This window comes from Tachypleus tridentatus, chromosome 10 (assembly GCF_004210375.1).
Source record: "Tachypleus tridentatus isolate NWPU-2018 chromosome 10, ASM421037v1, whole genome shotgun sequence".
NCBI lineage: Eukaryota > Metazoa > Arthropoda > Merostomata > Xiphosura > Limulidae > Tachypleus > Tachypleus tridentatus.
Genome location: NC_134834.1, coordinates 138,838,629 through 139,113,209, shown reverse-complemented (window position 1 = coordinate 139,113,209; position 274,581 = coordinate 138,838,629). Strand labels below are relative to the sequence as shown.

Below are 274,581 nucleotides of genomic sequence, written 5' to 3'. Positions count from 1 at the left end.
AGCATGTTTGGTGCGACGGGGATTCGAGCCCGCGACCCTAAGATTGCGAGTCGAGCGCGCTAACCACCTGGCCATACCTGACCGGCTGTAGCTTGGTACTAAGTATTACAGCCTCCCAAGCATGGTCGCTTACTGATCAATGGTTGTTTAACCTTAGCAGTAACTGGTGTGAAAAGCCATGAAAAAGAGAAATGTTCAGTGTCTACTAACCCCACCCACCATGAAGTTCTAAGAGCGATGCGCCACAGAGCTGAAAGCACAAAGCTCGGCGGCAACGCCAGGGTTTCACGAACACCATAACCCAATATCAGCTTCAGGCACAAAGTCTCTAACACCTGTTGAGAACGTCCGCTACTGGTACTCAGTTGACACTGGCTCCAGAGGACCAATCGAATGACCCTGGGGAGCTCACCCGTCTAAAGTAATTCAAAGCCAAACTGGTATGTGGGATTGAACCCCTCAACCAGCAGGATACTCTCCTCCCCTTCACAGATCGCCAAGCGCGGCAATCACACGGGTGGACGTTCGGATCTCGAAGGAGATACTCTGAAAAGACAGAACCTTCTCTGGGAGGTCCCCTCATCACATATAGGAATCGACCTTAAATACGAGAAACGTATGAAAACTAAAGAGATAGTTTAATACAAACGTATCCACCGAATTAGCTATGATCGGCCTCGTATCGTGTGTTTGTATGTGCGATAGAGAGGTACAAATATTACTGATGATTGGTATCAACATTTGTTTCCCTGCTTCAGCTATACCTTAAGAATATATATATGGTGAAATAATAGTTTTTGAACTATTTCGGATTGTACAATAAATTAAAATGTGTGAAACCCAAAGCTCAAATATGTCATCCTAGAAGTTCTTTCTAAAATAAAACATAGCTATAAAGTAAAATTTAACATGAATTATATTATATAGACTATAATTAAAAACAATAATAAATAAAATATAGCGATTTTACAAAGAACTAGCTCATAAAAATGAACGCGGTAGTTATTTTTTGGTTTGACAGTATTCTTTATTAGTAACTTCCGCTAAAGCATACAGTTTTGTTGGTTCTCCCGACACTAAAATGAATATGCAAAGCATAATCAGAATTATATAATACTAGCTTCGTTTAATTGTGCTTTTGTAAAAATACAACTAAATTCCAATTCTATTGCTTATAATAAAGAATGATAAAGGTGTTGCATATGCTAGTTTTCGTTTCTTTAGCAGGCATTTAAACTATATATATACAGAAGACACGTATAAGTTAGGTTTCAATTGAAAGATGAAGGTATATTTATTAAAAACACTACTTTTGAGTAAAAATAAATATCGTATTTGCCGATGTATAAGACGGCCCTGTATTTTTTGAGCAAATTCAGTATGTTTCTTTGATATTCGGTATATAGAACAACTCTATCATCAAGCAAGTCTAGGATGTTACTTAACACAGTAGGTTACAAGAGGTCAATGCAACTAATCAAAAAACAAACAAAAGTACAAGAAACACAGCAGTTTTGGTTACTGGAAAGTTCTTACTAGAACTGTTATATATGAACCTGTGTATAAGAGGATGAGTAAAAGGTATCGTCTCATGTCAAATACGTTACCGAAAAAAAAAGAGGTCAATGCAACTAATCAAAAAACAAACAAAAGTAAAAGAAACACAGCAGTTTTGGTTACTGGAAAGTTCTTACTAGAACTGTTATATATGAACCTGTGTATAAGAGGATGAGTAAAAGGTATCGTCTCATGTCAAATACGTTACCGAAAAAAAAAAATAAAGGTTGTTAAAAATTCATTAACCGTTAAACGGCGACCATCATGAATTGATGATGCTACCTACAACATTCCCACTGTTTAACGGTTAATAATGAATATATGATCTATACAAGAATAAAATGACACACTTAGTGTACAGCCTAGTGTTTGGCTAGAGATATGTTCACAAGCCCAGAATAATTCAGTCTTAGGCTACGTGGGCTCGTAAATATTGCTACAACACAATAAAATAACAAGCAAACATTTACACGAATACAAGTTTAAAAGTTTCTAACATAAGGATTAAAGAATTCCCATACAATTCAGGCCAATGGTCCAAGAAGAAAAGTTTGACAACACCCTATTTGGTCATTTGATCTAACTTTCCCAAGTTTGGAGATGACGTCTACCAAAATCCTTCGGGCGAAAAATAAGAACTGTGGATTTCGGCATTCACAAGCTTTGTAGCTTTATTATATTAAAGCGTCTACTTAGTTACCATATTAAGTTATTATAATCCTGCTTCCATGAATACTGATATTGAAATATATCTAACTTGATCTGAGAGGTTAATAAACTGCTCTTAGAACTGACTCTGAATCTAAAAGACAATCATATGACTACCAAAGTCCGACTTTTTACATGTTTTTAACTATCTCACAGTGACTTTTTAAAGAAAATGTCATGAAATTTTGTTCACAAGCTTTCTAAATTGAAACAAACACACACCTAAACTCAAGACTTGATGGTAAAAAAATGTTTTGCAAAGAAAGACCTTAGACAAAACATAAAGAGTAGCCAAGGATTTGATAGATGTTGCTTTTGACTAGCTGCCTTTCCTCTATCGAATCTTTGGCTACTCTTTATAAACAACTAGTGGGATGGACTGGACTTTAAAAAGTCCCCACGGTTGTAAGGACGAAAATATTTGGTGATGTGTTTAAATCTTACAATCTGCAGATTGTGACTCAAGGGCCCGAATCAACAGATCATGCAATACAGTTGTGTCCTAAAGGGTGTTGTCGTCTTGGAAGCAAAGGTGAAATCAGAGGGCCACCAACATTATAGAATCACACGGTGAGTCAAGGAGGTATTTTCAAGGAATTTCAAGATTAACAACTGGGAGATTTCGCAAGTTTAGGCTTACCAAACTAGGGTAAAATACAAATGTTCCTACTGAAATAAAGCACTTTTAATTCTTTCAACCTATTATTTACTGATGGAAAAAAACACGGTTTGAATCACCTGAAAAAGGATGACTTATTACCAGAAAGCAAAAAAACATCTGAGTTTGCTAATGATCATCCGTACCTGTCCAATATCATCTATGGTACTTTTTAAACCCAATATCCTGACATACCATATCAGTGTGCTCTAAAATTTACAAAAATGATGGAATTATGTATAAAAGTAGTATGTGAAAATAATACAATAATCAACAAAACTCTATTTAAAAAAGATTATTTTTCAATAACCAATAACTAGTTAATTATACTAATGTTTTACTTAAATGATACTTGTACCATTTATATGAAAATAAGTGGTGATTTCTTTACACAGTCCCATCATTTTTCTTCAGCTTTATTTTAAAAAGTGAAAGGTCTAGGTCTAACAAATAACGCGGAAGTGAACTAACTATTCAAACACTATCACCAAACTTTTTTTTAAAAATAATTTTTTTGTTAAAGCGTAATTTGCACATGACTACTAATAAGAAGTCTACCAATGTCACATTTTAAGATATCATTCATCGCTGGTATGCGTACAAATTGAGTTGTCGAATCAGTGATGCAATAGTATGGATTGTATTAAATTCATGTTAAATTGAACAAATGTGTCCTACAACTAAGTAGTTAATAGCTACACTGGCAAGTGTAGTCATTACCTACTCAAATTAGCCTTCGGTTTATTATGGCATTCTTATACAATTTTATTTAGCTACAGTATCACTTCAAAGAAAATCAGTTACGAGTTTACTCTTAGTTTTCTGTTGAGTTGTTATGGTTATACACTAAAGATCAATACGAACTAAAGAGAAAAATAGTAGAGATGATTTAAAAGACAGTAGAATCAGAACTTTTGTTCCGAGCAAACATAGTCTCGAACTCTCAGCTGTGAACTACTGTGACAAACTTATGAACAACGCACACGTATCAGAGTGGGCAGCATTTAAGCATTGTGATTGGTCTAATTAAACTCAAATGATTACAGGGCTAGTTACTCAGTATGCGTGTGTGTTCTTCTTATAACAAGGACACACCGGGTTATCTGCTGAGCACATGGAGGGGAATCTAACCCCCGATTTTAGCGTTGTAAATCCGTAAACTTACCGCTATACTAGCGGTAGGCAATTACTAAGCAATATTTATTTAAAATTTCATGAACGAACTTAATTTTATTAGTAAGTGATTTTATATGTCTTTATTCACCACATTGAACCTAAAATGTTTAATAATATATAGCATTGGTCATTTCCTACAAAATGGTTGTTGCATGTAGCTGCATCTTTTCAGCATAAAAAGGGCATTAAATAATAGATCCTTATTTATCACTGTTGTATTTTGTGACAGTTACTGCTACCACCAACGTATCAAATACATACACATATAAACAAAAATATATATTCATCTGCAACTGAAAATTCAGAGCTCATTAAACGAAATCCTAAATTTATTTGTTACGTAAATAAAAAATCAAAATACATTTAACAAAAAAACTTATTTTTTTCTTTTATCGGTTATTTCTTCGTACTATATATTATACCTTAAACAACTAGCACGTGAAAAAACAAACAAAAACATAAACACCCAGGTGAAACGAGTTAAGAGAATTAACAGATCCGACGGCAGATTGACATGATTAATGGAAAACAGAAAAACGAGATTTGCGATACTGTACGATATGAACCGGCAGAGTGAAAGAGTGTGAAGAAGACATTTATCAGCTGCTATAGACAACATGTCTAGCTGAGCTACGGATGAGAAGGATTACCTGTCATCCAGTTTAAGTGTCGTAACAAAAACTGTGTTACTCTAACTTAACAATCTAAATATTTTATACACCTTTATTTATTATTATTATAAACTTACGTGTACAAAAGTAAAGTCAAGATCCGCTATTACGACACACAAATTTAAAAACAATTTAACGATTATTCTTCCTTACAACCACTCTCTTCACCAGAATCGTGGTGGAAACATAGTTCTTTCAACGAATTTTTTTTTCTCTGCTGATAAAGATTGGGGGCACTTTTCTGGTAAATATATATTGGTAACAACAATATGAAACTGTGGAAACCCGTACGCCGTAGTAATCGATCTTAATCTCCCTTTATATGTATTTGACTAATATTACGTACATTAACTACTTCACTGCACCTACAGAATTCTTCACACAATTTTGTTTTAATATCTTCCATTTGAGACGACTCCTCAGAGTGTAAGTAGGGTATTTCTTCTATGTGGATGAAACATATATTAAAAAATCATTTCTTTTTTAAATGAAATTTCTAATAATTATAATAATAAAAGTTATTTCTAATAATGACAAATCCTATATTTCGTTCTAGAATTACAACCAAATAAATGAAGATTCTAGTTTTGTTCTTCTAATAAAATGAAAAAACTATGAAAATTCCCCACGTTTCAATTTATCAGTATGACTTAAATAACTAACAGACCTTCGTTTAGTTTTACCATTGTAATTTGAGCAATTAAAAGTCTCCCTATTTACATCTATAAACAGAAGTTCAAGAATAAAATATTTGATTGGTTTGAATTTCACATAAAGCTACATGAGAGCTATCTGTGTATTGGCCCGGCATGGCCAAGCGTGTTAAGGCGTAAGCCGAGGGTCGCGGGTTCGAATCCCGATCGCACCAAACATGCTCGCCATTTCAGTTATAGTGTGACGGTCTATCCCATTATTCGTTGGTAAAAGAGTAGCCCAAGAGTTGGCGGTGGATGGTGATGACTAGCTGCCTTCCCTCTAGTCTTATACTGCTAAATTAGGGACGGCTAGCACAGATAGCTCTCGAGTAGCTTTGTGTGAAATTCAAAACAAACACAAAAAGGCTATCTGTTCTAGCCGTCCCTAATTTAGCAGTATAAAACTAGAGGAAAGGCTGATAGTCATCACCACCCCTTGCCAACTTTGGGGCTGCTCGTTTACCAACGATTAGTAGCATTGACCGTCACTTTATAACGCCCCCACGGCTGAAAGGACGAGTATGATTGGTGTGATGGGGATTCGAACTCGCGACCCTCAGATTACGAGTCGAGTACTTAGAAGTTAAATAATTCAATTTCTGCCCGAGTTAATCGTTGCACACGTGTAAAAGATGTAATATTTACTAGCTACCATATGGTAAGTGAAAAAGGCGAATTACAGTGTTAAATATTATATAAAAGAATACTAGTGTTCATTTGGAACCGCCTAAGCACGGAATTGTTTATACCGCAAAGTATAATAATTGCAAACTTAACATGGAATACTGTGTTATTAATTATTCTAAAATATAACAGCAGTATATATGTTTATTGAAACTGTGCAAACATTAACTCGTTTATAGCGATTAGCTTGTGACTCCATGTGTTGATATCAATATATAATGAACTTTCTCATACGAGAAATCTGCTTACAGAAAGATGTTTTGTTGGAGGACAATTTGTCAACTGGTAACCCGTCTTGTTTAGTATGAACTGCCGATAGTTAATATGGCTGTCACTTGAACCAGAAAGCCAAATAAACATTTTACTTCACGTTTCCGAGACAGAGAGGTTCACCTGCTACATGAGATCATTCTTCGACATTCATTGCCCATACGCACCCGCAGAACACCGACTCGCTGCTCAGCAAGACTAACTCGTTTTAATGATGTGTTTGCTTTACTTTGACAGAGGGCACATGAAGAAAAGGGAGGAGCTTCCTAAGGCACGCGACAGGCCAAAAAGCAGGCGCGTGGTGTATTAGCCCAGCCCCTGTTACAGTTTGCAGGTGGTTTCATGAAAAGGAAATTACATGACTGTGCGAAGGCGCTGCTAATAGTAACGTACATGACTAAAGTTGTCTTACATCCTAGGTAGAAAATGAATTTTAGAGTTTCACAAATACATTGAACGTCGACAAAACCCTGTGGTTGAAAAGGTAATCTGCAAATTCCCATACAACCCTACAAGTATGGGAACGGGACATTAAGTATCCCTCATACCTAGCGATCTTGATTTTATTCATCACACAGAATCATAATCACTCTAATCTTACTTATGTTACATAAAGAGACAGGTGACCTATGTAAATACAATGGTTAGAGTTGAAGCAATGTCTCAAGGTCTGACATTTTTTTAGAATACCTACGCCACAACTTTACAGTTTACAAAGACGTCTTTGTTGACAAGAATCACAACGCACATTAGACCAAACACGTCATTATCTAATACATATTATTTCTCTTCTGTGTGAGGTCTTCAAATTGAGATGCAACTCTATCCTTAGATTAAGTTACAAATACTAGATAAATTGATATGGTATCGGGAGGCAGACCGAGCAACATAAACTTAGAAACATTAGCTGCCTTGAGTTCCACTCCATCAGCTTTCTGCTTAAGCGTTTCAGGCTTTGAGACAACTATGCTTATACGTAATTTTATTCCACCTATTGGCTTAGCGGTATGTCTGCGGACTAACAACGCTGAAAACCGGGTTTCGATACCCGTGGTGGGCAGAGAACAGATAGCCCATTGTGTAGCTTTGTGCTTAATTCAAAACAACAACAACATAATTTTATTATTCTAACACATTAAAGAAATAATAAAAGGTATAATAACAATATATATATTGTGCTTGGAAATTTGTAATCCTCAGAATAACTAAAATGACTTTTGTGATGACGAGAAACCCACTTGAAGTAAAAATGTATTGTCAAGACGGATGCTATGGGTATTAAAACTTTAATTAAAATAAATACTTTGAACTACTGACAAGATTGAAGGCAGTCAGTAAGCGGCATCCCACCACCAACATTAATAGGCTGACTGTCACTCTTATAACATATCCACAGCTTAATAATTTGTTATATAGCACGGATTCGAAATCGGCTCGCCAGGTCCCATATCAACAGTTCTAGAACAGGGCAAATCCATAGTAGAATAACGTCAATAAGGACTCTAGTCAAGAATGATGCACAAAAGATAATCGAATTAGTTGACAGATTTTTATGTCCGTATCAATATAATGTTACAACACACAATTGTCTTAAAAATCTATAGTGTCACAGCCTTTGACCACAGCATAGTCTAGAAATCGATTAAAATGCAAGCTTTCCAATATTTAAACCTCTGATATGTATAATTGCATAAAAAAATGGTTTGTAACACTGCAATTACAAAATGACCTTAGTAACTGAATGCTCCAACTACCGCTCAGAATTAACAAATATATCCAGTTTACTCTCCTTAACAAGTTTTTTTAATTTTCTTCAGTAAGACTGAGTTCTAATTTAGGTGTAATTCACGTGGTACTAATGCTTGTATTTCCACTACTAAAGTTTTTAAGCATGTTTCACTAAAAAAAATAATTGCGCAATGAAACGCAAAGGGTAATTCGGAATGCACAATTTTAAGTTTTATTAACTGTCTTCATAAGGATTTTTCCAAGAAATCGCACTAACAGAAACACAAATACTGATTCACCATATATATTTATAATTTTCTCTACTTTTTTGGAGTATATTCAGACAATTTTAGAAGAGTTAAGCCTCAATTTGTGGAATTCTCATTCTCTCAATACCTGCATTTTATTTAACAAGTTTATTTTCGTTTAATTTGATTTATTCTTTCAATATTTAAAACATTTTGTATTGTGGTAATTATGGTAACTTCATTTCACATGCGACAAGGAATGAAATGTTTAAAAAACTGGCAAGTTAGTCAAGATTCCTATGACTTCAAAGTTCAAAACTGCTCTATCATATACACTTAACTTGCAATATTGTTTTGCATGAGAAGACGTTTTGCAACATCTCATATTTTAAGTTCAATATATCAGAATAATCAACAAGTAAATTTAAAGTATTCAGAGGTGGGAAAGCAAGAGAGTGCATATCTTAAAACATTCCCCTCCACTTTTACAACTGATTAAAAATCATCACAAAAGTTACTGTTCTTATCTTAAAAGATACTAACCACACCACTAAAAGTTCAATGATACGTTTATGAAATCCATTACGTTCACTTATTTTTAATACTTTACATATTACGCTAATTATTTGTGTATCTTCTAATGACTTGTGAATTAGTATCGTGATATGCATGTAGCTTTTAAAGATTTATTCATCAATTTTAATAATTTATAGAACATATCCAATGCTATCTAAATAAAGTTGAATAAAGTCAACAGGTATTCCTACTTACTAGTCAGATCTCCTATAATGTTGCTGTTTTTTTTGTGAGGCTTCCTAAAGTACAATAAATATTCAAACAGATGTTCCTACTGAAACCCTTAGCACAGTTATAAATAACCACAAATTATACCTACAAGATAACAAATCAATAATCACTACAGTAAAACTCTTAAGTCTGCCCACTCTTCAGAATTAATATTAATGATTATAGAATCCTTCATAAAAATATCTATATCCTTTAATAAAAGGGGGAAAAAATGGAGGCAAGTGTTCTTTAAATTAGTTTGTTTTGAATGACAACAAAAAATTGCTACTGAAGTAAACTTTACTCAAAATTTGTCCATCGTCTCTAGACTCTGAGTTACTGTAATATCTCTATTTTATCAGCACTATATGAAATACTGTGCAATCAACTCAGTACAATAGACTTATGCTGTGAAGTTAAGTTTATTTGACAGTTTAATTAGTAAAATACATATATTTTTGATAATTTCAAACACTAACTGTACTGTATTGATGAAAAATTTTATTTCTCAGTTACCTATCACTCACTCAGTTGGTCATTTTGTCTTGCTCCACGCATAGTCAAAACAAAGTCAGATCTTCTTTCTTGTATCACACCCACAATATATCAAATTATTTAAAACCTTCTTTTGTAAAATCTTTTAAACTATAGTTCTGTAAAGATAAATCTTTTATATTTGTTAGAAAATTATTTGAAATGCTGACTGCCTTCAGTTAAAGTGGATTTTGAAAGTACAATAATCACCTAAACAGCTTTTGCTAGAATTGTGGAAAATATATTAGAGCCTCATGAAGAAAAAAACATTATACACAAGATAAAGGTAGCTTACTATTACTATTTTGGATGTAAAATTAGCAAACAAGAAAAAACATTGGGGTCCACGTGTTTGTTGTATGGCTTGCACATCTGACTAGACACAGTGGCTGAATAAGAAGAGAGCAATTATGACATTTGCAGTACCCATGATATAGTGCGAGTCCAAAATTCACCTAACTGACTGTTATATTTTGCATGAATAATGTTTCTTAATATTTAAGAAAGCTAAACAATACAATAAATATGCAGATTTTGCATCTTTAATGAAACTAATACTTCATGGAGATGGTCTTACAGTGCCACATCCACCAGCAAATTGGGAAACAGAAGAGTTACTATGTAAAGAAGGCAATACATCATCATCTAGTAATTCTATTCCTGTGACACCTCAAATATAAACTGCCTCATCTGATCCAAGAAGAAAAGCTAAATGTTCTAGCAAAGCAGCTAGAACTCCTTGGCTCTTGTTTTCAGCAGCACAGTTTATTAGTTTTGGAAACAAGAATTTCAATTCACCAAAGTTGCCATCAAAGTCAAGCTTCTCACTACAGCATACAACATACTTTGTATTTTTGTAAAAATATTGATGCACTAAGAGAAGAATTAGGTACTAAACACAATCTTTAAAATCGTTTACTTTTTATCCATTCATCTAATATTAGCCGAGAAGCTGTACTTTTGCACAATAGGAAAATCGGGTCGTTGGTTCCTGTTGCTCTTGCTGTGAATATAAAACTTATGAAAGCATTCAGATTATACATTCTTAAATGCAATTTTCAATGCATAAATAAAGTTATTAAAGAAAAAGTTTATTTTTACTCTTATATTTTAATACAATTAACAATGTCTTTGTCTTTGCAATGACACCTCATCTCTTAAACTATTAAATATTTTTCTTTTCGTTTCTTTTCGTTTTATTAAAAGAATTACAAAATTATTATAAATTTTCATATAAATTTTAACATTCACTGTAATTACTTGTCATTATCCCATTAATATTTCCAAATATAGTTCACTGATATGACAAAAAAGGAACTAATACTTATTACTCTTTTGTCATAAATGTAAAAGCTATGTTCTAAATTGCATTTTACTCATTCTAGTGAATCTTGTAACCAGTAACTAAATTTACTTGTTTAGATTCATCCCTTTCATCTTCTCTGTAAAGTTATATTATCAAACTGGAAGATATTTCACTCTCATGAAGTTTCAGAAAATTATTTATTCTGTTTTAGCAAATGCATCAACCTCTTTTTTTCTCTTGAGAAAATAAAAAAAACTTTGCTAGAATTATCACTTGTGATACACAGCAAAGAGATTTGTGTGAATGACGTTTTAGATGTTTTTACTCCCCACAATGAAGATAAATCTAAACACAATTTAAAGAATATGTGGCTTTGATGCTACTAATACTTCATTCTGAATTTTTAGCAGAAAAACTGTTTAAAATACCAAAAATAAATATGAAGCCCATTAAGTGATATGCTTTTTGTTACTGAGTTATTATGGGGAATTCAACTCCTCATCAACATTCCAGTCAAATCAAAAAAGTAATACTAGGCTTCTTCTTATTCTTTCAATTTTTATTTGTCCAGGGATACTGATGAGGAATGGAATTTCCCATAACTAGTATAACTTAACAAAACTGATAAACCTAATGGCAAGTTGGATTTATATCCATTTTCACTGAAGAAAGTTATTCTAAAATATATTATTGACTGACAAAGAGAAAAGATTAACATGCTCTGATACATACAAATATATCTATATATATTCGCAGTTGGCCAAAATCTTAAGGCCAATGAACATAAAGAAAAAATATGCATTTTGCATTGTTAGACTCAACCACTTATTTGAGTAGAGCTTCGAAAAATGAAAATAAGAAAAGGAAAAATAAAAATAAAAACTTTTTTAGCATTTAATAGGGAAAATGTGAACACTATGAAATTACCCTAAATACTAACTGGTCAAATGTTTAAGACCATACCAAAAAGAAGTCCTAAACAGAGTAGGAAATGCCCAACAAAAGGTCTCAGTAGTGAGTTGCACGGTCGTCATTGTGAATAACTTCAAACATTCACTTTGGCATGGTCGATATAAGCATTTGCAGAAGGCTGGATAGAATGTTATTCCACGTGGTGAAGACGGCTTCACGAAGAACATGCACTGTTTGTAATTGACGTCCATTTCTATAGGCTTCCCTTGCCATCCACTCCCAAACATTTTCAATGGGGTTAAGTTCAGGCGAACACGCTGGATGGTCCATAAGAATCACGTTATTCACCATGAAAATGTCCTTTGTCCTGCAGGCATTGTGGATTGCAGCATTGTCTTGCTGAAAGATCCAGTCATTTCCACACAAGTGAGGGCCTTCAGTCAATGAGGATGCTCTTTCCAACATGCCAATGTAGCCAGCTGCTGTTTGACGCCCCTGTATAACCTGAAGCTCCATTGTTCCATTGAAGGAGAAAGCACCCCAGATCATGAAGAAACCTCCTCCACTGTGTCGTGTAGAAAATGTCTCCGGTGGGGTATCCTTATCATGCCAGTAACGTTGGAAGTCATCTGGACCATTCAAACTCATTTTGTTTCTCATCAGAGAACAAAACCTTCGTTCACTTTTCTACATCCCATGTTTGGTGCTTCTCAGTAAAGTTTAACCAAGCTGTTTCGTGGTGTGGAAGGAGGCATGGCCTTTGAAGACGTTTATGGCTTTGATAACCTTTCTCTCGTAGATGCCGTCTTATTGTTCTTGAACTGCAAAATGCGTCCGTAAGGCCCTTACTCTGGTTCGACGATTGGCTGGTGTCTTGTCAGACAACCCATCGAATCCTTTTAAAAAATTTGCAACAGCAGTTTTACTATGCCCAACTCACCAGCGAAGGCACGTTGAGAGAGACCTTACTTTTGCAGCTCGACAATTCTGCCGCGCTTAAACTCTGTCAACTTTTTAGCCTTTGCCATGGTTTTACCCAATGTAACACAGGAGATGTCAGTGGGAGATGTTGACAACGCTAATGCTTGAACATCAAATGACTAATTTTCGTTATGTGTTTACCGATTAACATTTCGTTTCAGTATGGTCTTACACTTTTGACCAGCTAGTATTTAGGATAATTTCATAGTGTTCACATTTTGCCTATTAAGTGCTAAAAAGTTTTTTATATTTATTTTCTCTTTTCTTATCTTTCTTCATCTTTCGAAGCTCTTCTCAAGTAAGTGGTTGAGTCTAACAATGCAAAACGCATATTTTTTCTTATGTTGATTGGCCTTAAGATTTTGGCCAGCAGTGTATATATGTATGTTAGAGCTGTGCCCTTAGAAAGCCAAAATCAAAACAAAAAATAAGAATAAATAAAATTAATTATTCATACACTTTGTCTTCACAACTGCAGCAAGTATTATAGTGAGTCATGCACATAGTTCTTTTTTTAACATCTTGTAACACTGATAAATATTTGTAGACTTCAACAAATCTTGTTCAATAGATTATGGGTAATATAATCAAATCATTACATATACAAATTTTCAGCTAAAAATAATCTTAATGTATCTATGAAATAGCTTCACAAAATCAAACAGAATAATAAAAACTGTTGCAATATTTGAAAAGTTACTTATACAAATTTTTATGATACATGTGATGAAGCAAAAGACGTGTAATTTATCAATTTTTAACATAATTCTAAATCTGTATCATACAATAAGAAATTTTTAATGTTTTTTTGTCAATCATTTTAAAATAGACACAGATATTTTATAACAAATATATCATAAAGGTGATTGTAATAATGAAAAAATGGCCAAGGTTCATAAGTTTCCCTTTCCTTCTATAACATTCTTGTATGCAAAGAAGTACCTTCCAACAGTTACATTTGTACAACTGAAATACTGATTAAGTGGGCCATAAGGATGCAGGAAGACTGCTCACTTGTCTTTAATCCCAAAGCACCTAAAGACTACATGGAGAAAATGAAGAACAAGACCCAAGTAAAAAGCTAGGTAGTTTTGGTATCTATCATATAATGTAAAAGTATGATATCATCAATGTTACACCTTGATAAAAAGAATAAATACATAGCTCTTAAAAGTAACTAACACACAACAACTTGAACTTACCAATACCAGTACTTTAATTTTTATAGGAACTCATCAATGAGACTGCAGGGTACAATAACAACAGAACTTTATACTTTATAAGAGTTACTAGCAAACACTACTTAGCTGTTATTTTAATTTTTCTACTGTTGTTGTAGGCATTTACATGAATTTATAAATGCAAAAGTGATATGATATTTTTATTTTTCATAATTTGTCTACTTGCAAGTAAATTACTACTCTACATCAACTTTCCTCAAGCATAAATTTTCAAAAAGATGAATGTCATATTTAACTTTAACTCCAACTCTTAGTAAATGTTCATCATGATTTTTGTATTTTGCATACACAAGTGCCATTCCGAAAGTTACCCAAAAGGATTGACCAGATTTTATATCAATGTAAAAAAGACTGAGTATGTGTACTTTAGAATTTCTAATACAAATGTTAAAATACATAATAATACAGTAACTTAACAAATCCAATCACACATACTATTTATGTAAGATAACAAGAATTATTTTTATTGCTTGTTAAGCCCAATAGCTTTTCTCACATAATGTTTCTTATACATTTTTAGTAAGTGTTCTGACTAAAATAATAATGTTCTTTAAAAAAATCTGTTTTAACTTAAAGCCAATGCATAAATAGGTTAAAGACAACTTACACTTCATACATTTTAATATTATCCACACAGATGTATGCAGAAGGTGGTGGGAGGATGTGGGGCAAACACCTATTTTTGTGATGTAAAAAAATTCTTATCAAAATACATGATAGCATGTTGTGCAGCAAAACAAATTTTACGACAAACTGAGTGTTACTAACAAGAGTGTATAGTTTAGTGATATTCTACTTTTTGTAGCTGGTACTGTGGAAATCCAAACTACTGCAAACTCTATGTGGTGTTGTTCTACTGGACCATTTCTTCAAATATTAAATTTCAAAGTAATGCATTAAGAAATACACAAAATATAAAATCTCCAATTTTGGACGAATTTTTTTCCTTTCTGTTTTCTTTACCACAAGTATGTAAACTTTATTTGATGGAAAATCATATGTAACTTTTATGGATTTCTTTTTTCAAATTTGGTACACTGATAAGACCTTTACAATCTACAATTAGGTATCAAGTTTTGTCTACACATAAGCCATTTGTGCAAAGTTATTCAACAAAAGACATTCAGACATTCATATTTGACAAAAATCTTTGTTCACACCTACACAAAAACACTCACTTGAGCTACCAGTCTAAATGTTTTACTACAGCTTCAGTTTTTGTCATTCAGATTAAAATCGACTGATTTAAAGCAGCAAGACTATAGGGTGAAAGTACATGCAGATATGTAAATATGATGTGGGTGGTTGCTTATTATTCGTTATTCATTGTCAACATGCCCCAATTTCATCAAAAAACATGGTCTGGCTAAGTAATGAATGCATACTTGCCATAAAATTCTTATCAATACCATAATTGTACATACCAGTTTAGCCACCCATTTTTATTTCATTCTTTTAAGTCACATTTTCAATCCTTTTTTGTCCACACTGTTTTTTCACAACTAAGGTGTTTTTAATTATATATAGTTATAGCACATGTGCTTATGGTATTATGGTATTTTCTACATGCTTCATATTCTTCTGATAAAGCATTAGCATGTTTTAACTCATAATATTTGCATGCAATGGTTTCTTCTGACACATTTTGTAATGGGAAACCTAAAGCTGTATTATTACTGTTAGATTTTGTAGGCCAAATTCTTTACAGTAAGTATCAGTAACATTTATTTGATACTTCTCACTGAACAGAATAAAGTGCCAATGTGATTGATTGCAGTGAAATACAAATTATTTTTTGCCATTAAAAGAAAGGAACTAGCAAATGATGTTAGTATACAAAGTAGCTTTGCTGCTGTAGTAGTTAATATAGCCTTTAACAAGCAAGTATGGTAGCTAACTTGTGTATGTACTATTATATGTCTGGTGTTTTAAATTACAAAGTTTGGGTTTAATCCATGAATACGTTTTATATGATATTGTAATTTGTTTATATATAGATGAGTACATAGTAACAGATTGTCCATGTACCACAACAATCTTTATTATAGATTTTATGTACCATATAAACAAAAATGTTAGAATAAAGCTACATACTGGTTTGCTCTCTAAAACTGCTATATATTTTTATTTTCAGATGCTGCTAATGACACAGCTCTGTCACCATTTCAGTCTTTCTCTGATGCTGGAAAATGTGAAGCTTGTGAGGTTGTCACTATTGAATTAAATTTTTATAGTAAAGACACTGATGATATGGAAACTGGTTTACTTGAGTGTCAAATTACTTCAAGCACTGGTAACACCAGCTGAATAATTACCTGAGGTGTACACAAACTGAAGAAAGACTGAGTACTCTAACTTTAATACATAACCATTATGACACTGCTATCAACATTGACTCTGTGTGTTATTTACAAAAGAGCACCCCAGAAGAATAGAGCATGCTAATGCTAATATGTTAACTTAATAGTGCATATGTGCATGTATGTGATAGCAAATAACTGAAAAAGCTAATATGCTGTTGTTGTACAGGGGTGTTTAAATTATTAATATAATTTAACACTTAATAATTACTCTTCATGTTGATGGCAAAGTACTTTACTATTATAAAACACACATAATTGTGAAATGTGAAATCATGAAATATTACAACAGAAAGATAATTTGACTTTTCATTGAATATTTGTGAATGTTATGCATTCACAGCATTTAGTTTTTACAAATTTTCTGGGAGCATGCCTTCAGACCCCAATAAGCATTAACTTTGCATATAGATTGTGTTTAATACAATATGTGTTGGATTTTATTCCACAAATTAGAACCCCCTATTCAAACACTCTGTATATGGGCCTGATCTGTAAAGTACTGAGTAAATATTTTGCAACAAATTTAAATTATGAACCCTCAAAGTTGCTGGAAATTCCATCAAGGAGTTTGTAAAAGTGAATAATGTAGTTAGTTATATTTTTATAACTTACTAATCACCGAGTGCTACTCTAAAATTAATAATAACATAGTTATGCCCATATTAAAACAGACACTTTGTCTCCTGCTGAACTTGTCTATTTAAAGAACAAATAATTATTTTTGCAAAATTCTTAAGCAGCAAATACATATATAAGAGATATCATTTTTACTAAAAATAAATAAATAGTAGTTAAAATAACTTCATCGGTATTTGTCTTTTTATTTTTATAGGTAAATCAAAACTAAAAACACTTTCTCTTAACCTGCAAAAAGTCAATCTAATGTTGGATATTGCAGATACAGTTCTCTAAACTATCATTACTCAATCTTTTCATTAACTGAGTAGATTTGCAGAAAGCTAGAATAACAATTTTGAAAGCAAATCAGTTATAATAATGTTCATTACAGTTACTAAAACATAACACTGGTTATATTACAGAAATTAGATGGTAAGAAAACATTAAGGATAAATGTTTAGCCATTATACACAAAAGGTATTTATAATAGAATATAGTTTAAGGAGGCTAAAAATTCTCGAGTAGGCTTGTTAATAACGTACATAAAAAGTATTTAATCATTAAATAGAAGCTAAAATTTCTGTCAAACATATATAAAATTTATATATTTACAAGTTACACCTTGTTCTTGAAGTACACTGTTATAATATAGTAAAATAAAATGAATGACCAAAATTGATAAAAAGTGTTATTGTCAACTAACAGTCTACTAAAAATAAAAAGGGCATAACATTGAAGGAGACCTTGAAACCATGTGTATCAAGGCACCAATAAAAAAGTTGGTAATTGGAAATATATCAGATAGTAGAAATTTGAAGGAACTAGACAGAAAGGAGACTAATGAAACAACTGCCAACACTACAAGAGCTCAAGAGAAGAATATAAGCAAAACATCAAGCTCTTGGGAGGTGAAAGACCTATCTCTGCAGAAACCTTAGAATAGTGTCCACAAAAAAGTGATCAACAAAACATGGAGCTGGAAAGGAGTACTAAATCTGACCTATCAAAGCAGTTATAATGGTGAAGCTAAACACATGAAAGACAGTAGGAAGTACAAGGTCAAGGATCAACATTTCAAAGTCAGACAAAAGGTCTTAATTCTGCTACCCAAGCTTATATGGCAGTGGAAAGGATCCTTTGCATTACAGGAAATGGTCTACAAAATACATTATAAGGTGAGTGTGGATGGAGGAAAATCAAGGTCTACCATTCCAATCTGTTAAAGAGGTACTTCAAAAGAGAAGATGACCATACTAGTGCATTCATTGTTGCAAAGGTGAACATGGCAGGAGTGGCTATTAAAGATGAAGAACCAGAAGGCAGTCAATTGGCTATAGAAAATGAAGAACTGGTAAATCCAAGGCCAGCAGATGAAGATGAGATGTACAAGGATATCAACATAAGGGAGAAATGACTGACAGGAAGAAGTACAAAAGAAGAACTGGTAAATCCAAGGCCAGCAGATGAAGATGAGATGTACAAGGATATCAACATAAGGGAGAAATGACTGACAGGAAGAAGTACAAAAGAAGAACTGGTAAATCCAAGGCCAGCAGATGAAGATGAGATGTACAAGGATATCAACATAAGGGAGAAATGACTGACAGGAAGAAGTACAAAAGAAGAACTGGTAAATCCAAGGCCAGCAGATGAAGATGAGATGTACAAGGATATCAACATAAGGGAGAAATGACTGACAGGAAGAAGTACAAAATCTACTGTGCAGATAAATTAGGAAAGATAGATCTTAGAAAACATAACATCAAGATAAAACACAAGATAAAGGATCCTGTGAAGGTAAAACCCTACACAAGGCCCTGTGAGAAGAAAGATGCACAAGGAAACTGCAAATGTTGGTGCAGCATATATGAGAAGTCTTAAGGTGTGCATTAAAATAAGAAATGGCTAGGTTTGATTCTTCTAAGAACTATGTATGATCACACCTGCCATTGAACTATTGAGTTAGTCAGAAAAATCCACCATCGAGAGTTTCTTTGAGCTAAGTGATAGGAATGGCTGTTTATAGCATTTTTAGCATGAAACATTAACCAACATACTAAAGCTGGCCTCAGTTATCTGTATTTTTTTTGAAGGATGTAGAAATTCCAACTTTAAAATCTCATGCATTATATATCTAAAATATAAGACTCTTCACTATTTATCAAAACAAATGAATTTAGAATTCTAAATTTTAAAAAAGTTTTCTTATTTTGAAGAATCCAAGAGTAATTAAAAGTTTCTGGACCATGATTTCTGATATAAGATATCAAAAACAATCTGATTAAATATTCTATTAAACACAGTAACTAGTAAAACATGCTGTGAAATACATTATAATGCAGCTTCAACCATCACAATAAGATATCTTAAAGAATGGTGGCCTTCAAAACTTGTTAATATTAAGACATAATATTCAATATTTAATTTAGTTTTTTACAAAAATTACTTCATCATTCAGTACACTTGAACTGGCACAGTCAAAGTGAAAAAAATAATACCGAACAGTACAATAATCTAACAGCAACAAATATTTAACTGCAGAGATTTTATCGATGCATTAGCTTTATATCTCCTTCCTTAGAAGACAGATGAGCATTATCTACATCAAAATACAAAAATATACTATATTATATGAAGCACCAAATATGTTCTGGTAGCTTCATGATACAGGTTTTGCTTCCAAATTTAAGCAGAGTTATTTTTGGTTTTCACTGGAAACGCTTTACTAAATTTAGTATTTAAATCATGGGAAATGCTTTATATTTTTACAAGAAATGTAAGTCAGCTTTTCTTCACTGGATGATTTTAACTGTATTTTCTGTATTGTCACATATTCATTAATGTGCTTTGACAAATAATTTTCATCATATATGACAAAGAGAATGAAAACATTACAATTAAAAGTTAATTATCTTAATTGAAAAAAACCTGTATATCTTTCTAATTCTTAGTCTGTGTTAGTAGAAGACTATTTGATTATTATTGTTCATATCTTTTCACACAGAGTATTCTTTAAAATCTCCTAAGTTCGAAATTGTTGTAAAACCCATAATATTTTTCAAAAAAATTAAACAATTTGGCTGCATTATAAATGTATTTATAATAGCCATGCACTACATAGTGAGTAAACAGGTGACAAACAGCAGCTGATAATAGTAAAATCTGCAGAGAAGTGTATTCATATGAATTCTAAAACAAGACTGAAATATTCTTTGTACAAATTGAACACTTTACCCAAACGAATGTTTTGAAAGAACATTTTCTACACCAAATATGTAGCACACCTCCCCATTTCACCTCTGTACTGAAATTATTAGCCACAATTTCACATATGAGTTATACACAGTTGTAGCTTATTTAGCTTAGCTACTTTGATAAATATTATTTTTCATAAAGATACTCAATATTATATTTTACACAGGGACAAAATTCTCAGTTTGATTTTAAAATGTCATGCATCAAGTGATAACTGATGGTAAATAAACTGCTCACCATAAAGCTATATATATCAATAAGTTTACAAACACCAGATAAGGACAATTCAAACTCATATAAAATCAAGACTACTTAAAAGTAAACAAAATACATGTTACTAAATGAAAAGTGTGACAGAGAGACATACTTTCATCTTATGCTTCAAAATGTTTTGTCATAAAACAGAATTAATCAGCCAGTGAAATCCTTAGCTGTATTAAATAAGACATAACTGTGTGGTACCTTCATATTAGAAATATAGTTTTGTAAGCATAATGTATGTTTTATAATAGTTACATTATTACACTGTGCATATATGGCATAAAAATGTTCTGGTGATCTACATTTAAACTTATAAAGCTTAAATATTCAATATGCAACACAAAATGATTAAAAACTACAGAACACCAATATTCATTATTATCTAATTTACTACTTACACAGAGCAAGTTACTTGCAGACCAATGTGGATTTTCTCTTGTTGAAATTTCCATTACAGAGTATCTGCAGGCAATACAAGCACAAATATATTTTAACATATACATTCATCAACATTTCAATTTTTAAAACATACTTTCTACAAAATAGTAGCTCAACTAGGCCTACAGCAGTTAAAAAACACCTAAAATCCTATTTATACATTACACAAGACAAGAAATTTACTGGTGATACAAAATCCCTAAGTCAACAAAGCACAGAGCCATTTTAAGCCTAAGAAAAATTATGAAAAATCAAGCTTAACTGCAGTTGTTTCTATATCACAATCCTCTTGATAATTCTGTTATGAAGTTCAAATATTGGACAGTAACATTTTGAAAACTACTGTTAGGTATAAAATACTATTTTCAGACACCTGAATTCTGCATAGTTGTAGCTGTTTACCTATCTAGTGTGATGAATACTCTTTTTCAAGCAAATACCCAATACTAATTTTTATACAGCGAAAAAATTTCCAAAATTTGTCTTTAGAGTAGTGTATAAGAATGTATCACTCATACTTTTTCTTAGGAATAACAAGCCTAATGGCTTTGTTATTTTAACAATTTTACATCACTACCATATTGTTTAAAGAGAGTGAACAAATAAGCAAAAACAAAAGCAACCAAATGTGAGAAACTAGTATGACATTTTGAAAGAAGTTATATTAGCTGAAATTAAAATTTTATTGGAATTCCTTGTCCATAAAATTAAAAACCAGGTAACCTCGTAAGTAAGAAATGCCTTGTTGGTAGTTGCTTACAACATAAAAACACATTCCCAGCAAAGATATTTCATAAATTTGAGGCCATAAAATGATTTAAAAAAAACAAAAAGCCAAGAAATGACTATCTACTAAAGCATCAGAAAATCAGATGTAATTAATTTTATTTTGTTTAAACAATGAGGGTCATTCATAGCCTTCTAAACACATCTAAGTATATTCATGTAGTAACTTTCAGCATTTGAAGTACTTATGTTTCATTAGTAGTATAGCCTTCAGTACCAAACTCTGTAAGATCTTCGTTTTCAGAAAGTTTTCCCTTGCTTCTGCCAGTTTATTCTACAGATTCACACACCTCTGTCTAGTGAGTAAACAAGTTTGTTATTGGTCTTTCAAATACAACTAAATATATTTGTAAAATCTTAAAATAATCTTCAATATACTAATTTGTGACGACCTACATTTATACATTTATTATTTGCTTATAACCTACACAAAATGTTCTAGCATAAAACTTTTGACAGTATGATATAACTCAATTTTAAAAAATGTCATTTCAATTGAAGCAGAAAGTCATAGTGATCTTACAATTCTACACTTGGTACTTACATTTCCATTTTAGTCTTATAAATTTGATTCAAATTACCTTAATCATGTAAAGTGAGCAAGAAGAGCAGGAAATATTTCCTTTGTTTTCCTTATTGAGATATGTGAACCAAATAATAGTATTACACACACTTCCACTTTTCTTTATTTTTTCATCAAGAAATCAAAACAAACTAAAGATAAAAATAATATACTGGAAAGCTGCACAAAGAATGAAATATATCCAGCACCATCCCTTTCCTGAAAAAGTGGGCATAGTTGGGAAATTATATTTTTAATTAATGAATTAAAAAAAAAAAAAAGTGGAATACTAGTATGGCAACTTGGAGGCCTGCAACCATAAAAATACATCTGGCACATATTTAAATGTAAAGACCAAATCATTACACCAGGATTAGGTATTAATAAGTTATTTTAATTATCTGACTAAATACTAGATCTGTGCTTAAAATTAATAAATTTGTAGATAAATAAGTTGATAATTTTAATAATTCTTTAGTTCATGGTTTGTACATATCAAAGAATGCAGAATGTCATGACTCCAAATAAACTAAAAGCACAGTTCATGGTAAAAAAAATAACTCTGAAATTTAGGAAATTTTCTAATAAGTCACCAAAGCCTAAACCTACAAGGTTCAGTTGTTTCATTTCTTGAAATTGTAATGTAGGTTCTTGGATTTTGTCAGTTTCTAATTTTCTTACTGAGGTAAATTAAACCTCTTGTCAACTTAACAGTTTCTATTTAAGAAGATATTACTATTAATATACCATAATAACTGCACAAATATACATATATATATAAGGTACTAAAACAATAATTAAGTACAGAACGTTGTGTATTTCCACTAGCCTTTATTTTTCAGGCTGGTATTAATAATAACAAGAAATCAAACCTAGCCAATGATATAAATAATATACTGGCAGGTTGTACATTGTTTTGACACCACCCTTTGAAGGTTTCAGTCACACAGTGAACTTATCATGGTTTTTGTGCTCTTATCCAGCCTAAACGTATTTATGGGACTGAGAATGAATTTATAATTTTCTTAAGTGTAAAATTACTGTAATACATTAATGTATTTATCCATAAAATAAAATATATATCTGGTTAAATAATGTAAGCATAATGATTCATTTTGAAAACTGTTGAAACCAATAACTATCCATATTTTCAGTAAAATTGTAACATTGATAAAATAAGCAAGACCAAAAATGCAAAGCCATTTAACAACAAACATTTAAAAAATAAAGTTAAAGATATTTCTCTTCTTACAAATAAAAATATTAACACTCCTACGAAAAGACGTTTCTAGTCCTGATTTCTCCAAGCCCGTTCCCCTGGCTGTGGTTTTGCTAGATAGTAGATAGGGACAGTGGGAATCTCGTTAATCCATTCATTAATGGATTTAAATGGCAATTTCATTTAAATACAAAATTATTAGCCTAATATTAATAACCTATCAAGTTGCTCTGGGCCCTATTAGGCCCCACTTTTCGTAGGAGTGTTAAATTATCTTTTGTGCATTCTTACTCTTAAAAAGTGTGTAGCACTCTCAGGTTCACCGATTTCCATTTGGGTAACCAGGTAAAACCCACAATATAATAGGAGGTTCATGAAAAGATGTTTCACACAACAGAATGAAATTTGACTCAATGTAAAATTGAATGAAAACAATCTTTATTCAATATGAAATGCAATCAAAGAACTGGTTTATTGACATGGGACAATACCTTTATTGGAGGATAAAGTTTAATGAAAGTCTGAGTGAAGAACTTCAAAATCTGTTCCAACCTGACAACCCTGCATTATATACACAGTTTTTTTATACACTGTTATTTTTCTCAATCCATGTATCCTATCAATGTCATTGCTGGTCTGAAGAAAAATACGGAAGGAAAGGATTGGTGTTTACCTCTTTACTTTAAGTAATCATTTTCATGAAGAAGTCCACATGATATGAAAGAGAAATGATCTGGAACAGTATACAACTAATGCAAAAAACATTTTTCCATTTCTTTGACTAGTTAACTACTTTAACTCTTTCCATACAGGGTTGGGCAATGTGACAAACCTTGTAACTACAAAGTAGCTTTCAGACTTTCCATACTGTAACATTTAATACATTTTGTGTATCTTCACAAAATTGGGCAAGCTTTCAATAAACATTACAAATATTTTGTACACGAACAATCAGATTTTTTAATTAAGTACTTTTAGTAAAGACTTGTCTGTAAATATATAGAATCAAGAGTATTGAATGCTCAGAGTACAAGGCAATTTTTACGATAAGATTAAGAATATTTTCTTCATCTCAAAATTTCAAAATTTCTTTTGTGTATTCTGTAAAACCTTTTAAATGAGAGTCAAATATTTTCTGAGTAAAACTTCATATTTTGTCTCTTATTTTCTCTTTATTTTATATCTCTATATACAGATTTGATTGGTTTGACTGACCTTGTAACCACCATAAAAAAAAGAAATAAGTTTAAATTATCCTTTTTCTTTACAAAATAAGTGCAGATTGTAATAGATAATAAAGCAGTTTAATTAAATTCTGAATATAGCTCTGTAAAAAGCTGTGACATGTACACTTTGACCTACCCATACCAAGAAGACTAAAACCCATATATATATATATCATAAATATGTATGACAGTTATTCTACAATTTTTAGGAGAAAGGTGATTTTATTCCTCTTACAACTAGTGAACAGCTTTCTGGTGTGAGTACACACTTACACATCAAATATTTCTACTTAAACATGTTTCAGAACTGTAATTTTTCAACATTTATTTAATACCATTTTCATGGCTAGTACTTCAGTTGTAGAAAGCAAGTATAAATAGCTAATGAATGTCAAACAAGTCAGAACTACTTTGGTTATTAATAAAAAAAAAAATATGAGAGTCCACTTTTATTTGTTAAACATTTCCCAGCTGTTACTTTCATTGTTTGTAAGAGGTTCTGTGAAGAGATGAGAAAAAGAATATGCCATTACTAAAACAAACAAGGACATACTTATAAGACTTTGCACACAGAATTAAAACAAACAGAAACTATAAGATCAAAGATAGTATTCTTATTGTTTCTTATAAACAAAATTTCAGAAAGCTTCACTCCCAGAAACCTTATACAAAGGAAGCAGAAAATACCTAGTATGTCTGCATAATACAAATTCCCTCTCCCCTTTGCTTTCAGGTTTCTTTGGTCATCCGTGATTTTAAAATTTAAAAGAACATTGAAATTACTTATACATTGTTCAAGAAACTAGTATTACTCTTGCTCTTGTAAAACACTTACATGTCATTACATACAACTAAATTGAAGAAAAATACATAATGATAACTGAATTCCATGATAAATATCTAAATCACAATCATACATGTTAACAGGTCAACCAGAATCTATAATCAAGATACAATGTAATAACTCTTTCACTCTGATACAGTTTCACAGCTGAATCTCATAAATATCATTTTAAAAATATCTTGGTTTAAAGTTTTTCATTATATTAATTAACATACTCGTAACTTTTTATTACAGTTACTTTATAGAATACATAAAACTAAAAGACCAATACAATATACCACAAAATTGAACAATCCAACTCGGATATAATTACAGTGGAAAATCAGGTTAAATAATCAAAAACAAACTGTTTAACAAAGATGCAAATTATCCATAATTAAGTCTACAAAAAATATTTAATAGAGTTAATGTCACTATAAAAAACAAGTACAGTCAATGACTATGCAAAAACAGAAATATTACAAATTTGTATAAATTTCAATATTGATGACTGGTTCAGAACCTTATAACATAAAATGCAACATAAATACTCTATCATAAATTCAGTATTACACGAAATATTAAAATAAACATTTCTAAATGTGAGATTGCAAAATTTTAAAATATACAATGAATGAAAAAATACCCTTTCAAAGCTATTACAAAACTTTCAAAGTTACAGAATGAAACTCCTTTAAATTGATATCAAAGCATAAGCATAGTAATACATATCCATTTAAACAAAAAATAAACACATAATTTGATGTAAACCTGATTAGCCATGTTTACATCAAATTATGTGTTTATTTTTTGTTTAAATGGATATGTATTACTATGATTATGCTTTGATATCAATTTAAAGGAGTTTCATTCTGTAACTTTGAAAGTTTTGTAATAGCTTTGAAAGGGTATTTTTTCATTCATTGTATATTTTAAAATTTACTTTAAAACATTAAAGTAATGTTTATCAGATAAATTTATTAAATTTGGGTCATTCCATGCCAACTCACCAGTTCATGTCATAGATTTCCTTGACAAAATTTAAACAAAAACTTCATTTTGATTTATTCAGCCATGCAAAATCCTAAAGCTATACTCCAAATAGTTTTTAAACATGATTTCTTAAAGATCGCCACTCTCAAGTGAAAATCTGACTTTGTTTTTTATTGCAAATCTGTGCATTTCGAGCCTTTGTAAAACAATGACTGTTGCCATCAAATCTATGAATACTGTTCTTTTTAACGTTTCTCAAGAGTAGGACCAAAAATTTGCTCCATACACATATCCCTGCAACCAGTAGCTTGTAGTGAGTGCCTAAAAATGGCTACAAAGCTGATTTTCTACTTTTTTTCTGAAATCGTATGTTAAATTTTGACTAACTGCTCACAAAATGCTGAAATCTGAGTGTATTGAGCTGAATTTTTTTCTGGTTATAAGTAAAACCCTATAAATAATACTTCACTTGCAATAAACTGCTTTTATGCTAATAAAATCATACTGCTAGTTGATTCAATGGATGGTATCCATTTTTCATACACCTGAGTGTGAAATTGCTCATTTTTAAACTTCAATATCTTGGTCACTTTAAGATATTTTAAAACAATTTTTTTAACATATGTAGTATTCTCACAGTTGTATCAAACCTGAAAGTTGTACCTTTCTGCATCTAATATTCAAAGGTATACTCTGACTTGGAAATGGCTTCAGAATGGAAAATTCTGTTTCCGAGGGGCTATTAACTCTAAAGAATAACCGAGAAAGGACAAATCCTGTTTACTCAAAACTTTTTTCTTCATAATAACATTTACCTTTCTCCAATATTTATATACATATATCCAAAATCCTTCATCATTTAATAATTTTTTTGCAAATACAGCATCGTAGTATCCTTTGCTGGTTTCTAGCATATAATCCTACTATGTAATATCTTGACTGGTTTGGAAAAATAACCTTTCACAAACAGGTGTTTTTTGTAATTTTGGAAATTTATCTTTATTTGTTGTTCATTATGATGAATTTTGCTTCATTTGCTCTGTGACTTTAACCAGTTTATTGCTTATCTTAGAATGGTTTATCACACACTAGTTCACTCTGATGCTTCATGTTCAAAGATGACTCATCATGCTCAACAAGTTTTGACAGATTTCCATGGATTGCAAGATATCATGCAGTATATAAGAACAAGATTCCATTAATACATCATTCAGTGTTATAATGAGAAGATCAGATCATGGAACTCTTCTCTGTTGGAAAAGTTCTACAAGAGGAAGATAACTGTCACAAGACAAGCTACACCAATGGAAAAGTTGCTCTTTTGAGTTCAGCAGAATTGGAATCAGAAGAAAAAGAACTACTGAAGTGGAAGAGTAGGTGTGCCAACCTAACAGATAAAACCACAGTTTGTCTAAACCACCAAAAAATATTTTTGATGAAGTAGAACTTTCTACAAAGACACTATTGTGATCCCTTTGATCTGTATCCTGATACCAAATGTAGTGGTTTGCTGAGGAACATAAACAACAAAAAGACCAAAGAACTTACAGCATGGATAGGTAAAGCTCTGAATTCAGGACAGAAATGGTGCCCTTCTTGTGTTCAGAAGGACTCAGACTTTACTAGTACAGAAAATGATGATGATGCAGACATGACAGGTTGAGAAGAATATAAACCAACTTCAACAGTTAGTAAAGATGAAGCAGCAGCTATGTCATCAGTATATGTTTGAAAGTGGACAGCTTCAATGAGAGCCTGACATCTGCTGGATTTTCGCCTTTGAAGCCTAGTTCTGTAGGTCAAAGGGATAAAGCCAGCTATGAGAAATGTAAATGTGCCAAATTACAGCAGGAGGTACGAAATAAAATTGGTGAATGTCTAGCAGTGGACGTATCTGTTGATCCAGAAGAAGTGATGTGCCATAAATGCAAAGACATGGATAGATTAATAGATTTGCTGAAAGAGAAAGTCAAAGCTGAACAGTCTCTGAAACTGCAGCAGAATTTCAAGTGAGTGAACACAAAGTAAACTAATGAAAGAAAAGGGCATTTTGGATGATATAGAACCCAAGTGGGACAGACCTTTGTAAATTTCCATGTTGTTTTTGTTGATATTATGCCATATTTTCAAAAAATTATTAAATGATGAAGGAGTCTTAGCACATCAGTAATTTCTAGATGTATTGGAGAAAAGTAAATGTTCTTACTAAGGAAAAAGTTTGTAGAAAATAAGTTTTGTCCCTTTCAAGATACTGTAAGGTTAATAACCCCTCAGAAACAGAATTTTCCATTCTGGAGCAATTTTCAAGATAATCAGTTCATGACCAAATTCAGGGCACCTAGAATATGACAAGCTAACAATCCAATGTCATGACTGTGGGCCCAGGAGAGAAGGTTCAATGTTTGGAAACAAAAATATTGTGACTGAGTATCCCCTTGTCAGAGTGGATCATCACCAATGACCCAGAATATCCACAAGAAGTCAAGCAGAGCATTATGAACTGCCAGAAACTCCAAGATGTTGATATGTAGGATGATTTAGCCAATGTCCAATGAACAAAACACCTTGAGCATTGAGGTGTGCAACCCACACCAAAAGGGAAGAATATGTAAAAAGATGATGATCCAATGAAGAAGATTGTAGAGGAACTCCGAAAGTAGTATTGATCGAATACAACCACCGAGCATAGTTGGCCTGTAGGTGGGAAGGCAGGGTAATAAAAGAATCTAAGAAGCAGACTGAACTCGGGACTCCAATGATTTGTGAAAACAAAACCCTTCAAGCACTTGTTCAGTTAAAAAAGGTGCCATGGAAAAGTCAGGTATGAAAGTAGTTTTTAAACCATCACTTTATTTAAGTAATTATTTTAAATATAAAGACAGGATGCCTATAATGCATTGCTCTTACCTCGTATATAAATTTACATTGCCAAAGTACAACTCTGGCTGTGTGGGCTCTACAGTATATTGTCTGAGCTCATGTATTGAAGGGCATGCATAAAACACAGCATATAATTAGTCATCCATTCTTCAGCACTGCTTAAAAGACTGCGATACAAGTGTCATTTCTAAACACTTCAACATCTTGTGGAGTGTGTGTAGCAAGGAAATGTCATGCTCAAAGGGAAGATTGTCGATTTAAAGTTAAAGAAATATAATGAATATATATTTTTTAATATCACCAACAACCTTTTTTTTGTTGTGTAATGCAATTTTTTTATATATTTCAAAATTTTAATGAGTTAAAAAATAAATGAGCTTGTATTCAATATAGGTGTACAGTTCCTACAACCTGTCAGACAGATATTTTATCTAAGATGAATAAAGTGAATAAGGGATATGTTCCGTTTTCACTTTATGATGACAAACTAAGCACCAAAAATTGGTAAACCTGTACCTCTCAAGCTCTTACTGATGATTCTTGCAAGCTTCTTGTACTGCTCACTCAACTGTCTTTTTTTTTCATGGTCTTGGAATGTTTCCTCCATTTTCTGAGTTAAAATTGTTTTTTTCTGGTGTAAATGTTTGATCAAACCTTGTTCAAGAAACTACTTGTCTTTGTACAAAAGCTGAGAGTGAGCCTCTTTTTCTTTCAAAGAGTAATGAAAAACAAAAACAATATTTTAGTTTTAAGAAATTTTTATAAAACAGTTTTCATATTTTCTTTGGGATTTTTCTCAACAAAATATTTTCATTTAACAACAGATAAAAACATAAATTCTGACAATTTTTGATACTAATAAAATCAAAAACAATCAATAACCTACAAAAGTTTTACAAAATTCATATATTTGTCTCATCAAAGGTAACAAGACTAACTAAAAATAGGAAATTCAAAAACCTACAAATAGGGATAGTAAAAAAAAAAGAAACATGTCTAGAGATGCTGTGAACATTACTTATGCATACAACAAACCACTATTTGGGGGCCATGCTCTTACCTACAATTACATTTGGTGGACACAAAGTATTTATTGGTAGTTTTAATAACATTGTATACAGTACCTATAGCCTTGTTTCCTTACTTTAATATTCAGATTTTTAAATTCCCAATTTCTTTTTTATCTTGTTTGCTTTTTATATGCTCAACTATAGACAAAGGATTACTTGATATGGTAGCTAACTTTACATATTGTAATGATAATAAACATAGTTAGCAGCTAGCTGAGAGGTTCATGATGACTTACTGTAGGTGTTGACTATTTGAATGCATTTGTTCAAGATGTACAATGTTAAGCTGCAATTGGAGACTGTCATGGAGATTTGTCTGAGAATATACTGAGCATTCCTAGTTTTTGTGTAACTAAATTCTATATATATAATGCATAACAATGAGCAAATATATGCCTAGACTAAAACATAACTCTTACTAAGCAAGTATAAAATCTTACCAGTATAAAAGCAGCCTTTTCAAATAAAACATTGCTTTAAACTGACCTTTGTGTTTTATAAAGTAATTATTCTACAAAGGTGTGAAATAAAATCTAAAATTATGTGTATTTACTTTATTATCTACTCCTCCACTCACTTCATACATAATATAGAGTTTGGTTCCTTAAAGACGTCGATTGTAAATGTACAAAGCATTAACTATTTACATCTTGCAGCCATATAATGTTCATCTATTGGTTGGTAACTTCTGTTTCACCCTCTACTTAAGCTTTTTAAAGTAACACCAGATGTTTGTAAGAAAGCTAACTTCAAGGGGTAATGATAACATTAGTTACACCAGTATTATAATGTTTTATAGCTTTTGTAAAATATATATAAGAAACAAATCAACGTATTTTGATATCCTACTGACCTCTGCAGTACCTTATGTAGTATTCTACCAAAGGTTTGGGTTCAAGATACCAAGCCATATATCTTGAAGGCTGGTATGAAACAAAAAAAAAATGTTTAATGTTTTAAGAAATCAGTATTTGTTATTATATTATTTTTTATTTGTATTTGTTCAAGCTTAATATGTACATGTTCTACTGCTTGCTGTACCTTAGAGCTTAAAAAAAGATTTTCTTGGAGTTTTTATCAGCTTTGAAGAACCTCATCCTGCACATTGACCAGAAGAGACCTCAGAAACCTCTGAACGAGTTTTCCCAAGTCTTCTAAAGTTGTGACAGTAGACTGAAACTGATAAATATGAAATTTGTTGCTTTCAAGCTCTTCTTACAAAATATAATAATTTATTGAAGTCAATCGTAAATGAGCTTTTCTACATAATATAATACCTTAGGCTTCTTTTAAACAAGTTTTGTTTAACTTAATGGTTATTTTGTTTATTCATTTTGTATATAAGCTGCACTTATGGGATATATATAATTACCTATATTGCCAACTTGGAAAAGTTTAATATGATTGTATGATTTTTTTAACTTCATTTCAGCTGCAAACAGATACAGTAGTTGAAGCACAATTAATGAAGGCAAATTACTTTAACACTCACTTTAAATCTAAAAGTTAAAACAAAAATTTCTCTGACTGAGCAATGCAATGACTCATGACAGATATTCTATGGTATATTACTCTGGCATTTACTACTTGGATGGAAATGAATACAACATTGGAGTGGTGATGCACCTCACTGTTTGTGATTTTTCACCCAGTGCAAAAACATACAGTCTCAGTTGTTAATATATTTTCATGATTAGTTGCTTATAGTAATCATCAATTAGTTTATATCATATATTTCAGCTTTTATTTTGTTGCGATTTTTTGTGAAGTCTTATGAAAGAATATATATGGTGACATAAACATGTAATCAATTCTTAGTTTTATCATTGGAAATGCAAGTTTGTTGTAGACTCACCTTTGCTTTTTCTCTGCTGGGATATGAAAAGGCCATTATTAAATTATTTGAAATTTTTCAAAAATGGTATCCAGGTTTTGCCAACTTCTATTCTGGGTTGACTAAGTGTATTATTAATATTTTGGATGTAAAAAAAAGGCTTCTTTTACCTTTTTTTTTACATGCGGTTCATAATCCATTATTTTAGTGTTATTCAATTTTACTATATGAAATGTTAAGGCTCGAACAACCAAGCACAGAAACCTTAACTAAATTTGGATACTCAGGTAAGCGATGTCCCAGTTGTGTAAGAGCTCAAAAGAGTGGGTAATGCATCTTTCTAACATACTTAACAAAGGTTAATTCTCAGCTTCTTCCACAACCAACAATCCCTAAAAATGGCATCAGATAAATATATGAGATACAGCATCTAAACAAATTCGTAATTAGTATTTGATAATGGTGATAATATAAAAATTAGTTACTGTTTTACACAAAGTATTTCTGATACCAGATGGATGTTACTAATTTATGGGGATGTAATTTGGGTTAGTCAACTCAAAAGCAACATTTAACCACATAATAAGGAGGATGTTGTGCAACACTACCATCATAGAGCACTTTACGTTTGAAATTTTCACACTGACTGCAAGGAGAGACAACCATCTAGAAAGACTAAGAGAGCTGTTCTGGTGAGTGAAGGCAGCAGGCTTCATCATCAGACCATCCAAGTGCAACATTGGATATTCTATGCTGGTGTTTGTTGGACACAAAGTGAGGAGCTAACAGATTGCACGGATTGGTTGGTTGATTGATTTGGTGTTCTATGGCACAGAGCGGGTATGCTATCTGCTCCAAACGTCCGGTAAAAAGTTAAAATTAAAGTAAATTTAGTAAAATTCAAAAAAGGAAATTAAGTTAAAACAAAACAACGGTTAAAAACATAAATAACATAAAACCAATGTTTATATCTAGTCTACAACGTTAAGAGAAAAACTACATTAATACAAGCTTTAAAGGACTTTCTGTAGCATAATTGTAATTGTCATAACTCACCAGGAACACTAACAGTTAAGTACAAAAACCACTATCAGTCACCTGAACTGGGCCTTTCTAGTCCTGGTTATTTGACGTTATGACCATTTTCGAAAAGTAAAGTAATAAAAGTTTTAAAAGACTTGGAGCAAAATATTAATAATAACTCGCTAGGATGACCAACGGGTAATTCAAACACCAGTGTCAGTCACCTGAAGTTGACCTTTCCAGTCCTGGTTTCGACTTATTTAACGTTACGGCCATTTTTTAATTTAAAATTGAACTAGATGGGCTTTGATTCTTAAAAGGAAATCATATTAAAAAGGTTTAATGTATAAATTAAAAAGATTAATGGCCTTTAAGTAACTAAAAACATTACCAAGTTGGACAGAGTCACCATCACAATAACACTGTCTAACGTTATGGATAAACCTTGGAACAGAACACGTTTAAAATGGTGCCGTCGTTGAGGGTCGTTACGATGACAAGAAAAGTAAAATGTGGCTTATTGTGACCTGAGTGTTACACAGACTACACATTGATGCATCAATTCCAGATAAAAGAAAACGATGAGTTGAAAAACTGTGACCAATGGGTAGTCTAGTTAGAACAACGTCCTCTTACCGATCCTTACGGAAGCAAGACGGCCAAAGTCAAATATATGGTTTTATTTGGAAAAGCTTGTTTTCGCGTTGCTCACTTCAAGTCGTCTGCCAGCAGGCACGGAGCTGAGCCTTGACTACAGGACCATAGTTCATGTATGGAACAGGAACAGCGATGATAGTACCAGAGCAGATAGATTTAGCTGCGGTGTCGGCGAGCTCGTTTCCGCAAATACCAACGTGGCCCGGTATTCAGAAAAACTGGATAGAAGTAGATGTTAAAGATAATTGGGCCAGTCGGTTTTGAATATCAGCGAAAACAGGGTGTGAACCAACGTGAAGCGATTCCAGACCTAGCATAGAACTAAGCGAGTCAGTATAAATAGTGCAGTTTGAGTACTGCTTAGTTTCTATGTGTTCCAGGGCAAGAGAAATGGCATATAGTTCAGCAGTGAAAACAGAAGTTGTAGAGGGGATTCTACGTGCAACCACCGAACCACAACAAACCATGGCAGAGTCCACACAGTCACCTGATTTCGAGCCATTTGTATAAATAGGAATGGAAGGATGCTTCGAAAGATATCCAGCAAATAGCAGACAGTATTTCCAATCGCGAGTGTCTGCTTTTCTCAGATAACTTAAAGACTGGTCATATTGGGGGACTATACGAAGCAGTGATGAGATGGGCTGACCAGTGGATACAACAATGTTATCCAAGGACAGACCTAATTCATCCAACTGCACCTGGATAGGAAGGCCAAAAGGAGTAATGGCAGACCATCTAGTCTGAAAAAGTACAGTCCACCAAGGAAGGAAAACACAACCCCAGGTGGAATGTTTTGGTAAGGAATGAAGTTTCGAAGCACATAAGAAATATAGTTGCAAACGGCGGAGGTGCAAAGAAGGTTCTTGAGACTCAATGTATAAGCTCTGAACTGAGGAAGTGCAAAAAGCCCCAGTGCAGAGCCGAAGTCCTTGATGACGAATGGGGTCCAGCATCCTTAAGGCCGAGGTTCTGGCAGAGCCATAGACCAGTGATCTATAGTTTAGTTTCAATTGAATAAGAGCACAATATATCTATATCTTTAGCATAGAACATTAATCTGCTCCCCAATTGGTGGAAGAGAGGACATAGAGGATGTTCAGCACTCTTGTACATTTGACCCACAGCTGCTTAATGTGTGGTATAAAGGTGAGCTTATGGTCAAAGATAAGCCCCAAGAACTTTGTCTCACAGACCACAGCAGAACAACTTTACCAATGCGGAGTTTAGGATCAGGGTGAATACCCCATTGGTAGCAAAAGTGCATACAAAAGGTTTTAGAGAGAGAGAAGTTAAAGTAGTTTCTGTGGTCCACTTCAGTAAACAATTGAAGGTAGTCTGTAGCTGCTGCTCAATATATCTCATAATCGACAACTGACATGAGATGTGAAAGTCGTTGATATAGAGCCCGTTTGCAACAATGAGAGGGAGTTATTCAGTGATAGCATTAATTTTATACTGAAAAGTATGACACTCAAAACACAGCTCTGAGGGACTTCAAGTTTCCTTTAGAAAAGAATGAGAAAGTGCATGATAAAGTTTGATAAAGGACAAAAAATATTATGTAAATATTATATTCAACACACTGTTAATCAAATGTTAAAATATTTTATGATAACTATTTCAACTTTAAATATAGGGTTTCTTAACTTGGTGTTAGTATTTATTTTATTAAATTTAAAAGTAGCATAAATCAAACCGTATAATATGCTAGCTTTTATCAGTATTAAGTCCAAACCAACTGATCTCAAGTGTTGCTTTTACGATGCAATAATTTATTCTTTTACATATTAATTATTCTTATTTATTAAATACTATTTTTAATTATTGTTTAATATTATTTAGGTTGAATTTATTTTATTTTAGCAACATGAGCATCAGTTTTGCTCAAGTTCAACATAATGTGTGGCCCGGCATAGTCAGGTGGGTTAAGGCGTTCGACTCCTAATCTGAAAGTCGCGGGTCCGAATCCCCGTCGCACCAAACATGTTCGCCCTTTCAGCCATGGGGGCGTTATGATGTTACGGTCAGTCCCACTATTCGTTGATAAAAGAGTAGTCCAAGAGTTGGCGTGTGAGTGGTAATGACAAGCTGCATACAGCATCAGCTTTAACATATCTGCTTTTGCTGAATCAATAGTTTAAGTGTGTCTTTTTGCAAACTCACTTTGTTAACCTGAGGATGACCTAAGAAGATCGAAACATTGTTCTGTACTTTATTTTAATTAACGTATTAATACTCGTACCAGTTGTCTTTAGAATAGAGATTAAGAGTGCGATGAGTGTTTTTGACTGTCCAGATGAGCAGTAGGCATAGATAATTAGGTAATTAAAAAATTGGCAACATCATTTCATTGTTTATTTCAGTCAAACTGGCAACTTATTGAGTTACATTATGTTGATTGTTTTTGTTTTTTGAATTTCGCGTAGTTTGCCCTAGAGATTTGTATGCCATCAGCTTTTAATGAACTTCCACTTAATCTCATGATATTTCTCCTGAATTACACCAATGCATAATTACATCATTACACAGCAAAAATCTTCCACCAAAAGAAGCACAATATACTCCTTCTGCACTAATTCCATCTATGCATTGGAACTCGTGAATTTTCATTGTTTGAGGAGACAAGTAATAAAATATGCACTGAAAGTGGGAAGAATGGGTGAGATTGCATTTGAAAAGATGAGTATTTATTGGAAATACATTTTAAAATAATGAAAATTCTAACTTCTGAACAGTACCACACCTCCTCACACAGTGGTGAAAAGGACAGTGTAAAGAATTACCCAGATGAGCTGCCTTCAGAAAGTGCACAAAAAAGCAATCAATGGAGTGTGACGCCCAATGGAAGGAGCTTCATAGGACCACACCCATGAAGGACCTCTTCCAGTTTATATTTTTTGCCTGAAAAATAAATGGAGAAAGAGTCAAAAGAGCACAATGCATGACATGGATGAACAGAATAAAAACACTGCTACTTGAGTACTTGCACATAAGGAGTTGAAGAACCAATCTGTGCAGCATAGTTGGGGTGCATTAAAACCAGACCTTGTGCTTAGCTAAAATCTATTGTCATATTTTATTAGACAAACACCAGCAGCAGAAGGAGGGCACAATAGTAATACCTTAAAAAATGGTATGCTGAGTGCAGATCTCGACTCAACTGAACAGATATCAGTTGCAGAAGGAGGGCATGGTTTGTTAGTGCATGTTCAACCTCAACTTAGCTGAACAGGTGACATTAAAGAAATATGAATTTAGAAGAAAGGCATTTCAGCTGAGTGCTTTTTGAACTCAACCGGAAAATCACATGCTGCAGGAGGATGACACAGTATCATCTTGCATGCTTGCCTCAAATCTGTTGAACCAACTCTAGCTGTTGGAGGAGAGCACAATATTATAACTCAACTCAAATGGCTCAGGCCACTGGAGTGGGATGCAAGTGACACGTGGTATAGCTATATAAGATTGGGAACTGGTAAGTGGCAAAAGCTTCCCATACTATATTTAATGAGAAGTGGAATTCACAGTGGACAAAAAAGGTCCAAATCCCTGTTGGTCCTTCAGTGTGGAAAGACCTTTTACTGGAGGCTATGCAATGAGTGAACATATATTATTATTATGAAAATCCAAAAAAAATGAGCCAGAAAGTAGGCAGAATATCTCTGGTGCTAGATTTTTCCATGATATTCAATAGCATAGGAATAGTCTGGATCAGTTGATAGTCCAATGCATATACATATCACAAAAATATCTCAGATGCTTTACAGAACACCCTATCTCACAGTGGGCATATATGGAACCAGGAGGTATAGTATGAGCACTTTTCATTATCTTGGGAAATCTGGGAAATCAGTATACCCTGGGAGGCGCCAACAGCCACCTAGCAAGATATTACAAGCAGAATCAGTGAAAAGAAAACAAATGGTACTTACATGTTTAGAAATAGTGAGTAGATTGTAGAATGGCAAACAGAGGCAGATAGTAACTTTTAGAGGATAATACAGCTAGGTGGAGAAAACAGTGGGTGACGAAGGTATGTATGGTAGTCCACATGTTCTCTCCCCATGAGCAGCTATCAGAAACAAGTGGCAAGGAAATGAGTGAGGTGATAAATCTAATGGGATAAAATGTGGAACAGTCTGCAAGCATCAATTTCTAATGAGGAGTAGACTAGCTGTTCTCGTTCATTGCTGCCCTCTATATGCAAACTTTTTTATTATGCATACTACAAACCTACTGCATCTTCTTATTAGAATCAAATTATTCCAACGTGTCTCCCATGCAAAACATTATGTAAGACTTCTCAAACAATAAGAGCATAGTATGCTTATAGGACAAACGACTCTCTTTAGAAGCCTCTATTGAACAATCACTTCAAAGTTTGGTAAAGGACAAAAGCACTGGAAGTGAGTGGGGAGGAAGTATAGGAAGTTCAAAGTGCAGGGAAGTACTTTGAATTTTGTCCTAAAGGACAAAAGCACTGGAAGTGAGTGGGGAGGAAGTATAAGAAGTTCAAAGTGCAGGGAAGTACCTATCAGAAATACATTTTAAGCATAGAAAAATTACAGCTTCCAATGCAGTATTTTTCATATCTCACAAGGTTAGCTAAAATCTGACATTGATTAGGAAAAGGAACCAATGCAAGGGAAGAACATATTTAGCATCCAAAAGTGTCCAAAGCATACTTCTGTAGATGAGAGAGTCAGATCTGAAAAGAGGAACTACACTACTTCTGATCAGGTATACTCTTCACCCATTTGTGTAATATGTAAGAAATTAGGGTGAAAATAGAAGGAGCACATACAAGTGGGAGAGAATGTGGTAAGAAAGTGATCCTAATTGGAGAAAGATGTAGTAACTTAATCCCACAATAAGAAAAGTGGGTAAACGAGGATGTGTCCCATTGTGTAGAGCAGCTAGAGCATGGTAGACCATACAAGTTAAGTCAACTGCATCAAAAACCTCATGATGTACTGACATCTAAGTGAGTGTGAGAATAGGATCATACCATCTTCACTTCAAACCAAAGAACTAGGAAATTGAGAACCACTTCAATTCCTGGATATGATACAGGAGTAGTCTGAGCTATCAATTTAGAAATTTGGCATCCATATCAAAAGAAAGACTATCACATGCAATTGACATCCACAACCGTGAAACTGGTTGGGACCATCCAAAGCACAATTACAATCATGTAATAAAAAAGAATAAGAGAGAGCCAAGGATAGAACTGAAACAATTGCTGTGATCCACAACAAAGGAGGAGGACAAACAACCTGAAACCTGTATAAAGACTTATTTTGATTGGTTCACTCAAAATAGAAAACCAGCCTGAAGGGTATAGACACATCTATATAAAGGGTGCAATGAGGGCCCCAAATCAAAGGGGTGAACTGCATTTTTGACATCTCGCTCCATGTATGGTTAATTGCAAAATGGAGGGTATTACATTACCTACACTGGCAGAACATGACCATCCTACTCTGAACTGAATGGTTACAGCCATCTCATGTTTAACCCACCCATAGTGGTGCTTCCATGATAAGGATTTCCATACTTCACAAGAAGAAAAAGGAGCTGAGAATGCTTTTGAGAGCTTAGAGTAATATCGACACCTGAGACAATGCAATGGGTGATCACAAAACCCTATTTTTAAAAGTAGAACATACCATTTTATTCAATTGGGGCATGGCAGGGATAAGTAGTTATCCCCTTCTGCTTTACCCATGAAGTCTATGGGTGGTACAGTTCAGGAAAGGTCAATTTATGAAGCAATTATCATGAGGTTATTCACCTACAAGTGATCTTGTGAAACACCCTGTCTCAAAGGTAAGCACACAAAGCCATGGCAAGGAAGGCCCTAGTCAACACAGCATATAGTACAGATTTAAAGTTAAAAAATATCTGGTCAGATACCATTCACCACAGAAAGTGATCCAAAGATAGTAAGAGTGTGTCCATGAAAGAAAAAAGTAATAATAAAACTTTATATAAAAATATGTTGTTTTAAAAAGTCACAAGATAATATTTTTATTCTTATCAACAAAAATCTGGTGTTTTCAGTGCAGTAGTCTTGTGAAAATTTGTTACAAGAAGCATGAAGAATGCTATTAATAATATTTTCAGATTGTTACAGACTTTATACTACTTTCCATATATGTCACATTTTCAGGTACAACAATTTAGGATTAATAAAATAACTTACTCCCAAGTTATTGTACCTGAATACAGGATTTCCTCTACCTTTTCATATACATTTATTACACATTTTCAAGGCAATTTTATATGTTACTTCTACGTTTATTTTAAACAAATATAACTCAAAATTACTTTATTATCAATACTTTGAAACTATTTAGGTTATTCACTATAAAATGTGCATACTTATATTTCTGCATGCTTGCAAACAATCTTCCTTGTAAATAAAACAATTCACATAGAATTTTTCTGTACATCCCAAAGAATGAATTTATTTAACTAACTCTCAACACTTGTGAATAAATTATTTCTTAATTTTCAAGTGTTTTCTTTAACTTTGAATAAAATCTTGATAAGGTGCTACATCAAGTCGTTTAATCATTTTCTTATGAAACATAGCTTGAAAACAGATATAAAAAATTTAAATACTATTAGATAGAGCAATTATTAAAGTATTATGCATGAATACAGATTTAAAGGTTTTTGTTTTTTTATAGTATCTGTAAATATTCCTTTAGGTTCCTTTCATTGTGAAAGTGTATATTAAATTATATATGTTTGAAAGCTACAGCAACATTCTTCAATGAGAAGACATAAAAAATCTGAGATAAGGGAGGTAAGTTTATACAGTTTAGAGAGTAGTTAAATGGATAACAAAGAAAAGTCCACCAGTGGCACAGCAGCATGTCTGTGGACTCAGACCACTAAAAACGTGGGTTCAATACTCATGGTGGGTAGAGCACAGATATCCTATTGTGTAGTTTTGTACTTAATTCTAAACAAACAAACAAACAAATTTTTATTAAACGTTTAACACAATAACAATTCTAGAATGTCTGGTAAAAGGTTTGTAATTATTAGGTTTAAGTAGTTTACCCAGGTGTAGTACAAAGCAAAGAAGTCACTTGATTAGAGATTGCTTAAGGCTTAATAAATGTATCTTGTTGATATTTAGTTATTTTATTTAGAATTAGTGTTTTTACAATTTAAGATGTATACTATGATTTTGCTCGTTTGTAATGTTTGTAAACTTAAATGTTTTTAGTTTAATGAAAATAAAAAAGTCATTAAATAAGATAAGTGAAACTCACTATTTAGTGAATATAGAAGATGGCTGCAAAATATTCTGATGACTTATTTATTGAGAAACATTTTTATGTTTTTACTCCACAAACAGCATACATAATTAAATTATTTTATGCTACATACTTGTGATTGAAATCGTTACATGGTTTAAATAAAATATTACTCTTATGGGTTAGAGCAAAACATATTTTCATTATTTATCAATTTATTTAACATACAGCAAATCAGTATATGATTACTGATTACTTGAAAAACAAACATAATGGCCCTGTACGGTGATATTTATTTGACATTAATGAGTCATATGTCAAATAGAATATATCCATAAAACTTGTGAAAAATATATATATCTTTCAAATAAAATACATGTTTTTTGTCATATTTTCAAATAGCAACCATCAAAAGAGGTATGGCATAGGTATTTTGAAGATTAACTGAAAAAAAAACTAAAACAATATGAAAGAAAACAGAAGAAATTATAACATTAGAATAAAGCAGTACGTGGTTGAGAAATATAAGGAAGTAAGTTCATATCATTTTTTTCTTGCATGAGTTGAAGGGGCACGATTTACTAACTGATTAATCAATAAATGAACCCGTCTATTAATGGATTAGCAAATACCACTAATCATCCAGCTCTAATCTTTAATATTTAAAAACTTATTTCACAATACTATCTGCCTTTGATCAATGTCTCCAATTAATTGAGATGTCCAATTTAAAAACAGACAATTCTCATCACATCCTATCAAAACTTGCCCTCTACATTGTCACAATCTCCTATAACAACTAGTGTTAAAGCTATTTTAATTCTTATACTTCTTGCATTACAAAAGTAACAATTTAACCTACTCTTAAAACTGTTTATGTGTTTTAACCTTGCAGTACACCTTTTATAAATATTATTATTCATTCTGCAGTTAGTTTATCATCATAGAGGCATAAATAGTAAACTTATAAAAGTGTGCTTGTAACACCAAATTCTTATGTATTTTTACTTGTACTGATAATACTGAGATATTACAAAACAACTTAAATCAATTACTGAGGCATTTTTAACCGTTGAAACTACTTGGTGCAATTTTCTTACAAGCCCATCCATACTGATCAGTTGTCAGAACAGATGTAATCTTTTTGCAATACTTTCATAGCCCATTCGTGCATTAGAAGTTTTCTGTACATCCCAAAGAATAACTTTATTTTACTAGCTCTCAACACACAGTTTTTTTTAATCTCGCCTTCTGTGGCCAATTTTTTTATAAAGTTCACCACCTCCAACACACTTTTCAGGACTATGTTCAATGGAGAACTTAGTTGCTTTGATGAAAGGGTTTCCTTGTGGATTATGCAGTGGCTCCACAGTGCATCAAGAGCTTTGCTTCGTATGAGTGCTTGCAATCCTCCATAACGGGCGGACATAGAGCGACCACCATCGGTACAGACGCCAACACTTAGCCCAGTCTAAGTTGTTTTCACACATAAAAGTGTTAAGGGTCTCAAACAAGTCTTCAGCCTTAGTTCTTGCAATTATACTTTTACAAAGAGAAGGTCTTTTACAATTTTGTCACCATCCACGAACTGTGCGTAGCAAATCAAATGAGCATCCTTGTTACTATCTGTCGTCTCACGTAGCTGTAACCCGAATTCCTTCCCTTTCTTTTTTCAATTAGCTGATCATTAAGGTCTTCAATCATGTGTTGGATTTTACGACTGACAGTATTGTTGGATAAAGGCACCTTTGAAAGCATTCTTCACCAACCATAATGTTCACCATATCCACTGCAACCGGTAAAATCAGTTCTTCTGTAATGGCATGACTCTGTAGGCCGTCTCGTAGAATGTTAGCAAAGCATTGTTTGGTATTGATACTTGTTTCAAAAATATACCTTTTGTCTTTCAATTATTTTAACTTCAAACATTCAAGAACGTCATCGAAAGGAATGTAGCGCTATCTAATGTTAAAACTGTTAACTACCCCGAGCTAGTAGTTCGCGCGGTGTCCGACAGATGTCGATATCGCTGTGTTTTCCTCGAAAATTTGAAATATCCGGCGGTGTACAGTTTGGGTTTATAAAATCACTACAGGAATTAGAACTATTATATGGTTTATGTTTTGCACGTGAATGAATAAAAATGGACACTGGTGAGAAAAGTAATACCTAACCACCAGAGCGGCAGCAATGGATTGACTTATCTATAGGTGTGAGGACAAAGCAGGTTCAGAGCTTAGTTTAGACCCATGTAATACTTTGTTAAATGCAGCCAGCATAAGAAAACAGGCACTAAATTTGGACCAGGTAAAAGACTTATCTGAGGGAAAAAATCTCACCAATTCACTATTGTTAAAAATGTCGCAGTATCTTTACGATGAAAAAAAAATTCTTGATGTTATCAGAAAAAAAAAGGACAATAAGATGAGTTTGAAATGCTAAATTTGAAAAATGCTCTAGACAGGGTTCAAGCTCAGCTTATAGAGATTATGACGTATGAAGTTTCTTCACAGATAAAAACAAGAGTATCTTTTATACAATGCCGTGTGCTGCAAGAAGGTGTCAGCATCAGAAATACTACCATGGAGAAAATGGATAGTAGTATGTTGACTATCCTGAATAGATAGCTGATAGGAGCAAAAAGTCACTATCATAGATCATGATACAGATCCTGCACAAAGGAAGAAAAGGCTGTCAACAGTGCAATACGTGATAAAGACGATAACTTTGAAGCTTTAACTCACACATATGATGAAGTGTTCTTATTTACCTGAAATGAGCTTTTTACCAACTCATCAGTGATAGCAATGGTTGATCTCGCGTCTAAAATTGTTGCATCACTAATTCTCTCAGTATTGACCAGGTGAAAGATTACTTTAAGAAATGCCTCCACAGAAGGCTATAGAGTGTGTTTGTAAAGCTTTGCACGTCTTTCCCAGTGAGAAACGGAAAGTATATTCTCAGGACGGCTGGTGTGAGTATTAAAACTTTAAATAAAGTACAGAAAAATGTTTCAACCTTCTTAGGTCATCTTCAGGTTAACAAAGAGAAGTGCAAGAAAAGAGAAACTTCTCTATTCTGACAACTTGTCAATAATGGAACATATCTAAGCTAATCATCCCCTGAAAGCGGAGTTGCGTTACTGGAGTTTCACCATTGCAGTGTTGTTGGGGGAAGTTTGTTTCTTCATATCCACTCTCATCTGCAAACCTGGCCACCAGAAGTAGTGGAAGTGGAGGAGAGTGAATTAATTATCCCAGAGTCTGTCATCCTTTTTCTAAAATATTTGTTAACTGGCACCAAGACCATGGCAACATCCCGAGTTAAATGGTTTATAAGCACGAAATATAAAGTTCATTCAGTGTATCCTTCCAGATGGAAAAGATTGAGTTCCGTGTCTGCAGAAGCTTTCACTGTCAGAATATAATGTCACCATCAAACATCCATCCTAGTCTTCACGACCTCGCCTGGCACAACATTGACCAACTTGAGGAGATCATCAGTGATGAGTGGGTACCTCACAGAGTTAACGCAATTGCCATTCTGGTGAAGACAGTTGACTTGCAGCCAGCTAAAATACTGCCTCCTGATTTCTACTACATATTCATAGTCTCTATCCCACTACATTTATATACCTACATTTAATCTGCCTTGTATTTGAATATCATTTTTCTGACTTTAATCAAATACAGTCAAGAAATAAGACTTTCAATGATTTCTAGTTCTTTCAAGCACATAAATAGGTATTAACATGTTTTGCACTTAAACATTGTCTTGATATTCCTGCTGGTATTCTAGGTGGTTCAGTAACACTACACAACAAAATTTTTATTTTTTCTTGTTCCTGGGCAGAGAGTGTTATTTCCCAATTGTTTGTGCCGAAAGTAAATGGAAAAGACCTATTTTTCTCTTCAAACTTTGCTTTTGTAACCTGGGTAATAAAAGTTTCAAATTTACCCATTTTTCAGAACATTCCAGGTAGATTCAGTGCCGAGTAGCTGATAGAAAATTTTCAAGAACTTTCTAGAATGTTATAGAAGAGGAAGTAGACGTTGAAAATCCAAATTACAATTTCAGAGGTGCCTTTATTCACATATTTTGTAAACCATACAAAAGGGGCAGCAGCAAACTGTCTCTTTAGGGATGGGTAGGTGCATTAAACAGCTTATTACCACCGCTAAGCTACCTTTTTGCAATGGTTATTATACCAAAAGATTTACTAAAAGTGTAGACTGATTGATAATTAACATCTCATCTGAAAAGGAGATGGTAAATGATACATAAATTTGCCACCATCGTCTGCTTTATATATTTGGCCTTATTTTTTTATTCATTCATACAACTTCTTTTCTGTTGTTTCTTCCATCACCCAATAGAGAGGCAGTGATGTAAAATTACTTAAATTGTAGTTTGACTTGACATAATTAATGAATAGAAAAATATTTGTCCAACTTTCCAATTGATAAAGACTATAACTTTGAAGCTTTAACTCACACATGTAATGAAATGTTCTTGTTTATCTGAAATGAGCTTTTTACCAACCCATCAGTGCTAAATGCTAAAGTTCAGTAAATCCTAATTCCAGTTGCGACATCAAATCTCTGCAAAGCTGAGTTTTCGGTGGTTGTTGTGATAAAAATCAAGTAACGCGCAAAAATCATTGTGGAACAGGAAATGAGGGTGGTGGTGTCCATTCTGATTTCAAGGTTTGAGAAGCTATGCAGTGCCCCAAAAATAAAATAAAAATATTGTTTTTACTTTCAGTTTATGTCTATTATTCTTTCAAACGGCTACTAAGTTGTTTGGACCTAACTATATACTTAATAAACAAAACTGTTAGGGTTTTTTTTTACTAGGGGCGCCGTGAAAAAAGTGTTGAGACACTAAAAGCGCCATAAACCAAGAAAGTTTGGGATATGCTGAACTACTCATTTAAAAAGGTTGTCAAATATTTTCTTACTTCTAGGAGTTGTACCAACAATTTAGCACAATTGATGTTTCGTCCCATTTGATGGTACCAACATATGGTCTGACCCATGGACTATAATTTAGACAGTACCCTTTAACTGACACGGCACTCGACTCATAATCTGAAGGTCGCAGGTTCGAATCCCTGTCACACCAAACATGCTCGCTCTTTCAGCCGTGGGGGCGTTATAATATGACAATTAATCCCACTATTCTTTGGTAAAAGAGTAGCCCAAGAGTTGGCAGAGGATGGTGATGACTAATTGCCTTCCCTCTAACCTTACACTGCTAAATTAGGGACGGCTAGTGCATATAACTTTCGTGTAGCTTTGCGCGCAATTCAGACTAAACCAAACCCTGTAACTTCTAAGTATTATATGAGTTGAAAGAAGGTCTGATAATAAGAGTGCTGTTACCTCGCTTGCTTGAAGAAGTTATACTTAAACGTCCTATTGAAACACAGTAATCTAAATTACAGCAAAAATATTAACTAGGCGTTATTATTCAATAATAGTATTGTTACCAACTGATATTCTACTCGTAGATACTATCTGATGAAACAAAATCATCATTTTGTTACTAATTATTCGAAAAAAAAAATTATTGATAAAAGCAAGATTAATTGTAAAATTTACAATTGCAAATCAGATCCAATTAATCTTATTTTGATATTTCCCACGAATGCTGATGAAGTACTTATATGGTGGGAATGACGTTTTGTTTTCTGAGTATCTGTTTGTTTGTTTTATTACATGAATCACAACCTGTCATACAACTTTAGTACGTGTAATGGATTTACTATTATATATTTATTTTAATAACAGTGTTTGTTTGAGTTAACACTCCTACGAAAAGACGTTTCTAGTCCTGATTTCTCCAAGCCCGTTCCCCTGGCTGTGGTTTCGCTAGATAGTAGATAGGGACAGTGGGAATCTCGTTAATCCATTCATTAATGGATTTAAATGGCAATTTCATTTAACTAAAAAATTATTAGCCTAATATTAATAACCTTTCAATTTGCTTTGGGGCCTATTAGGCCCCACTTTTCGTAGGAGTGTTAAATATATATTTAGAAATTCATGTAACTTATGCTGTTAAATACGTTCTGCGAAATTCCCGCTTATTACCTAAATTTGAAGAAGATTCTCGAGCGTAAGAATCAACGATGTATATATTTTATAAAAACACTAGTATATTGTTGCCAACTGACATTTTCATAACATCGCCTAACGATTGTAAAAGGTAGCTACTGCAACACGTGGAGGGACAGATTTGATTGTAGGATTGATACAACTTATATTCTATAAACCTTGAAAATTATAACTGTGGTAAGCACTTGTCAGTCAGAAAACTATACGTATTTGACTAGGAACGTTTATATACTTCAAACATTATAAACCGATTAACTTCAGAGAATTAATTTCAGACGTTGGTATTTCATCTATGAAAAACTTACGTGTGTATCTAACTAGCTCGCCGTTAAGTGAACTGTACTGATATTAACTCGAAATTCATTTGCTCATTATGAATCATCGATAAAATATTCAATGCAAGGCCAGATACAAGACTTTGTTTTGTTTGTAAATTTGTAAAGATTTTATACATACAGTTACGACAGAAAGTGTTCGTACCCCTACGTCCCGAGTAGTTTTTTGCTCATAACTTACAAAGTATCATGATTAGGCTAATAGACGTATAATGTATTATAAATATCATACTAACACACATCTACATACATTTTTATGTAAATTAAACGACAAATAAACCGTTTATAAATCGCACTATTCATTGGTATAAGAGCAGCCCAAGAGATGGCAGTGGGTGGTGATGACTAGTTTACCTTCTCTCTAGTCTTTTACTGTTAAATTAGGGACGGCTAGTGCAGATACCTTCCAAATAGTGCGAAATTAAAAAAAAAAACACACCAGGATGAAAATATATGAAAACGTATGTGAATATACGTAACTAAATACTTGTTACAATCTGATTATGAATGAGTAAAATAAGATGGTATTTCTTACATTACGTATTTCATGCGGAAGAAAATACCATATTTCTTACGGCGCTTTCGATTTCACATCACTTTAAAATTCTTTTTTATCGTTTCCACGATTAACCAAGTAAACTTCAGAGTTTGGTTCTTTAAATTAATATTTTGTATTTTCTGTCCTCATCATTCATATGACCTTTTTCCGTTGCTTTAAATGTTTTATATCGATAACATTCCTATTTCCAAATAATGATACTACAAAAAAAAATCACTAATAAAAATATACATGATTTAATTTTATTTTTGTTTGAACATTAATGTCATTTTCATTCAAAATATAATATAGTTATAATCTTAGAAATATTAATAATTAGCAACAAGAAAAAGGGGATACGTCTGCACCCTGTGGAACACTGTATGTCTATGGACTTATAACGCCAAAACCAGGGATTCGATTCAAGATAGACATACCAGATAGCTTACTATCTAGCTTACCAGATAGGCGTAATTTAATAATTATTTGACTTACTAGTAAATTTTATTTTTATTACCATATTAAAAGAAATTAGAAATCATTAATTAGTCAGAAATACTTGTGTGAATAAGGGTACCTTTTATCATGTCTAAGAATTAGTGAGTGAAAGGTAGTAAGTGAATCTAATGGTCAAGTAGTTTATTAATATTCATTTAAGCTCATTGTAATAGTTTATCGTAATATTAAATTTCCAACACCACGTATTTGTACCTTACTATACTTGTTCTTACAACGGGTTGAATAATAATATACTTGCAGGGAAAAGGTTTAATGAGATGAACTTATAATATTAAAAGAATAAAAACGTGCTCCAAAATTTAAGTCTTAAGTGATACTCCACATTTAAATTGCAGTATCATGCAAAATAATTATGCTAGCTTTTCCATATTTTTCTTTGTACTGCAAATATTTTACTGAAATATTGCATCATTCTAATTTAAAACAAATTAATTATTAAACATTTCTCATTTCTCAGTCACTTTGAATTTGTTATTAAGTATATATATGTGGCACAGATATAAATAACTTATAAAGGATATTAAAGATCTCTAACAAAACTTCTCAAAAGATACTATTTCATTCTTGTCTTACAGAAATTGTCAGACGAGGTATTACTACTGAAGCAATTATGAGAGGAGGTCCCAGTTGTTATAATATTGATGATTAAAAATAAAGTTACTCAAGTGACTTAAGTGTAATATTTTTTCGTTGTATGATAGTTTTGGACGAGATTATATTTCGTTTAGTATACCTAAGGTGTACGTAATCAGATAATCACCGACTTTTAAGTTGTATGGAATTTCAGATAATTGAAGTACAAGTACTGACTTATCACATTTTAAAAGTTATTTTGTGTTTTTATTTTGTAGCTTGTAACATTAAAATACACTGACTGTGTTTGCATATCAAAGTAGACTGGTCATGCGCTGTATCATGTGACTGAACTCCATTAAAGTATAATATACACAATATGGCAGGAGCAAGGAGTTCTCAAACTTTCAACAATGCATAATTGTCAATACTCATTCACTGCTAATATTTCAATTAAATACTGTTTATTTTCTTGACTGTTGAAACTCATTTATGAGTAAGATATACTTAAACTACAATGGAATGAGAACACGTCTGCCCTACGAAAACTAAAAGAAAAGTGCTTGGACGGTCTTTTAATGCAATCAAATAAAAGACTACACTCCATTTAACCACTTTTTATCAAAGGTAGTCAACTATATAATGTAGATAATTGATAGTCCAGAAACTTACCTCACACATAAAGAGAAAAACTCAAACTGTGAATAATAAATTATTGGAAATGAGTCGTGTTTTACCCAAGCTGCCGTATGAGGTGAAATGGTAAGAGACGCATTATTTAGAAGAGTAATAATGTTCACAATGTAAGTAAATATTATTAGACATCGTGCCTTCACCCCACTTACTACATGTTTACATTCATGATTAAGACATTTAAGACGATAATAAAATTCAATCAGGAGAAAGAACAACACGTGAAACATGAGGATCGGCCACTATCCTATACCGAGTCATATTTTTCCTATCACAAAACTTTCTTCACGCATATCATCTTACATTAAAGCTAAGCTTTAAATAATCTGACGTGCTTGTATAACGTACTTTTGCATGAACTTATGTGGATGCTCCAGTCTAAGCATTTGTGTGAGCACCATATGAATATTGGAAACACTCTATTAAGTCATACAAATCATTATAATGATCACGTGGACCGGGAGTGCATGTTGTTTGTTTCCTTGATTTCTCTAAAATGTCCTGGTTGGCATAATCAAAATCAAGTATAGGATGGAATATGTAACTACAAAATCACTACTTAGATTATTGAAAGCAGTTACTTCCTTTGTGATTTAATGAAAAACTGGAAGCCAGATTACAATCACTGCTCACACGTATAAACGCTAGTTAATTATTCAAGAATTGCTAACATAAATAAAGTACTATCTTGCACTAATATGACCTAGTTGCTATTTTGTATCGATTCTGTAAATCGAGAAAATAATATTTATTGGATACAAAAACAGAAATATAAACAGGTTTTTCCGATGTATGAGCTTTCCTAAAGAGGTTAATTAATCATTTGTTATATGTAAAAAATACATCCATTGTATCATAAGTCACCATAGTTTTCAACTCAGTCTATTTTCATAATTAAAAAATAAAGATGATTGGAACGAAAAATAAAATAAGTTGAAATACCAGAAATAAAGTGATTCAATACATTACAAATATTTGAATTATTTACGATATCATTTGTAAAAATGTTACGTGTTCAACATATTTAAATGCATCACTATTATTTTTTATATTCATTTGTCTTTTGTTGTAAATCTTTAAAATGTATATTTCCCTGGTGGATCAGCTTTAAGTTTGAAGACTTATTAATTGACGTAAAATGTTGACAATGAGTACAAATCTCTTTGTTTAAAAACAACAGACATTGTGTTTACCATAATTTGATTGAAGTCATTAAGACTGTTACGAAGTGAATATAATCCTCTATCTGTCTCTTTATATTAACTATTTATTTACTCTTTTTACAGACTAGTGAGTAAATATTATGTCGTTGTTGTATTTGTTCACGAATTTTGACTTCTTTATTGAAACGTCACATGTTTAATATCAACTCCTGATTGATGCAAGCTACCTACATAGACCAAATTAAAAAAAATGTACTCAGTAACGAACATAGTTAATGAAATAAGCTGTTCAAAGTTTCTTATTTATAATGATTAGAATGAATTACTCCATCAGTTAAATGTGAAATTATTTAAACAATGTCGCAGAATACTAAAACTGGGCTGTATGTACAAAAGAAACATTTTTCTGTAATGCTTGCTAATTTCAACGTTTACAATCCAATTAAACAAAACATTACAGCAACACTCATCATCTTTGCTTTTATTTAGTTTAATTATTTGTTCTATGATTTGTAAATAAAACAACAGAAACAACCTTCTTTAAAATGTCTAACATACAATTAAATTCTCCAAAAAAAAATATATAGGGAGAGAGATTGTGTATCTAATTATTGTATGTGTACCTGGTGACAGTACTGGTTTGGTTTAAGCGAAACCTATGAAATGGGCTATCTATACTGTACCCACCGCAGTTATTGAAACCAGATTTTGAACAAGTAAAATACAATAATTAAACACACATCAAACTTAAAATACTTTGTATAAATGATAGTGAAACTGAATAGAATCCAATTCATAATTCGAAGTTTCTTTAAGTTTTAAACACTACCAAAGTTGATTCTTGTTAGTATTTACCTTCCAAGAAATGATTCGCGATAACTATTATTTTGCACTTTTACACCAGTCTTTGTTGTCTACTATTTATTAGCGCGCTTGTAGACACCGATATGATAAAGTTCACAAAAACTGCAGTTCTATTTGTAAACACAAATATAAACATTCAGTAATGTGAAAGAGGAAAGGATCTGTGGTCAGCCATAATTATAAGGCGACTATGAATTTTACATCCTAATTATTAATTTAAAAAATACCGCCCTATATTTGGGACAATATGGTATTTACATAAAGGATAAAACAGGATTATTTAAAAAAGAAAAGTGGCCCGGCATGGCCAGGTGGGTTAAGACGTGCGACTCGTAATCTGAGGGTCGCGGATAAGCGGTTTTGAAGCATCTTTTTATATTTAATAGTGAGAGCATGGGCATAGGAGTCATCTTCAACAAAGAACAAGTTTAATTTTTCTAACTGTGCAGTTAACCTTTGAAATGGCTTGATAAATATATGAAGTAAAGAACGAGCTTTGAAGTTTTTCAAATAGTTTTAGTTTGTTTAGTGGATATAGCAGTCTAGATGAACCAATAAGCCCCTAAATATTGTGTTAACTGACCCAGTTTTTTTTAATGCAATTCAGTATATAAGACTGAGTTTATATATATTATTGATGAAATAAATTTGACTCTTAAAACAGTATTCATACAGTCTAATGTTAGCAATATGAAAAATCACTATGTGTGCATACATGTATGTTTTTCAGATGATAAATATAACTTTTCACCATTTTAAAATTAGTATTTGTTGGTTATATTGAAGTTTTTTTATTGAAGTGTCTAACTGTGCACTAAACAGTAATTTGTTTCTTATAGATACTACTCTTTAAAATTATGATTCCTTCAAAGACTTTTGTAACACCAAACCCACACATATACATTTTAATAAAGTATTCAACTTCTTATCTGTTCCAGGCTCTTTTCCATCAAGATAGTTCTGTAAACTTCGGAATAGATGATAATCAGATAGGGCAAGGTCTGGATAATAAGGAGGATGTGGAAGGTTTTTTTTCCAGTCAAGCTCTTCAGTCTTTACAGTTCTGGTCCTTGCTGTATGGGGCCGTGCATTATCCTGGTGTAACACAACACCTTTACGATGATCAAAGCAAGCCTCTATTTATGTGCAAAAACGGCTCGTTTGGGTTGAGAAAATATTTTACATAGAAGAGCGAACAACGTTTCGACCTTCTTCGGTCATCGTCAGGTTCACAAAGAAAGAGGTAACTGACCGGAAGCTGACCACATGTTTGAAAGGGGTTGTGTAACTGTGTGTCGAAATGTAGAGGGCGGTATTAGATGTTTGAATCTATAATTTTATTTATTTTCTTATATTAATATAGGTATAAAGGCGTTCCTTTATATTGGTTTATTTTGCGCTCTTCTATGTAAAATATTTTCTCAACCCAAACGAGCCGTTTTTGCATATAAATTTCTCAACAAGTGGGTTTCTCGACATCACTGATTATTCAACTTCTGTATTTTGTTTTCCTTGTGTCTATAAAAAATTGAAAAAAGTTATGATATGATTTTATTATTTTCAGAGTATGTTTAACTTTGACATTCTTCTAACTGTGAATGACCAAGTATGTAAAAGCAGAAATAAGTTTGTTAAAGTTTAAAACAATTAGTAAAGCAACATGATAGTATGTCTTGTATATTTACATAATTTGGTTGATTTGTCTTTAATTATTTTTGATACTGTAATGAGTTTATTTCAAATTATTAGATTTGTAACTTTGACTGCAATGTTTATAAATTTATGCTTTATTATTTCACTAGTGGTTAAAGATTGATGACTTATGTCACATGCTAGTGACAGGACATATCATCACACCTTGAAGCCTTTGTTAATTTCTACAACTTTTGTCAGTATATTACGTTATACAATGTGTGAATCTATTTAAATGGCACATTCTCCCTCCCATGGTGGCTCAGCAGTACCCTTGAGAACTTGTGATACTAAAAGTCAGAATTCAAAAGCTGTAAGGGCATTGTTTAGTTGTACAATTAAAGAAAAAGTTAAATAAATGAATGTAATCAATTTTATGAAGCTTATCAGTAAGGTTAATTCAGAAGAGGTTATTTTGAGATGAGAGACCTTTCAACTATCTACATTGATATCCAGTGTTACCATTTGTTTTGAAAGAGATTACTTTAAATAAAAATCCAAAAATCCAATTTTAAAGTGAATTACTTATTTTTATTTAACGTTTTACAACATTTCAACCAGTCGTGTGGCCATCACCAGATGGAATATTAGATCAAAGCCACAATGAGCTATCTGCTGTTTCCAACACAGGAAATCAAACCCCAAATTTTAGCATTGTAAGTCTGTGAAGTTCTGTTGTCTCACCAAGGGACACACTCAAGGAACTTCCATGGACAAATCAGCTGATAAGACATCACACAATGCTATATTAAACTTTGTAGTTTTATGATTAGAGATAATTTCTCAAGTGAAATTAAGTTTTCCAGAGTTCTGGTAGAATTTTTTCTGACATACTGCTTCTAGATGTATTTTTGATCCTTTTCATAAACAATATGCTGAAGAACATTGAAAATTTACTGAAACCTTATCAGTTATGATAAAAAAAAACAGTACATTCACTAGTGTGTTTTAGCATATGATGAAAAGCAACACCAGAACCAAAAGCTAATTAATTGTAAGACATAATGCGTTAAAAAGTGTCACAGTAACTATGAGAAGACTACTACAGTCTTTATAGATTTAATATTATTTTTAAATTTGTATATAAATCATCACTTCTAATAACTGTTTGTAATAACCATTATTATAAATTGTATTATTACTTTACATTAAAATATATTTGTGTAAAGGAAAAAAAAACTGTGTATGTTGTTAACAAATATCATAAATTTAATACATATCAACACTGAATTAACTTCTAAATTTAAATTACAATTTAACTCAGCTACATAACATAATAACTTGGAGGTTTGTCCAAGGTAAATTATAATATATAACATTATGTTTATAGAGGAATATTGATTATCTGTTTGAGTAATTATCTTGTATTTGGTATCAGCTTTTTCAAAAATATCTTCACTTTGTGGATGGAGAACAGTACAATGGTTTTGAGTAACTTTATAGTGACTTTACAACATAAATGTAAGTCATATGCATGTACTCATTATTTTTGGAGTAACAGTTATAAATTTAATATTTTTTTGTTTTGCTTCTTGCTAGAATAAAGCACCAAAATGGTTTTATTTTATTATTTTCAAAAACAAACTTCACTGCTAGTTTGTTAAGTGTTGTTAATTAACATTTCATTGTTGGTAAACGTTAAACTATTTATAGAATTTTAAACTTTGTATTAAAATACCTTGCTCAGTTTATTCGAACATACAATTTTATCAGTAGTTTACTTGTACTGATGGAGCTAATTTTCACATTTTTCAAGAACATATTATTGATGATATTTTCATTCAAATATGTTACAACACCACTGCTTATTACAGTTTAAAAAATTGAATAACTGAAGAAAGCAGTGTCTATTTTTTCAAATTTCATATTACCAGATTATCTCTGTAAAAAAGAGAAATAAGCAATGAAAGAAAATTGAAATAGAATTATTATTTATATAAAGGGTGGTATATTACTGTTTCTCCTATATACATTTTTTAAACTAACCTAAAACAGATACTGTTTTATCCATATTCATTTCCTTCAGTGAATATTGGAAAAAGATAAGATTGTAATTATACAGTGGCAGAATACATCATACTAAAATCATTTTGGAGCCTCACTATGTTTCAGGATGTTGAATTTTGCTTATAACACCTACCCATGCTTTATATGATGACTTCCTTCTTGAAAGTATCTCTGCTGTAAAGTTTCCATTATAATATGCTTTTCAATAAGGCTGCCTTTTCCAAAATACATAAATTTTCCTTACATGCTTTCCATTATCTATCTAATATATAAGAAAAATGATTTTTCAGCTCCCATTTCAACAATCTGATTGCACAGAAATCCATAAGTTGACTTGATTGTTATGTCTTGTATGGAATAGTATGAATAGATGTCATTTTATTCTCCAGCTGCTTGAGGTATGTGACAGTGGAAAAGATGCTGGGAAGACAGCTTGGATACTCATGACTTATGTTGTTTTTCCAAATAGTGATATTCTGTAATTATTCTGCATACTGTTGCCTAGTGCATGTAATGTCTTTTGTTGCTGACCTTTTTCTAAAATTTCTCACCTGATATAAGTTATTGCATTTTGGTTATAATTTGGATATGACTTGTTGCAGGTCTCTTTCTTGATGGTCTTGATATCAGATTATGATTCATATTTCTTTTTCAATGCCATTAACTAAAAAGAATATTATCATTTTGGAAATTCTAAATCTCTGACTTGAACAGATCTTTATGATCAGATTAATCTTTCAGAACAGAAATGCCCATTATATATACTTCCTAAAAGCAATCAATGTTCAGTGGCACCATATTATAAAATACCAAATTGTCATAATGTTGTTCTGATACATGTCATTCAACTGTGGCTTTATATTGACTGTGGTTGTCACAAGACTTTCTGATTTACATATTTAATTTTATTTTATCACAACATACTCAACTCTGTGTAGTTAATTGGCTTTCTCCAAATATTGTAAACTTAATATGTAAGTAAGAAGGAAAACATCAGTTTGCAATGTGGTCAGATAACATATTTTACTACAAAAGTGTACAATGACTTTAGGAAGTCTCAACAGGAGTAAGGTACTTCAATACTTTGAGTTTGAGCATTAAATCATTTTTCTAGAGTCTCACATACTCTGATTTTAATTAAAGGTTTTTCTCCAGACTTTCCAGGGAACATGAACACAAAGTTACCTAATTCTCTATCTTCCATTGGAGTTTGAATAAAAACCATATAATCTGAGCACTTTCAAAAGGTGAACCTTTCTTATTCGGGGGCAAACTGGGACTGGCCATAGAGGTTTTTCATGCTTTCAAGCTTGCACAATTATCTAGCTGTTTTCCAAAAATCTTTAAATTAGACTATATCTGAGCATGAACTGTTGAGAAAGACTCTTAAAAGTCTCTCTTTCTCTAGTGTTTCATAGTGCACATTATACACTTTAATACCTTGTAACTTCAATTGTATGTGTTTTGATAATAAAAACTGTGATTTTTGTAATCTGGCCTTGAATGTTTTTTGTGTTAAACTCAGTCAAAGTCAGAAAAAGTCAAGCTCTGACTCTATGATCTAATACCTAACTAACTTCTTGTTTTTGTAGATTCTACCCATTTATTCTGAAAGAAATGAGTGAATCTGAGAATACCACAGAGTAGATAGGAAAGAAAAAGTTTTGTTCAATGACCATGGATACTGCTACTGTGGGGATTTGTTTCCATGGATATGTGTGTGTGTGTGTCTATATTCTTCTGTTCTGCAGTGATTTAATTGAGGCTTCAAACTTGAGAAAATGGCATTTTTTACAGATTCAGAAGAAAATTGAGTTAAAGAAAGAATCACACACTAAATAGAGGTGGTTGTCAGGAATAGTAAGCCATTCTGTGAAAAGGCATCTTCTGAATGTTGCAAACGGACATGATGACCATCTCTCTATAGCTACAAAGCTAGGAAAGGACTTTGTGGTGATTTGCAGATTGTGAGTTGGAGACTGAATGGGGTAGTTATTACAGGACCACTAGGCATTCACAGGGCACTGTGTTAGAACCCCAACAGGCCAAACAGTGGGCACTAGCTTGTGAATATGGTGATATGTGGGACATTGGTAAGCCTCTCAGTAGGAGGATGTATGCTGCCAAAGCAACCTAGTTCATAGAACACCTGATTTGCTTAGAAGCAATGGGCCAGCTACCTCTGATAACTCATCATTCTGGGTTGGGAGCTAACATTTTTTCAAGTATATGGTGTTCAGTGTTTTACTATGGGCTAAATATAATGTGTCAGTATCAAGTCACTGCCCAAAATTTACTATTTTTGTGTAAAATGCAGATAGCATTAATGTGGATATTAATTTGCCCATTGAAAGACATAATGCTAATGTCGTTTACTGATTGTTGACTATCATGTTTCCTACTAGAATGGTCATTTGAAGGGAAGCAAGATGGAGGTGATCCCTACTGGTGTTGCTTCAATTATGCTATGTTCAAAGGCAAGATTTTGGCTTCCAACATATCTGAAACCACTAGCCGAAGATTGTATAAGGAATCTACACTTGACATAGCAGCTAATTCGCAGTGACATGTTGGTTAAGTTTGTTAAAGTACATGTGAGACTGGACCACTAACTGAATAGAACAACAACCACATGCCATTGCACTGATACAAATGATACATTTCTGTCTAAACAACTACCTGGAGCACTAGAAATATAGCACCATGATACAGTATGTACATTTTGGAAACTGAGTAATACAGCTTTCAAAAAGTGCATGGTCGTCTCCAATAGTAACTATGAATAGAACTTGTGCTGATTTTAAACTCAGTGAATGCCAAGACACATGTTGATGGCTTCTTGCTACCATGGTTAGACAAACGTCTGGATGTAGAGGAAGGGGTCCAATAGTTTATTACTTCAGACCTGTATTCTGACGGTTTGGATGACAAGAACAAAGCCGTAACTGCTTTTGGTACTCGACATGTTTGTTTTTTTTATTTCTGAATAATGTATTCTGCCTACTACGTTCCCTCCACTACCAATTGGTTATTATATCAAACAGTCCTCAACAGTAAGAAATAAATGGGAGGTGAAGATAGGAAGATAAACAGTCACACAAGTAACAATAATAGGTTATCCGCCAAATGATTATTTACTTAGATTTTTATGAAAGTGAAATTCGTTACATATTATAATTTATCTCGAACGAGTTTCCAATTTATTATGTTACGTATTGTGATTTCAAACAGACAGAAATTTTACTTTGAATTATAGAAATTAATTAAATATTAATATGTATCAAATATATGGTATTTGCCAAAAGATTGATACACACAATATTATATCTTAACACAAATATATTTTAATATAAAAAAGGATTTTATAATAACGGTTATTACTAATAGCTATTACAAATAATTATTTATATACAAAAATTTTCAACCTCACAAACAATACTCAGTTTTCTATCTAGTCTGGAACCGAGTATTTTATCAACGGGGCGCAAGTTACTTTTATGTTGACACACAGATACATTTTACTTAAGAGTAATGCTAAATAGCTTTATTCTTCACACAATATTTTTTTTTCTCTTGAAGTTATGCGATGGGTTCGTACAAATACTAAAGTACGAAGTTAATTTTTAAAGTTGACCGGTTCGTGATGTTCAAAATCTATAAACGTTCTTGGTCCAGCTCTGTAGTTTTCTGATTAATAAGCCTTAATCATAATTATAGCTTCTGAGGCTTATAGTACACTGGCTATAGCGACCAAACAATATTTTATTCTGTCTCTCGTCGCGTCGATTTATACACTTTAAGTTGAGATTCTTGAATGTTCAACAATATTCGATGATATGTTAGTGTTTTCCTAAAACATCTATTATTGATTCTTACACTTGAAAATCTTCTACAAATTTAGAGAACATATGGGGCTTGCGCAATGCAAGTTTAACAATACACGTTACATTTATGAAACTGAAATAAACGTAGGTATTAAAATAAATATATAACAATAAATACGTTACACGTCCCTCCTTAGATAATTAAAAACTGATGTTATACAGTTTTTAACTAAGATATTTTACATATATTTGGACAGCAATACATTATCACATAATTATACAACTTCAAAAATCATGACAGTACATAACACAATCAATACAAATTACCTTATTGTAATAAAATTACATAGCACGTGAATGTGCTTATACACAAATTTTATCTTTCTTGGCTTAAGACAATTAATAATCACACGGCTGAGGTGTTTTTCGGAAGCTAAGATAGGTTTCAAATGAGTAACAGAAATTTTCTGGTTAGGTGTTCCGAACGTTTGGCACATACAAAAAGTTTTACAAAACTGAGAAACATCTTGCCCAGTTTTGGCCAAACGAAATATCTCATAATTTTGTCACATGTCTTGATGACGTAAATAACCTCTTATGGGAAGTCTGGGCAACTTTCTATATTTCAGAATGATATGCTTTTGGAATAATGATTTGATAAACTACAACCCAGAGTGATACATTTGGTGGTCTCCATTTTCTCATGAGCACACCATTTTTGAAAATTAAGCATTTGGAACTTTCTCCAATTCATTCTTTAGGGGTGTATATTTAAGTAGTGAAGAGATTTGTGGATTCTTTTCTTGCTCAATAGTCAGTTCACTTCTTGCAAACAAAACTTTGCAGGTGAACCAGATCCCTTGCATTTATCATCGTCACCCAATAATGAATTATCAGTAGGACAATTATTCATATGATCCCTGTCGGATTCATAAAAAGTCTGAAAGAAATCTAGAATGTTGCTCGTTGAACACACGTCTATCAGTTCTTTGCTTAATTTCTTAGCCTGAGCTCAAGTCACAGTGCACGAGAAAAAAAAAAATGTGTGGATTCCCCTCAACAACAACATCAGCCTTACCTGAAACAGCAACTTGATCGCTAACCGTCTTTGGTCTGGCAACAACTATGTTACATACATCAAACAGAAACAAACGTAGGTATTAAAATAAATGTAAACAGTAAATCCGTTACAAAATGCACTAACATTTACAGGAACTAATTTAGCACAAAAATATAGACAAAACACTATGGTGTTACTTCTTACCTTTCACTATACATGTACAATTGACATTTTTATGCAATATAACTTTTTCTTTGTACTGAAATAATGCTAATAAAATATAATAGAAGCATGTGCTTTTCGAAATATTTTATTCCAACTGATTTAAAATATCCAATCATAACAAAATTAAACGTTTGGTACTCCACCTTTGTATTTATTATGATAGTTGCTACACCTAGTCACATTTCAATTTAATCCAGCTAAAAGTTTCATGGTCAACAGTTACAAAACGGTATATTAAACTATGTTCTTGCTGCGGTTGTACTCTCAGTCTAGTCATTATTAATCTTCTCTCTTAAAATTCACTGCCTGCTGAATAGTTCCACATAAAAAATTGAAACGTTCTCACACTAGCATTAATGAAAGCTGAATCTTAAAATAATTCTGCTTTTTACAGGCACAGAGGTATGTCTGCAGACTTACATGCTAAAAAACCAGATTTCGATACCCGGGATGGGCAGAACACAGATAACTTATTGTGTAACTTCGTGCTTAACTATAAATGAGAAGGGCCTATAGCTAGAGTTAGCTACATAACTTGAGGTCTTGACATCCATACTACTTTTATTCTCATTCGAGTGTTGTCTGTAAGTTGTGCTTCATTCTAATTGTACAACACTGATGAATGACTTTGCATAAAACCTCGCACATCGACATATATATATATACATATACATGCATACATATATATATACATATACATACATACATATATATATACATATACATACATACATATATATATATACATATACATACATATATATATACTATTACCACGACGGCCAACTTGGCTGCTTCTCTGCTATATAATAGTTAAGGCTCTGTAACATGCCACAATCTATGAGAACTGAAACTAAAGACGGTTTTACAGGCATTATCAATTAAGTAATCAACTGAAAAAAAAGTACTGGAAGTAAGAGTTTCAGCTGAAATTCTCATTGCGAATTATTAATATTCGTGTTGTTGCTACATTGTATATCAATGGACACTTAAATAAACCTTGGCTAAATGCATCAGTCAACGCTAAATGTGCTTTTACTGCTCTATATACTCTAAACAGCATAGCATCAAGATACTGTATTGTTATACTTTAATCGATTCACTCACTCCAGCTAACCTAAAAGAAAACTAAGTAGAGGCAATTCCTGTGAAATAAAATCTATTCCATTCAGATCACCTGATTTATGTTCTGGGCCCACAAAGAACAAACTTTCTCACTGCATGTGGAGGAATTATACATATTTAGGTGTATTGAGAGGGTCTATGGTCTATTAGCACCAGCCATTGTAAACTATGTGATAATCTAGCAGTTATCATTTGGTATCCAGCAGATATCTCAGGAGGTAAAACTGAGCTCTAAAATCAGGAAATTAATGAAAACCACTTCCAATCGGTCATTGATCTTACAATTTCTGACTGTGTTAACTGCCCCCCGCTAGTACAGCGGTAAGTCTACGGATTTACAATGCTAAAATCAGAGGTTCGATTCCTCTCGGTGGGCACAGCAGATAGCTCCATGTGGCTTTGCTATAAGAAAAACGCGCACACACACACACTGTGTTAACTACTGGTGATTGTGTGATAATCATAAAATGTAGTCTATATACTTGTTAAACAATACCATCCAATAGTTCAAAAAACAAGGATCACAAACCACTGGACTTAATTAAAAACATTATAGGATATTTATTTAAATGTTCCTAATTTAAGTCTATAACTTTTGAAAGTGTAAGATATTATAAAACTGCTTATGAGAAGTAGTATCTCTACACCCAAATCCCCACAACAGACAGAAAAAGCAGCTCTATAAAACATATTTTAACATATATTGTATGGTGAAAAAATAGGATTTCTAGCTTGTAAACTGATGTTTTCTTGCAAGAATTGTGAAATAATTCTGAATAGGTGAAACCTTTGATTCAAGGCTGATTTCTCCTATAAGAACTATATTGTTATTATATACATGAAGTTAGTTTGTTTCTTAATTCCCTAATTGTAAATTTTGAATGGAAGCCAATACATAATACAAACATATGTTTTGCCTATAAGCTGACTAAGAAACTACATTTCAGGCTTTATATTTTATCACAATATCTGTCATGTCACATATTAGTATATGCATGTAAAACTTCAGCTTCTGATTGTTTATCCCCCTGTGCCTTGGTTTACACTATTATAAATTTCTCAAAAGATAAATTGTACTTAACAACCTTGTATAATCCATATGAATCTAAAAGCATAAAAATTGATGTTATATTTTTTTCCATTTCTAAAGACCAAAATTACAAAAGAGTTATACTTACACCGACTGGTGTTTAGTAAATAAAATGATAATTTCAGTTAGTTATTTAGCTTCTGAATGAATATGAGCTAGTATTTTACATTTGCCTAATTAACATAGTTAATATTTTATCGCATGTAATATATAGGACATCCTATGAATTTGAGAAAATAAAAATAAACGTTTCACAGTATTATACTTTTATTTGTCACATATATAAAGTTTCTATATTTATTTCGCTTGTTTTTTATAGTTATCTTAGTAAAACTATCTGTTGTACATTTGATACTTGGATCAGTAGTTTCGAATCACATAAACACCTAAATAAAACAAAGTAATACATTTACTGGCTGGTTGAAGTAAACCAACTTTATTAATATTTATTTTCATTTTCATGGAACAACTGATTTCACTTACATAACTTAAACAAAATATTAAATACGCCACATAGTTTTAAAACTTGATCATAAAATAGGATTAGTAATTAAAACCCACAGTTCAGTTGATAGAATATGGCATCGAAACAAGACAGGTGGCACACGAAGCTCGTAAATGTACATGTATATAAATCTCTATCTATATAGATGCGCATAACCTATTCATATAGAAAGCCGTGTACATAACGAATTGTCACCGCGTGTCATTCATGCGTGGTTATGTTTATGGACATCGAACAGGACACAATTTACACTGGAGATGTTATTCATTAAGACTGAAGTTCATTATACTGTACAAGAATAATTAAGAAATACGTAATACTTATTCCAGAGATCTGCCTCAAGCTCACAGTCTCTGCTTTTCTAATCAAAATTTTGAGTTTTAAATCCTCTGATCTTGCAACAAACAAAAGATTATTTTAAAGGGCTTGTCTGAAAAAAAATTACCTTTAAAAGAAATTGATCACTTTACTTTAAGTTTGTTTGTTATATCTGCGCTAGCCGTGCCTAATTTAGCAGTTTAAGACTAGAGGGAAGGCAGCTAGTCATCACCACCCACCGCCAGCTCTTGGGCTACTCTTTTACAAACGAATAGTGGGATTGACTGTAACATTATAACGCCCCACGGCTGAAAGGGCGAGCATGTTTGGTGCGATGGGGATTCAAACCCGCGACCCTCGCATTACGGGTCGAACGGCTTAACCTACCTGGCCATGTCGGGCCTTTACTTTAAGTACAAGATGCAAATTAAAACACTGACCTTATGTTCGGAGGACTAGACCAATGAGGTGGGAAAGCTGGTAAAACAACACCCCAGCCCAATCCAAACTGTTGTAAAAATACTCGTTTAGAAAACGTCCTTCGTGTAGGATGTACATATTTACTGAAATACACAGATTACATTTGTTACGTTAATCACCATTCGTGTCACAAACGCTAACAGTATCGAAAACTATTCGGTTATGCTACCTATGTTTGTGACATTACAGTACATTCTATTTGATATGAAATATTATGCAAAATAATATCATTAAGCTGATAATACGAACTTTGAAAGTTGTGCTTTTTTCTTTGAAAGTTTAATTAGCATTTCAATTTACGTGTACGATTAGTATGAAAATTTTCAGCTACAACAAATTCAGTCACCTTCCTATCGTTTTTCTTTGTAATATTATTTTTAATGCAGAACATGAATGCAATTATTAACTCAAATTTTTCATATTGAATGTGAGAGCCCTTTGAAGTGTTGTTTAAAAGCACCTAAAAGATAGATTTTACTCTTTAGCTATCTAATACAATATAAAACTTCGTTATCGATGTTGGTAGCCACTGATCAGTCAACGCAATCTAATTATAGTTTTTAAGACCTTTAACTTCTTGTTGTTTAATTAATTTAATCTCTAATGACTTTAAAACTCTGCTAAAAATGCCAAATTTAAATTTGAGGTTGTATGTTGATAAATATTTATTCGGGATTATTGTCTATAAAGAAAACGTTATGCTAAGTATATACATTTTTATTTAAATGGACGGTTTGCTGGTGTTAATTAAGGATTTAGTCTAAATTTAAAACTTTCAATTTAAACTTTAAAACTAAGGGATACACTAATAAAAATTAACTTTAATGCAAAAATATTTAAATCTGTGAGGGGCAGAAGAGTTCATGCATTGTATCATGTCTAATTTTATTAGCTTTAAAATTGATTTTTGATATAAAGTTACTGATAAATCTACTTAATGTTAATAACCAGTTTAGATCTAATTCATAATGGATATTCAAGGGATATTTATTAGATGATTCAGTGGTTATTCAAGGAACAATGTTTTTCTATTCATTTCAAATAATGATAGCTGCTATTAGCAGAAACTATCAAACAGAAATTTTACGACACAGTTTGTTTTCTTTTTATCATCAGTTGAATTCCCATTGTGTCAGCCTTCATAACACTAACCGATGATAACATTTGTGGACTAATTTGTTATTATTATTGACATTTATTTAAGATATTTATGACGTGGTAAACAATTTTGTTCACAACATTTGTCAATATTGAGGAAAATCAACATTATATCAATATTGACAGATCAATTTCGAGGTTTTCTATGCAAAATGACACGAAGAAACAGACAAATCAACAACCAAACAAAAAATAAAACAAAATACAACATACAAGAGCATTATTACCAAAGACCTGAGGTGAAAACACATTGTTTGCACTTTAAACAATTTCGCCCTATTCATAATAACTCCCAGAAGATTTAATCTAACATGTAACAAGTACAGTTTCCAAATATTAATTAATCCATGTTTACTAAAACTACAAAGGAACATTCCAATCTAGCGATTATAGCTTTATACTTTACTAAAATAAAGTAAGAAACTGTTGTATTTTCTATTTTCAAAAAAGTTTATACGTTTAAACCGAAAAATTTGATTTTTCTATTGAGTTTTTTTCATCACGTAGCGAAAATACATGTATTTTAAAATAGAAATTTTGCAAAGAATCCTCTGCTATAAATGTCATCTAGTTTCTTTTTATACAAAAACGTTTGATTACATAGGTTCTTTTTATCTAACTCAATAGAATAAAAAACAAAACAAATGCACATAATGCAAACACCAATACTCTTTCAAAAATTGAACTGATATTAGTTTTTAATAGGTATGTTTACTTTCCATCGCTAATACTATAAAAATAGCATGGCGCTGAGAACGTAAGTCATGCAATTACTTATTAGTAAAACAAAAATAAAAATAATTCATCAATTTTCTGGCACATGTCGAATTTACTTTTGGCGAGACTTTTATTGTTGCAACACAATAAAATGCACACCTTGTACATTTCCATAACAGATACAAAATGAGCATTCAGTGTTGGATAAAGTATCTTTATGGTAGATTACTATATTTATACGATAAAACTTCAAGTTCTGCTCAAACTATAAAACAAAATCATAATAATTTATTTGTCAAAAGAGTTCTTGGACATCACATTGTTTACATTCGTATCATGTTATCAAGATTCTTTATTCAAAGAATATCTTTCATATACACGTTTCAATGTCTCTTTAATCCAGAATAACCAATAAGAGCTGTTCTTTAAAAGTAAGACACGTTCAACTTCTTGTGGCAATAGATGCGCTGTTCTGAGTTCCAACGTAGCCAATATCAAATTTTACCTTTATAGCATACAAGTTATGTTTAACTTCTTATGGCAATAGATATACATATTATGATGAAGGATGATTTGGCAATATTATTTTCGATGGGTCATTTTATTGCAGCTGTAGAATTTGGGGAGCAAAATATAGGTGGCACCGAGCACGGTAGACGAATCGAACATACCTTCGTGATTTTTTTTTTCTTTTAATGAACTATAATGTTTCTGTCACCCTAAATTCAAGGTATCTATTGTGACAGACTGTTCTACTAAATTATAAACATTGAAATCATAGCTACGTATCTATTTCACCTTTCTCAAAATTGTTTTTGAGCAGTTGGAGTACCTTCTATCTTTCAAAATCAAGGAAAAAAGATTTAATTTTCTCTATTGGTCATTATTTCTTGTCTTCTTTTTTAGTATCAACCCCATTGCCCGCAGCGGTTACATGGCCAGGGGTTGTTGTCTGATAGTTATTCAACTGTTTTTCCATGTACTTGAGCGACTCCGTAAGGAAGTTCTGAACTGCTGTGAGGGCTGCCATCACCGCAGGGCTGCCGAATCCGTGAGTTATTAGAGAGAAATGCGTCAGGTGGCGCTGTATGTTAGGATCCAAAATACTTTGAGGCCTAGTATTGCACAAAGGAGATCTGTCTTGATTTAGTAAGTCGGATAACTCTTTTAATGTTTGTCTGAAAAGAAAGAAATGATTTAACTGTCAATGATCATTTACAAGATTAAATATAAAGTGTAATATACCCTCCGTTACAAAGGACATGGAAATATGTAACTAAATAGCCTACAAAATAATCTTATATATAAAATAGAAATACTACGAGTATTTTATGATTCAGCCGCACAAAATTAAAGTCATAACTTATGTTGATTCTGAATGCCATATGTAATAATTATGATTCCTACTGTAATTCAGGATGTCCTTTGAATTGTCCAGACAAGAAAAGTTTAAATAGATGAAACTGAAAATTGACAGTTATTCAAGCTAACTGTTGCACGTTATTTTAACAACCCCCTTCAGTTTTCTTAATATTACACTGTTACTTGCTATAGATGATTAGAATTTTAAAACATACTTTCTGATTACTTTATATAATTCCATTTTCTGGAACACTTTCATGTTTCATAACCTCTCGAATGATACACAGATCAATAAAATATTATAACTTTGACATCAAAGTACAAAAATAATCCTACGAATGGTAGTCAGTTGTATATCTAATTAGACGTACGATGGTCTCAGGTTCGAGGCGTGGTACTACCAAAAACACCTCGTATTTTTAGATGTCACAATAGTAATATTTAACGAAATTACTGATTGAACATCTTCTAAAATGTCAACCTCAAGTATACACTAAGCATAAATCATAAAAATAAAACTATAATTGTTTTCAAATATCGTTGTGAATGAAAGCCTTTCGTCACGCTTGACAAACATCGAGTGTTGATAGATTAAATTGAAACCGTTTTTAACTTAATACTTGTATTTTAATTGTTCTGCGTTTGTCCTCAGTGTGCATGAATGTGTTTTATTCTAGTTATGACAAGCATCAATATACAAAATGTGTTTGTTAAGTATTTTGCACATCTCGTTGGTAATAGTCTTCGAACGGTCGTTTTAAGTTTCCAAACTCTTCCGTCCTAGTGTTTCTCAATTAACAATGGTAGTTGTCATATATGTACTAGGTTTTTTTTGTTTCAGTATCATTATAAACAAGCATAAAAACACTTTCACCGGCCTCTATATCACTATATCGGTGTAACTACGTGTTTTTTTTTAAACGTAACCCAAACCAAGTACTTTTTAAACAGAATTTTTCACCTCGATTCTAATTACACCATTATACAAGAAAAAACTCCTAGGATGTATAAACCTTTAAAACGCAGTTGCTATCCAACAAACGTAAACAATACCACATGCAAAATCCTTAACAATAAATTTCAACCTTGTAACAAACCATGCACTGTCCCCAAATGACTACTTGTTATCTGCCATTGGTTCACAAAGTGTTGATAAAAAGACATGCATTCAAGATTCAATTCAGATTTATCTCTAGACCTAGTTTCTGAATGAAAAATTACTTTCAGCATAAGAATCAATTACTGACACTCATTCCCATGTGGCTCATATACAGATATGAGGTTACTTACATTGGTAAAACTAAGTAACATTTGCAAACTAAAATAAACACATATCAGTATTGAGTAGAACTGGTAAAATCCATTTCACTCAGCAAAATACATTCACACGAAGAAACCCTGTGTCATAACAAATAAAGTAACAACTTTACCTATGTTACTCTGAGTCTACAAGAAAGAAAGTCTTCCAGTTGCGAAAGACCACCTCGATGTTAATAATCTACAAACACCCATTTAAAGTACTTTTAATTAATACAATAACATCCATCAACTTGTAACTCACGTAGCTTAAATTATGACCGATGATTGACATTTTCTGTTTTTAGTCTATATTATTTGCTCTATCGTTTGATAATTCTGATATTTTGATTGTATTTTGTGGTTTCCTTCATGGTGTTAATTCTTTTGCAATACTTCACTGTTAATTCATTCTCAATGTTTTCCAAACTTTATTGTTATAAAATATCATTAAGATTTTATATTAAATATATAAATACAAATGAATCATTATATGATTCAATGAATCAAAATATCATTAAGATTTTATATGAAATATATAAATACAAATGAACTTTGCTTCAAACTTCATTAATGATCGAATAAATGTATTCATAAACGTTCAATGAATTATGTAAAGAAAATGTGATTCATTCTCTCAGTGGTATTTGTCTTCGTTAGTAAACTTCATTTTCCCTCTCATAACATTTACGATGCTATGAAAACGGTAGTTCGAAGTGTTTTTTTCGAATTAATAATTTACATACTGCAAAACACACTATTAAATGTAAAAACGATGTTTCTGCTCCGATACTTAGAAGTTTGTTTAAGGAAAATAATAATAAATAATAACATTAACAAACTTTTCTCTCTGCTTCTTATAAGTTCCTGCAATCACTAACAAAATTCTTTCTTGTAGGAAATCAGTAAAATCAGATGGCAATTTACAAAATTAGACAGAAAAATCTAAATAAATATAACATTAGTTTATTTAAAATATTATAATTATCATCTGAAGAAAAAGCTCCATTCTTTATCACTCGTATGAAAACTAAGAGAAATGCAAAGAACCCAACAGCAAGAAAATAATTATTTGAAGAGGACGGTTTCCACTATGATTAATGAAACGCTTATGTATCTAAATCTGACAAATAAAAATAATTATTTTTACGCTAAATTCACTGCAAAGTAGTTTAAATACAATGTAGCATTGGTACTAAATAGTTCCAATGTTGTTTAAGAAAATAATATGATATAATAAATTATGCATTATTTGTACTACACGTCCGAAACATTTACAGGATTATGTGCATTAAATTCTTCATGAATCACTTTCGATAAATGAAAATGTCAAATAGGATCTATTTGTTGATGACAGTTTTGTATATGGAAAATAAATAATATGGCTACTTCTTTGCACCCAAACACAGGAATATCGGTTTCTTCTTTAGTATTTAGTTTATCTCTGTATTTTAACAGTTATAAGCAAAATCGCAAGCTGCATATGCTATGAAAATTCATAGCACAATTTTGAGTGTAAATTACATTTAAAAGTTCATCTTTTTTGTGTATATTGAAGTTCCAAAGTCATAAATATTTCTTTATAAGATGTATTTCTATTCTTTTTTTTCATCCTAATTTATAACTGGTTATTGCTAAAGTCTTTAGTCGCATTTTGTATAATTTATAATTGTTTCAAGAGAACTGAATGCACTGTTAAATTTTTGTGTTTAACATTCAGGGGTCATAAGTTTTGTATAGTAATTAATAATAAGTATATATTCCAATCACGCACCATCGCTAGGGTAATTCTCATTGTCAAATAAAAAAATTAAAACTGAAATAAATATTTCAAAATGAAGTGGGAGCAGAATAATGAAATACATATACGTGTATTCTGTGTAATTCCATGTTTATCACTGAGAGAACACTTTGAAAAAATGTGAAGTACTGACAGCTCAATCAAGTATCCTCTTTCTGAAAACAATGTGAGACCACTTGTTTCAATTAAGCTAGAATTACGTGTAGAAATAATAAAAATACGTGATTATCTGAAGTATGATAAATAGCATCTGAATTTTTTATTCAAAACTAATTTTAATTGTGTTTTCTTGTTACTCTCAAATAATTTAAAAAATGTGACAGTTTATAAATTTGAAGTATATAATCGTCCACAAAAGTATTTTAATATCAAATACAGGTTTATGTGATTTATCATTGGATCTCCAACCACGGCTACATTCAAAACAATGTTACTAACTTTAAATGGTTATATAACTGAAAATTCTGGTTGAAGAATGGTATGTTGTTTGATACTACAAGTCTTTGAAATATGATATGTATATGTTAATCATCGAAGCACATGGTTAAAAACGATGACCATTTGGACAAATATAGAGGGTTGGATAGATGCGAACAAATTATACAAATTATATAAAGTTAAAGCACTCTAGATAGGTCTGCTTATGTTGCATTATATTCAAGCATTAAAATTTTAATCTATTTTTCCCATACTTATACAAGGCCACAATAACGTTCCTGCAGGGAGAAAAAGGCGCCATAAGATACCTGATGTTACACGAACATTCGATTCAAAAGGATGAGAAAGTTTCAGAAACCAACTTATAATTTCAAAACTGCGAATGTTTTGCAAAAGTAATTTTCTTTTGTATATCATTTAAATGAAACTTCCGATAAAAGAAGTCTCGTCCCGTAAAGGCTTAGCGATAAGCTAGAAGTTTTATAACGCTAGTAACAGATTGGAACCGTAAGCTTTCACAAGGAAAGGAACATAGACACTAATGAAGAATTACAACACATAAGTTACGTGACTAGAAAATGGTTCGAACAACCGTTTTTCCAGAAGTAATTTAATAATTGCTTTGCTTTCTCGCCCCACCAAAGATTGTTCTTTTGCTAAAAACAACAAAACTTATATTTGTTAATTTCAAAAGTTAAAAAATATATATTCTAAAGGCGGTTGGTATGGGTACTAAAACTTTAATTAAAATAAAGTACAGAACAATGTTTCGACCTATTTAGGTCATCTTCAGGTTAACAAAGAGAGTGAGTGGGTTTCTCATAATCATGAATTCAAAAGTTAGTTACAGATTATATGTTAACAGAAACACAATGTTAAAAACTACTACATTGGAATAATTATATTTGGAGAAAGCGAGATAAAAATACTACAGTGTATTAATTTTTTACAAAGTTGAAAGTAAAACAAATATGACAGAAGAGCACTTATCAAAGGAAGCAGATATTAAGGGGCTCTGGTGCGTATTCCTCAAAACTGTTTTACAGATGCATTGGCAATTTGAGTATATTTTAAAACAATGGGAACTACTATATATTAGTATTCAGATAAAAACACAAGTGAAATTGTTTTCATGATAAGTTAATGACTAACTTACGTTACCTTATATTATATATTTATCTTTGTCCCTTTATCTTGCGTTTTAGAAGCTTTATTCCAGTCGGATAAGTCGAAGATACTTGAAAAATATATACTAATATATTATAAATCGTTGTTTGCTAATTTATTAAATATAACGAAGTGATTTATTTTTCAGAAAACATATTACATATATCGACAGAACATTGATCTGTCTTGTCTTTCTATAACTCAATACGACAGACGAATGTTCTGTCAAAACACGTAATATGTTCTTCCAAAAATAAACCACTTCATTATGTTCGTAAACTGTTGTTAACTAACTTAAGTCGCAAATATACAGAAAAATACGGAAGCTCTTAAATGGGTGCTTGGGATGGGATGTGAGGGAGCTAGCTCCTGTTTGTGACATCTATATTATAATGTTATAGCTTTATCAAATTACAGTTTAAAATTTAATAAAATATTTTAAAATTATTTTAATATTATCTTATAACAACTTTTCAGATTTTAAAATTAAATTGATTACTCTTTAACTTTATAAAATAAGGTAGAGAAAATTTACTCGTCCAAATATTGAAATAAATAACCAGAATTGAGTATAGTCTTTGTCACAATAAAAAGAAAGTGTACAGATTTACTGAGAAAGCAGATTCATGGCCAGTTTGTTAGGGCGCTCGACTAGTAATCTGAGGGTCGCAGATTAGAAAATCGAGAGGAAAAGTTGTTCCGACAGCTATGTTATATAAAATGTTAGTGGAGAACTACCAATGAATTTCTATACAGCAATGATAGTCTTATTGTTTCTGAACTATTATGAAACCTAAAATATATCAGACAGAAGCATCATTCCAATTTAAAATAATCTTAGGCCTCACATGTGAAAACAAAATTCGTTATCTGTTATACATTATGAGAAAAAAATCGACAAAGTTAAGTAAAAACTTACTACTTTTTATCTGCTGTTTTTTTCCAAAATGTGCAGTGACTTTTAAAACAGCGCATCCACGACATTTTACTTGTTTGTTGTTGGTATTATTACAAGTGCAACATCGTTTAAAATGCTACTCTTGTCTTCATCTACAGAAATCAAACACGCGAGACAAGTTAAAAGAAACAACTGGAACAACTTTGGCTCACAAGAAGCAAATACGCACAACTGTAACAGCTGTAGCTTTGTTATAATAATAAAATATTACAGGGTTGCATTAACTGTTTCTTATAACTTGGATTGTGTTTCTTATATTTCCATTTTATATGACTATAGCTTTTTCGATAACTTAATGTTTCTTCACGTTAACAATGTTTTTCTGATAGATATTATAATGCTCTACGTTAGTGATACCTTTTATTCTATTGTGAGAATATAGGAACCAGTAATTAATTTTTGCAATTATTAACATTTCCCATTAAGAAAAAAACATTTAAAAATGATCATTATAAATATCCTTAATTTCTAGTTACAGAAGTTAAGGAAAACGACATATCTTAAAATCCACTAGTTTCTGGCAATTAAATGGAAATATAGAAACAAACAAGAACATTTAAATGCTAAACCTGTTAACCTAGATAATGAATTGATTGGAGATAAAAATGTTGGAAAATAAAGCAAGATTTTAAACACCGCTAACTTCGCTTCTTTAATTCGTTTAACTGAGTGGCAAACACCAACATTTCGCAAGGTAAGCTTATGACATAGTCAAATGAGGTAAAAGGCGTAGGCTTGACAAATCTTCGAAACTATAAAAGAAACAATGCCACTTTAATTGCTTCAAAAATATAACGATGGTTGAAAAAAACCCATTAAAATAACATTAACAGACACTTAGCCTTATACAAAGAGAGAGATTCGAACATTTATTGACTCTGATGGATTATAGATGTTTATTTGTTTAGAATTAAGTATAAAGCTCCACAATGGGCTATATGTGCTTTGCCCACCCCAGGTATCGAAACCCCGATTTCTAACGTTGTTAATCCACAAACATACTGCTACACCACTGGAGAGCAGGTGTTTTATTTTAAGACGATTTACAAGACGCTCATGCCTCAGCTAGCTATTATTATACTATTGTAGATGTAATTAAAATTGAAGTTATGGTCACAAAGTTACTTTACAATTTTGGAAATATTTTATGGTTTGGTAAGACGTCTTCGTAAAAATTAAAACAAAAACGAAAAGCTGGAATTAAACTGATGTTAAACATTCAGTTTAAGTTTTCAAGAGCCCGGCATGGCCAGGTGGTTAAGGCACTCGATTCGTAATCTGAAGGTCGCGGATTCAAATCCCTGTCCCACCGAACATGCTCGTACTTTCAGTTGTGTGGGCGTTATAATGGTACGATCAATCCTACTATTCGTTGGTAAAAGAGTAGCCCAAGATTGACGGTAAGTTGTGATGACTAGCTGCCTTCCCTCTAGTCTTACACTGCTAAATCAGGGACGGCTAGCACAGATAGTCTTCATGTAGCTTTACGCGAAATTATAAACAAACCAAATTAGACTAAAAATATTAAATAAAAAAATTTAACAATCTTAAATCAAGCCTTTATCATTCATATAGTTATCAAGGTTTCTCTTAAACGTATTTAAATTTACTGCCCCCACGATATCAGAAGGCGACTCATTCTAAAGACTAACTACTCTGTTAGAAAAACAAAACTGTTAGCTGAAGATGACCGTTAAGTATGAAAAATGATGATGCATCAACACTATCACTTCTCTTTACAATTTTAAATACTCTCAAAATAATAGATAAGCGAAAGTAATCAACAAGTTGACGAAATTATTTGTATTTATGTACAGCCAAATAAAATCAGGTGCTGTTTTCCTATTATTTAATGATTATACACAAAGTTAAGGCACTTTTCTGAAACTTTGTAATAGAACAAATACATAAAACGTATCACTAAAACTTTCAAAATTGTGTGAGAGCCTCAAGTTAAAAGCAGTGTTAGCCAGTCGTGTTTTTTTCTTCCATGCTTTGTTAGGTTTCATAAACCTGTATTGCTTTATAAAAACATTAAAGCCTTATTTAGAAAAATAAATTACGCGTCGTTAAAATTATTTCTTTATGTTTTAGAAGATGAACATTACGTATCTGTAATCGGTCAAAACAAACGATATATTTGCTAAATGGGCAAAATTACATAACAATTTAGATGCAGGTCTTTATAGACATTATCTTTTATCTTCACAAAATATACATTTAAGTAGAAACACAAAGATGTTTCATTTAACTGAATGAAACTGTTTCAAGAAAAAAAAAAAAAACATTAATTCTAATATACGCATTCTAATCGCGATATGATTCATATGAAGTACTGTTCTTAACGTTCCTAGAAAATGAAACGATCTTTTCTTAAACTAATAAATTGTCCTTATCTTTTTTTGTTTACGTCTGTAAGATAGAAAAAAATATCTCAGTAAAATAGAATAAATTACATAAAATTAAAAATATATTTCATGGACTAGTTTATACAGGTGAGCATATAAAAGTAACACATACTTCTAATAGAAACATTTGAATAACATATTATTGAATAAACGGATGTTTCAAGATTAAAGTCGACAAAATACATGTTCGTGTTGAAATCTGAAACCGTGGATGACCGTGGAGTTCCACATGCTAAACCCCACCTTAAGGGAATGACAAATGACGTCACCTGGAATCTGGACCAATAAGACACATTTTTTAAAGTTAAACGAATTACCGAATTAATTCCGTGAAATAATAGTTGTGATGAATGGGTCTCAGTTCAACATACTTACGGGTGTTCTTTATTTGTACACACTATGGATGCTGTTATAATTTCCCTGCAACTGAGTTAGGGTTTATTGAAAATATCGTCACTCATTTTAATTATGGATATTATTATAATAAATAGCACCCTTGTCTAAAAATTTAGATGTCTGCCTGTAATTACAAACAGAAACAGTAGAAATGTATGATTTTGGATTAGTCTGCGTTTTATAAAAATATACAAAGCCATTGAATGTACAATGAATATAACTTTGGAAGTACTTCCTAACAACTACTTGCGTGTGTTTCTACAGCAAAGTTGTACAATGCAATCTGCGTTGCGTATCCCACGAGTTTTAGTTTTATAATCCCTCAAGCTTACCGCTTAAACACGTAGGAAGGATACTACCTGTGAAATGGAAAGTGAAAACAATTTTAGCTGAAATGTGCAACTTGCCGTTGGCAGTTTTAATTTTTATTTAGTTTTTGTACGTTTAGATTTTATTACAGAACAATTTTATTTGAAAATCGTATCATGGCCTGTTGATTAGTTTACGAACAGAAGCAACAGTTTTTGCGAATACAATAGTACTAGATAATAGACATAGTTTACTTGCGTGTCTGGTAGCAATTTAAAAAATTGTTTCCAGTTCCAGTAGTTAAAAATGTTGAAAACATTTTTTTTTCATTGTCCAAAAGCCTCATAAGCCACCAGTGATTATTAACTATACTTAAATAAGAATGCAAAAATTACGGTCTTCGATTCATAATAAAGCTTTCTAAAGCTGTAAACAAAACGACATTTACTACTCATTGATGGCTATAACTTTTTGTTTCTCAAACTCATGAAGAGAGCTTGTTTGATAAGTGTTTGTATATCCAGGAATTTAAGGATATGTAAAAACAGGTGAAGCTATAATGGTAAATAAATATTTGCTTACAATAAACCAGAAAAAACAAATAAAATAAAGAGATACAATCTGTAAAAAAAAATATATAACTCAAGAAATAATTCATTTGGAAGATGCTATAGCAAGGATAAATGGGTTTAAATACAAGTCACTACTAAGAAGTAGTGAATAAAAACACCAAATTCTGACTAAAGAAAACATCTGCAGAATTAATTAAGTTATTTAGAAATGTGTAACAAGATGATGTTGAAAATCCTTATTTGAGAAAAAAACAAAAGGTATTTATTAACTTACGGTAATTTAACCGTGTATTTTATGTGAATATCCAATGTTCATTTCTTCATTGTTATCTACACGTAATGTAAGATAATTTAACGGCATCAGGAAAAGGGTCCACAATTAGAATTGAATTTATTTCACCATATTCAATTATTTCTCTTCATATATATATATATTGTGTATTATTTTAAAGTTGATATATAACAGAACTAGACTGACTCATACTTGGTAGCTAGTAACAGTTCTTTCCTTCGGTACACTTCTGTTGGGTCACTGTGGTTTCTGCATAAATACTCTGCTACCTGACGAGAAGGAAATTCGGTCTCGCATACATACCCGAAATCTCGTGCTAGATGGATTGCTTCACCTAAAATTGGAGAAAGAAATATTGAAACTATTAGAACAAGCTGTATGCAGAGAAATATAATATTGACATTCATAAACAATAAATATAATCGCAATAATCACTCAACCAAGTAATTTATTTTTACTACAACTATTCTCTAGAATCTAGATTAACTTAATCATCACATTTTCTAATTAACACTTGCTAATAAACATGAACCTAGCACTGATCTTGGAAAACAACAGGCAGTTACCGTCCATTCTACAAAGTTTCATCACTTTATTAGAAATCCTGAATTTATAACGTTTCAAATTTCGTGAACATACATAAATCGTATCGTATCGTATCACTGTATCGCCACACCTTTAGTTAGAACTATAAAAAGGAATACTTGAATCAGTATCTGACTAAACGCATAAGGCGTTTAGGATACGAAAGAACTGTTAAACGTTAAAACCCAGAGTCATTATAAAAGTGAGACAGGTAAAGCTGACCATTTCATAACCTAGAAATCGAATAAAAAATTAAAAATAGAAATTTATTATTTCATTGCTTTTGTTAAATGATTAGTTGGGGTTGTTGTAGTTTTGAATTCAGTAAATTTCAGTACAATAAAAATGAAATGGCTTAGCGGTGTGTCTGCGGGCTTGTACCACTAAAAACCGTGTTTCGATACCCGTGGTGGGCAGAGCACAGATAGCCTGCTTTGAGCCATTTGGAGGCATTAGTTAAGGGCTTTATATCCTCTAAAAAATAAAATATTTAGTTACAATGTACTTTTGTAAATCACTTTTCATTTTTATTGCACTGAAATTTACTGAATTGTTAAAAAATCAAAGTGGAAAGAAATTTTTAACCTTAATTATTACCATTGCTGATGTGCAAAAACAGAATTATTTATTTATGTACCTAACTCCACGACAACTTTTATGTTTAACAAATTCTAACGGCTTTAGAAACAAACTCTCTTGTGCTTTATAATATTTTTTGGACAATGCAATATCCTGGAATAATAAATATATTTGAAGAAGTGATCTGCCATAAATAACCATATTCAGGTCATTACTTATGACGAAATATAACAAAATCATAATGAAACAGTTGAAGAAACAGAGCTTTGTGTGTATTGTAATCACACTACTCAACGTGAAATGATATATGTAAAATAAACACAGCCTCAGATCAAAAGATTGCTGTTTTCAAGCGTTTGTTCTGAACTGCAATTACAAAAAATAAACAAGTTTCAAAAGTTCCATGCAGTTGATAAAGAACTTCAGAAAAAGAATGCTTTTTTTTTTGGTCAGGCAAGTCTGTTCAGACTATGAGGAATAAGTTAATGAATATTATTTGGAGATATGCTAAACATTTGAGGTCAAGCACTCGACCTCGTTCGCAAGATTTAATGAATGAAGTATTAGGACATATATCAGTCATACAAAAATAAGTCTCACTAACTTGTGCACTTGGGCACCCGTATATGCACATCAGAGAACTCTTCTCCCACAAGCCCCCCCCCCCCAGTTAAATTTTAGATTCCCATCTACATGCGACTCCAATAGCATGAACATGCTAATTTTGATAAGAGTAATCATATTAGGTAACTTGAAACGAAAGAAGTATCTCTAATCAGATAAAATCTAGATGAGTTTGAAACACCATCAGGCCGCCATAAAGCTGTGCAGAGAACTCAAAATACTTATATTTTTTATAATTAAAATAATAAATGCGCACTTCTGAAATACAAAAAAAAAATCATTGATATCTAATGGCATTTTATACCCCTTTCTGATGCGTCCCTTTTCCTTCCCCTCTCACCAAATGAAAAATCCTAGTAACACCAGTGATAAGACTGTTTCTGTACTTAAAATATGCCCTTCATGCAGCAAAATACTTTTTTGATATCATAACATATAAAGTTAAGAAATGCGGGAAGGAGACCACTTACACTGAATTATAAAGTAGCAGTTTAAATAATTATTGTTCTATTTTTAAATGCTAAGCATGAAACTCACTTCCAGGAATCGTACCCGCTGAATGAAAATAACCACAAAAGACATTTGCATGGTGTTTTATATGTATAAAAACACACCACAGAGGCCACTTACTTCTAATGAACAATTTCTTCTTGTTCTTTTCACTTTGTTTTTTGCTTTAAGTACTTTAATAAACAGGAATATTGTGCAATGTGAGAAAGGTGTCGCAGAGAACTAAAAACCCAGTTCTTTTTGCTGTTAAATCTAACGGTTTCAGCATCTGCTCGCTTAGACAACTCATCCATGGCCTAACTTGAGCAGATACTGTTTCAAGAAACTATTTTACTATGCCCATCATATGCCATCGGGGTGAAAAAACTGTTTGGATGACTACAGCTGTTCGACTACCCGTTTCGTCAGCCACACTATGCACATAAAGGAGTTATAATTAATAAGACAGTGAAACCATAGGCTGTTTACAATGATTCTTGTTTTAGTCAAATAAAAAATATATGTTTTATCTGATTAAAATCAGCCACACTAGTCATTAAATGTCAAAAATCAAAAACATACACAGGTGATGCACATAATATGTCCTATCTGATTAAAATCAGCCACACTTGTCATTAAATGTCAAAAAACAAAAACATACACAGGTGATGCTAAAAACAAAACAAGCAATTCATTTATTTTAAAACAATTTCTAATGTTCCCTGTTGAGGCAGCGATAAAGTTACAGACTTACAACATTAAAATTCGCGGTACCATTCCTACGAGGAAAGACTGTAGATAGACTATTGTGTTGTCGCACACTAATAAAAAATAGCACAACAAAAAATTAAGTTTACAAGTTCAGCGATTTTATGTAATAAACAAAAAGCTTCACCTTATAAGCAAATAAAGTGTAAACAAATATTTCACTTGTTAAATTTATAACTCTACCCAAAATTGACATTACTAATCTAATTAATCTGTTGTAAGCAACAAACAAACTGACTACATGACGCGCATGCTAACTCTAGTCTAACTCGATGTTTAGATCTGTCCAGGACTTTGTAGAAAACTTTAAACATGAAGCCACACGCTCATCATGTGACGTCAAACCTTTCTGTGACCAAATAAGAATACAAACGTTGAAATTAAAAACATCCTACAACTCTACCCATTCTTTGGAATGTAAAGTTTCTTGCCTGTTTCACAAAAAAAATAATGGTGCATTATACAAAGACATTACAACAATTAAATTTCTAATTAAATGCGTGAAATAAAGTAAATCAAACTACTAATAAAAATACAATACCTTCTTTTTTTACTCATTTATTACCGAATCACCATCGTTTTTATTTCAGTGGCTTGTCCTTTATCACCACTTACCGTTTTGCATCGCGAGTTGTATTTAAAAGTTCGAATAGATTCACTTGTTCCACGATTTTGTCATGACCCCGCAATAAGTTGCATTATTTCTGTCAAAGTATTCTCTCAAGATAACTATTTCGCCATTCTTCTGCTAACGTACCTTTAAAAACGATCATGAATTGTGGCCCTTGGCTTGATCCACCTGTCTTTCTGGATTTTACTTTAGGCTGATTGTCTTCTTCATCTCGATCTTTTATTCTAGTTGTTACTGAAAATTCATCTTTTGATATAATTATTGTGTAGTGTACGGGGGCTTCCTGGTTATGGACATTAAAAATATATGGAACAAGTTCAACCTCCATGTGATTCTCCTTCTTAAGTCGAGTCCTAATGTACAATATATCAGATATCATGTCTTATAGGGAAATTTCTTACAATATTTCACCTTGCTGAAGCGTTATGACTATTTTCATCAATAACTCGTTTTGCTACATCTTTGGAGGCATTTTCCTAGCTTTTATTACTATATCACATCGAACAATGGGAGGTGTAGAACCAGTGTCTGCCAACATGCAAGGCCTTCATTACTTAACTCATTGATTTGTGAAATGATCTCTTTGAAAAATGTATTTCTTATCTCAGTCTCCTTGGATTATTATCAATGATTAATATACTGAAGTTTCGGATATAATGTTCATTTCTTTCGCGCTTATAGAAGTTTCCTGTTTATATTTCTTGAAGGCTCCTAGCCTAAGTTTATAAGTGAACAACGTATAAACGAAATTCTACTTACTTGGTAACTTCATATTTTTTGTATTTGTCAAAATGTAGAGCACAGAACAAACTCCCAGCGTCTGTGTGGGTGTGGGTGTTTTCTTATAGCAAAGCCACATTGAGCTATTTGCTTAGTCTACCAATGGGTTTGTTTTGTTTTTTGTTTGTATTTTTAATTTTGCGCAAAGCTACTCGAGTGCTATCTGCGCCTACCGATGGGAACAAAGTCACAGCAACATACTCAATAACAACTAACTGATCTACAATACAGACTCATACTTTAACTCTAGTCTGGAGCGCTATTTGTAAGAGGCTCAATACATTGTAAAATGTGACACCAGATCTTCTTCTGGCCAAACAACGATAAAACGTCTGAGTTAAAACTATTTCAAAAAATACAAAAGAATGAAGGATGAATTTGTTCATGAAATGGACTTCTGTATTTACTCATACTCTTATGAAATATTGTTTGGAATGTCTTAAATATATTTTACAACAATTCAGCCTCGATATTTTGACATTATTTCTGTCTAAAGTATCAATGCTCGTCGAAAAAACTGGCTATGCCAAATGCTATCTTTTTTCATGCTGATATTTCTCTCGATGAGTCAGAAGTAAATTTACATACTTAATATGTTAAAATCTGCGGTTTGATTCCTGCGGGTATAGCCTTGCACTAAAAAAACAACATTCTCTACTGCTAATGTTCTCCTAGAAACTGGTCATGTTAAACCTTAGGCTTCAAACTGCCAACGTTCGTCTGGAAATGTAGATACTATAAACATTATATTTTAAAATAATAATATTGTTTCTTTTGTTTTTTGAATTTCGCACAAAGCTGCTCAAGGGCTATCTGTGCGAGCCGTCCCTAATGTAGTAGTGTAAGACTAGAGGAAAGACAGCTAGTCATCACCACCCACCGCCAACTCTTGGGCTACTCTTTTACCAACGAATAGTGGGATTGACCGTCACATTATAACACCCCCACGGCTGAAAGGGCGAGCATGTTTGGCGCGACGGGGATGCAAACCCGTGACCCTCAAATTACGAGTCGCACGCCTTAACACTCTTGGCCATGCTGGGCTCTATAATAATATTATTTTAAATAACTGTCCATGTTAAACGTTATGTTTATTGCAAATATTATTGCAAAAATAACAGAGCATTTCTAAATAGGTATAAGAAGTAGAATCTATAAATATCTGCAATAATTACAGAGGAAAGACACGTTTTTTTTTTTTTTTGGAAATTGAATGCAAAGTTGACATAATTATTGCTCATCAGAAGTAATAATGAAATCGAACATTTCTGGATAAGATCGCCTACTTTTATATGATTTAATGATGAAGTACATTTCGTATTTCAAGACAGATGTGATTTAAAATACAGGAGGTAAGGCTGTGCAGACGCTACTTGGTCGTGAGATTATCATATTTCTCTAGAGGTTTTGTGGGATGGAAAAAATAAGAAAGATAGAGCGGAAAGTTTGGAAATAAATCCAGTTGAGTTTTCTTGTCAAAAGTCTACATAATAATTTTCAGATACCCTACTAGTTCTGGCAAACATAAAACTAAGAAACGGGTGGTTTACGAACAAGAGACGATAACCTTGTACGCACCCTTTTGAGGTTATTTTACACCACGAGTAGAAATAACAAGTAGAAATAAATGATGGGTAATTTGGAACCTTTCAAAGCACTTGTTACACAACATGAAACAAAAGTCACGTAATACATCAAAGAGATAAAAAAAAAGGTATACAAATATAAAAACAGACAAGATAAATAAATACAATTTGGGTTAATATAAATGAGATATGAAAATACAAGAACAAAAAAAGAAGACTATTTTAGGTTGTGATTCTTTCTCTAACTTTAAATGTGTCCTCTTATATTTTAAACCTTCCCTAACTTGTATTATCTCCTATCGAAAGCCTAAGTTATATTTCTGTCATCTATGCACGAACAGACATCCACCCACACGTACATATGTGGGTATATATGTATTTATATAGTTAAATGCATTTTGTTCTCTTTTCAATTCGATTATTATAGGTTTCGTACAACCTTTTTTGCGAATAAAATTCATACTGTACCTAACATTTCCCATCATTACATTTTTTGTTTTTGAATATAAATATTTTTAACTAATTTAAATATTTGTATTTATGACAAAGCTTATCTGTGGCTGTCATAAATTTGCAGTTATTTACCAAAGGAAAGACAGCTAATCAGCAGCACCCTACGATCCACAGTAAAGGATTGACTGTCATTCTTATATAACGTGCCTACAGCGTAAAGTGCGGGGAAAATATTAAAGTATTGCACGGATTTGAACACAGATCGACTGCTCCCAAAGCCAGCGTTCCACTACAGAGCCAATTCACACCCCAACTTAAATAAAGATCACATATTTTGTAGAACACTTCCAATGTGAAAAGAAATCAAGAATAAATAAGAGAAATGCATTTGTACATCTTTATATGTGGTTAAACAACAGTTGAATTGTGCCTCAAAATAATAAGAATATCTACCATTTCACTGCAAAATGTATATAACGTTATAAAATACCAGCAGAAACGCCACCCTACGGGCGATTGTTTGTGCTAGTAATTACTAATCGTAGTATTTAGTCCCCCGATGGGGCAACGCTAAGTCTTCAGACTTATAACGATAAAATCAGGGGTTTGATTCCCCTCGGTGAACACAGAAGATGGCCCAATGTGGCTTTGCTGTAAAGAAAAACATTTGTGGTATTCATACCTAACTGAAAAAGATTAGAAGGTTTTTTTTTCAGCGAAGTACTTGCTGTACAAGAAAGGTGTTCTGATTGTTCTCTATAGTCAGTCATACACAATATATGGAGCTTAAAAGGTTAATAAATTTTAATAATACAAACTTTAATGTTTTAAGAACTCCGTTTCTCAGCAGTTCATTTATAAACTACATCAATAAAGATATAATCAAACATTCATGTACAGTCCTAGTAAAAGTCGTGTTCTTGTTGTGAGGAGAATACTTTTATTTAAAATTGTGTTCTATTATAAAGAAATGGTTGTTGCAGACCCCACAGTTACTTTTCTAATTGTCGTCATCTTCAATACACAAAGAGTGGATTTTTTATGGATTTTTAGTTTATGGTGCTATTCAGTAGATGGCGAAGGAGTTTTGATTACATACATAGATACTGATATACATCGCAGTAAACCGTACTATGCTTTCACACGATCAGTACTGACTTTTGACTTTGACCCAATCTTTGTCAATTACGTCATCATATGCCATTATTAGCATTATATTTAATGAAATGTGTCCAACTGGATACGTAAAATGTAAAGTAATCTGCTCATATTGTTAATTTCTAGTATTACAACTTCATAAAAGATTGTTTTTTTCTAATTAAGCACAAAAACACGAAATGAGCTGTCTGTGCTCTGCCTTCCACGAGTATCAAAACTGGGTTTCCCTAGTGAAAGCATATAAGTTGTTAAAAATAATACCCAGTAGAAACATAATAAAAATGTTTGTTTCTGACAGAGAATATTGTTATTTTGCACAAAGTAATTTACCTAACATAATTGTGGTAATTTCTGCTAGTAGGGTTGCTAAAAATTTTCATTAGTAATTGCAACTGATAATAATTAGTCTTAATTATGAGTGACAGGCAAATTACAAAAAGCCTTTGTCACAACTTTGTCCGGATTTATCCGTTAGATAGTCTCGTTGTTAGCAAGGTTTTCGTATTCCATAAACAACTGCTTAACGAGTTACTAATAACCAAAACAAATTTTACATATACATATGTACAGCTTCATGGTACCGTACCTGTCATATTTGGTTAAGGAAGCTATTTTTACAGATTAAATATATCTAATAGTATAAAACATTAAAATAGGTATTGAATTAAATCAAATTAACGATGTTAACTAATTAAACATATATAAATGTTAATATTATTTACTATTTCGTAAATTTTTACTTCTAAAAAATTTTTGAATAACTTGCACTATTACGGAAAATGTTCAAATCCGTAAACAGTTCAAGTGTGGTTTCCACACTTCATTTAAGAAACTCTTGTTTCTAAACAACTACAATGTATCTAATTTTATTAGTGAAAATAATTTACCTTATTGTAGCAAATATCACAATCATTTCTGTCTGATTCGGAAAAATGATTCACAACAATCCGTCATAGCATTATGAAAACTAATTTAAACAAATTCTTTATTAGTGTGCGACATCTGAAGATACTTACAAATTAACTTCTCTTACGTTGTCTACTAACGAGACAAGCATGACGAATTATAGAAATATGTGGTCCAGTGAAATATTTTGGCCTTTTCCAATGACTTATTCTTCCTGAAATTTCGCTTCAGGGACAAATGATAGCACGTTCCGATGTTGCATGGTAGATAATGGATTAAAAAGAGGTGTTGGGACACATTCTTGTTTCTGTTTCTGGTAAATGTAAGTCCATAGGCAAGATATACCAACTAAATGGGTATAAAGCCGTAAGAGGAAATATGTTTTATCCTCTTCTAAGTACTTTGTTAGTGATCCCACATTTTCATATTACTTTACGCCAAAGAATAATCGTACATCTCCTGTTATGTAAGCGTATGTGTTTGTGTGTTTTTTCTTATAGCAGAGCCACATCGGACTATCTACTTTATCCACCGAGAGGAATAAAACGCATGATTTTAGAATTATAAATATATAGATTTACCGCTGTACCAGCAGAGAACATGTAAGCTTACACCTCTAGAGTGAATTGATAAAACACCATCAAGGGTCTCTTTAAGTGTATCCATTTTATTACTCACACGGGAACATGATTCTGATTCTGTGATTCATTTCAACAATATAACAATGAAAAACAAAGCAAATTAATAATAACAACGACATTTTCTCCAGAAGAAGAAAATGTATTAAAAATATCGAATAAGGAGAAGTTGTTTTATAATCAGTCAGCTATTATTTTTATAAATCATACAATTGATAGTTCGAACCTGCTTTTTCAACCTGTAATTCAGCCATTAATATTTGTTTTTGTTTACTAAGGTTTATAATTGATAAAAACTCTCAATTTCATATCGTACTGTCCTCCGTTGGTAGAGCAGAAATGCTACAGATTTACAGCGCTAAAATCAGCAGTTCGATACCTCTTGGTGGCCACAGAAGATAGCCAAATGTGACTTTGTTATAAGAAGACACACACACACACACTCGTATCGTAAGGCATTAGAGGCATTTACAGTTATAAATCGCTAGTACAAATAATTTCAAATGTAAACACAATTTAATAGTTTTATAACAGATGTTAGAGATGCTACAGAATTAACGTTGTTTTTAGAAGTCAAAATGTCCTGCCGGAATTTAATGATATTTACGCAACTATTCGTGATTTAGAAAGCAAGTTTTCCTTACATTTGTTTAGCTCTCCTGGTACCTTGTACACAACTATCAAGTGAACAGATTTCATATCCCGAGCAAGTTCTTTTTTACAAAGAGTATAATATTACAGTATTATTCTAAGCTGCCTTATCAGCCACGTTCGTTCATTCCCAGTCAAAGACGAAGCTTGGCCACTGGTAAAATACTTACCTTCTACAAGTGACGTAAGAAGTGTGACATTGGCAGCTTTCCGTCTTCCTGCCGGGAGATTTAGGCCAATTTTCTCAAGTTTTTCACGAAGAGATCTTCCGCCATTTTTTGATTTAGCCCTAAGAATATTAACCATAACAACAATTAGTTCTGCAAATAAAGTGGGCTACCTAGCAATGAAAAACAAAATAAAGACATTTTTATAAAGATAAACAATCATGAGTAAGTCCTAATAAACAAACTCTAAACTCCTAATTTTTTTCAAAATTTACAAACGAAAAGAGCATTAGAATCTTAGTATCTTTGTAATGAAATTAACGTTATTTTGCAACATCCAGTAAATAGTGATTAAAAAAGGTAAATAATAGCAAGTCTCTGATAATAAAACAATCAAAAGAAAAAACTCTACGATGTGGCACACTAAACACGAACGTAATAAGCCAGATAAAAGCATACTGTGTTTATATATATACTTAAAGTTAACTGCAACAAATAACAGTCCTTATCGTTATCCTACCACAACAAAAGGGTGATAAAAGCAACTTTCACACAGATAACAAAATGGAAGTTTACATTACGTCCCGCCAAGTTTCAGAACAGTCTAGAAAATGTTATTTCTTTCAAAGATAAATACTAAAACAACAACAAAGTAATTAGAATATTAGTTAATGTGTATATAATATGCACAAATAAATACAATGAAAATAAATATGACCAAACACTTATTTTACATTTTAACAATTAATACCCCAGAACTAAAACATGCAAACTGATCAGCTCAAACTATGATAGGGTTTTGAATTACTGGAGAAATGCGCATGAAAAGATTTCAGCGAGAAGTTCTCTGCTTATACTACTCTAAACTTGGCAGACAAATCAAAATACATAGATAAATATGGAGCCAATTTGAAGCGATTTGTTCCTTCAGAATTTTGTGTTGTTTTTTTTTTTATTTCGCGCAAAGGTACTCGAGGGCTATATGCGTTAGCTGTTTCTAATTTAGCAGTGTAAGACTAGAGGGAAGGCAGCTAGTCATCACCCCCACCGCCAACTCTTGGGCTACTCTTTTACCAATGAATAGTGAGATTGACCGTCACATTATAACGCCCCCACTGAAAGGGCAAGCATGTTTGGTGTGATGGGGATTCGAACCCGCGACCGTTGTAAAGAGAACTCAGTAAATTAATTTTGTTGAAATATTTAGTGATGCAAGTTTTAAAAATAAACTTGTATCTCAGAACGGCTGGTATGGGTATTGGCACTTTTATTGATAAGGAGAGAACAACATTACGACTATCCTAGGTCATTTTCAGGTTAAGATAACCTAGGAAGGTCGAAACGTTGTTTTTTCCTTATCAATAAAAATGTTAATACCCATATCAACCGTTTTGAGATACATTTTTTTATTTCAAGTGGGTTTCTCGTCGTCAAGAATTAAAAATAAACTTCATGTTGTCTACTCAGTACTTGTTGAAGTTTGTGAATACGTCACAATATATTTACGTTAATCTATTTGTAATAGCTATTTTACACCTTATTACATGAGGTACACAGATTCACATGTGAATCCTTCAAGTTGGGAACCGTTTCAAACTAGTTGTCTGCCCCCCACCGTGGCACAGCGGCACGTCTGCGGACTTACAACGCTAGAAAGCGGGTTTCGACACCTGTGTTGAGCAGAATACAGATAACCCACTGTGTGGCTTTATGCTTAACTACAAACAAATTAAATTAGTTAAGAATGGGTACGTGTGGAAATAGAATGGATTTATCAGAGTTTCGCTTTTGCTGAGGATAATTGTTTCACAGCAAACTTGTAGATATGGCGGCATCTCTAATTAATGTTCATTTGTAATACAAAATAAAGTTCGTTCGCTATCCCAAAGATTTTATTTGACAACGCTCCTGAATTTTATGATAAATTTACGTGTATTACTCAATATTATATACAACTCTTGTTCACTAGTTTGTTCATGAATCGTTTATAATACGTTTTAATTAATAAGATTTATTTTATTCTCTACCTGTTTATTTAGAAAAGGTGCATAATTCTTTGATTGTAAAGCAATATACGAAAACCTTAAAATACTCTTTTTTAATTTGGAATGTAATCTGTAACTTATTCCATCAGTTCACTTTTGAAATAGCTTGTTAACAAGACGCAGTTGTAATATCGTGTAATTTTAGAAATGTTATACTAAAATCACTTGTCATTTTACTTTTCTCTAACTGTACTTTTATACTTTTTTAGAAATAAAAGTATGCACTAAACTAACCAATGACACGTACCAACAAAGTGTCTGTTATTCAAATAAGCTGGTCAACTGTTTTGCCTGCAGCAAAAGCGGGACTCCGTGACGCCAGCTGCTTTGAGGCCCCAGAAGCCGACCTGTCACAGACAGTGTAGCTTCAAAAGAATTTGCTAGAGGCTCTATTACCATCAACCACACCTGCAAGCTGCCTAGGCAGCGTCACTTAAGCAACAGGTAGGCTTGTTTGGCCCTGCCTATTTAAAGGAAAGCACTATCCTATGTGTCCCCCATGATATTTTAGTTTTTTGCACAATTTTTGTCTTTATAGATTTATCAAACTTATTTTATCTTCTTTTAGGTGTTTACTTCCACTATTTCATGTACAATTTCCTAACTTGCTTCCACCATTTCACGTACAATTTCCTAACTCAATTTTCACACAAGTAAACTATATCATTATACCTTTCTATCAACATAATTATCTCATTTTTGTCAATACACTAATTTGATACAGCTTCCTTTTTTTCACATTTTCAAATCAATTTCAATATCGTTTTATTGTGTGTGTAACTATTCCCTAAACAACACAATTTTTCTTACTGTGTCACCCACTTTCTCTTTTCTTTCTTTGATTGCCATATAACATACCTGTGTAACTATCTTCCCTTGTTTTATTCTTCTTTTTTACTTTTATTTTTTCTTACTACTTTATTTGGCTATTCTGTTCCCTTAATGACTCTGTTGTTTTTTTTCTTTAACTATTCTATTTTGTCCACCCTTTATCTTTACTTTATTAATTTCTTCGTCATGGTAATTTTATTTCAGTTTGCATTTTACTCTCTTTCCAGAAACACATTTAGTTTTCAGATTTCTAACTGGTTATTACTATCCGCTTAGAAAGAGCTGAGGCGTGATAGATGATGAAATCTAAAGTGTAGAACGCAGCCTCTCCTTCTTCCACCATAAAAGAAATGAGCAACGCGACTTCTGTTACATGAGTGATACTTATCCATTTCAGTGAAGACGTAGATTTACTTCACAAAAATAATGGAGCGTATCGCAGCATGCCATAATGAAAGGACATTAAGCATTTTATATAACAAACCTTCTGGCCTTCTAATTAATTAGGATTTTTTTTGTCTATAAAACTAACATAATTAAATGGGAAAAATCAGACAATGTTTCTGCTGTTTCAATTAGCCAGTTTTGTTTTAATTTGTTGTGTCATATATTTTTTACTTTGCTATGAATTTTAGGTTAATTTCTCATTTGTTCTTGAGGAGAACTAGTCATTAAAGTAGAAAATTCGACTAAAATTAGATAAATCTTTTGCAGCATCAAAATTAAAGTTATATTGCTAAAAAGTATTGAATTGAATAGCTATCGACACGCATGCGCTAGTATTAAGAAATTTCACAAGGATTTTTTAAATTGGAGTCCAACACTTGGAAAACCACATGTTGTTTGTTACAGCTTATGAGAGAAGTGTATTTTACAAAAGAAGTTGCATGTGATACTATTCTAAGTTCATCCTTAAACGTTTGACGTAATAATAATATACACGTGAATGTAACTGACTTATGAAAGGGAAGTACAATATTATGACACAACAAATCTATATGAAAACTCTTACATTTTCCTTTCGAAAACTGTTCTTATATGACAACAAATATCTGTATGAAGAATGAAACGCAGTATGAAATTCAAATGGTCTCTTCCTACTGAAACTTTTTATGAAACTAAAATTAAATGTTTTACTAACTTTTACTAGTTTATATTTTGAGACGGTAATGAATATCTCTATGGAGGTTGATACTTAAAAGTAAACTAAAATAACTAAAATACTCTATGGAAATTACGTTAAAGACTGGCACGACGAAAAAAACATATGGACTTCAACTTGATGAGACAAGAAAAACTTTGCTCATTTCTAAGAAATACTATCTGGTGTAAAATAACACCACAGTAAAATCATGTTAATGAATCTACTTAACTAATATTATACACTAATATTAATATTACTAATATTATTTTTTATTTAGTGTGTGTGTTTTCTTATAACAAAACCACATCGGGCTATCTGCTGTATCTACCCAGGGGAATCTAACCCCTGATTTGAGCATTGTAAATCCGTAGACTTATCGCTGTTCCAGCGAGGGACTTTTGATTTAGAAAAATGAAAAAAGTTAATATATATTAGATCAGAATAATAAAAAAATAAACGTAATGCATACATAAAGTTTTCTTTATCTTCACTCGGAAGCTTATAAATAATTAGTTTTCTATTGTCCAGATGTTCTAACCAAGTTAAAAAAAAACCAACAGACACACAAATATATAACACTTAAATTCCAAATGTCTCGTTGTAATACCAATATAAAGCTAAAAGCTGAGTGAAATAAAATGTCCCCAGTTGTAACAGCCTAGAAGAAAAGTACTATGAATACCAGAAGTGGAAACTTGGAAGAAGGTGGTATGTTGATGCATCTTGATGAAGATACGGGTAAATACATCTAAAAGCCTTATTTTATTCTCTCAAAATTCCTAGGTAGGTTACTCACTCATCTGTTGATTGAGTGTGGTAAAAGTATTTCGAGCAACAATGACGTCACTAACTAAAAAGGCTTGATTAAAGTATACTTTTTATTATTATTTCGCGGTTGTCTGACTTGCATCTTCTTATGTGTTTTGAATATCTCAAAAGCTATCAAGTAACTCTGATATTTTATTCAAAAAATAAAATGAGGAAGTGCATAATCCTTGTTTACAGACTACATTGAACGGAATGTAACCAAATCATTCCAACTTACCATAAATAGTTTTCTGAGCACAAACAATAAAGAATGTATAGAGAGTAAAATAATATTAGTAATATAACTCAACTTGAAAAATAATTAGCTAGGTATATGATCAAGGAATAAACATATTATTTAAATTTTTAAGTGTCATGGGAACTATATTAGACTGAAATATTTAAGAAATTACAACTTAACAAATTAACATATAATATTAACATTAAGTGGAAAGGGCTTATCTAAACAATAAATACCATGGTTGAGTAGCTCGCTTTTAAGAAAAAGAAAAACTATGTATTTACACTTTACCAGCAGCACAATGAGCTATGTGTGACGTGCTCAACACAGGTATTAAATCTTGTTTTTAGCGCTGTAAGTTTAGTGTGGTTTTAATCAGTTACTGATTGTGAAGTAAAGGACAACGCCTGCCTTTAAATGAATACATAATCAACTTTATACGTCGAAATTATTCAACGCAAAGTCATAGCTGTTATACTACAAAAATTATAAAAGAAATAATGAAGAACGGGAATAATGAGTTGGAAAGATAACACTAGCTGGGTTTAATTAGGGATCTTAGTAACAACCATGAGAAAAGGGAAGAGGCATAGCACGAAAGACTTGTCGTAACAATCATTACGGAAATACGGATTCTAATAGGAAAGAAGTCGTAAAGGAAACCAAACCTTCTATTTGGCTCTAAGTTATGAAAGTTGAGGCTGAGCTGGGTTGGAGGCTCTGAAACTAAAGCAAGTCTCTAAGAAAATAACAGTTAACGACTTCTTAGAACTGGTTTAGCCTGACTCCATGAATACCACTAGAAAAAATGTAAATTACATACAATAAAATTTTGCCGTCGTATAATGCGACTTGCACGAAATCTAACTCCACAGCACTAGCGTCACTTCCGAATCATAGCTGAGAAGAGAATGTGTCAAGGTTGGATTCCATATCATCTCGCCGCATACTCGCATTTTCACCAACTACTATTAACTGTTCATCTAGAAATACAATGCCGTAAATTTGCCTTTTTGAGCATCACGATAATAAATGGAAAACAAAATTGTTCACACAATACACATTTATACTTGGGTATCTTAACTATATATTTATGCTTTGAATAATTAAAAAAAAGAGTTCATTATGCAGTTCGAACATTTATCATTTAAAAATCTCATTCTCATTCCAATTGTATGTCATAATATTCTTTGCCATAGCTAACAAAAAGGTATCTATCACCTAAGCCTTTACAAGAACGTTGGTTTCGTGCGTATTCAAAGCAAAAATAATACACTGTAGTCAAATCTTCCACAGAGAACAATCTTGTGTGAATCTTCCAAAAGGGCTATTTTATGCAAAAATGGTACTTTATGTGGGCCTGTTAAGAAACAAAACTTTGATAATTTCAAAAGAACTCCTGTAAACTGATTATTTTTTTGTTTTGAATTTTGCGTAGAGCTACTCGAGGGCTATCTGAGCTGGTCGTCCCTAATTTGGCAGTGTAATACTGCTCTTGATTTACTCTTTAATCAACGAATTGTGGGATTGACCGTAACATTATAACATCTCCATGGCTGAAAGTGGTGAACCTGTTTGGTATGACGTGGATTCGAACCTGGGATCCTTAGATTACGAGTCGAGTGCCTTAACCACTTGATCATCCCAGGCCCCTGTAAACTGACCCTTAGGTTAAGTTTTATGTAAACCACACACAAGAAGAATAACAACTACGAGAAGCTTAAAGAAAGTAACGTTCATTAAAGAATGACAACTTTTTTACATTTTTCACAAAGAATAAATCTTCCCAGAAAAATCAATGTTATGAAAATCAACTTGTTTTGCTACCCCATAAGCTCCTAATGTTAAAACTCCATTATAAAAATGCAGTTATCTCGAAAACATATATTAACTATTGGAGAAAAAAGGATTATGTGTTGAACTATTTACAATGAATGCACACCTTTTATTAGTATAAAGTTATAAATAATTCTTAGTTCAGCATTTAGATTTTGGAAGTGACATTATATATATATATATATAGATGTGCTTGTGGTAATTCTGATCTGACGCAATAGATATAAATCATCATTTCAGATACAAATATATCTACAACATTATAAAAACAATATTAAACTCGTCTACAGGATAACTGCTATTGCTATGAAGAATACCCACAGCAACAGCCACGAATCTTTCCAAAGATGAATAGTGGACCTATTTGTTAGTATAAGTAATAAGCTATTATGCGATAAAGGCACTAAGTTTAGAACAAATATTCATATCATAACGCAGAAGGTCGAACTGTGTTAAGAAGCCAAACTTCATGAAGTGTCAAGTGTGTTGGATTGTAAATTTCATGGTTTACGTTTCACGTCCCGATGTCAAAATATTGAAATTCTATACATTTAATTGGGGCTATGAATAACTTATAAGAGTGACGGTCAAATTCCAGTATTTAATTAGAATAGTTCAAAAGTTAGTAGTAGTTGGCTGTAGATTCGTTTTCTTCTCTCTCTATCCCATCAGTTTAAAATTAAGGACGGCTTAGGCAGATAACCTTTCTGTGGCATTGAGTGAATGTCACAAAAAAAGCAACTATTCTATTTTTTTTTAACATAATTTTGCTTTAAAAAAAAAGGAATAAAGTATAAAAATAACATGAACTCTGTTGTAACTAACTAATATCACTGTCTCGATTTTTTATCGAAACAAAAGAATTGCCTGTTACTAAATTCTCCAGCAGTTGCATTGGAAATGTTAGAAGAATAGCTAGCGTCCATAATATGGTATTTGTTTGAAGCAGTAATAAGTTTTAAAAATGAATGATCATCAAAACATCAGAAGCAGATAAAACTGAGGTTGTTAGAGAAAAATGTTTTTTATACAGATTTTCAAGCACCCTTGAAAATGAAGTCACCAGGGAGTAACGGCGGGAGTAACTATGACTCTCTTAAGGTAATCAAATGCCTCGTCATCTAATTAGTGACGCGCATGAATGGATTAACGAGATTCCCACTGTCCCTATCTACTATCTAGCGAAACCACAGCCAAGGGAAGGGGCTAGGAGAAATCACCGGGATTTGGTTTTTTCTCCAAAAACCAAAGAGTTATTGCAACTCTGGATGCAAAAGTCTGCATCCAACCGTCTTCATAAAGCGAGGTTTTCAATTCATAAGTTGATTTTTTCTTAAATTCCTTTAATATAATTTATTTTTACCTAATTACGTTTGTACATTAAGGTAAGGGAAAAAAATAATTTAACTGCAAAGAACACACGCATTCCAATGAACCATTCATTCATACTGATAAATTGTCGTTTTGCATGAAGGTGTTTACACCCCTCGTCGAATATAGAGGTAGCACATTTTCAGGGAAAAATTCAATAATGCATTTTTTGTTTCATTGAATTTCGCACAAAGCTACACAAGAGCTATCTGCACTAGACGTCCCTAATTTAGTAGTGTAAGATTAGAGGGAAGGCAGCTAGTCATCACCACCCACTGCCAACTCTTTGGCTGCTCTTTCACCAACGAATACTAAGATTGACCCTAACATTATACCCCATCCACAGCTGAGAGAGCGAATACGTTTGGTGTGATGGAGATTCGAACCCGCAGATCGCAAGTCAGGCGCCTTAACCACTTTGACATGCAGGGCCTCAATAATGAAGATAAGACCAATAGTTTTATTGAGTTTCCCAACTGTAAATTCGTAAGTAGCAGAAAATTGCACAACATCCTGTATTTTAAAATATTTTTAATGAAACAAATCACGTTGTTTATTATTATTTAAATTCCTCATGTCTTCATTAAGGTTAAATGACAAAAAATCTGACGTTCTGAAAATGTGAGTCAACATAAGTTATGGAGAGCAATAATCTAAAGACTAACAATAGTCTAGCTTAAGAACATGCTGCTCTTAGTTCTTTTATGAAAAACTGGTTGGATTACCCGTCCGTTAGACGTGTGAAATAAAAACTAGTTTACAAACAAAGGATATGAAATTGTGCTTCTATTTCTTCTTAACATAATACACGTTACCAGTGCAATAAAAATACATAAAGGTATCAATACTGAAAAGAAAGACATACTGTTTTGAAGAATTATATTAATATGAAATTGGATAAGGGGTTCTAACTCCCTTTACGATCTTCTTCATGTCGTGTATATCACTGTGTCTAGTGTTGATTTAGTTGTTTTTCCAAAATTATATATGAAATTAGGTGGGGCCCAACCACTCCATGATCTTTCTCATGTCATCCTATATCTCTCTGTCAAGTTTGGTGCTGACTGATCAAGAAATGTGGTATAGAGCTTTTCCAAATATTACATTGATAGCAATTTAATTAGGGATGTGAAGCCTTTTATAAATTGACAGAATTTACGAGTAATCATAATACTGTTTTAAGTATTGTCAAATTCACTGTTTCTCCAATGATCAAACTGAAAATCTAATTTAAAAATCACTAAATTAAAGCTTCGAAGTTTCATGTATCATTTAAACAGGAAGCAGTTAGTCAGCCATTCCTTACCATCCGCCATTCATGTTGAGGGATCTATAGTCATTATTAAAATGCACTCACAGCTTAAAGTACAGTTCTATGGTATTGCATGAAGTTAAACCTGAGTTGCCAGTTTCTAAATCCTTAGTGCAACCACAGAACAAATTCAGGATCTGGACGAAAACATAACCGTTAGAATTATTTATCTCTCCCTCCAAGTTTACCACAAGTATATAATACCGAAATGAGCATTTTGACTATGTCTTAGTCAGTGTTTGGTGCTTTATTATTAATGCAGATTCGGTGGCAATAAACAATAACTTAACCTGTAAACTATTCGAAAATAAAAGTGGAAAAAGGAAAGAAAGACGCTACTGTAAACCTCTTGTACAAAAGTCTTTATCAAAATAGCAGTCATTCAATAATTAATCAAACTAAAAATATCAGATATGCAATGGTAACATGAGATTGCTTTTTAATTAATTGCAGAGTGGTATGGCTAACTATGCAAACATCATATCACTCGTTGTGATATAACAAGGATGGTTCAAAATTAAATAAAGGTATCTTTCCTTGTAAAGTGTATATTTTCCTACTTTTCAAAAAAATAGTTCATTAGCTCGCCTCTAAGCCATCTGCCTTTTTATCATTAGTACAATATCTTAGGAGAGAAAGAGAAAAACAGACATAATTGTGTACAAATTTTTTTTTACTATCATTTTTATTTAGGATAAATGTCACCTTAAGTAACCAGGTGTTAATGGTTAAAAATATTTAAAATCGAGTATGTTTCTTGAAAATGTTATTGTTTCAATTGTATTATTATTACTGTTAGATTATATATATTTAATCTGTTGATTATTCACTGTTGCTGAAGTATGAGTAATATTTTTCTTTGGTTCGACAAATAGTCCCAGGTAGAATGTCGAGAAAAGCAACTAAACGTTTCTAGGAACATTTCTTTAGAACATTACATTTTATCCTTATTTTCCAGAACATATCATTACAACAAAAGAGAAATAGGTAAGAAAGTTAGAGAAGCAACAAATATTTTATTGTGAGAGATATCCATAGTGTTTTCAGTAAACTGTGAACAGGTTTGGATCACATACAGTACAATATATATATATATATAATAAATTGTTAATGCTACAATTCTTATATCTGTATAATTCAATAAGTTTAAATATTTTATGAATTTAAGACTGTTTTCAAGTAACACCAGTTTCTGTTAGAAGGGAAAGGTAATAGGAAATCATATTCTGACCATATGACACACTGCTTAGCCAATACAAAGTTCGTATAATATTGTATGGAACTCCGACAGATAAAAATGCTTTAACCTAGGACACTTTGCTTGACCAGTATAACACATGAACATTATACCGTAGTGTTTTACCTGATCAAAATAAAGCAACTGGTATTATTCTTCATCACTAAGTTTGGCCAACAGGATCTACACGCGTTATGATCCCCAACAAATGATACACGCAATATTCATCAGTATTCTGACTAATCAAATAAAGTTACATTTAGTTTGTCTGAACGATATAAATCACACTCGAGTTACCATACGGCACTCTCTCCAATACAAAAATTTAAAAACTTGTGTTTGTTTCTTTTTGAATTTCGCGCAAAGCTACTCGAGGGCTATCTGCGCTAGCCGTCCCTAATTTAGCAGTGTAAGACTAGATGGAAGGCAGCTAGTCATCACCACCCACCGCCAACTCTTGGGCTACTCTGTTACCAACGAATACTAAGATTGACCGTCACTTTATAACGCCCCCACGGCTGAAAGGGCGAGCACGTTTTGGTGCGACCAAAAACTTGTGAATGCAAGTAAAGAAAAATGGACAACATGTCATCCAAACTTTATCTACTATATCCAGTGCCGACAAGGCCATTCGCTCAGTACAAGTGTTATTCAGGCTTTCTGGGATAGTAATAGTTAAGGCGCTGTTGATATTGTTAAATTGCATGATTTTGTTAAGTGAAGTACAAAGCTACACAGTGGACTATATGTACTCTTACCAGTATCGAAACCTGGTTTCTAGCGTCGTAAGTCCGCAGACATACCGCTGTGCCACTGGGGTGGAGAGCAAAATTGCATGAACAAGTATGACGTGAGCTAGACTGCGTTGGTGAAATATAATTGTTGTCAAGTTTATTTAAGTTACTTATAAATCAGAATTAGGGTAAAGATTAATAACACAGTATTAAGCACATATGTTACACTACGTTATTGTATTTATCCACGAGAAGGCTCACACACTACATGAAGAACAAAACACACACAAACTGTCTTATGGCACTCTACATAACGTAAAAAAAAAAAAAAAAAGACACACACCTTATTCTGCAATATATTATCTGGCCAATAGAACAACAAGCATTGTCCTATAGCGTTACTTGTCTAATCAATAGAACACAATAACATTGTACGGTAATCCGCCTGGGTAACAGAAGGCAATGCGATTTCCTAAAATTAGTAATATTTAAATATTTCTGTATTTTTTTCTTATTGATTTAAATCAAATTAAAAAATATGTGCTGATGAGAAAATAAGTTTTATGTTTAAGCACCCGTCATAATAATAATAAAAGATTTTTTCATGCCATATGTTCAAAACAAGTTTCTAATATATGCTACAGTGTTCCAGACCAGTTACTCAAACGAGACGGTAAGATTTTTTTCACACATTTCTTAAAATTGTATCAGTTAACCATGTATTATCTGGAAATTACTTATTATTTATAACTTAACAGCACTTGATAGAATTTGAATAAAGTAAGTACCATAAATTTTATATAAAATAATAGAATGAATGACATCAACGACTGAAATCTTCAGATATATTTTATATTACTATAGAACAATTTTTGATTCTTAAAAGAATTTTAAAAACAAATCAAAATATGTGAAGCACGCAAAAGTTTGGAGGTTTACTACGTTAAAAAACAATGTACTCCAGATAAAGTAAAAAAGAAAAAGTTTGAAAAGACGAAACAGACCAACAGTTCACCAGGATCTTTATTTCGTTAACCGCTTAGGAGCAGAATTAGTTCTTCAAGTAAAAGCAAATGATTAACATTGATATTAAACATAAAGATTTTAACTAAACATTTGTGAATTATTTCATTTCTTGAGAAGAAATATGAGTTTAACTATTGCAGGCAAATATAACTTGTGGCTTTTGTTTATCTAGTAAAGGGATAAAACGGCAAGATTTTGAGTATAAGACACTGAAATTACTTGTGCCAAAAGGGCATGAAATCCCTGAAAAAATCCTCTGCTGGTCAGGCGATTCCACAATGCGCCATAACATCGTTTCTGATCTAATCCTATCAAAGCAGACTCTTATCATTAGTAAATTACGAATCAAACTGAATTATTAGAAACATCACCATACCTAATTTTTAAAATACTTTTCACTCACCTTGCTAACAACAAAAATAATAATAATTATGAATATCAATAAAATATGAAAAGTTTTCATCGGGTTAAAGTCTAAATGAAGTAAAGAACTTGGACATTATAAATGCACTCTACTTTATTTCCAATTATTATTTAAACGGAATTAAAGCTATACCTTTGATTAAGCTTTATATCAAAGTTTACTAGCATAAACAAATTGGAATAAACATTGACTTTTATACTATTCTGTAAACTTATAGTTGTTAAATAGTTGTTAAAACCAGTTTGGATTTCACCACACATAACTGTTGACCTACAACTCCACCTAGTTAAGGTAGGAAGCAAATGTATTTAATGTCACCCCACACAAAAGGTTGAGATATTCAAATTGACAGTAATGGCTTACCTTCTCAAAACTCCTCCTAATAGCGAAGCATTGAGGCACTCTGGTGGGGATAACCGGCGTTGGACTTCTCCTACAGTCACTTTGTACTTAGATGTGGAACTGAGCAGAGACAAGCGGCCAGGCACGGAGCAGAACACATCAGTAGGTGACGTGACACCTGTAATGACCATTTCCTTGCAGTTGTCACTGTGTCTTGGTTTGATGCCTGTTAGAAGGACAGACGGAGGGAACACGGGGTACGTCAACCGACCTGAGTGAATCCCCCAATATGTCAGAGGGAGAGATGGAAAGAAAGTTCCAAGTCACCGAATATTAGAGAAAAAAAAAACACCAGTGCGAGAAGAAAGCAAAAGACAGAGACAGAAAAGTAAATGTAACCATTAGGGACAATTATATCACAAGATCGTTTGAAAACAAATTATCGGTTATCTGTAAAATCTCTTTCCGTGTGATGCGCATAATAACATGAATACAAATTCAATATGTTTTTCCCAAGTCCTTCACATATAGAGAAAATTTTGAATTCAGAAAACAACTTTTTAAATCAAATTTGTGGTGTAAAATTATTTTGAATTCAGTCTTATAATAGTATATATATATATATTACAAAAAACAGTTTATTTTATTACTTCTTTAAAATTATGGTTTTGTCGGAAATAATTTGTTGGCATTATATTAAACTGTTATAAGCAGTTTTATATCAGTATTTTCAAAACAGTTTAATTAGCATAAGCAAAGCTACTAACCAATTATGTCGCACATAGCCCCAAGTAGTCAGTTTTAGCACATTGCAATCATGCGCTGCAATAATTGCAATCCCGAAATTTCTAGTTTCCTTCTTTAATCATTATAAAATGTACAACAAAAACCAAGTCTTCAAGGATGTTCTCTTCTTTTTTTAAAACAACAACAAAAGGTTTGGAAGCATGAAATATTTTTATCATAATATACGGTAACAAAATTGCTTTCTGTATCCTTGCAAAAACAAAGTTTATGAAACCAAAGCGATAGAAAAATTAAACATTTCAATGTACCTTTTCTTATGACACTGTTATGTTCTCCTCCAAATATGTTGTTAGCACCTTCAATTCCTGTGGCCTGCGAAACAAAAAATCAAACTGAAAATCAGGAAAAAAAAACACAAAATTCTTAACACAAGAAAAGTTTTCTTAAAGCACTCTACATTACATACCTTTAATTACTGTCAGAATATTTTGTTATATCTTAAAAATCTTCAATATTGTGACCGAAAATGAAGAAAGATTTGTTATGCAAATATTTCAAGTACGCCAATCACTATGTACGTAGCTATCACTTTCAAGACGATTATCTTTTCCCTGATTTTATGTTTGATGGCAAATTGTAGTTTCAAATGAACTTCAAAGGTTGTTCTGTTGAAAGAGATAAGAAAATATGTTTTAAAAAGTTTTAAACCAATGCTGAAAGTTTTAAAATTCCATGTCACCAAACATTTTCAAAAAACTCGAATGCTTTCAAATGTTCTTAAAACCTAAAATATACGACCTGGGAGTTGTTTGGTCATTTTTATACTTGGCATATATTTAGGAGTCATATTGTATCGAAATATTAATATTACAAAAGTATAGTAATTGTTCAAGCAAAATTTTAATAAAATACTACATATATAGTCATGGGTCAAATTAGGGTTGAAATTACTCGCTGGGATGATAGCTGGGTTCTAGACAATGGTCAAATAACTGTACCACAACCAGCCGTTGTAGAGTACTAAATTTCTGTAATCGAATGAGTTGATGTGGTAGGTCGCATCTTATGAAAATTGCAGCCGCATGTTATAGGGAGAAATGATACTGACCTCTGATGTTATTTGCTTTAAATATTAGTTTCGCGTACTACTGGCACTTATTCCAGATTTCAAGCTGCACAAGTTAATCAGAATGATTTAATACTAGTTCAAATCATGGTAAAGGAGTCAATTTCAAAACCGTCCCATCTCTGAAGACCTGGCCAGACTTCTGAAGTCGCCACTAAATTTCGAACAGATAACAATAGTCATTATTAGTTCAAGTAACTGTGCATAATATAAAAAAATTGTCATGTGCAATGTTTTACGTGCGAGAAATCCCTCCATGGAACATTTGGAAGCACATGAGATTTGTATAACCTGAAGGACAAATGGGAACTGTTGATATTATTGACTAGTGAGATTTTTTTATTTTATACTTTTTTTTCCCTCTCAATATAACACCTGAGAAACTGCGTACTGAATTTACTTGTTTTATTTTTAATTTACACATGAATTTGACCAATGACTACATACACTACATGGCTAAAATACTTCTAATTAGTGGGTTCGGTTATTTCAGCCATACCCATTGACCACAGGTGCATAAAATCAAGCATACAGCCATGCAAGCTCCATAGCCAGACACTGGCAGTAAAATGGTTCGCACTGAAGAGCTCAGTGACTTTCAACGTGGCATTGTTATTGGATGCCACTTTTCCAACAAGTCAGTTCGTCTAATTTTTACTCTGCTAGAGCCACCCCGGTCAACTGTAAGTGCTGTTATTTTGAAGTGGAAACGTCTAGAAGCAACAACAGCTTAGCCACGAAGCGGTAGGCTACACAAGCTCACAGAACAGGACCGCCGAGTGCTGAAGAGTGTAGCGCGTAAAAAATCATCTGTTCACAATTGCAACACTCACTACCGAGTTCCAAACTGCCTCTGAAAGCAATGTCAGCGCAAGAACTTTTCATCGGGAGCTTTATGAAATAAGCTTCATGGCTGAGCAGCTGCATACAAGCCTAAAATCACTATGCGCAATGCCAAGCACACCACCATTGGACATTGGAGCAGTGGAAACGCGTTTTCTGGAGTGATGAATCATGCTTCACTATCTGGCAGTCTGACGGACGAATCTGGGTTTGGCGGTTGTTAGGAGAACGCTCCCTGCCTGAATACATAGCGCCAACAGTAGAGTTTTGTGGAGGAGGAATAATGGTCTGGTGTGTTTTTCGTGGTTTGGGTCAGGCTCTTTAGTTCTAGTGAAGGGAAATCTTAATGCTACAGCATACAATGACATTCTAGAAAATTGTGTGCTTCCAACTTTGTGGCAACAGTTTTGGAAAGGCCCTTTTTTGCTTCAGCATGACAATGCCCCCTTCCACAAAGCGAGATCCATAAAGATATGAGTTGCCGAGGTTGGTGTGGAAGAACTTGACTGGCTTTTACAGAGCCCTGACCTCGACCCTATCGAACACCTTTGGGATGAACTGGAACGCTGACTGTGAGCCAGGCACGTCGCCCGACATCAGTGCCCGACCTCACTAATGCTCTTGTGGATGAATAGGAACGAATCCCCGCAGCCATGTTCCAAAATCTAGTGAAAAGCATTCCCAGAAGAGTGGAGGCTGTTACAGCAAAAAAAAAGGGGGGCAAACTCCTTATTAATGCCCATGGTTTTAGAATGAGATATTCAACAAACACATATGGGTGTGATGGTCAGGTGTCCACATACTTTTGGCCATGTAGTGCATGTAGTCATTCCTAGTAAAAAGGGAAAGGCTCAAGCTATGAAAATGAAATTGAAACAGCTAATCATGGCTATAAAATACAAAATGCACCAAATTTAAAGGTTATCGGTCTTGCAAAACACGGTATAGTTTAGTTGGTTAAACAGTTTATGTTTTTGTTAATAGCGCACAACTACACAATGGACTACTTGTACTATGCTTATCTCGTGAAATCGAATATTAGCGTTGTGAGCCGTAAAAGTTATAACTGCCCAAACGAGGGACTTTAAGTTATAAAATGCCATAAACTTCAAATGTTTTCATAAAAAATAAACTAATACTTAGAAGACAGAAAGTAAAAACCCATGATAAAGACGCCAAGCATACTAATAAATATTATACTGTCACATTAAACACTTTTTCGTCGGATACATTAGAGAGAGCACAACTAACAAAACGTTCATCTAAAGTGCTTCTCAAGTTGGTATGAGTTTCTTTTCACTAGTAGGCCCGGCATGGCCAAGCGTGTTAAGGCGTTCGACTCGTAATGCGTGGGTCGCGGGCTCGAATCCCGGTAGCACCAAACATGCTCGCCCTCCCAGCCGTGGGGGCGTTATAATATGACGGTCAATCCCACTATGCGTTGGTAAAAGAGTAGCGCAGGAGTTGGCGGTGGGTGGTGATGACTAACTGCCTTCCCTCTAGTCTTACACTGCTAAATTAGGGGCGGCTAGCACAGATAGCCCTCGAGTAGCTTTGCGCGAAATTCAAACAAACAAAACATATTCAAGACTTGAAACATAAAATGATATACAGAAGTTGGAGGACAAATTACTTTTTGATACGAAACAAATAATATGCTTCAATTTTTAAAATCTATATGGACATTTAACCACAGCCGCTAAGATTAAATCACTTTATTTAATAATAACCACAGGATGCGTTCTTAATCAGCCGAAGTAAAACTGTCAGTTACCAAGGATAGTGTTACTAGTAGTTAAAGTTTCAAGTGACAAAAATTAATGGTCCTAAAAACTACAGGTAAAATGCTCACTGAATAAATGTAGTTTCAACAATCACTTGTAGTTTAAAGAGATCACAGGAAGAGTTCTCAGTGGCCACTACTAGGGTTTAGTGATTAAAAGATAGAGTATGCAGTAGAGTTATTTATCCTTCAAATGCCCATCGCCTTTTGCTCATGGCTTTAAGAAATACTTGATAAATTTGACCAAATAGTAGCGGGTAAGTAGATTGTTTTTTATTATATGTAAAAGTATTTGTTTTTTGTTATAAAGTCATAAACAGTTATTTCGTAAATGTGTACATTTGAAACGAGAAACTGATAACGTGTTTTGAATTTTAGGACGTGAGTGGGCCCTTAAAGATATACATGGGCTATCTGCGCTTTCTCCATGCTTGGGATCGAACTCTTGATTTTATCAATTTAGAACTGTGAACTTACATCTGACCTATCGACGGACACTTGACTGTAAAATCCCACTATTTGGTCAAAGAGTCCAGTAGATGGTGATCAATGCTGTTGTCTAATTCCCTTCTCTCTAGCCTATTAGTTCAAAATTATGAATGATTGAGTGTAGCTTTGCGCAAAAACTCTCAAACAAAGAAAGAGAATCAAAATAGCAAAATTTTATGTACACAGAGTTGCATTGTTTTGTATCAAATTTTAACATCAGCCATAATTTGTTCAGTTAATGATAAGGAATAAAATTATTTGAGCTTAACTGTCCGGACAAGACCAGGACCATAGAATACAAATGTGATAAAATAAGAATGTCACAATTTACACTTTTTTTTTTTTCAAAGAAGGAAAATAAAAATAAATTGGAATCATGTGTCACATTCTAGCTCCGAATAAACAGGTCTATCTTTTATATGCTCGAAATAACGTTGCGGAAAATTAGTCGTAAGTTTTGTTTCGATTTCAATTTATGTTATTACAGCTAGTTCCATGTGTCTTTTCTTTTAAGATAGAGTATAAGAGTCACTCTTCAGTGTACAAATGGCAAATTCAGTTTCAGATATCGTCGCAAAACATTTCGATGGGTAACTAAATTATACAGTACATATAAACGTTTAACAGTTTCACATCAGCATTGATATTTAAAAAAATTAATTACGTCAGTATCTATATAGTAACCTATCAAGACCAAAGATTATTATTGGACAATAATTAATTTTGAATGTTTAAAATATTTGTTTGAATATTACGAATGCATATCTTTTTAAGCTGTTACTTGATACACAATTATTACTTTGTATGGTTTCTTTATCACGCCTTTTTCTCAGTAGATTAAATTATTATTTCAGCTATTAGTTTTCGCAGCTTCACATACATATGTAAGTACAGGCATTTGAACTTTCTGGTAAAAGAATTACAGAAACTTAAACACATTTGTACTCTGATTTCAAACGGAGCTTTAGTTACTATTTCATATTCGTTGAAGAGTAATAGGTTTGCAGACACTTTGCAGGTGTCTGTTAACTATTAAACAAGGTGAGTCTTTTCCTTCCTTAGATGTCATTGGTAGTTCTGCTTAAGAACACTTGTTTGTTCACTTTTGTGCAAAGCTACAAGAAGGCTATTTGCGCTAGCAGTCCCTAATTTTGCAGTGTACGACTAGAGAGAAGGCGGCTAGTCATCACCACCCACCGCCAACTCTTGGGCTACTCTTTTTACCAACGAATAGTGGGATTGACCGTAACATTATAACGCCACCACGGCTAAAAGAGCAAGCATGTTTGGTGCGACGGGGATTCGAACCTGCGACCCAGGTTGTTAACCTGAAAAATGACCTAAGAAGGTCGATCGTTGTTCTGTACTTTATTTTAATTGAAGTTTTAATACCCATAATAGGCGTCTTGAAATACATTTTTACTTCAAGTGGGTTTATCGTCACCACAAATCTTTGAGGATGATCCTTGTGACTCTGGAATATCGTTTGGTTGTTACTCATCAGGTATGAATTTTTTTTTAACATTTATTTATGGATTATGACTAGCATGAGACTCTGGATAAATTGAGACATGATTTTATACGAAATTAGATGTAAGCTCGTGGTCAAGAAGTTCTTATTTCTAGTACAAACTTTCTTAAAGTGTTGCCTGCAAGTCCCCAAAATACCACCAAGTGGAATTTCATTTTTAATCACACTTTCCTTAGAGGTCTCTTTTGCTTTAAAACTGTGACCTGTTTCAAGATTTTTTTTCAAGTATTTGTGCACCGAGGAGCTTTTTTTTTATCTAAAACATATATACGTATAAAACTTGAGTGGACGATAAACTAAAACAACGACTGAATGACTTGGAAAAGAGCTCAACTGCTCAAAAAATGTACTCTCAGCTTTTTGTGTTACTTCGTTCAAAGTGCCCGAATATGTTTTATTTCTAGAGCTATTGATTTCACCTCAAGGTTTTTGGAATATTACATATTTTTATTAGTTTAATATAATTTTGATACACTCATAAATATAACGATTAAATGTTTTTATTAAAAATGCACAATAAATTCAAAAATTCGAAAAACAAAGCAATTTCAATATTAATTTTTCTAATGCAATTTCACACACTTTTCACATTGGAAATGAGTAAAAAACTATTACAGACGTTTTCATCTCTTTCACATCTGTTATTTGCATGCAGTACTTAACACCTTAGAATAATATATCGACTTTGTACACTTTAGTTTCCTAATTAACTAAATAGAGCTGGTAAGAAATACACTCACTGTCATTTGGTAAAAAAAAAATTCTCATGAATTTTGAATATAAAGTATTTCATCCTGAGTCATATGTATGACTTTTCATTAAACAACAGGGTTTACTATTAACTAATAGCCAAGCTTACAAGTGGGTTTGTTTGCTGTAACCCGACCGACCATCTGAAATTAGCCCGAATAAAAGATTTTTCTGACCTTATTTTCATCAATTTCTACCATTATACTAATATATCTGTTTGTTTGCTTTTAGAATTTCGCACAAAGCTACTCGAGGGCTATCTGTGCTAGCCGTCCCTAATTTAGCAGTGTAAGACTAGAGGGAAGGCAGCTAGTCATCACCACCCACCGCCAACTCTTGGTAACTATTCTTACCAACGAATAGTGGGATTGACCGTCACATTATAACGCCCCACGGCTGAAAGGGCGAGCATGTTTGGCGCAACGGGGATGCGAACCCGCGACCCTCAGATTACGAATCGCACGCCTTAACACGCTTGGCCATGCCAGGCCATGCTAATATATCTAACAAAATTTGCCAACTTCAATATTTTTATCGCTGTATTACGGATAGAATATTGTTAGATTTTCATGAATGTTTTAATACAAGTGTAGCACGAGTGTTGAATTTAGTTATTTATCTAAGCGATAGTTCACCGCAAGTTCTTTATGTAACTGTTTATGAAGCATACGTGTAGTTCAATTGTAGTAAACTGGCGATTGTTACATTATTTCGTCATGCTTTAGAAACTTCTAATTTTTTTCTCGGGTTAATACATAAAATCTTGTAATTTATGGAAAGTTATATGTTTCGGTTGCTATTTACAAATACGCGTCCAAAATGTAGCTCAATTAAGAAAATATTTAGCGAGAGATGTAGTCAAATAGATCTAGACTGTATGTTTGTACGTGTAGCTGTAAAGAACGGAAAGAAGCTGTTGTAAACTGTTCATCTGACGAAGAGCTCTAGCTCTAAACGTTATTCTTCTTTAAATAAAAATATAATAAAAACATGGCGACTGTTCAGCCTATGCACTGAGGTTTGACAACATGGCTTATTTCATACGCAGGACCATTCACGCTAAACTAATAAAATACGACCTAGCAGAGAAGGATTAACTGTTGACGAGCATTTATCATCCATATGACAAACGTTAAGACCTTTCAGTGTATTCGTCTTCAAAAAATGTTCTTGCAGATTGAGGATCAGAAGCATAAACAGATTAATGTATCTCAGAACAGGTTAACCTGGAGATGACCAAAGAAGGTCGAAACGTTGTTTCTGCTTTATTAGTAAAAGTGTTAATACCCATACCAGCCTTTCTGAGATACTATTTTACTTCAAATGGGTTTCTCCATTTATCACGAAGCATAAACAGGTTAATTTCGATTGGAAGCTTATCCAGGTGAAGGGAAGTATTTGTAGATTTGCCTAATGAAGAAGAAAAAACCATAAAATTGTCGAATACAGTCGATAAAATTTCGTCGATCGAGGCTGATTTCAACTAACAAATGTGAATTACGAAATAATTTGAAATTTCTGCTATTCTTTTCATAAAATAAATGTTGATGACAATTGTATTAATGGGTAAATTAATTATGTTTTTGGTGATCATGGAACTGTTTTTTCTCGAAATTTTTGCTGGAGAGCAATTTAGAAATAAGAATTAGCTGCCTACCTATACACATTTTAAATCAGTTTAAGGTTATAGCAAACAAAACAATTTTAAGCGTGGCTCCATGATATCGTCATTACATGGATGTTGTTTTCTAAAATTAGCTTAATATGTTTGATATTCATATGTAATTCTCCTTTATCAATAGCGTGGTTTTATTCATATCATATGCATCAATTTCTATAGAAAGTAATTATTCACTTCGTAAGTATCGCCTAAAACATCTTTACAACGATTTGTATTACATTTTTACATCATACGGCATTTTTAAACTAGTTTTTAAGTATTATCGAATATTCACAAAGAAAAATCACATTATTTTATGAAATAGAGTTATTTACTCGTAAAAATATATGACTGCTAAATAATCATGAAAAATAATACTTGATTTAAATAGCTTTGTCTAAATTATACAGAAATTTAAGTAAGTTATATTAAAATAATTTTGGGCCTTGCTATGTCGTTGCAGTCCAGGCTGTTTCGGTCATTGTTTAGCTGACGACCTTAAGCTTGGGAATATACTCACAACGTGGTACCAATAAAAAAAAAAAAAAACGCCGTAAGCCTATCATTATATCTAAAGCACACTACGCCTCTTTACATATTTTTCATATTCCATCTACTATACAAGGGAGTTGTGACTAGAAACATTATCTTGATGTAACCGGACTCTGTTAGCCTCGTTTCCAAAAGGAAATCCCTCCTTATTGTGCTATTTATTGTTGCGGGGTTAGAAAGTGTGGATGGCCTTTGTTTTGGTGGATTCTCATATGATATAAGATGCAACACTTTTTTTATCATAGCTGGAGTACGATTTCTTACAGGTCTAATCATGGATGGTCTTTGTTCCCAAGTTAATCCATTTTTCTTAGTTTTCCACTGTTATTAAGTACGAGAGATCTCTCCATCTTGAAAGCTCTAAATCCTAGATCTGAAGAAATCTTTATGATCTAAGTCTATGAATATTTTGCGCCAAAAAGGGCTATTACACACCCTTCCAAAAACAATTATTTTTCAATGGCATGAAATTACATATAAAATGTTAAACTGTAATTATCATATATCCCATCTCACTGCGACTTTATAACAGCTACGGTTGTCTTATTTGCATGTTAAAATCATTTCGACATAGTTTACTCAACTCTCTTTACTTATAAATTACAAAAGCAAGAGTGGCACACATTCTAGTAATCAAACCATTAGAATTTTATCATTCTAAAATCAGATATCACATTGCTTGACATATTTGAATAAAGACAAGTCATAACCGGTTGGATTATAACGTTGAACTTGGCATTACAGAATGAATTCTCGTGAACTTCAAATACCACCTAAAAAGTTGTTGAACTTAAATTGATGGTTAATTACCCCAGCTAAGAAAGATGTATATCTGTAAAACATTTTCACTTATTATTTCCCGAAAAACTATTTTACTTATTCTTAACTAACTTTTTGTTGTTGTTATTTGGCTGTATTATAATAAAAAATACTAAAAATATAAAACAATGAAAATATTACGAAAAGTTTTATCAAACTGTTATTCCATGAATTCAGCATTCATGAAGATAGAATGAGTTATTCACTGCCCACGAATTTAGAACCAACACATTGATTTTAAATATCAAATAAATAATTCTTGTAATATGTAATTTAGTGTACAAATTAGCTCCTACTTCAAGTATTAAAACTATAGTAAGTCAAACACAAGAAATCAGTCGTTCTTTTAGCATAATGAAACGCAAACAGCTTGTTATATTAGGAAAGTGCTGTGATGTCCTGCCAACGGGAGTATAATGTTTGATGTTGCCCGTTTCTTTGATACCTTCACCCAGAAATAAGTTAATAATAGAAATAATACGAGTTTTCTTTTCTTTCACACTCTAGATCAGTAAAATTTCCATAGCATCATTCAAAATGTTCATAATCACTGTAATTAACAGTACATTTGAACAAAGTAAAAATAATTAAGGTTAAAAGCTAACAGAATGTTAGCTGTAGTGGCAACTATCGAATTGTTTTAAAGACCCAGTAAATCACTCGTAATCTAAACCCTAGTTTTTGTTATTAGGGACTTTGGCATTAGACTTAGTATTTAATGCACTTCTATTAATACAGTACTTATGTGTCTTCTACAGAGAGGGGAAAAAACTATATTTCTTATTTTCCCTTTGCAGTGATTAAAATGGTGCAACACTATTTTACTATTAAGTCGATCGTCTCGAAACTCTGGTCCATTACGCCTAGAAGGCTATTTAATTTTTTGTATTTCTTCTTCTATTTAATTTTAGGGATTCAAAAACCAAAGAAAAGCAAACATATTTTGGTCTGAGGATCCCTATGCTTCGACCAATCTAAATAAGACTTTCAAAGATACTTTACACAAACTCCCACAGACTAAAGTAAATGAATAAGTATGAGATTTGCCTTTCTTGTTATTTTACAGGGGCCAAAGGTAAAAGTTCTTGCAAAGTTATGGATTTTGACCTGTCATTTCTTATATTTCGACAAATCGAGATGAAAAGTTCAACGATACCTTGTGAAAACCCCATAGCTCAGAGATAGATTTGAGATTCAAGCATTTCTTGCGGTTTTACAGGTGTCAAAAGTAAAAGAAACTCGCAATGTATACAATATGAGCACTGAACCTGGATAGCTTGCATATGTAAAGAAGAAGGAATAGTTAATAGATTACTTAAATTTGTAGATGATAATAAGGTCATTGGTGTTGTTATATGTGAAGAAGATACTGCTGATTTACAGAAGGATTTAGATCATTTAGTGGTAGTTACGGATATATAAGATGGGTTTTAATTATAATAAATGCAAATTAATGCTTTTGGGTTATCATAATTTGAATTATAAGATTAATTTGGATAAGAATAACTTGAACAGAGTTATGAAGGAAAGGGATCTTAGTCGATCAGGCTCTAAAGCTATTCAAGCAGTTTGCTGTGACTACTGATAGAGTTAAAAGAATTTTAGTTTGTATCTACAGAAACATTGGATACAAGTCTAAAGAAATTATAATTCCGTTGTATAGGTCACTTGTTAGACCACGTTTGGAATATTGTTTTCAGCCTTGGGCTCTTTACCTTACAAAAAATATTAAATTGTCAGAAAAGGTTCAGAGAAGGGTTAACAGAGTGGTTCCCGAGATGTAATAATTGTTTTCTCTTGAAAAAAGAAGACGTAGAAAGATCTGATTGAAGAGTTTAAGATTGTAAAGGGAATTGAAAGTGTTGATGCATCCTTTTTTCATATTTAACAGTGAGAATAGTAGGACTAGAGGACACAGATATAAATTTTGGCAGGGCAGGAGTATCTTCAGCTAAGACAGTTTCATTTTTCTAACAAAGTAATTAGCTTTTGGAATGGATTATTTTCGGATATTGTAGAAGCAGTAAATTTAAGTGAGTTTAAGAAAAAGCTTGATGAGTATATGAATGGTAAGGCCTAGCTTAAGATATTTTAAAATTATTGTAAGTTAGTTTAGTGGATAGAACAGCCGAGATGGACCAATTGTTCCCATGTTACTAAGGGTTAATATTAATAATGTTTTGATTTACGAAATGCATGAAATTGCATATGTCGTATCCAAAAATTTTAAATAAAAAAGTTTATGCAAAAACTAAATGTCCTATGTAACAGGTTAGTACACTTCAATATATATCTTTCTCACAAAGTAGTCTCAAGTTGATACTGTGGTATTTATCTCACTGAAGCATACACATTGTAATTCACGCCCACTTTCCCTACCAACATTTTCTCTTGAAAGCTACTATAATTCCAAGTATCTTACTGAATAAGGCAGATAGGGGAGGAACATGGCATTCATTTGTAAATTTTAGCTATTCTCGTTAAAGCAGTTTCTCTTCATTAATAAAAAAGGTATTCCTCAAACAGATATTTTGTAATATACAATTGTATACTAAGTAACACGTGATAAGTTTAATCCAAAAGGTTTCCACACATTCAGGCAATTTCAAAGCGTTTGATATGTTACGTTTGCCGATAAGCTTCAGCACCGTTTACTTTGAAAAGCTTATTGCATCAGCAACTGTATGTAACGTCGTCTCCTAGTATACTTTGAGGTTATATTTTTTCTTAAATCTTTTTTTTCAGTTAAAGAAAGTATTTTAGGTTGTTTGCACTTGAAGTCCAATAAATGAAGTTACAACATTTTGACAGTAATAACATTGTTTTATAAAGTTTTAATGAAGTTATTTTTATCAGTTACTTTGCAGTTAACGTACAAATTAAGGAAAGAACCTATAACTATTATGTTTCCTCCTTTAACACTTGAATTGAAATCATTAAGACTAGAACAAACTCGTATATAAATAAATGTGTATGAAATGTCTGTTTTCTATTCTTGGTTTATAACTCCTGCGAGGATACAATTTTCAATGAAGTCGAGTATAAGGAAAACAAATATAGGCTACAAACGAAGAGGATTGTGTACTAACCTGCATACAGAAACACCAATACATTAACGCTTTCGGCCAGGTAGTTAAGGCACTCGAGTCGTAATCTGAGGGTCGTCGGGTCCGAATTTCCATCACACCAAACATGCTCATCCTTTCAGCTGTTGGGGAGTTATACGTTACAGTCCATTTTAATATCCGTTGGTAAAAGAGTAGCCCAAGAGTAGGCAGTGGGTGATAATGACTAGCTGCCTTCCCTCTAGTTTTACACTGCTAAATTAGAAACGGCTAGCGCAGATAGCCCTCGTGTAGCTTTGCGCGAAATTCAAACAAACAAACAGGTTTCATCTTTAATTTGTATAGCTTGTTTAAAGTTAGGCAAAATGCTACAGCGTCGGCTATCTGTGCTCTGCCGACCACGGGTTTCGAAATACGGCTTCTAGCATTTCAAGTCCGCAGACGTACCATTATTTCACTGGGGGGGGGGGGGATAAACAGAGGATAAAATAATGCGAAATATTTGTAAAACTTTTCACTCATAATTTAGAAATAACATAATTTTAAATATTCGAATAGAATATTGAAATTATTTAAAGTGTTTCTCATGGTTTCTCGTGTAGCTTTGCGCGAAATCCAAAAAAAAAAAACAAAAAACATTTACCTCTAATCCAGTCCAAAATGCCAGTTGGTTTATTACTGTTTTACCTTTGTATTAGTAGTTTATAGAAAATAATTTAATGAGAATGATTAACAAAACAAGAACTCGTGGACTAAACAAAACGACGTATGTTTACAAAAGGTGTAAAATGAATTCAAAAAACAATAATATAGATTATTTAATGTTTTACTGTAAGGAAATTGAAATCATTACATCCATGAATAAGCGGAAAACTCGCGCATAAAATATAAAACTAACGATCTGTAATTCCCTTCTTCAGAACAATGTTTCTTTCTATATTAAAGATTGTAAATTTAAGATGAGTCCAAGTTGAACAGCTTGTTACACGTGTACTCTTCGTAGGACATTCACATCTTTGAACGAGGGAGGTTCGCTGAATAGCAATAGTTCGTGCTGCGCACGTCCATATAAAAATAACCTTGTCAAACAACACACCGATGAGGCCGTGAGAGGGAGGAAGTTTCAGTGTTACGCGAAGCCTAACCATCATTATAAAGACAGGTGTTCAAAGAAGAGGCCCTGTTCCTTCGCTTCCAAAGACTACTTTATTTAAAACAAAGCCTGCGCTGTCAGGTTTTCGGTGGTTGATATTCCCTAGGTGTTCTTGGTGGAATAGTGATGAACTCTTGGTGTCAGACGATACTGACTGATTACAAAATGGCATGTTATGAAGCAGTTTATTAGCATTCTCTAAGAATTGTGAAGTTTTTCGTTGTTTGTAAAGCATCACAAACTGAACAAGGAAACAGAACAATGATGGTATTGTCCAAAATGTTCGTTTTAATCTTCAAATTGAGTTAATTACAACTTTCTTCAGTATTAAAATGCCAAGCTATCTCAGCTAGTTAAAACATTTTCTGGACCTCCGGTGTCAAGACATTTTGCGCTAATTTCAAATTTTCCTCCATTTCAAATGTAGGTCATTTTAATTAATTAAAAACTCTTATCAAATCTCAAAATGTCTATTGATTGAGTTAATTAAAACTTTAGTCAATTTCAAAATCCAAGTTGATTTGAACTAACTATAACTTTCACTCAAATACATTTTTTGACAGATCATAAATATTTTTAGCATTTAAGAAAACTGATGTCACGTTAGTTTTATTTAGTAATATACCTTGATTTTATTGTAAGAAACTTTTCTGATGCAATACCGCTGTGGTTAAAGCAGTTAACAAGACAGCTTGCACTGCAACCCGTTAAAGGAGCTTCTTTATGCAGAAAATATTCACTAATATTTTTAAACACGCATTAAGTCTTTGAAGAACAGTTCTAAAACCGCAATACACAGAATGAAGTTGATTTACTTAATTCTTCGCATATACAACAAAAATATATAAATAAAATATGGAAATCACCTTATACATATTACTGCTTTTAAGTGCAAAGTCACACAATGAACTGTCTCCGCTGTTCCCCCAGTGGGTATACAAGTATAACATTTAGTGTTATGACCCATCGAGATTACCGCTAAACCACCAGGAGCGAAATATCAAGATCACTCTCGGAAAGTGAGTGTTCAGTTGTTTTGTTAAATTTCACACAAAGCGGTATCTAGTTTTGAAGTGTTAGGTAACTCTTGCGCTACTCTTACTTAACCCACGAACAGCGTTTCCACGACTGAAGGGCTAGCTTGTCCAGTGACTGGTTTCAATCTCGTGACTCTTATATTGCGAGTCGTGTGTCCTAATAAGTATATAATGAAGTAATATTTCATGCTCGCCCATAGGTTGCTGTGCATGTGCGCGTGTGTATAGGCATGTTCGAGCTTCGACATTATCACATAACCTTCCTAACTTCTGTGGTTGAATTTTGGATAGAGCATGACCAAATGGGTAGCGCTCTTGAATTGGGAGTCGCAAGGTTTATGGTTTGCAACATTTTTACGCAAAAGCACGCTCCGTACGTTGGAGCTATCCATGTTCTATAAGAATGAAAATTAAATCCTAATTAAACAAATGTTTCCTAACAGTTGGCGGCGGGAGTTGTCGTCTACTCGATTTTTCTCTGTTCTATCAGTTCAAAATTTAAAAACGCTATACCCTCTATGAAACTTTACCTGAAAATTATGAAAAAAACTCTCCTTGTCGGTTACTTAAATTAAATATATATATTAAAAATAAACCTACCGATTTGCTCAGCCTTTTTCCTGCTCGTGTCAGGATAGTTTGTTTTTATTTTTGAATTTCGCGCAAAGCTTGTTTGTTTGCTTTCAATTTCGCGCCAAGCCATCAAAGGTCTATCTGTGCTAGCCGTCCCTAATTTAGCAGTGTAAGACTAGAGGGAAGGCTAGTCATCACCACCCACCGCCAACTCTTGGGCTTCTCTTTTACCAACGAATAGTGAGATTGACCGTCACATTATAACGCCCCCACGGCTGCAAGGGCGAGCATGTTTGGTGCGACGGAGATTCGAACCTGGGACTCTCAGATTACGAGTTGAACGCCTTAACCCACCTGGCCATGCCGAGCCTTGTTAGGATAGTGTGCAAATAAATCACTGGTCTAAACCATTTTACCTATTTTCCTGTTCGTGCTTGAACGCTATAAATTATCTACAAGTTTTTCAGCCATAGACCTATTGTCCATGTTGGGAAAGTATAAATAAAACACAACTAAACTTACGAACTCGTTATCTTTCTTTTACAGACAGGAACAAAGCAAGTAGAACAATAATTATTCGTGATATATAATCTATTTACATTCGGATGTATTTATACAATAACGAGGTAGAAAAACATCAAGCTAATTTCCATATCATTAGAATCTGTTCCAGAATTTCTTTGAAAATGCTTTTACTTTCTTACTGTATATAGCGTTTAACTTAGTTAAATATCAATAACTACGGATGCAACGTTGCATATTCACGTTGGATAAAAATATTCCTAAAGTTCTGCGTCAGCAATGTTTGAATGTTTTCACGCACATAAGTAAAACGAAATATCATTTCGATTTTACTATGTCATGATACAACTGCAAATAATATTGGATGACTTTCTTTTTTTGAGTGATAGTTAATTAGTCGTGGTGTTCTTCCTTGTTATAAGTTAAGATTTTCCAAATCTTGTTACCCGGGCCAACTTTATTAATTCGAAATTTTCACCTCAGATCCATTTATCAATATTATAAAGCCAGGCGAACCACTGTCTGACTCTTGTTCTTCTTCCTTCTACTGTTACCCATAAGAATCCCAGTAAACATTCTCCCTCTGATTCGTGAATATATATATATATATTCGTGCATCCTGTGAAATAACCGCCATGTAAGAAACCTCTCTTTAATTGTTATAATAAGTACTGTAGCCGCCTTCTTTAGAATTTGTTTTAGAACATTTCGGTTTTGGTTTTGTTTTTTTTACTTTCATAGCAGAGAAACGATGCAGTAACCACATGGAATGTTAATGACTTCGGACAAATTAAATATTTCGTATGCATAATAAACGACTTCGATTATTCAAACTTTTAACTTAATTACTCGAAAATTACGTTTCTACACAAGTATATATATATATATATATAAACATAATTGTATCATTCAAAACTGCCAAAACAAATATACTTTAGTGGGTTAAATAAATGTAATTCTTCTCATGTTTTCAATTAAAGTATGCCAGTATGTCTTTTAGACTCCAGTTCCTGTTAACTTATAACTAGATCATAATAAGACAACAACAAATACTTTCACCATATACCAAAGAAAACATTGTTCCCTATAGGTTTTTACAAAATCTAACCTGGAGTTGAGGCTATGAAATTGTATCAGATAACTGCGCAAACTCTAATTGATTTGCAACATCTGAAAACGTATTTCAACATGTGTTGTAACAGATTTACTGTTAAACATATATTTTAATACCTACGTGTGTTTCAGTATAGTTTTTCTTATGCATCTGACGTGTATTGCGCAAGTCCCACCTGTTCTCTAAATTTATAGAAGATTATCGAGAGCAAGAATCAACAATGTGTGGTTTAGGAAACTAATATATCTTCGAACATTGTTAAACGTTCGAGAATCTCGCGTGATTGGCATAAAGCTAGCCCAGAGACTGTTTTTCAGCAACAGTCAGTATACTATGATATAAGCCTAGAAAGCTATAATTGTGATTAAAGCTTAATAATCGGAAAACTACAGAATTGGACGAAGAACCTTTATAGATTTCGAACTTTACGAATCGTTCAACTTCAGAGAGTTAACTTAAAACATTGGTATTTCTACGAATGACATTATATATTTTCCTCGGTCAAAAGTGAACTTGTAAACCGCATTAGGCCAAACAAGAATAGAGCTAGCTAGAATTCCCGTCAAGTGAAGTGCATCTGTGTATCAACATAAAGCAATCTGTGCCTCGTGAACCTAAACCGTTGATAAAATATTCAGCTCCAAACCAGATAAAAGACTGAATATTGTTTGTGAGGTTGGAAGATATAAACCAATATTCTTAATGACTATTTATAATAACCGTTATTATAAATTGTATTATTATATACATATTAAAATATATTTGTGTTAAAAAATAAAATCGTGTATATGAATCTTGTTGTGGCAACTATCATAAATTTGATACATGTCGTCATTCAATATTTCTGGGACAATTATAATATGTAGCAATGTTTGAATTATTTTTTAGGTGTTTGAGACAAGCTATTCGTGATGGACAGAGGAAATGGGGAGCAACTGATGTTTAATGACGAAAGACTTTTGAAATTTTGTTCTTTATACCAGAGCTATTTTTGTGCATTGGTCTTCAAGGTCTTTCTTTACAGTGTCACTCTGAAATAAACAGTTGCTGCCCATTTCATCATTCTGTGTTCAAGTGCATGAACTGTAATCGTATTCTTCCAGATAAATCAACGACAAGATGGTAAGAAATATATAATGGAACCACGCGGAGTTATGTAACTAGGTCAGATAATCTAGCCTTTTGAATTTCCAAAGGAATTTTAGTTGACAGAATGTACGAGGAATCTATATAAGAATTTGATAGTCAATGTTTTCAACCTGAGCAGCTCTTTATGTGACACACAGTCTAAATATCTGGGTAAGAGGCCCTATGGTTCAGTGATAGCTATCTCTAAATCAAAATTATAACCAGAGAAAGAGCAACAAGCCAGCAACACCCGTCATCCACACTATTACTCTTCATCCAAATGTGAATAGACTGTCGCCGTTATAATGCGGCTACAGTGATGATGAGCGTATTCAAAAGCACGTCGCAGGACTAAACCTTGGATTTTCTGAATCACACTTGCATGCAGATTACACGTGAAATCCATCCAACGTTCAGAAAGCAACATCACTGAAAAGACGTTTAAATTAACTTATAAATGGTTTTAAATTTCTCACGACTGTAAAAAAGTTCAATTTCTCCTACCTTCCTTCCTTAGATCAAAATAGTTTGCTAAAATAATTGTGTTAACAAGTGTTCTAATTTATGTCACTCTTTAATATTAAACATATACACTGCATAAAAAAATTGCGTCCTATGATATTCTGGTTGAAAATTAATTTAAAAATTATTCAAGTACAAGAATTGCCTTTGAGCCATGGATCAAAATAATTATAATGAGTATCTTTTCTTGCTCCAAAATTTGCAATGGCTATTTTCTCGCCAAATATTTCAGCTGTTTTTCATTGATATTTTTTGTTATTTTATTTTCAATAATTAGTGCTAATTTTTGACAAAGAAACATCTAAATGTTGCATCCTGTATAAAATAAACAAGTTAACTGGATTACTTTTAACATGTTGTAAAACAGCTTTAACGAACTGCATGAATCCCTAATAAAATGCCAGTGTGAAATGGGAAGGAGGAGGACTTCATCACAAAGACTACACAGCAAAGGTTAAATGCGGAGAACAGATCTTAAGATAAAGTTTTCTTGGAATCTACTGGTTTTATACATATCCTAGAACACTAATCTTTTTACTGCATTGAGTATAAATTATTTATGGTGACTCTTATCATATCCGAAACCTATACTCTTTTTTTTGTCGGTATCAGTTTGTCCTAAGTAGTAAGGAAGATGAAAAACAGATAAACGTACAGAAATGTTTATTTTCCACCTCATTTTTCAGTACCTGAGAGAACTTTCTTCAGTTAGTGAATAGGTTGTATGAAACAGTTAGATCTTTAAGTTTTTGCACCTGCTAATCCCCAAAATTCAGTGCCACTTATTTTAACAGTTATAACTGCTTCTCTTTATTTGGATTTTTCTTCAGCTCACAGTGTCCGACGATTTCTACACGTTTCAAAACACTTTCTAAAATCATTATCATTTATCAGTTCTTTGTATTAAGGCTGAATTTAATGTTCAAATCACTTTCTATCGAGATCATTATCAGATTTGAAACAGTGAAGTGTGAAAGTTTTGAAAATATTTGTTTAAACAATAATGTACAAGATAAACAGACTTCAATACTTGCTAAGGAATAGTTACTACATACAGTTTTTCGTTGCAGCAAATAGATATACACACTATTCTGGGCGAAAAAGCCAGTGACAGTATTATTTGCCATTGTAATAATTACAGGAATTCTTACAAAAGTATAGAATTAACAAAAATCTTGAAACAAAACTTCTTGTAGGTATTTGATTAAAGTAGAACGAATTTTGATAATTATCAGACCAGCCGTTTATGACCAAACAACCACAAATGGCAATACGTTAAGGTTTACAAATCAACTTTTACAGACAAAAAAATTCTGGCCAATTTCGTCATAAATAAGTTTTCAAATCGGTGGTGTAGAATTTCCAATAGCCTTGGAAAAAAAAAAAAAGAGATGAACATTGATTAACTTGTGGCACTACGGTCATCCAGAAAAAGGCCTGCGTAAAGCAGATAGCTGGCGAGAAATCTCAAACACAAAAATAGGTGGCAAAAGTGTTCATGTAATCGAGGCAATATTATATAACATAGCCAAATATGATCTCTCTCTATGAAAAAGCAGGGAATATGAGTGAGAGTGACGTGTATACAAGCTGCTTCCAGAAAGTATTCATTCAATTGTTGCATACCTCATACAACTGGAGAGTAAGACGAGCATATGCTATTACATAAGTAGCTGGACGCAGGACTTACTGATCTTTGTTCGATCGGACTGTTTATACGGGTGTTAAGAAACCATCACACACAATATATAATATTGAAAGCATACAGGGAGGAAAGAGCACGAAAGCCTTACCGCAAAGCTTTAACAATGACGCTATGCCGCTGACCAGTTGTAAATATAAATAATTATAACACAGGCTCTAGTAAACTTATTTTTAATTATGCGACTTCATGTTTAGTCAAATTATCCAATAACAAGTGATCACTATAATACTGGATCACAAAAGACCTTCATGCTTAATGACTTTTTATGGAACTACACCACACCTTGTGAAACACATGTATAGTAGCAACAGTGCTACTAGCCGTCACTTTACTTTTTATACTAAAAGCTGAATATAATATCCACCTTGAAACTATCAGTGAATAACACCATCGATGGTCTAACGTTCCCGCCCCCTACGAACACCAAAGTTTATGTGCAGAAACTTTTGGAGAAGTCCTTATGGGACCTTACATTACCAAAGTCCTTAAGAAAACAAAATTTTATTGACTTAGCGACGTAATACTGCCAACATTCTTTCGTTTATTACCATATATAAAATAGTCACTCATGTGTTCAAACACTATAGGCAACCCGCAAACCAACCTCACAGAAATTAATCCATTTTGTGCATTATATTAATAAAACTTATTCGACTACAACCCAGCACTGAAAGTGGGTGTAGTGATACAGTATTTCTGAAGTTTATATCACTGTCTAAAATGGGGCGATTTGTGCTACAAAATTATCGCGAAATAAATTTCCTCTTGACATTATTAAGATTAAAAGTATTGAAAATCTGTGAAGACTCCAGTTCTTTACCATCTTGTGAATCTGTATTAACATTTTGTGCATAAAACATGCTTCCAAAGATGTGTTTTGTGCATGAATACATTTTAATTTCTCTCTCTTTGTTTTAGTTAAAATATGTTTTCGCTATTTTACAAATTTTATCAATTAGTGTAGATACATAAATTTGGATATTTTCAGTGAAAACCTATTATAACTACTAGTCCAGTATGTACACAAGATTAAAAATTAAGACAATATACATGTTATGTAGAAAATGTAAAAGAAAATGAAACATTAAACAGAAATACTTGTAACGTGTCCATACATTTTTGGGGAAATGAGAAACTTTATGATCGTGAACACATTTGAATATTACTTATGAGAGTGATGCACATGTTAAATAATGAAAACTACTTTAATCTAAAACAGTCTTTACTCTTCTTCCAAATTTTTTTAAAACAGGAAAAAAATATTCGAGTCATCATTACAGGTCGTTTCTTTCCAATTTTAAAACAAGATTCGAGAACGTTCCTCAAATCAGGAGAATAATGAGGCTGAACACCACTCCATATTAATAGCTTCAAGAGTCAAAACAACAAGATAGTGTGTATGTAATGGATGATTCACTCCGATACTATAGTTTCTCATGAACCCCATTAAGAAAGCTGTGGCTATTGTAAATTTGCCAACAAAACTTTACTAGAAAAAAAAAAAGGCTTTGTTTACTCAGGTTGACTGTTTTAAAGCCAAATGAAACTCAGAGCTTTTAATTGCTGAATTGTATATAATTATTGGCAATTATTGGTGCATCATACATAATATAGTTACTTATTTAGGAAACACTGAATGATAATTACTAAAAAGTAGACAAAAATAAATCACTGAACTATTTCGTTTTTATACGTAGCCATGAAAATTTGAAAACATATCGCCTGACCACCAACCGCGATTCACTCGTTTTCGAGGAACGTTATTCTGTGATTGAACACATGCCATCAGATGTCAATTTTATTTCCTACAAGTTAGCAAGCTTTTAACTCTGTCATTTGATATTCGTACGCTAGTGTGATGTTCTAATTGTAGAATAGTTTATGCTATTTTCAGACGTACATAGACAAGTGGTCGTTTATTTCCGATATAAAACGGCTTTTATTTATATAAAAGAGAATATAAAAATAACCTGTTGTTTACTGATAATTCACAGCTTGGATTCTTTATTGACACGAACGAGTGAACGTCTTGTTGCACATTTTATTAGTAAAACGAAGCTTAATCGTCAGCATTACTGTCACACTTTCACTGAAGTAACGTTAATAAAACAGGTCAGTAGGCGAAACAAAATAAGACAAGCATGGTTTGAGTTGAGTTTAATCATCGTCTAGTGATTTGACTTATATTTTTGTTTTTGTATTAGGTGCTTTAAGACATCGCTATCATCTGATAACATCAGTGTTTTTATCTAGTTCTCACTTTTATGTTTAAATCATAACCTGTCTCGCTGTTTTCAACAATGAACTGTCTTCTGTTACTTCACCTAAACGCCTTAGGCTCATTGGTTGTAACTACCTCAAACACACTACAATGAAATATACTAATGTAAGCACAATACCTAATATGTCAAACTGTGCATAGTTTTCTGTTTGAGCTACGTTTGATTAATCAAGTAGAGCTTGTTGAGAGGCATTATAGGTATTGTTCGAAAACGCATCCTGTGTCTGGCGCCAAATGTAAACAACATTTTCTCGATCCTTAAAAGCTGGCGACATAAGGCCTAAAACTAAAACATAAATGTACGAGTAAACTTGTTTTATCTTAATCTAAATAAATTATGGGATATTCTGAATTACTAGTGATCTGCATATACACGTTATTTACTACTATACTCATATCTATTACAGAAAATACCAGGTTTTACAGCATTTTTCACACTTATCAGTTCTCCCCTTTGTTTTATTGCTTTGAATTTCGCGCAAAGCTACATAAGGGCTATCTGCGCTAGCCGTCCCTAATTTAGCAGTGTAAGACAATAAGGAAAGCAGCTAGTCATAACCACCCACCGCCAACTCTTGGGCTACACTTTTAACAACGAACAGTAGAATTGACCGTAACATAACTCCCCCACGGCTTAAAGAACGAGAATGTTTAGTGTGACGGGAATTCGAACCCACAACACTCAGCTTACATGTCCAGCGCCCTAACCATCTGGCCAGGTCACTCCCACTGTCTATATCCTTGGCTTTTAATTTTTCTCTTATTTATTCTATAACTCATGTGTTATTTCTCAATATACTTCATATGTATTCTTTCAAGTTTTGTTTCTTTGGTCTATCTCGTACGTTTTGGTTTTCACCGGTTGAAAATAATATAACTTATAACATTAAAAACTGATTTTCGACGCCCATGGTGGGCAGAGCACAGATAGCTCATTGTGTAGCTTTGTGGTTAACTTTAAATAAACAACTAAATCAAAATAATTACATTATTTCCTTTATTAATTATTTGTTGTTGTTTTTTTTCTGTTTACTTATTTGTTTTTTTATATTATTTAAATATATTTGTGAAAAAATAATAACGTCTTACTGCTTATTACTGTTATATAATTAACTATTCCAAAACAGTAATACCTAAATATTGAACCTTATTTTGATTTGCCACAGTCAAACAAGAAATAAAATATGCGAGTATAAACCACATTTTTCTCTTAATGCCAGTGTAAGTTAAAAGAAAACTAATAGAAATATATTTAACAGGTTGCCCAAAATGGACTCTATCAAAAACAGAATAAATAATTACTTGAAGGGTAAACGAATAATTATTATTTTATGAAAAGCGACAATACAACTACAGTATGAAACATGCTAATATCATGATTATGTGCCACGTAAAATCTTTATTACGTTCAAACACTTCCATAGTCGTATTTGTTAATTCAGTGAAATTCAAGCTTAAATCATTCTTTGAAACAACTTTGGTTTTGAATATGAAAAAACAAAATGTAATATGAATTTATTCAGATTCTACTGACAAACGGTAAAATGTTTTGGCTCATAACATCACAAGTTTACATATTTTTAATAACTTTATTAAAAATTATTATTTTAATGACAAACGTACAGTTATACAGCCAAATAATAGTCTTATGTGTAACCTGCAGTGAAACACACGTGACTGCGTTTTAATTAATTAACCGACTTGAAACTATTATAATATATTCTGAAGATGGTTTATATGGGTATTAAACATTTTATTTTAATTAAAGTTTCTAATACGCACATCAGCCGTCTTTAGGACATATTTTTACTTTGAGTTTCTTGTCATCATGAATAACTTGAAAGTAGTCTCACCTGAGTGTCCTCAATAGCTGGTAACGTTCCTGCATTGTGAAGATTAATAAGGTCTTGTTCGCTCAGACCGTGATGACCACCGTGCATTGAGACGTCCGGACGTCGGACACTAGGATAAGTAGGATCTGTTCGACGGGCTAAATCGTAAGATCCAGTAAGTCCCGGGTGGACATTGGGTTGAAGATGGAGAGGTTCATCCTCCCTTCGGGTTCCAAAAACATTATGGGTTCGCTGCGGGGGGTGAAGTTGATGGTACTGTTGTGGGTGTTGGGCGGCCGCAAGACTGTTCAGATGAGTATAAGGATCGGTGTTAACATGGGGGTGGTGGAAGTCTAAGTGTTGTTGTGGCAGGTTGTACGGCGGTGGGAAATAGGGCGGCTGGAAGTCAGCCGAGGTGGGTGTGTGGGTGAGTCGAGGGGTAGTGCTGAAAGTAGCTGTAGAACCCACGCTGCTGATGCTGGAAATGGGGACTAAACTGGTGGCGTGACCCCCCACCAAGTCTCGACGTTCCTGCGAAAGAAGAAATCAGACATCAATAAGGAAGCAAAATGTATTAGCGAACAAGTTATACAGGTTTTAAATCTGGTCGAACAAAACTGAAAGATGATTAAAGGAATTTTTGACAGACAAGAGTTTTAATTTTTCTTGAGAAAAGCAGCTGAAATATTGAACCATCTTTATATTTTCATTGAAATTCAAACAAATTATTACGCTGAGACTTGAAAATAAAAGTATTTCTCACAAAATATTTCAGTGTTGTCAATAACTGCTAGTAAACTGACCTCTTTTTAAGATCAGTTCGGACTAAACAAAATCTTCAACATATCGTTTTAAATCTAATGTCTAAGGGTGTAAAAGGTCTCGTGAAAGTATTTAAATATTTCTAAAAACAAAGATACAAATAACTTTTTATTTTGCGATAAAATCGACCAGGAACAAATAAACCTAACGATCTTTATTTTTCAAATTTTAGTGTCACACAGAAACAGCTCAGTCATTTTAGTGTCGTGAGCAAAGTTGATGCACTCGCTGTCGGGATTCCTGTTTCGTTTGATAAAGTCATTTTAATGCTATATTAGATCTTGTTACAAAAATATTTAATTCCCTTTCTTAAAATGGCATTTTGTCTGATCCTTTATAGTATATTTGTCTATGTTACTAAACATTATTTTATATTCCTTTGTTTAAATACGTATTAATTGCTTAAAGTTTAAAGATAAGTAAAGTTCTATACCTTCAAAATTAATCACTGTATGCCGCGCTTTTAACATAGATGAATTCGAAAGTAATTGTCAAAAAACCAAACTTTTTTGGGTGTTGAACATGGATACAATTTTACAGAAAAGAAATATTAAAAGGAAAATGTAAAGGATGACTGCGTATATACACATTGCTATTACTAATAAATCAAGAACGAAAAGTACCTTGGCGTTATAATAATGCTAATTTTCTACTTTTATATATTTTTTACATAAATCATCCTTGTGTTAACTCCGATTAAAATATTATATAATTAAGTTTCATACTGGTATTGAATCAGAACTGCCTCAAAAGGCACTTTAAGCTTAAATCTAGTAAGGCTAAACTAACTATCTGAGCAATCACAATGTAATTACGTTTAGTAACAGACGATATTCCAAGTGAGGATGAGAGGCCCGGCATGACCAGGCGGGTTAAGGTGTTCGACTCGTTATCTGAGGATCATGGTTCGAATCAAATTTGCAACAAATATGATCACCGTTCAGCCGTGGAGGCGTTATATTGCGACGGTCAATCCCACTATTCGTTGGTAAAAGAGTAGCCCAAGAGTTGGAGGTGGGTGGTGATGACTAGCTGTCTTCCCTCTAGTCTTACACTGCTAAATTAGGGACGTCTAGCGCAGATAGCCCTCAAGTAGCTTTGCGCGAAATTAAAAAACAAAACAAGTGAGGATTGCAATCTGTACTATAAGAACTCTTACAGTTACAGAATGCTTACACTTAACTTCCTTTCGTTATACATAATTACGGTTAAGCTATATATTAAATAGCTTGTTTCTGGGTGTAAAATTAGTATCAAAGATAATTTCTGTCATATAATATTTGTGAAGAAATTAAACATTATTATTATTATTATTATTATTATTATTATAAGTTGAAAATAGTTACATACTATACCGGGTCATGTTTACCATTGATTTTGCATTATTCAACTATTTGCAACCACAGATTTTCCTCAATACTAAATTAATGCATATAATATACAGGAAAGCTTCGGGCAAGGACATGACCTTTGACGGTCCGTATTATTTGCATTCTATGAAATTAAGCCTAAGTTACCTACAGGATCAGGAGTATTTGGCCTTTAGTTCACTTACGTGAAACACTGGAAAGTCCTACATATCTGATATTACAGTACAGTGGATCAGAGAAGTGCCAATTTCAAAAATATATCTTCTGTTTATGCAGACCGCTATTTTTATAAAGTAACAAGTTAAACCGATCGAAGTTTCTCAGTTATTTTGGTCACTTATACATTAAAAACTTGACTGAACACCACTTTAATAAAATGCCTAATCCTTGTCCATTTCTGAACTCTAAACCATAAAAACAAATATCAATCTTGGATAAATAACATGACAAATACAATAACGTTCAACTGTCTTAAAGACAAAGCACAAAAATATTTGTCATTTTGCAGGAACACTCTCTCTCTCGGTTTGGGTATCATATGTACCCTGGAGGATCAGGTGTTCTTTGGCTTCTTCCTTTACTTATGTAGTCATGCAGTATTTGATGGTGTTAGTTACTACTTTTGGGTCAGAGTTGGCTGAATTACTCCGACCCTTTTCAGGGCAATGTCCATGTACTGGTTTATATGTATAGATATTCTTGTGCCCTATCAGTAAGATGTCTAGTTTGTTGGTGGCCCTTTATATATATATTATTTATTACTTTTTATTTATATTTTTATTATTATATACTTTTTTCATTTATTTATTCTTATGTTTAAATAACAATGTTGATCAGAGAGAGATGTTTAGGACTATCTTCATCATGTATGAGGTACCTGTCTAGTTCGCATAGTAATTCATTTTTCATCCAATGTTTATCAAAATACGTTATTGTACTATGTAGAAATCTATCTGGGGTTGGTATGTTTGAATATTTATGTATAAATTGAGATGATGTTGCTCTGGGAACTCTATATATTGTTGTGAAGAGTGTGTTTTGGATTTTTGTAGTTTGGTGGTGTTGTTTTTTCATTTACAGTAATCCAAGCTGGAGATGCATAGACAATTACTGGTTTAATGTACGTTTTATAAATTTTTAGTATGTTGTCTGTTGATACTCCACTGTTCTTGCCAGTTAGACTCTTAGCATAGTTGGTTCTTCGCCAGATTTTACTTTTAATGTCGTTTACGTGGTTAATCCATGTTAATTTTTAATCATAGGTTATACCAAGAAATTTTGCCGATATGTCAGTATGAAGTAGTGTTCCATTCATAAATAATTCAGGCTGTAGTTTTTTTGTATGTTGTCAATTTTGTAAAGACGACAAGTTGAGTTTTTGCTGTATTTATTTTTATTCTGTAGTTTTGATAATATTCGCTTATTCTATTTAGTTGCGGTTGTATGTTTGTGGCTGCTATTGTTAGTATTGTGGCACTTTTCCAGACTGCCACATCATCAGCGAACTGTGAGGAGAATCCATTAGGATCCTTCAATGGAATATGGTTTACATACATGATGAAGAGAACAGGGTTGACCACCCCTCCCTCAGGGACACCAGCTTCTGGGCAGAAACACTGGAATGTTCGATTGTTTGTTCTGAATTTCGCGCAAAGCTACACAAGAACTATCTGCATTAACCTTCCCTAATTTATCAGTAAACGACTAGAGGGAAGACACTAGGAATGATTGTCACATAACATATCCACGTCTGAAGGTGTTTGGTAGGACGGGGATTCGAACCCGCGACCCTCAGTTTGCGAGTCAAGCTTTTTAACCAAAAACATTCAAAATGTGCAACGTGTTTCATATGATTAAGACGTATCTTTAACAGTAAAGTTGTAAATTCTTAAATTTCAGAAGAAAAAAAAATGGATAAATAAGTTAATGACTTTTTAGAATCAAGGTCGATTAAATACAGGATGGTGTAATAACATCTAACGCAAAGCATCGCTCTAATCGATTTTAATGCGTTCGCATTTTATAAATGATAATAAAATGACACTTTCTTATTACACTAATATTAGGTACAATACTGTTGGATAGTCCATTAAACGATATCTGAAATTACTGCATGAACTTGTGTGCGCCGAGTACAAGATCCTTCAAACACATATGAAAAGAACTGTCGAGTTTTGGTTTTCACGAATCTTTCCATTCCAATTCGTTTCTATGAATTTCATGGTTTAAAGTAAATTAGCCACGTGTCTTAGACGTTTGCAACTATTAGTTGCACTCAATCTAACATAGAAGATCGCAAAATCAGTTTCAGAACTTTCTTTATTCTTGGAGATGCCTTTCTGTAACCACAGTCACTGAATAACTTGTTGCAAGAGACCAAACACAAGCGACTACAATACATTAAAATATCCGTACTAAATTAGAACAATGGCGACTACATGATTCTATAAGTAAACCGATAAGTCTTGATAATACATTCTGGCTCAGTCTAAATAATTCAACATCGTGGTATTCTGTAATTGATCTATATTAAATGAATTTAGCTGAATCAGTTTTCATACAGCGGCGGTTATTTCAAAGCCTCACGCACACAAAATTTGTATATCGTACGTGTCGCTCACGATAAAGAGCATGAAACAAAATGCCTCTAGGCTTTGGCAATGGTGCGGAAAATTAGGAGCTTCGGCCAAGATAGAAACAGGTGTAAAATTCAGCGTGAACCTTTACAGCACACGGTCTTCCCTTTTACGTTTGGAAAACAATAATGTACAACAGTTCTATTTTTTAGTTACACTTTAGAAATAAGTTCTGCCTCTTATCCTATGTTCAAAATTCACAGTGGTACTTGTTAGAGCTATCGTTATATTTATAATAATCCATTTCCTTTCTGATTGGACAAATATTATTGCATTAGAAGAGGAATATTGTAAGTAAACTTATTTTACTCTGTATCTATGGTATTCATATGTACTTCCACGGCTTTTAAACGCTTTTCTTAAAACTATTTATGCAAAGAACTGTTTGTAGGTCCATGACAAATATAATGAAACAAGAAAACTGTCATTACATATTGGAATTAATACCACTAATTGGTCCTGGTTCTCTATTTATCTTAAATAAAATTATCATCAGTAAGCTTACGTCATGTTTGTTAGTTCTTCACATTTACTGCAGTAATAAAACGAAACTGATCCAAATGATGCGATACGAGAAGACAACCGGCATAGAAAGTATCAGTAGTGTGAAAGTTAGGAACATTTTAGAGAAATGATGTTTCTTTACTACCATTAAAATCTCAGCATTAACTGCAACAATTATGAGCAAGTTTCTTTTTAGAAATGATAGACACTAAGAAATATTAAAAATAGAAGTTTAACTTAATATTACTCACATTTTAACCAAATAAAAAGGCTCCTCGAAGTTTGTTAACAAAATGTATGCTAAAAACATTTTTTTGTCTTCCACGAATTTGTTTTTGTTTTGTGGTTAAGCATAAAACTACACAAAGGGCTATCTGTGTTCTGCCCACCACGGGTATCAAAACCCGATTTTCGTGATGGCCGTCCGCAGACATGCCACTGTGCAACTGGGAGGGCATCCCCAGCGAATACCATATTAAAAATGTATTTACTTTTTCACACTCTTAGAATGTTTCATATACACGGAATTAAGTACGATTGACCTCATTGCAAAGAGAAGAATAACAAGCGACGTTAAAAACAAAGAAACTTGCATAGAGTTGCACGTTAATAGACTATTTAGAACGCGTCGTTTTTCCGACTTGATAACAAAATACTGACCAAGCGTTAAGACAAAGTTCGACTGTTTTAAGAACAAAACACAATGAATAGGCATTTGAGTTATTTGCTAAGAAAAGTGAAATACTTTATTCCAACCGCACGCTGTGTCAAAGGTCGTCTTTTATCCTTCTATAACATGTAAAAGTGTTGCAGAATCCACCATATATGACCCTGTATGCAAATCAAAAAACGTTTTAAATTTTTCTCTACTCGTGGTACGGATGTTAGGTAACATCATTTAGCAACAGTATCTAAAGAATGATTTAGAATTCAATTAATAAATATTTTATAGCTGTACAGGTACAGAAAAATCAGTTAGTATAACAAAATATTGCATGTCATCTTTGATGTCATGTTCAGAAATGTTATTAACATGCAACAGCATCATAAGCTCAAAATTCCAGTTGCTGAAGATATAGGCAATAACAAATAAAATATTTTAAACTAATGCTTGCTGAATTCGCTCCTAATGAAAGATTTTCATTCAGAAATGCACCCATTCCCTGTATACGGAATTGTACTACAGAATATCGAAATCGACCATAACTCATATTTAGATTTGAAGTGCATGGTCAGAATTTTGCATAAGTTAAAAACCTATTAAAATAAAAGCCAATTACGTTACCCAAAATACAAGCACTGTACCAAGTTAATCGCAAATCATTTAAATAATGACACTATATTTAGTTGAAATTTCAGCACGGTCTTACTATAAGGAGTATGTTACCACAATACCCGTACTATTACCAGAGTATGTGCTTAAAGGTTTCCAGATGATTGTTTGTTTGTTTTTTGAATTTCGCACAAAGCTACTCGAGGGATATCTGTGCTAGCCGTCCCTAATTTAGCAGTGTAAGACTAGAGGGAAAGCAGCTAGGCATCACCACCCACCGCCAACTGTTGGGCTACTCTTTTACCAACGAATAGTGGGATTGACCGTCACATTATAACGCCCCCACGGCTGAAAGGGCGAGCATGTTTGGTGCGACGGGGATTCGAACCCGCGACCCTCAGATTACGAGTCGCACGCCTTAACACGCTTGGCCCAGATGAACATCATTCATCATATCAGATGATAAATAAATGTTAACGGTTGCATATGCTCATTTACATGTAGACACAAAGAACAACTTAACGAATATAAAACCTTTATATTGGAATTCGTAACAGCTGTTGAATGTTTTCAGTTTTCTAAATATTCTTATTATGTTTTCCTTCGTCTGCATTTATACATATGAATGTTGCTTCTGCGGCGCAATTTTGATAACTGTTTCACTTAAATTTTTCATGCGTGTTTGTCTACACCTTTACAACTGACATTCGTGGTGTGTGATGCATGTATTAATCAGAGTTTCGAGCGCCATGCAATTGAACAACTTCAATATATTAACATGACGTAAACAATACCAGTTTTTTATACTTATGCTCATATTTGTTATTATGTGTATAACAGCCATCATTTCTTCCCCGCTTATAAAACAAATATACGGAATACTATCTTCAATTTTATATGCGTAATTTCATCAGTGTCGCATCAAGAATGGCAGTTTACAAAAACCACAGTTTCGTACCTTTAATTATGTTCTTCTGAAAGGGATGCGATTACTTCTGACATTATCTTTGCTAAAGGATATTGCATAATTAGTTAAACAACATTATGAATGTAAGTAAATTTATATAACTTTGTCTGTGCTGCTTAAGGAAATTTAGTTATTTGAAATGTGAATTTGCAGTATTCTATATATTTAACAAATATTTTACGTTCAAGAAACATTCTCTTATTTTAAGAAACTATTTTATCATACTTGTAAAGCAATGTTTGTTTGCTTTAACAACAAAATTGTTAATATAAAAATTCAAACGGTTTTAAACATACTAAATTTTATATACAAGAAAAATGCTCCTATAAAGAAAACTGTCTTCATATATAATGTTATTGTAAAAATAAAATGGTATAATAACCCCTAATAATATTAATAAATAAAGTTAAAAAGAGAATAGTTTCATAAACATTTATTGTATGAGTGACTTTTCGTTTTCAAAATAGATAATATGAACTTCTAATATTCCACTTTTCATAGACATAGAAGTAATTCTAACATACAAACAGAAACCTTGGATACAATATATTATTGTACCATAATAAAGATTCCACAGGCCTGCGTTAGTTTTAATGTCTTGAAATTTTTATGTGATCTACAGCAATTCATGTGCGTTGAATCCGAAAATTCGGATATAATTTTTTAAAAAAAAACAATATGTACTTTTACATAAGTAAATCATTTAATTAAAATAAAGTCACATTTTGTAAAACCTAAAATTTGAAAACCACAAGTCATACATTTTTTATGGACCAATCGCGAGGCGAGTGTGTTATCGACCGTTTTAGAACCCACTGCTAGTATATAAACGGATAACAGGCTGGATGGTATTTGTTTATGTCTGCATTTTGACATAATGTTTTTCTTTTTAATGTTATTTTGTCGTAATATGGCCACAAGAGTTTGTGTAAATGACCCAAACCTATTCTGCGATATTTGTAGTAAATTTAGCATAAGTGGGAGTTTTTTTTTCCCTTCTCAATATGTAAAAAATTGTTACGTGATAAAACAAATGAATATTACTTTCGAAATATGCATAGATAAATTACGGAAAATCCATTATTATAATCAAAACAACTTTTATGAAGTATAAGTTCATAGGCCTGTGTTATTATTAAAATCTCAAGCTGTTGGAGTCCTCATCTGGTGAACAAAACCTTCACGCGCATTTACACTTATTTCGATATTTTTAGTGCCATCACGTTTTCATGTTTTGTTTGAGGTGGTAAACGTCGATGTATCGCTTAGTCTTTTCTTCCGTACGTGGAATGTACTTATATTTATAAAAGGTTATATCGTATCTGACTTTGCTGTCAGTTTTTGTTAACTGCCTTATTTTAACTAATAGTTTCAGAAAGAATTTAAGGGAAAATATTTAATATTTTGAAGTTCAGACATAAAAAGCTGGGTTATATTTCTAAATCTTATATGTGCCACAGCTACTTATTAGTTTAGTAAAAGTGAAAATTTTCTCATCATAAACAATTAAACCAAGATTAAGTTAAATACGTTAAAGAGTAATAAGTTTTAAGATATATAAACGTAAAGCGAAATTAATTTACATTATTTGCTATTTAACATACAGTTCGTTAGAATAAGATACCTACTTTCTTCTACCTGTCACTGGGGTAGAATTAAATGTTGCCAAAAACTAAAAATACGAAATTTTTAACTCCTACAGCATTTCTTCTTCGACAGCTTATGTGTGAAGGATAAACTTCTATTGACGTTAAATGATCAGAACTGCTGCCTGTTATCAAGACAGCGAATTTTGAAACTATGATGTCGTTTAATTAAACTGATCTGTTACAACGAAAGTTGTACAATGAATAATTTGTAACAAAGAGTGATTTATTCTAGAGTTTAAACAAAATATGTCAGTAATTATCAACTTATAAAATACTTGTGTTAAAAACAAAAGTTCAAACAACATGTCAGAGTAGGAGGAAATCCACTTCGCTCCGCGTCGAAACGTGTGAGCTTCAGGCTTAAACGCTAAAGGCCAGGTCGGCGCATTAAAGAGCAAGTAAGTTCAAGCGTTATGAAAGTATAAAAAATATGACAGAATCATCAGCCTGTTGCTTGTGGCACGAAACTCTCGTAACACATTTGCTTGTGCATACTAATAAAACTGAATAGAGAACTTTAGCATTTTGGTATTTGCTCTTAGCAACATTTTAACACTCCGAAACCGCTTATATATCATGCCATTTAGTGTTGGACTTTGTTCTTTTTTTCCCCCCACTGTGTCAGAAAGAAGAAACAAGCTCACAACCATAAATACAGTCGTGCCAACATTATAATGAGTTAATTCTTTAAGAAGACTGCTAAAAAACACAACCTTCACGTCTAACAAAATATCCATTCAAAACAATTTACTTTTAACGTCTATTAGTGTTTTATATAATCAATATAAATATTGTTAGAGAAGATTCATTCAAAATATAAAGGATCATTCATAAATTCTATAGCCTAACAATACTACACCTCTGGAGATTCTATGAGTCCAAATGCTGAGGGCATGTCGTTTTTCAGGTCTTGGCCAGGAGATAAATGACCCGCAACTTCATTGTTGTCCTCCGGGACTTCTCTTTTCTGTCCTGTAGGACTGTTTGCTTGTGCTAAGGGACTGAGTTGCGCCATTTTGTCAGATGTAGACTACAATCAATAACAAATATTCTATGTTCTCTCACTACTACAGATTACCAGCAGCTGATAATGGCTGCATACACAAGGATATCGTTTCATGTAATCGGAATCAAAATATAACAGTAAAGAACCTTTTATTAACACACACGCACACAGTCTTTACCTACAATGTCAGTTTAAAATCTCTCCGGCTGCGGTCACTGGTCTCCTATTCCCTCTGGGCTTAACTCATGCTGCAAGCAAGACTGCCTTGGCTGATAGACTACCCCTACCTCCGTGCCACGTACAGGACAGGTTGTGGAACAGTTGAAGTTCTTGCACACCACGGCAGGTAGGGAGAACTAGACTGGATAGGGGAAAAGGGGGTAAACTGAGAGAATAGAAAGTCAACACTATAAGGCCTGCTTGACTACCTGCCGCCAAGAATGGAGTACACAAATGTCTGCAAGCTACCTGAGCGTTAAAGCCAGTAATAAGTGCAAAGCTCACGCATCACCGACGCCAAGGAATCTGCAGTCTTCCTTTTGTAAAGGCATGTCCAACATCACCACATTACGCCGGTTGGACGCATAAATTAGTGAGACTGCCCACTTACGTTCAGATTGCAAGCATAGCTTTGTTAAATCAGACACTTCTTTTCACCCCTTCCCGCCTCATACTGATATACTAACTCCTCGTTAGAATCAAGATAATCTCTTTTTGTTCTGAGAAACAGGTGTATTACGTAACCCCTACTAATCTGTGAAGCAAAAGTTCTGCGGTTAGATAACGTGGCTCCGCCCTGTTTGGGTGACGTAATATTTTTAAACTGAGAAATAGGTTTTCCTATGTGATTCATATCTACTTGTGAAATATGTTACGTGTGAAGTCTAAGTATTGCGCAACATAACATTCGGGACTTATGACGTGTCCTGATGTTTTTTCTACAACGGGTACAATTCAAATGTTTGAGGTCCTCATGAATTTTCTAGATTTTAAAACAAACACGTAAATATAGTTAACACAACAATCTCCTACATTTATTTTACAAATTTTAAAATAAGCTTACTTTATTTGAGGTACTTATTAAAATCTCTCTCATGAAGAATGATGATAGAAGTAGCTAGGTACCCACTTCTAACGTTTGTAATAAATAAGTACATAAATATGGCTATTTTTCAAGTTTAAAATGTAATCAAACCGACTGTAACGACACTGAAATTATACGCAAGCCACGTATTTAGGATGATATTATAATTAATTGTGTTGGTTTGATATACAGTTAACAACTGACTTTATGCTTAGTCTTAGTTAAACGCTTTAGATTATAAAAATGAAATGTGAAAGTTATTATATACATAAGAAATTACGCGGAATGTTGCAAAACGTTCTAATGTCATGTATACAAATACATATATCCTTCAAGACAGATTATATCAAATAGCAAATTAAAACATTTATAATGTATTTGAATGTAATATAACGCTATTTAATTTTTATGTAAAACGTTAATTTTTGTTGAGCGAAAATCGAACTAAATTAGTTATGTGCGGATGCTTACAGTGATAGTATTCTGTGTTGATCAGGTAATTCATATTTGCTCAGCATGACAGAAAAAAAAATTTTCCTGTTGTCTCACATAATTATACTGTCGATCCAAAAATTATCCAATAGTATATGTGATGACGTCAACTAGTCACGCCCGACGTTTAAGAATGCTGCATGGACTTCCTTAGTATCGTCCTTCTCGCTCAGCGCTCATTCGAGAAGTATCGTCTATTTGTTGCACGTTGACGCTAAGCTGAAGATAGCCACGACAATACCCCGAGTCTTAAGAGACTGAGTTTGTAAAACAAAAATGAGTGTTTGTTTGTTTGCAATTAAGCACAAAGTCTACACAGTGGTCTGCCCACCATGGGTATCGAAACCCATATTTTAGCTGTATGAGTCCAGGGACATACCGCTGGTCACTGGGGGACAACATGAATATCAAAGAAAGAAGCCATACGTTATGCACAACGTCAAAATTTCTCTTAACCTATGTGCACACATGACTGCAAAATAACACAGAGAGAAACTGTGTGTATCAAACGATAAGTTTCATTGTAGCCAAGAATGAAAGTAAAATGAAAATTAAAATTTCGATCAAATATAAAATCTACATAACGATCAGTAAAATAAAATATATTGTTGGTGATTTTTAAGTGGTATTTTAAACTAACTTAAGTAGATCTACTTAAAATGAAAATCTCAAAACAGAACTGCTAGATATTGTTTAGTAGCTGATATGCTATTGTACGTAAAAGATACAGTTGTATACGTTAACCACCGGTTTGTACTCTCAGTTTTCATAATTTTTTTTAATGTAGGTCGACTGACCGTGAATCAAGCTCATGGAGACCTTATCTGAATCATTAGCTAATGAGATATTTTTACTTAAGATGATATTAAGAAGAAAATTCACCTTGGTGATAGTTTAGACGGAAGACGTGCTGGATAAACGATTACACAAATTAATACTTACTGGAAAATTACAGAACAAAAGAGGTGTGACTTGAACACCCTAACTACATGGTCATGACGGGCCAATTGGGAACTATAATGAACTCGTCTCTTTCATAAAGTAATACAAAAACTCTCACCTCAAATTTTGTTTAATCTATTATTATTACGATTTGCTTGAGCAGTTCAATGTCGCGGCGTGGTTTCAAAGTGATTAAATACCATATAGACTTGAATACTAGAAATAAATCTTTTATTAACAAAACATCTGACATAATGAGATATTTAATATTTCTTAAAAGTTTACTAACCAAGCAAGTAAAATAGTTTATTTCTGTAAATACAAGTAAATGGTTTATTTGTTAATAGTAATAAAAGGTAGACTAGGCTTTTCATTTAGCTAACCTGTAGATATCCGAACTCTTTCAAGACAAAAGCCCCGGAATTTTTGAGTGATAATTTTTTGTCAGCTTTTGCTATTGTCGTATGAATTAATACACGTTTGTTTTTGTTTTAATGATATATAAAACACATGTTTAAGTTAATATCCGGGTCTTGCTTTTTCTTTTACACACAAAAAATTATTTTTAGACACAAATTGCGAAAGAATCATAAAACGATTTTTTCTGTAATTATGTTCAAATGTCTGTTGTAAATTTTCGTGTCGTTTCAGTTCTCTCATCAATTAGCTATTTGTACTCTACTCACCATGGGTATCAAAACCCAGTTTTTAGCAAAGCGATGTCGCAAACATACCACTGAACTACTTGGGAGGGGGTTCCTTTCGTAAGAAGACGATTTTAAATGTCCAGTTTATAGATGCAAGCGATACTTATAAACTTAGATTTTTTTACTGTCTTCTAAATCTGAAAGTTATCAATGTAATTTTTGGGTTATGATGTAGATATTAATTAACGTTTGTCTTCTAAGGTACGGCGCTACAGCAGTAAACTCTTATGAATTACAGAAGAAAACAACAACAATGCTGGCCTGTGCCAAAATACACGTTATTTGTTTGGTGTAGTTGTAATTCACAAATTATTTTACGATAAAAACCGGGTTTTTATTCTCACGGTTGTAACATTATGTAGTCTTTTGCTTAAAAATAAGCAAAGAGAATTAACAAAAACTTGCCGGAAAAAGCAAACTAATAATGAGAACCTATAATGAAAATATATGTAGTTGAGCATGTAAAACATTGGTATAATATGCTTAAAACGTCCATATTAGTATTTTATTTTAGTTCAAAATAATAATTTTCTAAGATTTTGCAAGGAAATACGCTATTTGTTGCTTCAAAGAAGTAACTAAAGTGAATGTGTAAAATTGTTTAGAATGTACTAATGTTACTCTAGTAAGACTTATTTTTGTTTTTTTCATATAACGTTCAATCTAGGCTATTTTCTCAGGTACCTATAATTTATGAAACCTAATACAAAGAAATCCCATCCTAAAATATTAGTTTGGAATGTTGACCAGATCTGTGTGAACCCAAGCTGATTAATTAACTTGGAAACACACTCCATCAATCATGTGATTTGTTCGGCCGATATTTGTAAGGCTCGGGCAAGTGTGCTATTTAGGACTCACTCTCCAAAAGGTACGACCTACACAAGTTAAGATAGTGACAAACAAGAAACCACTTGTACTCCCATAATTTAAACGCACCTAAAACTCCAAACAATATAGTGTCTTATCCATCAATGATCTCAAACAATAGTATTCAAGAATGACAGAAGACAAATTTACGAACTGATGAATACCGAGATTGGTATTGTTTGTGTAGAGTATAATCTTAATGTGAAGACAGCTTGCTACAGGCATACAATTCTCTCAAAACTAAGCCCAACTAATACTTAGTTTTGTAGCAAATTATCCAGTGAAGGGTTGTTTCAGGACATTCTGTATGACTTTTAATGACCTTCTGATCAGTAGAAACTAAGCGAAAATCGTTTGTGACACTACACACACCATGTTGACGAACTTGACGATACCTTTTAAAAAGGTGAACTAGCATTATATACCGTTTTGCTTGATTATTTTGTTTGTTTTTGAATTTCGCACAAAGCTACTCGAGGGCTATCTGTGCTAGCCATCCCTAATTTTGTAGTGTAAGACTAGAGGGAAGGCAGCTAGTCATCACCACCCACCGCCAACTCTTGGGCTACTCTTTTACCAAAGAATAGTGGGATTGACCGTCACATTATAACGCCCCCACGGCTGAAAGGGCGAGCATGTTTGGCGCGACGGGGATGCGAATCCGCGACCCTCGGATTACGAGTCACACGCCTTAACGCGCTTAGCCATGCCGGGCCCCGTTTTGCTTGAACCTTTCATTGTTCTTCTTGGGTATTATCTAATGTCATGTTTATAGTTTTTAAAAGGACGAATCAAAATACACTACGTCATGGATCCTCTAGATTTAATCTTGTCTATCTGTAACAATATGAAAATCCTAAAGTTATCGGGCATCTTCTGTGATAAGAAGTCGTTAAAAGTTAGTAATCAAGAGAAATACGAAATAAATTGAAGTTGCACAAAATAAGCTGTCATAAATTATATTAATGCTTCTTAATAATTATAAAGTAATTTCTTAATTTTTAAAGTATTGTATGCGGTCATAAAAATAATCCATACATATTTCTTATCTCAAAACCCATTAGAAATATTGTCATGAAAACGATTATACCAAATTACATTTTTATTGCAAAAAATGAGTGGTATTTTAAGATCAAATAAAATCAGCAGTTTTGTGGTTTGTTGATTTGTTTTTTTTTTTATTGGTTTGTTGTTCGAAGTTGTCTCTCTTCATCTGCCATGGTTAAGTCTACTTTGTTCCATTTCAATCGATTTTTTTCTTTAAAGAGAGAAACAAAACGATGGTTTGTTTTAAGACTAAGTATGATTGTTTCAATAACGATAGAATTTTCTTCTTTTCGAAAGCAATTTACACAAAAATAAATATTTTAACAAATTTAGAGCAATAAACTTTACCATTAGTTTGAATACACTCACCGAACATGCTTGCCCTTTCAACATTCAATCTCACTTTTCGTTGAAAAAGAATAGTTCAAGTGTTGGTGATTGATGGCGTTGACTATCTACTTTCCCTCAGGTCTATCATTTTTTAATTAGAGAGGGTTAGCGCAGAGAGATTTCAAGTAGCTTTATTCAAAATTCAAAAATGAACCAAGTATCTCCCACAAGATTCAATGAAATGATTAAACTTTTCAATATTTTTAGTCTTCTATTCAATTTTTTATTAAAGAAGTGACTTGTCTGTATCTAAGACTATCTTACAGGATTTAAGCATCAATTTTAATAGGCAACCTCGTGATGTGTACCATCTTTCATTGCTGCAATTCAATGAATTCAAGAACATTAATTATGGTGCTCGAGCACAGTCAGTTCATTAAATGTCTTTTGAAATATAAATAAAGTAAAAGTTATACGAGAATATTGTGAAAAACCATAAAATGAAATAATTTAAACAACAATATTTAACACATTATTATTTGATATGATTCAAATTACACGTTTACCTCAACATCCTAAAAATCAATTTTCGTCCATCATCTTCTCCAAGGATTTATCTTCCAGAAAAACAAGTTATCGTATAAAAAATCATTTTTGTTTTATTCCGTACTTTAAGCACAAACTTGACAATTGTTTTGATTTACTCTATATTATTTGTACAATTTTAATTGGAAAAATAAATATAACAGTTATGAATTACTTAACTTCCACTTTTTTACATTAAAATCTTACATATTAATGTAATATTCTACAACTACAACACGTACTTCAGGCAAGATACAATTATCAAAAAATTAAAAAATAAACAATATTCAAATGTAATTGTGATCAATAAACACTTTGCGTTCTCTTATAGTAATTTCGTCTTATATGAGTAGTATGTGAGACACAAAACAATGTTAAAATAGTACTTATCAGTTTTGATACACAAAATTATATATATATTTATATGTGAAATTATCTAATATTTCATTGATTTACACGTGCAATAGCATTCTAATGAAAATCATAAAGAAACGAATGTCCTGGCGTATTTTGAGAACGTAGGACGAAATCTATTCGTCCTATAAGCGTACCTTTTAATAAAAATGGTTACGAATAGCTTTCAAGATACCTGTGTGCTACTTCAAAAAAGTTTGAGAATAAAAAATAATAATATTATTACTTAATACCATTACTTTAAAAGAACCAGATAATCCATTAAAGAAAACATCACTACGGATAAAGCCGCAGTCGAAATGCACTAATTAGTAACCGGTCAGATGTGATGCGTGTCACGTTCCACCAATAGATGGTGCTCGAGCTCAATACCACGAGTAATAATTTTAGCATGTTTACCACTAGACACTTTCAAATGCACTATTTCCACTTAATTTATCTGAGAATTAGTTTAATGTTTAATGACAAAAAAAATCTGTTTTTGACCTAAAATTCTTACGTGTTGTCAGAATTCCGGGAGAGCAACAAATACCAAAATAGATACTTCTAGAGAGTTCCATTCATATTATTTTTTAACTTACTTTATGATTTGTTTTGTTTGTTGAATTTCGCGTAAAGCTGCTGATAAACTAGACGATTGTTTGCGTGTGTTTTTTTATAGCAAAGCCACATCGGGCTATCTGCTGAGCCCACCGAGGGGAATCGAATCCCTGATTTCAGTGTTGTAAATCCGTAGACTTATCGCTGTACTAGCGGGGGTCAAACTAAACGAAAAGCATCAACTCAAAACCATCCATCGCCAATTCTTGGACTACTCTTTACCAACTAAAAAGTGGAATTACCCTTCACATTATCACGCCTTTACGGCTGAAGGGGCGGGATTCGAAGCTGCGACTATCACATTCTGACTTGAGCGCTTTGGTCGTCATGACACGCTCGCGATAGAAAAAAAAGACTGACCAATTTTTTTGCACACACTCTCAATTATAATTTTAACTTCTCTTAGTTATAACAAATATATTTTTCCATTTTGTTTCTGCGATATGCAGATTGCTAATTTAGTATCCTAATCATTAAGCCATACTAGGTCTACTGCTTAATATCAGTGAATTTGCGATTTATTACGTTTTATACTCTTGTCGAGTAAAAAGGAAGAAAAGAAGTAGTAGTGCAATTATTGAAAGGCAACTATTCTGTGTTGTACCTTAATATCACTTTAAACACTCAGTATTTCTAAAAACTACTATATAATGTTTCCATCAAATTAAACTTCATATATCACATCAAAGAAACGAAACTGTTACCACCTGCACCGATCAATTTAGCAAGACACAGTTTCATATCATCTAACTAAGTCAATCATTGGAATCGTTGCTACATTAGTTATCCAAGTTAATTGTGTGTGTGTGTTTTTCTTATATCTTAGCCACATAGGGCTATCTGTTGAGTCTACCGTGGGGTATCATACCCCATGATTGTAGCGTTAATCCTTAGATTTACCGTTCTACCAACGAGGGGCTGTAATTAACTGAATTAATGTTTTATTAAACAAATTAATTCATTCCAGAGGTAAAAAAATTCATTTAAGTAAAACATTCTAAGTTTAACGAAACTAATTCAAACTACATTTAAGTGCTAAAATTTAAATACCAAATGTAAGCATGTGTATTCACCTGAAAAATAATCAAGAACTGCTTACAGCATGAAAAGAATAAGTGTACCCTGATTTTGATAATTTAATATTGGCTTTATCTTTATCATTGTCAATTACTCATCCTTGGCTGGATTAAGTAGCCCAAAGTCTTCAACTGTGAAAGTAATATTTACTTCTTTAAAACATGTCGAGCGATACTTCATTTTTTAAATTCATTAATAGTATGTTCTTGTTTGTTTTACATCACTCGACAGTTACATTCAGCCCTTATGTTGTTTCATACAAGCGAGGTATGCAAATGTATGGATTGCAAACGTTATCTTTAATCAGAAACCTTATGTCCTTAAAATGAAAGCAATTTTTTATTTTCCCCATAGGCTTAAATATGCATCAGACTTCTATATGTGAACAATATCTCCCCAGGATTAAAACTAGCTGCTATTTTATATACTATGGCTGTTTTCTTATTATTATAAAAACTATTATTATTAATTTCATTACCTCATTAAACTTCAGAGCTTTAGGGCTAGCCATTGGTGTTAGTATTTCGCTTATATTACGAACAACGCCATCACTATAAAACAAATTTCGTTTCAAAATTGTTTCATGTGAACGATTTCATCAAGCAGCATAGAACAACTGCTTACACACCGTAATTACATTTAATAAGCGTTTTGACGAAATTCGCTTTAGGTGCTTTAAGAACTAAAGAATTAAAATGGCGTGAAGTTACGAAAAAGTTGGATTACGATAGGTTTCCAATTCAAAATTAAGAAATCTAAAAAATAACAAACTATATTTCTGTTCGCGTTTACCTTTAGACTTTGTTTAGATACTTATAATTCATTTTTTCAAATTATACTTACTGAAAAATGACAAACGTATCATCTACATATTTGCTACAGAAAAGTTGCCTATATATCAAATACGACATTTTCAACCAATATTTTTAATGTAAACTCAAAACAAAAGAGTCAAAACAGATACAATTTAGGTTCAAAGGTAATTCCCTCAGTTTGATCAGACAATGTTCTATTAAACACAAACTCTCATTCAGTCTGTAGCTGTAAGCGACATTAGCTTAGAAAACGCATGTAAAAATATTCATTTATTATCCTTGAATGTAGGAAAAGAATTTTGAACACAAATCAACACTCTCCTGCAATGAAATGTTATTACAGAGGAGTTTACGTCAAAGATTAGTTGATAAACATTTTCATTAAACTTTAAATTATGTACAGAATTTAAAAACTCAAAACTACCTTTAACGGTAAATTCTTGGCTTGTATAGGCCTGTAAATATTTAGTAACACACCGATAATTTGGAGATACTGGTCATAAAAAAACTCAACATTTACGTTTTATGCAAGCCATACATTATTTCAACAAACGTTTCTTTGGTCGTTTGTTTTTTAATTTCGCGTGTAACTATGCGAGGATTCCTTGCACTAGTTATCCCTAAATTAGAAGTGATAAAACAATTAGTAAATAGAATCCATTTTTAAGTGCGAATTGAGCAAATTATCCACCAAACCTTTCCAGTCCTTCAGTAAGAGAATTGGGCAGAGCACAGATAGCCCATTGTGTAGCTTTGTGCCTAATTCAAAACAACAACAACAGTAAGATAACCAAATGTTTTTTTCTTTATACATACTTTCAGTTGTAAATTTATCATTTTTAAATATAACAAATATGTTTTAATTTTTGATTTCCTTGAAAACATTGGATCTTTATTTAAATTCACAAAAGTCTTATAATTTGTTTAATATGCGTTTGATCTTATTAATAACGTTATAATAACACCATTGATTTTTCAAAGTTTAATGGTTTATAATTTGCATCAAACTTTGTTCACTATGTTTGAACGAATTTAGCGTGTGTTTGTGTTTTTCTTATAGCAAAGCCACATCGGGCTATCTGCTCAGCCCACCGAGGGGAATCGAATCCCTGATTTTAGCGTTGTAAATCCAGAGACATACCGCTGTACTAGGGGCACAGTTAGCATCAGTATCACTAGAGTAAAATTTATTACAATTATTTTTGGTTGGGATAAGCAGTTGTTTGCTTAGCAGTTTTGGGCAAAGCTGCATAAAGATTATCTTTGCTTAACCATTCTAAATTTTGCTGATACATTAGAGAGAAAGTAACTAGTCAGTAGTGCCAATCGCCAGCCTTGAGCTCCTAGAAGGAAGGCAGCTTGTCAGTAGTGCTAATCGCCAGTCTTGAGATCCTCTTATCTCACCGAATAGTGAGATTTGACTGCCACTCTTATAACACACGGCCGCAAAGCGCGAGACGCGTTTTTGCAGCAACGAAACAAAATTCACAGTTCAGGCACATCGGAACTGAAGGGTAATTGAGAATTCAAGAAATTACGACAGTCGCAAACTTGATGTCGGCATTCGGTTATTAAAATTCGGTGACATCACTTTTCGATATATACATGTCGGTTTCAGCTTATTTATTCAATCCAAGTCAAACTGTAGTTCAGTTAGCGCTAATTGACTATATAAAACTTATATAATCTGAAAAACCAACAACAATCGTGTTTTAACTATAACTTATCAACATAAATACAACTTTGTATAACTTCAATCAAATCTGATTAACCAAAATAATTAATCTGATTTAACTAAATTAAGTCAAGTCATAAGGCAATAAATGAGTTGAAACTTTTCATCACTTATCAAACCAAGTCAAATAAATGAAAACAATGTTAAATAAAATAAGTGAATTGAAAATAATGTAATTTTATCAAACCAACTTATTTCTAAAGCCAAACAAAGTTAAGTAACTAAAATAAAACTTATTCTAGCTAAATCAAACCAGCTCATGAAGAAAGGTCAACCAAGCTAATTAACTAATATGAAAGTTATTCTATTTAAATCAAATTAACTTATACCAAAACCAAACAAAGCCAGTTAACTAATATAAAACTTATTCCAGCTAAATCAAATCAACTTATGACAAAGACCAACCAAGATAAAACTTATTCTAGCTAAATCAAACTATTCCATGTTAAAGAGAAACCAAATTATCAAAACAAGTCTCATCTCTTCCTAATCAGGTAAAAATAGCTTACAAACAACAATAAGTAATAAAAGAAACAAAACTCACAGAACTTTGCCTGAAATCAGTCTACAGTTGGTATTACTAGAATGACCATGCAAAACTGTATCTATTTTTAGGCAAAATAACCGAAAAAGTAAACCTTACTTAAATCTAATCAAATCTCTTCAATATAGTGAAAGCTAAACAAAGAAAACTCAATCAATATAAATTTAACCAAAGAAATTAATGTTATTTTAGTATTTACAGAAGTAAAATTTCTACACTTTTGAAGAAAAGTAAATTCTACCAATTCGTTTATCACTTAAAAACTACGATTCAAGGTCAGACTGTTTAATTAGGTCACAGGACTCAACAGATTAACATATATATATATAGATACCTGTATATGAACAAATATGTGTGTGTATGTTTGTATATTAGATAAACTATAAGACACGCCTAGACAGGATATATGGATACAGGTTCTATGAGCAAAGGGTCGGCGTTTTTTGTTCTTTTTAGTAAATCATATCTCTATGAAAGTAGGTTCAATCAAGTCGTCCAATTATTTATGACGTTGACTTTTCTGTAAATCTTCCAACACAATCATTTCTTACAAATCTCACAGCTCTCCTTGGAAATGTTGAGTCTCGTTAGAATTCTGACACTGTATCATCTATGATATATTTCTTCAAAACGCTTTCATAAGCAGGTTAAGAGCCTAGTTTGAGCTCTCCCGATCCCTCAGGGCTACGTTAGTTTTTTTACACAGCAAACGCTGCAATTACTGTTGATCGTGAACTGTATAAAGTACAGTAAGCTTGAGGAGTCTTACCAAGAAAATGAACTTTCAGTTCTAATGAATTTTTGTATGGTATATGAGAATATATAAAAAAAATGTGGAATGTAATATTATTTTTAATGGTATACGATAATATATAAACAAATATGGAATATAATATTATCTTTAATGGCTAATAACTGCCATTTACTACTTCATTATCTTAGCGCATCTCTTGGTCACTATTTCTATCGAAATGTTATAGCTAATCATTTAAGCATTAAGTATCTCTATTGCAGTTTAGGTACTCGTTGGTTCTTCATTATAAGGCCTGGCACGGCCAGGTGGGTTAAGGCGTTCGACTCGTAATCTGAGGGTCACGGGTTCGAATCCCCGTCGCACCAAACATGCTCGCCCTTTCAGCCGTGGGGGCATTATAATGTTACGATCAATCCCACTATTCGTCAGTAAAAGAGTAGCCCAAGAGGTGGCGGTGGGTGGTGATGACTAGCTGCCTTCCCTCTCGTCTTACACTGCTAAATTAGGGATGACTAGCACAGATAGCCCTCGAGTAGCTTTGTGCAAAATTAAACAAACAAACAAACAATAAGTATGGAAAGCATTATAGTTTTAAAGAGTGTCAGTCTTTCGCACTAAACTTTTCATTGTAAAATGGATTACGTAATATAGTTTTAACTACTCTCACATGTATATATTCTAATCACAATACTTCCAAATACTTAATTTAGAATGTCTTAAGTCACTTAATTCTCATAGCAACTCTGAAAGTGACTAAAAAGATACAAAAATAAGGATTACTAATGACCACTTGGTTTACACTAATAGAATGTAGGATGCATTAGAGAAATCACACCTTTCCATTCTTTTGGAGTTATTGTAAACGTATATTGTATTTTCATGAATACAACCTTTACGCTACTTAAAATCATAATTATGTTTTTAATAAGAATCCATCATTTGATTTATGACGTATTGTATTTGAATTATTTATACAGATAGAAAAATAATGGGCTGGCCATTGTACACAACCTTTTCTTCTCGGTGGACACAATAGATAGCCCCATGTGGCTTTGCTGTGTGTGTGCTGTAAGAAAAAAAAACACACACACCTTACACAAACATTGGTGATTGAAGCAGGTGTAAAGATTAGCTCATCCAACATTACGAATTACAAGTGAGTTGACCTATTATGCTTTTCATCATTCTATATCGTGAAGTCATATCATTGTAAAATATCAACAGTTGGTCCACACACACAAAAAAAAAACGAAAACGCATGACAAGAATCATTTACAGTAAACAAAACAACGAAAATAGGTTAAAGCTCAAATATGGGCAATGATTGCTTTGTTTCAACATGCATTTACAGTTGTAACGGTATTTAAATAGAATAATTTTTTATTTTAAAATAATAATATTTATTGAAGGGTTAAAAGTTGAAAGTAAACTACTAAATTTTTTAATGATAAATCATACAAAAAATTTTCATTCATAAAACAAACTCTTTCTTTTGATTGGAATAATTCTGTTTTTAAGAATTTCTGCCTCAGCGTAGTGTTATGTCTACGTTTAGAGCTGTTGATCAGGTTGATGAAGAACTTATCACAGTCCTTGAAAGGCACAAAAATTAAAAATAAAAGTAAAGTAATGACGTCATACTCACTGTTTAAACCGCCTTAAAAGACGATTACTGAGAGTTCTCTATATCGCTATCTTTATGTTTGTGATAAACACGTTGGTTTGATACTTCCTGACATTTATTTTCCTATTATGTTTCTCCTCAGTACTTTAGTTAATTTTATTCATCATTTTTTTTGTATAAGCAGGGCACTCTCTGCTTATCGTATCTTAAGAAAACATGCTTTTCGATGTTTCTTATTATTTATGTGTCACCTAACTTATAAACTTTATCAGTTCACTCATTACAGTTATTTCCGGTTTTCTTCATCACAATCGTCAGCGGCCATGCATTGCGGGTGACTAAGGCACTCGATTCATAATCCGAGGGTCGCGGGTTCGAATTTTTCTTACACCAAACATGCTCGCCATTTCAATCGTAGGGGCGTTATAATGTGACGATCAATCCCACTATTCGTTGGTAAAAGAGTAGCCCAAGAGTTGGTGGTAGCTGCCTTCCCTCTAGTCTTACACTGCTAAATTAGGGACGTCGCACAGGTAGCCCTCGCGTAGCTTTGCGCGAAATAAAAAAACAACAACAAAACAATCGTCAGTTGGTGCTCATATTTCCAATAGATTCATCACTATAATAGCCCTGTTAGCGGTTTCAGGAAATTCGTAACATCATATTTTAAGCTTGAATCCTTATTTGTCATTCATAATTTTATCAAACGTAAATATTATTAAAATGATTTATTCAAGTTTGATATAGACATTAAAATACTAACTGTTTACTTTAAATATTGAGAAGCACTTGCTTGTAGAAAGAAGATATATCTTTTATGCGGAGCGCTTTTCTGTCCTTGACTTTACTTTCTGAATAATTGTTGTAAAGTTTTCATTTTCATTCCTTAAATAGTAGCAACTTTGGCATTTTAAGTTTTATCAGACTGTTTATATATGTATAAAACCATTATGGGACTGGAATTCCATCTTCAGAAGATATGTTTAACTTATCTACCTTGTAACCAAACCTTGTGGTAAAAGGAAATTAGAATACTGTTATTTTCACCTCTGAAAGGCATATAAAAGATGTATTTGTTACTTGATTGTAAAGGAACAAAGATTAAATTTAAGAAGTTAGGTCCTTCATTACATTCAAAAACACATATAAAAATTACGCAGATACGGGAACATTGTTTATTCTAAGGGTAGTGGCGTAGTAGTCTGATTCTCAAGCATTGAAATATCAACTTATTAATTTCCCAGGCTGTCGGTTTGGAGATAAAGACCAGACACTTATGATATTGCAGAACGTAACAGCGAACAAAAAGCACTAAAAAGGCCTGACGGCTACACTTCATCATGGGGGAACTTCAGGTCCTATTGGAATGTACAGAAAATCTGTGGGTAGGATAATATGCCTTGAAAAGCCTCCTTCTATACCATTGAAACATTTGCGCGGTATATTTCTACACAGGGGAGAATAAACGAATTTATATCTTTCTAAGTTGGCTTTAGAAGTAGATATATAGCTCACTGTAAATAAGGTGTCACTCTGGTCTGCATGGCTAATATAAATATATATACGTGTTTATTCTTTTTCCAGTTTTTGTAGATGTATAATTGAAAGACAAACGATTAGAACATTATAAAAAAAAAACAAATTCACTTATTCACTAAAAGCACTTTAAAACTTTTTTTAGAAATTCAGGAAAACATTGTTATTATTAAACTATTCATTGATTGATGGAATGAGGATACGATGTGTGCAACATTTTCTATTGATAAATAAGATAAACTGCTCCAAACATTATTTTTATAACATTGTAAAATATCATATATATTTATTGAAGACGAGAAACTTATTTGAAATAAAAATGTATCTTAGAATAGCTGGTATGAGTATTAACACTTTTATTGATAAGCAGAGAACAACGTTTCGACCTTCAGGTTAATCATTGAATAGAAGCTAGTTTTTCTTTACCTATAGACATAAGTTTGCATAAAACTTGGTCGGATATACATTTAATATTGTACTGTAAAGAACAGTCGTGCTTGCGATTTTCTGATCTCTATAGCCGCAGTTACGTAATTCGTACGTTATTAATTGTGAAATATGTTACAAAATAATCATACCTACAAGACCCTGTTGTTCAGCGATAAGTCTGTGGGCTTATACTTCTAAAACTCTAATTTCGATAGCTGCGGTGTCTGAGCATAGTTGGCTCATTTGAAAGCTTTGTGCTTAATATTGTTTGGTCTGTTTTGAATTTCGCGCAAAGCAACACGAGGGCTATCTGCGCTAGCCATCTCTAATTTAGCAGTGAAGAATAGAGGGAAAGCAGCTAGTCATCACCACCTACCGCCAACTCTTGAGCTATTCTTTTACCAACGAATAGTGGGATTGATCGTCACATAATAACGCTCCCATGGTTGAAAGAGCGAGCATGTTTGTGTGAAGGAGACTCGAACCCGCGACCCTCAGATTACGAGTCAAGTGCTTTAATATTGTTCATATTGTTTGCATTTATAATGTTTCCAGAAGAGTTACAGCAGTCGCTGCTGTTGTATGAACCTAACTTTTGAGGATTTTTTAATCCATTTATGTGTATTCGAATAACTTGTAAAACTATTGTTATGTTTACATATAATAATAATGCTGGCTAGAGTTTCATGTTAGCTTGATTATCATCTTTAAAATGATTAATACACTACTCACAAAAATCAAGGACTCAAGTATAACCAGATTTGTTTAAATGTTTATATTTTTAGGTTACTTTTTCCAAAGTTACCATGCCTATTTTAGAGGATTACATTAATCCTGCCTAGGGTTTGCAATCTTATGCACAAATGATTCATTATGAGAAATGACCCAAAAACTGCAAAGTAAAAGGCTGGTTTTGATTTATTAGAAGGGATCAGTATTGCTGAGATAATGCGAGATTTATGGTTTTGTTTTCCCGGTACTGAGTTTTGTACAGTGCGTGTAAGCTGCTAGAAACCATTTAACTGAAATTTTTAGAGTCATCAGAATTTTTAAGAAGGACAGCACCAAGATTGAAGTGGCACACGTTATGGGTTTGTCACACTCTGTGGTCAGTAGATTGTGACACAAATACCAGGTCACAGGTGAATACACCATTAGGTCAGGCCCGGGCCATGAAAGGACTACAGATGCAGTAGGTGACTGACATCTACAGAATTTAGCCCTTAGAAACCACACTAGAAGTGCTAGGGGCCTCAAGAACGAGCTCAATCAAGCTATTGGACTACATGTATCGAACTCAATGGTTAGGAACACGCTTCGTGAGACTGGGTCCAGATTCTTGACATCATTACAACCCCTGTATAGACCCCAAGATACCGAAAAGCTCAACTGGTGTTTTCCCAGTTACGTTTTATGTAACTGTAAACCTTGTTATCAACGAACAAAGGTTGGTATGTTTACATATAATAATAGTACTGGCTGGCATTTCATGTTAGCTTTAGTATCATCTTTAAAATGTTTAATACACTACTCACAAAAATAAAAAAGTAGTGTTCACTTAATACACTACTATCAACTATAACGAAGTTTGTTTAAATGTTTATATTTTTAGGCTACTTTTTTTCCAAAGTTACCATGCCTATTTTAGAAGATCATCAATCTTCTAATCAATCAAAACCAGCCTTTTACTTTGCATTTTTGGTCATTTCTCATAATGGATCATTGGTGCATAAGCTTGCAAACACTAGGCAGGATTTATGTAATCTTCTAAAATAGGCACGGTAGCTTTGTGAAAAACATTACGTTTTTAATTATTTTTAACACATTTGTCTACCTGCAAATAAAACCGATTTTAAACCAACAGGTTCTTCATATACATTAAAAATGTGGGGTTCTTTTGAAGATTAATATCTTTGTTCGAGCCTAAAGCCACACAATGAGTAATTTGCGCTCTGTCCAAAACAGGAACTCGAACCAAAGTTTTCAACGATGTAGGTCCGTAAAATTCTAAAGATAGAAATATAATATTTGACAAAGAAATTTTGAATAAATATATAAGTTACATATAACAATATTATCTTCTAGTAACTGAAACTGCTGAATTGTAGCATTGAAAACATATTAGAAATTGCAATATTGTGTTAAGTTTTAAATCAGGCACCTCTAGAGAAAAGAGTATTATACAATTTACAATAAAAGAGCACTAAATTTTGAACGCTACATAAATATTTATAATTATTATTTATTATAGAAGATTGTTGTTGTGTTGTATTTATATTCTCTATCTAATAAAACATTCTTTAGCACGATATTACATTTGGCCACTTGCTTCAAATTTAAGTGTGTTATCAACTAACGCAGTTTTATTTAAATAGGCGAAAAATAGAAAAAAATAAAAATATATTTAAAAGCATTAATAAACGGTGTAATAAAAAAGCCAGAATATCAGAAAAATAACAAGAAAATGTATTAGAAGTTTTCATCTCGGTTCAAGAAATACTTTTTCAAACTTGTTTAGATTTGATGCATGTTCACGTCAGATAGTTTAACTGCCCAAGGGTAGACTGTTGGGTGTAAATTTTGTCGATAACGATTATCAAAAGCCTGCTCTTATAAATCAAAACTGGGATGTTCACCCAGCTCAAATGTTTGCAGATTTACGAACAGTTTATCTGAAGTTGTATGGGTGGCGTTGGTGATTTCGAAGGGAGTCAAGATTAACATTTTTCCGGTCGTCTCCCCATATATTTATTGGGAAATGTCAGGGTGAACGTTTTAGTTGAGACGGGGACAGGCAACTGACGCACATGCAAACATGAAGAGAATACAGAGATAGGACAACGAATTGGCAAAGTAGCAGATAAGCCTACATGCATACCTTATATATACAGCCACAGAAAGCAGACGTGAACGCGACAACTCACCATTTATCTGACTGGTGATTATTGAGTTGGTATGTCCAACTGTTCAGCTGTCAACAATATTGTGTAATATACCGTTCTTCAAGTAGACTTGTGGAAGATACGGCAACCTCTTATACACAGTTTTCTAAAACCAATGATTTGCATGAGAATGTAACGATATTTGATTTTTATATGAAACTAATTATTCAGAGTTCGTGCTTCGGTGCTCTCTTTCTTTTCAATTAATAATTGGTACAGTGAAGCCAATCAATTAATGATTCTTATGTCACTCGGGGAAGATGCATAGAGTTTAAAACAGGAAAAATGTTATGAATGTTGTAGAGTTGCATACATTTCAAGTTATTTTTAACACGAAAGAAATAGAACAGTAGTGGCATTGGCAAGTGAATCTGAATACATTTTTCTTATTTCTCTTATTATTTCAAGTTTCTAAATATTTCCCATGTCAAATAAATACAAATTCAAAACACCATTAAGTTTTTGCAGTTTCTTAATTGAGCTCTGCAATAAATTAAAACTGTTTAACAATACACTAAAGCTCCTACCGTATTAAAGCTATTTTAATATATTTAAAAATGTTTATCACTCCTCAATTGATTTGTGCATATTCACTATTCTATTAAAGTACAAATTTGAAAAAATGTTGGAAATAAAATGAAATTCGAGTTATTTTTAAATTTCAAATATCTTGCAAGGCTCTCTTTTATCAAGTCTAATATTACTTATTATTTGATGCTATCGATCATTTTCTTTTTTATGTTCCTATTTACATTTTTATATGCACTGAATCAAGTTAGTAGGTGAAATTACGCAACGATTACACTCCAGAATTTCCAACAAATATTAAACTTCACACCTCCTCTCGATAAAATAAAACAAACAAACAACATATAGATCTGTCAAATTCTGTGTAAGTGAATAACGCATACCAATAATACAGTTTCTTTAAATAGCTATCTATATATATTCACACAGCTATTAAAATGTCCCATTTAACAATGATTATTAAAAATTTTTCGTAATTCTATTTAGAATACAAGTATTGGGTTACAAAGACATTAACAATGCGTGTGTGTGTGTGTTTTATCGCAAAGCCACAGCAAGCTATCTGCTGTGTTCCCCGAGGGTAATCGAACTTCTGATTCCAGTGTTGCAAATTCATAGAAGACTTAATGCCGTCTTACTAGGGTTTTTTTCAAAAGAAATGTCTGAATATCAAAATTGTGTTAGTTTTTAACATCATTTTATTCCACTATCCGTAAAGAAGAAATGTGGAATACTGAAACAAAAACAAATAAAGAAGAGTGAATATTTTTGTTTTAAACGTTTTAGTTGTTCTCTTATTCCAGCACATTCAAATAGTTGAAACGAGTCGTGTTTCAAACTTTGATTGGTAGGATCATATTCACAGTTGGTGGCCGACATTAACCTTGTTTCTTCAGCAGCAGTTGCACTGGAGGTACCCGCTAGATGGCAGTAGTGCCGCTTCAAAAAATAAGTATAATACTTCAACACTGAGGGTTCTAACGAGTTTGTTGGCCCTGACGTGCGGTTTTAATGTCTAGATGTCCATTACATTTTATTTAAGAGGTATTTTTTGAATACCTGAACATGTATATATTTTATTCATTTGAACTTACTATGTCGGCTATAGCTGCTGGTGGAAGGATGGAGAGTTAATTCTGTTTCCCTAAACTACCCCATTGTGCTGACCCTGAATCACAGCAGGAAACTTGACAAGAGTGTATCTCAGAACGGCTAGTTAACACTTTTAATGATAAAGAGAGAACAATTTCGACCTTCCTAGGTCATCCTCAGGTTAAGATGACCTAGGAAGGTCGAAACGTTGTTCTCTCTTTATCAATAAAAGTGTTAATACCCATACCAGCAGTTCTGAGATACTTTTATTTCAAGTGGGTTTCTCATCATTAATAAACTTGACAAGATCAAACAGCAAGTCACCACGTGTTGACTTCTACTGATCAACTGAAATACATTATCTTCATGCTTTATAAGAATGAATCATAATGTATGGACTTAGTATTTGTGAATTGCGAATACGCCTCTGGTAAAAGCATCCCGTTCTTTAGGCCTCTAAAATTTTCCCTGGAATATGAACATATTTCATATATTTAACAAACGCATAAATATATCTTGCCAAAACAGTTTTTCTCTTAGTAGTGCGATTAGAAAGTGGAAAAAATGTATCACTGGTAAAGACGTAATGTTACATATGGCGACACCTAACATCATTACTAATAATGCATTTTATACTCGGCTGATTAAAAAAACACGTTATTATCACACAACTTTTGTTTTTCTTTTTTAAGTTCTGCATATATATATATGTATATGTATGTATTATTTAAAAGAAATTGCATACTGTCATAGACGTCAGGATATCAGTCGTGAGTATATATATATTATATCTTTCATCTTTCAAATAATGATTGATCACGTGGTCACTCACGTGTTACAACAAAACAAGCACAAACTTGGTCATGATTTCATTGGTTATTTTTTGGTATTATAGTGACTTCACGTACATACCATCTCTGTTATTAGATATTTTCTAGATGAAATTACATTAGTGTGAGTTAATTTTATGTATGTATGACTGTTTTGCTGCTATCGTTTTTCAGAGCAAAAAAGGGAAATATTCTACAGAGTGAAAATAAAATGTGACCATAAAGTTGGTTGATTCTGTTCGATACACTGAAGTAGGCTTTTCGAACAATTTACTTATATACATGCACATCCAAGCATAGATATGCGATTACGGCCAACAGCATCTTTAACAATGAGAGTACCCAACTAATGAAACAATGTGTGCTAATTGTTATTAGTAAGAACTATTTAATTAGCTATACCGATGGCTTCGTTAAATACACAGCTTAATCTGATCACAAGTTATAATTTATTCTTCATGTAAATCAACATTTTCACATTTACCCGTATAAGTAAATATAGTTTTATAGCTCAAACTGATTTTGCGGGTACCTTTAATACGTCATCACTTTGTTGGGTTTTACAATTACAACTAATATATTTTGATAAATCAGCTATCTTTTTAAAACTAATTATAGTTTTCGAAAATGGTATGATGTACATACTTATAAGAAGAAGCTACTTTGACATATTATACTATTTTAGGCTAGTGTCACTAAATGTTTGTACCTACGAGTATGTACCAAACATTCATTACCTTCATTTCTCTATTTGTTGAACAACATGTCTGTCTATCTATTGATTCATCTAAGAAACAAACATTTACAGACGTTATATAATTTATTAAATATCTAGATATATAATTATCTTCATTGCTCATCTCACCTTCTTAACAAATATACATTTGGATACTCTGTCTACTTAAGGATTCTAAGTATAATGCGAATTTTTATAACGCTCGTGTGAAGTTGGTGTTTATATAAAAGGTAAAGTCTATGGGTTGTTCGTTCGATAGGCAATAAGTTGGGTCGAGTAAATGATCCTACTAACTAGAAATATGATTTTTGTTGGTAAATTAATACATAATTTAACATCATCCCAGCATACCTCCTTCTCAAGACTTCGATAGGAAAATAATTATACATCTTAGGCTTTAGCCAACATACATTGCACTAACCATACGTGAAGATACAAGTTATTGAATACCTGTATTTGTTCAATAATCTTTTTGTCAGTCAATTTAACATAATTTTGTCCTGATCAACAAATATAAAAGTTTTCTCAAAGCATTAAGCATGAAATTACTGTATTTGCTTAGTAAAACAAGATTTATTTCGTGTCAGATAAAATACCGGTTTTGTTATACCACTTTTATTAGTAGTAGTAGACAGTCTTTCAAATGACCACTGGCCCGGCACGGCCAAGCGTGTTAAGGCGTGCGACTCCTAATATGAGAGTCACGGGTTCGCATCCCCGTCGCGCCAAACATGCTCGCCCTTTCAGCCGTGGGGGCGTTATAATGTGACGGTCAATCCCACTATTCGTTGATAAAAGAGTTGGCGGTGGGTAGTGATGACTAGCTGCCTTACACTGCTAAGTTAAAGACGGCTAGCACAGATAGCCCTCGAGTAGCTTTGCGCGAAATTCAAAGAAACAAATAAACAAAATCAAAAGATCACAATTCGTCCAGAAAGGCTATAGTAAATAAATTATCAGTTTATATAGATTTTACAATTATTCCTCCTTAGTCCACAATAAATTTTGTGATTAATGATTAATCATGCTTGAAGATTTTATTAATTAAATGTTCGTTAGTATTTATATTCTGTCTTGTAAGATATTAAAAAAATGATAAAAAATATTTCGTAAAATATTTCTAACGCTAAAAGTATTTAATCACCAGTCTTTGCTTTTATGTTGGAATTGAACCCATCCAAAGAAAATTCCAACTGTAGAACATTTGGAATACCAAATTAAATAAGTTAATGATTATACATTTTTTATAATGGGTTATAGACGATAAATTTAACATTTTACTTAACTCTCAAAATACTTCCTTATTTAAATACATTCATTGTAGAATTTACTTTAAACATTGGGCGAAATTACCCATTTTCTGTGTAAAATACATAATAGTAACGGTAACTGGTAGGATTAAATGCAGTATTGACACTATTTAGTTTACTTCTTTGTGTGTAACTCATATGTTATTAGTGATCCTGTAATAACGAGGGTCACGGACCCACAAGTAATTTGATAAGTAGACAATTTTGGAAAATGTGCATAAAATCCGTTAAATTCGATGGGTAATATAATTAAATTGATTGCTTGAGGAATTTAACTTTTTCCAGTGCTATTACAATTTTATTTCATTATCCTAAGCTTTACAAGAACTAATACAAATAGGAAACCAAATTGATCTTAATATGAAAACTTTCTCGACCACTTACTTTGTGAAAGAGTAATCAGTTTTAGAGTCCTCTAAATGGGTAGAAACACAAACCGTCAATTCATCAAATCCGTGGCCATTATGGATGGTTTAAACCTTGTTCCAGTAGATTTTCAGCATATGGTCTGACGCCAAAACCATCAATTATTTATAAACTTCAATTTAAGAACAAAGAATAATTAGAGGTCGAATTAATTTGGCGCAGAGACCAGTTGTTTAGTTGAGTCAAGGTTCTCTATCAATATATGAAAAACCGTGACCCGGCTTACACAAAACAGGAACAATATTTTGTAAGTTGTGTTATAAATATTTAAGTTACCTCATTTTTATGTTATTTTCCTAAAATTAGATTGGCAATTTTATTTAATCTTTTTATTCACGATTATCTGTTATAAACTGCTGTTTGATTTTCATTGTTACTAATCTAATAGTGCTAGGGTTAAAATACTCTTATTTACTTTGCTGAGACACTAAAAAATATTGAATTAAAACTTTGTAAAAATATGAAATATATCCCAAATATATGTTCTACGTAATTTCTAACTTAGAATAGAAAAAACAAAACTCATAATATGTTTCAGTAGTCATATTTGGGTAAGAAACTGAAAGAACAATATATTTGTATAAATAAAATGAGTTCTAACCTTCTAAAGTAAACGTAGATATCAGAAATAAACAAATACACAGACAGAACAGTTTCTCAAAGTGCCTCCCACAAATTACGTAATGTGATTTAATGAAAACACCAAGTTAACGTGGATTCTACGAACGTTTTCAGTCTGTATATATAAAAAATTGCATGTTAAGCAAAAAATTGTTTATGTTTTTTTACAAAGGTCAATTTTAAGAAACGAAGTGTTGGTAAATCCCAGAAAAACTTTAATGCATGAAATGTTAGGTCGATCGCTTCTTGAGTAACGAGGTTCTTTGATTGCAAACACTACTTTCTACTGTGGAGATCTTGCGTGCAAAACCAAACGCAGTCAGTCACTAATCGACTGAAACTGACATTTGGTATTCGTTCTGTATTAGTATGTATTTTATACAGGTATGCAGTCCTAACTGCTTACATAGTTACTATAAACTCAATATTCCTGTCGTTGCTCGTCAGGCACTATATTACTATTGCTGGTTGCACGATCACAAAAATCCGGCCCGATAACACGGGGACATCTCGTTAGTGGTCCAGTTCAGGAAATGATTTTTTCATCCTCAAAGCAGCGGTGTAGTGAAACAGAATTGTAAGACTGATGGGGGGGGAGCTTAATGTTATGTATACATCACGTGGGGTAAGGTACTCGTTCAGATATTTTGCCCGGAAGTCACTACTGAAAGAAACCGCGTTACATCATGTAACACTAAACCCATTTTTTATGACGACTATATATATATATATATTAGAAATCTCCTGATAGGCTGAATAAACGAATGAATGTTTGATCTTGTCGACAGCGTGCAATGATGAAAGAGCATTACATCCCAAACCAGAGCGGATAAAAAATGAGGAAAGCACAACTCCTCACAAAAACATTTATGACCTCTCCCAACTAGTACCGCCAACCACTAGCACAGCTTGTACAGTATGTAATCTTTTGTGTAAGGAAGCAAGCAGATCATTTATAGCTTATCACTTCATGAGTTTCTAGAGGAGACCCCAAGGGAACATTTTTTGAATGAAGTAAACTTATATTTAAACTGCTTATAACAAAAAACAAACTGATATAGTACTTATGTTAATTTAACACTGTTGTATTTGTTAAATAAAATAAAGACATTTAATCGATAATATTTATCTTTTTAGTAAAAGAAAAACAAGAACAGAGAGACATTTCCACGGAAAATTAAATGTACCAAGCGTAAAGAAGTCAAAACAAATTTCAATAACATATCCATAAACATATAAATTAATAATAAAGTTAAGCATTATTTGCTGCCGTGAAAAACGATTTTTTTTATATTTATATTTGAAATATCAAGAAACCTTTCATTTTTCAGGCCATCAGTGTTATCTGCTATAATTGTGTAAAGTTTAGTTATATATTAGTTTCAATTACTTAATTATATGGGTATTAGATCATTCAACGTTTTTGGTATCCAAGAAACAAAATTATTTTAGTTAATATTTTAAGCATGAGGTTTTACAAAATCCATGAGGTGTTTTATATTACTGTACCAACATATTAATTGTTTTATAAGTATTGAAGTTACACTTGGTACACTAATTTTTTTGTAATGTGATTATTATAAAATAAGTTCCTATCACTGATGTTATGTGACTCTTGTTGCACGATTCTTCATGATTAAGGTTTTCCGAGAAAACGGCAAGTTGCCGTATTTTTCCAATTGGATTTATGTCCAGCTTGTATTTCTGTATATTTCAAAACGGTATGGACACAACTATATTTTTTTTTTCTCAGGAATATAGTTTGAGGCTGAAACCAAATTAATTTGATGATTTTCTACAGAGAAAACACCTAATTTAATTATGAAAGAAAATCAATTAAAAATTGAGACTTATTTTTATTTTCGTTTTAAATTTCCTTAGTTGATATTTTGATTTCTCTCAAAATCTATATAAAAATTTACTAATTAAACACCTGTTACGCTTTGTCATAAGACTAGCTCTCTCCAAACACATATTATTTCGTTATTAAAAATTGAAATTTGATATATTTATGCTTTCTCCGAAATTTGGTATTTCATAATTCACATGTACAGGATACTAAAACACCTGTTACCGAGAGATGATAGGCTCGTAAAATAATTTGGGAATACTTTCATTGATTTGACATATAGTCTACCAAATAATTTGCATAAAAAATTGTTGAGAATAGCTTATAACATTAACTTTATAAAATTTAAAGCATGTGTGAAATCACTATCATTGACATATAAAAAGAGAAACGTAGAGAAGGATGAGCATATATAAGTACACGTGTTTTCGTAGCATTATCTACATTAGAGAACTTACTCCAGGAATAAAATATAAACTTTTTGGAATGTCGTTCGGAAAGTTACCATTTTCAGTTTGTTACTTGATTCAACTTTCATTTTCTTTGAAAATTGTAAATCCATATGGAATGGGTTTTCTGAAAATGTCATTAATGAAAATTATATCGAAAACTTCTTTCCATTACTTGCAACTGGTCTTCAGGCATGTTCAACCTTATTGTAAAATTTATGGCAGAGGTTTAAATTAAAATTATGAAACTCCTTTGAAATAGTTTGGACATGAACTTTCCTTTATTCAGATCATTTTAATATCCTGTTGCAAGTAAAGACTTCAGGGTACAACATTGCTTTCCTTGTTTTCGTAGCTACTGCAATAAGATGACTAGGTTTTAAACTCGTTGTTAATTAAAGACTGTTAATTATCCCAAGTCAACCAATTAACCTTTTATTCACTAGCTACCCTTGCGTATCCGCCTACCAGACCTTTGTGATCCTTTGTGTTCATATAATCTTCAGGAAAGTTTCCTGTCACAAAGTTAATCTTCAGATATATGGGGATAAACGCTGAGAAAAAAGTAAATGAACGTGTAGTTTTCTTATTCTTTATGCACGATGCTGTTAAAAGTGATTTGGCAGTTTTAATCATAGAGCTTTAAGTAAAACACCCGACTCCGATATTTCTACACAAGTACAATAAATTTTGTTTATGTTTTTTTGTTTATTTCTTAATAATTGCATAAGCAGTAAGAGATTGTCAAAGAAGTGAATAAAGTTGTCAAAATAATCCACTTCACTATAGATAGTTTTACTTGCTTAAAGTTGGCTGTGTTTGTTAACACTTATTAAAAATAGAGAAAACACAAAATTACAACCCCCTTTCCCAAAAGAAAACAGATCTCCCTGTCGAAATTTCTAGGCTTTCATCGTATGATTAAACACAAACAATTATTACAAGCAAAAATTGTTTTACAAAGTACGGCCCTGCATGGCCAGATGGTTAAGGCACTCGATTCGTAATCTGAGGGTCGCGAGTTCGAATCCCCATCACACCAGACAGGATCGCCCTTTCAGCCGTGGAGGCGTTATAATGTTACGGTAAGCCCCACTATTTGTTGGTGAAAGAGTAGCCCAATAGTTGGTAGTGGGTGATGATAACTGCCTTTTCTCTACTCTTACACTGCTAAAGTAGAGACTAGTCGTCGTGTAGCTTTGCGCGAAATTAAAACAAGTAATCTATGAAACACAAAATGAAAGAGAAAAAGTATAGTTTTGTAACATCTTGAATTAAACAAACATTCTTGGTTGTGGTGTAGAGTCTAAAACAACTTTTATAAAATAAATTCATTTTTTTAGATTACACCTTATTTAAGCAAAATTACTAAAATTTAAAGTGATCGTAACATCATTCATTTATAAAACATAAGCTGTAATAATCTGACTTTGGTTCATATTGGTTCTTCCGAAAACTAGAAATGTGTTAACTGTAAATGTGAACAAATATAAACAACCAAGCTGCATAGAATTTGTTGTCTTTTTTCTTTAAGTTAACATTTTGAAGAAAGTGAACAATTCTAATAATTTATAGTCACTTTGCTTTTTAATTAATGATTACGAAAAATATTTTGAAAATTACAACTAAATTTCTGAACTTTTTAACTGACTTTTCTTTACCATACGATGTAACTAAAGAAATATGAAAAAAATCGATCGAAGCATTACTTCAGTATGACCACAAACAGAATAGCAAATAAACTATATCACTTTCAGTAATGTTTTTTTCTTAATTGATGCATTCGAAATATTATTTCACATGTTGTTAGGGTGTTTGCATTAACAGTCATAAAAAGAAAAGTAACATGTATCAAATATTAACTTAATAAATAATAAGACAGAAGTGGTAGTTTATATGATGTTACTGATCTATACAAAACATTTTATATAATAAAGGAAGAAATTCTGGTTTATTAGGCATATTATATTTTTTATTTCAGTTTTAAGATTGAAACTATTTTATTGGAATTACATCATTTATAATGAGAAATTCATAACAAATATTTTTCTTAAAACTGTGTGTGTGTATGTTTATATATATATATTTTGGTGAAAATTAATACTTTTTAATGAAGATAAACAATCAAAATCACAAGGAAGAACTACGTTAAAAATAGCAAATCCAAACCTCGGACTAATTATATTAGTTATAACTTTAAAAAAAGCCGAAACAAAAATAAATTGTACAAAAAATGCTGCACCAATTAAAAAGATCCCAGGATACAAACTATAATGTGGGATTATAAAATTACCCTAGGTTTTGGAAGTGACTGAGGAAGTAGGACCCACATTGTGGTAGGGGTACACTATCTATCACTCTTAACCCCCATTCGCCAGACTCACATGAGAAATAAAAGAGTAGCAATAGATATAGAAATAAAAATAAAAAGAACAAGCCATGGGTGTTTAAGCCCACAACGTGCTACGGGTGCAATAATGTCTAGAAATTCAAATATTACAAAAGTTGATATTTTCTCTTACAATATTAAATTTAATTTTTTCTTCTAAAGTATTTGAATATTCACAAATATGTATTCGAATGCATTCGGTTACGAATACTCCATCTCTGAACATTACATATACTAGGCCTATAATGTACAGTCAGTGTGTAATAGTTATGTGATAAGTAGGAATGTGACACTCGAGTAAATAACCAAAAATAGTCGTGGGATTGTCCTTTGATCATTCACCAGCTGGATCACATTATTTTGGATTACGAAGTTGTGACAATCTACAACTTCTGCTATACATTTATGTTATGGTGAACAGAAAAAAAAATTCCAGCAATTACAAGAATACAGCAAGACGGTAGTTAGCTAGATTTAGTGAACAGATTAGATGGGTGTCTATGTGGAATATTTGATTACAGAATTAAATAATGTAGTATTTCCTGTTTGCCATGGATAGCCCAGTCCTCGGTGTGTTGAAACACCAAGGTGAATACCATCTGGAGGACTCAGACTATATTGTCAAAGAGCTCCATATAACTTCGAGTCTTGTATAGAACAAGGAATGATCATAATTTTACCTTACATCGTCTATAGAGTAGCATAATAACAGTCAACTAGCTACTCTTCAGCTCAGCATTAGACTTCTTGTAGATACAACGCACACTCCTTTAATGACTACAGTCACTCCAAAATGTTTAGACAACTACATTTGGAATATAAAAAAAATTACTAGTGCTACTGATATATAAATTTGCAAGACAACAAATGAGAAAAAGTATCTGTTTGACAAATATTGGGCGAAGAGAAAGCTGTTGCAACACGGAAAATGAGTTTACTTCCAGAGTGTATCAGGATTACAACATCTTATTAGATCTGGTTAGACTAAACCATATTTCTTGCTACAGCAGCTTAGTCCATCAATCTACAGGTCTCATCAATTATGTTATGTACAAAATCATATAGCTTCACATTGATCAGCTAAGACTTTACGTATGCGACAAACTTCTCATAAATGTGCTGGACCAAGAGATAAAGAGAAATGGACAGAAAGCACTGAATAGCAACGAGCAAGAACCGAGTTACCTCAACCTAGCTTATGTAGAAATAGTACTACGTGTAATTATTTGGCCATCCATTATGAGTGAAATTGGAATAAAACTCATGTTATGTATCCAGAATCTTTGGAAGAACAATCACGGTAACATCATCAACTTCTCCGTATTATAATCCACAACAAATAGATACACGAAGCTAAAAAATTCTAAGTTGTATTGTTAAGAAAGTAGGACAGTATTAAGACGTGATATTAAAACAAAACTATACTGTTAAAACATTACATGAATAACCAAGCGCCGAGAATGCTTTGCATTTTATTGCTTTTTTCACATTCCCAGGTGAAACACTACAGTCTAGAAGTATCACTTGTATAGATCGTAGTAAAATACCACAATAAAACCACTTGTAATTTAGCAGGAGACTCTCTAGTATGATATGCATGTGAAAAGGTTGAAAAATGATCAGTGATTGGTGATATATATATATATAAAAGATGTGGATATATATAGGACGAAAAGAGAATATTTTTTATTAGTTTGAAAATAATTCATTACAAATATATCTGGAAATTTGTGAATACTTAGAGCGCATGATATTTGCAAAATTCTATGTATTTACTACTGCGTTATGATGTTGAAGAAGAAAAAAAGGGATGTGACATCTATGAAACAGAAGGAAAAAATTGGAAGATCAAGATATTGCGATACCAAAATACTTTTCAAAGGTTTGAACTTGCATTTGGTACATTAAGCCAAGAAGAAGTTATTTGATAAAATAAAGGAACTAGAGATAATGGAAAGAATGTTAAGTATGGTTAAATATATATATATGAAAAAAAGCGATAAATAGAGGAGTGTGTGTGTGTTCTCTTATAGCAAAGCCACATGAAGCTATCTGCTGAGTCCACCGAGGGGATTCGAACCCATAATTTTAACGTTGTAAATCCATATTATTTACTGCTGTACCAGCGGGAGACGCAAATAGAGTGAAAAGGAAATAAAATCAGAAAGATTTTGATCAAGTAAAGTAATGCTCATTAAGTTCGAAATAAATGACTTGGGAAATATACGGATAGAAATTAATATTGAAGAAATTGTGACTGAAAAAACTAAATATTCTGTCTAAATATGTGAAAGATATGGTAATAATTGTAGATTATTTAAAGGAAATGAATAATAAGTATGTTAATAGTCCTTGAAAGATAAATTTATAATAATAATTCGACTCTAAATTTAGATAAACCTGATTGCAGAAAAAGAACAAATTGGAAAGGTTTAGAAAATGATTAAAGAAACAATAACGAAGAAACTGAATATACTATTCTAGATCATTGGAGAATTTTTGTTTGATGCTAAGAGCAAATCTATACAATGCTGTACACGTAACGGATATACAAACGCCCTTTCTTTTACACATTCCTTTCTAATTGTCCTCTTGTGGTTTAGTAGTAAATTAGAAGACTAATGATGCTGGAAAATATATAGGATGTGCAAAGAGAAGCAGAAAAATAAAATACACATTTGAAGACCGGGTTTAAAGAATAAATAAATTCAACTGAACATCAAAAAACAAACAAACAAATATCTCTTCATATGTAGATATATTTTTGTGCGGATGTTTTTACTAAATGTTTGTGAAGAGAATACAAACTTCTATTATTTTATTTTCTATTTTATTTTATTCCATGATATTATTCTACAATGATATAGACACAGCATTATCTGTTTTTATTCAATAAAGAAGGCTTTCCTTTTTTTTCAAAGCAAACAGATAAATTATTTTAGGACATTAGAAGCTGGCCAGTATGGGCCAAAGTACATTTCACGTTTACAGCAAAAATTTTTCTTTTTGTTTTATGCTTGTATTTGGATTTTTCTTTGGTTCCTATATTTATTTTATCTTTTTACAAGTAATTTTTTTTTACTTTCCATACTGCTTATTTAATAGTTACCTATTGACTATACCTTTATTCAATAATTCCCCGGACTAGGTAATTAATTTATAATTTTGATATTATTATTAAGGCTTGTTTTAGTCACTAGATGAATGATTGTCTGTATCTTCTAACGAGATAGGACAATTCCATTTTGAGTTGGCGTCATCACAAGTGAAAGAGGGTCAAATGTAATGCATACAGTAGCTTCAGTTTGTTTAAACTAGAGGAGCCTAAAAATCTCGGGTTGGTGCATCAGTATACTTGAACCGGAAAGTGAATTTCAGAAACTACTGACTTGATGTCATATTATATGTACCTATAATGATAAGAGGCATACGTTTGAGAGCCTAAAGGAGACTGCGATCTTATTCAATTTCACTGCACATCAAGAATGATGATTGAAGTTACCATTACAAAGAATTGCATTAGACGTGACTGGTCTTCTGGCCAAAACTGTTAACGATACTTCGTGTGTGCTAGCTGTTATCAATGAGTGCAGTTCGTTCCTAACAAAGCTGCTGAATCAATTGAAAAATACTCACAGACTAAGGAATTAAATTATGTAACAAGCTGTTTCAAAGTTTTGTGAACTGTTTGTGGGGTGATAAACAAGCATTTAAATATATAAATTTAAACTGTTTGATTGACTCTTAGGCAATTCATGCTATCACGAGGTTGCTTTCTTGTAAACATAAAAATTAATAGAGTGATTGTGTCACACACCGATGGTGAGTTACGTACATGTATACATCAAAAAAAGATATATCATCACGTAACAGCAACAGATAAAATGTTTTGGAAAACGAACGTGCAAGGCTATAGCATGAACCTGCAGCACAAAAGCATGTCGTATATGTGTGATCCATTTCATATATCGACAACTCAACAAGATAAATTATGAGTTGAAGAAGTCTACTGGCACATACAAGTTCTTTCAACATTAAGAATAAGGTCGTGGCAATTATATATCAACATTTTGTCATATTTAATAACGAACAATAATCCAAGTCTCTAATTATGAATTAGTTACCAATCTTTTTATTAAATACTAATTATTAACTAGTTTATATAGCATATTTCAGCTGCTATCTTTGAAGGATTGTTTTTATAATGATAGTTGCAGAAAGGTTGGTGAGATATCTGATGTCTTCCCTATTAAGATTTGAATAAAATATCTGAATTCTTTCAAAAGAGGTATACAGATTTTGTTTACTTCTGTACAAAGATGGATAAGTGTGCTGTCAGTTAATTAGAAAGCTTCTTTTGTTCTTTTTTCTTTCAAACGTGGTTTATATCCCTTTTTTTTTTGCATTATTCCATTATATTGTGTAGTTTTCTCTATTATGAGAGGCTGTTGCAGACAAATCGGTTTTACAAGTATATTCATGTATATTATGCTTCTGAATTCTACATTTTTTTAGTATCTTTGTTTCTTCAGTGTATTGGAGTCCACATTCTCAGTAAAACACGACAAAGAATAAAATAAAAAGTCAACACCGGAACAAGAAAGAATAAATTTACAGACAAACAACTATGTTCTCCTTTACCAGAGGTTTCTTTGAAAATATACAAAAGAGATATAAACTGTAACACTGTAGGATAAGTTGACATAGTATGTGTATCATTTTGGTTTGAGTTACTTTTCATGTTTATCTGAAGCATTTGATTTTCTTATCCTGAGATGTTAATACAAATATGAAACTCATAGTGAATCTGACAGGATGCTTTTAAATGATGATGAAAATAATTTTTTTCCGTTGTTTGTGGTATTAAAATATTGGACTCTCTCTCTCTCTTTGTTCATTTATTTTTATTTTATACCTGACAACACAAAATGAGTTTCTGAATTTTCTCCATAAGTACTTTTATTTCCATTATATTATTCGACTTTATTCAGTTTTATTCTGATTCAATAGATGGCATCTGAAAGCTGTGTAAAAGGTTTAACTCTTGGGAAAAGTGAGACAATAGCACTGGCTTTCATGAATAATGGAATCATGCATTTGTAAATATGTATGTATTATTAATTTGTTTACATTGAAAAAGCTCCATGGACTTAAGTCATACAAAAGCTAACTTTTTCGAGCAAAAAGGTTGAATTGAATGTTGAAATCATACATATCTTTGATAACGACTGTAGAAATCTTGAGAGATAAGCACGACGTATTTTATGTTTACTTAATGTTGTTGAAGGATATTCTTGATTTGGTGTTAAACTGAAATATTTTTAGGCATCTGTTTTTTCATTGCAAGAGAGATAAATTGTTGAAGGATAATTTACATCACACAAAATGAGAAACATGATTGTCTTCAAGAATATTGGTAAAATTTTATTTTGTAGATGTGGTTGCAAAAATATTTTTAAATGTTGTAACTTTGTAACGTAAAATAAAAATTACTATTTTACTCATGAGAGAAAGCATAATGCACATATAGTTTTTAAATAAAATTGAATAATCATTACTTCAATTTACAGATTTGAACTGTTTCCAAACTTTGTTGTTTTCTTAGTAACCACTTTTATTGGTGACATTTATGTCATCCCCTGTTGGTTGAGCGGTAAGTCTACAGATTTATAATGCTAAATTTAATGGTTCGATTCTCCTCAGTGGACTCAGCAGATAGCCCGATGTGGCTTTGTTATAAGAAAATACTCATACACATTATTATAAGACATTAATGTTTGCACGGCTACTATGAATTTATGTTTGAAACCAGGAGTGATTTTCTATATTTATTCAGATTATATTTAATTTGTGGCAGAGGGCAAACTGGTGTTGGTGAGCAAATAAATTAGAATATTTAACTGCTTGTGAAATAGTATTTAACATAGGGAACCAGTTTGCATTTCTCACACAATCTTTCTATTGGCATCAGAGCTATATCTAAGTAACCAAGTAATGATGGAAGAAACTCATTCATCTGTGATATACATGTACTTTCTGACCTGTGAGGCGATGGTATTGAGATATACTAATGTCCAGTGGAAAAGAATGTTGCATAGAGGGTAATTCTGAATACAGACAGTAAAGGAAATATAAAGTACACTAATTTGCAAACGCATAATATTTTATTCATACGACATAGTTTCGTGTAATTTATCAATTTACTTTTTTCTAATTCACTGAATAACTTTTTGTTGCTGGAGCAAATAGATTTACAAACACATCTACAGAGACAATGTGTGAACAAGAATACAAGGAGAGAATCATACAGATATCACATTTTTATGTTAGGCAAAAGTTATTGTGTGATACCCAATAACCCTTGAAATACCTACATCAACGACCATTCCAAAGAAATATGTTTACATATTATCTTGTAGCACTGCTTTAAGTGAATATGATCCCATTTTAGGAGAGCATAGTACAGAAACAGAGATAAGTATTTATCGCTCTGGGAACAATCATTGTAGTATTACTGCAAGCTTATAACATTGTTATATCCAGTTTACAAAGATGTCATAAAATTCACGCAAAACACCTGCACATAAATTTACAAAATTTTGCTTCAAGACACCTAAACAAACGTGCATCACTTACTAATTACAAAAGAGTAAAAATGTAATTATATTTTATACTATCTGAAAGTCATTGTAAATTATGTGCACAGTCACCGACTTGGCTAACAATTTGTTTGTTTCCTTCATTAGATTTCGAGCAAAGCTACTCGAGGGCTACCTGTGCTAGCTATCCCTAATTTAAAAGTAACAGACTAGAGGGAGAGTAGCTAGAGAACACCAGTCTTCGTCATTGGGTTACTCTTTTAACAAACAAAATTGGTATGGACAGTCACAGTATAGCGTCTTTACGGCTGAAAGGGTAAGCATGCTCGATTACGGGAATAAAATTCGCAACCTGTAGGTTGCGAGGCCAGCGTCCTAACCACCAGACCATGGCAGACATTTCTGTCTAATAGAAATTATATTTAGTATCCCATAAAATTTAGGTTGATTGTATATTCATAGCTGCTTGGGACCGATAGATTGAGTGCATTCACCATTGCTGCTATAAGAAGTGATACAAACAGTATCAAATTGCTCATATTTTCTTAGAATATGTCGCATTGTTACGTGATTTGTTATGTGTGACACTCCATTTACATTGTTAATGATATCTCACTGAACCTTTGACGTATCAGTGGCTAAGTTCACTTTTGAATTCAGACTTTTGAAATAAAAACATCATGATTTTTTGACTGGTAATTTTGACTTTTGAACTTTTAAGACAGTAAATATTCTGATATTTGTCTTTATTGCCAAGAAGTATTTTCTAGTAACTTGTGTTGGCATTTTTCTTTACTGTCTATGTTTAGTTTATTCTTTTCCAGACAAATCTGTTTGAGCTTCCCATACTGCGAAGGATTAATATTCAACTGTTGATTTCAGTTTTATCCGATGATTGAAAAGTGATATGAAGACACTGAAAATCAATCGAAGCAGCTCAATCTCTCTTGAAATTAAAGTATGTGTCCTCGTTTTGTGTGGATGCAAGCAATAAACAGAGAAAGTGTAAGACAGTTTGCTAAGCCTTCCGATTAGCAAGCTATTGAGCTCATTTTCCCTATTTATTTTATTAGTTTCATGTTTAGCTTATTATTTCCGTATTCGGTGATTTTCACAACTCGTTTGAAAGTCTCATTCTTTTGGAGCAAACTTCCTCATTACCATATGTCCAATCAAGGCTTATTTATTCATTTGTTTCTGTTTAGTTTGTAAAGTGTCAGACTTAGTTATTCAGTAAAATAATACTACTGAAGGCTTAATTTACTTTAAAAGGATTATACAAATATGCGAGCCACATTTCTGACTTTTTTTTTTATTCCTGAAAAATTATGCTCATTGTTATTATTAAACACACAGCTACACAAAAAGTTACCTGTATTCTCTCCTGCTACTGGTATCGAAATCTGGTTTATAGGGGTATAAGTCTGATGACATACCATTGTACCACAACATGCGTATTGATCATGCTTGAACATTATATTGGGATTTCATTCATAATTTAAATTTTATCAGTTAGATAGGTAAATCTCTTTTTAACTTGACATGTCTTCAAAAACCACTTTCATAAATATTCGTGTCTTTGAATATAAAAACAAATAACATGAAATATTTAAAACAGACAGTTAAAATGTTTATTCAAAGACCTATCAGCTATCGTAAAAAACATTTTACATATTTCGACTTGGTAAGGATGACGTGAATCGACATCGAAACGTATAGAGTATCTTTTATGTCCGTTGATCGGTCTATAGACAATTTAACTGTGCACTGAGCAACGTTGATCGTTTGATTATTTAATGTATTTTAAATATTTACAAAAGGTCCTTGAATTTTAATCTTTTAATATGAAATATTGTTGTTGCTGACAATATCAGTTCAATTCAATTATTGTGCTGACGAAGTCTGCAATATATAAAATATTTTCAAAACGGAAACATTTACTCCACTTCTATATTCTGTTCTAGAAAAATCTAATATTGTAGTGTTAAAACGGTTAAAATAATGGTATTAGTTGTGATTATAATATTAAAATACATCATCATACTTAAAACTTTCCATCATACTCTTGTAATTTAATATTATAATAAGTATATGTTTACATTTGAAAACTATATATTATTAGAAATAAATATTTTGAAATTTGTGTCTGAAAGAATAAAATAATTATAAAGCAAAAACATTCAATAACCAGTACCCAAGCGCAGATACCAAAATTACTTCAGCAAATTAATAACATTAAACCTGAGACCTTAACAAAAGTTAAATATGAGAAAACACTTCAAGCGCAAATGATTTCCTATATATTACTACGGAATTGCTAATTTATGCTGAAAGTGATTAATTCGTAATCGCTAGTTTCAGAAAGTTGTTCTGGATTTTATTATAATTATCTCTTTTCCCAATATTAAAGTTCAGTTCATAAATAAGTATACCCAAAATTCGTTTTTTGTTACATATCACAACGAGAATAAAAAAAATGAGTTTTCAAAATTTATCAGCTCCAGTTCACAATCAGATATGATATTTAAAGTGTAATCTAGTTACTGCGAAAGTTGCTTTCAAGAAAGCCTCGCGGTAGTACAGCTGCATATCTTTGGCTTACAATGCGAGAAACCCCGTGGTAGGCAGAGCACTGATAGACCATTGTATAGCTTTAAGCTTAATTTCAAACAAAGAATACTTAAAACAAAAAGGATTTCATAAAATATACCTTTAATTGTAGAAAATATATAGCTAAAGCGCAATTTTTTGAAGAGAGGTTACTTACGCAAAATAATATTAAGGAATCGTAACTGTAATAATATACACTGCGAAAAATTCCATTATCTAAGAAATTTTGAACTTAGAAGCACAAACTATTAACTCTGCCTCGTATTTTATGTAATTGTGATCATTAGGGTAACTTTATTGTTTTTAGGAAACTAGTATAAACTGTCAAACATATCACAGAAAAAAAAAAAAGAGATAATTACATCACATGTTTAAAACAATTACTTCATTTGAAGCAACTATTTATTGCTCTGTGTCTGCAGAAAATGCCTCTGTAAAACTACTCGACAGATTCGTATGGTAATGTTTCCTAAAACAGCAAAGGTGACTTCTGGAGAAAAGAATTAAAATGTCAAGTTCAAGCTATTTTCCCTCAAGTAACACAATTCTCATCACCTGTATTTAAATGCTCCCCCGTTGATTACAGAAATGAAAAGCGATTAATATGTTCTAAAATAAAGACTTCTGGTTAATAGAATGACATTTCTCTTAGCAACTGGCAGAGCGTTTTAAACATAGTTTATAAAACAACTACAGATTATAAATCCCATTTTTCAACAAATAGGTAATTATTTTACTGCAAAATGCACCTTTGAACTATTTGAAATACAATCTAAGTTTATTGGATATATATATTGTCACTGCATCAAGTTTTGCAAAAAATCAAAGGGTATTTCCTACGATGTATGAAACAGCCATAAAATTAATTGATTGTTTCATTCCCGCATCAGGAGTTAAGTTTGCGACACCTTGTTGTGACGGGTTGCTCCATTCCAGGATCACATAGTTTCGGTTGTGACATCGTGTGTGTAGTATAAATATGACTAATCGTTTCATTTCAGAATCACGGAGTTAAAGTTCTAACGTCATGTGTGTAGAAATTATTTGACGGGTTGTTTCATTTCAGAATCACGGAGCAAGATTGTGACACCATGTGTTTAGTATGTATATAATGGATTGTTCCATTTCAGGATTACACAGTCAAAGTTGTGTCACCATGTGAGGTACATTCACGACGGGTTGTTTCATTACAGTATCACGGAGTTAAGGTTGTGACACTGTGTGTTGTACATTCACGACGGGTTGTTTCATTACAGTATCACGAAGTTAAGATTGTGACACTGTGTGTTGTACATACACGATAGGTTGTTTCATTACAGAATCACGGAGTTAAGGTTGTTATACCGTATGTGTAGTATGTTTCAAAATATTTCTAAAACTTTGTTGAAGATACATTCAAGGGGTAACAAAATATTGACAAAGATAACGTAAATCCACATAAACTATTTAGTTAGATATAATTATCTGATAAGATCAAAAATACAATAATGAAGAATATCTTACAGCCGCATACATACAGCGTTTTGCCTTGATTAAAAAAATTGTGCATGTAAATGATTTGCAAAGAATAAAAACACAATATATTGACCAAAATATATCCTGTAAAAACAAACTCAAAACTTTTATACATTAAAGACACCAGGTGGTTAGGATGCTCGGCTAGCAATCTGAGGGTCGCAAGTTCGAATCCTTGTCGCGTCAAACATGCTCCTCCCTTCAGCCGTGAGAGCGTTATCAGTGACAGTCAATCGCACTATTCGTTGGTAAAAGAGTGGCCCATGAGTCGACGGTGGATAGCGATGATTAGCTGCCTTCCCTCTAGCTTTTTACTGCTAAATTAAGGACGGCTAGTGTAGACAGCTCTTGTATAGCTTTGGGCGAATTTCCAAACAAACCGAACTATATATCGAATTTAATATATAATGGGTCACTATTACCTACACGTTGAGTAGTTATTTAATAATTCTGTCAAACACAATTTCATAAAATTTCAAAAGATTCAACAGGAATTAATATTTGGGAAGCTTACATAACGTGTAATTATAGTTTCATTTTAATTTCAGCATGTGACTGATTTTAGCTTTTAATCTATTCGTTCGTTTGATTTTATAACTTTGTTTCACATATAAATTCGAGGTTGCAGGGTGACTAAAACTAGCGCGATGTTTCAGCTACTTTTCTTCGCTGGTATACAAATATTTGTATATATATACTTTTGAAATTAGTCAATAAATCCATCAAACGAAAGAAGTAAATTCCAGAGAGTGACTCAAATCCCAAATATTAAAATTAACAAAATAAAAAACCGTGTTTTTGCTCAATTTCAGAACACATATTTTTACATTAATTTTATTGATTTTAATTTCAGTACATAAAAAAGAGAATTGTAAGTATTTAGATATTTCTGTATATAATTTTAGCCTTTTGAAATAAACCAAAATTATAGGATCTATTCTGAAATCAAAGTCTACATCCAAAATTAAAGAACTAAAGGTGCATTACGTATAGATAAACTATACAATTACAGACTTTGCCAATAAATGTAATAATAAGAAACAAGATGCAAAAAATAACTTCAAAAAATCCAAAATTAGAAAAGGATAAAAATATAACAGTTGTAAAATTATGAACTGTCCATAAATGGGAAGAAATTAATAGAATCAAGAAAGAGTCATAATGGTTTTGGTTCAAGGAACTCAATATCATTTATTATTCGATGGTATTGCAGGACATTCTCCTAAAGGTAAGGATATGGATTATGGTTAATAACCGCAATTTTACTCTTCCAGGTAATTTCAAGTGTTTATTACACTTGCTTACCAGAGGAATAGTTTTCTTTTATAACAATGAAAATTTGGTACTAATTATAATCACTATAAAAAGTTGGTACTAATAGGTTCCTTCTGGAACTAAAGCGCAGTTGTACCAAACGTGCAATCTTTTTTATGCATATATACTAGGGAGCACTGAAGTTTTCTAGGTAGCATTTAAGAAAATAAAGCGAGGTTTTATAACTTCGAACAACCACTAAGATTCTACTATGTATAAAAACAGACCTGCAATCAAACCATTTTTTATGAATTGCATCAAATAGGGACATCTGTAGAATCATGGGAACATCTAAAAACTTCAAAGTGCCGCAAGCAACTTTATTAAGAGCAATTTTCTTGCTACCGACCGAATAACTTCAATAGTAATACTCTTTATGGTTGATGTTATTTTTGTTAGTTTCCCATGATTTCCTGAATGATGGAGACTTAAGGCTGAGAAATAAAATTGGCTACAACTTGAATTATAGATTATCAAAAGAAAAAGAGTTGTAAAAGAAATATGAAAATAAGGTAAAACTACTGAAAAGCAAAAATCTGATTTATTTGTTGTAAAAGTTGCACATATTGGTTGGTTTATGATTGATTAGTCAGCAAATAATGTTCCCTTTTTGAAATAATTCCTAAAGTATTTAAAATAATAACTAATTAAAAATTACACAAGTTCAATCTCAGTCAAGAATTTTCTCCGAAGTAAGTTTTATTGTGCATTTTAATAAATATATATGAAGTTTAATATTACAACTAAAAAAAGAATCCTCTACAAGTATCGAGAAAAGAATAGAGTATTCGAATTACGCTAAATAACGAAGAAAATGAGTTTTAATCTCAGAACAATAAAATAAATGAAAACACATTACTAATATTATTATTATAATAAAATTAATTATTGTTATAAAGTTGAGAGTCTCAGAAGAGTATATAATTATAAAAGCCTTGTTATAAACTTATTTTTATAATGTTCGTTTGTAATGAAGTACAAAATCTACATAATAGGCTATATATTCTTTGTATCTTCACGGATATCGAAACTCCTTTTTTAGCGTTGTAAGCCTACGGGTATACCGTTGTTCCACTGAGAGCATTTTTATAATGAAGATTGTTTGTTTGTTTTGAATTTAGCACAAAGCTACTCGAGGGCTATCTGTGCTAGCCGTCCCTAATTTAGCAGTATAAGACTAGAGGGAAGGCAGCTAGTCACCACCACCCACCGCTAACTCTTGAGCTACTCTTTTACCAACGAATAGTGGGATTGACCGTCACATTATAACGCCCTCACGGCTGAAAGGGCGAGCATGTTTGGCGCGATGGAGATGCGAACCCGTGACCCTCAGATTACGAATCGGACGCCTTAACACGCTTGGCCATGCCGGGCCTTATAATGAAGAACCAACGAGTACCTAAACTGTAATAGAGATTTAGTTGAAACCTTATGTAAATACAGTAATGTGTAAAAATGTTAAAATAAGAAAATATTTTGTCATTTTTTCCATTTTATGAGGTTAATTCCTCCATACCATTAAAGAATGTAAATTTCAATACTGTGGTAATGCTTGACAATAGGGTTATTGGCAACTGAATGAACCAGACTGAAAATACTTATCATTCTTTAGAATTCCCAAATACTTCTACCAAGGACATGACATATGGCTACTATATGAATGAACAAACTGATCAAATCTGAGGTCTAAAATAACTGTCATGGTACCCCATGCAGTGTCTTTACTATGTAGAAAGAAGCTAGGACGTGTTACCGGTAGATGCTAAAATAAATAAACTTAATAACACTCCAGAAATAAAACTTGGTAAAAACAGTGTTTAACATCATATATTGAGTTTTGTTGTCATATCAGAGCACAAAGAACGTAAAGAATTGACAGTAGAACCGAGATTTTGCATAAAAAACTTTACGTAATGCTGGTTGGAATATTTGACAAATTGCTGCAGACTTGAAATGCTTCACAAACACCGTCAAGTACACCTTAGATCATGAGACCGAGACAGGTACATTTAAAAATAGGAAAAGAGGAACACCTAAAGTTTAGGTCCTAAACTCAAGTCGTGGCAGTTGTTGTATTGTATTTTATAAATAATGCTGTTGTTTTGTTTGTCAGTATAGTTTCTACATAGTATGGACTTAAATTTGTACCTGTTTTTTTTCGAATAAGTTTGGTGTTTACTGGAATGTCGTGTTTTATTTATAAATTTTTTTTCAAATGTTGGTTATTTTTTCACTGATATCGGGAATATATGGTATATAGCAGTGTAAAGTTTTGTAGTTTGTTGTATCTTGGTATTTATTATTGTTTGTTTATTGTTGACAATTCCTGATTTTTTAGCCGGATAAGAAATTGACCGTCTCTCATAATGCACTCTCTTAGAAAAGTGCGGAGAATGTTCCATGTCATCACTTTTCGAATCCCGTACCTTTAGATTCGACGCTCAGTATGCTATAACTCGGTCCACACACTATTAATAGAAATGTTAAAATTGCAGTTTCTTGTTTTACAAAGGGAAAGCGATGCCATCTCTGATAATACATTAGAACTAAAACAAAGAAACAAAATTAAATCAAGCACTCAACTCGCATGTGTCTCAAGACGGCTGATATCGTTATACTGAAGATGACCTATGAAGGTTGCTACATTGTGCTCTGCTTTATTAGTATAATATATATCGTATTATGGTTCTCTAATACTGTACTGACTGTTGTTTACATATCTTCTGTTTGTTTTCAGAAAGACTTCTGAAAAAAGGGTTATGGGTTAGTTTGACTAACAGTCGAGGTATTTACCCGTATCTGTAGCTTTCTGGTAACATCACGTTAAGTAATAGAAGTTAGTTATATTTTTTTTATTTCTGTTGTGAATTTGATCAAAGGATTTGGTCTGCTCAGGTGGTCCATCAGTTCATGAATTTTCTATATAGTATGTGGCCATACTACAGATGCACCATCAGACAAAAATGAGCCAAATCTTTAAGCACAGATGTTAAGATTCTAAGTAATGTCCTCTTTATCTTCAAGTTTTTCGTTTATGAAGCGCTGTAGGTCAAATAACTAATTACGAATGGATAGAGAGCTTAAATGTGATACGGATTAAAGAAATTTTACGGAATAATCCAAGATTTTCTTTCATAAACATGGTATATATGTGTATGTATATATATACATACATCGACAGCCAGGGTTACCGAAGAATTGTTTTTTTTTCATTGAAGGATGCAAAAAACGTATAATCTTTCAACACTGTAATATTATGTACAGAAATTCCTAGGAGTCTGCTGAATTCAGAAACAAATCTTCATTCTCATACATTTTCAGAACTTGAATATATAACTTTTGCTTATTACTCAGATTAGTATGAATTATCCAAGCTATAAATTCTATTACTTCATTTTAATACACATAAAATAATTGCTACGTGTATTTGCTTCTTCCTGCAACTAGCAGTTTCACTTTTTTTCTTTGCTGATAATAAGTGATTTCCATTTTTACTAGAAAAAAAAGTCCCCCGGTAGTACAGCGGTAAGTATATGGACTTACAACGCTAAATGAGGAGTACAATTCCCCTCGGTGGACACAGCAGATGGCCCATGTGGCTTTGCTAAAAGAGAAACACACGCACACTAAAAAATACCTTAACAAAATGTAGGGATAAATAGTTATTCCCTGTTTAAGTAATATGATTTCCTCATTAATAACACAGACCTGCGATTTTAAACTTGATAAAAGTTGTTTTGGTTTTAATAACAGGTTTTCCACACATCAGCTAAGCAGATTTCGAAAGTAATATTTTTTTTTCTATTTTTTACAAACTGGGAATAGAAAAGATTCATTTTTAGATTAAATTTATAACAAATTCACCACAAATGTAACATGATATGTTTGAATAATTTACACAACATATTGTTGCCATAACGACGAATAAGTAATATTATTTGTTTGTTTGTTTCAGAATTTCGCGCAAAGCTACTCGAGGACTATCTGCGCTAGCCGTTCCTAATTTAGCAGTGCAAGACCAAAGGGAATTCGGCCAGTCATCACCACTCACCGCCAACTCTTGGGCTAATCTTTTACCAATGAATAGTGAGATTGACCATCACATTATAACGCCCCCACGATTGAAAGGGCGAGCATGTTTGGTGCAACCGGGATTCGAACAGGCGACCCTCAGATTACGAGTCGAACGCCTTAACCCATCTGGCCATGCCGGGACCAAGTAATATTGAAAATGAAATAAAAATAGTGTCAAAGTGCACACACAAACAAACGCTATCTAGAAATGACACGTTGACTGTTAACCGTTTATATACTAGCGATGTGTTCCTCGTGGTTCCTAGAACGATCGATAAGACTGTTGTGTTGCGATTGGTTTAAAAAAATTTATAGCCAATGGCTTTCAGTATTTTAAGCATAATAAAATGTGATCCGATTTCAATGAAAATTATTCACTTATGTAAAAGTATATATGACGATTTGTGTTAAATCTGTATGTAATGGAGAAAAAATTGATGTCATTTTTGGATTCAGCATATAGGAATTACATGTACAAATTTCAAGACAATAAAACTATCGCAAGGCTATGTAATTGATAGAGCTGGATCACATTTGTAAATATACAATACAAAAAAGAAAGATAGCTTAAACAGTTGGTACCAGTCTGTTCTTCATATACAAAAATATTGATGTATCATTTTTAATAATATATCGTCCATCATATAGTTAGTTAGTTATTACCATTACATTCCATCTAGGAACATAGGGCCGCAATCGCTTGCGGATTCTTCAACAAGTATTTAAGTGAGTAGGTTGTTAGCCCACTGCACCGAGTCGTCCCTAATTTAGCAGTGTAAGACTAGAGGGAAGGCACCTAGTCATCACCACCCACTGCCAACTCTTGGGCTACTCTTTTACCAACGATTAGTGGGATTAACCGTCACATTATAGCGCCCCCACGGCTGGGAGGGCGAACATGTTTGGCGCGACGCGGGCGCGAATCCGCGACACCTCGAATTACGAGACGCACGCCTTAACAAGCTTGGCCATGCCAGGCTCCCATCATTTTAGTCATGCAAAAAAACTAGAATTTTATTTACACAGTTTGTGTTTTATAGGAAAAAATAATTAATTTAGTTTGTATTAATTTAGATAGTTGAAAGAAGTAATCATGATTAATTTAATGTAATATATGCCTGAATATATTATTTTAAGATATATATTTTTAACTTTAAATTGTATATTTACTATTATTTATTTCTAGACTAATTCTTGATTAACTGTTGGAACAAATCAATACCTCACATGATAAATTAGTGAATAACAATACCTAGTTCCTACATTTTTACACTATCAAAAATGAAACTGAGTTAAAATATATAAAATAAAATCTTTAAAGACCAGCAGATTGTGAAATGGCTTATCTGATCTTTCTACACCCCTCTAGAAACATCGAAGGTAGCGACATATTTCAGAATTTCTCACAAAATTACACAACGGCTATTTCAGCATAGAAGTACCTACTTTTGAACTTATAAACTGGCGAGAATGTAGCAGCATCTACGACTGATTCTTGGAGTGTTTTATGTGATCGCAAAGCAAGATTTGACTGTAACTCTTATATCACATCTACAATTTCCTAGTGTATAGAATGTTTTTGGCAACTGGTCGTAAACCATGAATCCTTGGATTTACATTATAGAAACACTAATCCCTAACTCACTCGGACTTTACCCTCCTGAACTCCCCTGATAGTCCTCTGAGACTAATCTTGGAAAACTTCTTACTGAAATAACTACCAAGTTACCCTCAGATAAGGTTTGAAAGCTAACTCTTATGTCACTACTTAGGATCCTTAAGTATATATGCTACGTTTGGTGACAATCGGTTCTACTGTTCGACAGTTATAAGCAGAAACATGCACACAAGCAAAGCTGCATCGGACTATATACTTTGTCCACTGAGGGGAATCGAACTCTTGACTATAACGTTGTAAATTGAAATACTTACTGTTATTCCATCAGAGGACCACACTTCTGTTAAACAATGATTTATATTTTAGATTATATTCTCATTTCAGTTAAATAAAGATTTTAGAAAACGTAAAACACAGTTACTTTTTTCATAAAGGATCTCGGAAAATATAAAACTTGTTTTCTCATTTCTCCATAACGCATGGCAACGTAAAAAGAAGAAAAAACACAAGTTGGTCAGTGACATTCGGTTGCCAAACCCTACCATTAGTGTAGTTGAATACAAGAAAAAAAATGGCCCAAATGTACATTTTATTCTGTTCTCAATGTCTAATCTGAACACCGCTTGCCAAGCTTAAATCATGAATTCCAGTTCTGTTTCTAGCAGGTTGTTTTTAGTGAATCGTTTGTAAAAAAAAAAATGTGAAATTTATATTTTTTTTTCTCTCAAATTTTCAGTTACACGAATTAAACCAGTTTTGTGTGATTGGAGTGAAGAAAGTTATGCCAAATTCGTGTTTTGTATGCGATTTTTTAATACAAATTGATGTTGAGTTTCCTACTGATGAGATGTTTTTTGAAAGGCCAACGTGCGAATTATTAGAGGCCTTTACTTAAAAAACATGAATTATTTTCCATTTACGCGATAACGAAAGGTTTTTATGAAATTATTAACTTGCAATAAAGAGGAAAGCTAGTGTCTTATCAAAAACGTATTACTGCTGCAAAATATGAGAAATATTTACTTTTCCTTCTTAAACATTTCAAACTTTTAAGAAATCAGATGTTGTACGTCATGTTCTAAAACATATGTACTTATGGAAACAAAATATTACGTCTAACAACACCAATCACACATTTCAAAACTTCGTCGGTTTTTCTTGTTCCTGATTTTTTTTTTTTTTTTTTGTCAGAAAACATGTAAAATATTCAACACTGTTACTTTCCGAATTAACTCATTTATAATGAAGCAAATTTCCGAAACACTTTGCTTTAACGTGATTTGATAAATTTTCGCTGGTTATTATACATATATATTATAATTTTAAACTTATTATAATAAGTTTAACTCTAAGGTAATGTAACCGTATACAAAACTATTCAGATGCTTTCTGAAATAAATAGGTAAGAAATACCTTCTGAAATAGCAAAAATCTTAATTTGTCCCTCCCTGGTATAGCGGTAAATCTATGGATTTACAACACACAGATAGCTCGATGTGGCTTTTCTATAAGAAAAACACACATGCAGATGTCAATTTTCATTCTTTTGAAGCAGCTGTGGTAAACATAATTGTAAATTTAATTCATATTTTCACAATATTTTAAAAACACTGGTGTATTTACTACACAGTATCATTTTTAACAACACAAACGTATAAATAGCAAAGTATATATGTAGTTTATAAAAAAAATGAAAATGCTTGCAGTAAGTTTATAAAACTGACCTTCCCCTAAAAAAATCGTGTTAGAAAAGAAAAATATACAATGCACAAACTGAAGAGAGATTCAAAGAAACTTTAATAATAATAATTTCATATCATATGTACCACAGATATATAATAATGTAAAGTGTTTATACATATATCACACATTCATAGCGCTATGAATAAATTATATGACTCATTACAATTTACTGAATTGCATTATACCTTACAGCTTATCCTCATTCTGGTAATCTTAACGGAAACGTCACCTGAAGAAAAAAGTTTAAGTCAAAGCGCTCGGGTTATAGGGTATGGTATTATGTTATATTGGTATCTTGCAAATAAATGTTTTATTAACACCAAATAAATAAGTTATGAAATGTATCAAACGTACAAAAACTCAGAGGAATATATTTTAACTAATTTTCTATTTAATGTATCTCCTATAGACAGTTTTTACCAAACAAAAACCTGAACGTAATTACAATGGTGAGGCATTCATATTTATATTCTATATTATCACTATGAACTTTAGTTGTGTTTAAAGCCACATGCGTAACCAATAATATTTCAAAGAAAGTATTACTTATCGATTTAAATGTAAATTTAATATTTTATTCAATTCTTCTTATGAAAATTCTTTGTGTGATTCTGTGCAAATGTTAAACTATAAAACTAATCTTATTAGAACCAATATCACCAGATGTTTCAGCAAAAGATAAATTTCAATCCGTTCCCTGTGGTTTATAAAAATATGTTATTTTAATTCAATGTAAAACTACGCCTCAGGAAATTGTAAAATTAAAGACAAATAATTTACCATTTATTTAAAAACAAATTATAAAACTTACTGAAAGATATATTATTTTCAATAGATTAAACTTTATTTCAAAGTATATTTACGTAGTGAATTCTTCATGTTGACATTGCTTTTTTTCTTTTTTAACAAAATAGATTCTAGGCTTCATCGTGAAACTCCATTCAACAAATCATCTGAAACGTGCTGGGGTAATTTGTTGTGTCTCAAATATGAGTTTCTCAAGAACACTTACATTTAGCAAGTTTTTCTAAGACGAGAGTTTCATTCATGCTTCTCATTAGAGGTTATAAGACTCAAAACTGAGATAGTGTTTTATTGCAAATTTATGTTGAATAAGACCAAAACAAAACAATATATTTATTCGATTCTGCTTGAAATGTTGAAATTCATCAATAATATTTCATTAAACATTGTGAGAGTTTTCAGTTCCCTTGATAAATGGTGATGTTTTACTAAGTTCTTGAAAAATGTAATTTTGAAGTTGGTTATTGAAAAATGGAGTTTATCGATAGTTTTTTACAAATAGAGATCCTGAATTTAGTTCTTGAGAAACGAAGTTTGTAGTTCTTGCAGAAATAGTTCAGTTTTTACAAACTACGATTTGGTTATTTACTGCAAATATTGGACTAACGTTTAGTCCAATTTCTGTCTCATTTTACAAATTGACACAGTCAACACAAGAGACAAAATTATTATATTACCCAAATTTCATAAATACGTGTAAAGGGTAAATGTTGACATTAACTCTAATTAGTGTAGTGGTTAATCTCTACATTTTAAAATATCACTGATTTCCCTGAGACATAAAGAGGGTATAATATAAAAGCTTATCAATCTTCATCTATCCTGTATTATCGATGACAGCAACATAAAGGTACTTATAGCTTGAGATTATCATGACTGTGATAAATGGAAGATGTAACACATATTGTATGCAAAAATATAAAACAAAAAAAACGTGAGCATTGTTAAAGTATACTGCAAAGCATTTACCTTCTTATTGTTTTCAATCACATGAGCTTGCACGATGTTTCTTTATAAGAAACATTATCAATGCATTAATAATGCTGAAATAATAAGATGTGTAAGTTTGATACTATATACATTTACCAAATATTATAAGGTGTATTTATATTCATCGGATTCGCCTGAAATGGAAATCAAAGCTGTTTATAAGGATTGAAGAAGTACTAAATCATGAAACTTTATTTAAATATGAAGCTGTTGGCACAGTCATAAACCAGAATTGGCAAAGAAGAGCAAAGTAGTTTTTTCATGGGACTTATAACCCGAAGCAATTAAATATATAAAAATATATGTGTACAACATAGTGTTTGTTCTATCGAAAATATGTGACATTCTCAATCTATTTAAATTTATATACATTATACTTATCCATTATTATTTATTTTTATTTGTATCGTGCCTAAATTAAAATTCTTTTCAGTTTATTAAAATCACTATTTTTCTATAGTTTCTTTTTTTATCAGGTTTGCTTTCCTTGAATACGTGTATCAGAGAAATGTAAAACCAGCTTCTAGTTAGAATCGTTTTGATTTATACAGCATTTGTTGTCAACGTATAAAAATGGATCTTAATATCCATGCAACACAGAAACATTATCATCTTTACGCTAAAGAGGATTGAATACAAATTATGTTTTGCTTGAAGATGTTTAAAAATGACAACATGTTACTATCCTCAATTTGTAACCGTCAATTAAATCATAATTGAAATTTGTCTTGAAAGTCTACACAGCTGTAAAACCTCTATTTGTCTGTCAATGCTAGCTTAATAGTATGAATACAGTTTTAAGAAGTCGAACCACATAACCACTTCAGATGAACACCTGACATATTAATTTAGAAGTTCTATCACATGTAAGACAAGATATGTGATTGTATGATCATATCAACATTCAAATAAGCTTTTATTGGGAGTGTCTCTAACTTAGCCATCTTTTTATTCACCATATTAACATTTATTTCCAGTGAGAAAAGTATTCTTACTTTAATAGATCTATCTTATCTGCAGCAAGCAGGAGGAAACAAAGTAACTTAAGAAACATAACTATGTAATGTTTCCAAAAATTATAAAATCCATGTTTATTTTCTTAATTTATACCACAGTAAAATACGACTAGAATTGTGCAAGTAAATACGAAAATTTGAAATTAAGTAATTTTTTTAGTAATTTGTTAACAGGTTTTACGTATGGAACAGATTCTTTACAGTAAGTGTCTGTAACTTGTTGGTGATAAATTTTAACAATGAACAAAAGCAATAATAATATATTAAAAAAAGTCAAATGTATATACAAATGTTTGTTACACTGTTCATCGTTACAGTTGTATCCAGAATTTTAATAAGTCTCTGACTGAGTTTCATAACGTTGCATGAAGAATAAATTTAACTCTTAGTGAACAATACGAATAATAATAATACGTTTCTACTGATCGAAAGACAATATTTACAGTTAAGTCTTAATTATCAGATAATAATAACAATTATATACACGATAATGTGTGAATGAAAAGAGTCAATATTAAGTGTTTTGTTTGAATATGCTCTGTAAATAACTTCATTTTCTTCCTTTTAATCATTTTCTTCCTCTGTGTCAGTGTAAAAATAAATCACTCAAAGCACAATGATAGAATGAAAGTAAACAGCACATACATAGACTATGAAATAAATAATTAAACTAAAAATAAAACCTCACATAAAACACATCTCTCCTTCTTCGTGATTTTGCGGAACGTGGATAAACTTAAATATATTTTCAAAGCAAACATTACATGATTTGTTAATTTACTTAAAAATCAGGTTTATTTTACATTCATAAATTATTTAGTTCACATTTCAATCATCTTTTAATGAAAATGCTCGAACTTCAAAATTATTATGCTGAATAAAAACAAAATACACATATGATGATTTAAAAGTACAACTTATATTGTACGAAATATTGACTTACTGGAGTGTACAGGAATACTTATCTACAAATCGTATGTTGCTTATCAACACATATTCATTTTAAAAATGTTAAATGATAGTACCGGACTCTACATAACTTGAATATGGATGGATGAACAGAGATATTGTCTCGCTACTTGAATTTATATAAAAAAAAGTAGAAAACTAAGCGGTTTTCAGATTCCTTGACCCATGTATAAAAAGAGAAAAATATCTAACAATTTACTAACTTTTATCTGATAATCTAACAAAATATTCTCTCAGATGCTTTATGTTTTATCTTAATCATACTGAACACCATTGGTGGTTACAATTTTAACTCATAGTTTTTAAAATTTTGTACAAAATATTAACTTCGTAAAATCGTAATATTATTTTTCTCAATGCAAACCTATACGGATTGCTATATTTCTGATGGAGAGTCCCACAAAAATTACTAAAAATAGAGAAAGATAATATATCAATCCAGTAGGTGTTCATTGCCAGAATATATTCAGAGTTTTATTAGAAAACGAAATGTAAAAAATTCTATCGGCCTTTCGTGAAAAATATGAACAGTTTCAATGAAAACTGTTAGAAAATATATTGAAAAAATTTAACATATTCAGGTGAGACACAATAACCGCATTTCAAGAAAATGATTGCAGCTTTTAGTAAATATTACGTATATCAATAACACGTAAAGCACAAACATTTAAAAAGAAATGTTATACGGAAAGAAAAGTATAGCATTATATTTGCTGTCATTAGTATAAAATTAAATAGTTAGCTTACGCATATAAAATGCATCAAAAAGCGTAGTACAGATTTATCTTTCTCTTCTAAGAACCCATCACAAACTAGGTTTCAATTCAAAGACATAATCTAATTAAGAGTTTAATTGGCCTAAGTATAAATAAGTACTTGGGAAAATGATATAATACCTACTTAGCATGCACAATGGTTAACAAATAGGAGTGAGGTATCAGGCCTACTCTGCTTATTACTGTATTTCAGCAAAAACGAACTTAAACATTTTTCCTCGCTGCATATTTATTCAATTTTTCTTCTTTTGCCTTTGTATCTAAGTTGCTTTAAAACCGATATTTTCAAAACAAAGTGTGATAATATAAATAGAAGATTGAGAAAACAGTTTGTTCTTGAATTTCGCGCAAAGCTACACGAGAACTGTCTGCGCTAGCCGTACCTAATTTAGCAGTTGAAAACTAGAGAAATGGCAATTAGTCATCACCACCCATCGCCAATTCTTGGGTTATTCTTTTATCAACGAATAGTGTGATTGACCGTCACTTATAACGCCCCCATGGCTGAAAGGGCGAGCATATTTGGTGTGACGGGATTCGAACCCGCGACCCTCGGATTACGAGTCGAGTGTCTTAACCATGTCAGGCCTTTAAAACATTTGTAAGCAAAATAATTAATCAAATGCAGGAAATAAATGATTCTAAAACGTTACATGTATAAATAAATTACCTGATAGAGTAATTAATTTTATAAAGTCACTTTTCAAATGTTTTTACCTTACATCTTAGCTTGTTAGTGTTTTTAAAGAAAAAGAAAAGAGCCATTGTTATGTCATTAACAATATTCAGCTACTTCATTTATGTGAAATACACTATTACTATAATTTCATATTTATATAAAATCCTGCAAACAGAGGTGAATCAAAACTCTAGTAATGGCTAATGAATTATCTCACAAACTACCTTTTCATAATCGTTTTGTTTTGACCTATTTTAAATCAATAGGTTGATTACGGTGATTTTTTACAATACTTTTCATTTACTTTGGAATTAATTGATTTTATTAATCAAAAATAAAAAACAACATACTGTAAATTGAAATATTCCAGCCTAACTTATTACATTCACGATTGGCTCTTGAAATGAAGTACTGTTAAAGTTTGAGTTTTTAAATATAAAGTTTGGCGAAGTGAAAACTAGTTAAACTCGTGAAAATTAGAGCATTTTGGAATGGATAAAGGAAGGAATTTATGTATGAGATGTATAAGTAAATATCTTATAATATATTTTTAAAAATCCCAAACACTCAGTGTGTACTTCACACAGTGTGTTTTAAGCGGCTTCATCAGTGTGTACTTCACATACTGTCTTAAACAGCTCCATCAATCGAATAACTTCCCACTGCGGCTACGAAATTATTCATAGTGACTGGCCAAAGTCAATCTTGGCGGTGCCGGCTGTATCATTAGAATTGGAAGGTACCAAAGCGGCAGAATGCCAATAATTAGGTCGAACGTTAAACTTTACCTTATGAAATGTATATACAAGTGTGTATATATATACATATTTATCTCTTGATCATCAAATAGTCCATAAATTACGAAAATATTTAAATTCTATAAAATTTCTTTCAAATACATTACGTTTTAGTAACAGGATCGAAAAATGATTAAACTGCAATAGCTTTCCAAACACTTTTTTGTTTGAAACAACAACGTAACTTAACACAATTAAAACACATTAAATATGTTTTTATGCCATTCTGTACACAATATACGAGTTCGTTGAAGAGTATAACTGCACAAATGACAAAATTTTCTGTTTAATTTTAATATTGTGTTTGCCATAATGGAACTCACTTTTAAAATACATGCAATAAGCTAATAAGATTTAAAGAACAAAAACACAACAGTAGATCATAGCAGCAAAACTATTCATTGTTCAATTAAGCAAAAACTATCTAAAGAGTACTTCATATATATCAGCTTATATAAGAACGAAAATAAACCAAGACAGACAAACAACAATTTTTCTTTTCACAATTTTTAGATTTCTCTGATTAAGTTTTTCTAAATATTGTTTTTCAACAAATAATGTACTTAGGGAATTTTATTTCATGCATCATTACGAGATATTTCTAAAAAAACAAGCAAAACGTAATGTATTATGGACTCGATCGGACTTGAAATGTATAGCTTATCCAACATATATTACAACATATATCGTTCTTCAGTATTTGACTGATTCATCTCATGAAGCTTATAATGCTTTTTTTTCTTTTCACCAGGAAATAAGATGTCTTTTCTTCATGAGAAGTTACAATATAAATATATTGGATTTTTAACAAATGTCCATAATTTTCTTTCACCAGAAAGAATTGAACAGTCTTCTATTCAATATTATTTTCTAAAGAATTTCTTGCATCAGCGTTTTTTATCTATTCTTCATCAACAGCTATGGGCTTTCTGTCCATGTTTTATCATTGAAAGTACCACTCTTTCCCATTTAGACTCTAAGTTAATTATTTTTTATCCGAGGTTCTTGTATGTGTGACAATTATTCGTTGATTCGTTTTATATTTCACTTACCACTCCAATGTGTTATACATCTTAGAGGACTGCTGTTTTTGCGCTATTCAAGCTAGCAAGATTTATACAGGATGCTTGGTTTCAGTTTAAACAGATCATGCGCAATCATATAATGTTAATCGTCAAATGCATTTTTATTTTGTTCGTGGTGCTATAATGATTTTGACCCAGATCACAGCCTTAGCTACAAAGTGATCGAAAATCTGAACTGAAATATTCTTAGAAATACAAAATAAAACAAATCGTAGTACCTTGTATCATCAAAATGTCATTAGAACATTTCAATAGCTTCACACAACAAAGAACATATATTCGTATCAATCTCTCATAAATTACAACATTTATTCTTTCATGGGCAAATCATGTTCAGCTTGCACCCTGGTGAAACATGAGAGCAGCTGGCTGACAGAAACAAAGCTTCTCCGAAAATAATTCCAGCCTTAAAAACGAAAAGTCTGTCGTATCACAACGTCCACCTCAAATTTGGTAAATCACCTAAGGTGATTATTATACTTTTGTGTATGCCTCGATTATTTGATGTTATTAATGGAAGATTTTATACATGAGTAAACAAAGTTACATTCAAAACATTTGTTGATATTAATTACTTAATACGCCTCTATAAGTTATGAATTAATCAGTAAAATAGTATGAAATGGATAAACTAAAATGTTTCACATATAGAATGTCAATTTAAGCACATTACTTAGAAACATGACACAATTTACTTGAAACCTTTTTAGTATACACTACAACATCTACATTTTTGTAAACTTGTAAATGTATGCGCAATTACTAAATGCTCTAGATACCATAAGATACCAAAGTTTGAAATAGAAATTACATCGTATGTTAATCATCAGAGACCAGAATTTTCAGTGCTGTATTCTATTAAAGTTTATTCTGTTATACAGTATACTAAAAGAAACTTAAGTGTAATGTACTAATAACGAGACATATTTTTAGTAATTTTAATTATGTAGAATAACAGTATGGTGACATATTTTCAGCATTATTATCTATAATAGTTCAGTGCTATATCTTGGAAAAAAAACTCTTGAAGTTTTCAGTGTCATGTACTGACCATGAAGTACCAAGTATTTTTAGTGTTATACTGAACATTAGACACTGCAGATGTCTAGTCGTATACACGAGCTCAGTTACCTTGAACTATCATTGTTATGTACTAGCTAACCCAAGCTACTTGAAATTCTCAATATTATGTATATATCTCGACCACTTAAATCAGGTGTTATGCACAGCCCTTGTTACTGAAACTATTTGCCTTTATGTACATATCATGGCTAGTAGGAACTGTCAGGTTTTATATACTGACCCCAGCTACTGGAAATCTTCACCTTTATGTACAGATTATGAATACTAGGAACTGTTAGTTGTTATGTACTAACCACAGCTATTGGAAATCTTCATTATGTACAGGTCCAGGCTATTAGAAGCTGTTATGTGTTATACACTCACTCCAGCTACTGTATTGGGTATACAAAACTGTTTAGTATAAGAGTTATTATTTTGTTCATTTAGTGGTTTGACGATAATTTAATTTCCATAACAAGATAGTTAAAAGTAATTAGTTTAAAGGTGATAGTTATGACAACTTTTCTTGAACAATTCTGTCGTGCTTTGTATGTGTAGTTCAACTGTTTTAATTCTACGTCAACTTACTCGACGTTTCTCTATTTTTCTCGTTGCCTTAGGTGAGTATTGTTACGTTTTGTCGTCTCGTATTTTGTAGAATGTTGTAGGCGTTATACTGATAATATATATAGACATATAGGTGATAGGTGAGGGCAAATTAAGTCAGAAAATGTTAAGTTAGTGAAAGTGAAGTTAAAATATGTGATTGTTTGTTCACGGGTCAATACTTAAAATGTGTTTCATAGTGGTATTGTAATAATAGAGACAAATTTGTCTTGTCAAAGAGTGGTTTAAAGTAACTGAATCCAACTGTGTGTAATTTTGACAAGAAAGATAATTATTTAAAGTTTTAAATATAACTTTGATAACAAACAGTGAAACGAATTTTTGTAGGTACACTTAACTTGATTTTATTATATTATTTTAAAACAAGTGCATTTATTGTTGGCATTTATTGTCAGCAAATCACAGACACTTACTGTAAAAGAATCCCGGGCCCTAAATACGTAAAGCCTGATATATTGGAAATCTTTACTGTTTTGTATCAGAATATTTCACTGGAAATCTTAAATTGTGCTTTAATTATTAAAAACTATGAGATTTTAAGATTATTCACTGAGTGAGAGTAATGATAGTAGATACTTAAATTTATAAATTGCGAAGTCTATATAATTAGTACGCAATATTAAAAGCAACTAACAATATTAGCAGTTCATAGAAAACCTTAAACATGGTGGGAACTATCCAGATTTAGAACGAATTCAAGTTTATTAATCGCAACTTAAGAAAGAAAATTAAAATTCACTAAGCACTTTATGGTTCTTCACACTCACAAAATAGAAAAATGCTAAGGATAAAAGCTTACCACAGCTAACTCGGCGGCCAACATAGATACTAATTTAGGTTCACTTGTTCCCGTGGTAAATCTTTTCAGTGATAGATACTAATTTAGGTTCACTTGTTCCCGTGGTAAATCTTTTCAGTGAATGAAACACATGTCAAGTTTCTTGTAGATGGATCACACTGTATTCGAGCCTCAGAAACTGCCGTCAACCGTCACTGAAAATCCCGTGTGGCAGGTGTGGGTGCATGTTCAGATTTCATGGCACGGTAGTGATAAGGCGAATGAAATCGACAGTACCTGGTTTTATATTGACCGGTGACAAAATAAAGTTTTCAAAACTGACCATAAAATGAATGGAAAATATTGCTTGCAAGTTTGTTATACGTATATATATATATGTATATGTATATATATATATTTTTAAATAAATAACGGCAGCCTACCTATTAAGGTGATAGTATGCATTCATATGCTACCAGTCCATGATACAAAATACCATGTTTGACAATCACGTGTTCGATCAAAGCTCAGAACAGATAGTCCGGGGTTCTATGCTTTTGCACTTTAAGCCCTTGTCGACCAAACTAATGTTAATAATAGCGAGTGTAGTAGTTTCCGCCCTGCACTATATGAGGTACCCACGTTGTTGCTTAAGATTATGAGCTCCTCACACAAGACCCGGAGGCGAATATTCAAACAGCCGCGGGCAATCACATACTCTACAAGGGAGCGTGCGCAGAACGTGGATTTGCCTGCTGTGATGCTCTCTGGTCGTGAAATGACGGTGAGTACCGGAAGCGATGAATCGACGTCTAACAATTGCTTAAAACTCAGTGCTGACGAGAAAACCCACTTGTAGAGAAAAATATATATATGTAAAAATGGCTGGTTTGGGTTGAGAAAATTTCTCAACCTAAACCAGCCGTTTTCATATATATATTTTGCTTAAGACTCAACGTACTATTTATATGTATGGCTTTAGATACTATACATTTCAGATCGCACGCCTTTTAGTTCTCTCCCACTTCTATGTTAACTACTCACACATAATCATATCAGGATAGATTTTACACATAATAAAATAATATTCAGTATTCACCCGCATTAAAGACAATGCTCAAGAAAAACATGTTCGTCACATCTAATTCCCACCTACGTTTTCAAATAAATTTACAAAACTAAGAAACAATATTAAATGCAAATGTCTTTTCTTAGTACATTTTACAGTTTAATAAAGTGTGGTTGGTATTTATTTATGAAGTGAGAAATACAGTTTTAACGACTAATTTAAAATATGCTACTTCGGGAACAACTTCAACATGTTTAATATTCTAATTTGTTTATTGTACTAAATATAGCACTTCTGATTTATATATCATATACAACATAGACGTCTTTGTTCTGATTTGATATTTTAGTTGAAGTCTGAAATATCAAAATTTAGGAATATATGAGAGGATGCAAATCAATAATCACGTGTTTCAATAGCTGTTAAACAGCAATATGCTCCCTGTTATAATGTGAATAACCCCCACTAGTACAGCGATAAGCATACGGATTTACAACGCCAAAGTCAGGGGTTCGACTCCCCTCTGTGGGCTCAGCAGATAGCCCGATGTGGCTTTGCTATAAGAAAAACACACATCATGTGAACGTCTTTACGAAACTAGTAAAACATGGTTGCAACTAATTATGCTTGTAATACGACATAAGTATTGGTCATATTATAGTTATTTAATACTCATTCTATATAAATTATATAAAATAGCATAGAAAATTTCAAGAACTTACACATATATGTAAAGACGAAATGTGTGTTCGCACTATAACTCCTCTGAGCCTTTTGGGCCAATCTCAATCAAAATTGTATGTAAACACTATGAACTATGTAGAACGTTCTAAAGAAGTCAAAATTAACCCAATTTTTATTTTGTAAAGCCTGTTGGTTAATAAGTCCTACCCTATGGAGTCTGTTTTGTTTCGAATTTCGCACAAAGCTACAAAATTACAATGTAATCATTATGAGTTCACTGTTTTACAAATCCATGACAAATAAAAATTTGAAATTCTCACATTTAATCCTATCGAGTAAAAATTGATAAATAAAAGTAAGTTTGTTGTTTTGGATAACACCATGATCTATCTAGTGAGCTATGGTGTCATTCTCTAATGAAAAGTGGGAGAATTAAAGAAAGAAACTAACATGCTGCCAGTAAGAAACATAATCTATTTCACATTCTTGGTGTTATTTAGTAGCAGGAATCTAAGTAAAGTTGATGAGCATAAGAATTGATTGTTTTGAATTTTCGCACAAAGCTACTCGAGGGCTATCTGTGCTAGCCGTCCCTAATTTTGCAGTGTAAGACAAGAAGGAAGGCAGCTAGTCATCACCACCCACCGCCAACTCTTGGGCTACTCTTTTACCAACGAATAGTGGGATTGACCGTAACATTATAACGCCCCCACGGCTGAAAGGGCGAACACATTTGGCGCGACGGGGATTCGAACTCGCGACCCTCAGATTACGAGTCGCACGTCTTAACACGCTTGGCCATGCCGGGCCACCTGTGCAGTCACTCTCAAACAATATCTTGGCAAGTTGACACTTTAGAGAATGTCGAATACTCTAAAGGGATTCAAAGCCAACAGCTTAAATGTTGCTGGATTGTTTCTCAAACGACCATGCTTTTCTCATGGTCAATAACATGAAGGGTGTTCAAGGATGAAGTCACTCCAGAATCATTATTAGTAGTAAATAAAAAGCAGACTGCAAATGTTATTTATGAAGACTGTTTGTTATAACTTTAAAATTTTAGGATAACATTTATGTTCAAGTAGAAGTATGTACGATTATTGTTAAAATTACATTATTTGAATTAAGTTTAAACATTTTCCGTCAACTGGGAGTTATTTCAGCTTGTTAAAATAAGTATATATTTCTGACATCTAAATAGCATCAAACAACTTACAACCAGTTTTAAACAAAATAATTTATTTAATTGCACAAATATATAATTAAAATTATTATAACCGAAAACAAAACTAACATTATTCGCAAAATTATTTTAATTACTTAGAAACCCTTCTAAATTATACCTCAGAGGGGCTCTTTTTGATACCATCTTGATACATATTTCCAAAATTACGAAAAAAGTGTGGTAATGAACAAATTTTCTCAAAAGACTTTAAAAAATAAGCATTATTAACGTTTATAAACAATATATCAGACCAGTAATTGAATATGCATGTCCACCATGGTTAAATGTAGCAAAAACAAATCTCAAAAAATTGCAAGTCACACAAAATTCAACACACACCACAGCTGTCAGAGTAATGAAAACCATAAACTCAGTATCTCTACATAATTATGAAAATCTGTTTTCATATAAGAGTGATTAACAGATTGCTTGTTCCGCTTATTTAATAAAAAAATTATACAAAAGTGGTCTGTTAAGAGAAGTAGGTTGTTATATCACACGTGATGTCCATGGGGCTAAGTGCCTCTCACCATTGGATTTCTAGGTTAGAAATACGATCAACCTACACTAGACATTAAATTTATTTTACCAAGAGTTGGATAACATCGTGTCATTTGTGGTACTTAAAAGGGTATTTCATGTATAAACACATGCAGATGAATATCTCTTGTGAACAAGTATAATTTGATTTCGGAACTGTTTGTGATCTTACACAACCAAATGAAGTGAAATATTACAGTACAAACTGTTTGTGAGTGTTTGTCACTAAACAATGAAAAGAATTTTAAATTATACTAAATACTATTAGCATTGCATTAAAAAACACGGCCATGAAAAGGCGAAGAAGTTAAACCAGTATTTTGTGTTAGAATATTATCAGTAGCGTTTGACAGTTCTTAAATCATTAATTCAGAAAAACGATATAAAAACCTGATGTCGAACTTGAATATATCTCTTATACCTAAGTAGTAACTGTCACTTTTATTGTTGGAATATATTCTTGACGATGTTTAAACAACGTTTAGGTATGACGTATCAATATTAAATGTCACTGTTAGCAGTTAGCTCCACATATATAAGTAAAATGTAGCTGTTAGCCTGACAAACAAACGTGCTCCGATTTTACACAAATAAATATATTCGAAATGAATGTTTTATAAAAGCAAGCAAAAGTGAATCGAGATAAGTTAAAAAATAATATGTATGTATCACCAAACATTACGACTTTTATTCCCATCACACTTTATCAAAATGTTTGGTGCCTGTATTCCAGAATTAACCATTATTTTAGTCATCCAGAAGAAACTTGAAATTCACTCTAAACTAAAGACGTGAGAATGAGAGTTGTTATTCTAAATCTTGGCATAAAATCTGCTGTCAAACTAACCTTAAAAATAAACATTGTTATTGAACAGGTGTACAATATAATAAAGTTTGGCGTTAATGCTTAATTAAAAGCACTTAAAAGTGTTTTGAGTACGAACAAGTTTTTCTGATGAGTTACTTTGAAAAAAAGGAAGGGTTCAAGCAGTTCAATGTAAATGGTAAATGTTAAGGAGCGCTATCTTTCAAAATTTATTATCAGGCCCATTGTTCTACTATATTAAGAGAAAAAACAAGTAAGTTTTTGTTTTACCCTAATAAACACTAATTTTAATACGAAATAAACTGAAATGTTTGAAATGAAGTAAAAGTCTACTGCAAGCAATGTATAGACATCAATTCACTGAAATGTTTGAAATGAAGTAAAAGTCTACTGCAAGCAATGTATAGACATCAATTCTGAACATATAGTCATCATTTTGATCCTTAAAAGTCAACATCAAAGATATTTACAATAAATACTTTTATTTATTCTATTAAGAATAAGAAAAATTGAAGATTCATAGTTCTTTCAACTTGTTTATTTTATATCTGTATAATAGCATGGTTTCCACAAAATATTGAAAGAAAGGTCAGTAATTTATTAAAGGCTAGAAGCATCACAGACTGGTAGAATGATTTGTTTAAACAACTTTGTTACATTAAATTGAATATTGTAGAAAGTTTCATGTGTTACTATTTTAAACATTTTAGGGCTTTTGTAGCATTAGCTTTTATACTTAGAAAAAATAAATCCACCAACCCTTTATTAAACATGAATAATCGGTTCATTTTGTTCAAACTACGTTTAATAAAATTTCATGAAAAATTGTCAATACAAACCGTAAAACCCTTTTTATTTTAACCACTGATGCATGCTACGCCATCTCTTAGCAGTCATTAGAACATAATAATTCTAGTTACTTTATAGGATTCTTGTGCACGTTCTATGAATAGCATAGGAAAGAATGTTTACAAATAAAAGAACAGATCTTAACAATATTACCTAAGCTTTTTCATACATCTAATCCTAACCGCAAGCAATTTCACGAGAGCAATAAAGACGACTACAAGCTTTCAGGCCTATAACTATATTAGCACAATGATGCAAGGTAGAGATATGACACATACACATTGTTATAATTTACTGAAAACACATAAACACACACAAAATACAATTCTGCTCCATAATTGCCTACACTTGTGCACACTTTTAGTGTTTTTCATCTAAATATCAAGTTTAAAAATCCAGAAAATTCGTTCAAAAGTTAGTATACCTCCATTCAGCAGTATTTTCTTTATGTAATCTGACCAAAGGTTACTTAATAAATCACATTTTTTCGCAAAGTATGCAAACAGATATATTTAAAACGTATTAATGTACATTGTACGTACATTAGACGTTGACTTTCTTGTATAGACCAACTTGTCTTTTCCGTTAATGTATATATATGAACATATAATCTTTCAGAACATTATATAAAATACAAATATGCATTAAAATTGTCCAGGTACAAATATCTAGTTTTATCAGTTCGCTTTCTGGCTTTTCCTTGAGATCAGTGAGCCTTTTTTAAATGTGGAGTTTTTGCTCGAGGAGAAAATGTTCTCGACTCTATACTTATATTAAAAAAAAAATGTATCATCCTTACAGTAATGTCCTTTAGCGTCTAGTCAAAATGTTCACTACGGCATTGTAAAAACGTAAATGTACAATATATATAAATTGACAACCGAAACGCCTTTACACATATAATTAGTCTACTCAAAAACTAATATGTATACAAGCTAATCAATCATGTATTTATTTAAAAACAAATAAATCCTTGGATTCTGGTTTTCTCGTTACACTGATGTATTTATTAAATTTTCAAGATTCCAATGATATATTGATATGAATTTAAGAGCAAGGTTCTAGAGTATATAGATGTCAAAACTGCTAAACCTGATTTATTAGCTACGGTTGCCAGCAATATACAAGTGTTTTTATGAATTAAGGGAGGAAGGTGGAATTTTTATTATTATTGTTGTTATTTTATAGAAAAAAATTAAACCGAAGCGATGCAGAAAATTCTATGTGATGAGTTCATTAAACGTTTCAGTTGGTGTTTCGTTGTGTAATGACTATTGATGGTCGGTTTCATCTTCCTTTCTGGTAAAACCGACAGTATTTTCACGTTGTCATCAAACTAAATGTTCCATGAACGACTGAAGGAGAAATTAACTGCAAACTGAGAAAAAATAAACAAAAATGATTACAAACTAACTTCTAAAAGTAAAAATTGTAAAAGATACAAGAAATTAGAGGTTACAACAATAAAGAAAAATGAAAAAAGGAATAAATTCCTTTTATAGATTAAAAATTATATTGTAAATAAATAAAAGTAAAATAAAGTTCCTCTTTTGGAACCGGCGAAAAAATAATAGACAAATCTTAATAAATAATGAATGGATATATAATGAGAAAGTCGTGATGATATTCGATAAAGAGTTAAAAAGAATTTGGGCGGATTATACCTGTTACTAACTAAGAAATTTAGTCTGTACTGCAATAGTCATACGGAATGAAAACAAGCTTACAGGATAGTTTGTGCACACCAGTTGAATTCGATTATGTCTGCTCGTTTATTGTTAAGCCAAAGCTTTACAATGGGCTATCTGTGCTCTGCCCACCACTGGTAATGAAAGTCGATTGTTTATGTTTAAAGCTTTCAAATGTAACGTTGAAGCAATAAATTAAAGATATTTTGAAACGTACAAAGTATATAATTACACAAATAGGTAATATAATTATAAAGTAAAAACAATATTATTAACAATAATGAGAAAAATACTAGTAAGGAAAATTGAATAATTTATAGTATAAGCCAACACACGAAATAATCCAATGAAAGTGTATCCAATTTTTGACATAATTAAAGAAATATCAAAATTGAGATTGTATTATCATCTATGCAATAAAATTATCACAAAATCTACGAGTACAAAATTAAACACACATATACGAGGAAGAATTAAAAAAGTATTCGCGAAAATAACAGAAATATTTACAGAATGTGAATGGCCCGGCGGTGGGTGGTGATGACTAGCTGCCTTCCCTCTAGTCTTACACTGCTAAATTAGGGACGGCTAGCGCAGAAAGCCTTCGTGCAGCTTTGCGCAAAATTCAAACCAAACCAAACCAGAATATAAATACCTATAGAGTTTTTATACACTAAGAAAACATAAGTCAGTGAAAACACGTTACGAACTTTCTATTAGACCACGATCAATGTTATTCATGGGCTTTGAATAAATTGTCTACTTTTAGGTTCAGATTTCATTAACGTAACATAGTATAACTTCCCTTATTCAGATTATACAAATTAATAGATAAACTGAACGAACTTTGCGAGTATATATAACATATAAGGATATAAAATTAATAATAAAAGTGTTTTTGTTTAATTAACCCTTCAAAAATTTCATTGTTGTTCATATTTTTTCCACTGTGAATGTGTTGAGGATGCATACTTGAACTAATAATTTATTTTATTTAAGGTATACAACAGTGATCCATTAACAGTCATTATTACAAATTATATCAACTTTGTCATTAAATAGGTGTCTTAAGCTAATTATTCATGATCATTAGCACCTATATTTCACAAATTCATTATTTTAGTCCTTTGTTAAATTCGTCGTCGTGCTATAATCATTATTTCAGAAACTGTGTACATTTTCATAATATAAACTTATCGAATTCATTCTTGCAAAACTTTGTTAAATTTATGATCATGAAAATACTCTGAAATAACCATTAAACAGCTTTCTTAAATTCATTGTTACATAGATTTGTACAACTATGAAACTTTTATAACCAATGATTTGTTATGGAAACACGTTTAGAACTGTCATACATTTAGAATTTATCGTTTTGTACAAATATACACGCACATGAGCATCAAAGAAAATGCGTACTTACCGTGTGACTAACTAGTCTTTGTACAAAGGTTGCTGTTTTACTGTATTTGATTTATTACAACATTTACCTTTATTCTCTAATAATAAACATATCAGTGTGTGTTATGACATCGATTAGAATTATGGTAATCACGAGTTTTCTCCTAATTTTTATGCGTATCACAATATTTACATAACACTTTTAGAATGTAATATGTCACACGAAATGTTTCTGTTTTTTAAGCTGTCATTAACTGTATTCACATATTACAAATCTTCCAGTCTCAGCCTACAATAATTTTCCCACTTTTTCTAATCACTCAAGATTGTTTGAAAGAGTAAAAAGTGGATTACGATGTTGAAAATGTCGTAATGGCAAAAAACTTGACGAGATTATGGCATCGCTCTTGCGAGAGTTTATAATGTTCCTCACTAAACGCCAGAAATCCAGATGTGGTACTTCTGACGTCATCTTCATCACAGTTGGAAGTTAAATGGTATATTGTGATAACAGATTAAATTCATGTGTACATACAATATAGGAGCACCTATACAGTTTCTTTCATAAAGTAGCCTAAAGCACTATAATGCTACTTATCTTCTGTAGTCTATCTGAGTAGCGTATTTTGCAGGACCCATTTAGACATGCGAGTAAATTCAATTGAACTAACTGGCTTAAAGAAACAGGAGACGAACACAGATCCTCAATCCTAACTAGCTTATAAAAGAGAGCCCGTCTGGCAAAGTGATGTTGGTCTTGTCCCAAGTTGTTTTTTACACACTTCTTGCACACTCACATCGAGAATTGATTATTCTTTTTTTTATTATTATTTGTTTGTGTGTGTGTGTGTGAAAGGTAAATAGCTTTCCAGGAGTTAGTTCGTATATAGTTCATATAATATTTAAAAGACAAATTTATTCTTATGTAATTTAACGAAATGTATAAATGTATACGCATAAAGAATCAGTAAATTTGTGCAAAGTTAGAAGGATCAACGTACTATTTCTGTTATTATTACTGAATAGAAACTAAGTTTATTTAAGGTCATAGAATGGAATATGTACATTAAGTGGATATGAATGGTTTCACGAGTTTAAGTGACAGTAACAAAAACTAAAATTAAATCATTTACCCCTCTTTCTATCTTGATTTTCTCTCACGCGTTTAGTTTTTCTTAAAACGCTTGATACTAAGATTATAACTTGACTGAAATTAAGTGAATTGGAAACATTATTACACGTCCACATAAATATTTAACGTTAATAGTGCTTGCAACCAATAAAATATAAAAAAAGCAACTTTTATTGAAAAGTACTTTTCAAGAAATTGTAGAGTATTAGAATGTAAAAAATAAACTGTTTGCAATATAGCGTTTTCTTAACGAATAATTCATTGCAACATTAAAAGCCAACTACATAAAAATAAAGATTAGCTGTGAGCTCTATAAATACTAGCCAATAAGTTTCAAATTTAAATTAATTCTCTAACAATTTTAGTAATGACAAAAAAAAATGTGGATGCTCTTAAAACCAAATTTGTTCAACAAATTTCAAAAGTATAATAATTCAGAAAAGGTCTATAACAATATACAGCAAAAGATGCTTTAATTGTTAGATAAAAACCCCAAAAGGTCAATAATTCTTAGACAAACAAAAAAGTTTAAAAAAAGAAGATAAAGTAATTTCTGGACAAGATCAATAATAATGTAATATTTCGACAAGTAGTCTAAAAACAGTAATGAAAATAAGGAATAAAAAGACTGCTTGTTTTAGATTTTTCGTAGATAGCTGGCCCTATCTTTAAAATGATAAAGTAAAAACGGCTAGTGAACAGCACCCACCCCCAACTCTTGCGCTGCTCTTGTCCTACTGAACAGTAGGATTTGACGGTCATTTTTAAAATATATCCATGACCTTAAAGTGCGAACACGATTTTACGAATAGAAAATGTGAATTTTAAACCCTCTATTTCACAATTTAGGCAATAACCACTATACCGCACCAGAATCTCACAAAATGAAATAGACATAGATATGAGGATATAAATAGACCAAAATAAGTGCGACCAGCAAATACAGATCAAATGAAAAAGAAAACTATCTGTGAAGAAACACCTAAAGATTGATATCGGAAACATCATATAATAATCATAAAACGAAGTTGATAACAATGTAACAAAATAAGACTTCTATAACTTGTATTCGAGTTCACTTAGAGCTTCCCCTCGGTGGATTCAGCGGATAGCTCAATGTGGCTTTGCTGTAAATAAAACGCAAGCACACAATCGCTTAGAGCAATGATAGAGAAAGATAAAATAATCTCACTATAATTCAATGAATAAATCTAAAAAAGTGTACTTAATTTCCTAAACACTTTATGACTGAATAATTAAAACAATCCACATAGACAAAACATGTTATGAGGATTCTCTTTGTGGATAAGGTCACTTCTGTTCCAAATAAATCCATTAAGTGATCGGGATTTCACTTTGAACGAATATATAGGTGCTAAACGTGTAGCAAGGGGGCACCACAGCGTTATAATGTGATGGTCAATACCACTATTCGTTGGTAAAAGAGTAGCCCAAGAGTTGGCGGTGGGTGGTGATGATTAGCTGTCTTTCCTCTAATCTTACACTGATAAATTAGGGACGGCTAGCACAGATAGCCCTCGAGTAGCTTTGTGCGAAATTCCAAAACAAACAAACCAGAAACACTTAGGAAAAAATTACAGGTAAAAAGTTTATCACTTATTTTGATACACAAATTGTAATTTTAAACCTGATCCTGTGCTAATTCTTTAAAAATTCTTATTGCAGCTTAGCCAGTCCTCATTGCACTTGTCTTGAAAATTGCAACTCATCTTTCAACAATATTTCTAAAGCAAAATATTCAACGCCTATTACTTAGAGTTGGAGTTGCATTTTTACAACTTTTTTGTTAAGTGTTTCTAGAACGAAATAAAATATCTGGAATGAAATTGAAGTTGATGCAACTGTAGCACATTCAGGGTAAGTCTCAAAACTAAGAGCGTGTAAGAAAGTCATGTTGCTTAAAGTCTTTCAAATTGTTTTTTGCTATATCGTATAAAATTGTCGTACAAACAAAGAACATCGGTTCTTTAAAAAAAACATTATATATAAGAGCCAAAATATGAACGTTTTGATATAGATTTTAAGGCTTATTTGCTTAAAGTTAAGCATAAAGCTTCATAATGGGCTAACAGTGTTCTATTCACCACCGATATCAAAACCCGCTTTCTAGCATTGCTGGCCCGGCATGGCCAAGCGTGTTAAGGTGTGCGACTCATAATCTGAGGGTCGCGGGTTCGCATCCCCGTCGCGCCAAACATGCTTGCCCTTTCAGCTGTGGGGGCGTTATAATGTGACGGTCAATCCCACTATTCGTTGGTAAAAGAGTAGCTCAAAAGTTGGCGGTGGGTGGTGATGACTAGCTGCCTTCCCTCTAGTCTTACACTGCTAAATTAGGGACGGCTAGCACAGATAGTTCTCGAATAGCTGTGTGCGAAATTCAAGAACAAACAAACAAACATTCTAGCATTGGAAGTTCGCAGACATGCCACTGGAGAGCGAGTATTAAAACTGAAAACTCAAAGTGAAATAGTATTGTTGTTTTGAATCCTATTACAGCTGTCACATTATAAGAACTCCACGTCTAAAAGGGAGAGCACGTTTTATATGACTGGAATCTGAATCTCCTATCCTCAGGTTGTGAGTCGAGCGCCCTAGCCACCATCCAATGTCAGGCTTGAAAGGGGATAACATGTTTTTTGTTTTTTTTTGGAAATATCGAATAACAAAGAAAGTTTCCTTTTGCTGTAGTTGTAGGCATAAATTGAATATATATTATTAAAAGCTGTTTTCGACTTCAAAAAGTTGCGACAAAGTGATAAAAGTTGTTTTACAAAAGTAACCTTTGTTAATACAAAGTTATGACCAATCTTATATTTACATTTACATGTTTATATTTTTAAAAAATCTTCTTTATATATATATATATATATATAATACAAAATCTGACCTATCATTAAGTATGCAGTAACTAAAGTTGTTAAACAAGCATTATTAGAAATTGCTCAATTAGTAGAGTACAAGAGTGCTTTCAGATTCAATCCCCTTCGCTGAAAATGCAGAAATGAGATTATCACACACAAAAGTGGCGTCCAGTTAGTGGCCATTTCATAGTCTCACCTTGTTTATAAAAGAAGAAGAAAGTAGCAGTTAGAGTTGTTAAAAAGTGTTGTGACTATTGAGTTAACCCTTTATCTCACGTGTGACAGATCTCAGATTCGATTGCGAGCCTAAGACAAAATAACAACGTGTAATTGGCGCCCAACTAATGCTCCTTCCATGATCCACCATTAAGATCCGAAGGTGGGTTTTGTTTGGAGAGGGGAAGAATGTGTTAGTTTAATTCTTATTAAAATACCTTAATAGTGCCTATTGTAATACAATATTTCGGAACAAACAATGAACGTCGTTAGTCTAGCTAACTATTTACTTTAAATAGTTTCATTCATAGGTTCATAACTCAATATTGTGCTTATCATTAACAAAATATTTAAGTGCCAATAAGAAGTATCAACGTACATTTTTAACCCTCTGTGATGAAAACTAGCATATACTCTCATCTAAATCTATTTATCACTTAGTTACTACATGCTAATTACCATCATAACGATTGAAACCCGATTGCTACAGCTTCACAGTAAGCACAAAATTTTCAACATTTGTGATCTCTATAACATTGTTTCAGAGAACTCATCTTAGAATAAAGTATCTGTTAAATATATGTAAGATGTTCACTTTGTAATTAATGCCCGAAATTAAACAATTTCTTATTTTTTTCTGAACATCACTGTTCATATGTTGTTATTCACGTTAATTTGCCAGTCAGATTGTAACTGTTTGTATTATCCTTATCATATCAAATTTTAGAAATTACGTTTTATTTATTAATGTGTAACAAGAGTATAACATAAAAATAATTTTTTGAGACATCCGACAATAATTTCTTTTTAAATAATATCAGTCATGTTTTCATTTAAACAAAATCTCTCATTTTAAAACGCAAGATAGGACCAAGAAAAAATAGCTCAACTTATTCTTTTGCTGTTGCTCTTTAATTCAAATATCCAAACGTAGAACATTTCTAAATTACAGTGGCTCTTTCTTAGAGGCGTACTCTCACCTAAAGGAAATTGCACTGTAGTTTTCACGCGAATAAACTATGGTATGTAAATGTTTGTTAATTCAGCAAACGACTTTTTTTTTGTGAAGGATTAGAAGTGTGTTGAATTACAGCTTAAGATTAGTCTTTGTGCTAAGCCTAAAAACACTATGAGTTCTTTGTAACCTTATTTCATTGAAACGTGTGCGCCATATGAACCACCACATTAAAACTGGAAGAATACTCGTACATCACATATACGTTTATAATTACCCTGAAAATACTTAAACAGAGAAAGTCAGCACACCTATAAGCAGAAATGCTATTAAAATGAGATGCAAACACAGTTTTAACTCGATCTCAAGGCCTGTTCAACATCCATTATCTATTCTTCGCATCTCCTGCTTTTAAATAAGACACATTTTGCAACATAAAAGATTTATTTGCCAGGAAGAATGTTAATGTAGCAGTTGTGCCATCACAACTTATGAGATCCATAAGTGGTTCTGAAGACGCATTCTAAATGTTATCCTACGTGTTAAGAACTGAAGTACTAAGATTTGTAGTCCTTTGGTTGTATATAATTACTAGATGATGCAGAAAATCGCTGACAGTTCTGGAAAGCGCTGGTTTCACAGGATAAAAATTCTTCTACTTTTAACAATATAGCTGCTTCTCACAAAGTGTTGCATGTGTAATAGAAACTGTTTCATTTACTTCAGTACGAAGTTGCTCATCAACAAAATCGACTTACAGCCTGTATTGAAATAAAGAGTCGATTAAAACTTTAGTAATTGAAGGTATGCAATCAACAGTTCCTCAACATACCTCTCTTTCTGTTTTCACTTAACTACAAGTTTGTTCTTAACGTCTTAAACTCAATCAACAATCATTAGCAGTTTTAAATCTTAAAATATTTCCTTTCATAATTTTTTCAGATACAGGAGTGAACAAAAAGTGACCTTTTGAAAATGTTGTTAACTTCTTGTATCTTTCATTAGGTAACACAAAAGTATGTAAAACTATATGTTTATAGAACTCATTTGAAGAAATATGTTGAAATATGATCTCCAATCCTAATTTCAATACTGGCTTTTGTAACTATCCGATATTTTCATGATTTTAATTACATTTTCTCATAAAATATGTTGTACACCTGCTTTAGTGTCTTTGATATTCTTGTTCTAATTTTCAAGGGAGGGCCACTTTTTGTCAACTCATGGAAATTTCTATTTTCATACATTTGCTATATTTTTTATCTCAACGAAAGTTACTGCCCAATGTCAGTCTGGGTGAATTATGTCACTTGTCTAATAATCGATGTGTATTTACCCTCATTTAAAGGATAAAAATGGCATTTTTTTTTCCAAAGTGAGAAATACCCATAATGTTAACATCACCCACAATGCTCATACCAAAACCATATACAAGAAAAAAGCCAATATCTTATTCTGCTTCTTCTTTTGGTATATTTAAGTTTCGATCGCTCATGCGCTGCAAGTACATGATTAAAATATCTGTTCGCAAGATAGAGAAGCTCGGCAAACAAGGGCCCCGAACTCCGCCCTGAGGCGACGTGTAATCCGTAGCCCTATCGATCTAGCCACTGTACAAGGGGAGAATGGAATTCTCTTGGAAAACTAGGATGTGTCGAGTTTATGAAGCTGCTTAGAATATAAGTCTGATTTTAAAGATCGGGTAGCTGCAAAAATAAATAAAGCTAAAGTCAAACTTCACAAAACAAGCATAAAAAATATTTCGTCAAAGAAGTACGATTGTAAAATATGTACATAGTTTCAACCAAAAGCACAAGCAAAACAAAGTTGAAGCTATTGTTTTTAATCGAAACCTTAAAATATTGCTACAATAACGAAAAAAAAGAAACAAGATTACACTTGATGTGCATCAAAACCAAAACAAAAAAAAGCGCGGTTTTCTTGGAAAGCTACACTGACCAGCACCACAATGAGAATAGCGATTCTAAAAATACACATTTCATAAAATCATAGAAATATTTGGCTGTTTCAGTCTAGCCTCTAACAACACTAGTTTAAAAATGCAAGAACTTTATCAACATATAGAGCAAAGATGTGAACTTTGTGAAGATGCAAAACTTTGTTCAAATCCCTTCACCAAACACGTTTGCCCTCTCAACTGTGAGCGCGTTATAAAGTTAAGATCAATTCCACTTTTGTCGGTAAGATGCAGCTCAAGAATTTGCAGTGGGAGGCGTCGTAAGTTACCTTTTCTCTAGTCTATTAAATCAACAGTATGGGCGTCTGATAGACAAACTTCGAGTATTTGTTAACTCTAAGAAAATAAAAGACCCAAATTCATACCGTACAAACTATTATGGCATATTTAATTTTTAAATCACGGCCCTACATATTAATATATATTTATAGTTTTGTAACTAGTGACTTTATCGTATAGTATAATATAATGTAATTAATATCAGAAATTTCATCACAAAATGTATCAGTTACTATTCGGATCAATTCATTTCAGACTGTTAATCACTTCAGGTAAGTAATGCGAAGCTATTAATCTATAGTTGTTACGAAAGAATAAATTATGAAATTACTTAAACGCTGTGAATGTCCGATATAACAACAGACGATGAGCAATGGAACTTTCCTTATACTTACTGAGAAGTAATCTAAAACTTGGACAATGTGAAGGTCCACACTACCTAACTTACTTAGCAGAGGAAGCTACCCAATGAACACACTGAACGTCCGTTGTAGTGACTAGAAGACATTCCGGCGCTGCGGACTGTAAATCAACAATGTAAGGGATGTATGTGTGATAAATATAAAAAAAAAAAAAATTTTGGAATGTTTACTCTTATATTTAATATCTAATTCCAAATGTGCAGTGTAATAAGATCAAATTGAGCATTTAGCAAATAACCATTTGCTGTTCGTCTGTAAATAACGTTGTTGTTAACATTAAACCTGATGAGGGGGAGGGGTTGAGAATCTCCGGCAGGTAACTTAAAACTCTAAGCGCTTTAGTACATCCCATGGGCAAGGTTTGCTATCGTTGCCAATTATGGAGATGCTTGGATCAAACTGTAGAAATTGATAGCAAGAAGACGGAGAGGAAAAATAGTGTGTGTGTTTTCTTATAGCAAAGTCACATAGGACTATCTACTGAGCCCACCGAGGGGAATCAAACTCATGATTTTAGCGTTGTAAGTCCGGAGACTTACCTGCGGGAGGTGGGCAAAATAGTGTACATAAGATTGAAGGCCAACGATATACATATGTACCTATTGAAAAGATTATAACAGGTGTACTGCAAGTGTTTATGATGTAACAATGAAAGCTTACTTCCTTATGTTTTTTTTATTCTGTTTGCTTTTGAAGAATAATTTATTAGGTACATCATGCAAACTACAATGTCATTGATTTTTAATTAATTTGGAATCGATTATTTATTATTCTTTATAAAGGTAAATTGGTTTAACACAAGATAAAATAATATGTTGAACTTTGCAAGGATTAACAAGCGAATTTTTATTTTGTCGAATGATCACAGAAACATTTTAAACAGTCATGACTTTATTGATCATTTATATTTATTTACATTTATATATACTGTAAATATTGTGTTGGTACACCCATCTGTCAATAGATTAAGCAATGTGGTTATCTGATATCAGGCATGCATATGTTCAAGACCTGGTCGCGTGAGGGATCGCTATATGAAATGAGTGTCTCCCGCGAGAACCACTACAATGGCGCCTCTATCACAAATATCCCAGAAGACAAAAGTAGCGAGTGACAGCATTCACGTAATTCGTTAGTGTTCAACAAGGCGTGAGACACATAATCAAACGAGCAAGGGGAAGGAATACATACATTACAAAAGTATGTAGAGTCCCCAAAGACCTAGTAATTTTATCTGTAAACAAGACACCACAAAAGTAGAAAGTAGCAAGAGATCAGACAAATACAATACCTCTCATATATCGCGTAGGTACCATTCGGTGTTCAATTTTAACACAAAGATAAGAGAGACATTCGTTGGCAGTACGAGTCTAGTGAAATATAGGTCGAATATCTCAGTCGTACACTGACTAAATTCAAGAAAAACTCGTAAATGATATTATATATTTTTAGTAATTGCTGATTATACCTAATATGGTATTGAAATAAGATTATTTCACTTTGAATAGAAGTGTTCGTTGATTAATCTTTTACTTCATTTGTACCTATTATTTTACAAATAGTTATGTATTGTAAGATATCAAGCTACATTTAACCATTTTGCCCCTTTCAATCTCTGTTGATGTTAAGGAAGATAGTGTCAACCATTTTTATGACAACATAATATTACATTTAGGGTAGTGTTATACGGAAAGAATCTAATTAAAAGCGACAACTAGGAAGAGTTGGTTTATTGAGTCACTAGTATTTATTGGAAAAAGATAAAGAAAATAATTATGATGATTCGCCTTAATACAGTATTTGGTTTGTAATTGTATATTAACATTCCTTTTATTCAATATATTAAGTTGATTTACCAGCACGACATTACTTGTGCTCGTGAACGAAATATTTCCGGCGATAATGGAAGCAAGTCAACTTTCATTATTTTCAGTCATCATAACTCATGATGATAATGAAGAAGGTGATTAAATAATAAAAGAGTCCCATAAATAACCAAATTGTCACTGGGAAATGAAAAAAAAACTGTTGAAGTTGATTAATTTGTAAAGGAAGGACACATGAGTAATCCTATTTACCCAAACAAATAATAAACAAATCCACAAGTTAAGTAAATAACACGTGAATCATGATATTATCATTAACAACTGAGAAAGAGTTACTTGAGATAATTACAGTTCAGAGAAAAAGTTATGGCAGCTGTTCTTAGCAAACAGTAAACATTAATACGAGGTGATTAAATGATAAAAAAGTCATGATTCGTAACACTGCCCTTATCAAGTAATGAAAAATTGCATAATCTGGTTAAATGTTGAAATCACGGTCACATAATTTACAACTCTGACTGTATCAAAATATAAAGATTTGTTTAAGCTAGCTAAAACTTAAAACAAAGGCCATGCTAGTGATAAAAACTGCATAAGCTGAGTAAATGTTAAAGAAATTGCCTTAAGAATTACAGTGCTGATTCTAGTAAAGAGCTGCAAAATGATTGAGTGATAAAGAGAGAGACACACAAACTAAAACACTATTTTAAGAGGGAAATATATTTTCTGGTCTGAACCATTCATTTCTAATAAAATAAATGATAGTATAAAATGGCTATTTCTCCTTTCTCCCTATCTGTCTCTAATTTAACAGTGTAAGATCAGAGAGAAGGCAGTTATTCATCACCACGCACCGCCAAATCTTGAGCTACTCTTTTATCAATGAATAATGGGATTGACCCTCACTCTATAACGTTCTCACGGCTAAAGGGCAAGCATATTTGGGGATTCAAACCTACCACCCCAGATTAAGAGTCAAGCGCTCTAACTACCTGGTCATGCCGACCGTTAATCATCGAATTGATGTAAAAAGCGAAGTTATTCTTTCTAGTGGAGATGAAACAAGTCAAATATTTTCTGAAAATATTTGAAATAATAGACAGAGAATCAAAGTAGAATTACTGAGATTGATAAAAATCTAAGAAAAAAGAGAGAAATTAAGGTATAAGTAAAATAATTTCCTTATAGAAATGTAGTTTTAAGTAAATATTTCTAAATTCTTCTAATACATATTATATTCATATATGTTACATTCATCATCCTTGTTATTTTTTTTGTTATTCTATATTTATAATCTGTTCTTCCTCTATCTAGGGTCTGGCATGGCCAAGCGCGTAAGGCGTGCGACTCGTAATTCGAGGGTCGCGGGTTCGGGCCCGCGTCGCGCTAAACATGCTCGCCCTCCCAGCCGTGGGGGCGTATAATGTGACGGTCAATCCCACTATTCGTTGGTAAAAGAGCAGCCCAAGAGTTGGCGGTGGGTGATGATGACTAGATGCCTTCCCTCTAGTCTTATCCTGCTAAATTAGGGACGGCTAGCACAGATAGCCCTCGAGTAGCTTTGTGCGAAATTCCAAAACAAACAAACAAATAATCGTCTATATAGATTAATATAATTGAAACTTTTTTATGAAAGGAGTCAATAGTACGTCTTTTCAGACTATAATGATTAAGCAAATATTATTTTTACTAGATTCAGTCAGAAATTTATCGATATAATAGCTCCCTACTATTTTTTTATTATAAAATACGAGTGTTTTGTCTAATATATATATACAAGCTGATTCACGTGTATCGTTTCTGTGTTAAACCCAGATACATACATGATCTATATTATAGAATTATGATTTTAGTTCCATTAATAATAGATTTATGCTATCCGGTATTTTCAATTGCATTTCTAAAAGTAATGTCATTTCCACCCCCTGAATCTCAGCGGTAAGCTTGAGAGTTTAAGACAGTAGTACTTGAATTATGGTCCGTATTACAAACAGCTCATTGTACAGTTCTGCGCTAAACAGCAAAATCTAGTACTAAGTACAAACAATTCGCTCACATGACTTTAAGTTTTCAAATCCAAAGTACTCTGGATTATAATTAAGATTCTCAGAATATCAATGTGTGTGTACCAAGAATTTGAAAAAAAAAGAAAATAAATTCTTATATATGTTTCGTTTTATATTCTCTGGAAATTAAGTAAGATTCTCAGAATGGCAATGTTATGTACGAAGAATTTGAAAAAAAAATTGAAACATTTTTATATATGTTTTGTTTTATTTCATAAATGACAAAACAAATTTATAATCAATTGTACAGGAATACGAAAAAGTCCGTTTGCTCAGTTCCCACCTCCGTTTAAAAACGTATTTAATAATTTTTATGAAAATACAATTTGGCAATCATTAACGAACTATCTTGGGTTTTTGTTTCATTCGAATAATACCTGATTGTAATTTTTCTTTTTCGTAAAGTTAAAAATGTCATGAAAAACAATTTAAATAATTTATTAAATTTTCTACATCTTTACAATCGATATATCTTTCACAAGTTGTGTTAATAGGTTGCCATTGTGTTCTCTAAAAAACTATCGCTTTTATTTAATTTAGCCTGAAACGTTGAATTTTGTGATACTTATGGATTATATTATCGTTTCACGTGTACTTTATAAAATTCCTGTTGTGTGTGCTATGATCGTCATATCAATGTAAATTGTTTATGTAATCAAAGTAGCATGTTCTGTATTAAGACAAACAAGAGAATTCTTCCGCTATTAATATGCTTCGTATTTCTCTAGAGGAAGAAAGAACTGTAGAGAGGGAAGAACGAATCAATTTTTGCTTACTGTTTTTGCCTGCAGCAGTAAGGGACAACTTTACAAAGCGTAAATAAAGTGATTACACTTTCTATATTCAAAGAAGAAAAGTGAACGGAATCACAGAGCGACAACGCCACAGAGAACAGGTAACTGGAAGGCATTCACATAAAAATGATAAAAGATGTGTAAGTACTTATTCCGAAACGGAAAGAGCCACGCATGAAGTAATTGTTACTGTTACTTGACTTACTTATTAAGGTTTAGAAAAACCGAACTAATGCCATAGGCATAGTAAATATGATTTTATTTTGCTATAAAATGGTTTTATGTTAACACGTATGCATTAGTAAGAGAAATAAACAATTTTCCAATACGAAAAAAACTGTTTTAAGTAAATAAAAAGTACGAGTAAGCAAATCATTTCATAAAAATGTTACACATTTTACTTTATAAATGTCAAATAATATTCTAATTTTCAATCATGGTATTCATACTTTGAATTTATGATAAAGCTATTAAAGGTATCTGCTGCCGCCCTTAATTTTTATCTACTCATCAGAAGAAAAGCGCCCGTTCATCAGCACCATACCATTTACTACTCATATTAAGGAATTGAACTTTATTCTTATGATACATCCACAGTTTAGAGTTCTGATAATAATTTGTGGTATCTCACAGACTTGAACACGACACCCTTCAGTGTCACAGCATCAAGTCTTAGAACCTAAAAACCGTGTTTCGATATCATCGTGTAGCTTTGTACTTAACAACAAACAAACAAAACCTTACTCGACTCGATAGCTCCGAAATGTTGAGCTCTACCATAGAGCTAACTCGCGTCTTGTTATAATATTAAGTACTGTATCTGGGACGTTTTATTGTGTGTTCACTGTTTTCTCAGATACTAGATAAATAGTAAATTGTGTCTGAGATTGTCATTTCATTTTATTTTTTTCCCTAAAATATGCCTTATTGTTTATTTTAAGCTTATAAAAAACATGATGTATCATTTGGCTTATTTATCCTTCTGTTCCTGATTCATACCATCAAATTAAATATTATGCGATAAAAAAACGTTTTAAATGTACAGTGCTTATAGATTTGTAAGCTTAAATTATAACATACATAGAAATGAATAAACTATATTGAAACGATTATGGAGTCTCATCATGTCATCACAGACCATGTCGCTATATCTGGTTGTACTCTATCTGAAAATCTTGTTGGACGATAGTACGACAGCGTACACTCCATTGTAAAAAGTTCTGCCGTAAGGCCATCTTCTCCGAAGCGTATCACTCCTCTCAGTTTGCTTTGTATAATCTACCTAGTGTATAAGGACGACAGTTCCTAATATCCGTTTTACCGGTTTGATTGCATAGGCACTGCGTCAGGCGAGTTGATCAGCATGCTGTCCAAAGTAATTGCACGAATACCTATTTCATTCTTTACCTGTTTGAGAAGTGCGAATGAATAGGTTGTGCAAGCAACTTGTGTACATGTGTTTGGTTGGCTTGTTGGCGTTTACTGGACCAAAGCTACTAGGTTGTCAGCGCCTAACAATCGGTTAAAAACAGTAAAAGTAAAATTGTTATAAAATGCAAAAATATACTGCTGGCCAAAACCTTAAGGTCAATAAACATAAAGAAAAAATATGAATTTTTGCGTTGTTACACTCAACCACTTATTTGAGTATAGTTTCAAAAGATGAAAATAAGAAAAGGGAAAATAAAAATAAAAACTCTTTTAGCATTTAATGTGTCAATGATGAAATAAAACATAAATTGAGGTGAGATGCTGTGGCAAGGATTGAAGCTTAGAAGCATACTGCAAAGAAAGTTGCAAGCAGCAGAGGTTAAAAGAAGTTTTCAAGGCTCGGTGTACAAACTCTGAACTAAAGAAGTCTGGAAAGTCTCCAAGCAAGACCAAATTCCAAGATGGTGAATGAGGTGTAACATCTTGGCTGGAGAAGCCAGTAAGGACCTCCAACCCGGGAATGTTCTTCAAATCCCTGTCACATACACTCTTTGGGAGGAATTGAGAGTAGCAATAGGTATATATTTAATGGTCTTCAACCTCAGGAGAAATTTGCTATGTGTAGGTGTAGATGTTTCCACCAAAATGTTTAATTTCAAGTCGAATAAGGTAGTCCACAGTTGGGTGCTGTCAACCAAATCCACGTTGGGTGGGCGAGAGGAGGTTGTTTGATTCAAGGAACCAAACAAAACGAGATTTAACCATCCTCTCTAAGACTTTACACATACAGCTAGCCCATTCAAATGGCTGATAATTAGGTTTAGAGAAAAGGAGGAGAACAATAATTTTGTGCCAAGAGTCAAGAAAAACATTCACATGCCAGATCTCTTTAAAAACAACTAGAAGACAAGAAAAAGAGACAGGAGAGAGATGGTGCAGCATCTCATAGTGAACATCATCAGATCCAACTGATGTACTATCACACCAATGAAGAGCAAATTTTAGTTCAACCAGTGTAAAGAACGATTATTATTGTAGAGACAATCAACCAAAAAGAGGCGATGATCATTCTTCCTGTTAGTTGGTGGCTGAAAAGGAGGGGGAAGAAACAGAAACGCTGTATACACGAAAAACTCACCGAGATTATTGGCAATGTTTTGTACACTGGGTGCAAGTGGAAATATGGCACACAGCAAAAATGTTTTAGTTGGAGAAATCAACGAGGATCTCTGACTCAGGGATGTTCTTCAAATTCCTCTCAGTAATTATTCCTTGGGAGGAATTCAGAGTAGAAATAGGTATACTCCAATGGTTTTTAATCTCAGGAAGAGTTTTCTATGTGTAGGTGTAGATGTTTCCATCAAAACGTCTCCAGATTAAACTCTTGATGGACTTGAAAGAGCAAGCAAGCTCCTCTCAATGAAAAGGGAGACATTTGCCCTAAGGATTTGTCAGATAAAGAATGGATGATTAAAAATTAATGTCCCCCGCTGTACAGCGGCAAGTCTTCGGATATCCAACGCTAAATTCAGGAGTTCAATTTCCCTCAGTAGACTTAGGAGATAGCTCAATGTGGCTTTGCTATAAGAAAGCACATACTCACATTAAAAATCAAAGCAGAGCCACTCCAGGTCCACCTATCTACAGGAATTCCAGGCAAAAGTGGTGTATAGGGATCAGACTCCTCAACCACCAAGATCCTCTCCTCCCCTTCACGGGTAGCTAAGCAGGGGAAACACGTAAATGGATGTTGAAATCCCACAAGAGGAAACCTGAAAATACAGAACATTTCCTTCAGCAATCTACTTCTAGAGGTGTAAATGTGACTTGTATTTCTTTTCCAGAAAAAGCTCTTTCTTGATTGTGTTGAGTGCTGTTACGTGAAATGCTCGAACAGCTTTTCCCACTGAGCTGAGTTTGTGGATTGTCACCAGTTACGAGATGCTACACTCTGCGTATCATGTCTGTGATACAGCTTGTTGAAGTTCTCTTACTACAGTTACGACAGAAAGTGTTCGTACCCCTGCGTCCCGAGTGGTTTCTTGCTCATAACTTAAAAAGTATCACGATTAGGCTAATAAAAGTAAGGCATATTATAAATATTTTACTAGCACACATCTACATACTTTTTTATGTATGTTAAACTGTTTGTAAACAAATAACCAAAAATAGGAGGAGCAGAAAGTGTTCGTAAGTTCAGAACGTGTGAAAAAACTGATATTCCAGTAAAAATATTGTTTAGTTTGGCGAAAAAACTACATTATACCATTCCACAACTAGACACTGGGTTCATAATTATTGGAGTTTAGCCAGCAAAAAATTTACTTTCGCAACTTAGCGCCGTCTCCGTCATTATCTGCTTGGTCATCATGACAAACAGGAAAAAACTGTCCAGTGATTTAAAAAACCGAATTATTGTAAAATACAAGTCTTGTGTGTCTCTTTCCGGTATTTCTACACATCTTAACGTGCCAAAATCTACTATTCAAAAAAATAATTGCCAAGTTTAAGCTTACAGGATCAACTGCTAACCTCCCTCGTTCCAGACGCCCCACCAAAATTCCAGTGAGAACCAATAGGAAGGTTCTCAGAGAAGTTAGTAGGTAAGGGAAACTGGGGTTGAAGTAAGCACCTCTACAGTTACGAACATATTACGCTCTTTTGGGTTTAAAGCATGCCGTCCTCGTATAACTCCATATTTAAAGCCTGTTCATTTAGAAGAACGATTGAGGTATGCAAGAAAGCATGTAGATAAACCCTTTACCTATTGGAAGAATTTTTTTGGTCAGACGAGATTAAAATCGAGCTTTTCGGCCACAATGCTGTTCACTATATTTTCCTTAAGAAGGGGGAACGAAATCTTCCAAAGAACACCGTCCCTACAGTTAAACACGGAGGTGGCTCGATCATGCTATGGGGTTCCTCTAGCTTTTCTGGTGTAGGCAGCCTTCCGCGTCAACGGAATCATGAAAAAGAAGAGTACTTTAATATATTAGGCACTTATATCAAGAATGATGCTCGGAACTTGCGGCTTGGGCGTTGTTGGATCTTCCAGCACTACAATGACCCTAAGCACACATCGAAATATGTACAATTCTGGTTGCAGAGGAACCATATAAGCGTTCTGGAGTGGAGATCGGGTGATAGCGATTGCCACTCCAGGGTTCATCAGCGTCATCCGAAAAAAACTTGCAAGAGTTGGAGGCCTCTTGTAAAGAAGAATGGAAGAAAATATCAGTCGAGGACTGTCAAACGATCATGGAGGGCTATGAGGAGAAATTACGCCAAGTAATTCATCTAGAAGGCTACACAACTGACCATTAAAGTAGACGCACGAACATTTTCTGCCCCTCCTATGTTTGGTTATTTGTTTATAAACAGTTTATTTGTCGTTTAATTTACATAAAAATGTACGTAGATATGTGTCAGTATAATGTTTATAATATACCATACATTCATACATTCATTATCCTAATCGATATACTTTTTTAAGTTATGAGGAAAAACTACTAACGACGCAGAGATACGAACACTTTTTGTCGTAACTGTAGGTTATCCTGGTACCTCAAGTGATCCGTACCTTTGTAGTTTCAAATGGCATAAAGTATAATGGATATATTTGGCCTTGAATATCTGTGATACTTTGAAACTAATTTTAACAGGAACTTTGAGCTATCTGGCAGGTTGACTTACTGCTTGTAAAATATTCTTTGAATCTAACCAATTGATATTCGTTTACCAACGTAGTTTTAAAATAACACACAGCGGATGTCCTTTCAGTTAAATCACCTGTCCTTTGGAATTATAAAAGTTGCATATTTTGTTATTTTTACTATAACATTGGACCTTTCCAACACCCACATAGCTTAAGATACCATCCTCATTAGTACATTTAGTGGATAGTCATAACACCTACTATAATAAATTCCAGTATTATCAGCATTTCAATAATATCAACTTTTCGTCTTCTAACAAGCCAGGTTACGTTTTTCTATACTAAATTCTTATATGCCATCTGGCCTAGTATGGCCAGATGGTTAAGACGCTTGATTCTTAACCTGAGAGTCACGTATTCGAATCTATGTCACACCAAGCATGCTTGACTTTTCAGCCGTGGAGGATTTATATTGTGATGGTCAATCCCACTATTCATTGGTAAAAGAATAGCTCAAGAATTGGAAGTGGATGGTGGTGACTAGCTGCCTTCCTTCTGGTCTTACACTACTAAATTAGGGACGGCTAATGTAGGTTTGCGCGAATTTCAAAACAATCAAACAATTATATGTCATCAGTAGTGTTGCTTAGTCTCACATCATACTCTGTGTAATTCTCCACTGAATGGTGGTCCTCATAGCGTAAATAGAAATCTAGTGACACTTTCAGTCTTCTTTCAAACACCTAATCTATCACTTCAAAATTGCTGATGACTAGAACAGATAGTTCTTGAATAGTTTTGTTAGAAATTCAGCTACCTAACAAACACACTGTAATGAGCCATTGTTTAACACAAAAAACATTATGCACCATTTCAGATCAAGTAATTAATCAGCTTAATACGTACTTCTTTCGCTTTTACATCTTTCAGTTTATTGTTGAATACATTAGTTCTCCTTCATTTGTTGCATCTCAGATTGGCTGTCTTTATTGCAATGTGTTTGACTCTTTTGAAGCTAAGTTATTAACTTCAAAGCTGCACTATCTATTTCTAGTGTGCATTTTGTCTATACAGGTAGTACTTAACAATTGAATAACACCCATTTATTCTTTGAACAATACATCTCCCAGAAGAATGTACGGTTTCGCTATATTATGCAATCACAGGTTTCTTCCTATGTTAATTGTGATAATAGTACTTTCAGTGCAAAATCCCTTGAATCGTTATTTACTACGAACGGTATTCAAGAGCTATTTGTTGAAGTATTGGTTGACATTTTATTAATTTTTCTTGAATCCTTTTTCACAGTCAAAAGTTGTTTGGTTCTTATTATAGTTTGTGTAGAAGATGAACTATTTCAAATAATGATTTCATGCAACAATTATAATAGGAACACAGTCCAAGAATTCCTCTTACTTAGTGCATGTTTTGGTCGTGTTTAGCATTTCTAAACAGATTCAGTGTTTGTTGTGTCTGTGAACATTCTATTTCCACTGATTGACTACATGTTTAAAAAACTCACGGGTTGACAGAACATCTCACTCTTCTTGGATTCAGCTTAAGGTTCTTTTTCTCACCAAACTCACTATTTTTCTTTGCTTGTTATAAGTGTCATTGAGGACATCCCAGATACTATTGTTTAATCTAAGTAAATGAATATGAAATTTCAAGGTAGTCTAGAAAGAAACTATTATATAAGTTGTTAAAATATAGGAGATGCATTATATATTTTAAATGGTAACACAGCAAAGTGCCGTACCCATTTCCTGTTCATTGATATACACTTCCTAGTGTCCATTATTATATCTAATTGAAAACTGTTTTGAGCTAGTTAATATATCCAATGAAGAGTCAGTCTTTAATGATAAGTAAGTATCTTTCTCTGTGACGTTATTCACATTATACTAATCTACGAAACATACTACCTCGCTGTATTAACATAGACATTTAAAAAATTTGTTACCTTATGCTATTACCTCTAAAGGTAACGACCTCTCTTGTTTCAGTGAAGTATGACTAGTCATGTGTGTAATGCTATTTGCTCTTGTTAACATAAGAAGTATTTATTCTGAAACAAGATCTTAGAAGATTCAGTTTACAATATTATACTAAGAGGAATAGTTTTGGAGCTTGAGATCGCCACCTTAGAACTTATTCTCCAGCAATGGCAAGTTAAGTAATATGTTCACCATGTTTGTCTTAAATAACGATTTTTAACATTAAGTGTACATTTTTATATAGTCTTTTTTATCTATCATAATTTTAGTTGTCAGAGAACATAAAATTGCTTTGCAGCAAGTATCTTCTTGAGTCTTCCGTTCTTAATACGAATCAAAGTGGACAGGTAAAGATAAAAGTTTGGTTTCACGACCACAGGAGCTATTACAATGGAATTTTCTGTATTTTATCTCATATGTGTACTTTCTTTTCTTAAACATTTTAAAATTTAAAAGCTTTGTTGTAAGAAAGTGGCAATTTCCACAGCGCAAAGTGGTTATGAGCATCATGGAAATTAGTCCCTGAAGTCGGGAAAGAATATTATATCAAAGAGAAGACCACTCCTGGATGAGGACTTTCACCAATACTGTGAAGGCATGACCGATTCTCATTACAACCAATTGCTTAGAAAGGAGAGCCACCGACGTTGTTGTCCATGCTCTGAAAATCAACTTCAATTCAAGTGGGGCACATACAACCAAACCTCATCCTAGTGATATGGTAATTTGCGTATGTGCCAATGGATGGAGCAAGAACTCTAGAAGGTCTTTACCTTCCAGAAGACAACCTGACAACCTGCTAGGGTTACTATGTATCATGGCGAAACTTGGGGTCGAACAGGGCCAATGAACGAAGATGCTTTTTTTTGTGTCATCCCAAATCAATCAAAGGTTATAGTCCCTGGAGACGTTTATCAACCTATACATATGACTTAAATGACACGTCAACCAGGTGTTAAACAAGAGTTCATGGGGAGAAAGCTTTGACCACAATCACTAGCTCACGTAAGTGGAACAAAGCAAACGACGCCTCCATTAATAAGAAGTACAGCAAAAGAAGATCTGGATTGCTATTTAAAGTGTTTGAGGCAGGCAACTGCTTGAAATGGCTGGCTTTCAGATCAAACAATTACCTACTTTCTGAGCTTGAATTTGATGGACTAGCTTTGTATGCGGTCGAGTATATGAATGTGACACAATTTGTGAATTTCAAGTAGTAACTGCATGGTTCTTTAAACACTTTAACATGGTAAAAATTAAACAATCAATAGAGCTAAGCGTAAGGTTTTAAGAAGGCTCCCCATTGAAGAACTTGCCGCCTATATAAGAAATATGCCAGCAGTGGCTTTATCAGATTGAGAGAACTTCTTGGTAGATAAGTTCATAGAAAGACTTCCTAGAGAAACAATGAGACGTTGCCTAAGTGTAAGAGACATTCTCAATTTAACAAAGATAACTTGTATCACAATAAAGCACATAGTGTTAGCTTTAATCCAGTTACAGAAGAGTTTGTTTGTTTGTTTGTTTTTGAATTTCGCACAAAGCTACTCGAGGGCTATCTGTGCTAGCCGTCCCTAATTTAGCAGTGTAAGACTAGAGGAAAGGCAGCTAGTCATCACCACCGACCGCCAACTCTTGGGCTACTCTTTTAACAACGAATAGTGGGATTGACCGTCACATTATATCGCCCCCACGGCTGAAAGGGCGAGCATGTTTGGCGCGACCGGGATGCAAACCCGCGACCCTCAGATTACGAGTCGCACGCCTTAACACGCTTGGCCATGCCGGGCCGTTACAGAAGAGAAAGAAACTTGTAGCGACAGCTACAAACAACAAACTAGCTCTAGTGCTTCTATGTGCCAAGTCCAAATCATACCAAAAGGTAATCAACTACCTATGCATACTGATACTGCAGCGTAATCAGAGTACAATCCAGTGAATTGAAAAGGGTTTAATCAAACCATTACCAAGGGTTAGACAAAACCTTTCCTGCACAGTGACTTTCCGAACAACCTGTATATAACAAGCTTTCTAAGGGAAAACACTACTTAAGCTAGCAAATACTGACTTTGTTATGGTAAAGAGTAATAAGCTGGAAGTTACTGAATAAGTTAATATTTAGTTAAGTCTAGACAGCTTTGCCCACAGAATGAGAGTAGTTAATGCCAACCTTGGCTCTAGCATTGGCATTCCTACGATGAACAAACTAATGAGTTTATCAGTAATTTAAGCTTGTGTAATAAATGAGCTGATTCAAGAAACAGTAGAATGCATGAGTACAATGTAAACAGGTGTTGTTCCGTAGTATAATGGGACAGTTTAATGCATTGGTATAATTTAATATGGTTATAATATCTATGAATGAAATGAGTTGTTTTTTACCCACAAATGCAAGCAGCATCAGCTCAGTCAATCATTTGTCCAAGGGTGGATAATTTCCACTGTTGTTCTGTAATTATGGGCAATCTGTTATCGAGCTTCCTTTTGGAATGGTTATGTAAAAGGTAAGCTTGGTGGAAGTAACTGATGCCAACAGTAACACAAGATTTATGCCCCAAATCAAACATTCACACAGTAAAATATCTTAGTTTAATAATTCAGGAAGGTGCAGACATTAGGCCAATTCCTATGCCAACAGCTCAGTGAATTTTCTGAAAGAGTATCTTGATATGTTTATAGGAAAAGATGAACAATTGGATCAGAGAGCAATGAATAAACACACCATACATTATGTAAGGAAAACAAATATGTTAAAAACAACTTTAACACAAAAACACAAAACCCTATAATCCTAAGAATAAATTTGTTGTCTCACAGAACAATGTCAACAGCGACCAAAACATCTGTTCACCCACTTCTGTCTAGTTAGTTTCATAGCCGGTCCACAATACATAATCAACATACGATACCCCTTCCCTATACATGTTTGGAAAAGTGATAAAAATATAAACAAGCTCACAGTAGTATTCAAAGCAAAGTTGTAAGAAAAGGTGAATTTACGTCATAGTAACCTTGAAGTATTTTGAATAATGTTTAAGATATTTTTACAATATAAATAGACACTAGAAATGTGGATAAAAAAAGGATAAATATATTTTGTTTTTAAGTAAAATAAAGATGTAAATTGAGCACTGATTAGAAAAAAAAGTTTAAGCAGATATAAATAAGAGAAAAACTAAACTTGGAAAATCATCGTAACAAAATAAATATTGAGAAACATTAGGGGTTAAAATAAAAAAATCACATTGCATATGAAACAAAACTTATTTTTTAATAGAGAACTAATTCACATGAGGTCGTAGATCACTAATTTCAGAATCCAGATTTATTCCACAAGGTCGTGTGGTATTTGTAGTGGCAATCCAACAACTTTCTTTCGTTTCTCTAACACCTTTAATTTTAAAACCGATTTCAGTGCCAGTGAAAATCACATCATCAATAGAATAACTGGGTTTGTTAACGTGTTGAGCAACAGAAATGTCTTTTTGTTTCTTTATAAGAGTTGGGTCTATCCTTCATACTAGCTATTGGATTTTTTACACTGTACGAAATAAATGTATTGTGTATTGTGCAGGTTAATTTCTCTAGTAATTTGAAAGTGTTTTTGGTTAGATTTGTCAGAAAAGAAGTCGGTAGTTTTATGAATTTGCAGGTTATACAACAAGATCTATGACATAAATGACAACTGTATTATGGTGAGGTGTAATTCAGTTTTGCGTGAACAAGGTTATCTCTAAAACTTCCCGGAAGGAGGCAATGGAATCTCCAAAAAAGATTTGTCTAAGGCAATCATGCAGCTATAATCGATGGAAACGTTTTTAAATTTAAATTAATCGGTAATAGCAAAATTATATCTGTTTGATTATTTAGTGTTACGTTATTTAAGTGTTATTAGTTCTTTCAATCTGTCTCGCTTTATTATCTTGTGAAGTATGATTGTAAAGGGAAAATATATTTATTATACAAAAAAAAAAAGACTGATAGAAGGTAAATGTTCATTGGCATTAATTTCTTTGTTCTATGGCGTTTATTAAGTGAGTGATGTCTCTTATGTAAGAAGCGAGAGTACAAGGAATATATTTATGTGGTGGTTAGAAAAAGTAGATGGCCCGGCATGGCCAAGCGTGTTAAGGCATGCGACTCGTAATCTGAGGGTCGCGGGTTCGCATCCAGGTCGCACCAAACATGCTCGCCCTTTTAGCCGTGGAGGCGATATAATGTGACGGTCAATCCCACTATAGGTCGGTAAAAGAGTAGCCCAAGAGTTGGCGGTGGGTGGTGATGACGAGCTGCCTTCCCTCTAGTCTTACACTACTAAATTAGGGACGGCTAGCACAGATAGCGCTCGAGTAGCTTTGTGCAAAAAGCAAACAAAACAAACAAACAGAAAAAGTAGAAAGATTCTCATTAGTCATACTCGTGTTAGAAATTATTGGTGACCCAGAATTATTAGGTTTATTTATCTTAGGTAAAATCTACCTGGATAATTCTGTCTGGGTATCAAGTACTGAAAAGTTTTGTCCCCCTCACAGTGGCACAGCGGTATGTATGCTGATTCATACCGCTAGAAACCAGGTTTTGATACCCATGGTGGGCAGAACACACATAGCCCATTGTGTAACTTTGTGATTAATTACAAACAATCAATGAATCTGAAAGGTTTCTTTGTTAATTTGTTTGTTGTTGGAGAAATTTTATAAGTTTATCACTGCTGATTTTAGCTAACTGTGTTTTAACTATATTTTCTTGTATAAATTAGAGTCCTCAAGATGGCAATTAGCACTAGTGATATAATCATTTTTGTTAAGAATAATAATAGCCAAGCCCTAATCTGCTGGATTTATTATAACACAGCTTTAGATTTAAGATTCTTTAGAACAATTCTTTCTTTTTGGTTCAAATTATTGTGATGTTGCTTAGAGATTTTAAAGGTGGTTTTGTTATGTCACTTTCTACAGTTTTAATGTAGCTCTTTAAGTGTGGTTGTCTCTTTGATGAAAGTGTCCAAGAGAACTTCTCTTCAAAAAACAGAGTATATTGGTTGTTATCAGGGCGAAATTTGTTCAGTAAATATTCGCAGAGTCTGAGTTTCTGAGAGAATTTCAGAAAGAAGTTTAAATTCATTAATAAAGTTATTGTGCAGACATAAGCTGAGGCATTTACTAAGGAGGCTGAGTCCTGCATTTGAAAGAGCTATTTTTAAATATTAATTATAATGGGAACATGAAGACGGATTTGATTAATGTTTGTAGGATTTATGATATCATTATTATTATTTATAGGTATGTTTGTTTGAGAATGCCCATGTCCAATAAAGGACAACGTATTTTAAACATTTATTTCAGATGCTTATAATGAGAAAATGGGGTTTTATAATTTTTCTTAGGGTGCTTGCTACTGAAGTAGTTTCTCTAACATAAAGGGAAGAATTAAAAAGTTCTGTTATAATAGGTCCCAATCTTTGAATTGGTGTTATTGCTAAAAGGCCGTTTTTAATGTTTTTTTAAAGAGAAATTAATCTGCTCTCTTTTCAATTTTTTGAAATTTTTGTTCTTATGTGGTTAATGAAGATAAGTTGGGGTTTCTATTTCTGTATTTGAAATATTGATTTTTCTTGCCAGCTTTGGTTGGAATAATACTATAAGCATGTTTATGAGTTTTATCACTTTTTCCAGACATTTACCGAAAAACCACAGGTTGATTATGTTTGGTCGACCGCCTGAGAAACTAGGTAGACAGAAGTGGCTAAACAGATATATTGTTCACTGCTAACATTGTTTCCGTGAAACAGAAGAGTTATTCCTAGATACATTCATACTTACAAAATCATACATAAATTTAAACGAAATGGAAATAAACACAACATAGATACAGGTGGCATATGTTCAATTAATCAACCATTGCTTAGAATTAGTTGGAATAATAGGAATGTAGCCAGCACTGAAATAACATAATATTTAGGAACAACAAAGACTTGTTGGTCCATCTCGGCTGTCCCATCCTTTCAGCCAAACTAAAAAAATTAAAGCTAGCCCTTACATTTCATACATCTATTAAGCTTTCTCTTAAACTCACTCAAATTTACTGTCTCCACAACATCTCAAGGCACCTCATTCCATAGCCAACCACCCTATTTAAAAAATAAAACTGTCTTAGCTGACGACGTCTTTTACCTTGCCTAAGTCTGTATTCTTTACCCCTGTTCTATAATTATCGCTGTTAATTATAAACGTTGTCAATTCCTTTAACAACCTTAAATACTTTCATCAAATTCCCTTCAACTCTTCTTTTTTCAAGACAAAACAGTTTTAAGGATCTTAATCTCTTCTCATATGACAACTCCTCCACCTCAGACACAATTTTTATTAACCATCCTCTGAACCCTTTCCAACAATTCAGTATCTTTTTTAAGGTAGAAAGCCCAAGACTGAACACAACACGCTAGATGTGGCCTAGCCAGTGACCTATACAATGAAATTATAATCTCCTTAGACCTTTATTCATTATTTCTGTAGCTGCAACCTAAAATCTTATTTACCCCACCATTACCAACAGCACATTGCTTGGATAATTTAAGAGACTGATCAACTATTACACCAAGATCCTTTTCTTTCATTACACTGTAATATTTTTGTAAGGCAGCAACATCTTCTTCACAGCCAGCAACACCGAATACTTTAATATCTGCAAATTTAAGTAATTTATTGACCATTCCTTTATTTATGTTATTACTGGAAATCAGAAAGAGCAATGGTTGCATCTCTTGTGGTCCAAGTATAGCACTTGCAACATTAATCTAGTTTGAATGAACTCCATTTATAACAGTCTCTAGTTTCTTCCGTCAAGCCACTTTTCTGTCCAATCAGTTAACTTTCCCCTACTTCTATAGTGATAAGTTTCTTTACAAGCCTTATTTGTAGCACTTTGTCAATGCTTTCTGAAAATCCAGATACGTAAAATCTACACTAGTACTCTCAACCACACATGCAACAACATTTTCAAAGCATGTCAAAAGATTTGTAAGACAAGAGGTTTCTTCATACAGAAGTATGATATTGTTATAGAGCATCATCCAGGTACACAGCATGGAAATGATGATTGTCTCACTGTGTAGTGAAAACCTGGAATTGCACGGAATGTCCAGACATTGGACATCATCTGATAATTGGAATTATTTCAGCTGTGAAAACGTCAAGCCACAGTAGTTGATTTTACTAGTGCACGGATGCAGAAAATAAGACTTCAGAAGCTCCCAGAATAGTAACTGAAACACCCATATTTTTTGCGGTCACATTTTACTGAACAATAAGAGGTAAGCTGGACAGCTCAGACTAACGGACACACACAACCTCTGGAGAATTATTTGAGCAGAAATATGTGCTGTACCATCAATATACATCAACAAAAAAGTGCTTCTCAACCTGTTCTGTAGCTAGTAATCCCCATAATTACAAAGTAAGAGATACTCGAGATTTTGCATAAAATAAAAGCTGGAGAGCACAGAAGGTTCCATTAACTTGTATTAACATCTATTGGTGGATCTTCTTGAAATAAATGTTTCAAGATATTCAGGGTTGGTGTGTGTGTGCATAAAAAGAAAGAGTTGACCAAAACATGATAAACCCAAGCAGAGAATTGTTGGTTTTCCTTTACAAATAATAATGCTGAGCATAGCTGATTCACTTCCAGTGATGAGAAAGGATTATCAATATGTTTTGAAGAAGTTAGCTGAAGCTTATCTATTGGTCAATACATCAGCACGTACTGGTACATTTATGAACATTTGATAGTACAATTCAGAGCCCATGAAGAAATTCACATGAATTATGGAGCTATGTCCAACAGTTAACTGTTCTGTAAATCATATAAAGTGTTAAGTTTGTTAATTATAATCAAATCAACTGGGTATACAAAACAACTGAATAGAGATTAACAGAACGTTCACAGAACACACTAATATTCATGTGTTAGATCCTGCTTTATGTGGATGTAGTGTATGGGTTTCTCCTAAGGTAAGCATTCGACAATGTTTGCAAGAATATGTAAAATGGTTAGGATCTTCATTAGTTCATGCACATGAACATAGACACAAACGGCTAAGAAAGGCTTCCACTTGACATAAAAGGTGCTATGATAAAGTTGTGAAGAAATAGGTATATTAACGTGAAAACTGTGTGTGACCTTAATGCATTCCAGAAGCGTGAATATTTTCTTGTGATTCAGCAAGTTGGTCCATTAATGTACAAGTGATAGCAGTAAAGAAATGTATGTAAGCACATGATACACGTCCGACACAGCTGTGCATTATTGACAAACGTCTAGTGAACTGGCTTGATGACGGATCAGAGAAACAAAGCGACAATCAGAGAATAACAAGAATACGTAATACAGAAGTTGAAGAGGAACAATCTGAGCACACTTATCTGGCTGTTTACTATAAATCATATGTTGAAGTGTCAGATTTAGAGATCAATGACAGCTTCAAGTGTCGGCTAATGTGTCAACGTCAACCTCCTAAATATTACATCTGAAGTTAAACCTGGACCTTAAGATAGGATAGTTATGAATACTGAACATTCGTTAAATGAAAGGATTCCTTGCTGTTTGACCTATGGGATGCTAAAGTTTGACAAAGCATACGAACTTCATTTTTATGTCAGCCATTTAATCATAATAAGTTGCTGGAGTGATTATATATAATAACCTGTTTGCCAACAGTTTGCACAACCGTAGATAGTCATCAGGAGTCTGAAAATTCTGCAGAAAATGTGTTGCATCCCTTGGAATGTCTCTCATCTTAGAGAGATTTGTTAATGTTATTTGTATTATTATTATTAGTCATACTAAGTTGAGTGAAGAAACCCGTAATTACTAGATCTTAAACAAATATTGAAATTGGTGTTACGAAGCTTTTGTTTATTTGCTTGCTAAATTTCGCGCAAAACTATTCAATGGTTACTTATGCTCGTTGTTAATAATTTAAAAATTATATATTAGACGGAAGATAGCTAATCAACACCACACTCACAGCCACCTCTTTGGCTACTCTTTAACAACGAAAAGTGAGATTAAACGTCACATTATAAGATACCCACAGCTGAAAGTACGAGTATATTTAGTGATGAGATTGGAACTCACAAGGCGCAGATTGCGAGTCAAGCACCCTAACCATCAGGCCTTGTCAAGTTGCCAGGTCATTAAGAAATTAATTAAAACAATAAACGATATTTTATTATTTTTATCAGTCATAGTGAAGAATTAAAAACACCAGTTGCATTCAAAAAAGAGCAGTTATTTATTTAAAATAGATAATTACAGTTTTAATATATTTTGTGGTAGTAGTCCAGACGTCCTAAAGCGAGAAAAAGTACAACTTTTGCCTAAAACTTAGTGAACTGAATTCTATATCTGATTTGCGAACAAGAAATAAGGTTATTCAAAATAGGTACTCCTAGCTAAATTTTATAAATTTTGTTGAAACAAATGTGTCGCTTGAACAAAGGAATAAGGAAGCAAAAAGCACAAAAGACCATGTATATATTGAAAAAAGTGATTATATGATAAGTATTAGACAGAGTATATCCCCACGGAGAGTACGAAACATTAACTCTGACAGTTACTCGGAGAAACGATTACTGGCTTGTCGAAGATAATAAAACAAATGGATGACAAGGGACATGTTCGGAATTAAGCCTCTCATATTACTCAGGAAGTTGGATCACTTTTGTGTTACGTCACATTCGTTATTATATCTCTATAAAATGTGGTACTCAGTAACCAACTAAGTATCTGATGGACAGAAATAACTTAAATCAGAAACCTTATCAGGGAAACGAATATGATGAACAACGCAGAAATGGCAATCAGTAAACTCTCTTCAGATCTATTCATTAGAGAGACGAGATCATTGTTCACAGCAGGGTTTAAATGCTCTGTATATGTTAACTATGTTACAATACATATATCTATTAATATTTTACAACTTTAAAACTTGGTTCTGGGGTTTTCATTCTACTACACGGAAAGTTCGGAGACATCAGAAACTGTCATGACACCTGTAATGATTATGCAGCTGCATTCATGCAAAAATATTATTTTAAAGTAAAAAAATAGTTGTGGCATAAGACTTCAACAACTCACAATATTTTTACATTATTTGTGTTTCTAGCTGGGAATTTTGTTACTAGGTGTTCAAACATTGTATATATTTATGAGTTCTTTGTTTTTACACACTTCTCTCATGCTCTGAACAAATAAAGATATCTACCAAACATGAATATAACAATTCCAACTTTCGTCCTCTTTATCGTAAAAATTAATATTAATTAAACAATTTTATAGACGAAAAGGTTTCATTTTTGTGCAATCCGATTATTTATTTCTTAGTTATGAACAAAGCTGCACAATGGGCTATCTTCGCTATGTTCAGCTATGTTCACTGCAGAGATCGAGATCAGAATTCTAGATTTATAAACCCTCAAGCGTAGTGATGAATCATTGGGAACATAGCTGACTACAAATGCATGTTTTATTTTTTATTGTTTGATACGCACAGAAAGAGAAATAGATATACAGAATAAAAGTTATTAGTTGATACTTTGGACAAACTTCTTTCTCGAGGTTAGAATTTTTAATCCATATTCATGTTTAGTAATAATATCTTTACAATAATATTTTACTAGAAACATTTTCTCAATATTAAGCCTTTTTGGGTTGTTACAAAGTCGTCTTAAACAGAAAGTAACCACGGGCTGCGGAACTGAAAGTTTTTTTCTTTAACTGTTTTTCTTGTTTAAGTAAATAAACAGGAATATTAAATTTGAAAAGCTATATCTTTTTGTTAGTTAGACTCTTTCTGCATCAGTTGTACATGACAGTTGACTAAGCAGTATATTAAGATTCTGGCCATGGAATTTCAAATAGAATACAACACAGAAACATCGTTCTGTTTATTCTTTAACTAAACACGTAATAATGTTTACCTTGTTAGCTCTAGCTGTGGCTTATAATCTTAACTCAATAAATTGGGTATGTTTTTGAAAATGGTCTTTTCTGTTTCGGTGTACATTCCGTTTGATAAAACAAATTAAAAAACTATAATTCTTCGGAAAATGATTTATACACATGTATGCAATATATCGGCAAAAAGCAATACAAATATACTAAATGTTATGGTAAATTAAACTCTAGAAAATAATTTACTGTCATTTTTTAAAAAATTATTATATAATCCACACTCAAGATATGTATTACATAAGAGCACGTATCTCATTGCCAGGTAAACGTATTTACATTTTCTGTCACCTCCGAGTAATGTGCCGATATAAAACTGTCATTAATAAAGAGTTTCGAGATGAGCCATGACAGCTGTTCTCAAGTTCGTACTTCAGTGACTACAGCAGTAGAATGGTGCACAGATACAACACTTGTTAGTTATTGTTAACAACGGTTTTTGAACGGTTTCAGTGTTTAAAGTGTCAGCATTTGTTGTCTTTCTAAATTTCTGTTCTTATTTTATTTTTTACATGACAGCTTGCGAATAAAGTTGAAGTGAGACAGTGTATTTATTACGTTGTATGAGTTCTATTTGTATAAATAATTTCTGTCTGTAAAGTTGTATGTATATATACTTCATCTCCTATTAAATAAAAATATAATATTCACTCGTCGGCAGTTAGTAACCAAGTAAATTCTAAATATCTCTGTATCAGATTTTTTTAAAGAGAAACTTTCTTTAACCCTCATTCAAATTGATTTAAAACAATGGTACAATGATGTGTTTAATAGATACAATATTTGATTATAAAATTTATATCATTTGGCTTAATCCTTTCCTGTCAAAGATGCCTCGTTGAAAATGTGAAATCTTTGAATATCGTTACTGTAAGTAACGTCTTTGAAATATCCAATATATAACAATTACGTTATTATTGTTTACTTTTATTAATTCTTCATAAAGACATATAAAATCTCAGAAATTTTTATCGTTTGGTGAAAAGGTGAATATCATTTAGTTTTTTCTATTTTTGTTTGTGAAAAATACTTAGTCGGACGTTATCGAATTAACTTATTATACAATGAAGCAAGAAAGAAAGTGATGCAAATAGATCTAAAGCATTTAAAAGTATCAGGTGAGGAATAAACAATCCGATAGCAACTTTTGTATCTTGTGGAAGTTTTCAATGTGAAGATGTGTTGTTTTGCTTTGGTTTATTTATCTTAATATTAACTTGATAGCGAGTAATGCTATACTTTTGTGACAAATAAAGCCAGAAACTTTTTAAGATTTTTTCATTACATAGGAGTCGAGTGTGGCCTTGTGGTTAACGTTCTGGACCGTAACTTCGAGTATCTTATGTTTTGCATCACTTCGTTTTAAAATTTCGTTCGCACTTTGAAACTGTTTGTCTTACAAGAATAGCAGTCATGCGTCGGTATTTGATTAGAGTATTCCGATAGTGGGCAATGCATGTTTGTTGACCAGCTGCTTTCCCTTTAGTCTACTAACTCAAAATTAGTTCGTTTTCGTACTCGTTGTTCTTCGTGGAATATAACAGTATTAAACGTATTTTGATTTGTTTGAGCTTATAAATTGAATAAATTACATTTCTAAAATTACAATAGACAACTGAAAATTTTAAAGAACCAATATATATTACAAAAAGTTTAAATTATTTACTTAAACCTTTTCATGTAACAATTATAAACCTTTATATCCTTCTGCTTAATAAAAAAAACTGATTGTGACAAACGTATGTGCATCAAGACGGCATGGTTTGGTTAATCTATATAAATAAACGTAAATTTATATGTGTGTATCTGTTCCTTATACGTTTCTTGATCAATCAGTACCAAACTTGAAAGAATGATATGGGGCGACATGAGGAAGATCATGGGAGCTGAATGATTGAACCTCATCTAATGTGGGAAAGCTACCACATCAGCACAATATGACACACAGATACACAATTACATGAGGAAGGTCACAAGGAAGGCGTGATAGAGCCCCTATCTAATTACATATCGATAAAATTATTGAAAACAGTATGTCTTTCTTTTCAGTATTGGTAACTTTATGTATTTTTATTGCACGTTTAATGTGTATTATGCTAAGAAAAAATAAAAGCAAAATTCCCTGTCCTTTGTTACTAAAAACGATAGTAGGTAGGGTCCCGCTCCCGTGCTCAGCAGAGGATCACGAGGCAATAGAGATGGGGAAGGAAAAAGATAGAAACTATAGACATTATAGTTCAATGATGTACCATCAGAAGGCGCATTCGTGATTAGTAGACATTAGACAATAGTTTCACAAATTGAAATCACAAGGCACTGGCACCATGCAATGGCATTACAAAAGAGGGAATGATTACGTAATAGTTTTACAAAGTGGAACTAAAGGATGCAGCTATCTTATAAAGAAATGATATCATAGTTCCTTACCAGAAGATTTCTTACTAAATTGTCCTGAAAAAGGACGCTTGATACTAATTCATTAGTTCTACATTTAGCTAATTTTCCTGGTCATTTATATGCAAATCATCCAGAAAAAAATGATTATTTAAATATCATGTAGTAATTTAAAATTTACTGTTTCACTAGTTTTACTTTATATTATTCATCTACCTTGACGAACATTGCATTTTACACATGATAGTTTATACTTTTGTCTTACACGAATTTTACATGGATAGACACTACTTCGCTATATGATTACATCAGTAGTTATCCCAGAGGGCGTTACAAGTGTATCCATTTCAAGCAATGAGGGAAAAGGGGTAGATATAATAATATTACCAGAAATGATGGCATCATAATTCTACAAAGTAGAACCATAGGGCTCCAGCAACATGCTATAAGGTAACCAGGCCATCGTGTCAGACGGAGTTGACGGCTGAGGCGATGACGTCATTGTTCTACAAAGTACAACCAGAGGACACGACTATTTTATGGTCTCTGGTATAACTACTGACGGGTACTCCAGCTGATATTCAATTGAATAAAACGGTAATATTTTTAAATTTACTATCCGTTTGTATACTTTTCAGTGTTAAACCATATCAAGAGCTCTCTGTCTTTCGACCACAGTTAAGAATCGAATCGCGTAATTTAGCGTGGTAAACGGGGGGTATAATATTTTTAGGTTTAGTGAAAAACAAACTGCTATTGATACAATATACTAATGCATATATATGTTTAATTGAATCATTTTGGGGCTTTAAGTGTCAAATAAAGCCTTAAAACAAAATTTTATAAATTGCTAACCAAACATGGGGCAAAATTGAATATTTTACTGGAAATTAGAAGAGAAAAAAACAAAATTAGATAAATTAGATTATTAGAATTTCATTTTCATCATCCAAAGGAGATGACAATCAGTCTTTTCCTTTTTCAGAAAACTATTTCTGGCAATATCTAATTTTCAATCTACTAGCGAATGTAACTTTAAGCCAGTAAAATAGAAAAATAAAATATGAAAAACTTTTTCTAGGAGTAAGAAACTGGGAATTGTAGAAAAAAGAAACAGAAGTTGTTGTTGAAAGTCTAATATAGACTGTGGTGAAACAAAATTGCATGAGTTTGAGTTATAATAATATATAATATGTTGTAAACACATATCAACAGTTAGCCTGTCATGAGAATCTCAACAAGCCTCAAACAGTTTTTTAAAAACTAAGCTTGAGTGACGTAGTTCTTTTGACAAAATTTCTAGTTTTATGTATTATTTTGCCTTATATCCGGTTAATTTGATTCTAAGAAGCAAAGAAGAATACTTAATAACATATCAACTATACCATATCTGTCATATTCAGCACCTACAAAGCCTTTCACCAAATAATGTATGATGATCAAAATCTCTTATGTGTAGAAAAATATAATTGTTTGTGTGACCATTTTTAACATCTTTTCAATGTCTCCCGATAATGGAGTATAAATTTTCTCGTTTCAACAACGTAAAGTTTTTGTAGGACTGGTACGGTAGTTTATAGACACTTTGGTCGTTATCTGTAGATGTGAACTTCTCAAAAGGTAAGCAATTTCTAATGGTGTTAAAATATTTATAAAGAACTTTGAAAAAATTTTCTTTTTCACGCTTTTCTCTAAATCCACAGTATTATAACTCAAGTATTATGAGTATTTTATTTTTATTTTCATATATAGGTGTTGCTAGTTTTATTTAAAAAACAACAACTCTTCCTTGCCGATCGACGAATATAATTGATCAAACTTATAATATACTGGTCCTGTTCGAAAATTGTATAGACATTTTTCTATTTTTAAAAGACCGATGGTGGCATGGTTTATAAACTCTTTAAAACAACGAATTATAAGTGATGTTTTTAACCCATTTTGTGATGGCATGATAAAAAGCACTGGTTCTCAAACTTTAGTAACACAAAGATCACTTTTAAGAAATTAAAACGCGTAGAATACAATAAAGTAAAGCTGTATCTACAGTAGCCAAGAATGAAACAATGACCAAACATACTGCAAAAATCATTTTAGGCACAAAATTTTACTAAGTAAAGCAGTGCAGATGCATTGGATAACTATGAAGACACTTTATTAATGTTTCTAATCAAATAGTAAAATAGATGTAATACCATAGCTGCTCAAGAGCAAACAAGGTCTCTTGCAGCTGTAAGGAAATATAATTTCATAATTCTAAAATAAAATATTGCCTAAAACACATTCAATATAGTATTGATAACATTTTCCAAGTAATTAAATTTTAAATATATATACATATATATATTTAACAGTAGAAGTAAAATTTGTATTACCATCACCACCTGTTAACACTCTCTGATTGCTTAGCTGTAAATTTGACAGGGTAAACGGTTAATTGCAGAGCATTGTGCAAAAAACAACAACAAAAAAAACAATAAATATTAAAACAATGTTAAGTCTTATTATGAAATCGGATTGCTGGATAATCTAATATTACTTTATAATAATACTCTCCATATATTGTAATAGGACAACAATCACCAAATGAAGACATTTTAACTTCTTATTTCTTTTCAACAAATATTATTGATGTTCAAACAAGATGCGATTGGAGGAAGGCAACACTTAAGACTATATAATATTCTAGTCTTTTTTCCAACTCCTGTGTTTGGGGTGATGAATAGTCTGCAGAAAGTTATAAAATTTTTGAAACATCTGTATCCATTTTTGTCTCATTTCAATTTTTGACTTCTACTGACACAACTTTTGTTGATTTGGATTAGATTTTCTACGGAAGCACGTGGTTAACGCATCGTATTGAAATGTTTGTAAATGTAGAAGAGAACGAGTATGAAACATTCTAGAACAGTACGCGACATTTTAAAAATTGTTAATAATTATCTAATGTTATAAGCAAGTAATATTTTTACTTATACCTTTATAAAGATATAAATAACTAGCAAATTATTTTTCGATTAGTTTTGTTTAGTTTATTAATATAATAAATGTAGGAATTTAACGTGTGCGCTTTTCAACATGTTCCACCAAAACAATAACAAATTGCGCTTCTGAGCGTTTATGATCCCACCTAGAAACTTTGAGATATGCATTATTTACACCGCTTGTTTTTTCCATGTATACCAAATTACTAACGACCTTCAATTCAAGCCTCCCACATAAAATAAGTACACCCATTTCTTCAAATTGAAATGGCATGTTTTCTTATTCCCAGTGTATTATTAACTTTATCAAAAGCATTAATCAAACAATGTTTAAAGAGAAACGGCCTGAATTCTTTCAGTTTGATAATAAGCTGATAACCATACGATCACATAAAATGCCATTGTGTGGCCATTATTTTGTAAAAACAAAAGTTTTTGAGCTTTTTTATTTGACCAATATGTATGGTATTTTCTGAAATCGTACTATAATTTTTAACGTAAAACGCATACCCGGATAAAATAAACAATTAACTACCAAAACCTATGAAGAAATATCACTAAAACCTCTCATGATGTCTTTTCTACTATTGAAGGAAATCACGAAGAAATACGTAGTTTTAAACTTTCTAATTTTAAATGAAAAACCTGTACTTTTAGATGTACATATTTTTCATTTGATAGTATATAAAGAGAGCCATAACTTCTCGGAATTTAAATTGAAAATACATTTAACTGTATATAAACTAAGCTATAGATACGTATTAGTTAGTTTGTTTACCTGTACATTTTCTGTTTTCAATAAAGATACTTTTTTGAGACATATCTTTTTAGTTTTTCATACCAGAAGTCTGTGTGTTTTGTTGCAAGCTGAAGACATACAAAATTACATTGTATGCAAGAAAATTTTAATATATAAACCAAAAGCATAATGGGAAAATATCTCGTTAATTAAATTTTGTGTAATCTTGAGTTTTATATGGTCGAATTGTTAAATAATCAATACTAGGATTGAAAATTCCTGTGAAGAGGCTTGTTTGTCTACATAGCACACACAAATATAAATCCATATAACTAAAATTATTATACATATTCCTGTACGAATATGAGTACGTTCATTGCAACAATTCTATATTACTTTTCTTTATAGCGATTACACAAATTGATCTCTTACCAACTAAAGAAGGCACTAAATGAAAACTGATACTTTGGTGTAAAAACCTTTATCAGAAAAAAGTTGAAATATAACGGAAGTTAATTAACAGTCTATTTTAAAGTATTCTATTGCTTAAATATATGTACTACATACATTCCTATAACAATCTCAGTTGTGGACGTAACTCAGAGCTACTATAAGTATTCAAAAACAACGACAAAAAGAGAACAAATAGATACTAAAGGTTAATCATCTTTTATAAAAACAGTTCTTAAGTCTGGTAAAATATAAAGTTAAAGAGAGTATGTTTAACACCTATATTACTTGGTTACAGTAGGAGGAATATACACAGCAGTCCTATAAATAGAAGCATATTTATATAGCGAGATTATTAGAAAACATATAACCAAGAAAGACCTCAAAAAAAAACTTACAGAACATAAAGTTTATGAAAGTAAATGATTCGAGCAATTGAAGCAAAGCCTTAGTTCGTAAAATGATAGTTATGATTACAAATGAGAAACTTCCGACTAAAGATATCATTGTGATGAAGCTGGGTGCAGCTCCTAACATCGCAAACAAGATAATAAACAATTATTTGAAGTTAATGAATAATCACAAGTTAAAAGTTTACAAGTGTCTACAAGTCAAAACCATCTATCGTTTTTATGAAGAAACTGGAATCATGAAAGTCCCTTCTAGTTGCATATATGCCAAGTTTCTCGCTGCAGCTCCATAATATCTTTCTATGTGCTTAAAAGTAGTTTCGGAAGCCGATATGCAAGTGGAAGATATGTGGAAACATTTTCAAGATGGGATTTAAGGTTGACTTAGACAGCCTTTTTAAAAGATTGTTGCAGCTAAAAATGCGGTGTCAAACTATAGGCTGAATATTGTCGATGAAGAACGTAGCTTTACCAAGCATGGGACCAACAGTATTAACCATTTATATAAAAGTAATATAATAAATGAATTTGTACCGAATAAAGAGACTATTAAGGTCAGCGGTTTGTTTGTCTCGTAGCTCGACTGATCTTATGTATTTATTAACTGTATTAGGTTTCAAGTTAAAATGAGCAGATATTGTTAATATAGATTATTAATGTAAATACGTTATAGACAAAAGTATAGTCAATCTATACGATAGTACACATGAAACAAGAGATAATAAATTGATAAAAATAATAGATAGATAACAAAATAATTATATTATTTTAAAAATAACTTATACTATACCTTTCACCATACCTTTTCATTCAAGTGTTTTTCTGAGCATCCTCTTTCTCTTGAATTTATGAACTTTACTATACAAAATATTCAAACCGCTGACAGTAGGTTTGCTTTGCTGTTTGCTACAGAGAAAATTCTTCAAACTTCTTGTGTATGTATTTTTTTCAAGAACATTTAACGTAACCAAAATTCTTTCATTTAATTTGACTTTCATATTTATATTAAAAAAAACTATTTATGGGAATAATTATAACGACTTAAATCGTAATATCTATATATAATTTCCAAATTTTAGAATTTGTGCAATTTAGCATGTATATTTTTTTTACCCATTACATAATTTAAAGAAACTAAGAATTAGCTTCCAGTTCCTTCATTATACGTCTGACGGACAGAACCGTGGTTTCTCCACACACATTGGTATCCACAGACCTACTCTTAAACTCAACTAACACCTAAATAGTTAGTATACATCAGTTATAACTGGCAAACAAAACACAGATTCCATCAAAAATAGCGAGCGCTCTAGGGAAACTGCCATGCTCTTGACCAGCAAAGAGTAAACTAGGGAACCTCTTGCTGTTTGCTTAAAGTAAATACCTTATAAAAAACGTGATGCTAGCGAACAGATTCTGACCCGCGGCCTTTCGGGAGAGCTTGGAATTATTATCTCGTGTTTGATACATCTCTCTGTATGTAGATGTATAAAGGGTCGAAAATAGAGGAATACATTGGTAGCTATAAACAACACACTTATCTCAATCCTTCTAAACCCCGAAGGAATTAATCTTGGAGACTGTATACAACAGAATAGATCTCGTGTATAGTTGTGAAGTAGCTCTTAAGCTGAGACAACAACCAAGCATGATTTTGTATGCGCCATTAGAGCACTCCATTAGCCACGAGAAGTAGCCATAAGAATGAAGAGATGTTTTCGAGCAGAGAAACAGATGTGGTTATGTTGTTGTTAATCACGAAGTGATATTCCGAAGTTTAAAAAGTTATAGGTACGATTGTCATATTTCCGCTATTATTCCTTAAGAAATCAATAACAATAAACTACTGATATATGACTAAATGTCAAAGTAAAAGTAGTCTTACCTGCCAGGCACAGGAGTCCAGGGCCAGAAAGGACATCATGTAGCTTGGCTCTGCTTGCGGCGTCAGTTAAGGGCGAACGTGTCGGATTGCCAGATTCTGAATAACGATCATAGAGGACACGAGAAGGTGGATACTTATGATTCGTGATATGCTTTGCACCGCCCGCTAGCGGGGCGTGGCTCGAGGCCAAAGGGATTCAGGGTATGCGGGTGGGTAATAATCCGAAAGATGGCAGTTAATTATGTTGCAGGTATTTCCAGATTAATGGAACGAGTGGATTATTAGAGGAATTGAAAACTGCAAGAACTAAGAATATATAAGAGAATAGAATCACGTATCTGTCTTAAGTTTTCAGTTCACTACCTTCTTGAAAGCATCGTGACATGGACATCGGAGGACCTAGCGGGCGCTTTATTGTGATTGGACGTAAGCTTTCAGTCGCACAAGCGGCCGAATGGGGCGTTTCCTTGGCATGCGCTGGCAAAATCCAGGACACGTCAATGCTGAGAGAGAAACATTAAACCCTAAAAATTGAAGAAGTTATCAACTTAATCATTAAACTAATGGTAAGTGAACATCGTATTATCGTATTAAGGTGTGCTTTATACTTCTTGGCTAATGGAAATATTTCCATTCAAATTTGTCATAAGATGGAATTATATGGTACTTCCGTCATTTGTTTATCACAGGGAAACTAGAAATTCTGCAGGAAACTCTGCAAAATACTAACACTCACCATGTTATTTGATAAATAAGGAATTTTTGTACCCTAAAAATGAGTTCAGATGAAGTCACTTGACAGTGAAAAAAAATACGTATTTAAAGACTGCTTCAATATATAAAATAAATAAAGATAAATATTAATCAGTTAACAGCAGAACTGTTTTATACATATAAATGAATTTACTATACCAAGTATTTCTGCTACTTTTTTGTTTTCTTTTTGTAGTTAAGCACAAAGCTACCCAATGGGCTATTTATGCTGAGCTCAATACGGATGTTGAAACACCATCTGTAGGCTGGTATTGGTTTGAATTACGCGCAAAGCTAGAAGAGGGCCATCTGTCGCTAGCCGTCCCTAATTTAGCAGTATAAGACTAGAAGGAAGGCAACTAGTCATCATCACCCACCGCCAATTCTTGGGATACTGTTTTACCAACGAATAGTAGGATTGACCGTAACTTTATAACGCCTTCACTACTGAAAGGGCGAGTATGTTTGGTGCGACGGGGATTAGAACCCCTAATCCTCACCTTACAAGTCGAGCGCCTTAACCACCTGGCCACGCTGGGTCTCGTAGATTGAAACACTGTCTTTCTGTTTATTTTCCAAAAGGGTTATATGTTAGGAAATATAAAAAATTGGTGAAAGCGATATATAACGAATTTCAATTAAGCTAGTCGTTTGCTATTAGTCAAGCCAACTTTCACTTGTTGTGAACTGCAATAATTTTCAATAAATGTGGTTTAGGTCATGGTATGGAGTTAACGATACGTTGACTTGTAAGAGGCAAACCTGACCTGATAGAGAGGTATTTTATCTACACACTTATATCGTTTCAATGTTTATAAATTTAAATATGTTGACTAGACAAGCTTTCTGCAGTTTTCGGCTTTATGTAAAAATTCATTTTGTTTTTTATCGATATTATTTTATTTATAAGTGTTTATTATAATAAAACATACATACATTTGTTTGTAAAAAATTAATTTAAATTTTTAATGGTTTTAACTCGAGAGAAAAGCCTCAAACATTTTACCCAGCTATATACAGATTCCATTCTACTTTTTTCTTTCTCTTTGTATATATAGGAAACGTTCTCATTTGATCTGATTATAATTTTGATAATTTTATTTTTTTTAGTACGTAGTTATATCACAGGACTTTTGAGAACACCTTATCATTCTAAAGATACTTAATTTAGCATTATTTTACTGACAGAATTGATGTATCCTAGTGTTCAGGGAGATGAGCTGCAGATCGAAAAGTTCTCGGTTCAAGGCTGTGATATCCAGTTCAGCATGCTTCGCACTATCAGCTGTGGGCGCGTTATAAAAGTGAAAGTTGTTTCCGCCGGATGGTACTAAATATCATAGTTATCTTTTTTTTTATTTGAAGTTTCAAATCAACGGTTGTCATATCTGAACAGTTGCTAACAAAGATGTTAACCTGAAGATGATCTAGGAAGGTCGAAACGTTATTCTCTGCGTTATTAGTAAAAGCGTTAATACCCATACCATCCATTTTGAGATACAGTTTATTTCAAGTTGGTTTCTCGTCATTAAAAAGGATTATCATATCTAAACTATGGAGATTTTTTCCTGGTATTTTAACTCAGGCGTCGCATAAAATGCTGTTCAGGTTGAATGAAGTTACATTTAGACGTAATTTTTTCTTCACGCCTTTCAGGAATTTATGTATCATATCCAACTCTCATACGTATATTTGTAGGGGATTTAATTAATATTTAGGTTTGACGAAAAGAGCAGATATGATGCATAGAAAGCCATATATTCTAAAAACAATTTTTAAATACTGATAGATTGTCTACGTTATGCTGTCCAAATTAAAATTAAATTGTATTTTGTTTTTCTATTAAAACTACCAAAAAAACTTAAAAATACTGAATTAGAAAGTAAGGCAAACGCAGTGTTTAAGAAAACAATATTTTCATGGATTGTGAGTAATGTTTCAGCAAATAGTTTTTAGTAGATCACATGTAAGACAAATGTTTAAGTCATTGTCATACAAAATGTTTTTTTCAATGCTTTTAAAAATGCACTTAAAACTAAGTACATCAATGTATTTTCTACAGAAATTGAATTTTAAAAGAAAGAGAAAAACTGACATTTGAATACTTCAGAAACGTTAATAATTATTTTAATAACTGGTTATTTGAATGTCACCCAAACATTTTGATGGTAATTTTTATTTTTATTTTCCCTTTTCTTATTTTCATTTTTCGAAGCTCTACTCGAATAAGTAGTTGAGTCTAACAACGCAAAATGCATATTTTTTTATGTTCCTTGGCCTTAAGATTTTGGCCAGCAGTGTATATCAAACTGTTCAAAGGTAATGAATTAAATAATAATTTGATGCCATCAGTTGTACTAACCAAAAAAACTAGCTAATAACACTATAAACAGCACTGGAAAATATTTCATTGTGCTATCCATTGCTGACTGCTTTAACTTGATTATATGATACTAGCAATTCTAACTTGTCTAAACACATTTGTGCATTACGATGCACTGGTTCTATTCATTTTAGCCTATAGTTAAGTTTAATTTAATGGGAAGCTTGATTATATACTTTGCATGCTATTATGTAATCTAAGGAAAAGATGGTATTTAAGATCTATACAGAAGTGTTGTTTTTGTATTGAGTAGCAAGTTCTAAATTGAAGTTAGATTTAGTTCTTGTGCAAACATTTATTTAATCTAGCAGTATCTGCGTTTGGATTTGTTCTAAAAAGCAACAAAAGTGAAGACTTCCATACAGCATTAAAAATAGTTTATATAAAGGACGTAAAAAAGTGTGCTTTTGTAAAGACAGAAATTTGTACCAGAATGTATCGATAATGCGTCTTTAGTGAAGGATCAAAAGTTAACAAAGCGAAAATATAAGCCATCTTGTTTTATAAAAAACTTGACAGCTGATTGTTTTAAATAAATACTAACTAATGGGTGAAAATGGACTAAAAGTAACAGTAATAAAGCAATTTAACAAAACTAATAAACATATTTCAACTAATTCTTAGTTTTCTTGATAAAAGTACAATCCAAATTAGAAACAAATTACTCGATCTTGTATTAGAGCAGATTTTAGAGTCCAGTATTTTCTATACTAGCTATTGATGTCAGTATCATCGTGGTATACACATTGTTTGGTTTATGAACTAAACTGAAAATTTCAAGGTGGTCTTCAATGCAAATAAAAAGTTAATTTGGACGCTGTTACTGAGGTAAAAATATATATTGAATAGCAGTGATAATGAAGTGAGGTGAAAAGTTTATTAGTTTATTTATATATGAATGAGTTTAAGTCAAACTTGTGTTCAGATTTATGGCTGTTTAGTCGGCTTCTGGAATACAATTGAATTTTATTGAAACAATACGGAATCTGTTCTTTTTTTAAATAATGACTTTAAGCAACAATTAAGACTATTATAAACGTAACAGCATCAATGCTCTTCTAGTAATATAAGCTGTAAGTATATTTTGAATATAAACAAATTAACCAAAATTAGTTTTAATATAATAACTAGATTATTGAGTATAATATTTATTTTTGATTGAACACGATTAACATTCTTGTGCTAACATTTATAGAATACATTATATACCTGCATAAATGCAAGTAGAAAATAATTAATAATTTAACAAGATTTTTTTAATATATTTGATTAACAAATTGAAACAATAATTTACAAAGCAACTTGTTATTTTACTATATTAAGCATGTGAAGTAAAACAAAAAAGGAACCTTATATATACAAGTTACAGGAGAAAATCCTATACAAAAAAGTTATTAAAATTAGATAAAAGAAATAAATGAAAACTTATTAATAAACATTTGCAACAGAATCTGGCTATATGTATTAAACTTAATGAACGAAGTAGAACCCAGAACCTAACTACATTTTAAAGAAATACTTTGAAACAATAAAGCAGCCGCATTTAATTATCAACCAAACCAATCCTCTCACAGAAGCTTCGATCTTAGCACTTCTCATAAAGTAAGTTGTTAAGCTAGAAGAATTTAACTGCAATTACAAAAGTATTCTTAAACATAGTGAAAAGATAAATAAAAACAAATTAAGTTATTCCTTTTACAGAAACTTCAAGAACTACATTCAATGAGTTTGAATAAGTATATATATTAATAACAATAATATATTTACATATCTACCACAAGGGGTCGCGAAGTGTTTAAATTAATTGGTTTGGTTTGAATATCGCGAAAAGCAACACGAGGGCTATTTGCGCTAGCCGTCCCTAATTTAGCAGTGTAAAACTAAAGGGAAAGCAGCTGGTCATCACCATCCACCGCCAACTCTTGGGCTACTCTTTTACCAACGAATAGTGGAATTGACCATGACATTATAACGCACCCACGGCTGAAAGAGCGAGCATGTTTGGTTGGGATTCGATTCCACGACCCCCAGATTACGAGTCGACCGTTTTAACCCACCTGGCCATGCCGGGCCAGAATTTTAGATATGACTATTATAGTAGAAAACATTACATCAAACATTTTTTTTCTACTTGGCACTTTCAATAAACGCAAGTGGAGAAAATGCCTGCTTAGCAGTTGGCTCAAATGTATTGCAGCTGCTTTAATGCAAATTAGTAGACTGGAAAACATAATGCATTACATTATTAACTAATCTAATATGAAACCATTGTAATTTTCACACTTTTACTTTAATATTTTAATAACACAACGCCCACCGTAGTCATTATTTGATTTCTACTTCGGGAAAAATATTATTTATATCGGAAAGGTTTGTTGTTTTGCTTCAGATTTACGTGACGGAAGGTTTGTTTGTTTGTTTTTTAATTTCACTTAAAGATACACGACAGCTATATGGGCTAGCCGTACGTAATTTAGCAGTGTAAAACTTGAAGGAAGGTAGTTGGTCATCATCACCTACCGCCAACTCTTAGGTTACTGTTTTACCAACGAAGCGTCGAACTGACTGTCACTTTATAATCTCCCCACGGCTGAAAAGGCGAGAATCTTTGGTGTGACTGGGATTCGAACCAGCGACCGTCAAATTACGAGTTGAGCGCCTTAACCACCTGGCCATGCCAGGTCGTGACGAAAGGTAAAGTATTAGGTTGTTTGAAAAATAATGGTATATTTTAAATTTTAACTTTGATAAGGAATAAAAGAATTCAAAAGCGACTTTATACATCAAAATAGGAAACTAATGAATCTACACACTTTTGCCAACAAGAAATGATATTGCTTATGCCAAAACGATAATAAAGCCATTCTCTGCTGCTGCTCTGTTGTTGAATCTCTTGTCCTGTAAAAAAGGTTGTACTAATGTTTGAAATAGTGGTAGTCGGTGGGTTACAGGTCTAGGGAGTAAGGGGATGAGGCAATGTTTAGTAACCGACTTAATTGAGCTTCTGGAGCGTCATTTGAGCAACGTGTGGCCAAGCATTATGATGAAGCAAGATTGGTCCTCTTTGATTGGGTAATGCTAGCATTTTTTCACGCAACTTTCCATGCATTTTTTCACAGTAAACCTCCGCTGTGATATTCTGGCCTTTGTTGAGCAAGCTGTAATGGATAGTATCAGCCATAGACCTACCATACAGTGACCATACTCTTCTGTTGGTGCAACTTTGGCTTTGATAAGTGTTTTGAAGCTTCATTACAGTTAAGCTATTGAGCAGATCACTTTCTGTTGTCGTAAAGTGTCTACTTGTTGTCGCAAGTGACAGTTCGATCAAGAAATGGGTCATTTCTGTTGAGGAAAATCAGCATAGAGCACAGTTCAAAATGGTGGTTTATCTGATTTTTACTGAGTTCGTGTGGAACCCACTTGTAGAGCTTTTTCACTTTTCCAACTTGGTGTAGATGGTCCGAAATTGTGCAATTTTAAACTAATTATTGTATCATTTCGTGAACAGTTTGGCACGGGTTTCTTTCTATTAATGCTTTCAGTTGGTTGTTTTAAGCAGCAGCAGGACGTCCTCTGCCTTCCTTATCTTCAAGGCTTATGTCTCCATTACAAAACCTTTGAAATCAACGCCGTACTGTACGTTCGGAGATGGTTCCTTCGCCCCATGCTTGGTTGATATTGTGAGTTGTTTACGATGCATTATGACCAACTTTGAATTCGGGTAGAAAATAATGCACATCTTTTTCATTAATTGTAAGGGGCTGAAGTATTAGAAATAAAATTTTAGAAAAGAATAAAAGCACTAACGAATAGAATAACTATTCAATGGTATATATAAAGTCGTAAATGATACAGGTTTTTTATCCCTATAAATGACTAAATTTTTGGTATAAAAATCTGCCATTATTTTACGAACAACCTTATATCATTTAGGATCTGTGAAATACATATCACGACATACTCTTCCGTATCTAAAGTTTCTGCCATCGGAGCAGAAAGCCAAACGATTGCGTTCAGAAAAGGCCCGGCATGGCCTAGCGCGTAAGGCGTGCGACTCGTAATCCGAGGGTCGCGGGTTCGCGCCCGCGTCGCGCTAAACATGCTCGCCCTCCCAGCCGTGGGGGTGTATAATGTGACGGTCAATCCCACTATTCGTTGGTAAAGAGTAGCCCAAGAGTTGGCGGTGGGTGGTGATGACTAGCTGCCTTCCCTCTAGTCTTACACTGCTAAATTAGGGACGGCTAGCACAGATAGCCCTCGAGTAGCTTTGTGCGAAATTTCCAAACAAACAAACAAACAAACAAAGCGTTCAGAAAAAAAAAAGTATCCTTTAAAGGCAGACATGTTTTTATTTACTTACATAACAATAAATAACAATAATCAGTACATCAGAGTAGAAAAGTAAATATAGTCTACACTTAGTTATCTTAAAGGAAGGAGATAAATATATTTCATGATACCTCTAATTCTTCGTGAACAAAATTAATTCATATTTTAAGACAATAGCTGCAGTTACAATTTTTGAAACTTGTCGTTTACGCAAATTATGAAAGACATAAAGTTTGGCAGGTTTGGTATATCCCTTTCAAACAGAGTGGATACCTTACGTAGATTCAATTAGTTACTACTCACAGCTGCGATAGATGCTTTCCATTTATTTGTTCTAAAGCCTCTAAAAACACAAGAAACAAACTCGGCTCTATATAGTGAAACAACCAGATACCTTTGAATATTCTTCTGAAAACTGTTTGACGCCAGGGTACAGCCTTTTCTTCATGTTCCAATATATGTTTGTGGAATAAAGAAATATATAGGCGTTGAGCTAGACACATCAATGAGAAGGGCAGTTACTTTTATCTCCCTGCACTTAAATTGAACTTAAACATTGTGGTTGGACAAAGGATAACCGCTCTGTTTGCGGGCTCAAGAAGGTGTGTGTAGGGGCTCTTTTGTGCATATACATTTGCACCTGTTTAGAATAAAAGGTTGAGAACTACATATCGGAAAGGTTTAGGAAGTGAACTTTGTTCTCCTCTGATATTTCGAGGTTACTAGACAATATCAAGAAAATAATAGAGTACTGGGTGATTGTGACTGAGTGATGATCGCTAAAATGTCTAATAGTTTTGATCAAACATAGTAAGATATTTAATATATTAATTTATAGCATAACAGGTCAAAGATAACAGTGAACTAGCAATAATAAATAATGATTTTCAATGCTAGTCCTAAAATAAAAATAAAAATGGAATCATTGACGTGCAGCTAGCTTTCATCTTACCGTGATTTATATATACATGCAGGAAAGAAATGCTGGTTGGTGTTCATTTCAGAAACCAATACTCATATAAGGCATGCCAAAATGTTTCTTTCTATTTCAAACTTTAAACTACTTCGAAATGTTAGTCTTATTAAGTTAAACAAAACTCAGCCTGAAAAATGACGTTGTTCATTTGTTTCGGTTAGAAAACTTATAGAGGGAATGGAAAAGTTCAGAGAGAATGTTTTGCCATGAAATTTAGCCTCAAGAAAATTTCTAAAATTTGAAATTAAGAAAACTTAATTTCTACTAGAATTGAAATAAAAAATCATAAGATCATATTACGAAAAAACTAAACTCACTTTTGTGTGACAATTAGAAAATCTTACGGAAGGTGGGAATTTTATATCAGCATTTGCCTTTGGAGAAGAAAGGTCCACTTTTCGAAAGCGTTAGGGTTATATGGTATTTATTTTATTCACGTTAGCATGTAAGTTATTAGGGCATCCGATAAAACTTTTTAGCATACATTTAAATAAAAAAAGAATCCACATCGGCTACTAATTTAATCCTATTTCATTTGAAAGTAATAAGTCTCCTATGTCAACAAATTGAAATAGTTATTAAAGGAACATAATGTCATATTCCCGTTACATTACAAAGCTAACGAAAACCCTGAATAGAATGCTACACTGGCCATTCATTCACTAATCCCTTCAGATTAAAGTTAATGAACAAAATTACTAATTTTACTGAACTATCTTTCAGTCTCATTTGCCAGCTTTAATTATCTGTAACATAAACCTCATTTTCATTAGGAAAAGTAATAAGTGGCTGGTGTCAAATCACCGTGCACTATGTGTGTGAATCCAAGCTTATGCACAACTTCTACTGTCAATTCCTGATACATGTTAATACGTATCATCCATTTTTATAGAATATTATCCACTACATGCAGATTAAGTTTTACTTTGCTAATTAGTTTCCAGCACTCGAAGCTAACAACATATGAAGGTGAACTTCTCAAATCGCACCCTTTTAAATTAGGTACAATTTCCCATATATTTTGCAATTAATAACAGCCAGAAACACGGTTGCCATGTGTTCACTTTCACCAGAAGCAGTCATAAAAAGATGATCTATGTATTGAGTGATGTTTAGATTGTAGACATGCTAGTGGTATCAGTTGTAGTAAGAGTTTAAAACGAAGAATGACAGAGACATGATAATTAATATAGAAAGAGATAAAAAAATAAAAATATTAATAAATAACATTTATGCAACCAATTTGTTACAAAGCATAACAGAGTCAAGGGTTTTTTAAAACGTAACTTTTCAGAACTTGCAACTAAAAGTCTTTATATTTTTAATATAATTTTAAATTGTAGATATTATAACTCTGAAATGTTTTCAATGGTAACATTAGTAATATTTATTATAATGTATTAATTGAAAAACTTCAAAGGATTACCCATCAATAGTTTGTTTGTTTGTTTTGAATTTCGCACAAAGCTACTCAAGGGCTATCTGTGCTAGCCGTCCCTAATATAGCAGTGTAAGACTAGAGGAAAGGCAGCTAGTCATCACCACCCACCGCCAACTCTTGGGCTACTCTTTTACCAACGAATAGTGGGATTGATCGTCACATTATAACGCCCTCACGGCTGAAAGGGCGAGCATGTTTGGCGTGAAGGGGATGCAAACCCGCAACCCTCAGATTACGAGTCGCACGCCTTAACACGCTTGGCCATGCCGGGCCCCCATCAATAGTTTATGTTTCGAGATTATATTATTCTAAAGAAAAGGCACATTGTAATATTACTGAAAGAACAATGTAAGAGATTACTGAAACTCACAAACATCTCACATCTTTACTGTTACACACGCTAATCTGAGACACGTAGCTATTGGAATGCGGCTGCGATCAAGCAGCTTAATTGATTATCTGATGGGAAATAATAGGTGAGGAGCGCAGTTTATATCAGCAAACCTTGTGAATTCTTACCATGCTTAGGCAGAGTTCCTCAATTTCGATTTATGCACATGCTAAAAATTAAATTTATTCTTAACTAAGTTTATTTCGTAATTAAAGAAAACTGTTGTCGACCAAGGAGAAAAGCATTAAGCAAAGTCTAACGTTTCGCCACGCACAACTGATTTGAAATATCACGGCATTCGTTATTTTGTACGACGACATGCTGGTTAAATCGCCTACGGGTTTAGAGTGATTGGACTGCCGAAGGAGGACCTAGGAAACTGTTGTCTAAGTAAAGTAGATGGCTTATGAATATTATCAGGAAAGATGGTTCTGTTTAGACATGAAAGCCCTTTGTAACGTAAACTATGCTACAGGCCTGTTTTCAAGTGGTACGGTCTGTTGGACAGCGTATGACCGGTCGTGGTGACATGAACTGTAGCGACGTGGTGAGGCTCCGAAATCGTTTAAATATAACACATTTGACTTCTGCGCTTTGCAGCAACCATAAAAAAAATCAAGATGTAATTACAGCAGTGTTTTTCAACCTCCTGCAGCACAGAGCTAAATTACTTTAATAAGAAGTGTGTGTGGCATCTCACTTCTCTGTTCTCTTTTAGTTCCTTAAAGCCCCCCAGTGGCACAGTGGTATGTTTGCGGACTTGTACTGCTAGAAACCGGGTTTAGATACTCGTTGTAGATATAGCACAGATAGCTTTTTGTGTAGCTTTGTGCTTAATAACAAACAACAAAAACAAGTACCTTATAAAACTCGACCCAACATGTGACACTTATTGACATGTGAACTAGAAAGTCACTAGAGCTTAGCTTGATGTATTGTGTACAATGAAAGAACAAGAAGACAGAATACACTTTGGTTCCATCAACAAAGTATGTATAAACAACTTGATTCCTTTTTATTGACTTTTATCACATCTAACTTTTAAAATCCCGCAGTAAACCTATTCATGTAGAACATCACTAGGTTAGAGGCACTAAAAATTAATGTAAATATATATTTTTAAAATTGTAACTTAGAATTTAACATACAAAATAAAAAAAGAAACTCCACAGCTACAAAAACAAACGTATACCATCTAAGTACAAATCTTAAGTGGATAGTTATGCGGTATGACCTCGTTCTTTTAGGTTGAGCGGAACTAAGAATTTGTTTCTTTTGAATTTCACACAAAGTTGCACAATGACTATCTGCCCTAGCCGTCCCTAATTTAGCAGTGAAAAACTAGAGGGAAGGGAGCTAGTCACCACTACCTACCATCAACTCTTGGGCTTTTCTTTTAACAAGGAATAATAGGATTGACCGTCACAGCATAACGCTTTCATGGCTGAAAGGGCGAGCATGTTTAGTGGGACAAGAATTCGAACCCGTGATCCTTAGGTTGCCAGTTGAGCGCCCTAACCACCTGACCATGTCATACCCGAAAGTAAGAACCAAACTGCGTTGGGTTGTACATCGTCTTTCCAGTTTAACCTCAGTTTCACAGACCTTTCAAAATGAAAGAGAAAACGGATGTCGGTGTCTAGCTCACAACGTCCCACATCTTTGCCACCTTACGCTGCCTCCAACCAAATGTGGGAAGGTAGTAGATCAAAATAATAAATAATAAAAAAATTAAATAAGAAATAATTGGAGGAGAAATAAAACTGAGATTGGCATAATAATGTTTGGACATAACTACCACGATGTTAAGGTATTACTGTATAAATTGGCTCCACACCACTGAAAGGGCGAAGCATGTTTACATTTATAGAAGATGCAATTCAAATAAGTAATCCCAATAATTTCCCCTACAAAATTTACAAATTATTGTTATGTTTTCGTTTGTTTGTTTGTTTGTTTCAGAATTTCGCGCAAAGCTACACAGATGCCTAGCCACCTAATTTGAACGCCAGTCATCACCAAGTCTTAAGGTGCTCTTTCACCAACGAGTAGTGAGATTGGCTGGCACATAATATGGCCCACACCACTGAAAGGGCTGGATTCGAACCGCAATCCTCAGATTACGAGTTGAACGCCTTAAGTCACCTGGCCATGCTGGGCCACTTTGTGTGGAGATACATGCCGAGCCGATAAGGTTTCGTTTATACTAATGTTTCTAAATTTACATACATATTTATTTTACAATAAATAAATAGTTTAAAATATTAATTAAAGTTAAATTGTTAAATCGATTATAAATCAGTTTATTCAATACTATATTAATGTTGGAAATTAGAAACTGTTTGTTGTTACAAATTCTGTAATACCTGAGTAGCTGTGAATGTACGATGCTCTGTATAGCATTATTTGGAACATTACTCTTTGGCGATGGAAGTTCAAAAATTTGAAACGTAAAACAATTTATTTTATTATAGATATTGATATTACAATAATTATTAATCAACTTAATATTTAAATCTAAATAATATACTTAAGTATTTGATATAGAGGTGTTTTCGATTTGTAGCACTGTGTCTCCTGCTGGTACAACGCTAAGTCTACGAATTTACAACGTTAAGATCAGGGCTTTGATACCACTCGGTGGACTCAGCGGATATCCCGATGTCGCTTTGTTGTAAGAAAACACACACATTGTAGCACTGTAGGAGAAGTATTACCAGTACAATTGCTTATTAATTGATTACTGAAGATAATTAAATTATCAATACCACTCGGTGGACTCAGCGGATAGCCCGATGTCGCTTTGTTGTAAGAAAACACACACATTGTAGCACTGTAGGAGAAGTATTACCAGTACAATTGCTTATTAATTGATTACTGAAGATAATTAAATTATCAATACCACTCGGTGGACTCAGCGGATAGCCCGATGTCGCTTTGTTGTAAGAAAACACACACATTGTAGCACTGTAGGAGAAGTATTACCAGTAAAATTGCTTATTAATTGATTACTGAAGATAATTAAATTATCAATATATCTGTAAGTCAAAATAATTTTCAATTTGAGAAAAAATATTTATACATATATTTTCATAAATGTAAAAGTATAAATTAGGATCCCCTTCTTGAATAATTAGTAGTGGAGAATAGAAGCTATACTAACAATTTGAGTGTAGTAATACCTTACCATCGTGGTATTTATGTCCAAACATCCTTATGAGGGCTAGCATGCCAACTTGAAGGACAGTTTTACTGTCTCCCCTATTAATATATGTATTCCAAGAATTTCTTCTTAAAATTGGTATTTTTATTCTTTGAGCAGTCACCTTCCCACATTTGGCCGCAGACAGCGAAAGGTGATAAAGATGTGGGACGTTGTGAACTAAAGCACCCACATCTGGTCTCTTTTTTTCTGCAAACGCAAACGAACGTGGTAGGGGTTTAGTTTAGAGAGAGAGAAATCTGAAGCATTCTCTCTGCAACTGGGGTGATCAGGAACGTTGTGGTTCCTCTTCGTCCCCTCAAGAGAGAAATTATTAAAATTTTCATGTGTTTTTTTCCTTTACTTTTATTTTGACATTTTTAAGGTGGAATGGGGTATTTGAGAGTGATACGAAAGACGGGAGAACTGGACGAGGGCGGCATAAGTGAAGTGAGCCAGATCTTGGTCCATGGTCGAAGTACGCTGGCGGCTGGTGGATTGATTTAAAATTAACTATAACTGGATAAACTACAACTGAATAAATGAATCAACGGCTCTTTTCAGGATCAGGTAAGAATGTGGCTGGGATCTACAGATTCAATGCCAGAGATTTTGCTGTGGGGGGAAACGGGAGTACCCCGAGAAAACCAACTTTCACGGCCTGGGCGCCGAAAAATCTACCCAGACCGTGCCCTCTTTTCTCTCTCTTTTTTATTCTGTAAAGACTGTGAAACTGAGACTAAACTGGATAGACGGTGTATCCCTAATACAGTTTGGGTCTTACTTCCATCAGTAATTCAAACATCAGGGAGCATTACATAACAATTCACCTTATAGTATGTGCCCAAATGGTATAATGATATATGTTTATTTTCTAGTTGTGATGTTCCTTTTATTCATGTTTTACGTAAAACTACTTCTTTCATGTCCTAACTAGACTTATAATTAATTATTTTTCATTTAAGGTTTAAATATCCTGTATTAAGTTCATGCTATTCTTCCTTATGGTGTAATTGTGTGTACAAACATATATATTTATACAGTGAAATGGATTGGGGTTTATGTGGAAGGCTTACTGAAAGCAAAATGTTTCATGAACTATGAAGTAAAATATTTCACGAATACTCTCCTTTTTTTCACCAGCCATTCTAGATATATGAATGAGTAAAGAACAGGTGTTAGATCCAACCACTTAGTACAGATTAAAACGTAAATTATCTGAGCTTTATAATAGTTTTACCTATGAAAATGTGTTTATTTTAATCCCATTCTTTTTAAATCTACACTCATTAAAATCTAGATATTTCTTTATCTTAATAAAGATTATTAATAATTTTACGTCTAATATTGATTTGTTGATTTTTTTGGTTTATTTTTCAACAAATTTCATATTTTCAATCATACCTTTTCCTTTTTGTGCATCTCTATTTGTAGTTTTCGTTTCTTGATAAAGTATCTTTCACGACTTCTGTTATGAGAAATCACCTCGATTAGAATAAACAGTGAAACGATTACTTTCGATTAGTTATAATCGTGGCTGGACCTTTTTATGGGGAGAGATTCATCTTTTACTGCAAAGTAACTTGGTAAAGCTTTTACTCTCTTTTTAAACTATTGTAAATGTATGAGTGTGATGTATTCAGGTAAAACCGATTTACCGATGAAGTATCAGAGAGGTTAACTCTTCAATAATAGTGGATTCTCTCAGGAAACGAGGGGAGTATTCTGTAGTTGATAACTTCACTGAACTTTAATTTAAATGAAAATAAGCAAATTAAGCACAGTTAAAACTCAGTGAAAACAATTCTTATTTAGACACAACACCAATACAAAGTATACTTACCTGCATAAACAAGTTAATAATCGTCTCTACTGGATCAATAAATAGTTCGTTAGCTGTCCATCTCTCAACACGAATTTCTGTTGAATTAGTAAATAGAACTAAACAAAGAAAGCACACCTAAATTTGACTAGTAAACTCGCTCTCTTTGTCTAGACAGTAGCGTCACCTCATGACAGCATTAGTCGACTGTTACATTCAGTCAACGTTATAACTGGCCAACAAAGGATATTCCAATGTCAAACCTTTTAACCCGTTTGTTTTACATATTACTTTAATATTCCTGCTGATAGAAGAGACATCATCTACTGCAGAGAACAAAGAAACAAACCAACTGGAACACGATCATCTTTAAAACGTTTTTGACCACGTGTTGCCATCATTATAGCACGGAAACTAAATAGCAATATAAATCTCTAGATCATCTAATGAATGTAGAAAACGTATGATATTTTCGAGTATTATATGATTACCGAACGATGAACAAATACACATTCACAAATCTACACATTAGAAATTTAATATCTATTAGCGAGAGAGAAATTAATAAGAAATTATTGAATAATTGATTTTCTCTTTCGAAATATATAATTGATATGACAGTTTTAAAGATAAGATAAAACCAAAAAGTGAATCTTTTATAAGAGGTTCAAGCACGCGTTTGAATAAAGAAAAGAAATATTGCATTTAATTTAAAGACGTTAAGCAATAACACAAAATAAATAGGCTTAGAAATTTGAGAAATACAACTAATTGTAAATAGTTGTTTAGGCTTATAATCTTTTCATATTACCATGTTTTCAAATTACAATTGGAATTTTTTATTGTCGTGCGTTAAATTTTTTAAACGTATTGCAAATACTGATATTGGATTCTGTAGTGCATTTGACGCTGTATAAAGGGACTACAGTTATTATTTATGTTTAAAAATAACTCTTTTGAAAATGTTACATTTTACTATGAATTTCAAATATTTATTCATTACGTGTAAACTGATCAGCACATAATAGCAGCCCTTCTGTGGGTCAACGGTTAAACTGACAACTTATAATGTTAAAATTCTAGTTGCAATATTCGCTATTGGTAGAGCATAGATAGCAACTTCATTTTGGAATAAGAAAAAGGAAAAATCTCCCTATAATACATTTCTTATAAACGCCATTTTATAATACTGAAACTTTGAGGACAAAAAAGCAATTCGTCAAACTAATTTCAGACATATTGATGTGTGCATTAAAATCGCAAAATGTAAGAACAAGACGTTATGAAAAGAAACCCATTACAAATCTGACAACACTTCTTCCCCATCTTCTGTATGAACTTTTCACATCTTCCAATTTTAAATATTTTATAATTGCGAAAGTAAAATAGTTTTAGATAAATCTTTAAAAGAAACGATAAACTACACTTTTAAATGGAATGTCATCTTTAATGACATAGCTCGGTGTAACGATTTCAAACTACCCCCTGTAAATATTACCCCCCGGTAATTTGAATTCGTTTTCATATTATCGGGGGGTAGGACAAGATCGATTTCAGGTTATTCCCGGGGGTAGTCTGAAATCGATTTCATCTTACCCCCTTGATTTCAAACTACCCCTTCCCGATAGACTCGTTTTAACGGTTTGTTAAGATGCTAGACGTTTTTATCGCACTCAGTGTGTGTAAATAAAATTAACACATTAATAATAATGTAAAAATTCGAGTATTTATCATGTTCTATATCCCACGCTATCAATCACTCATTTTTTATTTCAGTGCGCGTAAAGAAATATAAAAAAATTAATATGTATAAATTACAATATATTGAATGAAGACAGTATGTAGACCTTGTGGTCTGGCGAGGATGAGCCCTTAAAATACCTTTTATCTTATATAAATCATCAATTATAATAAAAGAAATAAAATATATTTAGCGGAAGTAATAATTATTTTTGACCGCGAGCGGACGCAGGTGATGTTTTCTGATCGATTGTATATATATCGACGTTGAAAGGAACAAAAAATGTTCAATGGTGTAAAAAGCGTAAGAGTCAGATTTGACCAAATAAAATCACTGTTCTCGAAAAATACTTTGTTATTTATTTGAAAAAAAAGCATTGTCACCTCCCCCCCCCGAATACTTCACATATGAACTCTTTATTTTGTGTAAACCCCGTCTGTTTTTTTGTCTTTTACCTATTATCATGTACGGCACGCACTACAAATATTAAAAGCAATCATTATGTTTGTCATTTTGGCGTTAGAAGAGAGGGTAATTTGAAATCAAGGGGGTAACTTAAAATCGATATCATGTTACTACCCCGGTACCCCGGTTCTCCGGGAGTAATTTGAAATCGTTACACCGGCACGGCCAGGTGGGTTAAAGCGTTCGACTCGTAATCTGAGGGTCGTGGATTCGAATTCCCGTAGCACCAAACATGCTCGCCCTTTCAGCAATGGGAGCTTTATAATGTGACGGTCAATCCCATTATTCATTGGTAAAAGAGTAACCCAAGAGTTGACGGTAGGTGGTAATGACTAGCTGCCTTCCTTTTAGTCTTATGCTGCTAAAATAGCCCTTGTGTAGCTTTGCGTGAAATTCAGAAACAAACAAACAAACTTTAATGACGTAAACTTATTTTGCTTATAAAAATGAGTAACAATGTTTTTTTTTGATGATTTTGGATTTTTTCAAATATAATGATCTTGTTAATAGATTATACTTAGCGGGAAAGAAACTGGAAACGAGCTGACGGGTTTCTAATAAAAATAGTAAGTGTTGTAGGCGATGAACTTGGGCGTTTCTGCCCCGAATTTTATTCCTTTCATGCTTACATTAGCTTGTATTAATGTTACTAATACATTTATATTGTATTCAACAAGTGAATTAAAATATCTGCCATAGGTCCGGCAACATCAGGTTGGGAGTTCGACTCGCAATCTGAGTGTCACGTGTTCGAATCCCTATTCCACCAAACCCACTAGCCCTTTTAGCCGTGAGGGCATTATAATGTGCTGGTAAATTCCACTTTCGTTGGTAAAAGAGTAGCCCAAGACATGGGGATTACTAGCTGCCTTCACACTAGTCTTTCAGTGCTAGATGAAGGACGACGGCCTGGCATGGCCTAGCGCGTTAAAGCGTGCGCTTCGTAATCTAAGGTCGCGGGTTCGCGCCCGAGTCGCACCAAACATGCTTGCTCTCCCAGCCGTGGGGGCGTTATAATGTGACGGTCAATCCCACTATTCGTTGGTAAAAGAGTAGCCCCAGAGTTGGCGGTGGGTGGTGATGACTAGCTGCCTTCCCTCTAGTCTTACACTGCTAAATTAGGGACGGCTAGCACAGATAGCCCTCGAGTAGCTTTGTGCGAAATTCCAAAACAAAGATTAAGGACGGCTAGTGCAGACAGCTCTCGTGTAGCTAGAATTCAAAACAAACAATATCCAAGTGCTGTGCCCCTAGCTTGTATTTCTTTACATATGCTTGAAAACGCAGTTTATAAATGCATTTGAAATGTACTGAAAGGTATTTTTTTTATGAAAACAATGTTTATATTTCTGTAATGTATATAGTTAAAATTCAAAATAATTTTGAAATACATTTAAATATATCGTAATTATCATAAACGCAATTTTAAAACGGTTTTTAGAATATTGAAAGAATGCTAATTGAAATGTTTTTTCAGTGACAGACTTTAAGAATAGCTTTCTAGGTTGAATCGCATTATGAATTTTTTGCTCTATACTTCTGACTTAGAAGTGACTAAAATTCCAATTTCATAACTGAACTTTGTTTTGAACTATTGTGGTTCATGTTTATACATTGTGTATATGTATATACCTTGTAACTTCCCTGTCTATATTCTGTACAAGATACTTATCATTCTGATGCAGACATTTTCCTACAGTTTTATATTTACTAAGCTACTAAGCAAAAGTGAAACCTTGTTATTAAACACCACTTTGTAACTGGGAAGAAATCACATGGAAATATCTTAAGTTTTTTTGGGGTTTTTTTTGCCGCGAGGAAGAAAAGGAAAGCAGACAATTTCCTATGCAAACATTTTCCTCCCCACGAATTATGTGCCCAAAGTCCAAATCGCGCCCTCCAGCAATTGCAGAACCTACATAGCTTATTAAATCCATCACTACTGCTTCGATTGTTTTAGTAATAAGGCTATAGAGCATTTAAGCCCCTCGGGTAAGCTTTTTAGTGAGTTTTTATTTTATTGGAAAACTGCCTTGTTTGTCTCACTAAAGTAAAGGCATGCTTTTGATTTTACTGGATTCGCTGAGTGTATTTAGTAGTATGATTAGAAGCTGCACTGCACAGAAGAACGAAGAGTAAGTGATAAGTGAACTGAAAGATAAAAAAATCAACGAAAATGTTTTGTACAAGAAAATCAAAAGGCCTAGAAATACGTCATTGCTTCAGAAAAAATTGACAATACAAAGTATAATATTTCAATAAAATAAATTGTTATATATCAGCTTGACGTAAGGTGAAGCTTAATCTTCTACTATCAGGGTAATATACATTAAACGTTACACTTTTCAAATAATTTCACATTCACGCAAGACTACAGTCATCTCCACCCACCGCCAACTCTTTGGTTACTCTTTTACCAACAAATAGTGGGATTTGGCGTCACATTACAACGCTCTCACGGCTGAAAGGACGAGCATTTTTGATGTGACTGAGATTCGAACCCGCGACCCTCAGATTACGAGTCGAGCGCCTTAACCACCTGCCCATGCCGGGCTAGTATTCTACCTGATTAAAAAAAAAGGGGAGAGGGCTAATATAGCAGCTTTTTTTTAAGTTTATAATGGTATAGAGACTACATGTCTACTACAATTATGAAACGTCATAATTTGATATACTGGAAGCTGGTGAAAGGTAAGAAGGATCAGTGTGGGTTGTAAAAAGGAGTAACAAAAGACAGGAATTCAATGAAAATAAAAACGGAAGAAAACGAGGAAATGCGTGAGAATGAATGAATAAGCTTAGAGAAATGAAGGAAGACAGTAAGAAACAAAATTTATTTCTAGATATAAGTATTATTGATTACCAATAATAAACAGCAATATTTTACGTTTACACTGGTATAAGTCAAGTAGGAGTAAGTGCAACCTAAATGACGTTGACAAACATGAGAAGGGAAAGTGAACTACAAGTATAGCAGAACTATAATAAAGTGGTGTCAAAAGTGGTACTTATCGATTTGCTAGAAATGAAAACCCAACAACAAAAGAAGCCTCTGAAGTTAAAACCACATCAACAAAAGCTGAGGATGAAAGTCAACTGAATGAAGCAGTAAAATCCGGAAAGAAAGTAAATTGCCTTTGTGTTCTTATCTTGCTTGCTTTCATTTTGACAATAGCACAGTTGATGCTCAAAGGCTATCCATTGTGTGGTTCATTGTTTAAAAGCATGTAATTAACGCTGAATGAGAATTGAAAGCACTGTAATCAGTTGGTAAATAAATGTAGAGAATTGGGTATAAAATGTAGTAGCATTTGAAAAATAGATGAGATATGTGAAGTTTTAGTTAAGAATAGGGCCATAATAGATGACTTTTTTAATCTCGAACTAACTGCAGTAACTCGAGAACTGCGAGTGGTGTTCGCGTAGGTTATCATAGTAACGATTAAGAAGTTTCGACGATATAATTGGAAGTAAAATGCCTGAAAGCGAAGACTAAATGTTTGCAAATAGAAAATAAGAAAAATCATTTAGAGTCAGAGTATAAATGAGACATAAGCAGAAATAATTCGAGTTGATGAGGCGTTAAGAATACATTTGAGAATGCAGAAAATTAAAGTATGGTGGTGAAATCACTTATTTTAGAAACGTGTGAGTTAAGTTTGAAGACTTACCTCAGGAAAGTCAGAGAGTTAGAAAAACAGCAAGTGAGAGTATGAAAGAAAGCTGCATGGTTAGCTAGTTACATGATTCGAAATGTGTTAGTATATGTAAAGAAGATAAAGAGAAAGCAGCTTTTTCCGTCCCTTATGAATTATCTAAATTTAGGAGTAAAAAATGCTCCAGCAGCATTTAAAATATGAATAGGTAGGATCTTATCAGGGTAGTAAGTCCGAAACTATAGACTTGCCCGCTGATTGTTCAGGGATAGAGGGAAAAAAAGGATGACGGTGTCAAACATCAAGACACCATGATTCCAATTTTGTCATTAGGCGTTAAGAACGAGTTACAAGGCCACTATGACAGATAGCCATGATATCATAAGGTGTTACCAGAAGGCGTGTCATTAAAGGCGCGTTCCAGGCCGCCATAACAGGCGATCATAATAGATGAGTGCATAATAGTACCTTAAAGTAGGAATGCAGCCATGACTTATACAATGCATATATATATATATATATATATATATATATCATGTCTATAATTAATCACCAATAAATTATATAATTTAGTTATCCTAAAAGGATACCTGACACTAATTAATTAAAGAACTTATAATTAATTCATTAAACAATTTATTTTTAATTCAAGTTCTGAAAATGGATGTTCAACACTTATTCATTCATCCTTAAAACGACAGTACATTTCTTTATCATTAATTAGTCTTACGAGAACAATACAATATCTAAAGCTTACTCAATCAAGTTATTAAAGAATTTCAGCACTAACTTCCTATATTTCATGTACTAAAAGTACTATATCATGCTCAATCTGATGTATACAATACATTACTAAGTGTTTAAATCTCCCTAAATAGGGTAATATCATACAATAATTAAAACTTATACTTTGATTTTATACAACAATTTACATCACCAATAAAATGTTTATTATGTACTAGTATTTTTACTAATTTGTAACAAAATAATTTACATATTTTACTTTATCTCATGTTTCTACAAAGGGGGTGTTTCACATATTTAATTCCTATCATTACTGTAGATTTACGTCATATATACTGTGACAGGGCTCTACAAGTCATTAACGTCTAGATTTCATCATATCAAAATTCGTTATCTGTAATAAAAACAATAAATGATTAACTTACCTTCGTCCATTTTCTGTATAGCCATTGATTACTGGTAAACGTACACAAAACTTGTGAAACTATGGAATATATTTCTAAACTGCTAATAACTTCTTACAGACAATGTACTATAGGACACTTAATGTTTCACAAATCATACATAGCCGATAACTGCCCTCCAACTAAATATAATAAATGAATAACGTACTATTTAGTAGTATTTAAAATACCAAAACTTCCACATTGTCTGTCACAAATCATACATAAAATTTGTAAATGTTATTTCCATTATACGTTCACAAGACAAACGAAGTGATATCTGTTTAAATTACTTCAGACGTAGAAAAGATTGTAACCGTACGTGATCAAGCTTTCGTCTACAACAACTTGGAGGTATTAATGCCACTGATGCACAGTTTATCAAGGCTTACTCATTCAATAGTCAGTTCTGAGTTTGGAAAGTAAGTACTGTGTTGCAACATAAAAGTTGTTTTGTTTTTTTTTGTTATTAAGCACAAAGCCACACAAAGGGCTATCTGTATAATTTTGCAGACATACTGCTGTGTTACTGGAGTACAACATAAAAGTAGGACAGAGCTTGACGAAACTACATAAATTCGAACAAATAAAACGTGACAGTCCGAAACGTTTGATATCGAAAGCCACTGACCGTCTCAATTAATCAAATATACAAAATTAGAAAAAGAAACATAGGTTTAGAATGACCAAATGTATTTCACAATAGCTGCCTAAGTAGTCCAATGAACAAATAATTAAAGTTTTTGAAAACAATTTATTGTTTGTTATATACATACTTAACATTAATTGGTATAATAATTAATATTCACTTCACGAATTGCTAAATATATTCAATTAAACCATAATTATAATACACAATATATTTAATAATGAGCTATACATATATACCTTATACCTTAATTACTGAAACTTAAAACTCCATTATATAATGGAGTTTTAAATTAAATGATTAATTTATTGCTCAGTATAGATTATTATAAAATGTGCCTGAAAACTATAAAGTATTTCAAACCACTCAGAGCAAAATGAAACTTCCGCTTAAAAGTACATTTATATTTACAAAAAACTTTTATTAAAATAAAAGTGAATTATATCATATTATCGTTATTCATGTATTTATAATATGTTTAAAATAGCTGGTCATTTAACAAAGTTGTAAAGATGTATTGACGCATATAAGTTAAATACATTTTTTTTTTAATTTAATTAAACACTACGTTTCTAAAATGCACTTTTCAAGGATGAAATACTTTTGTTATCTAGATAACTTTATTACATATTAATACAGAACACTAACTGTACATTCTCAATATCTGATGAATTAGTGTGAAATTATAGCATACTATGCCTAACATACAGCAAATGAACAGACTGTATTAGTCGGCTTAGAACAAATTTTAAAAATAAAAGATCGATTATTCTTAAATATGCGAGATTTAATTATTATATTAATTATCCCATGTTTCAAAATATTGCTTCAAGGTATTAGACAAAGATTTCAACTAACTGAAAATGGCCAATTTTGGTTTAGCTAACAGCAATGATAAGTTTATTTTAAACTAAAAACAGTACAAAGGTTTTGTTTGTATAAATATTTCCATCAGGATTTATTACAATTACACACAGAACATGCTAATTGTGTGAAATATTTCTGGGAACACGAAGCTATAGATAAACGTAAATCATTCATGTATTATTTTTAGTTGTAGCAGTAACGAATTAATAGACAAAAGACATACTCTTTTACCTTTATGTCATTTGTCTATTAATTCATTATTGCTACAATTAAAAACAATAAATGAATGACTTACTTTTATTCGTAGATTTTCTGCTGAAAGTTCATGAAACATTAAAACTAAATCATAAACGTAATCTTGAACTTGTGTCAAAGATGATCACGCAATTACTTATTCTGTAAGCAAAGAATGATGCCATCATTGTTTCAATACGTGATCAGTTATTGGAAAGACGAACTCTTAGTTTCTTAGATATTGTTAGATATTAACATTTAAGCTATTAATTAACATAAAATAGAAAAATTTACAATTTCCTATAGATTATTCACATTAAATCATACCATACAAATAAAACTAATAAAACTTTACAGTTATTATTATTTGTCATTAAAAGCCATTAAATAGGCATAAAATTAAAAGCTCTGTTTGAATTTAATAGCATTTCAGTTAAATTTTAACACTGGTCTAATTTTAGGTTGCCGTCACAGCAAATATAATGTTTTGGAAACAGTGAATGATATGTAGAACGGAGCATTAACACATATAACAAAGGTCACTTCTAAGTTGAAAAAGTCTATTTCGTAAAACACAGCTGAACGGGATAGCTCGACCATATTTAAACAACTCTCAATTCATATATTACTATCCTGTACCTTTCACCACTAATAATAATAATACTCAGGATTAGTAGTAAAAAGAGAATGACAAATCAGCTTTTAAATGTAAACATATTGTTACATACATTTTTTTCACTTATAAATCTGGTTTCTGTATTTCTTTGAAAATAGTAACTATTTTAATAATATTACATATAATAAATAATTACGAAGTGATTCACTAATCATATATCATTTTATATTTTAGATTATTGTAAAAAAAATGCTATTGACAATAATGAAATGGTTAAATCAGCGATGAAGTAGTAAAACAGAAATGAACGACAGTTAGGTTCCTTTACTGTTTATTAATGTGAAGAAGCACCTGATTCATTCATGCTTATCCCTCCTTCCGTCTACAAGAATAACTTGAATATTCATATTCGACAGTTCGAGGACTTTGGAAAAGGAAAACTATAATCAGCCAAGGAAGGTACCACTTTTTCTTTTAAACATAAGATCTCAAACAATAGTGTTGCTGAAAAGAGCAAAACTAGATTTTCGTCTAGAAAGATAGAATCGTGTAATCGTTGTTGCATGTGTTAATAATATCCCACTATATATTGCTTACGTAGCAATCTGATTATCATGGTATTGATATATTATCTGATAAGATTCTCTTTCTTTTACGGAATTTATAATGGCAGAACTTATGTGTACAGATTTTTCATTCCGATAGTTACTTAAATACTATAGTTCGTAACGAAAAGAGAGAGAATAAATGAATTAAACCAAAGTTTGTTAACATTTTTATAAACAACTGTACCTTAATTTCTAATTAATTAAAAACGAATTACGTAAAATCGACGAACTTACTCAAATATATTATTCTTGTGACACGCTAATTCACGAGATCAATGTTAACAAGAGTAAATACATTTATTATTCAATCTATAATCAGAGTCACAGTTATTAATGAAACTTTCTACGAAGCTATAGAGAAAGACATTTTAACCAAGAGTATCTTTTAGAAAAGAACAAACAAAAATAACTATGAAAACAATAAAAAATTATTAACATATTATTTCAAATGTTGTTTTTTTCGATAAATCATATTCTCTTTCACATTTTATAAATCATACATGATTGCACTGACTTACAGCTTATAGTATATACTTGTTCAAATAGAATATCATAACTGAAACATATTGGTGTTAAATATGTATATAGTAAGCACTAAATTGTTTTCAAAAACTTTAATCATTTGGTTCAATAGCTAATGTCACACTGGATATTCAGTTAATCTATTTGTATCTTGATCTATTTGTATCTTGAACAACTCCGAAAAAAGAGATTTCGGCTCGAAATTCTCTAGTAAAACCTGAAATGACTAAAATATAAAAAGGCTCAGCTGACTTCAAGAGTACTATGGAACTCTTTGTTATCACGTGTTTATTGAGTAAGGCAAGGTAACAAATAAACAAACAAGCGAGTTCAATAATTTGACTCTTTAATTGTTTGTCGGGAGAGGATTGCACCAGAACGTTTTTTATTAAACGACATTCGTTTTGCAGTGCAATTTTGTAAAATAATTAAAGTTCATACAAAATCTACGACAGGATTATGAAGTACGCAATAATATACGTTCATATCCGAATTCCAAAATATATTTATTTAACACTTTGTACTTCACAGTTTGATTATGTCGCGTAACGATAGACTCAGTTATCTTTATTGATTTTTAGGTACAATACAATAAATTGTTATAATAACCTAGTGCTTTTCGGGCTCCGTTGCTACCAAACGCCATGCAGAAAGATTAAGAAGGTGAACGTGAGATTTATGCTGTTTCCTCTTTCCAGTTTGTCAAGCTAGAGGCGTGAATATGTCACCTAAAAGTGTTAGAAAAGTGACTATCAGAAAGGAGCAAAGAAAGGAGAGAAAACGCGATAGGTCTCAAATGGCAGGAGATTTAAATCCTTTTACAGAATATCACGGCAGAGACGTTAAGTACCACATTTTTCTATCACTCGTCACGTTACTCCCCTGTTGCTCTGTCAGTTTTTTTTTCTTTTCTTTTGTATTTCTCCCTGTTGCTTTTTAACTATTGCTTGTGTACCACATTATATCTTCTTTTACGCAATTGTTAGCAGTTCCTTTTGCTTTCGGTTCATAAACATGGATAGCTGAGATATAGTGTTGTATCTGCATACATATAATAGTACTGTCTGTTGTATGTACTTCGTAAAATTGGTATGGAGGCTCACAAGGTTCATACGGAGGTACATACAAATTTTCAGTTTTGTATTTTGCGTTTTGAAGTTTTTAAAGGTGTTTTTCCTCTTTTTATCACTGTCTCACCTTCTTCGACGGACCTTCACCTAATTTGGTTTGGAAGTTTATTGAGTTCAAGGAATATACATACTCATTTTCAATTTTGCATTTTATATTTTACGGTTTTTATGAGCGTTTTGCGTTTTCATTTTTTTTACCAATATTTCGTGTGGATTGCTTCATGAGGGCTATCTGCGCTAGCCGTCCCTAATTTAGCAGTGTAAGACTAGAGGGAAGGCAGCTAGTCATCACCACCTACCGCCAACTCTTGGGCTACTCTTTTACCAACAGATAGTGGGAATGACCGTTACATTTTAACGCCCCCACGGCTGAAGGGGCGAGCATGTTTGGTGTGAAAAGGATTCGAACCCGCAACCCTTGGATTACGAGTCGAACGCCTTAACCCACCTGGCCATGCCGGGCCACTTCGTGTGGAAATACATGAAAAGTTGCAGTTTCACATTTTGTGTTTCACAGATTTTATGAACGATTTTGAGTTTTTTACAATAACATGTAAGGGAAGCAACTTTTCATACGATAAGATAATTTTTCACTAATCATGAATTTACATAGCTTCTGTCAAGGGAGCGTGTATTCCAGCTAGTATGTGTATATATATATTTATTTATTTATTTAACTAAAATAAACATATTTTCATAGTTCATGATACTTCACGTTCTTTCAAATGAGTCATTCAGTTAAGCTATAGAGAAGATGCTATGTAAGAGTGAAGTTCGAAAGCTAAGTTTTTGAATTTTTTGGAACCTTTTATTTCAGCCTGTCACTACCTGATGGTTAAAGCACTCTACTCCCAATATGTGGAACATAGGTTCGATTCAATCACCGTTTATGTTAATCTTTTCAGCTGTAGGATTGTTATTATGTGACTGTCATTTCCACTCTTTGTTGTTGAAAAAGTAACCCAAAAATTGTCAAAGAGATTAAGCAATGGATATGTGTGAAACTTGCTATTATGTTTTACAGTTTCCAGAAGACGAGAAGTAGGTTAATTTTATTATTTTTTTACGGAAAGAGATGGAAATTATCCAGCAATTATAGGCGTATTAAATAGTCTCACATCAGAGCAAACTCCTTTAACAAAGTTTAACATTTTTCGAATAATCAGAATGGTTTCGCTAAAGGAAAGTCTTACATTAGAAATATTTGGCATATTTTGAAGATGTTACTACTTCGGAAGATGAGGGTATAGGTGGTATGGATTTGGTGTATCTGGATTTTCAGGAAATATTTTAAAAAGTACCGTACAAAATGTTTGTCAAAATATCTTTGTGGGACTGGATATGCTGGATAATTAGATGGAAAATATTGCTGGATGGAATAAAGCAGTGGGTTGTTATAAATGAAGTTCAGTTAAATTGGATTCAAGTGGGCTACCTCAGGGCTCAGTGTTCTGACCTCTCCTATTTTTGATTTACATTAATGACATAAATGAAAGAATGATCGATAACTTATTTAAATTTGCTGATGATATTGAAGTCTTGGCTGTTGCTGGCTGTGAGAAAAATTCCGCTGCTTTGGAAGAGGATTTTATTATTTGGGTAAATGAATGACAAATGGTTTTAGTTTTATAGTAAATGCATGTGATATATCATAATTTTGGCGGAAATAACGGTAACAGTTTTATGGAAGAAAAGGGTCTTGGTGTTCTGATTGATCAGTCTCTTAAGCCATCCAAGCTGTTTCTCTTGGGAGGGCAAATAGGATTTTTGGTTGTATCTATAAAAATATTGATTACGAATATAAAGAGGTTATAGCTTTATTGTAATTGACACTGTTTAGACCAGTATAGCTTTAGCCTTTTCACCTTAGGAAGGACATTGAATTGTTGGAAACCTATTATGATGCGTGGAATGAACAAATCGCTATAAAATAAAAAGTTAAGATCTCTAACAGTTTTACTTTTGAAAAATGACGAGTTAGATGATATATTATTGTGGTGTTTAAAATTGTTCAGGAAATTGACAGTGTTGATGCATCATTCATTTTTATACTTAATGGTGTGAATGGTATGACAAGGGGCACAAGTATAAATTTAGGCAGACTATGATTCATTTTTAAGTAAAATAGTTTTAATTTTTAAACAAGATGGTTGACATTTATAAAAAAGGTTGCTTTCAAATGTGGTCCACGGGTAAGCAATAAAGTTTAAGACGTTTGAGGAACGGCTTGATAAATATTTGAACTATATATACTTCCGCAGGTTCTCCGAAAGTCTACTCTTTCAAGAGTAAATAAAGCTAGAATTAAGTAAAATAATTTTTAAATTCTTTCTCTTGAGGTTCATATGGCATGCCTTGTTGTAGCCTATAGAAAGTATAATTGTTCTCGTAGATCATGGCATGTGCACGTTTTACTGATGTCACGAAATTACAAACTGCAACCTTAAGTGTCCATTATGTGACATAATTTAGTGTCTGCTGACTGTCTGATAACGCACTACTACAAAGTTGTGTGAGTAATTAAAACGTGTGAACCCTCGGAGACAGTCATTGACTCCCTTTTTGAGAAATGATAAGGGGTGAATCTGAGTATTTTATTTTTACATTTTGCTTGATCGATGGGATGGCCTAAATGGGCGAAACCCTGATCTATAAATATCGGATCGGGCTTTTAGCTTCATAATGCAAAGGTCACGTGATACAGTTCGGCAGCCATTAAACTACTCTCAAAACAAATCCTTTGGTAGCTACTTCATACACGAATAAGTTGTTTCACTTAGGCATTGTTTTGTTTTCTTTGAATCATGCCAAAATACTGAACTGTACTAGCAAACAAGCGGCTGAATGTGGCATATATTTTTAGCCTGTAAGTAGACTTTATGTTAATAAAGCTCGTTAGGCCCCATTCACCTGTAGTCTGTCACGATTTAAGAAAATGCATAATTCCATAGGCTGTAAAATAAAAATGATCTAATTTGAAAAATCAGTTAATCGTTTTCTTACTTGTTCTCTGTATAACGTTTACAATACACCTAAAATAATTAAAGTTATGTATGTATCTGGTACTGTCTATGATAACAGATAGTGTATAATTTCTAATGCCGTAACACAGAGTCACTTTATATAATTATCCACCCGCCATGGCTAGGTGGTTAAAGCACTCGACTCGCAATCCGAGGGTCAAGGGTTAGAATCCTCCCCACACCAAACATGCTCGCCCTTTCAGCCATAGGGGCGTTATAATGTTACGGTCAATCCTACTATTCGTTGGTAAAAGAGTAGTCCAAAGGTTGGCGGTGGGTGGTGATGACTAGGTGCCTTCCCTCTAGTCTTATAGTGATAAATTAGAGATGGCTAGCGCAGATAGCCCTAGTGTAGATTTGCGCGAAATTCAAAAGTAAGCATATAATTATTATTCACTGTAATAATAAGCTTTTGAACTTTGTTTGTTTGTTTCTTCATGTGTCTGTTTATCGGAGAAATTACATTATATATAACAACTAATATTCCATGTAATTTTTTATTGGTTTTATAAGTTAACCAATATAGATTCCTTATAGTAAAGTGGACTTTGTAAATGGATAGGTTGTGAACATGAAAAGGGACAAATTTTCTCTTGGAAGAATGGTGTACTTTGTTGAGATCACTTTCAAGATAATTTTTTAATCGCACAGTTAGAACTACCGTATTATGTCCGCATGCTGTCCCAACAATATTGCAGTCTCCAGAGCATCTCATAAAATCAGTGAGTAATCACTTAACTTAGTCAAACATAAAGTAGCATGTGTTAAAACTACTACCATTATTAAGGTTAGGGAAATTAACACTCTCTCACAACTTAATTTTTTGTTTATTATGTTCATTTTCAGCATGCAAAATATCTTAAACATTATCCGGTCGTGCTGAGATTATTCACTTTTACACTAAAAAATCTATTTAACTGAGGCGTACAACTATGTCCGTCAGACATTCCATTCAGCATTGCTTCATCCATCAGTCATCAGAGGTTGATACAAAGGGGTGGATGGTGAACAAGGATTCACCGTAGAAGCATCCTGTGTAATCAATCACAAGGTTCGGGAAGCCAAATCCAAAACTCAGGATGTTGTATGTGCCTTAATGACACATGAAAAGGCAAGAAACAATCATGTGGAGATCGAAGGAAAACAATTGCTTGGTGACGTCCATATACGATAAAATATACAAGATGATTTCACTCAAATAATATATGAAGCTCTTGTTTTCATAATGGTAGAACTAAACAGTAACTTGAAAGTTCCGTGTGTATATTTCCTTTTGTCGGGTATATTAGCCACGGAACGTGCCAACTTAATAAAGCTCATGCAGTTGAACAACGCTGGAGTCAAGACTGTATCTCTGACATGCGATTAACAATCTTGTCATTTCAAAATGATGGAGGGGTTGGGGACTTCAATGAAAACACCAAATATCATTCCACATTTTCCACATCCACCAGAACCACCAGTTCACCAAGGTCCACATATTGCCTGATATATGTCGTATGCAAAAGTTCACTAGAAACATCCTTGCCTCATAACACTATGAGACGTGCATTTTTCGAGAAGTTCCATAAGCTACAAAGGAGCAAAGGATTGCATTTGGGTAATAGATTGAAGTCAGCACATATAATGTGGTATAAACACAAAGTGAAGGTAAATCTTGCTGCTCAAACTCTGAGCTCTAGTGTAGGAGATGCCATCGAATTTGTGCAAGTGATTTGAAGCTGGAACAGTTTCAACGGTCGGCTGCAACAGTCAGGTTTATTCTCGCTTCTGATAAGCTATTTGACATCCGGAAGTAAAGAAATCCCATCATAAAACGTTACAAGATGCCAATGAGACCTTCCAATACAGAGAGTTGGGCTCCTTTCCTAGAATTTGCTTATGCTTACATATTTCGCCCGAGGAACTCGACTGAAATGTGCATGAAGAGCACCGAAAAAACCAAAACAAAAGATCCCATTCATCGGCTTTATGACAATAATCCCCAGTGGAACATTTGCAATAAGTGGATATGGAATACTGAAGCTCCGTACAAGTATCTACTCATATACAAGCTGAGCCAGGATCACCTGGAGATTTTCTTCGAGATGGTTCTATCGACAGGAAGATGGAACCCAATGGTTCGTCAGTATGTTGCTGTCTACAAACGCCTTCTGATGAGACATGAAGTTAAAAGTTCCAATAGTAACTACATAGCACCAGATAACCATAGGACCACTGTTGAAGGAAGGTGACTGCTCTCCATAGTAAAGAAAAAGAAAAAATAATAATAATAACATATTACACTAGTGATGAGTAGGTTAAATAAAAGAGTGAAAGGAGGGGGGCTGATAAACAGTGCGTCTCCACTGCAATGTTGGTCCTACTTCCTTAGTCACATTCAAAACCTAAAGTACATTTTATATCCCACATTATAGCCTGTATTTTGGGGATCCTTTTGACTTGTGCAGCGTTTTCGATTTTTGATTGGGCTTTTTTTGTTTATATATATAATTACTGAAAAGGAACAATGACGGAGTGTCAATGCTCAGTTAACCTGTATAAGAAGAAAAAAGAGAGAGACAAGAAATGATTAAAAAATGTCTCCCCAAAATTAAAACCAGTTTTTTTGTATCTAGATGTAACAATCAGTACAAAAACATGTTCACTCTACATTATTCCAAAAAATAATGATTTTACTCCACAGATACAATGTTACAAATGTCAAAAACA

General features: G+C 32.6%; 1 protein-coding gene across 6 annotated transcripts; it reads right to left on the bottom strand.

The window, feature by feature from the left end:
• Positions 1–63,597: 63,597 nt before the first annotated feature.
• LOC143230446 (transcription factor AP-2-epsilon-like) lies at positions 63,598–242,075 on the bottom strand. 6 transcript variants are annotated; one of them, XM_076464020.1, is made up of 7 exons: positions 241,872–242,075; positions 126,063–126,572; positions 101,865–101,928; positions 100,831–101,080; positions 87,463–87,581; positions 77,631–77,778; positions 63,598–67,623 (listed from the first exon to the last, which is right to left on the bottom strand). In XM_076464020.1, exons 1-7 carry the CDS (start codon positions 241,908–241,910, stop codon positions 67,329–67,331), a joined length of 1,425 nt encoding a protein of 474 aa, XP_076320135.1. In that variant the 5' UTR covers positions 241,911–242,075; the 3' UTR covers positions 63,598–67,328. The 6 variants fall into 6 exon arrangements, with proteins under 6 accessions (XP_076320135.1, XP_076320136.1, XP_076320132.1 ...); XM_076464021.1 differs by lacking the exon at positions 241,872–242,075 and adding an exon at positions 194,103–194,233; XM_076464017.1 differs by lacking the exon at positions 241,872–242,075 and adding an exon at positions 136,122–136,966 and having other exon boundaries at positions 63,599–67,623; positions 100,831–100,987.
• Between the last annotated feature and the right edge of the window lie 32,506 nt (positions 242,076–274,581).

Bases quoted from the DNA above. Each gene is read 5' to 3' on its own strand.
- LOC143230446 (XM_076464015.1), bottom strand. From the start codon at position 136,277: ATGGCGCAACTCAGTCCCTTAGCACAAGCAAACAGTCCTACAGGACAG. The intron at 101,929-126,062 runs GTGAGACTACTT...TTTGTTTCGCAG, and splicing joins CAGCTATTGAGGACACTCAG to GCCACAGGAATTGAAGGTGC. The intron at 87,582-100,830 runs GTAAGCCATTAC...TAATATTCTTAG, and splicing joins TTAGGAGGAGTTTTGAGAAG to GGCTAAATCAAAAAATGGCG.